The following is a 270,824-nucleotide window of genomic DNA, read 5'->3' on the forward strand; positions in this document are numbered from 1 at the left end:
GTCATTTATACCCTTTAACTGAGAAGGAGGTGAGGAGGTGAATGTCATTTATACCCTTTAACTGAGGAGGAGGTGAGGAGGTGAGTGTCATTTATACCCTTTAACTGAGGAGGAGGTGAGTGTCATTTATACCCTTTAACTGAGGAGGAGGTGAGTGTCATTTATACCCTTTAACTGAGAAGGAGGTGAGTGTCATTTATACCCTTTAACTGAGAAGGAGGTGAGTGTCATTTATACCCTTTAACTGAGAAGGAGGTGAGTGTCATTTATACCCTTTAACTGAGAAGGAGGTGAGTGTCATTTATACCCTTTAACTGAGAAGGAGGTGAGTGTCATTTATACCCTTTAACTGAGAAGGAGGTGAGTGTCATTTATACCCTTTAACTGAGAAGGAGGTGAGTGTCATTTATACCCTTTAACTGAGGAGGAGGTGAGTGTCATTTATACCCTTTAACTGAGAAGGAGGTGAGTGTCATTTATACCCTTTAACTGAGAAGGAGGTGAGTGTCATTTATACCCTTTAACTGAGAAGGAGGTGAGGAGAGGTGAGTGTCATTTATACAGTTTAACTGAGCAGGAGGGGATCCTACATTAATTAATTAAATGTAATTAAATGTAAAATGTTAAATGTAATTAAATCCTACATTAAAAACTCTTTAGATTCACCTGTTTCAGAATATTCCAATTAATATCCCAGCGTCCTATTTCAAACAAGTCGTTTCTATTATCTTACCATTTATCTGGGGTTATAGGGCACACAGGATCTCTAAACAACACCTGCAGAAACCAAAGAAGCACGGCGGTCTGAACCTGCCTTGTTTTTTACATTATGGCTGGGCAGCCAATGTTAGAATAATAGTGTACTGGCAACTAGCTCAGGGCCACAACCCTTCTACAAATATGCCTTCCTGGCAGAGTCAGATACAAAAAACATCCCTCCAGGCAATTCTCTTTTCATCCCCTAGGCCAGGGGTACTCAAATAGAAATTATGACGGGCCACATTTTATTTTTTCAATCACTGACGGGGCCGGTTACGGCGGGGGGGGGGGGGGGGGTTATAGCGAACGTGAACCGACGGGGAGGGGGGGGTCGTTTGTTGTTGCCATAAAGGCAATCCCCGGCATCGTCTTGAGATCGCGGTGCGCGATTTCAAAATAAGAGCGGATAGCGCGATTGAAAAGCTCGTGGGCCATAAATAGATAGCCCGCGGGCCTGGTGTGGCCCGCGGGCCGCTACTTGAGTATGGGGGCCCTAGGCCGTGGTCCTCTCACATAGAACAACATTTCACCTTACTCAATTCAGAAAGAATTTGGCTACAAATTCGCAAATTTTGTGAACTTTCAGACACTGCAGTGAATGCCCCAAACTGGTATAATCATGCTTTCTCCCCATGACTTACAGACAGCTTCTTTAGGGAATGGAGTCACAAGGGTATAGCTTCTATAAAAGACCTGAATATAGATTAAAAAAACTTTGTTCATTTGAACAATTACAATCAAAATATCCATTACCTAAAACACACTTTTTTAGATACTTGCAATTAAGAAACTACATAAAACAAAGTTCTCCCTCATTTGGCCTCTTGCCAGAGGACAATGCCCTGTACTCCCTAGAGGCTAAAAATTTGATTTAGTCACTAGTCAACATTTTTTCATATTAAGATATGACGATCCACGATGATTTATGGAAACAAGCCCTGAATAATATCCATCGCTGCTCGATCAACAGCCTTCAACTAAAACAATTAAAAGTTACACATAGACTACACTATTCCAAGGCCAAATTAAATAGAATTTTCCCACAAGCCTCTCCTGCCTGCGATAGATGCGGGGATACTCCTATAGCACACTTGCCCATCATTTTTGGTCGTGCCCTAAACTCAGTAGTTTTTGGTGTTCAATCTTTAGGTGGTACTCCGCTGCACTACAGGTAAATTTAAATCCTGAACCTATTTTGGCTTTACTGGGTTCCTCCAGCATGTTAGAAGATATGGATCTGTAATGCCTGTACAGTAGTAGCTTATGGGATGGTTATTGCTAAGCGGTGCATTTTGAAATTGTGGAAATCTGACTCACCACCTCACTCTGAAGATTGGCTGAAGGAACTAATTGGAGTTCTCCATATTAAAAAACTAAGATATGAGGTATCAGGGAGCCCACAGAAATTTTATATTATATGGAGTCCAATTTTAGAGTTTTTGAATCCATAGCTGACCCACCCCCCCCCTCAATAATTGTATAAATAACCACATTTGGATAGCCTTTATCTTAGATTTTGAGTGATGAGTTTTGACATTTCTTCATGCCCCATTATGTTTTATTTATCTATATTATTGTAATTTATTTACTTTTTACACTGTTTTAACTTGTTTACATCTTCTTTATTGCCTCACTGGTTACTGTGTTTTAAATACTTGGTTTTGAATCACAGCATTTATGTAAGTAGATTTTCTTAAATGTGTTATTGGTTGTATCTATGTTAAAAATTCAAAATAAAACAAAAAAATTTAAAAACTAGATTCTGAGAAGATCCCTATGTTAATATGTGTTAATATATATTAATGCCTCCAGATGTTTTTAATACCTCCAGTTTTGTTTTTCAGGCATGTTTGGTTCTGGATCAGACATCAGGCTTCAGTAAAGAGTAAATAAATCTTGGTGAATGCTTTCACCTCTCAATGATTATTACTTGTTCATTAAAACCATTATACCAAATACTGTTAGACCAAAACAAAAGTTGTTTTCTGGTGGACTTTTGTGATTGATGAAAGAGAACAAATCTACAGAAAAATTATATGTCTCTGCAAAGATATTTAACATCTCCATAAAGGGCAAGAAAGGACAGAGGACACACAGGAGAAAAATGTCTCAGTACCAGCTGTGTATAAAACACGTTTACAGCTTTAATATGAAATGTTTAATGTTTAATTTTAATGTGAAACTTTAATGCGAAACTGTCAAGATTTAGAGCCAGCCTTGGTTAAGGAAATAATTTAGAAAAAAAATCTAATTTACACAATTTACCACAAAGAGATTCAGCCAAGAAGTCCAGAGTTGTAGATGCTTCTTTCTCTATAGTATATAGTAACTCTGACCTTGTCCCAGTATCTGTTGTTCCCAACACGGTTTATTTGAACGCTCTGTTATATAAATGTTTTTTCCTATAGAATATTGCTAAAATGCAAAAATGCTTCTCTCAGCCGCTGCTGAATCTCTCATGACTCACAACTCGTCTGCTCTTCTCCCTCGTTCCAAGATGCAGTAGTGCATTACACCCACTCTCATACATCTTCAGAATCTCCATCCACCTCAAATCTCCTTGTCAATAAGCTCACACCACTTGTCTGATCTTCACCTGCTCTTGGATCTTCTGTCAGATTGTTCCAGCCAACCTTCCCAGATTTGGGGACCTGGAACACTCTGTCCCACATCCATGACCCAACTCTGTTTCCACATAGAGTTAAACCTAACCTAACCCTAATCCTGAGCTTCAAGACTTCCTGGTGATAGCAAATGATAGATCAAAAGAAGCAACTGTTGAAAAACACTGTTAAATAGTTCTTTAAAAAGAAATCAAGGTATTAAAGTAGGGACAGGACGAATAATGCGGTGTACAAGTCTAAGAACACAGCAGAGAGCTCCAGTCATCCTGTGAGGTAAAGCAGACAGGCTGCAAATGAACTCAAACAACAAGGAAATATCTGCCTGTGTAGCAGCCACAACTTCCTCAGTAAACACCAGACACATGGACAGAGTCTTTATTCTATACAGTCATAGATACATAGATTTATATGTACAGATTTACACAGTTTACTTCATACAAAAACAGACAGTAATAATGCTGAGTTAGATGTGAAAATAAATACTGTAAACCTGTGCTGGCAAGAATGACAGGTACACAAACGCTCTGTGCTTGAGAACATAGACAAAAATCTTGAACAATTTAACACTAGAGCATTTGTGCGCATGTCTTGCTAAAACATGACACAAAGATTTCAAAAAGTGTCTTTCAAAAAAAAGGAACTACACAGTAAAACTGTAGCTCCTGAAGAGACCATCGATACATCTCGTACCAAGAGGAGTGCTTGTCTAAAAGGCGACCCGAGGAAGGTATTTGGCCTCAGTGATGAGCAGATAGCTGGAGGAACTGAGCTTATTTTGATGGTGCGGCAACGTAATCTACCATGATAGAAGAGGACGGAGCTCAAGTTAGGACCCTGGATCCAGGTGAAACTCATGACATTGCAGAAGAAGAAAGGGGAAAAAACTCCATCACAAACCTCGTTTTTGTTTTGCTACAACAGATGTGCTGCAGACCTTGACTCACTTGACCATTTTATCCATTCAGTCATATATGCAACTAGAAAATTCACAATTTTGCCACCAACTTCGCATCTTCTATATTGGGTAAAATTCCTTCAATCTTGTCCATGGTCTGTGGAAGACTGTTTTTAAGTTTAAGTTTTTAAGACATTTTTCTTCAGAACCCATAAAGATTAAACCCATAAGAACTGGATCTTACAATACTCCTACCCAAGAATAGTATAAATAGAGTTGTTACTGGGGTGTACATGTAAATAAATAAAGCAGTACTGCATCTGATCTGCAATATATCTAAGCAGCTCCACTTTAAGACAAAACAAGCCCCCACTGCATTATCCCCAATCATTCAAAATGTAAGAGTTCAGGTGACAGAACAGTGCAACATTATAACTGAGTCTTTCTTAAAAGTACTTGGTCAAGGAGTTTGCTTCAAAACAAAAGGTTTCACCAAGTAACATCAAACTTGGTATTCAAGCTCAGTTCCACCTTAAATCTCAGCACCTCTGTATCCGTGAGAGATAAAGTTTGTTTTGGCGCAAAGCAAAGGCCAACGGAGACCAGCGTCACCGGCTAATATCACGGCTGCCTTCCCAACTCTTTCCTGGTGGCTCATCATTAGCACTGACTGGGCTCTGAAAGAAGGGGTGTCTGAGGGCGGAGGCCAGGGTGATGCGTTTAGACGGCTCATACTCCAGCATGGCCTCGATCAGGTCAAACAGCTGGTGGTGCTCCTCGGCCTCGGAGAGGATATACCGCTGAAAGACATGCATGTGCAACAAAGGTGAGATGGACACCAAACACAGTCCATAATATTTGTAAATGGAAGACTGAGAGGTAATATCTGTCTCTCACCCGCAAGGGTTTGCAGTTCTCTCTAACGTAGCGCCCCGCTGAGGAGTTCTCGTCCCAGTCCAGGCGCCCACGGTAGAAGTACTTCTGCTTCCTGTTATAGCAGGATATTTCAACCATTAATAATGAGGAAAGGTTCATTATTGGATTTCAGAATGCCAGGGAGAACATGGACTATACACAGCTAACCACATGTAGGAATTTATGTGGGTCAGCCTGTAAGGTGTAAAGCCTGTAAGGTGGAAGGCCTGGGTACCCAACCTCACCTGGTTTTGCGGATCATCCTGGATGGCACAGGGCCCAATATTCTCTCCATCATGGCTAAGTGCTCTCGATTGTCATGAGTCTGCAAAAGAGGAGAGTAAAGATTAAATGGAGAGCCACACAAAATAAAACGCAGAAACCTGAGCACAATATCAGCACACACAGTGACGATCCTCAATCTGAGTGAACCACATCTTCTACTCAGTCTTTTCATACTTAATACAATTTGAATGTGCACATGTATGTGTGAGAGTCAGGATGAGAATTAGTGAGGGCTGTTGCCTTAGATCAGGGGTGTCAAACTCATTTTCACTGCGGGCCACATCAGCATAAACGTTACGCTTTTATGCTGTTACATATGTAATTGTTTTTATATGTATACCCATATGTAGCTTATAAATGTATCTACTCCTTAAATGTTAAATACCTCTGAATTTATTACTTATTCAAGTTACAAATATTACAGATATATTTGCGTAAATGTAAAAAAAAATGTTTGCTTGTTGCTCTATTATTATAACATAAATCCTTTAAATTTATTAGGTTATGAAACCCACATTACTCCATCAATCAGCGATCAAACTATCCAAGTGAATAAAGAAACATTGATCAAATATATCACATTTACATTGTTCAAAACTTGAAATATCAAATAATACTCCTTCTGAAAAAGACTGAAGTGCGGCGATATCTTCACCCAAAACTAAGCTACCTTTTACTGCTGCTTCATTTGTGGTTGTGAACACATTCTGTTGTGATCGCACTTTGCTTTTTAATTCTTTGACAATTCGTCGTTTTTCTTGATGGCTAATTTTGGCATACTTAGCTCCATGTTTGGTCGCAAAATGCCGACATATATTGTACTCTTTGACAACTGCCACCGCTTCATACCCGTTTTTCTCCTTGAAGAGCAAACATCGCTTTCCCACCTTACCTTCTATCTGCATCTGTGTTTCTCTACCTGGACATTTTGGGATCATTATTTGTATTTCCCAATTATACTTATTGGGAAAATCGCATCGATATGGAAACACCGCAGTGTCGAGATGCCGTCACTTCACGGATAATTGTGGGAAATGTAGTTTTTGCTCACTTTTACTTATTTTATTTTTTGACAATTTGGCTTTTTAAGCTCTCGCAGGCCACATAAAATGACGCGGCGGGCCACATTTGGCCCGCGGGCCTTGAGTTTGACACCTGTGCCTTAGATCAAACGGCAGATGTTGGCTTCAGCGTGGGCATGTGTGTTAATGACCCTTATCAAACTCATGGTTCATCTCTTTAACTGAAAATAAATTGTACCTTCTACCATGACTTGCAATTATGGAATAATAAGGCATGTGTGTGGGGAGAAAGAATAGAGAACAGCAGCAGGTCAGTGCTGTGTACCTGGAAGAGTGTGAACCCGAGGTAGTACTCAAACAGAATACATCCTGCACTCCACACGTCACATGGCTGACTCCAGCCCAGCTCTGCACGCAAACACAAACACAAACACGTCCTGCACTGGCTCACCACTTACAGTAAAACACCATGCATATTCAAGAGATTTACTTCTAGTCAAGTGAACTCCATAGGCTTGGAGTAAACTGTCGATAAAAAAGGTCTATTAAAAACATCTACTGTAGGACTGACTAGCTTCTAACATTCAAAACAACCGTCTTGGAGAACAGAGAGCCACCCTGTGGCAAAATCATGGCACTACATCACTACACACATTAGCTATGGGTCCATAAAAACACCTTGCTGGCTCACAGTTGTGACCTGAAGTCTTGAATTTTCTTACTATTACTGTACGAGAACTGTGAATAAAACTATTTTATAGATTATCAAAAAAGTCTTAAGGTGATAACACCTAACACAACACGAGTTCAGATTAGGGAAAGGAAGATTTGGGGAAACACTGACACTGAACAAAAACACTGACCTAGAATGACCTCAGGTGCACGATAATGTCTGGTGGAGACAATTGTGCTGTGGTGTTCATGGTCAAATGTGGCACTGCCAAAATCCACCACCCGGACTGCAGTACTGTTAACGGTACGCTCCTCCCTCTTCTGACACACAAACATTACAACATAAAAACATCATCACCTTTTTAGTATACAAAGTACACAACAGAATGATAATCAAGCAAAAGAAAAATATGTCTTGCCTGTCCATACCAGTCACTTACCTTCTCTATATTGTACGTTATGGTGAAGTCAGAGTTGACAAAGAGGATGTTTTCTGGTTTCAGATCTGTGTGCGTCAGCTTGTGATCATGCAGAACTGCAGATATGAAGTTAACGTTGAACATAAAAAGCACCATGAAGCTTCTCACCCACAGACCTACTACTACGGGAGTGTCAAAACTCCAGACATATCAAAGTCTGTATATCTAAAGCATGAGATTCAGACACACACTGCTGCTGGCATCAGTTAATAAGCAGTTACTAATTGATACAGGTACAATTTCATTCATTTTCCAAAAAGCACTATATAACAATTGTTTGACTGATGTACTCACATTTGACAGCAAGGCAGATCTGGTAAGCCATGTGGCGCACCTGGCTGATGGAGTAGGGCAGGTAACTGTTGTCCTTCAAGAAGTCAAAGGTGCTGAGAGCCAACAGCTCAAAGCTGAGACACATGTGGCCATGGTAGTCAAACCAGTCAAACATCCGGACACACAGACTGAAGGAGGGGAGACAGGGGGCAGGACGAAGAAAAACATTAGGTGAACTACAGACCTGGCGGGCTAATTTAGTCTGTTACTGTTTGGTGATTCATCTCCAGACATTCTCCACTATGGCGTGTTGGAGAATGAGAGTCTCCTCACTTCTTGTTGTCAGGATCTCTCTCGTTGATCCTCTCCAGTACGTTGATCTCCAGTCGAGCTGCCTCCTTGTACTTTTCAACATTTTTAATGATTTTCAAAGCAACGTGAGCTCCACCCCTTGATGACCAGAGAAGGGCAATGATGTTAAAACCCACACAAAATTAACTACACATCTATGTACTACCGTCTGAAGAACCACACAGCACTCTCAATAAACATACAGAGAGGTTTCAGAATGATCCGGAATGGGTTTGGCATGAAGAGTCACGAATCCCCACGAATGAGGTATGGTGGTGGATCAACTAGATATCAAGACATTGTTCTTCCATAGACCCTAACCCTGGGAACCTTGTCTGGATACATGACATCATGAACAAGTTCCAGGATGTTTTAAATAAAAATCTAGCTGCCTTTGCTAGGAAGGTACAACTGGCTCATGGTTGAATGTTCCAACAGGACAATTCAATATAAACCTTTAAATTAAAATTAGGGTGGCTAAGGATTTCAAAGGAGCTCCACCCAGTGCCCTGATGAAAACCTGAGACCTTCAGGTCAGCTACAGAGGAGACTTCATACAAAAGTAAAAATAAATGGTAATAATTTCAGAGAGTATTGTATGACTAAAGCCTAATTTTAAAGAGATGACAGAAGCAGGGCCATTTAAAGTGCTGTTTGTCAGTGTGTGTTTTAGAGCTGCTGTGTTACCTGCGATGGTCAATACACTCCATCACCCTCCCAAAAGTGCCCTCCCCCAGAGTGCCAACAATCTCATCTGAGAGCAGGATAGAGGGAAGAGACAAATAGAAAGAGAGAAAAGGGGACAGACGAATAGTCTTTAGAAAGAGAACACGAGGGCACTGCATCCTCAAGCCAGGCGGTAAATGTGCTAGCATCTTTTGCACTGGTCCTCTATTTGCATGGGTCATTACAAATTAGCCTAAATGGACAATCATCAAATCTGCAGATCTTCAACACAATGAAATAACAAACCAACCAAAAATCTGAAAAATGAATGCAAGCAAACTGTTTCCAGCCCTGAAAATACTGATAAGGCCAGTCAGCAGAGCAACAAAGACTGCTCTGAAAGTGCTGGGGCCAATAAAACAAAATTAATCAAATAACGGACAGTGAGAGAGATCTCTCACCCCTCCCCCCAAACTAACCCATTAGCCATCACTATCTTAATATAAATGTAAGCAAAATATGCTAAAAGAAGAAACCCAATGCCATATTAGTTATTAACCTAAAAAAGGCTGATCCACAGATCACTGATCATTGACTAAAGGGTTTTATAGAGAAGTATAACAAAAACGGGTCACCTCTGAGCTTTTAAACATCATTGTGATGTATCTGGAGACCACTACCATGACCCCATCAACATTCAAAAAAGAAAGTAGCTAAAATAAATAAATAAACAAACCAAAAGTAAACACATTCATTGCACCCTTGAACGTTCTGGTCTATTCTGACAACAGCGGAGTGCAGCCTAGACATCACCACAACCATCACCATCATCATGACCTCTTGCCCTCCCGTGTCTGAGTATGTCTGCTCTGTGCTGGAACTGATAGGGAGAAAGGTTACGATATAGGAGTAGAGGAGTAGTAGTAGTGGCAGTGTGTACATCTCTCTTGCAGGACGTCGCCACTCCGACAGATCAGATGACCCTCCTCGTCGTCCCGCACACACAGCGCCCGCGTCCCGCTGACACTCCGCTGCTTTCGGCCCCCGCCAGGGTCACAGGTGAGAGGTCACGGCACGACCGCAGAGGGAGGAGAGGGGGGTGGGCGGAGAGGGGAGAGCGGAGGGGGGCAGCCGTAGCCACGGTGACGGAGAGAAGCAGTGTTGTTGTAGGTAGGTTTGGTGGTCATGGGGCGATTCGTTTGACACCACGTGAGGAGATATATATAACGATAGGGATATAGTGCAAGGGAACAAGTCAAAGATCACATTTGCCCTCTTCTCCTGCTATATGCACACTCCCCTTCAACCCTCTGCCTAGCGACCCTGACGAAAGTCACATCAACCTGCATCATAAACATGAACTCATACAGAGCACAGAGTACACTTGAGCAGAAACACTGGTCACTCAGGGCCATCACATTAAACAGTTTCAAACAAGCTTCCCTATCCAGTGAAGGAAAAGTGAAAGCAAAGGATGAAGAGAAAATCTAATATGTTAATCAACAAATATCAAGTCAAATCTTGGTCATTATTACACACTTTTTCTCTCTTTCAACTCTAAGGTGACTAAAGAAAGATGAGTGTGTTGATAAAATTACTTTGATTAAACAGTATTTCTCGATGAACCCTGTATAATCTATCGTAAATACTGACTAAAAGGTAAAAAATGATTTAGAAATATGAATTTAGATCAGGACTAAAACGTATTGCCTTCAGGTACTTAAAACAGGAACAGGATAACCCTACACTTAATCCAAGAATTAGCCTTTCTAATACTATCACACAAAAACGTTCAAACTAAATAAAAAAAGGAAAGAAAAAAAACAAAAAACAAAAACAAAAAACAAAACCCCAACAAAAACAAAGGAGTTTATACTTACCCACTCCAGGAGCTACGAAGAAAAACATTATTAAACAAAAACAAATGAAAAAAAAAATAAAACAAAACCAACCAAAAAAAAACAAAACCAAAGCCATAGGTAGAGACGGAGACAGGTGACAAGAGAGAGCAGGTCTCCGGTTGGGCAGTACTCACCGAGGAGGATGGGCTAAACGACCTGGTTCTACGCCGCCTTCGTTTGTGCTTACGCCTGCTGCCTTTCTGCCGGCGCGAGTCTCCGCGCTCGCGTGCGTGTGCGCGGCGGTAGTCGTAGCTGGGCGAGGCGTCGTGGGAGTGGTAGTGGTCCAGGGTCCCGCGCTCGCGCTCTCTGCTCTGCTCCAGCCGTCGGTAGCTCTCGCCACATCGCCTGTCGTACGGCCGCCGGTCCGGTGAACGGTTGTCGTAACTGGGCAGGAGAGACACGAGCACCTATATTAACGTTCTCTGAACTGATTTACAGAAGGATTTGTTTTAATTCAATAAAATCAAATTCTCATTCAATATCAGAACAGGCCGTGAATAAGCTCTGTATGAGTAGGTTTTCTCTCTCGTCTACCTCCTGGAGCGTGCGTAGCCACCCTCCTGCCGGTGTCCACGCCCCCTCCTCTCCCGCTCGCTGCTGCTGGAGAAGTACGGCGAGCGCCGGTGCCTCTGCTTCCTCCCCCGCGCTCGGTCCCGCTCACGATGTCGGTCCTGGTAGCTGCCGCGGCTCACGCGCTCTGAGGACAGGTACCGTCTGGAGTACGGCATCTGGAGGGATACAGGACCCACACGCCGTACTTGCGCTGGCCAGGGACCAAGGCACTCCACTCAACTCCAATAGTGCTCCATACAAAATTGGACTACCTCACTCAACAATTAATATGAATATTAAATCTGTAAGACAAAACAGAAGTAGCTTACAAGTCATTTTAAAACTTATTACATTTTCAAAACTTTATGGAAAAGAGTAAAAGACTAACATGACACCATCACTCATCACTATGCACAACAGTGACAGTAAACACTGACATCTCAACCTCGTTTAACGGGCATGATCACACTATCTATGGCATTTTGACTGGAAGGCATGATAGAACAAACCCACATTAGGACGTCTAGGGTTCTGGTGTTCTTATGTTCTTGTGATTCACGTAGGTAACTCGGGTAACTTGGCTGACTTAAATTATTCTTGAACATGAGAATTATGTGTACATTTCAATAAATTTAAAATTACTTTGCATTTTCGCATTTGACATTAAAAGATAAGTCACTGACACAAATATTAGCTTAAATATTAGATCATAGCTAACTAGCAGCTGTTGGTGATCACCGCCTAACCTCTGGCTAGCTAAATAATGTGCAAACGTTAGCGGACTGCTTATTACCAATTAGTTCTAAATTGTTTGCTAGCGTAACGTTAACATAACGTTATTTCATATGATTCTGTTGGCATAATTTTATATTTATAGAAATGCGTATATATATCCAATTAAATAACATCGCATCGAACAAACTTAGTATTCAAAACTGAAAACCGTAAGCATACTGACGTAGTTAAGGTTCGTGTATGAAGTTAGTATATGAAGCTAGTATATAAGGTTCGTGTATAAGGTTAGTATATGAAGTTAGTATATGAAGTTAGTATATAAGGTTCGTGTATAAGGTTAGTATATGAAGTTAGTATATAAGGTTCGTGTATAAGGTTAGTATATGAAGTTAGTATATAAGGTTCGTATATGAAGTTAGTATATAAGGATCGTATATAAGGTGCGTGTATGAAGTTAGTATATAAGGTTCGTGTATAAGGTTAGTATATGAAGTTAGTATATAAGGTTCGTGTAAAAGGTTAGAATATGAAGTTAGTATATAAGGCTAGTAAGCTCTCGCGCAGAGTAATTATGGCTAATAAACTTAGGTAGGTTAGGCAGTTAGCTAGCAAGCTTGCCACTGTACTCGTCACTGGCAACACGCCTAATTATGTAGCTAACACTAAAACAGGAACGTCAGCATGTAATATTACCTGTTTTGGTAGGTCAGCTAGCTGCCATTCTAACGTTAATCTGTTAGCTAAGTGCTCGTTTGGCTACATCCTCCCACGGAAACGGCGTTTCTGCCAGCCGCCATCTTGACTGGCGCGAGAGGGCTGTTTGCGAACCGCTCGCTAGTTCGGATAGACAGATAGCGGGCAAACTGCGGGATTTGACTGGAGGAATGTTGGTGCCTTTTATTAAACCCCATACATTCAACTTCAATCCGGTCATTTTCTTACCGTTTTAGCAGCGAGGCCTGTGCGTTTATCCCAAAGAAAATCCGTGTTGGCGCTTCGGCTCTCAGCTCCTCTCTGGCCGAATGTGAGGGTGCCTCCTCCCTTCAGCATGCGCGCGACCGGCAGCGCGAGGAGCGAGTACGAGCGACGGGCAGAGCGAAGAGCGAGTGCGCGCGACAGGCAGAGCGAAGAGCGAGTGCGCGCGACAGGCAGAGCGAAGAGCGAGTGCGCGCGACAGGCAGAGCGAAGAGCGAGTGCGCGCTCCACCCACGCCGTACAACATTTAGTACCGAGGCTCTATCCAAACCAGTTTAAGTATAACTCAAGTACATTCACAAAATGAAATGTGCAATGTGTTATGAAAACGTACATAGTTTTATTACCAAACAGCATATTAGGATGAACAAAGAACAAATTTGAATGTCCTACCAATTTGTGATCAAAATATGATAAAATTCTAATGAGCTACTTCCTATGTGCTCCTTAGTTCAAAGCACTGAGTAGGCTACACATCAGATAGTACTTGCACAAAACAAGTCTATAAAGTATCTGCAGTACACAAGATGCACACATCAGAAACCTTAATGCACCATTCAAATCCCCAGCAGCATTGGTTTAGCAGTCTGCTGGTGTGATAACAGAATACTCCATTTTGAGATTTATTGATGGTGCTCTGCTCAAACAGGTCTTCAGAGTAGCCTCCCCGTGCACTCATCAGAGCCACAGCAACACAGCAACACCTTCCCATCCACACTGCCGACCTCGTAGCTGTAGTCCCACGTCAGCTCTGTGCCAGCCCTGATACGCCTGCAGGAGGAAGAGGCATCAGTGTGAGTGGATTCATAAGGGAACCTCTTCAGAAATGTCTCATGTGTGAGTGTGAGAAAACTGCGTGAAACAGGGCCCTCACTTGCTGGTGAAGAACGCGACCCAGGGGAAGCGAAGATCATGTGTGTCCACAAACACGTTCTGAACAAGTAGATTGGGACTGCAGCTATGCTGTGGAGAGAGACAGGCAGAGAGGGAGACAAAGAGTGAGCGAAGAAAAAGCAGAGGTCACATTTTATCACTCATAACGTGCTATTTTACAGATTCAACATTCATAATGTTTTCATGAACTGGTTCATTCACCATATTAGGATTTTACTGATGCATCCAAAAACCTTTTAACACAAACTGCAGTAATTTTCAGATTCGAATTTAGTTGGAAAATCTGCTTGCAATATTTTTTATCTGATCCATCATATGTAGGTTTTAAAGAGGTTCCATGTAGGTTCCAATAATGCTCATTGAGTATTCTGCAAGACACTCTTACACAAGATTGTGAATTTTGTTTTGCAAATTTGTTGGGGTTCATTTATGGACCACTGGTGCACCCAAATGCAACAGTATTCTGAAGTCAGTGGTTTTTAGATGTTGTGGGTAGCCAGAGGTTAAAGAAACGGCAGCAAACACTAATTATACTAAAAATGAAATTCAGACATACATGAGTCAATAATTGCTTAGTTAATTAACAGTAATCCTACAATAATTGATTACTTTCATCTGAACCAAACCTACTCCCGGTTCTCCAAGATGTTCTGGTTAGCTGTTCTTCACTGATACAAGGTCTCAGCTAAAGCTCAAAGTTGACAGACACTCACTCGATTGAAAACCCTTTTTTTCTGGTTTGCTTTTTGAACTCTGTAGTTCCAGCTGACGGTGTGTGTTTTTATTTAGACATTGATACATTTCAAATACTGGTAGTGCGATGGATCTGCTGAATCCAGCACTTTGGTTTTAAATGTGATTTACAAATTAATACTCAGATTATACTTTTTTTATATTAATATGAAAGTTGCTAAAAAAAAAAAAATTTCCAATTAACACCATCGACACTTGGGACACATTGCTGCCAGTGACGCACCATACACTTGTTTGTTTATGGCTAAATACTTGGGCACACACAAAAATTACAGTTTTAGCACACATATTTCCCTATAATATATCCCTATAATCACATTTCTGGCTATGCTGGCATGGTGGATTTTGTTATCTATGACCCTCTGCTCGCTCCGCCCTCAATCACCTCCCTCTGCTCCGCCCTCAATCACCTCCCTCAATCCAGCAGTGAGCCCCCAACCCAGCATGAAATTCAGCTTCGTCCTTTTCAACAGACATCTTACTGTCCCCAGTTCCTCCATGTTGCTCACATTAATGTAGCGCGCTATATTGCCCTCCTGCTTGGCGTCGATGAGATAGCAGGTCTTCTCTCCACTGAACAGGCTCCGAGTGCTGCCGACACGCACACTATTTTCCTGCTGGTTGGACACCACTTCTGGCTTCACCTTCCTGTGGATGGACTTGATGGCAAAAGGACGTGTGGACTTCTTGGCAAACCCCAGCGTACCATGACCTGGGCCTTAGGGAAGGCAAGTTGAGGGAGAGCAAATTCAAACAGACGCTCTTATGTGTGCTGTAACATGCTCTGTAACGTGAGTTGTAACCCTACAGTCCCTTGCCAAAATCTGACCTTTCTGTGTTCATTAAAGGATCAATATTTCTGCAGTGAAGCAAATTAATTTTCGTAAATTATATCTCATTTGGGAGGGTTTCAGCTTTCATACGAGTCATTTCTAAAACCAATCGATGAATTTAAAGTCAGGTTATAAACTTTTGTTTCCTTAACATGGATAAGCGACAGAACTTATGTCAGGGACTGTATGAAGACAATAAAACAGCAATGCACCCTTTGCTCTCATCTGTTTGGCCATCGATGAAGTCACCTCTGTTTGGTCTTCTGGGATTTTAGGTATTGGTTTTGGAGAATTGGAAATGGATTGATTGGTCTTTGTTAGTACATCCTCAAAACCTGCTAAAGTATGAAGACACAAAATAATCCCATGTTACAAAATAAGTTATTTAGCCCATGTTTGTTGCCGGTATTAAATTATTTTAGGTCATATATAGAAAATGTGCCATTTGAAATGGCTAGAAAAGCCTGGGCCAATACATCAGTGGTAAACAAGTGGTAAATTCTTACCATCCAAGACCTTTGTGGTTCTGCGTGTGTGGTAACTCTTCCGATAATCCACATTAAAGTTTTTATAATCCACATCGTCATCTGAAACCATCTTATAGTCTTCGTCATCCGTGTCATCATAATCAGAATAAAGGTCTTCATCTCCTGCGTCTGCTTTACTCAGAGGAGCAGCGCAGACATCATCTGCCTTCAGCTCAGTACTTTTTTCCTTTTCTAAGAAAATATGGACGAACCAGATGTGTTTCAGTTATCTCTACCATGGCACACTCAGACTCTCTCTCACAGAGACATACTCTCAATCTTCTCACACACACACACACACACACACACACACACACACACACTCACACACTACCTTCACCGCTGCTAGAATCAGAGTCCCTTCTGAACACAGCATATTTCTTTAGTGCTCCTGTTGTCATGGTCACACGAGTCTTCTTATCTCCATCTCCCTCTCTGTCGGAGCAGTAGGCCTGGTCTTCATAACCATCCTTCAGTTTCTCTACTCCCTCAATGAAGTCCAGGTTAGCCAGGAACTCATTGCCAGTCAAGGCGCTCTCAGTGTTCACCATCTCATCAGTGACTATTTTACCTGTGGAGAACAAACATGTAAGTCTTTAATCCTTAAGGCGTAGGTGTATATATATCTCAGTGGGGAACCGTCAGGGCCCTCTACACCCTCTCAGAGGGCCTAAAAATATTCTTAAAACATAAATATATATAATATGATTTATCCAATTTTATTTTATCTACTTAGTTTGACAATCGACATCCAAACAATTACAAAAATATAAGCAAATAAATTATTCAACCGTGTCTATTCAATCTGTGTTTGAAGGTGAGGGGTTAAGTGGAAGCCTGTGAGCCTGTGTCTCCCTCTATCAGGACTGTGATGCCCGCTGTTCATTTACAGAGGGCCTGGCAGTTATAATTCAGTGCAATACCAGTTTCAAATGACAGCAAAATTGACCAATCATATCTTCCCTCTTAGTGGGAGGGCTTAACTGTATAATTTCCGCCCGCTGTGGCGACGCTAGCTGTCGTTAGCGTACCACCGCTAGCTAGTTTCGATTCATTCCTTTGATGCCCTCGTGCGCGTTGTTTACATATTCTGCTTCCGAGGAACACGGAGCTGTGAACCTTATTTAGTTTGGAACCTTATTTTGCTTAAGAAGTTATCTAGTACAGATATTATTGTTTATTGCGTTTCTATAGCTGTACTGTCGTCTCAATTTTAGGTGCGGGCCCAGGTTTAATGGTCATGCTTCACTACTGATTGATTATATACACACATAACACTCTGTTTTTTGCACTCACCTCTCACAGCGTCTGTGCTACCGACATCAGTTTAATAAGAATACTGCTTTAGTAAAAGGTGTGACTTGTTCTTATAATGCAGTGTAATAAAGCATGAACTATAATCATGATTTATATATCTGTATTAAATTACATAATTAATTCACTAATTTTAGCTTACTAATGAATTAAGGCCCATCGCACCTGTGAATAGGCAGACGAATGTGCCCTTGGAGAGATCGTCCACACAGCGCACGCCCCAGCCCTTGTGCTGAGTCATGAAGACCTCCAGACGCAACTGCAGACCATGTTGAACTAGCCGGTTACTGCACATCCACGGGTCACAGCGGCACAGCGGGTTACACTCGTACACCCTGCGCACACACACACACACACACACACACACACACACACACACACACACACACACACACACACACACACACACACACAGAGGGTTACACCCGTAAACCCTGCACACACACGCACAGCGTTACACTCGTACACCCTGCACACACACACACAGGGTTACACTTGTACACCCAGCACACACACACACAGGGTTACACTTGTACACCCAGCACACACACACAGGGTTACACTTGTACACCCAGCACACACACACACACACACACACACACACACACACACACACAGGAGTGCTTCCAGACGACACTACCCATACACCCTGAACATGAGGAGGAGAACCCAAGCACATGCACAGAGAGGCGAGCAGGTGGCCCTCACCCAGTCGGAAGGTCTCTGGACAGCCGTTTGTGCATGTATCCAGCACTGGCATCCACAGGGCCGCCCACGAATAGCGACGTGGCCTCTATGGTCAGCTGGTGACAGGAGCACTTTGACCTGCGTCACATGCATCTCCATGACCAATGGGAGAACCACACTACATCTGGACACACGCTAATTTACAAGAACATCAACTCAGAAGCACACACGTCAGCACACACTAGCAATCGGAGGATAGACAAACTGGCACGTGGCGTTCAAGCAGACCTGTCTCGGCATCCGTCTACGCAGTCACAACCCATCAAGAAGTCAGGACTGGTGTTGATGAAGACACCGGGGCCAGGTGTCCTGTGTCTGGTGTAGGTCACAACGGGAGGTGGTGTGGAGTCCACCTCATTCACACAGGGCACTGGTATGACCTCCTTTCCCTCGGAGATGTCCGGCAGGATGAGGTGAGGACGGAGCATCATGGAGGAAGGAACCACAGCCCGCCTCACCAGCACGTAAGGGTCCAAGCAGAACATCTCCAGGAACAAGAAGTCACAACGTGTCTCAAACAGGAAGTCCTGCACCTTTTCCATATTGCCCATGCTCCGTCCGCAAGGAGAGCGGTAGAACACGTGGAATTTCACCTGGAGAAAGGTCAGGAGGATTATGATTATATGAGGATTTGTAATATCATTTGTAATATCATATTTGTAATACACTGAATTGTGCAGTGTGGTACATATCATTTCTAAAGTACAACCAATCAGTGATACAAGTGGTGGGTTTGAGCAAAACTGTTTTGAATAAATGGGTTAAACATGTATTACATTACACGAGATCTTTAGTCAAAAAATCTTTAGAAAAATCTTTAGTCAAAACAGTTTTTTTTGAGCCACCAAGAATCCAAAAACTGTAATCCTAACTTACAGTGACATATAGGACAGTGACATATAGGACAGTGACATACAGGACTGTGTAAAAGTGTCAGGAAGGCTGGTACAAGTGCTGCAAAGTAAGAAAGCATTCAGAAATATTTAATAGAGGTGTTTATAGACACGTTACTTAACAAAATGCTAAGTCAATGAACAAAAACAGAATCTAAATCAGTGATGGTGGTGACACACATCGACACTGACACACAAACATTCACTCACTCTCACACAAATCTGAACAAGACTGCAGGTATGTAACTGCAGTGTACCTTATATTAACAGTATAATATCTAGAGCAGGGGTCACCAGCCTTTTTGAAACTGGGAGCTACTTCTCGGATACCAATTATTGTGGAGGGCTACCAGATTAATACACATAATCTAATAATTAATAAACCGTGGACAATCTCTAATAGTAGCAAAAAAAAAAAAATGATGCAGCTCATTGGTGCGTGGCACTATAGTGAGCTATTTTTAGAACTGGCCCGCGGGCGACTCATGACATCTTTGCGGGCGACATGGTGCCCGCGGGCACCACGTTGGTGACCCATGATCTAGAGATATGACAATAATATATATAGAGATATGACAGTGCTGTTTGTACAGTGTTGCTTGAAGATTTGTGAACCACCCAAACATGGCCATTGCTTTCATTAAAATAATCTTGTGAAATAAACATCCAAATCTCTATTTTAAAGCAGATCTTCCACATTAGAGACACACAGGCCCCTAACCCTAATCCCTAACCCCAGACATTCACATCAGGGACACACAGGCCACTAACCATAACCCCTAATCCCTAACCCCAGACATTCCACATATTTATTCAACAGTAATTTCTCTCTCCAAAAACTCAAAATCTGCAACCTGCTAAACTATGTGAACTCGTAGTACATCACTTCAACCAAACAACCTGGAACCACAAGTGTCTCTGCTTTTGTTTATTTTACACACTCCTTGGCCAATCTGGACTGTACATCTTTCTGTTAAGCCATTCTTTGGTAGTTTTGCTGAAATGTTTTGGGTTGTTGTCTTGTTGCATAATCCATTTCTGTACCAGCTTCAACTCCCTGACTGATATTCTGGTCAAGGATTTGTTGACAGATCTGGGAATTGTTGGATGTTTGATAATATGGAGTCGTCCAGGTCTGGAGGCAGAAAAGCAGGACCAGATCTTCACATCTCCACGATCATACTTCTCTGTTGGGAGGAGGTTCTTATCTTTATATGCAGTGTTGACTTTTCTCCAATCATGGCGTCTGTGATTGTGGCCAAATAATAAAGTTTTGGACTCATCTGTCCAGACAAAGGACATCCAAAAAGCCTCTGGTTTGTCTCTCTGGCAAAATTTAAAGAGGCAACTTTGTTCTTTCCTGAGAGTAGAGGCTTCCATCTAGCAACTGTCCCCGAGCGCCCGCCAATTATAAATTGTCTTACAGTGGATGGATGGAGCTGAAATCTTGTGTAGATGATCTTGTTGCAAACCCTCTGGTGTCTCCTTTCCTTTCTGCATTGTTAATCTGTGCGCTTTATGCTTTGGCACGACTTGGTTGATTTCCTCTCCCTGTTAATCAGTGTGGCTCAAACCTTTTCCCAAGGATGTCTCGTTTGATTGGTCTGCTTAACTGATTACTTGCACACTCACGTGTTTCACCTGAGTCTTCTACCTCATTGACTTCACCAATGCAGCTGTACATTTTGTACATTCCGATTCCAAGTTTCATGTAGTCTGCTAGCAGAACATACATTTCCCTTAAAAAACACGACTCCATTGGACTGACCTCTGTAGCATTGCCCTTGCTCATGTGAATGTAGCCATGCCATTCCAAGCAGGACAGCAGGATAGGTAGAGCTTGAAAATGGTCCTGAATGTTTTCTTAGACCAGCCACCTTAGGTAGATGAAACACCAAAATAGCTCCAAGCAGAGATTCCTCACCGTCACAACCTGCTTTGCAGAACAGTAATGACTTGCCAGAAGAGCGGACGGTTGGAGCTACTGAGGGTAGGAGAAACTGAGGTTGGAGGTATCCTCCTCATTCAGCTTTCACAGTTGTTCTCTTGTCCCAGGACACCAGGCCTTAACAACCTGCAGGGTGACCATAGGCCGGCACCATCTGGAAGTCTTCTAGTCGACTATGGATGATGAGAGCAGATGTGTTGGATGTCTCTTCCAGTTTGGTGAGGGTTGTCAGCTCTCCGCACAATGTTTAATAATGAAGATAGCCTGGGCCTCGAGTACATCTTCTCCTCCAGCAGCTCTCTGAATTACTCAAAAGCCTCGGTGGACAGAGGCAAGCCAGGTATGACGTCATGTAAAACATGCTCACACTCCATAATACTCAACAAACTCAATCCATGAACCCCACTTGGTCAGGACTACAAAATACTGGAATGACAGGAGACTAGCCCAACACTTGCTCATAGACTCCAAACAGCACCAAGGAATCTTAGACAACATCGAGGAGTCTTAAAGGCAAGGCAAGTTAATACAGCACCTTTCATACGCACTGGCAATTCAAAGTGCTTCACACAAGAAAAGCTTATTACGTCCCGATGTCTATCACCTTGGAAAGGTCATTGCCCATTAGACAACACCAGGGAGTCTTAGACAACACCATTTTCATTAGGCCACAAACACTCCTGATGTCCTCAAAGGTGACTGGGAAGGTCTCAATCACCAAGTAAAGGAGACAGGTACTTAGAGTTGGAAGTAGACCATGGTGAAGTTTTTTTTTTGTTATTTGCCTGTGACAAAAGCAAACACTTTACTGAAATTGATATTGTAATTGTTACGGCATGCAGGTTAACAGCATGAAGCTGGAGGTAACGTGAGGCTGGAGGTAACGTGAGGCTGGAGGTAACGTGAAGCTGGAGGTAACGTGAGGCTGGAGGTAACGTGAGGCTGGAGGTAACGTGAGGCTGGAGGTAACGTGAGGCTGGAGGTAAGCTGAAAGTCATTTTCTCAGGAAAAGCAATATCTGCTGTGGCTTTCAGACACAACAGAAGGAGAGTGAGCGCACAGCTGTCGTAAGATCACAGTTGCCTGCTGTCTTAGCTAAAACACAGATGGGCTTCCCCTGTACCGCAGTACAATCCAGCACAAACACTTTTCTCTAAGCAACAGAGGGGCTGTAAGACAGACACAGACAGACAGACACAGACAGACACATCTTATTGGAGTTCTCATGGGTATTGCGTGGGCACAGTAATCACTAACCTTGCCCTCCAGGCGCATTCTAGCGGTCATGCGGCGGAAGCCGTAGAGCAGGGGGATCAGCAGCGGATTCTTGCCGCGGTGCTCGGCCTTCCAATCGGGCCTCGTCTGGTCCAGACAGGCTGGGCAGCAGCGGTGAGGCACGTACTTCAGCCGGGCCTCCAGCGCCGGGGTCCACCCGCTCCGGCCGTCCTCTTCAGGGGCCGGACGTTTAGTTCTAACACAGACAGGACCAACATCTTTACTTTTCCTTCTGACTGTCGGCTGTCCCCAGTTTCGGTGGTGTTTCCTTGTTTACACACGTATCTCTTGAAGCTGAGAACCTTCCAGCCAACTCTAACTTGTACACATGACACAGTGAAACCAAAACATGCAAACCTACCCTGTTTTAGGCGAACTGGTGACTGTAGGGTCTGTGTTTACGCTCGCCATGTGTACGCTCGTCTTTGGGGCAACAGACGGCAGGTTAGGTAAATTAATTCGGTGGAGTGTGACTTTGGGCTGTGATATGGGTATGGGTGCCTTGGCTATAAGAGTGGAGGCATCACTCTGAGAAGCAGCAGATGTTTTTAGGTCAACGGTAGTTGTAGTGAGCGTGGTTGATGTCGTAGCCTTAGTGGCTACAGTAGTTGGTAGACTGTTGTTCCTCTGAATAAATCGACCTGAATGATGGACAAGGTGAATGAAAGAGAAGAAATGTAAAGGAGCATGTTAATTAGGCCCTTCACTCACTCACTCACTCACTCACAGATGTGTTAATTAGGCCCTTCACTCACTCACACACAGCCGTGTTAATTAGGCCCTTCACTCACTCACTCACTCACTCACTCACTCACTCACTCACAGACATGTTAATTAGGCCCTTCACTCACTCACACACAGACATGTTAATTAGGCCCTTCACTCATTCACACATGTTAATTAGGCCCTTCACTCACACACAGCCGTGTTAATTAGGCCCTTCACTCACTCACTCACTCACAGACATGTTAATTAGGCCCTTCACTCACTCACACACAGACATGTTAATTAGGCCCTTCACTCACTCACACACAGACATGTTAATTAGGCCCTTCACTCACTCACAGACGTGTTAAATAGGCCCTTCACTCATTCACACATGTTAATTAGGCCCTTCACTCACTCACACATGTTAATTAGGCCCTTCACTCACTCACAGACGTGTTAAATAGGCCCTTCACTCACACGTTAATTAGGCCCTTCACTCATTCACACACACAGACGTGTTAATTAGGCCTTTCACTCACAGACGTGTTACTTAGGTCTCTCTTCACTCACTCACCTTGGTGTGAAGACTGTTCCTTTTTCTTCTCAGCCATTTTCTTCTTAATTCTTTGTATGTGCTCCAGCCTATTAGAACCCTTATAGAACCACTCCTTTTCCTCATCTTTCTGAAACGAGACATCACACACACACACACACACACACACACACACACACACACACACACACACACACACACACACACACACACACACACACAGGTATATTTACCATAACACTGAAGCAGTGAAGATACAAGAGTATCTGATAAATGGTCTAAAAACCAACCAATAAACTCCATCCAAAAGCCAACCAGTATAACTCCATCTAAAAGGCACACAGTACATCTCCATCAGTACCCAGCCCAGGTGATGGAGGTGCTCCCACCTTGTAGCAGACCTGGATCAAGCTGCCATCCACCTGGTTGATGGTGCAGGACTCCATCTTGCCATCACGTTCTGCCTTGCTCTCCTGCCCTACCTGCACCACCACAAAGATGGGGTTGGGATAGGCGCGTAAATATTCCTCCACCTGCGAACGGCACGCCTCATCCTCTATGTCTTCACACATGTTCTGCACTGTGGGAGGACAGAGCACACTCAATACAGTCAGATTACAGTCAGATTAGTGTGTGACTGAGTTCATGGGGAACAGGTGGATTAGAATTAGAAAAAAAGAGGGAGTCCGTATGCAAGTGCACTCATCTGCTTACGGGGTGTGCAGACCAGATGAAGATCAGGCAGTGCTACGTAGGCTGGACGGCCATCATCAAAAAACACCAGGAACCTAAAAACACCAAACACATTGATCAGAGGAACCAGCTCCAATGAAACTGTAATGGTAAATAGCACAGACACATAGAAATCATACAAATGAGACAATGAACCTTCGTACAGCCTTACAAACTTGAAACATCCTCCATGTGGGCAGTCATGGCCTGGCGGTTAGGGAACTGGTCTTGTGACCGGAGGGTCGTGGGTTCGATTCCCAGACAGGCCATGACTGAGGTGCCCTTGAGCAAGGCACCTAACCCCAACTGCTCCCCGGGCGCCAGGCTAGGGCTGCCCACCGCTCTGGGCACGTGTGATCCACAGCCCCCTAGTAATTACTAGTGTGTGTGTTCTGACTGCACAGATGGGTTAAAAGCGGAGGACAAATTTCGATTGGGGTGTAAAAATCACAATTGACAAAATATAGCACATTTCATTTTTCATTTCATTTCATGTAAGGCTGTGAAAAGTCAGAATTCAAAAAGCATAAGTGAACATATAGAACACACACACACACACACACACACACACACACACACAAACACAAACACACACACCTCATACGGTTCCTGCGATCTGGCATCTCTGTTACTACAGCAGCATGAAGCCAAGACTGGTTTTCCTCTTTATAGCAGGCCACAACTCGACAACCCACAAACAGATCCTTCAGCGTGGGTGAGCCAACGCAGGCCAGATGATGACCAGATAACACACTCTTCCCTTTACCATCCTTAAATTGGACCTTGTACCTCTGCCCAGAATCTACCAGGAGGAAAACAGAAAAACAACAATGGTTCTTCACTGACTCATTCAACGCATCACTGACTCATTCAAACATTTAATGCACCACTCAGCAATGAGATAAACTACATGGAACAAGTAGGGGATTTATATTTTGAGTCTTTCAGTGTACCTTGATGCTACTGTAATGTTCTATGGTAATGTTCTATATGCTGACATATGCCTTCAATGAGTGTTAAAGTAAACTCTGATTTTTACTGGTGAAGACGTGTGGGTCAGAACCCATTTGTTTAGTTTTCAGCTCTTCTTGAGTGTTGTTGGCTTTAATTTTTGCTCTTCCAAAGAGGTTTTTACCTGTCGATCTGATCTCTACAATTGTTCCCTGATGCCATGTTTGAGTCCTGCGCTTTCCAAGAATGTTCATGTCAACCTTTAACTCGACATTCTGCTGAACACGGATCGGCACACCAGACGAGACGGATGAGGGCTGAGAGGCTAAAACAAGCAATGGTGGAGAAGAACGACAAGATGTTATCTCAAAACAAAGAGAAGACATAAACGCAGAGCACAAAACCAATAGAGATCACATCAGACCTCCAGTGTGGAGATATAACAGATGTCAACATACCTGCACCTGATTGGGAGGTCTTGGCTGTCCGTGTCCCAGCACACTGAGAGCTGGCTGAAGAACTGGAGGTGGATTCTTTAGTTTTGACTGCTGTGATGGAGCTCACAGCTTTACTCTTACCCATCTCAGTGTGTGATGTTTTCTGTGTGGTGTTTGAAGACTCTGGGGTGCTGCTCGTTGCTGAGGTTGAAGGATGTTTGCCAAGATTTGGATTATTATTTGAGGTGTTTGGCTTATTATTTGAGGTGTTTGGCTTATTATTTGCCTTTTCAGTGTATGAGGTTTTGCCCATCTGTGTATTAGAGCTTTTGACACCAGAAGAAATTGTGGCGTTGCTTAAGACCTCTCCTGAGGATCTTGAGACATGCGTTGATGGTGCAGACAGTGGACATTTGGTAGAGGAATCCTGCTCTGCACCAGCAGATGTTTCATTGGCTGAAGAAGCGAAAGGCTCCACTCCGCCCATGGCTGCTCCAGCTGTGGGGAGTGGAGGAGTCTCCATCGTCTCATCTGTAGAAGGATCAGCAGGAGGATGGGGAGAGGTGTCTTCTTGGAGTGTTGAGGCAGGCAGATCATCGGCTGAGGGCACACTGCTAATGGGTACAGGGGATTCTCTACTCTTGATTTCTGAAGGATCAATAGATGGTTCTGGACTATTAGGGCTAGGTTCCATGTTGCTTGTAGAAGGGCTCGGTTCCATATTCATGTGTGACCCATTGGCGAACTGCCTGAAGAATTCAGCAATGTTTTTATAGGGTGTGGAAGTTGTGTTTGGAGGCATGATGGATGACGGGATGGGCTCAGGTTTGATGACTCTAGAATCTATGACCTCTACAGAAGACTGCTCCTCAACCTGAGGAAATGGAGAACAGAGCAAGTGGCACGGACTAAGAGGTTTTAGCAGAACCATTTGTGATTTTTTGTGACAAAGTTCCAAATTACATCTTCTCACCTTTTGATTATCCTCCAATGATTCTGGTACAGTAGCTAAAATGTTTAATGGGGAGAAAGTCATCAGACAGAAAGAGTGAGGTACATATTTTAAGAAATTACACACATTGTTTCCATCCATTCATATAGCTACATCCTCTTATAGCAGGAGCTATGAGACCGGAGGTCTGTGCCCCCCTGGTGGTACACGACTGCAGTGCTGCTGGTCAGTGACATGCTATCAGTGACTACTGAAAATACGTTTTGAAAATTATTTCATTTTATTTCAAAATCTAAAAATTTTCAGATGATTTGGTGATCTGAATGAATAACGAATATAAAAAAACATAAGTAAGCAAAAACATCAAAATCAGATATATATCTACAATGATAAATATTAATTGATAATTGATAAATATTCTGGACCAGTGAAATAAAGTATTAAGTATATGTATAGTCTTCTTCTTCTTTCGGCAATTACCGTTTAGGGGTCGCCACAGCGGATCAAACTCCTCCTTCTGGCCCTGTCCTGAGTGTCCTCCACTGACACACCAGCCAGTCTCATATCCTCTACCACTGCATCCATAAACCTCCTCTTAGGTCTACCTCTCCTCCTCTTGCCTGGAAGTTCCATCCTCAAGACCCTCCTACCAATATACCTCTCCTGTCTCGGTACTCTATCACAAGCTTTCTCTAAAGCCTGGTTTATACTTTCGCGAGTGACCGTAGCGCGTGACTCCGCCCACCTCGCGCGAACGGTGGAAGCGTTTATACTTTCCGCGTGCAATGTTCTCAGAAACAATATGTGGTAGTATAAAGAAACACCCCTCAAAAACAGGGGAATGAACATTTACCTGATGAATTTTAATGTTGCTTTGTGTTTCAGGTTTGAAAGTGCTGGAATTTAGGCTAAAGTACTTGAAAATGCTTGAAATTATAACTACTTCGTTTCACAACAAATATCTGTCTGAATGAACAGTTCTCTTGTATTACGTTAACAAATACGAGCCTCTTGTAATTCCAGGACGTGAAAGATAACGTGAAGACGTTAAGATTGGGTGTTTTGAAAATAAACCACCATTAAATAATGTGATTAAAAGCGAATTATTTCGAATCATTTTGAATATATGTATAAATATTTAACTTATTTAAGTTTATCGTGCTGGGAAATATTGAACTGGACCTTGAAAGTGACGTACAAGTGCTTTAATTCCACCTTGTAAAGGTGTATGAACCCAGCAAACATGACTTTGTTCATTGCGCTGAGGCGCGGCGCAAGCGAAGTTACAAAATTCGAGAGGTGCACAACCTCGCGAATCGACAGCGCGCAAGGCCCTCGCGCACGGGTGGAGCCACAGCGATTACATCATTTTCGCCGCGCGGACCCTGGCGCCGCGTCAAGTATAAACCAGGCTTAAGTCAACAAACACACAATGTAACTCCTTCTGACCTTCCCTATACTTCTCCATTAACATTCTTAAAACAAACATAGCATCTGTGGTGCACTTAGCTGGCATGAAACCATACTGCTGCTCACAGATCTCTACCTCTCCTCTAAGCCTAGCTTCCACTACTCTTTCCCAGATTTTCAGGGTGTGACTGAAAAATCTTTATTCCCCTGTAATTACTACAGCTCTGAACGTCGCCCTTATTCTTGAAAATCGGCACCATTATGCTTAGTCTCCACTCCTCAGGCATCTTCTGACCTTCCAAGATTCTGTTAAATAACCCAGTCAAAAACTCCACTGCTGTCTCTCCCAAACATTTCCATGCCTCCACTGGAATATCATCTGGTCCAACTGCCTTACCACACTTCATTCACTGAATTGCAGCCCTTACTTCCTCCTTGCTCACCTGAGGCACTTCCTGATTCACAATCTCTACCTCTTCTAACCTTCTTTCCCTTTCATTTTCTTGATTCATCAGTTCCTCAAAATACTCCTTCCACCTTCCCAAGACACTCTCCTCACCAGACAGCACATTTCCATCTTTATCCTTTATCATCCTAACCTGCTGCACATCCTGCCCATCACGGTTTCTCTGTCTGGCCAATCTGTGCAGATCCTTTTCCCCTTCCTTAGTGTTCAACTTCTCATACAGTTTGCTATATGCCTTCTCTTTAGCTTCTGCCACTGCTCTCTTTGCCTTACGACACATCTCCTTGTACCTCTGTCTACTTTCTTCTAGTGCTGGGCGGTATACCGGTTCGCACCGAAAACCGGTGTTTTTGTTATCATAAGAATTTTTCTACTGCAGCACCCATAAAGCTGCTTATACTTGATGGGTCATGAATGGCACGATGGTGATGATGCAAAAATGATGCAATCGCGGTGGCTCCGATGTACTTCGCGTGTGCCGCTCTTCGGCGCTGTATTTTGCACTAAGTTATGTTTGCTGGGTTCATACACCTTTACAAGGTGGAATTCAAGCACTTGTACGGCACTTTCAAAGTCCATTTTCAATATTTTCCAGCACCTTCAGCTTAATTAAGTTACATATTTATACAAATACACATATGGTCGAAATGATTCGAAATAATTTGCTTTTTATCACATTAAAAGAGATGGTACAATCTCCCCAGTATTCGACCACTGTTATTATTTATTTGTTTAAATATTATGTTATTTAATTAAATGTAATATATTTGGAACTTTTCAGTACAACCACTGACAAACAGCCCTGTCTACTTTATGTATTATTTGTTATTAACAACCTGGTGTGCAATTTATATTACATGTAGCTGGTTCACATAAGTTATATAAACCTACAGTTTTGATGCTGTCTGAAAAATGTTTTAAATAAAAGGTTTTGCATTTTTACTGCAACTGTCATGCTATATGATTCATTCACTACTTTAGTGCTACCATTAGAAAACTGATCATGTGGGGCCATGCAAATCTGTATTACATGTAATACTTAGATGGAGACATTTTTCTAACAGTGGAATAGGGTACTCTTAATCACTCTATACTGCATTAATTATTTTTGTAATCAATGCAGTTAACACATCATGCATGGGGGGGAAAAAACCGTCGAATACAGTGAAACCGAAATACAGTGATATAGAATTTTGGTCATACCGCCCAGCACTACTTTCTTCATCTCGCTGAAAATCCCAATTCTTTTTAGCCAACCGCTTTCCTCTCAAACTTTCCTGAACTCCTCATTCCACCACCACGACTCCTTGTCTATCTTCCTCTGTCCTGAGGTCACACCAAGTACCTTATAGCCACATCACTGCATTTGAAGTCTCATCCCAGGTATCCAGAACACCACCACCTTTATCCAGTACCTGAACTCATCCCTGAATTTTACACCACAGTCCTCATCCTTTAACTTCCACCACCTGATCTTAGGTTTCGCTCTCACTCTTCCTCTTCTTCACCTCCAAAACCATCCTACATATCACCATCCTATGATGTTTAGCTACACTCTCCCCTGGTAACACCTTACAATCACTAACCTCTTTCAGGTTTCGTCTCCTACAGAGGATATAGTCGACCTGTGTGCATCTTCCCCCACTCTTATATGTTACCCTGTGCTCTTCCTTTTTCTTAAAGTAAGTGGTAACTACAGCCATCTTTATCCTTTTAGCAAAATCTATTTGTCCTTCCGTATTCTTTTCTTTAACACCATATCTACCCAACACCTCCTCATCACCACTGTTCCCTCCACCAACATGTCCATTTAAATCTGCTCCAATAACCACTCTCTCTTCTTTAGAAACCTGCAAAACAACTTCATCCAACTCTCTCCAGAATTCTTCTTTCTCCTCCATATCACAACCTACCTGAGGAGCATAAGCACTGATGACATTCATCATCACCCCATCAATCTCTAACTTTACACAGATCACCCTGTCACTTACTCTCTGTACCTCTACACTCTTACTAAACTCATCCTTCAGTATTACCCATACTCCATTTCTCTTCCTGTCTACACCATGATAGAAGAGTTTGAAGCTACCACCAATGCTCCTGGCCTTGCTCCCCTTCCACTTGGTCTCCTGTACACCCAGTATATCTATCTTCCCCCTCTCCATCGCATCAGCTAACTCTCTCCCTTTACCTGTCATAGAGCCCACATTCAACATACCAACTGTAACCTCCACCTTCCTGCTCTGCCTCCTCTCCTTCAGCTTCAGAACCCTCTTCCCCCTCTCCACCTCCTGTATGGAATCCGGTATGGAATTGCTATTTTTGATCCGCATGATTTGATTTGGCACAGTTTTTACACCAGATGCCCTTCCTGACGCAACCCTCCCCATTTATCCGGGCTTGGGACTGGCACTAAAATACACTGGTGTGTGCACCCTAGTGGCTGGGTTATTAAGTATATGTATAGTACTAAATGTGAACCAATAAATACATAATTAACGACTTGTAACATGCTGCAAAACTGTTATTGTAACATGAGGCAAAAAAAAAAAAGTATCTCTTACCACCGAGATCGATGACCACATAATCATCATCCCCATCACTCCCAACCTCTACATCATGTTCTTCATCTGCAATCTGAATGATGTTCTTTGCTGACTTGGCCCCTTCGTCTTCCTCCGAGTCGGTGTCTCGATACTCTAATCCGAGCATTCCATACAGTCCCTTCATCACAGACTCGCATTCCAAGACTGACCTGATGCAAAATAGGAGGTGTCACTGCGTAACTCATCATGGCTAAAATAACCCATCATAGCCAACGTAACTCTTTACAGTGCAGTGCCAGTGTTCAGCATTAACAGCCTTACAGTACAAGATCCTTAGATGACACTAGTGCGTCCAGCATTTCAGACATGGGGTGGCAAAAGGTGGAAGAATACGCCAAGAAGTGTCCCCTTCCACTCACTACAAACATGTAATCCACTCACTACAAACAAATAATAAAAATAATTAAATAATAATAACTAATAGATAGTCTTATATTTCTCCCAGTGCTAAGCCTTCCATCTGAGACATGAGGCTGCCATGTTGGGGTGAGCACCCCTTACCCAAACTTCAATGTTCAGACTGAGAACAATGTGGCCTATCAGAACAGAGACAAAGATAAGTTGCCATGTTTGTAAATTGCGATTTTCACCCCAATCAAAATAATTACTCTGCATTTCCCCATCTGGGCAGTAATAACACACACATACTAGTGACCACAAGGGTGCTGTGGTGTACACACACACACACACACTAGTGATCACTAGGGCACTGTGGTGCACACATGCCCAGAGTGGTGGGCAACCCTAGCCCGGCGCCCGGGGAGCAGTTGGGACTAGGTGCCTTGCTCAAGGGCACCTCAGTCATGGTCACAGGCCTGGGAATCGAACCCATGACTCTCTGGTCAAAAGAGTTTTCATAACCACCAGACCATTAAGTTTCGTAACCACATCCAACCAAGTGAAAGCTCCCAGACCAGATCTTATGAGGGTATTGGCTTTGTGACCAAATGTATAAATGTCCTCATAGTAAGCATCCTGACCTAGGATCAGTTGTGCTGCCAAACACAACACATGCAGTGACAGCCTTGACACCTGCCAGCACTCACTCGCAGGCGCTGTTGTACAGCAGGCGGGTGTAGGTGGTCTCCCTCTCTTTCTGCTTCACCCACTCCTCCACCTGCGCCAGCTGCGCCCGCCGCTGAGACACTCGCTCATCCTTCTCCACCTTCCTGTGCACCCAGCGCCGTAGCTGCTCCTCCGATATGTCCAGGTCCTCTTCCTCCTCTTCAATCTTCATCACTGCACTGTCACAGAGGCAATGCATAAACATGTTCCAAAAAGACATCATGTATTTTTTAGTGCTGTCAATATTAACGTGTTAATAGTAGCGATTAATTTTAAATATTTAACGTGTAAAAAAAATTTACGCGATTAACACAGCTGGGCGTTTTGTTCCTGTGGAAAGCTGACCTGTGACCGTCCGAAATGCCGTACATCCCTCCTATTCAGTACGCCAAAGCAGTATGAGATAACAGGTAGTATGTCCGAGGTTATGAAAAATGCCCAGTCGCCTGCTGAAAGAACGCACTGCTTTATCAGATGAGCAGAACGTAGAAATCTAGTGCCTACTGCTTAAGTACGGCATTTCGGATTCAGCCAAGAATGGAGTTTTAGGAAAGTCCTGAAAACAAAAGTAATTAGCATAGTCTGTAAAGCAGAATTTAATTATCACAGAAGTAATTCATCTTTGACATATCACCTCAAAACAAAACACTGTACCAAAATAATCTCTTTTTAAAATCTTTTCTTGTTATTTAAAATTTGCAGTTGGTGTTGACATTGTCTGAAATTCAACTAGCAAATAGTTCACAAGAGAACTGTGTTAAAAGTTGAAAAAAGATTCAATCAAACATACATATGAATAAGTACATGTCTTATAATGATTCTTTTATTTTACATTTAAATATATATTACTAAAATCATCAGTCTTAAGAAGGAAACATGCAAACAGCAAATTATGTGATTAATTCATTTTTTTTTAATGTATCAATCGACAGCTCTAGTATTTTTATATGACCACTGAAATGAAAATCATGAAATCAGAGAAACAGTGATTTCAAAACAGGCTGATTTTGCAACTTAATTTCCATACATCAATTGTATGAACTAGGGAAGTGAATGGTGTCTTGTACCTTTTAAAATATTTACAAATTGCTTCAAAATTCCTTTTTCAATAAATATCCATCCATCCATTTACATCCACTTATGCAGGTCTGGGTCAATCAATAAAGTCTGTACTAATCAATAAAGGTAAAGATGAGTGTCCCGTGACAGGGGCCTGAAACCTGAAGATGGTACTGAAGTACCTCTGCTTCAGCAAATCAGCCGTGTGGACAATGACAATAAAGTATAATCTAATCTAATATGATCTAATCTAAACATGAAGCAGTCCTGCATAACGAACAGCTAACCGGCGAGATTTCCTGCATGAGACAAGGGACTTCTGCAGTGGTGCATGACAAAATTAATTAACAGTATCTACGCTGGAATGACATATCCAAAAATCACTGATAGTGGTTGGAAGAAACAATACTTATAAATACTCACAATAAACGTTGCCTCAAGATCACTACACCTCTCGTGTTTACTGACCCTCCTTTTACCTGGACTGCATGGGTCATTGGTACCTTTCAGTAATGAGGTCCTTGCACACCATTACCGTTAATGTTCATAGAGTAAGAAAATGAGCGTGTTGCAAACGCTTCGAGGATATTCTGGCAGGAACAGACAGTATCAACAGCTGCGTGTGAACTACAGTAACAGGGCAGCTAGCAGCCTAGGGAATTAGTTCAGTAGGAAAACATTCCCACTGTTGTTAAGGTGAGTCGAGGTTTGTATATTCACATTTCTACACGAACGGTCGTTCAACTCTCCTCGCCGTGATAACCGAGCGGAGCCACGACGGCCCGTATACCGCCCCTACGGAGCCTCGCTGGTCAGTGTCCGGTCGTACCGTAAATATCACGGAAGTTAATGTTTCGTTAACTAGTCCGCCAGCTACCGCGGTTAAAGCGCCATTGCGCCGTAATCACGTGTAATGCCCCGTAACACTGGTCGGTAAATCCATCGCGGTGTTTGTTATGCTCGCGTTCACAATATCGACGGGAATCAAAACCGTTATTTAGCTGCACGGGTAACGAGTCCCACGTTTTGCTGTTGGCGGAAAACGGACCTCATTGTGCCCGCCTCCCGAGAGACATTAGCACCCAGCGGGCTACCTCCCAGTCCGAGCACCAGAACCCAAACCAAGGAGCAAATCAACCTGAAACAAAGTATAATCACAAACACGGTGAAGCGGTATTAACGGTGCCGGTAAACGAGAAAACGGTACCTTCGACAGGGAGTCGGTAGATTGTTACGTCATCAATGCACATCCCGCGCGCAACACGAAGCAGGCGGAAGTGAGAAGGGACGGCGCAAAAAAAAAAACAAACACGTGACTGCATGACTTCAGTCGGTAATCCATAACCGCCTCTGAGATCTGTTTGAACATGCAAACTACAGACCGACTTTCGACACTTTAGGTTTCATGTACAACAAATATACATTTGAAAGTGGGATTCCGTTTTCAGATCTCCAAGAGTCAATTAAACATGCTCATAGAAATACTGAAAAGTTCGAAATGCCTAAAACAAGAACCCCAAAACAGCCACCCAACTGACCAAAACTGGGCTTTGGTTATCTGTGGTGGTACTGCATCTTTTAAAAAATTAATTAAGTTCAATTTTAATGTTACTATGACTGTGTAATGTAAAAAAGCATCCGTTTTAGGGACAGCTCGTTGACTGGGCAAGAAAAATCTGACTGCAAACCTTGTCTGTGAGGCCTATAACAGCGTGGAGCTCATCTCACCTGTGTGACCCGAACTTCTGTTTCACATTTTGTCGTTTGTCCATTATAATTACAACTAATTGGGCATATTTGCAAAAAGGAGCCTCTGTGTACCAAATCGTCAACAAACCAATGATCTGGTGAGAATAACTGCAGAAATAGAGGTATAGCACACATATTAGTATTTGACCAAACTGATTAATTCATTGATCATTCTGTTCATACTGACTACATATTCACTGGGCAGTATGCTACAACTTTGGACATACTATGCCTGCCATTTTACCTATGTAATATGTCATATGACATCACACGATCCTAGTTAAATGCTCCAGTTGAATCATGGGATAGGACAGTATACTGCAGTTGCATACTTCTACCTGGCTCCCGATTCAGGAAGCCATCCAGGTACTTTCTGATTACTATTTAATGCATACTATATATTCAGACATACTACCCTTTATCATGTACTGCTTTGGCATACTGTGTAGGAGGGAAGGATGGAATTTGGGACAGAGCCACTATGTAGATTTCTGTTGTGTGTACACCCCTCAGGTGGGTGGTTTGTACCAGCTCGTCGCTGGATATGTCTTTTTTTTTTCTTTTATCGTTACGTGTTTTTATTAAATCCTCATTTTCATTGAGACTTGTGTGTCTTCTTCATTTTCCTGCATGTTTCATGCCCATGATGACAGGTTCATAGGTCCAAGAGCAAATCTCCCCTCAGAATGTAGGTTTATGAACATTTTCAACGAAGTTGGTTTTAAAGCCACTCGTTCGAGCTTCCACAATAATATCAGATGGATGGACGGCTTGTAGAATATAAAAAAAAACACACTGACATTTAAGTCACATATAAAAACAAAAAGAATTGAATTAATGGGTTAAAAAAGGCTGAATTTATTTTGTCATGATCCAGATAGCGTTAGGTGTCTCAAGAGCAAACATCTGTGGAAACCAACCAACAGGCCACTAGTTTCATATTCACAAATATCTGTCAATCTCTACACTTAAAAACTTAAGGGAGCATTTCAACCATATTATGATGGTGTTTGTTTAATAGGCAGTACTCTTGTCTAAACAGTAAAAAAGCTGAAATGATTCCATACGCTTCAGCGTTAGTGTTACAAGGCGCTTTGGTAGAGAGCTGTTTTCCATTAGCTGCCAGACTAAAAACGGACTTTGATAAAACATTATTTTGCCTTTCACAAAGGCTTATTAAAACAATGTGAGTCCCATAGTGCTTAGATGTAATTGGCATGGTTCCTTGATACAACAATAAGAAAGATGTTCATTATGATCTAGTCAAGCCCGGTTAAAACTCCACATATTGGCTTCTCCAAGTCCTCTCCCAACTCGTATCTGGGCGGACAGAAAGCCTTGCAGAACGACCCATCAGTCCTGGTCCCAATCATCCTCACAGCTCAGCAGACCAAACCGATTTTCCAAGCTGCTGGCAGGATGCATTTCCTCTCTGCCACTACTGTTCCTGCCCCCACCACCCTGCCTCCTTTTACTCTGGCCCCTCCCCCTCCTTTTGCCCCTCCCCCTACCGCAGTCAGCTGATGGAAATGGTGCTGAGTGAGCAGTATGGGCTTGGCCAACACAGCCCATCACTACTCCAAACAGGACAGTGTAGAGCTGACCAGCGACCACCCCAGCCAGCATAGACTCCGCCTGGTGGCCTCCTCTAAGAGCAGCCTCCACACCATGCAGGAGGGTGCCACTGAAGAGCCTGGGGGAGAGATGGGGGGGTGGGGGAGATGGGGGGGGTGGGGGAGGATACACACAGATGGACCAATCAGTCAATCGGTTTATATCATGGATGTACTGCTACAAAGACTCTGGAAAGATGCCGCTCTCAGCACTTCCACTGCTGGGGTACGTGTGCACATGTCTGGAGTTAATATAAGCTCAAAACACCATCAAATGTGGCTATGCATTACAATGACAATAATATAATGGTGACATAAGTTGATTATGTTCAAATCAATAACATGCAACACAACTGTGCCGGTCAAATCACACACAGAAGAACAGTAACACAGAAGCAGCACCAACTTCCCCAGTCATAGCAGTACATACAGAGAGAAAGGTCATATGCTACCAGACACAGTGAGGCTCAGGGAGAGGGCAGCCCAGCAGCTGGTTCAGGGAGAGTGCTGCCCACATACAGGACTGCCACTGGCTAAGGGCATGAGCCACGGCCAGGTCCAAACCCTTCCTCTGACCCGCGGGAAGTCTCAGCTGGTCCAACCGTTTGCAGACTCCAGCAGTAGCAGCACAGGAATGTAGTGGATCTGTACAGGTTAGAACAAAGAGTATACACACACTAAACCTCCACTCACATTTAAGCAAACAATTAAGAAGTCACATAGGCTAGAGGCTGATAATCTGAAAGCTAGTTAGGAAGAGCGAGTCCTCATGCAGACCCAGTGACACATCACCTCCGGGCTGGGCCACGCGTCGACGGAACTCCCCACACACCAGGCCAAGGAGCAGGCACCGCAGTACTGAGGAGCTGGGCCTCGGGGTGGAGGACTTCACCCAGAAACACGTGACGCACACAGCCAAGCGCAGGTGTAGGGGAACAGGCTGCAGCACATGCTCCATTACACCCAGGGTTCCCAACAACACCTGAAGCCTCACTGATGCTGCCACCTAAGTACAATGGCAAGGAGAGCAGGAGATGAAGCAGAGTGCTATGCTAACAGCTAATCTAGACTGGTTTTAAAGTTCCAATCACAGTCTGGTTGCTGTAATCCTATCTTACCCGATCTAAAGTATTCAGGTTGAGCTCTGGGTGAGTAGTGGTTAGATGAACCTCTATACTGGTTCTCTTGAGATTAAGGTCAAGCCTGTCATACTCCTCCACAACAGAGGGGGCACTGGATCCCGGACACCATCCACCCTGATCCACTCTTGTCTTTCCCCCGCTTGCTCGACTCCTCTGTACTTGAGTGGCAGGATCCTGTCTGGCCCTGTTGAGGAGGATTCTATAGATGGCCTTGCGAATCCCTGATGAGGCTTCATGGCTGCTGGGCAGACGAGTGTTTTCCACCTGAGGCATCAGGAGGACTCTCTGAAGCACAAGCACATCCATCATCACAGGGGGCAGCCTTCCTGACAAGATCCCCCTCAAGAGCCACTCTGGCTTGGAAACTAGCACTGCCGGGAACCCCTGGACATCAGGCAGTCTGTGTTGACTGCTGGAAAAGAGCGGAGCCATCCTGCTGTGAGGGGGGAGTTGGTAGTCCTGGACCCCAGCTGTGAGCTGTGCCCGCAGTGCGCCTTTCTGCCTGCCTCCCAATATATCCAGCACTTCCTCCAGAGCATCTACTGGGTTTGGGAACTGCGACAGCCAGAGCAAGAGGCCCTCAATACGAGGGCTTGAACGTCGTCCCCTCCCTCTCGCCTCCCTGTGGAGCTCCACTCTGCTGAAGAACGTCTCCGACGTTTTTGCAGGTGTGTAGTCGTTACCCATGACGACGGCAAAAAGGGGGAGGAGCTGCTTGTTCATGTGGTTGAACTGCGAGCAAAAGCGGTTAACGGTGAAGCGGCGTGTGGGGATGTAGCGCTCAGACGCCATGCCGCAAACATTCTCCCACTCAAAGAAGGTGAAAGGCAGATAACCACCAGGCAGGTCAAAGATGTAGAAGTCACTGTCATTGGTCAGGACAGGGCATCTCCACTGATGGGCCAGAGAAGCTATCTCAAAGTCAGCCTCTGAGATGCACTGCACCAAGGGAACTCCGAGCTCACACAGCATCTGCCTGAACACCTCCCGTGTGAGCAGGGGCAGCACACTACCGTGAGCCCCCCGGGAGAGGCTGTGCGCCTCACGGATCTTGCTCTGAGCCCGTTCTCTCAGAGTCTTGAACTTCCTGTCTGTCTGGTCCATGCCGCCATCCACAATCACAAATGGGTGCACTCTGCATTCTGAGAGAGCGGCAAAGAAACGGCGCAACTGAACAGCAAAGACGTCGTAGTCTCCACCCCTCGCCTGGTCCAAACCGCAGTTAAAGTACAGGCGGAAGTACAGGCTGCAGCCATCAATAACAAGCTGGCTGTTTCTCAGCTTTAGGTCAGTGAAGAACTGACGGTTCCCTTCCACGTAGCTCGTCAGACCGTGCACCCCCATGGGCCCGTCGGCTACAAGGCAAACTGTGACATGTTGGTTAACGTACACATAACGACACCTACACTATGTTCTAATGCTCTATATTTTGCATTTTCATATTACTATTTTGAACAAAATATTGTTTAAAAAATAAGATTTAAAAACCTTAGACTGACTTTATCGTATTTAACTCCAACATCCAAATAGTGTTATTTATTGCTCAAATAAGCGTAAATTAAAAACAAACAAACAAAATACAAGTGTGGCAAGCAAGCTACTAATTGTTATAACTAATAACTATAACTGTTAGCTTCGGTTAGCTAACTAGAACTATAACAGCCTGTTAACTTCGGTTAGCTAACTATAACAGCCTGTTAACTTCGGTTAGCTAACTATACAATAGCCTGTTATCTTTGGTTAGCTAACTATAACAGCCTATTAGCTTTGGTTAGCTAACTATAACTATAATAGCATATTAGCTTTGGTTAGCTAACTAGAACAGCCTGTTAACGTCGGTTAGCTAACTATAACTATAATAGTCTGTTAGCTTTGGTTAGCTAACTAAACTATAACAGCCTGTTAGCCTCGTGCCCCGTGGCTCGTGCTGGTTTAATGAACAACTCCAGCTGCTTTATTCACATCTGTTGGGTTCTTAGAGGAAAGCAGCTCTTAATCTATCGTCCAATTTTCGATAGGCTGTAAAAGCCTTTCAAAATTATATTTACATTAAGTGACAATATAAATAATATAACTTTGTTGTTCCTTTAGAAATAACTCGTGGAGATATTTGTATTACCCTCTTGTGGTCATTCACACCGCTGTCGTCAAGCTGCAGTCGGTGATCTGCGCGCGCGCGCGAGGAGGCTGCTGTGCTCGTTGCTGGGAAACAAACAAGCAGAAATAATCCTGTTACCATGAAAGGTAATCTAAAGCAACATATATTCGTTAAAAAAAAACTATCACACTTATTTCAGTGCGTAAATTTGTTCACATGATCCATCATGATTAGTGCTAGCAAAGCAGAATCTTCTGTCTTATATCTTATGTAAGATAAACGTTATATTATGATGACATTTATTTGCTAGCTAGCTGTGAAAGCACAGGCACACATACAATTCAGACCGGTAAATTAAAACCAAAAGCTTCACGAAAATATTTTCAACAACATCCAAGTAAAACAGCACTAACCTACAGTTAGCAGGACTTCAACATCATAAATACATTTAGCAGGAAACTCGCTAATTCTCTGCCGCTGACGTCTATCCTCATTTTAGCTCGTCCTTGTCTTGGCTGGGTAGGCTAAGCGATTATGGGTAAAGGAGGCATGGGCATTTTTTCCAATACTGCATATTTATCCAAATAATATTTGGAAAGTTCCTGAAATCTGTCACTTGAGAGTGTGCGTGACCCAGCCACACCTGTGTCCGACGGGTCGTTTTGATTCGGGCGTGGAGTATTGCTGCAAATGAAAATTAGGTGGAGCCCGAAAAGCTAGATTGTTATGATAGACCAGAGTTAGTCTCATGTCAGGTGAAGGAGTTATTTTTATAGGAATCACAAAGTAATATGCACAGTTTGAACAAAAAACTCAAGTAACCAAATGCAAATGATTAGTTTGATGAATGGTTGGCAACCTCCTGCCTGTATTATTAGGCAACTCTGCTCATAAAGTATCCATATTGTTTTGTCTAGATTTGCCACGATAAGGGGGCAACAGCCTGTATTTAAATTCAACAAGAATGTTAGTGTTTTTTATCTTCTCCCAGTTCCACTCAACATGTATTAGTATGAATGAAGACACAGATTTTGTTTCCCTTTTATTTTATCTTTGTGTCGAGAGCATTGTGAATTTATCATACTGTTCCTTTTTTTCCACCTGTGTATTTTTTTTTCTACAAAACGTTTGTACGTTACTGACACCACCCTTTAAGTAGTGGAGTAGACCTGTCCAAAACACTCACTTTCTCACACACACACACACACACACACACACACCCCTTCGTTTTGCTTTACACAACAAACCAAAGGCATACAACATACACCTTATGTTGAGCTGATTCCAACGGGCATGTGCTAGCAAAGACCACAATGGTTCCAGTGAAATTGAAGGATATTTGCACACATTTATATATATCAAAGTTGTGAATAACAATATGTGTACATCTCTATGGAATACATGATGTATTTAAACGTTTGATCAAGGAAAGGTCACATAAATAAGGCCAGATAGGAATACATAGTGTTTCAGACGGACACACTCACTTCATGCTGGACAGCTTTCTGGAGAAGTGTGTCCTTATTTCAGCAAAGCAGAGTAGTGCTTGACATACAAAATGAAAACCAACTAAAAGACAAACGGTTAACGTGACATGTACTCCTCTAGATCAACTCAACAAAGAGAAAGACAAACTTGAATGCTCTAGACAGGTCCCAAGAAAACAATAAATAGCATCCTGAAGAACATGGGATGAAGAGAAAAGAGAGAAAGAAAAGATGGAGGGAGGGGGAGAGAAGCAAGACAGAAGCTGCAGGGTTTCTGGCCTCCAGCTGGAGTTTGGCAGGGAGGTGAACAGACGGAGGGAGAAATGTGTGAGAAACTATGAAAGGAGGATGAGCTCAGGAGAGTGAGGGGTTTCTGGGCAAGATTTGCTGCTAGAGTGACATGTTTTGTATAGTGGACATTTATAGGATTATCATGGTGGATGACATGAAACAAGACATTTCAGACGGTTCAAGTAAGGCAAAGAAAAAAAGAAAACAGTACCAGGCTCCAAGCATCAGGGCAGTGTGTGTGGTTAGATAAGTGAGATGTCCTGTTGTTCTGGTCAAAAGGACAGGGCACTGTTGAGGAGGAGGAGAGTTGAGAAATACAGCTCCTCTCTGTGAGCTGCTTCACAGGGGCCTGGAGTCGGACATGCTGACCCGGTGTCCGGACGTGGTGGCATGGGTGGACCAGGAGGACGAGGGAAGTGGGAGGGAGGCAGAATCCTGAGTTGTTGATGTGGGCGCTGGAGTGTCTGGGGTGCGGGTGAGCAGGCTGCCGGGCTCCTCCGTGCCCGAGGAGAGCGGCTTCAGCTGCTGTGGTTGAGGGGTCCTCGGGGAAAGCTCCAGGCTGCCCAGCGAGATACCCGAGTCCGTGCTCTGGCTGCGGCCACTGTTGGCACATGGCTCTTCCTCAGGCTCCTCCTCCTCCTCCTCCTCTAGCCATCGGAGCTCCACCTCCAAGAGGGGGAACGACCTGCGTTCCCATGGCAGCACTTGCTGTAACCAAAACCAAGGCAATTCAGCATAATTGAAACTAACTAAAGAAAACAAAGTTTGAATTTGGAGCAAAACGGCCGACACCATTAGACACAAAAAAGTGCATTAGGGAGAATTCATGAGATTTTCCAGGTTAAAACATTCCTGTCAATCAGGTTGATTGATAGGTGGGGTGGTTGGGGGTTTATTCATGCCAAATCAACTCTGGAGAACATCAAGTTCTTTCAGCTTCATAATCACCATGGTAACAATTCAAATGAGAAAGTTGAATAGAACATTAAGCACAGAGACATGCGCACACTCATATTCCAACACACACACACACACACACACACACACACACACACACACACACACATATTCCAGCACGTGTACACACATGCACATGAACATACCTGTAGTTCTTCCTCCATTTGGTAAAAGGGATCATCAGTTCCAAAGCAGCGGGGACTCTGTGGAGACGCCTCACCCTCAGCAGTGTGCGTCAGCCTGGGGTCTGGAGAGGTGGGCGCCTGCTCCAGAACCCTGCAGCTCTTCCCATCCCCAGGAAAGCATGAGGACCTGACCAATAAACCAGACTGCTCAAGCTGGGTATGCAATGTCACTGATGTTGCACCCTTAAGCCTTGTTTATACTTTCGCAAGTGACCATAGCACTCGACTCCGCCCACCTCGTGCGAACGGTGTAGGCGTTTATACTTTCCGCGTCACATACTTTGCAGTGTTTTTCGTAACGATATGTGGTAGTATAAGAAACACCTCTCAAAAACAGGGGAATGAACATTTACCTGACGAATTCTAATGTTGCTTTGTATTTCAGGTTTGAAAAGTGCTGGAATTTAGGCTAAAGTACTTGAAAATGCAACTACTTTGTTTAATAACAAATAGCCATCTGACTGAACAGTTCTCTTGTATTACGTTAACAAATACGAGCCTCTTGTAATTCCAGGATGAAACATGAGAGAAAGTGAAGACGTTTGAAGACGTTAAGATTGGGCATTTTGAAAATAAACCACCATTAAATAATGTGATAAAAAGCGAATTATTTCGAATCATTTCGAGTATATGTATAAATAGTTTATCGTGCTGGGAAATATTGAAATGGACCTTGAAAGTGACGTACAAGTGCTTGAATTCCACCTTGTAAATGTTTATGAACCCTGCAAACATGACTTTGTTCATTGCGCTGAGGCACGGCGCACGCGAAGTTACAAAATTCAAGAGGTGCACGACCTCGCGCACGGGCGGAGCCACAGCAATTACATCATTTTTGGCGCGCGGACCCTCGCGACGCGTCAAGTATAAACCAGGCTTTAGATGAAGCTGGCTGCCCCACCTGCCCCGACGCCCTCACCTGCCCCGTCGGCGTCTCCGTACCCAGCTTCCCCAACGGTTCCTCTCCCTGGACTCACACAAGGCGTGTCGTCTGAGGAACACTGCGTCAGACAGGTCCTCCACCTGCACACGGAAAAGAAAACACGCAAGAGCCACAGAAGATCAGACACCTTCAGGCCTGTGAATCGTGTGGGAGATTGTGACCCTGTGCTGATACAGCTACACGCAAAATCTGATCCTTTAAGTAAATTAACATGCTCTCTAGTAGGTTTTAGCCCTAGTAACCATAACACTAGCACATGCTGTTTTTATGGATTATTGCAGTTTCATCCTAGCTAAGATCTGCCTGGTCCGGGCCCCTGTTCTCGGGATCTGGAGGGACAGGCTGTTCTCTGCAGTGTGTGGGTGGGAGCATGTGGTCTTAAGATCTGTTTTGAAAACATTCAGAAAGAAAACCTACCTCATCTCTCACACCTTACTACACACAATTAGTGGTGCTTTGGGTTCCAGGCTAAAATACAACTCCCTCTCTGAAAAGCCGCAAAAGTTTGCACGCTTCCGTTTCAGAGGCTATTTATCAGATACGATGCAGGGCAGGAGAACAGAGCCTCACCTCCCCGCAGTGGTCTGCTGTGTCCCCGGGGAGCGTGTGCGCTGTGTGGGCGTGCCTCACCCCCTGATGCTCCTCCCCATCCCTGCAGACTGACCCCAGCTCTCTCCAGCTGCAGACACAACATGCGGAACCGCCAAGGACTCGTGGTGGCTCAAATCATTTATTTCTCACCAGCACACGCTTGCGCAACATGGTAGTATCTGCAGCCTAACCCTACATATGTAAATGAGCTTCTGAAATCGAAACATCATCGTTGTTTGTCTGAAGTGCCTTAACGCACAGAAACCAGTGGCTGGATCACAGATGTAAAATGTTTGCACAGATCCTGATTCATTTGAAGAAAGGTTATTTATATATCTGCTTCACCCTTCTTCGATAAGTTGGTAACAGTGATTCTACTTTGACTCTGACTGCGGGATGAGTGGATTCTAAACATTCTGTAACCATGAAGTGGCTTTTTACTATTTAAGATGCAGATCCAACCACAAACTGTCTATAATTTTGAATATATCCCCTCACCTGAAAATCACCTGTCTGACATCATCCGTATTAAATACTGCCAAGTGCACACTGGTGAGCACTTACTCACTTATACTTTATGAGAACATTCTAGTTTTACCTGGGGGTGATGATCTCCTTATACTGCAGTCTCTGCACCCTGGATCCCAGACCAGAGAGACCCAGAGGCATCACCAGGTTATCGATGTCGAACGAGCTCTCCCCTCTCCTCCTCCGCAAGGACTGCGGGATAAACCAAAGAAACCGATGAAGCTTACAGTATTAAACTATTAGAAGTATAAAGCATGATTAGTATACACTGTATATTTACCTGTATTGGCGTGTCTGTTGGTGGGGGCGTGCCAGGCAGAGGGGAAAAGTCTATGACTCGCTGTGAGAGGAAACCTGGGCTAACCACTCCCTTCTGACTCCTGCAACTGGAACCACCTGGAAAGTACCAGGATGTTATTAAGCTGTACAAATATTCACAAAGAAATGTGATCTGTCCTTCACAATGTTCACTCACCAATCATACTGCACAGAGTAGGGAGAGAGGATGGTGGGCGGGGACATACAAGCCTACGTCTCACTCGCCCCGCCCTCTGAGGACCTTGGCCCCGCCTTCCTAACCATGAAGAGGAAGTTGGCAGCCCCATCCACTGTACAGAATTGTGGGACTGAGACCCGACCAGCGGGGGTGTCCCACAGCGTAACATGGGAGGACAGTCTGCAACAGAGACAGCAATGCTCACAGCAACCAGCACAAGAACATGAAGCAACAGCGCTGACAACAGGACCACCATGCGTGTCCCGCCTATAGGGCGCCTCCACCCCGCCTGTAGGGCGCCTCCACCCCACACGTCCTGCTTGGAGTCTCCTTCTGCTGTGTGACAGGCTGCTGATGCACTGTACCAATCACCCAACATTCCTGTTGACATGTGGCTTTCTTTACTCTTTCAGATTAAATACAGCGGTTTATGTAGGAGCAGGTTTGCACTGTATTCTTATCCCAACAGATCTGTACTCCTAGTATTGAACTGAATATGTCACATGGAATACAGCTGTGACTGGAGCCCACCTGAGACTGAGGAGAGGACGGGGTGAAGGCAGGGGTCCAGCACAGCTGGACGGGTCCACACACGCGTCTCCTCATCAGCAGGGGGGTGCCGGGGGGCACTGGCACATAGCACGCACAGCGTCTGGGGCCTGCAGGAGCACGCCAAGGTCACCACCTAATGGGAAAGCCCATGGAGACGGGGCAGCCATGAAAATGAGTTAGCAGTCATGTGACGTTCTGGAGCTCTGGAACACATCTGTGATTCCTGCTTTGATACATTTGAATTTCATGAAGCTTGCAGGGCATTGGTGCTGAAGTAAGACACTGGATAAGAAGGGCCAGGAGAGGTCAAAAGGACATCACAGAAGACTGGGGCACTGCCAACATCTGCTCCCGAGTCACTCTGCGGCAATCAGCCCAGATAACAGTAATAACAAGAATCCCATCAAGAAATCTCACTTTTTTGTGTCCTGGAGGCATAAGCTAAGTTTGAAATCAGCCTGCAAGGCTGTAATCACCTTTGACCCCAGGGCAGCACATCCTTCTATACGGATCAGCTTGTGACGGCACTGCCGTAGTAACGGACGAACCCGTGCAGCAGACAAAGGGGGACTGGGCGGGATTTGTGGTGAGGGGGTGGGGTCTTCTGTCACCCTCTTCCTGAGAGGATCACCAACAGAGGAAGACCTGATGGACCACATCTACTGTCAAACCACATGACTGACCAGGTGAGTATGTGTGTTCACATGTCCAGGTGTGGGTGTTTGTGTGTGTGTGTGTGTGTGTGTGTGTGTGTGTATGTTCTCTGACCTGCAATCATAATATGCCAAAGAAGGTCTTGATCCTCTGAGGAGTGTTTCAGGGACTGAGTGAGTGGCTCTCACCTGTGAAACCACACAAAATCTAATGAGTTTACAATCTTGTGAGGCTGGCTATAAAATAAAGGTAGGAAACCATGGTACCTTGCCCTGTCGCAGGTGCGTGTAGAGTTCCGTTAGGGCACGGATCCGATATTCCAGCTCCGACACTTGAGCCTGTAGCCACACCCACCGACTGCCAAGCCACGCCCTTTCCTTAGTCCACTGCCATTCTCTGGTCATACGACTGACAAGAACAGGAACGAACAGTCAGAAACACATCGTCCAAAGTATTAAATAAACATTTATTCGCAGTCCAGTTCCACACTGTATATGAATGATACATTCAATTAAGTGTCAGATACTTGCAAAGACATACTTACACTTACAAATACTTACACTGATTTTACAGGAGATGGGAGCACATGCCGCTCCCCTCTCCTCCTCCTCTCTCCCTCGTCCTCCTCACTGTCACTACTCCCTCCAGAGCTGCTGGCAGTGTGGTCCGAATCAATGGCGCCCTCCGCCGAGCGGAGGACCTCACTGCAGCTCCGCGCTAATCTGCTCAGCTCCAGTGAGCTCTGAGCCATGGCCCTGGGCCCCCTGGTGCAGCTCCACCCTGGGGTCCTGTACAGGTCACGCAGCTGCTGTGTGACGTGCCTCTCCACTTGCTTCACCTGCACGGCCTGCAGCCTCCGCCACAGCCGGTCCGTGCGCTCCTGCAGTTCCGCCTGTCGCCGCCCGGCCTCCCCCTTGACCGCCTCCACCTGCTTCACGCTGCTGGCTGCCAACTCCGAGCCACCGGCCTCGCCGCTAATCTCTAGGCTCAGGCCGCCGTGCTCTGTGGAGCATTTCCCATTCGTCCTGGGTTCTGTCCCTTTGGAGGCTCGAGGGCTGTCGTGGTGGGACGAGTGAACGCAACGAGCTTTTTTAAGGCATCTACGCTGCTGGCCGCGCTCGTGGTGCTCGATGCCCCTCTCGGGCACTGCGTGCTGGGGAGCGAGGGCACCGTTTTCGCTGACCCCGTTGTGATCGTCCGTGGTGGAACTGGCAAGAAACGAGCGCACTCGATACAGCCGCACGCGCCCTTTGGCAGCTCCGCACGCACTTTGTTCGCCGTTGTTTACGCCGCCGTTACCGCAGCCGCCGTCCGTCGCGTCGGGAGGGCACGCAGTGAAAATCCCGCTCTCGCATCGGACACGCCGTGAAGACGTGCGCTGGCTTCTGGGAGGATCTACCTCGTATCCATCTTTGAACGTGTGGGCGCGGGTCTGGCTCCGTGCGCCGTTCCCTGCAGCAGCGCGCTTGCCGGGCGCCTCACCCGCGGAGCAGACGCCGTTCTGGGCGCCGGACCTGTCGCAGTACGCCGCCGCGCTTCTCCCAAAGACACACACCCGCTTCGAGGCGCGTGTGAAACTGCATCCCCGACGCTTGGCGACCACGGATTCCGACTTTCGGTAACCACACCTTGCGGCGACCGTCACCATCGCCCCCTCGGTCTCGGCTCGGGCGGTCAGTCCTCTACGGTTTGTAGCGGTTCCCATCGACGACAGTCTCGCCCTCACTCCGCGTTCGCCCCTCCGCGTCGCAGCTCTCATAAAACACAAGCGCTCGCCCCCGTGCTGCAAGCCGCTGGCTACGCAATCAATATTAATGCCGTTGCCCTCTCGCGGTAAAACGCTTTGTCTGCCAGCGCTACAAAAGCGCCCCAGTCCGTATTTCCTCGAATTTGCGCATTCCTCTCCTTCCCGTGTGATATCCGCAGTGCCGTTCAGGTAGTATCCGTCCTTGTTATTTTTCCGAGCCGCGTCCGCATCGGTGCAGGTGGCGTCGCCCCAGTCGCTGAACGCCTGGGCCTCGGCGACGCTGCTCTCCCTGTCCGAGCACTGCGCTGGAGTGGCGCTGGTGGCGGTGGCCGCGCAGGCCGAGCTACCGTCACCGTTCACGAGCGCACCGCAGCCTCCTCCCCCGCAGCAGCGGCTGGTGCTATGCGGACGCCCGGCCCCGCAACCCTGCACCCCAGGCCCGGCTGCACTGGTGCTCATTTTAGTCCGATTACAGTAATAATACATCGTTGTGTCGTCGGCATGGCCGGCTATGGAGCACGAACGCAAGGCGAGGCGCCGTTTGTAATATGTTTTTTTTAATTATTATTTTCAAGAGGAAGACGGGCTTCCCGATCCACCCGCCTCGCCTCCCCCTCTGCACTGTTGGCCGTCTCCAACACTCCCTGTTTTCAGTGCGCATGCGCCATTCTTTGGCCCAACCTTCAAAAAAGTACTGGGGAAATCGCAATAAATAAATAAAATATGGCACGAGACAACTGCTTCATCCTTAATTATAATTCATGTTAATTAATTGTGTATTTTAAACAAATATTTTCTTTAGTGGTGGATAGTTTATTCCTCGGAGGTTTCTGTCCTTCTGGACAATAATGTATTTATTGTAGTTATTTGAAGATGCGTTACACGTCTGCTTTTGACACAATACAAATCAAACATTTATTTAAACAACACAACAATAAATTCCAATAAACCTGACAAACCGTTGCACCGGTGATCTTTCACGTCCCGCAGACCGGGCGCTTTGGTGCACAGTGCGCGAGACCACGGCCCGAGCGCGCGCGCCCTTCATCGCGAGAGCGCCTCCGACACGCGGAAGAACACCGGCGGTTACCGTCGCCTGGTGTCGCTGTTACGTGAGCCGTAGCTCGTCCCGTTTACATCGCACAGGCTGCTAACAATGGCGACACAAGCCCCGGGATCCGCGAGCCAGGCGGGAAGCAGCTCCGCGTTCAACCGGAACAAAGACGGGGGCCCGTGCTCCTCGTTCTGGGAGAGTCCCGGCACGGTCGCGCGGCTGGAGCCGGTGCGCGGCTGGGTGGGGAAGCACTACCGAAAGGTCAGCGGGCTCGCTGGGCAGCCACTGTCAGCGCACCGGCTACATAACGTTAGCTACGCGCACATAACGCGTCACCGAGCCGCCTGAGACGCGTCTGTGTCGCGCGGCTTAGCTTAGCATCGTGCGGCTAAGCTAACGTGACGAACGCGGCCACACACGGCGGTACCGACCCGGTTACACGGACAGGCAGCTACACCAGCGAACCTGTCCGTGAAACCGGCCAGACCAAACCGGACACGAGAGATGTGGTAGTCGGGCAAACCGCCCAGCGACGCCGGTAGCCGTTAGCCCGTGTAAATCATGACTCCTAAGTGGTGTCGGTCAGCTCGGCGGCTCCTGCACAGCAGCAGCGAGGAGCGTGAGGGCTGCGCGGCCTCGCCGTGAACGGTTAAGCGTTTTAACGAAGCTTGGACCGTGAAAACTAACTGTGTTAAGCAGTTTAACTGGGTTAACTGGCCGTGTGTGAACGCCGGTGTTACTTCTGCCCCGACACACCCCCTAGGGTTAGGAGTCCGGTCTTAGCGCCTTACATGCATCTAAACCCCGTGGAAAACAAACTGCAATTATCGACCAACCACTATTTGCTGTTATTAATCAGTGTGAACGCCGTGCTGTAGGTCATCTCCATACAAATGAGTTTTCAAACAGAAATAAATATATTCTGGAAATCCCTCCCTGTCCTGATTAACCAAGATTCATCATGGGGGTTACTCCAGATGTCAGTCTGAATCTGATTTTGCCTTGACTTCTGTTTGTTTGACTACTATAGTACTATAGGTTTCTGTATAGTTTGACTAGTGTTCAGTTGGCTGTAATCTCTGTTTGTTTGATTAGTATGTTCAGGTTGATGCTCCTTCCAGCAAGTCCCTTGCTGGTCTTGTCGTCCAGCTTCTGCAGTTTCAGGAGGACACGTTTGGCCGCAGAGCAACCAGTCCAGAACTCACAAAGCTGCCAGTGAGTCTCCACTTTCACCCCCCTCCTCCTGATCTTCATCATGTCCGTGGTCTCACCGTCTCCAACACTGCTCATACAGATCCACAGGATACTGGCTGTGTGCTTCTTTCTTGCACTGAACTCTGACAGCTTGTTAGCTTTCTCATGGGTCTCCAAGTGCTTTGCACGTGAGATTGTCCTTTATCCAGCGGAGTTCGCATTATTGAGTGTGTCTCAAATGGGTTTGTGTTTTGTTTTTCAAGATGCGTGAACACAAACATTTGTTTCAAATTGGCTGTTAGGCATGTTCAGGCACGTTGCGTGGGGCCCTAGACGAGATACATTGGAGCTCTTGGCCTGCTGTTCCTTGCTCACACATGTCTTGCTGTACAGACGTGTGAATGTTTGAACCAACAGTTTTGCACGTGTTATTTGCCTGTTTAACAGTAATTGCAGATTAGCAAACTTTATATTGAGCGCCTCTTTTACTGGTCAGAAACGTTTCAAGTACAAATGTGAACTGGGAGGATCAGCGCAAAATAAAATATACAACTATAGTTCAGTAGTAATGTTGCCATAGAAACACTGTGTTTCCTTTCCACAGGCCAAGTGTTTCCTGGATATGCAACCAGGTGGCGCTCTGTGCCACATTATCGGTTCTGTGTACAAATTTAAGACTGAGCAAGGCTGGTGAGTGTGCTCTACAGCGCAGTCTTCAACAGCCAACTCTTCAACTCTGCTAATCAGCAGTTAAACACATATAATCATAAATCACTAATTCAGACACTTTCTCATCAATGTGCATTAGTGATCCCAGCTGTAGAAGCAAAACACTGTTGGTTTTAACAGACCTACTGAGAGGAAAGTGATGCTCTTTAAGAGAATACTGAGAAGTAGCCGTAGCCATTCTGCTCATGTAACATCACTGATTCATTAGAATGTCATCATTGCTGCTGTAACCCTAGAAAGATGGTAAGAACATGACCTAAGCTACACAATCAATGGATCCATTTGCTAGATATTCTGAAATTGCAGTGCCCCTGACATCTCTAGTATTCCACTTCCAGACACTAATGACAGTATGTCTGCTCTGAAGGGCTGATGGCCATCCATTCCAGTCACAGTCTGGGCTTGTGCTACTGCAGAGCAGAGAATGACCCCACTCCATGCATCACCGAGCACCAGAGATGATCTCTCTCAAAACGGTGTTGATGTCTTTATGATGGTGGGTTCTCCCAGCCAGCACTGTGCAGCTGACTTCTGTGTGTTCTCTGTGACAGGCGGCGCTTTGATCTGCAAAACCCTTCCCGAGTGGAGCGCCATGTGGAGATGTTCGTCAGCATGGAGAAAACCCTTGTGCAGGTACTGATCACAGGGAGGGACTCGCACATGCTGGATAAGACCCACTGACCAAAGATGGAGATAAAGACAGTGGGTGGAAATGTTAATGATGGAGGTGGAGTGTTTACTCTTGGATGAGTCTGGACTGTGTGTGTGTGTGTGTGTGTGTGTGTGTGTGTGTGTGTGTGTGCAGAATAATCTGCTGAACAGACCAGTGGTGTACCTGTCACCTGACCTGGACCCAAAACAGACCAGCAAACTGCAGGACATCATCACACGACATCAGGTGAGGAAAAGTGAGGAGATGTGCTGGGAATTAGACATTTATAATCTAGTGAATGATCTCACCCTTCCTCTTGCTCTCTCCCCTGCTCTTTCTCTCCCTCCCTCTCCCTCTTTCCCCTGCTCTCTCTTTCCCTTGCTCTCTCTCCTTCCATCCCTCTCTCTCTCTCTCCCTCCCTCTCTCCCATCCTTTCTTTCTCCCTCTCCCCTGCTCTCTCTCTCCCACCCTCTTTCCTTTACCTTCACCCAGGCAACCGTCACAGAAGACAGGTCACAAGCAACCCATCAGGTTTATCCATCTCCCACCACAGCAGAGGATGGTATGTAATGTGTCTAGAAAGAGTGTAGGTGTGGTGAAAATAATGCCTAGTGTGTGTGTGTGTGTGTGTGTGTAATGACTGTAGAGTGTGAGTTTGGTGTATGTAGCATCTGTAATGTACATAATGTCTGGTGAGTGTGTGTGGTGCGTGTGTGTGTGTAATGTCTGGTGAGTGTATGTGGTGCATGTGTGTGTAATGTCTGGTGAGTGTATGTGGTGCGTGTGTGTGGTGCATGTGTGAGTAATGTCTGGTGAGTGTATGTGGTGCATGTGTGTGAGATGTCTGGTGTGTGTGAGAAATGTCTGGTGAGTGTGTATGTGGTGCGTGTGTGTAATGTCTGGTGAGTGTGTGTGTGTGTGTAATGTCTGGAGTGTGTGTTGTAAGTGTTTTTGGTTATAATCACTGTGTCTCTCTGGGTGGTCTTGTTCTTCAGATGAGTGGTTCAGCCCCATCATGTGTGTAGATCAGCATGTGCTGGTGCACTGGGGACTGTATCCTGACAGGTAACATGGCACACGTGAGAACATGAAACACTACACCTGCCCCGCACCTACACTACACCTGCCCCACATTACATCCGTAATGGTTACATTATGCATCTATTTTTGCATCCTTTGTAGTTATGACACATGGTTGCCGAGAGGAGAAGTTGATGCAGTTGTAGAGGAGCCGTCGTGTCCGGATCGTCCCTGGAAGGTGAGCATGGTGCTCAGAGTGTGTTATAAAAACACCTTTACAGAGCCACAAGCGTCGTGGTGCTTAGTTCTGCTGCTGCTAACACTAGAGTAGAGGTGAAACGATTCTTCGAGTAACTCGAGTAATTCGATTACAAAAAATACTCGAGGCAAATTCTTTGCCTCGAGGCTTCGTTTAATTTATGTCACCATCTATTTTAAATGTTTAAAATCCCGCTTTGTACTACTACGCAGCTCCGGTATCATTGTTTTACACTGACTGTTATAACTGACGCACAGGTTTAAGGCAGCGTGATTTGTTTTGATGGAAATGGCGGAAAACGAAGATAGCGGTGTCCGTAAAAGGGCAAAAATGTCAAAAGTGTGGGACCATTTTTCGCTGCGCAAGGTGGACAACGTAGTGCAGTGTATTTACTGTAAAACGGATCTGGCCTACCCAGGGCATATTTTGAGCCGGATCCTGGCGGAACAAATAGTTATTGAACAAATAATTCTATAAAAGACATTTTTTAAACACAAGATCCACATTCAGGCTTCCTAAATCACATATAAGAGCGCTCCCTTTTAGCGATGCCTTTCTGCGTCTCCATAAAGCTAAAAGCTAGTTATACTTTCGCGAGTGACCGTAGCGTGCAACTCTGCGAACGGCGGAAGCGTTCATACTTGACGTGTCACAATTCTGTGCAGTGTTGTCCGTAACGATATGTGGTAGTATAAAGAAACACCCCTCAAAAAAAGGAATGAACATTTACCTGATGAATTTTAATGTTGCATTGTGTTTCAGGTTTGAAAAGTGCTGGAATTTAGGCTTAAAATGCACTTCTGCACTTAAAACACTTATAAAACACACGTAAATCATTTAAAAGTAATTTATATAAACCTAAGCGTTGCGTTTTGTGTGCGATCCGGTGACATTGTTGGCCTCAGTGACTCCTTGTCTCATGCCGCTGTTTGCGTTCCAGCATCGTTTGATTTACAAATTAAGCACTGGGCCTACCATAACAGTACTTCCTCAATGCTTCAGCACCTAAACTGAAAGCATCCGCACGTGAACTGCGCTTCTCCAAGCGGAATAACAGCCAATTGCTTGCTCATTTTAAGAGAACTTTCATGTTGCATTACACACTATCAATATTATTGTGTTAAAAACACAAAAGTGTGATTTTATCCGATTACTCGATTAATCAATGAAAAAATCGACAGAATACTCGATTTAAAAAATATTCGATAGTTGCAGCCCTACACTAGAGGCTGTGGTGACCAGTCACCTGTCTCTCCATCAGTTGTTTGGACTCCATGAATTCGGTAAATGCCTGATCATTTCTGAAAGCTGACTGAGCTGCTGATTGGCTTAGGTGCACACCCGGTGGGTTCTGGATACGGACGTGTTTAATGAGTGGATGAACGAGGAAGACTACGACGTGGACGAGAGCAGGCGGGGGAGGCGTGTCTACCTGCGGGATGAAGAGGTGGACCCACTGTGCTACTGCCCTGTTCCCCATCATTACCCCCATGCCCCTTCTACTAATGCTCCTCCCCTATCTGCTCTCTGATGCTCCCCCCTCTCTCTGTGGGCTCTACCCTGTCAGGAATGCAAAGCGTCTGTGAGGAAGCGGAGACGTTCACTCTCTCCCCCCTCAGCAGAGTCCAAGAGGAAAGCACAAAAGAAAGGGTGAGAGTCCCCCCCCCCCCCGGGCCTAAGACATTCCATTTAATTAAATATGGCACATTTCACACTGCTAAGACAAACAGGCTTAATTACATATTACTTTGATGATTCCCTTATTTGGTTGATTTATAATTAGCAGATCAGGAGCGTATAAGAGGCGTGGTCAGCAAGAGGAGGTGGAGCTGGAGGAGGATCTGACTAAAGACATGGAGGACCCAACACCTGTACCTAACAAGGAGGAGGTTCTACTGCCCAAAAACTGTGTGTGTCTTCCTTATGATTGTTTCCCTGTTCTGTCTTTTTTAAGCCTCGTTTCCATTTACACAGGTTGAGGTTATTGATCAGTAATGATGGTTTTTGTTGTTCTCTCTGGCAACAGTAAACCTGAAGAAAGACAGTGAGAACACACCAGTGAAAGGAGGAACCATGACAGACTTGGGTTAGCATGATCACATGAAACTAACACATTTACTTGATTACTTTGTATTACACTAGGACAGTGGTTCCCAAACTTTTTCTGCCGTGCCCCCCTTTGGTAGAATATTTTTGCGCCCCCCCCCCCCCCCCCCCCCCCCCCAAATATTGACTAGGGATGCACCGATTCACGTTTTTCACTTCCGATAACGATTCAGATATCTGAGGCTTAGTATCGGCCGATACCGATCCGATACCGATCTGATAGAGTAAAACAGTGCTGAATCGACTTAAAGAATTTTTTTTTAACACAGACATACTGAATTACAATTTTATTGAAAACTCTGCACCAGTATAGCACACTTAAACACACATAAAAACATGTAAAAACAACACAACTTGCATTTGTTCAGTCAGTGCAATTATGAATATAACACTGAATGTAATATAAATATTACCAAAGAACCTGAAACTGACAAAAACAATAGGTTCACAACTTTGGTCAAACATGAAAAAATTAACTGCAAGAAACCTTTGAAATGGTTCAAGAATTCTAAATATAATTTAAAATAAATAAGGAGATGAAATAAGAGAAACAGCTATACCTATGCGGCTAGTTTGCTAGCGCAGACATCACGCAGAGCACAAAGCATGTAATGGCCAGAAATATGTGTACTGTCTCTTTAAGGGAGCGAGTTGAGCGCGCGTATGGAATATTGTTGTTTTGGAATGGAAAACATCTGGAACATCTGCTCTTTATTTTATCTTTATTTTATTTCTTTAAGTAACGCATTCAATGAGCTTTGGACAACTCACCAGTTCATGTATGAACAGTCAAGTAATGCTGGAGCCCAGGTTTATTTTGGTCAACCAGCAAATAAACGGACTAAGTGGAATAGCACCAGCGCGAGTCAGCGATTCACCTCTCCTCTGTGTGCTTCATGTTTCACTCGCCTGTTATCTGTCCAAGTTCACTTGTATCCGGGACAGAGTGGATATTTAAGGTTGAACTAACTCCGAAAAGCATTACAAGCGTAGAATTAGACTGAATAGATCTGTTTTTATGGATCGGTCACATAGTCACCGATACCCATTCTAGAATTTTTTCAGATATTAATATCGGAATCGGTGCATCCCTAATATTGACACATGTGCACGTTTTACTTCCAAGCTCCGCGCCCCCCCTAGGGGGCGCGCCCCCCACTTTGGAAACCACTGCACTAGGATATGACAGTGTTTGACTGTACGTGGTGTTTGACTGTACGTGGTGTTTGTGCTGTTCCATTTCTGTAGATGAGCAGGAAGATGAGTTCCTCTCTGGAGTGAGGGTGAGTGTGTCTCACCGTTCTTCACGCTGGTGTAACCATCACACTCTTCCCATGTGTTACTCTGGCTGCACTGTCAGCGCTCACTGTGGCTTTGGTACATCACAGCGTTGGTACTGATCCACTCCTGTGGACGTGTGTGCAGGATGAGGAGGATCCGGTGCGGGACTTCACTCGTGGTCTGGACAGTGAGGAGAGCGCCATGGAGCAGACACACCACATCATCATCCCCAGCTACGCGTCCTGGTTCGACTACAACTCGTGAGTCTTGCTGGGTAATGGGTAATGGTCCCCTTGATTTTAAAGTACACATGTTGCAAATAAAAGTACATTTGAGTACTATAGGAGATTCTTCCAGGCGTCTTTGGGAAGCCCACTAATCTCCGCACCTGCGTATTACCCCTGGCTACATAACACAGACCCTGTCTCACACCCCCCTCCAGCAGGATTAGGGTTTGTGTTCTCGATGTCCTCGATGAACACCCCCTGTCCTTGTCCTAGGAAATGAGCCCTGTCTGCTGTGTTGTGTGAATGGAAGCTGGTGGTAACACAGCTGTGTGTGTGTGTGTGTCAGTGTTCACAGGGTAGAGAGGAGAGCCATGCCGGAGTTCTTCAACGGGAAGAACAAGTCCAGATCCCCAGAGATGTAAGGACCGCTGCCCCGAGCACACAGCACAGTTAGCACTCCACACACTCGTACGGCAGTAACACTGCTCATGTCTGTCACGTTTGCAGCTATCTGGCGTATCGTAACTTCATGATCGACACATACCGGCTGAATCCCCTCGAGTATCTGACGTCCACGTCCTGCAGACGCAGTCTTACAGGAGACGTCTGTGTCCTTATGAGGTCAGTGCGTCCGAGTGCACGGGAACGTGTGTGCTATTGCACGTGTGTGTGTGTGTGTGTGTGTGTGTGTGTGCTATTGCACGTGTGTGTGTGTGTGTGTGTGTGTGTGTGTGTGTGTGTGTGTGTGCGCTATTGCACGTGTGTGTGCGTCTGCTATTGCACGTGTGTGTGTGTGTGTGTGCTATTGCACTTTTGTGTGTGTGTGTGCTATTGCACTTTTGTGTGTGCGTGTGCTATTGCACTTTTGTGTGTGCGTGTGTGTGTGTGCGTGTGTGCGTGTGCTATTGCACTTTTGTGTGTGTGTGTGTGTGTGTGTGTGTGTGTGTGTGTGTGTGTGTGTGTGTGTGCTGTTGCACGTGTGTGTGTGCTTGTGTGTAATATGTTTGCCCTAGGTTGTGTGTAGTATGCAAATGTGTGTGTGTGTGTGGTGTGTGTGTGTGTGTGTGTAGGGTCCATGCATTCCTGGAGCAGTGGGGTCTGATTAATTACCAGGTGGAAGCTGAGAGTAGACCCCTCCCCATGGGGCCCCCCCCAACACCACACTTTAATGTGCTCACACACACACCCTCAGCACTGGTGCCTCTACAGCACAGACCCTTACAGGTACGCGCATACACTCTCACACGTACTCACAGAATCACAGATGCGCGCGCGCACACTCACACTCGTGTATATACACACACACACTCATATTCACTCACACTCACTCACACACACTCAGTCTCACACATACACACACACACACACTCGTACTCACTCACACACACACACACACACTCGTACTCACTCACACACACACACTCGGGTCTGGAGGTTAATGGGCTTGTTCATCACTGCAGGTCTCAGCCTCTCAGCACATGCTGCATTTTCCAGAGAGGTGCAGAGAAAAACCCTCAGACATACAGAACCTACAGAACCTGCAAAACCTGCAGAACTTTGGCCTGCGCACCGATATTTACGCCAAAAAACATCCCAAGGTCTCACGCACGCACGCTCTCTCTCTCTCTCTCTCTCTCTCTCTCTCTCTCTCTCTCTCTCTCTCTCAGAGAATTGTATTTTGTACCACACCATGCTAGTGTCAGTGTTGTAGAGAGCTGTCCATGGTACTGAACCACAGACCTGAGCAGCGGTTGTTTCTCCTACACAGAGTAAGGGAGCCAGTGCAGGCCGTGAGTGGACAGAACAGGAGACCCTGTTGCTGTTGGAGGTCAGCCTTCACCATGCCGCTCTGCTCACACCACACACTTCACATTATTAAATGTATACATATCATTTAATCAGACTTTATCTGTGAAACCCTCTTTACTTACATTCTCTCCCTTTCTCTCTCTCTCCCTCTCCCCCATCCACCCCTCTCTCCCTCATCCCTTCATCTTTCTCAGGCCTTAGAAATGTATAAAGATGACTGGAACAAGGTCTCTGAGCACGTGGGCAGCCGCACGCAGGACGAGTGTATCCTGCACTTCCTCCGCCTGCCCATCGAGGACCCGTACCTGGAGAACTCCGAGGCCTCTCTGGGCCCTCTGGCCTACCAGCCGGTCCCCTTCAGCCAATCAGGGAACCCCGTCATGAGCACTGTGGCTTTCCTCGCCTCAGTGGTCGACCCCAGAGTCGCCTCTGCTGCAGCTAAGGCTGCCCTGGGTAGGTGGGGGTGGGGTGGGGGGTGAGTGTATGGTGTGTGGGGTGTGAGGGTGTGGGGGGTGAGTGGGTGAGCGTCGGGTGTACGGGTAAATTCTATTCCATCTTCCAGTACACCAACCAGTGCTTTTAAGTTATCGTATTTGTTACATAGAAATCATTTGGGGCTTTTAAAGGGCTTTACATGATCAAGGTCTTTTTTAATGGTAACCCCGATCCCCCTCCCTCTCTCTCTCTCTCTCTTCTAGAGGAGTTCTCTCGAGTGAGGGATGAAGCCCCTCCTGAGCTGCTCTACTCCCTGCACAGAGAACATGGGCGGAGTTTAGCACAACTCGACTCTGCCTTCAGCCTCCAATCAAGTACCATGTCAGAAAGCGACTCTGACCAACTAGAAAAAAGTGGTACATTTATACACACATGCAGGCAAATAGTCACGTTGTACTGTAGGTTGTAGGAATTGTGGGAACTGTAGGAATGATTCGTGTCTGAAGTGCTGAGCAAAGACTACAAGCTCATGTTGACTAAAACAAACAGACAGGTTAATGAGACTGAACTCCTTCTTTGTGCTTTCTAGATGGAGCTGGAATAGACAAAATGGAGTTTGACCCTGATCAGCATGTAAATGTGAGAACACTGACAGCGTCTGAAACTGCACGAGACCTGCTGTATTGCACACATGTGACTTCATGAGACTTTTGTGTTTGACCCTCTGTGTCGTCTCTCTGCTGTCAGGCGGGGGAGGAGCACATGGCAGAAGAGGGCGACCCAAACCCAGGAGAGGGCGACCCAAACCCAGGAGAGGGCGACCCAAACCCAGGAGAGGGTGATCCAAGCCCAGGAGACCGCGTGAAGAACGAGGAACGAGAGGAGAGTGACGCTGAGAAGAGAGTCCAGACCCCTGCAGGTGTGTGTGCTGCAGATACTGCCCTGCATACTCGTATACCACACACACACACATTCATATACCACACACACACACACACATTCATATACCACACACACACACACCGTACACCACACACGCGCACACCACACTCGTGCACCCCACACACACACACTCGTGCACTTGTACACACACTGCACACACACTCACATCCCCATGTGTGTGTGTGTGCTTGCGTGTGTGTGTGTAGAGGATGGGTTGGAGGTGGGCCAGACTCCAGGAGAAGAGGAGGAGAGAAACAGGAGGGTGGACCTGGAGTTGGTTGAAGCCAGTGTTGCCACGGCAGCAGCTGCTGCATTGGCCTCTGCAGCCACCAAAGCTAAAGTGAGTGACAGCCTGTTTAACCAATCATGGACCTGCGGTTGGACAGTGATGAAGCGCTGGGTAGAGTCTGGTTAAACCCCTCCCCCATGTCCAGCACCTGGCGGCGGTGGAGGAGAGGAAGATCAAGTCTCTGGTGGCTCTGCTGGTGGAGACGCAGATGAAGAAGTTGGAGATCAAGCTGAGACACTTTGAGGAGCTGGAGACCATCATGGACCGAGAGAAGGAGGCGGTGTGTTCACCAGCACTACTGACCCAACCCCCCCCCCCCCCCCGTGACACCACCACTACTGACCCCCCCCCCGTGACACCACCACTACTGACCCCCCCCCCCGTGACACCAGCACTACTGACCCCCCCCCCCCCCCCCGACACCAGCACTACTGACCCCCCCCCCCGACACCAGCACTACTGACCCCCCCCCCCCCCCCCCCCCCCCGACACCAGCACTACTGACCCCCCGACACCAGCACTGCTGCCCCCCCCCCCCGACACCAGCACTACTGACCCCCCCCCCCCCCCCCCCCCCCCCGACACCAGCACTACTGCCCCCCTGACTCCAGCTGTTCAGAGTACTACCTTCTAAATGTGTGGTGCGTATGTGTGTGTGTATGTGTGTGGCGCATGCGCGTGTGTGTATGTGTGTGTGTAGTTGGAGCAACAGAGGCAGCAGTTGCTAGCGGAGCGTCAGAGCTTCCACATGGAGCAGGTGAAGTACGCCGAGCTGAAGGCACGCCAGCAGCAGGATCAGCAGGGAGGCGGAGCCTCGCAGGGAGGCGGAGCTGCGTTTAACCCTGCCCACCATGGTACGGCTCAACCTGCATTCACTGTGCAGTGAAGGAACAGAGTATATATGTGCATGATGAGGCATTTTTGTCTGTGTTCTCATGTATAATGTAATAGTGTTAGTGTGTGTGTACAGTGCACTGGTGCAGGATGTCACTGTAATGATGTAAGGGTGTGTTTACGTGTACATGATGATGTGGGGGATTGTGGGGGGTGCATAATGATGTCACCGTGCGTGTCCCTGATTGGCTGGTTTATCTGTAGGTCGTACAGTGGGCAGTGGAGGAGCAGGCCAGATGCCGAGCTCCCGCACCACTGGGGCCCCTAACGGCACATGTGAGTGACCTCCTCCTCCTCCCTGTTCATATAAACTTACCATCACCATACATGAACACTATACACACCTGTGTGAGTGACCACCTCCTCTCAACACTATACACACCTGTGTGAGTGACCTCCTCTCTCCTCAACACTATACACACCTGTGAGTGACCTCCTCCTCTCAACACTATACACTCAACACTATACACACCTGTGTGAGTGACCTCCTCTCAACACTATACACACCTGTGAGTGACCTCCTCTCAACACTATACACACCTGTGAGTGACCTCCTCTCAACACTATACACACCTGTGTGAGTGACCTCCTCCTCTCAACACTATACACACCTGTGTGAGTGACCTCCTCTCAACACTATACACACCTGTGTGAGTGACCTCCTCCTCTCAACACTATACACACCTGTGTGAGTGACCTCCTCCTCTCAACACTATACACACCTGTGTGAGTGACCTCCTCCTCTCAACACTATACACACCTGTGTGAGTGACCTCCTCCTCTCAACACTATACACACCTGTGTGAGTGACCTCCTCCTCTCAACACTATACACACCTGTGTGAGTGACCTCCTCTCAACACTATACACACCTGTGAGTGACCTCCTCTCAACACTATACACACCTGTGTGAGTGACATCCTCTCAACACTATACACACCTGTGAGTGACCTCCTCTCAACACTATACACACCTGTGAGAGTGACCTCCTCTCAACACTATACACACCTGTGTGTGACCTCCTCTCTCCTCTCAACACTATACACACCTGTGTGAGTGACCTTCTCCTCTCAACACTATACACACCTGTGTGTGTGACCTCCTCTCAACACTATACACACCTGTGTGAGTGACCTCCTCTCTCCTCTCAACACTATACACACATGTGAGTGACGTCCTCCTCTCAACACTATACACACCTGTGTGACCTCCTCCTCTCAACACTATACACACCTGTGTGACCTCCTCCTCTCAACACTATACACACCTGTGTGACCTCCTCCTCTCAACACTATACACACCTGTGTGACCTCCTCCTCTCAACACTATACACACCTGATGACCACTGAAGCAGCACTCACATCCAGAGCTGTTGGTGCTGAAGCATGTGAAGTTCTAAATGTGTTTCTCCTCTCTACATGTAGACCCAACCCCTTCCCCCTCACAGTCTGATGGAATCACACCCGTTTCAAGAGCACCAATGGAGAGCTGAAGCCACATCCTTTAAAAGCCAATCACCATCATAGTTATCTCAACCAAATCTGATTGCAGACAATGTTACAACCATTTCCAGTAATGACTTACACATGTGCACCTCATGGTCCTTCCACCACACTTCATTTTAGCACTGCCATTTTGACAAACCATCTTCAGTTTTTCTTGTCATGTAATGGCTCTGTTCATTCTGCTCATTTGTAAATGTGAGTTTTTTATGCTACAGTGACTTTAAATAAGTGAAATGTGAGGCTTCTGTCTGCTGTTTCATCTGCACTAAATGTTTGTGGGTTCATTTTAGTTTTTGTATTGAATCAGATAAAGCACTTGTGGAAACAGAAGACTCGAGGCTAAAATAAATTTTGTACAAAATATAGTGTTATTATTCTGTTGGTTATTTGATATATTAATATAACTTATGAAGTTATCTAAAGTACTGTGTTGAATGAATGAATGAATGAACGTTCAACTTGTATAGCGCCTTTCAAAGTACTCAAGGACGCTTTACAATTTTAACACACAGGCATGAAAATGTGTCACCTTTCGGCGAAATTCGCCGTTTTGAAGTTGAAAAGGGTGACCTACGTGAATCGTGTAGATCCGATGAGTTTTTTGTTTGGGGGGGGGGGGGGGGGGGATTATATTTTAATTATCATATTGACTTAATTAGCAAACAGAGCACTTCCGAAATTGGCTATTTCAATGACAGTGGCCAGCAGTTTCCGCCCAGAACCTTCATAGAGGCCAAATAGCGTTTCAATCTTACCAACGTTCTTCATTCATGTTATTTATTTACTGCTAAGCGGGACGAGAAGCAGGACCTAGTGCTACACCGCGGACAAGTCAGAAGAGCGTACATTTACCACTACATTTACCAGATCGTACATTTACCACTACATTTACCAGATCGTACATTTTTAATTGGGTTATTAATGGTTTCAATCGTTTTCATATTTTGCGGTAAAACAAAGTTACTGCCGTTCGCTACAGCGTTGAACACTGTCAGATCTAACCACAAGCTCTTGTGATAATAGGCCCATCTATCTACCTATTTAAGTTCGCGTCAACCCCGTGTAGTTAACGGTGACATAAAATAAGAAACAAGATTTTTTTCTAGTGTGTCTGTAGTTGTAACTGGTGAATCCAGGGACGTGTGAGGATCACATTCGCACCAGGGCTGAAAAGGTTGAAGATGAAGTTGTAAACTCTTGTCGTTTGAGTCTACCCTGTGTTTTAGCTCATGTTAGAAAATAAAAACACGTAGACCTGGTATTTTTACAATAATTTTCGCCGCTGACTGAGCCATCCGGAATTGCGAAAGCGGCTTCTTGCGTTTACGGATTGCGTTTACATTGAATCCATTGACATGACAGTCAAAAAAACATTTTTTTATGGATTTTACTATATTTTACGGAGCCCGTAAGGTGACATCATGTAAAAAATAAATAAATAACGCGTGGGAACGAGATACTAACGTCGCCTTACGAGCTCCGTAATATTTGGCATCACCTGTCGCTGTATCCCCGTACACCAGCAGCCACCCACAACCCCCCCCCCCCCCCCCCCCCGTCGCAGTATACCCATGACGTCACATGTCAACGCCCCGTCGCCGTATCCCCATGACGTCACATGCCCCGCCCCCCGGTCTTCTCACCTTTTTAACCCCTGACCCATTTTCATGCCTGAACACAGGTACAACTCTTACACTAGCATTCACGCACCGGCGAGAAGCGGCAGCCAATTAAATATTAGCAAATTAGTAAATCAATATAGGACTACAATTAAGACAGTAAAAAGACCAAAAGGTACGAGAAGGCGTTATAGACTACTGAGTGTTGTCATTACATGAATGCAGATGGGCATTTTTCACAGGTAATGGAGAACTTCCTGTTTCTTCTTTCACAAATGAATGTGTTAATTTATGTTGCCTATCAAAACCTATACAACAGAAAACGTTCAGCTTAACACATAGATTTGCAAACTCTACCTTAATTATTTGTATGTGGTCGTCCTCACATTATCTATCTTTGATTTGGGCTAGAGCGACTAGTTTATCAGGTGACCAGTCAGCTGAAAATGCTTAGTAGTTTGGTGCTGTATGAGACATTTTACTGGATAACAAAATGATTTCACGTTGGGTTTAGAGGGCAAACGGTACGATTTGACTTGATGTGTGTGTGACCTGGCTGGTGGGGACGGGAGAAGAAGTCTATCTGTGACCGTGTGTGCTGTGCTGAAGACGCTTCCTTCCACTCGCTGAACTGAACTGCTGCTGCAGCGCATCTGGTGTTAAAGGAAGAGAGAGGTCGGGTGTGTGCGAGGTGGTGGTTCATTTCAGGGCAGAGCCGGAGTGGCTAATCGGGAGATTCGGGAGGATTCCCGATGGGCCGGCTCATGTCAATCTCTAGTTTGGGCCGATTGGGAGGGAAAAATAATTTTGGGCCGGATTTGGGCATGAAACTCCCGGGCTGAAAAAGTGTCCCACTCCGGCCCTGTTTCAGGGCATTGTTTTTAATCGCTCAGGTTTTCAAAAGATCATTTCAAACCGACCTCAGTAAAATGTTAATAATAATAAACATTTAAAACGCGTTTCAAAAGGGCACTTTCGTTGATAAAGAGTAGAGTTCGTGGTGCTTTGGCACCACCTGATGACTATTTCTGCACGCCTCTGTCTCCTTACATGATGAAGCGGTTTGGGAACAGCCTGTCTCAGAGCCGTTCAGCACCCCAAGTTTGTATAAGATGTTTCTCCCCCTCAGTGCTGAGCTGAAAAAGACCAGAAAAAGCCAAAGAGAAAAGAGAAAGCCACAAATCACTAGACTGCCATTTAATTAAGTATGCTGATGACCTGTTACAGTTCATATGGCTTCAACAGTTTATGAGCCCGACATTAGTGGTCATCCAAAATACATTTACTGTGTGCCAATCCTTGTACGGTGAAGTGCAGTGTGTACATTAGTATTCATTGTTCAGTGTAAGAGTCACGGTAAGTTTAACTCGAAAGAACTTATTTTGATTTGACAGGTTATTATTCCTCAAGCTGCACCTAGTTTTACCACACCAAATGCAGTTTGCAGATTTACGAAACAAACTTTCACCGCTGCACCAAAATATCATAAAATGTGGAATGTAAATACGAAAGGACTCAATACGACCTTGGCATCTCCATTTAAGTCTGCCTTTCCTACCTATTAAAAAAAATCTATTTGTGCCAAATCCTCTATTCCGCAACGGGCATATTATTTATTTATTTATTTATTGGTTTAGCTTATTGCAGCAACTCCATTTGGCGGCGCGCGCTGGTGTCTCACAATAAAGCCGCACCGAACCCACGCGCAGCAGCGCGCGCACGCGGCCTGGTTGGGTCTCCCACTGCGCTGAGAGCCCCACACCGATCCGACTGCAGCTCAGTGGACGCGGCGTGTCTCCTCCAGAAGGTCTGATCTCTCACGCCAGTTACGGGACAGTACGGGACTCGCAAGCTGGACAAGCACCCCCTACTCAAGGTTCAAAATTGTAATGGGGAAGAGTGAAGGAGCCGAAGCTAAAGTTATTTGAAGACATTTTCGGTGCGGCGCTTCTGTGCGCTTTGACTTTTGCGCGTTTGTAAATCCGTTTTTGTTCGTAAGAATGAGCGGCAGGCGGACGCCGCTGGGCTCGTGCGACTGGGACACGGCGCTGCTTTGCAGCCTTCTACTTTTGCACGTGATTCCTTTATTCACTCATGGTAAGGAATGGCTGTAGCCTAGTCGTTATTCACTTCACATCCTTATGAACACCTCTTCAGAGAAATAGTATAGAATATAAACTGAAAAGAGCGACGTCTCGGCGTTTATATCGTCGTTGATAAGTTTAAAACCAAGTAAGTGCGCTTTCACCGCCGTGCGGATGAAGTTCACTAGTTTCTAAACGCGGGCGACTCAGGCGCGCTTTTCTCTCTACGCCTCGGTCTTTCTCCCTCGTACACACGCCGACAGACTGCGAAATTTCTCATTCAAAACAGATTTTCGTGGGCTTTGAAACTGCTCAATCCCGTAATCTACATGACACAGAGTATTCTCTTCTTTTGAAATCCTCCAGACACATCATCATTCCTTAGCGCTGTTGCTGCGCGACGGACAGCGAAGGAGGTCAGTGGGTTTTCTGACCAATTGTCACGCTGCGCCGCATCTTGCGTTTGGGACGTGCAGCTTGTTCAGCAGTTAGCGTATTCATTTCTGCCTTTATTATGCTTTGATCGTTGTGTTGAGCCTAGATATTGTTTTAGTACGCCCAGTCTCAGACTGTCGGCTTTGGCCGCGAGCCAAGGACTGTGCACCTGCTCAGTCATTTGAACATTCGGTCTCATCTTTTCTTAAAAAAATGAAAAAAAAAAAAAAAACCCAAAAGTCTCTTCACTTAGAAAACCCATAGTCTAAGTTTGTATTTCCTGATTAACTATCCCAAGACCTGTGGTTTCAGTTCTGAAGATGACACTCACACTTATTACAATCTCATGTCCTCCTGCTGGAATTTGCTTTCTATTTGTATACTTCACTGAGAGTAAATAGTATTCTACATTATTATACTATACTATACTATAAAATTTATACTTTTCAAACTTCCTAACAAAAAATGTCTAACTCAGATCAGCTGTTAATTATAAAGATATTTATTTAGAGTTATTTATTAGAGGCATAAAAACCAAATGAAACAAATCTCATTTGCTCATGTATGTTAAGCCATCATGTAATATCCTGTCTCTGTGTGTAGCCATGCTGGGACATGGTGGGTGTGACTGTTCTCACCAGGACAGGGCTACGTCCGGGACAGGGCTACGTCCAGGACAGCAGGACAGGGCTACTTCCGATGGCCATGTAGTCGTATCCTGCAGAGGGACATGGCAGAGAGAGAGAGAGAGAGAGAGAGAGAGAGAGAGAGAGAGAGAGAGAGAGAGAGATTCATTCTGTTAGTAGCAGCCAAACCAAAGTTGCTGTAAACAGGGACAACACACTGTTCTTAGACCAGTTGTGCTTGCCATCTTTTCTTAAATGTGTAAATCTTGAGTCAAGAGAAACTGATCACAGGTCAGCTCTCTCCAGAGCTGCCATTTGGTGCTGGCCATGGAACAGAAGGCCATCTGCCATGAGGTCTCCTGACAGCAGAGGCCGTCACACAGCATTAGTGTCAGATTCTTTCTGGCCGTCTGGAGCTCACAGTGAGACAAACGGCAACTACATACTACACACATGGCAACAACTACATACAGCACACACGGTTAGGGTTAGTGAGGATGTGTATTAGCGTTGGTGAGGAGGTTAGCATTGGTGAGGAGGTTAGCATTGGTGAGGAGGTAAGAGTAGGGTTGGTGAGGAGGTAAGGTTTGGTGAGGAGGTAAGAGTTGGTGAGGAGGTAAGGTTTGGTGAGGAGGTAAGGTTTGGTGAGGAGGTAAGGTTTGGTGAGGAGGTAAGGTTTGGTGAGGAGGTAAGGTTTGGTGAGGAGGTAAGGTTTGGTGAGGAGGTAAGAGTTGGTGAGGAGGTAAGAGTTGGTGAGGAGGTAAGAGTTGGTGAGGAGGTAAGAGTTGGTGAGGAGGTAAGAGTTGGTGAGGAGGTAAGAGTTGGTGAGGAGGTAAGAGTTGGTGAGGAGGTAAGAGTTGGTGAGGAGGTAAGAGTTGGTGAGGAGGTAAGAGTTGGTGAGGAGGTAAGAGTTGGTGAGGAGGTAAGAGTTGGTGAGGAGGTAAGAGTTGGTGAGGAGGTAAGAGTTGGTGAGGAGGTAAGGTTTGGTGAGGAGGTAAGGTTTGGTGAGCAGGTAAGGTTTGGTGAGCAGGTAAGGGTTGGTGAGGAGGTAAGGGTTGGTGAGGAGGTAAGGGTTGGTGAGGAGGTAAGGGTTGGTGAGGAGGTAAGGGTTGGTGAGGAGGTAAGGGTTGGTGAGGAGGTAAGGGTTGGTGAGGAGGTAAGGGTTGGTGAGGAGGTAAGGGTTGGTGAGGAGGTAAGGGTTGGTGAGGAGGTAAGGGTTGGTGAGGAGGTAAGGGTTGGTGAGGAGGTAAGGGTTGGTGAGGAGGTAAGGGTAGAGTTGGTGAGGAGGTAAGGGTTGAGTTGGTGAGGAGGTAAGGGTTGAGTTGGTGAGGAGGTAAGGGTTGGTGAGGATGTGTAACTACAGCAGTGAGGTGTTATTTATCCTTTTATATTGGTGTCATCATTCTAATGTTGTGGACGTTTGATCATTAAATTCTGTAGCCATTGTTTTTGAGCAGATGTATATTAGATGGATAATATTTGAATTTTGACATTACTGCATCACATGAAACATATTAATTATATTAATCATATTAGACATTTTAACTATATTAATTATTATTATATTCATTCTAATCCTAAACCTAGCCCTAAACCCCAACACTAGGCCTAGGCAACAGGTATGTGGCATAAAGTTAGTGTTAGGGCTTGGCTTAGGGCTCCAAGTTGGGGGTTAGGGTTTAGGGTTAGAGTTTAATTAAGGGATTAGCATTAGGGGTTAGGTAAGTGTTGTGTGTGTAAGTTTAAGCACACCTACCCTAATCCTGAATCTTTCTGAAGGAGCACAGCTAGGTTGGTGAAAGTGCAGTGATGTTAGACCTGCTTCATTATGGTCGTGATTCCTGTTTCATTGTGGTTGTGAGACCTGCTTCATTATGGTCGTGATTTCTGTTTCACTATGGTCTCAGTTGTCTGTATTAGGAGGGACTATGTTCTAAAGGAACATGTTTTGAAGACTGGGATAATTTTATGAAATATAATTATTTTACTTTTCTCTGTTTGCGACCCTTACCCCTTTGGGTTTATATAATGAGAAATTGGGCCAAAGACCAGGATGAAGGCAATGGGTGACCTCTTATAGTGAAAAGGGTCAAGCATCCCTGTACACCTTCACACAGACACAGATATTCATTATTGGTGAGGTCATGAGAAAATAGCTTAGACTGCATGTTTGGCTCTCTCTCTTTCTCCCTGATTCCCTCTCTCTCTCGCTCTCTCTCTCTCTCTGAATCCCCCCTCTCTCCCTCTCTCTGAATCCCTCCCCCTCCCTCTCTCCTCTTCAAATCCTTCTCTAACTTCCTCTCTCCCTCTCTTTTCCCTCTTTCTCTCCCTCTCCCCTTCTCTCTTTGCCCTTCTCACCCACTTCCTCTCTTTCTCTTCCTTTTGTCTCATTCAGCTCTCTGACATGCCTACTAAACAGGGAATAGAGCGCTCTCTCAGGCTCTTGATCTGAGGCTGGAGGGGGTGGACACAGTGGTGTCCACTCTCCCTCACTCCCTTAGGGGCTGGAGTGCTTAAGTGGACAGTGTTCTTTCTCACTCTCTCTTTCTCACTCTCTCTTTCTTACCCCTAACCCTAACCCTAGGTGGTGGGAATGATGAGCCTGCCCAAGTGAATGAGAGGAAATGAAATGAGAGGTTTAGGGGTTAGTGGTTATGTGTTAGAGAGAAGAGACATTATGTCTCACAGTTTCAAGATATACAGGGGGGCACAGATGGACACAGAGGGTATAGACATAGTGGATCAGGGACATAGGTCATAGAGCATAGCAGAGAAATAATTTAGGACATGATTTTGCAGAGTGAGTTAATGAGTCCCTAGTGTGTGTGTTTGTGCGTTTGTGTGTGTGTGTGTGTGTGTGCGTGTGTGCACGTATGGTTTTTTTCTTCAAGGGTTTTTTCTTTAACCCTAACCCTTTTGACACAAAAACTGTGTGCCAGGCCTCTGGCTCCCCCCTCACGCGTCTAGATGAATCACGCCTCTGTCTGCTTGATTGTGTGTGTCATCTCAGTGCTTATATGTGCTATGGGGATTTTTTGCGTGCTCACAGACTGTTGTCCTGTTGTGAGAATAATCTGTGATCATATTTTTTTGTCTCCTCCTAATGTTTATCTCTCCATGTTACTCCCTCCATCTGTGGACAGCGGCACGTTTCTGACGCTACGGCCGCTCTGGGTTCACGGTGCTTTACACCGAGGCCCCTGGGGAATGTTTAATTCCTTCGGGATCAATAAAGTTTATTCAATTCAATTCAATTCCTCTTCCAGATTCATTCTATATCTCTTAATCCTAATCCGAAAAGAGCAGAGGATCAGGAAGACATTAGTAAATCACACCTCCAGGTCTCCCAGTCTTCTCTTGACCTGCTGAATTAACATTATAATGTGCTCAGTGAAGGTTAGTGCACTAATTCTAATGCAGTACCCTTAACACTAGCCCTAACTCAAATGCAGTACCCTTACCACTATCCTTAACTCTAATGCAGTACCCTTAACACTATCCTTAACTCTAATGCACTACCCTTAACCCCAGTACCCTTAACCCTAATGCACTACCCTTAACCTTAGTGCACTTCCCCTAACCCAAATGCACTAACACTAACCATAGTGCACTACCACTAACCCTAATGCACCAAGACTACCCACACTACTACTACAGAGTAGTGCACACATCCTGTCTGGAGTTTTCTCAAACCTCACTGTTTATCCTACTGAATTCACACACACACACACACACACACACACACACACACACACACACACACACACACACATACATACATATATGGGTATACATACAAATGGAGGTGAAACAACATTTTAAAAAACATACATTATCCTGCAGTGTAACATCACAATTTGGTAAAATTATGCTCTGGAAATGTTCCGTTTTCTTTTTATAGTTAAATTATGTGTTTAAAAAAATTACATGGACATTTGATTAACTAAACCTGCACAAAAGCCATTTATGTCACCACATGTCACACTACAGGACATTTACATCATTGTGTCCATGTTTAATTATTTCTATACATAACTAATTTTGAGCATTTTGCTAACTGAATGAATGCACTGTTTTAACCTTAAGTGAGTTTTTAAAAATAATATTTACATTTTCTCTAAGTAGAACTGTCACATCACATGACTAACAAAAATGGGCACATTGTTTGACAGAAATGATCAAAATTGATAAATTAATAAAAGTACTAAACTCATCATCCAGCATTCACAGCAAAGCAAAATATCTGAGGGACTTTCTGGTTCTTGATTGACAAAAGGACCCCAATAGTTGTCCATCAAACTGCCTGTTTAAAAAAACTTCCAAGCCATGTCACTCTGCAGGACATTTTCATTACAAAACGTAATTTACTATGATTATTGTTGTAGCAATTGCAATTTAAAACCTTATTTTGGTAAAGATTTCTACAATAATGCCACAAGTATTTATAAACACTTCTAGGTGTTACTGATTGATTTTTGAGATGTTTTATATAGGGATGTCCCGATCCAGCTTTTTGAACTTCCGATCCGATACCGATATTTATTTGCACTTCCGATCCGATACCGATATCGGCCGATACCGATACCGGCCTATCCGAGCATGTATTAAAGTTTAAAGTTATTTAGCCAACTTACTTTGTTGTCAAACTCATGTTGAAAAGCGTTTTACTCTTGATAACAAGTAGCCAGCTGAATTAGGTGTGTTTGAATAATACACAATGGTTGGTAAGGAGAAACTGACCTGTTTATTTAGCAATTAATAAACTCAAAATAGACAAAATATTAAATAACAAACAGAAATAGCATCAGTAAACCAAGGATTAAAAAGCCACAAGTGCAAATAATATTGTAAATTATATTTAAAAAAAAACACACAACCTGAGTGGAAAATAGTCTATTATTAACATTAACATTAACATCCATCAGTGCTCTTGAACAAGTGTAAACCAAAGCTTAAAAAAAAATCCGTGCACATATAGTAAACTAATTAAAAGCAAAATGCCTTCTACTCCACACTTTGCTGCTCCATCCCCATCTATACACTCCCTTCAATTCAAACGTTTCTGCCAGTGTTAGTTGTGTAGGACCTTTCTTTTTGTCTTCGGTTTTCATTAGAAACTCGTCATGTTGTTTATGGTGGTATTTCGCTAAATGCTTGATTAGATTGGTGGTATTAAAAGTTCTTACAGCTTTACCACAACGCTTGACTTTACTGTGGCATATGTTGCACTCTACCTCTTCGTCTTTGTCATCCTTTAAGGTAAAATAATCCCACACAACTGACCGATAACTTCAAATTTACACGGCGGTCCGAGATGCCACGGAGCTAAATTGGGGCAGAAACTACGCTCGTGTGCTGAAGGTGTGCTGGAAAATGCGGACCGGATTTTACTCTCACTAGCAAAAACTGGAATGGATTATCTAAATGGGTGCGCAGGAAAACCGGGATCGGACTTAAAAAAAAATGGATCGGGAGTCTGGATCGGCATTTTCTCGTGTCTGCCGATCCGATACCGATACGCATTTTTTGCTAATATCGGCGGCCGATCCGATCCAAATATCGGATCGGGACAACCCTAGTTTTATATTTCATGCTTCATTTATATTACTGTCACACCACAGGATATTTTGCATGTGTACCTTACAATAAAAACCAAAATAAAATAAAAGATCTTCAATTTAAAAGACTTGGATTTGACAACACCACCATAAAGTAGCATCAATATTTATGAAAACGATTACATTTTTTGTGGAGGTTGCATGAGATGAACAATCACATCTCTTTGTAGTCCTTGAATGAATCAGTTCATGCTTCTAGTGCTAATGTATCTAACTGTAACGCAGTAATACTGTATCTTCATGTGTGTGGCTGTGGGTTCAGAACAGAGCATGTGTGATGTGTAGAAGACGTGCAGGACAGCACAGGTTATTTAACTGGAACTTTGTTTTTTCCCTTTGTTTAACTTGGTTTTATTCTCTGTGTTATGCAGGTAGTTCAGAGCTGTTCAATGCCACTCAGTTCAATTCTTCCACCTCTGCCGCTAGAGAAATGGCTGTTAAATCTGCACTTCCTGGTGAAGCCACGCCAATTTTCCAGGCTCAAGTCCTTGTGCGTAAACCGCGTGAGGGGGAGGAGCCAGGTAGCGGTGGGCCAGGTGAACACACCCCCTCATCCATCACCCCACATGTCAGCACTCCCCTCACCGAAGTGGAAGAGCTGGCAGCTGTGGGGGGCATGGCGGCTGACCTGCCCACTCGCACTGGCTCCCGTGCTCACGGCAGAGCCCAGCTAGACTTCAAAGAGGAAGACTCTGAGGACAGTGCCCCCCACTGGCAGAGTGAGGTATTGCAGGCTGATGGAAGAGTGCTGGCTCATCAGCCCCATGGTCCTGGTCCATCCCAACCCCCGCCGAAGGACTCCAGACGTCCAGGTGATGGACATGTCATTAACGTGGAGTTCTATGAGTCTGACCGAGGTCACCAAATAGACACACCTCCTCCTCCTCGCCCACAGGAGCTTCAGGGTGGAGACCCCACTTCCTGGACGTCCGATTTTTATGATTATCTCTCTCCTGACTACTCCACCACTGAAGCCTACCCTGATGAGGACCCACCCACTCCGGTCTACATGGAGGATGAAAACCTTTCCTCCAACCATCAGCCCTTTGCTCCTGGATTCGGTGCTGCTGGGTACGATCCAGCTGGACCTGCCGAGGGTGGCTCAGCCTGTCTCCCTGGGTTTGTGTACGGGAACGGTACCTGTCAATCAGTTTGTGACTCCTCCTCCAGTTATTGCTTCAATGGTGGGCAGTGCTACACAACCGGTGCTGGGGCTTTCTGCAGGTAAGAGGCATCTGTCTCTGTCTCTCTCTCTGCAGTGGATGTGTGTCTGCAAGTGGAACAGTGTTAGAGAGGATTGACATGATTTTGTCCCACAGTTACAAGAGTTAGGGTTAGCACCACAGAGCACAGGGGGACACAGACGGGTATAGAGGGACATAGAGGATCGCTCTCTCTCTCTCCATCCATCCCTCCCTCTCTCTCTCTCTCTCTCCCAGCTGGACATCACTAATGGTTCTGCCTTTTTGATGTACAGAATGTTGTGTAGCGCTGGACTTCAAGGGGTCTGGTTACCCTGGTAGGTCCTCAGTTAGGTGATGTGGACAGAGTAACCACCCACCTGAATATAACATCTGTAGTGTGACACATTGTCACTAGGGTGTGTTAAGGTGTCTGGTAAGATGCTCTATAGAGCCTGTGTTTAGGCAGTAAATAAACGAAAATTACATGTGAGGGTCAATACCCTCTGGCGCAAAAACTTGTTGTGGTATTGGGTAAGTAGTTTCTTTCTTTGTTTCTGATTCTTCTTTCATTCTTTCTTCCTCTCTTTCTCTGTCCCTCCCTCTCCCCTCTGTATATATAGGTGTAACCTGCAGGAATACACTTGGAGCAAAGGCAGCAGGTGTGAGTCTGTCATTACTGACTTCCAAGTCATGTGCTTTGTAGTGGGAGGGGCATCAGGCACAGTGCTCCTCCTCTTTATGGTAATCGTGTTCTTCTCCAAGAGACTGCACGTACTAAAGACGGAAAACAGACGACTGCGTAAACGCAGGTATATACACACAAACACACATGCACATGCAGATATGACCTCAGATATGACCGTCCAGTTCCCAAAACTTTGCTGCTACAGGACGTGAGATTAAAGGGAAAAAAAGGCAGAATGGCAGAGGAGAGGAGGAGAGGTTAGGGGAGGAGGAGATAAGAGGAGGAGAGGTTAGGGGAGCAGGAGGAGAGGAGAGGAGGAGAGGTTAGGGGAGGAAAGGAGGAGAGGAGAGGATGAGGTTAGGGGAAGATGAGAGGTTAGGGGAGGAGAGGAGGAGAGGTTAGGGGAGGAGAGGAGGAGAGGTTAGGGGAGCAGGAGGAGAGGAGAGGAGGAGAGGTTAGGGGAGCAGGAGGAGAGGAGAGGAGGAGAGGTTAGGGGAGGAGAGGAGAGGATGAGGTTAGGGGAGGATGAGAGGTTAGGGGAGGAGAGGAGGAGAGGTTAGGTGAGGAGGAGAGGAGGAGAGGTTAGGGGAGGAGAGGTTAGGGGAGGAGGAGAGGAGAGGTTAGGGGAGGAGGAGAGGAGAGGTTAGGGGAGGAGGAGAGGAGAGGAGGAGAGGTTAGGGGAGGAGGAGAGGAGAGGAGGAGAGGTTAGGGGAGGAGGAGAGGAGAGGTTAGGGGAGGAGAGGAGGAGAGGAGGAGAGGTTAGGGGAGGAGGAGAGGAGAGGTTAGGGGAGGAGAGGAGGAGAGGTTAGGTGAGGAGGAGAGGAGGAGAGGTTAGGGGAGGAGAGGTTAGGGGAGGAGGAGAGGAGAGGTTAGGGGAGGAGAGGAGGAGAGGTTAGGGGAGGAGGAGAGGAGAGGAGGAGAGGTTAGGGGAGGAGGGGAGGAGAGGTTAGGGGAGGAGGAGAGGAGAGGTTAGGGGAGGAGGAGAGGAGAGGAGAAGAGGTTAGGGGAGGAAAGGAGGAGAGGAGAGGATGAGGTTAGGGGAGGATGAGAGGTTAGGGGAGGAGAGGAGGAGAGGTTAGGGGGGGAGGAGGAGAGGAGAGGAGGAGAGGTTAGGGGGGGAGGAGGAGAGGAGAGGAGGAGAGGTTAGGGGAGGGAGACTGATCCCTACATTTGAGATGTACCGTAATTTTAAGACATTTTTTGAGAACTATTAATGTGATCTAAATAAAGACCAGCTATAATCATCCATGTGGTGTGCATCATCTGAATAACTGACAAGTGAGACCGATAACCAGAAACACTCCCAGGTCATGATTTGCAAATACGTTGTTTGTGGATCGCGTGACGTTTAGCATATTTGTAGCAGTAACCTTCTGTTGTGTTATCATACCAGCAAAGACAGAAACAGAAACTCACCTGGTTGCCCATTGGCTGTTGATTATCAACAGTAATCCACTGTGCTCAGTCAGCCGGGACGCTTTCCCACGCAGTCACATCTTGCAAAGTCTACCAACAGTGCCACCTAGTGTTCAAGAGTGATGTATTTGTACTGCAGCAGTGTGCAGCAGTTTCATCAAAAATGAAATGACATGGGAATGTTTTTGTATATTATGTTTATGTTAAGTGTGATATATTATAAAGCAGCTCTGCATTTGTCACATATGAATTGACAACAATCACATTTTGTATATGTAAGTTGTGTTTTTACATTTTGGCAATAAACCCTTAACAATAATGATATAAATATCGAGACCCTTGGTAACAGCCCTGAGTGTGTAAGTTCTCAAACGTAGCAAAATACCAAAAGCAGAAAAGCATCATCTGAGAAGAGCTGCAGGCCTGTTAAACACTGTGAGAGCAGTGGTGAGAGTGGAGAACACAGAGCAACGTGGCCGTGAAGAACCAAACACAAAACACACCACACCCCTGTGTTGCTGTACATGTACAAGTGTGTGTGTGTGTGTGTGTTTCTCCAGCAGGAGCAGGCCCCAGTCTGAGCAGCATGTTGACACCTTCTCTCTGTCCACCGCCGCTGAAGGTTCACAGACAAATGTAAGGAAACCATGTCACTCCCCATCTCACTCCTAACTCCCTACCTCACTCCCCACACGCCCTCACTCACCACCTCACTCTCCTCCTCACTTACAACCTCACCTCACTCCCCTCCTTCTCACATCTTAGCTTACAATGATAATATGATCTGTCAGGTAACTCTCTCTTTCTTTTTTGACTCTTGTCCACAAAAATCTGCTTTAAGTTGGTCTCTGTCTGATGTCTTGAGATGTTCTGATCAGTGGTTTAGTTAGAGATGTCCCGTTCTGAACAGTGTCTGAAAAGTGGTTTAGTTAGAGATGTCCTGTTCTGATCAGTGGTTAAGTTAGAGATCTGCTGTTCAGGAAAAAGGTTTAGTTAAAGATGTCCTGTTCTGATCAGTGGTTTAATTAGAAATGTCCTGTTCTGAACAGTGGTCTGAAGAGTGGTTTAGTTAGATATGTCCTGTTCTGAACAGTGGTTTAATTAGAGATGTCCTGTTCAGGACAGTAGTTTAATTACATATGTTCTGTTCAGGACAGTGGTTTAATTACAGATGTCGTGTTCAGGACAGTGGTTTAGTTATAGCTGTCCTGTTCAGGGCAATGGTTTAGTTATAGCTGTCCTGTTCAGGACAGTGGTTTAATTAGAGATGTCCTCTTCAGGACAGTGGTTTAATTACAGATGTCCTGTTCAGGACAGTAGTTTAATTACATATGTTCTGTTCAGGACAGTGGTTTAATTACAGATGTCGTGTTCAGGACAGTGGTTTAGTTATAGCTGTCCTGTTCAGGGCAATGGTTTAGTTATAGCTGTCCTGTTCAGGACAGTGGTTTAATTAGAGATGTCCTCTTCAGGACAGTGGTTTAATTACAGATGTCCTCTTCAGGACAGTGGTTTAATTACAGATGTCCTCTTCAGGACAGTGGTTTAATTACAGATGTCCTGTTCAGGACAGTGGTTTAATTACAGATGTCCTGTTCAGGACAGTGGTTTAGTTACAATGTCCTGTTCAGGACAGTGGTTTAGTTAGATATGTCCTGTTCATGACAGTGGTTTAATTAGATATGTCCTGTTCATGACAGTGGTTTAATTAGAGATGTCCTGTTCAGGACAATGGTTTAGTTAAGGATGTCCTGTTCACGACAGTGGTTTAATTAGCGATGTCATGTTCAGGACAGTAGTTTAGTTAGAGATGTCCCGTTCAGGACAGTAGTTTAATTAGAGATGTCCTGCTGTTCAGGACAGTGGTTTAGTTAGAGATGTTATTCTTCCTCTTTCTTCTATGGAGAGAAAACAGTGCCAAATTGAAAAATAATCCCTACTAGGCAAAAATGGAAATGCAATCCACAAAATGCATTGCTTTTCCATACAAACATGCAGAATACGTGCCAAAATGAAATGCAAAAGCACTATTACATTACATTTCAATGCACTTTATCTCTTTATTGAAAAACAATACACAAGAATTTGCATTCCAAACCAAAATTGAATTTGTGCCAGAATTGAATATAATACAGCTCGAAATGTAATCACGGCACAGAGGTAATGCTTTTCACCGTACAGTATTTCAGACATAAATGTCTCCTTTAAATGTAATGATCACGAGATTGATTTAACCACTGATGTGATGAAAACATGCCACAATGAAAAGTAAAAGCTCCAGTGTGTGTGGATTTGTATTTAAAGAAAGAAATGCTGAATTCGTGCCAGAAGCCACCTTGAAATGCAATCGACTGAACGTCATTGTATTCCACTGTGTGTCTCTGCGAATGTGCAAAAGCAAATCACAATGTGTAGGATTACATTCCGTCTAGAGCAGGGCTATTCAACTGATCCGGCCCGTCTCCCTGCGGAGAAAAATTAAGCCTGGTTTATACTTTCGCGAGTGACCGTAGCGCGTCCCCCCCCACCTCGCGTGACCCTGTGCGAACGGTGTAGGCGTTTATACTTTCCGCGTGCAGTGTTCTCCGAAACGATATGTGATAGTATAAAGAAACACCCCTCAACAACAGGGGAATGAACATTTATGACGAATTTTAATGTTGCTTTGTGTTTCAGGTTTGAAAAGTACTTTAAAATGCTTGAAATTGTAACTACTTCGTTTCACAACAAATATCTATCTGACTGAACAGTTATCTTGTGCTTTTGCATTTCATTTTGGCACGTATTCTCCATGTTTGTATGGAAAAGCAATGCATTTTGTGGATTGCGTTTCCATTTTTGCCTAGTAGGGATTACTTTTCAATTTGGCACTGTTTCCTCTCCATATTCTTCTGCTGTCCATTGATTTTTAGTGTGTTTGTGACCTTGTTTGTACAATAACACATAACAATGGGTATGAAGGGATGTGGATAAGTCCCACATGAAGTGAATTATGTTCATAGCAATTAAATTCAGCATTAAACATCCAGAGTGGTTCTGAGTTTGTTATTCTCATAATATCTGATTGTAAGGTAATATTCTGCAGAAGCCATTCGGAAGGCCTGTAAGATTGTGATGTCTTGTACAGTATTGAAGATCTTGTGCATGCTTTTGATGCTGGACTCTTGCCGCCCTCCAACATAGAAAACCGTGAGCCAGTACACGTGGGAGTATAAACCCAGAGAGGAGCAGAGCAGTGAGGTAAGACGCCCCTGAAACATGGCTGGCCCTCTCTGCATCTCCTCAGCAACAGCCAGCTATGGCTCGTCCTGACAGTCTTGCTCTCCTGCTGCAGGGTCTCCTGGTTGGCTAAGACCTCCTAGCTAGACCTTCCTCTCCTAGCTGATGTTCACTTCTCTTCTTCTCCTAGCTGATGTTCAGTTCTCTGGACCATGGATCAGTCTCATTTTAAAAAGTATCTAATAGGACCAAACTCTGGAGCTGAACTACCTTCAGTCTCTTGTACAATTATGATGTAAGATCAACTTTCAAGGGTGAGACACAATATATCCATATATATACAATCATTCATATATACGTCCAACGTCCAGCCCCCTTGAATACTCTGATGAGAGAGTGCCTCAGCAGGAGGATGTGGTCACCATGGAAGCAGGATGGCACAGCAGGATAAGACCCTCCCTGGAATGGACCACTGACAGATAGCAGGGGTGGCTGACATAAGACAAACCTACCAATGGCTGTAAAAGGTGGAACTGAAGGACAGCACAGAGACACTAATGATGGCAGCAGAGACACTAATGACAGCAGACACTAATTATGGCAGCAAAGACACTAATCACGGCAACAAATGATCAAGCACTAAGAACTGTGTTGAGTGAAGTAGGGCTGTATCAAACCAGACGAGATCCAAGATGCAGACTGTGCACAGGAGACTCTGAGACATCCATCACCTAGATGCAGGATGTGAAATACTGGCAGAAAAGCACACACTGGGAGATACAACAGCAGTGATTAGGCATTAGAGATTAGATCCCATGCTGTACAGGTAGAGATCATGTACAGGACATACAGTATATCCAGGATCGTATATAGGATAATGCAGGATCATGAACAGGAACACTTGCAGGACATATGAGCTGGAGTCCAACTGGGAGGAGCCCCAGAAATGGTGGAGAACAACAAGGCAAAAGATCCAGTGGGACCTCCAGATCCAGATAGATAACCCCAGTGATAGTGGACACCATGTAGAAAACAGCATGAGAAGATGGAACAATACCAGGGATGGAAAATAAATAGATTTTGTCCCAGTGGTGTCGGAGTATTAGGGGTGTGTTCTAAAATTGTATAGTGTATCCACAAGATCACAGGAATGACACCATGACATCATGAATCTCAGAAGAACACAATCACGGGAACATTCAACATCCTTCACGGCACCCTCAACTTGCAAGGTCACTGATAGGTCTGGAAAAACATCAGCCTCCACTAATATGGCAGAGTGAGACAGGAATGATATGAACACAGTTTGTCAGTTCTTTCTGTTCATCCACAGTCAATTCATTGATTTCGTCTCACCCACATTCACAATCTAGCTCCCTCTAGATTTGAGACCCACAGGTGGCACATTATTAGTAATCACATTATTCATCACATTAGTCATCACAGTATTCGTCACATTAATCATCACTAGGGGTGGACATAGATTAATTTTTTTAATCTAGATTTAATCTTGAAATTAATCTAGATTAAAATGGCTCATTCAGAATGTGTGCTACCCAAGTAATGACTAAAAGTCAGTTTTTGAGATAGGGTTTCTTAATACAGAGGTTGCATTAGAGTTACTGCATTAGAGGCTTCCAAAATGCATCACTGACTGCTTGAGAAAGCTGTTCTACTTTGATACAAAAGAAAAAAAAACATGCTCAATAAAATGTACTCGTGTTCAACGGTTTATTCAGTTAAACATGAAAATAGTACTGTATGCCTATATATTTTAAGAGGGCATATTCAGTCAAACATGAATTTGTAAGCCTACATACTGTACATTAAAAGGGGTTGATAACGTTTTTTCAGCTAAACATGAGATTTGAAATGTAAGCCAACATTTAGTACATTTAACCTGTTTTCGGCGGCGGCGACTCTTCCCCTGGGCTGCATCAGTGCTTGACCCAGCGTCAGCAGCATTAGCAAACGGGTGCTTTGCGTTTAAATGGTACTTCAGACTGGTAAAACTCCTACAATAAACTAATTCCGCATTGCATAAGGTGCAAACAACTTTAGTCTTGTCAATGTCTCCATTAGGAAGCTTCTTAAAAATGAATTTTCCATGAAGCAAACCTGGCAGCTTCGTGGCTGCATCCACGATTTGTTGTGGGTGGTAATTCACAGGTTTGAAAACTCAGTGATGCTACCTCATAATATTTAAGCAGTGGTGCTACCTCACAGCAAACAACATCCCATACGAAAAAAGTATATAGGAGACATAAATATAAGGGTATTGCAGATTACACATTAAATTAGTGAAAAGCAGCACAGATAACAGTAATATTAGCCACGTTAGCTAGCTAGCTAGGTTAGTTAGCTACGTTAGCTATAGCTACATAGTCTAGATACTTACTTCTCAACACCAAGATTCAGAGAGATAGTCTGAAAAGAATGAGCGGGAAAAGAGTAATAAGTTATGCAGAACCAACGAAAACATCCTGTACTGTGAAAGAAACTAATACAAAGTCAACGAAGTCAATACACATCCGTGTACTAATATTTATTTATGTATATTGTAATGATCCTTAAGGGATTATTGGGTTACTGATTCTTTAAGTTAAGTTGTGTGAGTGGAGAGCGGAGCGGGGGGGGGGAGAGGATTAAGCTATTCTTTGAGTGAGTTCACTTGTATTAACGTAAAAATAAAATAAGAGTTGTCAACAGCAAACTGTCCTGAAGTAGTATTTAACAAACGTTATAATATTATACATTTGTACACGAAGTCCCACCACCTTTTCGGTCCGATATAAGCTAGCTTACGCTAGCTAGCGGGATAAGCTAGCCTAGGTCTAGCTAGCTTATAGGTTATTTTAACCTGTGCTAGCTAAGGCTAGCTAGCTAGGCTTAGCATTACATATCTATTTAGTTATTATGTTTGGTTCTGTTTTGGTCCATCTATTGAAACGGAGTGTGTGCTACAACCTGAGTAAAATGCTTTTTATACGGAAAGTCCATAAATCTAGCAGTGTACTCACCAGGCTAATGTCGGTTTGTCAGTCCTCCGTTTGAATTTGAACTCCTGCTGGTCCTGTGCTGCTCCGTGGCTCCGGGCCAGAGCCGTCTACAGCACTATCAAGGTGAATGTCATCAGTTTGCTTACCGATTTTGACCCAGTTCCCAACCCAACTTTAAGAATAGACTAACGGCGATATTTTTTTATATCGCCCGATAAGAGTATCACATTATCGAACGCCGTTAACGCAGATAATCTTCACATTAGTTTTCACATTATTCATCACAGCACTCAAGCTTCAGTGAGATGCATTTCCCACTGTGAGCAGAAAACTTCTGGGAAATTCTGGGATCAGTACTGCACTGGATTCTCCAGTGGAGTCAGTGTTGATCAGATCTACAGACGTTGTTCTGTCCTCTCAGTACATGTGGCAATGTGTTGTCTGCTGATTAATTAAGGAAACGTTGCTCCCATGTCCTGAAGAGCCTGATGATATCTAACAAGTGTGAAACTTCGAATGGATTAATTAGGATTCATTATTAATGTTTCAACTGTGTTATTAGGGCTTTTGTGGGTGAGGTAACATCGTATGGTAACTGTCCTGAATGATACAGGAAGATTGTGTCTGAGCAATTATTTTATGAATTATAATGCATTGTAATGCATTATAACTGTAGGGGGAGGTGTGGGTGTGTGTTGGGGCATATGTTCAGTTTGTGTTCATATGTTCAGTTTGTGTATGTCTGTGTGTGTCCTTGCCACAGGATGACACTGGCAAGCAGGAGGAACCAGTTCCCACTAAAGAGGATGAAGCTCTGAACATCCAGAACTCACTGACCCCACCACAGGAGAACAACAAGGCCAGCTATGAGGCTGCTGAGGAGGTAAACTCACTGCAGAACAACACCATGTAGTACCACCCTCCTGCCACAGGCTGGCGCTGTAATGGCAACACACCAGCCCCCCACTGTACATCCCTGATACTGCAGTACAAACCAAGCTGAGGTTGTGCAGCTGAGCCCATCTGCTTCTGTAGCCTCCATGTCATCTGCTAGTGTGATGATGTTGCCGTGGAGACTCCTGCTGGTGCTGTGATCACCTGTGAACTTGTCAACACGCTCCACCACACTATACCACACTCCACCACACACTACCACACTCCACTACATTATACCACACACTATCCACCACATTATATCGCGCTCCACCACACATTAGCACGCTCTACCACACATTAACATGCTCCACCACACACTACCACGCTCCACCACAATATACCACGTTCCACCACACTATACCACGCTCCACCACACACTATACCATGCTCCACCACACTATACCACATTATACCACGCTCCACCACACACTATACCACACACTACCATGCTCCACCACACTATACCACACTCCACCACACTACCACGCTCCACCACACATTACCACGCTCCACCACACTATACCACACACTATACCACGTTCCACCACACTATACCACGCTCCACCACACACTATACCACACTCCACCACACACTATACCACACTCCACACACTACCACGCTCCACCACACTATACCACGCTCCACCACACACTATACCACATTCCACCACACACTACCACGCTCCACCACACACTACCACGCTCCACCACACACTATACCATGGTTCCACCACACTACCACGTTCCACCACACACTATACCACACTCCACCACACACTACCATGCTCCACCACACTATACCACACTACCATGCTCCACCACACTATACCACACTCCACCACACTACCACGCTCCACCACACATTACCACGCTCCACCACACACTATACCACACACTACCAGACTCCTCCACACACTACCACGCTCCACCACACACTATACCACGTTCCACCACACACTACCATGCTCCACCACACACTACCATGCTCCACCACACTATACCACACTCCACCACACACTACCATGCTCCACCACACTATACCACACTCCACCACACTACACCACACACTACCAGACTCCTCCACACACTACCACGCTCCACCACACACTATACCACGTTCCACCACACACTACCATGCTCCACCACACTATACCACGCTCCACCACACTATACCACGCTCCACCACACACTATACCACAGTGTTGTACTTTCTTGCTACATCACACTTCAGCCATAAGTTAGTCTCTCCATCTAACAGCAGCCTCCAGTCACTGAGATACTCAACCCTCCAAACACTGCCCTGTCTTACTCAACCCCCAAACACTGCCGTGCCCTGCACCTTAGTCCTGATCAGCATGCATTTGTGTTTTGTAAAGGTATGATACAAACAAACAATTTATTGGTAAAATATCAAAGAAACATCAATGTCTTTCAACAAAATGTTCTTTTGAGTAATACAGTGAGTAGATCTGTGTGTAAATATATATTCATGTACTCCATGGGGTGATATTGCTGTATGGGATTATAGACTAATAAGAACACTGTCTTGTTTTTCCAATGATGTGATTCCTAATTTGTTTGATGTATTTGAGATTTATTGTTCCTTTTTTGAAACACACAATGAAAGATGATAAAAGCAAAGCTTGCTGAAATAAATTGTTTTAACAGTTTTGAGCTGGTCCCAGTGTGGTGTTCCTGCACTGATGCCAACTGATGTCTCTCTCCTTCCCTCTCCTGAACCGTCTCTCTCTCTCTCCTGAACCTTCTCTCCTTCCCTCTCCTGACCTGTTGAGAACCGTGTCTATCTCCTTCCCGCTCCTGACCTGTCTCTCTCTCCTTCCCGCTCCTGACCTGTCTCTCTCTCCTTCCCTCTCCTGACCTCTCTCTCCTGATGTCTTTCTTCTTCTCTCTCCTGAAGTCCTATCTTTCCTGGTTATCTCCTTCTCTTTCTTTCCTTCTTTCTCCTGAACTATATTGCTCTCTCCGTCTCACTCCGTGTATCTTAGTGTTCTGCTTGGCTCCTGAACATTCTCACGCATTCTTACTTATTCTCAAGCGGCTGCTAACCCACCCTTAATCCACTGCCCACTGTTGGAAAAATGTTGGATCATTTCTACTGCATACATTTCACACTTCAGCAACAAACTGAACACTGAGACCAACAATTTAACAGTGGAGCTCATGCTGATTAGTTTGGATACAATGTGACAGATTATTCAGAATTTGATAACTGCACACAAAAAGTTATTATTGAATAATTGATGCATGTAGGGATCTAATCTCTGTTGATTCTGTACCATCATTTTCATTCACTTAATATCAGTTGGGTATCAACTATGGTCATATTTGCGGTCAGCTGCTACAAATGAAAGACAGTGCTCTTGACAGCCATCTTGGCCAGAAACAGATTAGATTCACTGACTGAACCTTTAAGCAATTTATGTTAATCGATGGAGGTGATAATTTATGCAATTTTAACAATTTTGAAGTGGGAATCAGATCAGGTTCAGATTCAAAATCAAATTATTTGCTATAGTTTAGCAATTCACATTTTTCACATGGTCACAGCAACTGGAGTAAACACTATGATCACTCACCCCACTGATCACTCACCCCAGATTGGCACCTCTCACCCCACAGCTGCATCATCTCAAGATTTTATATAATTTGTTGTCAAGATACACAAACACCAATCAAACAGCACTCAGCTTGGTGCATAGAAACAAAACATTCAATTCAGTATTAAGGCACACTGCGTTTGTAAGGGCATTTGTAAATGCACACTGCGTTTGTAAAGACAGACCGCATGGCTAGATGCTTGACACCTGTGGCAGTGGGACTGAATGAAACATCTGAATTTAATAGACGTGTCCCAATACGTCCATATTGTGTACTACAGAAACAACTGAATTATTCTTCCAGCAGTAACTGTGACCATTGAATGAAATTTATTAAATGTATTAAATGGTCCCTAAACTGCACCTAATATTACTGTTAGCTGCAAAAGTTTAAGTAAAAAAATTTTAAGCATGGACTGTTTTATTAGCATCTAAGCTAATAAAGCATGGACTGTTTTGTCGTGGTTCGTGTGTTCCATATGTCTGGTGTTTTGTGCGTGTGTGTGTGTGTGTGTGTGTCCAGGCTGCTGCCACCACTGATGAGCTCTTCCCCTGTAGTGAGGCGGAGGTGCAGCCCAGCCCCAGCACTCTCTTTCACTCTACTGTCCTCTGTCAGCTCCCCAAATCCCCCCCAAAGTCTCCTGTGCTCCGCCAACCAACAGGGAGACTGGGACACGGGAGGCCCCTCTCACAGGTCTACCCCAGACGAGGCTCCGATCCCGGCTACAGCCCCGTCGGCAGCCGCTCCCTCCCACACCTGCCCCCCCGGACAGCCAGCCCTCGCCCAGGGGAGCCCAGCAAGCCACAGGGCTCACATCCTCAGACCCTGAGCATACAGCAGGATCCTGTGGAGGTGACAGAATGACATGTCCCAGTGGCCGAGCTTTACCCCCACCACTCATCTAACTCTAACCCTAACCCTTTCCATACCCTAACCCTGACCCCTCTCACCTTGACCCTTACCCTAACCCTGACCCCTACCCTAACCTTCACCCTTACCTTACCCTTACCCTACTTTAACCTTGGCCCATACCCTAACCCTTATCCTACCCTGACCCTCAGCCTTATCCTGACCCTTACTCTAACCCAGGGATGTCAAAGTCAAATGCACCTAGGCCCAAAAAACCAAATTTGCTACAAGCCGAGGGCCGGACTGGTTCAATGTTTATTAAAACATTGAAATGATTGCACATAGCCTATTGAACCAAGACCTAACACAGTGTTTATTATTTAATGCTTAAATGAATAAAGCAATACTTTCTTATGGATCTGTCAGTAATTTCAAGTGAAAACATTTTTCAACAAGCAAACAGATAAAAACAAACTTCCTTCAAAGAAAACATGTCCTGTACATTAAATGAATAAAGTAATAAAGGTTTGAAAAGTGCTGGAATTTAGGCTAAAGTACTTGAAAATGCTTGAAATTGTAACTACTTCGTTTCACAACAAATATCTGTCTGACTGAACAGTTAACAAATACGAGCCTCTTGTAATTCCAGGACGAAACATGAGAGAACGTGAAGACGTGAAGATTGGGCGTTTTGAAAATAAACAACCATTAAATAATGTGAATAAAAGCGAATTATGTCGAATCATTTCGAATATATGTATAAAAATTTAACTTAATTAAGTTTAACGTGCTGGTGCGCACAACGTTACAAAATTCGAGAGGTGCACGACCTCGCGAATCGACAGCGCGCGACGCCCTCGCCCACGGGCGGAGCCACTGCGATTACGTCATTTTCGCAGAGCGGACCTTTGCCGCTTGTGTGCGCTGCAGTGACTTCGCGGGCTACCGTTGCATTGTGGGGAATGTAGTGTTTGTGCGTGCAAAACTCCAGCGGGCGGCTGTGGCCTGCGGGCCGGTTCTAATAGTAATTAAATATCATCCAGGGGGCCATAGATAATCAATTCGCGGGCCGGATCTGGCCCGCGGGCCTTGACTTTGACATATGTGCTCTAACCCTACCATGACCCTTATCCTACCCTGACCCTTACACTAACCCTGACCCTAACTCCAACTCTGAACAAACACACATGCAATAGCTGCAAATGAACAGTTAACATGAATCAGTTTATCAACAGACCTCATGTAAGAGCATAAAGTGCTGAAGCATTTGTGTGTACATCACCTCTGTGTGTACGTTACCTGTGTGTACACAATATACCTGTGTGTGTACGTTACCTGTGTGTACAATACACCTGTGTGTGTCTATATTATTTCTGTTTGTATGTTACCTGTGTGTATGTACAGGGCAACTGTGTGTGTCCATGAACGGATTGACCAAGAATGAACCAGTGACATCATCTGTAACACGTTAAACACACACAGACGATCAGTGACATCACCTGTAACACGATAAACGCATACAGACGATCAAGAACAGTGACATCACCTGTAACATGTTAACAACACATGGACGATCAGTGACATCACCTGTAACACGTTAAACACACAGAGACGATCAGTGGTCAACTGTAACACGTTAAACACACAGACGATCAGTGGTCAACTGCAACACGTTAAACACACAGACAATCAGTGACATCACCTGTAACATGTTAACAACACATGGACGATCAGTGACATCACCTGTAACACGTTAAACACACAGAGACAATCAGGATCAGAGACATCACCTGTAATATGTTAAACACACATAGGTAATAACTACTATGGCCTACAAACCTGTGCCATCTCAGTTTTGGCATTTCCTGACACGCATACATGTTTACACACGCAAATCAGTCTGTAAATATTCAGGGCAGTATGTATTCACTTATTAATTAATTCATGTGCTTTTTCATGTTTTAATATCAAATTAATATTTTTCATATAGAATAAAATATATTAAAATGTTATTCCTTAATGGGACTTGTATGACTTCCTGATACAAACAGTATATATATATATATATATATATATATATATATATATATATATATATATATATATATATATATATATAAAACAAAGCCAGAAAATACTTGTTTTGTTTAGATTTTAGATCAACACAGATGACCTAAACTAGCACTTTGTATTCAAGTTCGAGTGTTGTACATTAGTGTTGTGACGTGTTGCTATGGACTACAGGTTCTTGACCCACTAGTCCTCAGAGGGGTGAACGGTGTGAAAGGGAAGATGAACTGATTGAGTGGAAAGAACAGGCGTTATTATATCTAAAGAATGAACACAGACGGGAAACCATGTACTGGGTAAATTAAGCCGAGACAGATCCATGGAGCAGGACATAGGCTCCCTGGGAATCGGGCCCGTTATTGGCTGCACTTACACCACAGCTGCAGGGGTCCAGGAAACTCGCAGCTGCCATAAACTCTCGAGGAGTGGGTGTGTGTAAATGAGCATCATCATCTGCCTCCTATTCACAAAACTAACAGCACCATCCTATGGTAATAAACAGGAAATGAAACATGCTTAGATCTAATCTGGAATTCTAGTATGCCATCTCACTCTCTCTTACTCGCTCACTCTCTCACTCTCACTCACAAACTTCACAAACTGCAACAAAGACAGGAAATTGGTTTTATTTGAATGTACTGGAATGACCATGTAAATCAAGTCCGAAAGAAGAATTTGGAATAAAGGATTGCAGTCTTATAACGTTACATTTTTGAGGCTAAATATGACATTACAAATTATAACATTACCATTACACTGATGCACATCACTGCACCTGCTCAGTAATCTAAAGAACAGTTTAATAAAATGCATAATAAAGACTGCAGGGTTAGACCCCAGGTTCCCAAAACAGGATTTTAAGCTAGCAAGTATCCCAAAGATACATATTATCTCCTCTTAGATTGTGTGTTCTTTTTCTGGTCAATATGAAATATATTCTGCAGCATTCAATTTTATAATATTAATCTTCACTCACACACCACCACCATTAGAGTTAAAGTGCATAGTCACAGTGTAGAAGGCTTAACCCCCGAAACACACATACACCATAGGCACATAAGCCATAAAGACCAAGCTGAGCTAGTGTTAGCAAATGTAGCGCTAGTGTTTCTACTGCTAAGATTGGATTATACAGAAGATTATATGGTCGTTAAATTTAAATATATGTTGTCAACTACAATTAAACATTTTTATGGTTTAATTAATGACCAATCATGGTCCAGATCATAAACCCACTTTTCCTGTCGGTCATGGAAAAGATCTCTCCTAGGGGACGACCCCTGTGTGTCAGGGAACAGATCTCTCATAGGGGACGACCCCTGTGTGTCAGGGAACAGATTTCACAAAGGGGATGACCCCTGTGGGTCATGGAACAGATCTCTTCTAGGGGACTTAGGCTTGTGCCCAGTTGCTTCTCCATTCTCTGATGTTTCCAGACACAAGGCTGACACTTCCACTTGCACTGTAATGGCTTTAGAGTGATCACTTTGGCTTTCTCCTCACAGCCCACTGTACCGCAGTGGATAAGGTTCCACTGAAAGGTGAGACAGTTCTGAATTTTTAAGGTTCCGCTGAGAGGTGAGACAGTTTTGAACCTTTGGAATAAGGTTCGTCTAAGAAGTGAGACAGGTCTGTTCTCTCACATTACACTAGCTTCATGTTTTTCCTGACCTTCTCCCTGGGAGGTGATGCTGAGCTTCTCCAATGTGTCATGGGGAATGTCAGATCCTGCAGACGCCCTTCCCACAGGGTCCAGTGAGGACGCCTGTATCTGGACTCCTTGAGATGGAACAACACTGGTCTCCATGGTTGAAGAGGTCAAGATATTCCCAGGGGCTGTCTGATTCCCAGGGGCTGTCTGACTCTGGGGTAGATTAGCGGGTGAAGGTGTGAGTATACCATCAAGTGGCAGAGGATTTGGATTGTCCAACACTTGGGCAACACTTAGTCCAGAAGTTGAGGAAGTAAATGATGGAAGATTTTGGTTCTGAGATGGTTTCCCTGGCTGAAACATGGGACTCGACGGGGTCATGAACTGCTGGGTACCCAGCTTGGATGGGTGGAGCTGTGGGTGGATGTGGGCTACACCAGCTGGGAAGAACATGTGAGGTGGAGGAGCAGGCTGGGCAGCGAAGGGTATCTGTGGTGGACCCTGAGATACAGCAGGCTGAGCAGTGAAGGGTATCTGTGGTGGACCCTGAGATACAGCAGGCTGGGCAGCGAAGGGTATCTGTGGTGGACCCTGAGATACAGCAGGCTGTTTGTTAGGATTCTGGACTCCAGACATTTGTTGAGGATAAGATGGAAAGGAGGGGACAAAGTGACCCATTTGAACCTGGGGTGGGTTTAACGCAGGCTGCCCTGGATGGAACGGACTTGGAGAAACAGACGGAGGCTGTGCCTTGGCTTGCCCTGGTAGGGGAGTTGGCTGAGGCTGTGTGACCGGGAGAGGTCCCGGCTGGGACAGGGTCTGTGGAGCCAGAGAAGGCCAGCAAACAGCAGCTGTGCCTGGCTGGGACTGACTCTGCGCTGGGATGGCAGGCTGGAACAGTCCCTGACTTTGTCCAGAAAAGGCACTTGTGAGTATCTGAGAGGGTAGGCCTGGTGCAGGCTGTGGGGGGAAACATGGGTACTGGTTTCCAGTTTGGATCTGATGCCCAATAGGGTGGGTGAGCTGCCCACCTGGAAGAGGAACCTGCTGCCCAGGCACAGTTGGTCTTGCAGCGGACTGTGGGCCCATATGTCCGGGCACAGGGTAACACCCAGGAAATGGAGCAGCAGGTGCATGTGGCCAAGAAACTGGGACATAAGGTGGTGGAGGCAGGTGTGAAGGATCAGGTGACATACCTCTGGATGGCCCAGCCTGGAGCTGCTGTGGTAACACATAACCTGCACTTGGGGGTGGGAGAGGTGTAGTCACTGGAGTGGCACCTGAAGGGTGGCCATAAGGAGGCTGACCTGGCTGAGCAAACTGTGGCATCCTCTGACTAGGAAAAGGAGCAGAGATGACAGCTCCCCCTGGAGGGCAGGAGGGTGTGTGTTTGTTACCAAGCCCTGGCTTTCGGGGAGCAGGTCTGGGAGGAGGTCCGTTTCCTGCCTCCCTATAAAAATAAGAGAGAACAACAGAGAATATGAGAAATTATTCAGTCAGAAAGCCTTATGGGGAAAAAATATTTCGAAGAGAATCAAACTGCTAACACCTTCATCTAGGGGTGTCCAGCACATTTTACCTCTCTAGAAACGCAATTCTTTCTTCCTCTCTCTTCTGGAAGAAGACCTTAACTCTGTCCAGCAGGTCCGACGTCTTTTTGTCCAAATCTTGATAGAACTTGTGACCTTCCTCTGCCTTTGTCACTAGGTCCTCATACGCATCATACGACGCCAGCAGAGCCTGCACAAAGCTGTTCCGCCTACAGGACATGAGGGTTTGAGGATTAGGGTTAGGACACCAGGTTAACCCAACACTAAACCTACAGGACATGAGGGTTTGAGGATTAGGGTTAGGACACCAGGTTAACCCAACACTAAACCTACAGGACATGAGGGTTTGAGGATTAGGGTTAGGACACCAGGCTTACCCAACACTAAACCTACAGGACATGAGGGTTTGAGGATTAGGGTTAGGACACCAGGCTAACCCAACACTAAACCTACAGGGTTTGAGGATTACAAGCATTACACCACAGACACCACATAATGGGCTTTACACCATAGAGGAGCTCCAACACCTCCATGGGCCTTTAGCTAAAATGCCAGACACACGTACTGTTGCTCTGTGGTAGTTATCATCTTGCGCACAGGAGCATACAGCACATTAGCCTCAGTCAAAGCTTTCAGGATGTTGTCCTGGGCTGCCAGGTTCTGGCTGATGAATCCTCTCAGCTGTCCATACTTCTTCAATTGCTCCTCAAACAAGGCCTGGAGCAGATAGCAGAGTGAGCAAGCATTGATCACATGTTTAAATTAATTAAACTGAGGATTTCGAGGCCATTTACCTTCATCTGATAACGCTCGGTGGTCACCAGAACAGACGTGATATCATCTTTCTGAATGAGGTCACGGAGTTGCTTCTCCAATGAGATCCTCTGCTCACGCATCTCATTAACTTTAGCAAGCACCCGCTTCATGGTCTCCAAGGATGTCATGTGCTCTGAGAGATAGTCAAGCAGTGTGTGATGCACAGGAGCATACATGTACAATTCTCAGCTACACTTTACAAACTTTACTATCAAAGTGCCCTTTTGAAACCTACAGATAAGAGACTACATACAGCCCTACACCACCAGCCCATAAACGCAGGTGTCTGGTACGAACCCAGCCTCACCTTGGCTGAGCTGGGGCTGGGGCAGGCTCATCTTCAGCTCCTCCAGGGGCCCCTGGAGAAGGCGCAGGTTTGGGAGATGCTGGGTCATGGCTCGGTGTAGGTCCGTGTTGGTGTGACTGGCTGCCTGGTGGGCCTCCTCGTACTTCTGCAACTCTGTCTGCAGCTCCTGCAGGGTGGCACTTCTGTCAGGCGGAGCCACACCCTCCAGGGTCTTCTCCCCAGACTTGTCCTCCTCCAGGGTGTGACGCGCCTCCTCCAGAGATGAAGCCACATCAGTGTATACCCCAGACAGACCTGGCAAACAGACAAGAGAATTCAGGCCATGTGAGCTGCTGCCTAAAGGCCCGACCACCTGGCACAAAGCAACCATGTTTTATTGGCATGTAAGGTTAGTTTATCCCCGAGTCTATATACCTGGAGACCTAATCAGGTGCTTGGATTTTGGCATGTTTAAGCGTGAGGGGCAGCGCACTGCACAGAGAGTGCAGGCCAGATGGGTCAAAGACGGGACATGTCCAGATTTCTTAAACTACAGGTCTCACACTGCACTGCATTAACCATGCTCAAGTTAGACACGGTGTACTCTGAAAGTAAACTGCTAGTCTGAACTATTAATTTGAGGATGCAGTAGATGAAACCTTTAAAAGGAAAAAGCTGACGTATGCACTCACAATGCTGCTGCAATAATGTGAGTGAGCATGTGTGCTCCCTAACCCTGTGTGAAGAGCTCACAATGTCTAATGATTTGGCACAGAATATCTGACATCATGTGTATAATTGTGCACCTAAGTTTGAATGTGTTTGTGTGAATGTGTGTGTGGCCATGCTACACACTTTGCATGGCCTGGGCTAGTCTCTTGACTGTGTCTGGGCACACACTGAGGCCTGCACACTTCTCCAGCAGTACAGGAGGCACCAAACTGAATGTGTCCATGTTTTCCACAGAGTCAAAGTTCAGAGAGTCCATGAATCTCCTGGAGAGGAAAATATGATTTAGAGTAGAGTTTTATATAAATTTGCTTAAGCATAGTTTTACATGAATATGCTTTAGAATAGTTGTACATCTGACATAGACAATAGTTTTATTTGAATATGCATTAGAGTTTAATGTGAATATAGGTCAAACATGCCAAAGAAGACGTCAGATAAAACATGTTGGCAGTGCGGAAATCAAACAGTGCCGTTTCTTTACTGGACCGGCAGGCTCACTGACCTGGTGATGGAAAGTGTGGAGGTTTGAACATGATTGTGTGGTATGTGAGATTAACCCTAACCCTTAACATGAGTGTGTGGTATGTGAGATTAAACCTAACCCTTAACATGAGTGTGTGGTATGTGAGAGATTAACCCTTAACATGGGTGTTTGGTATGTGAGAGAGATTAACCCTTAACATGAGTGTGTGGTTTGTGAGATTAACCCTAACCCTTAACATGAGTGTGTGGTTTGTGAGAGAGATTAACCCTTAACATGAGTGTTTGGTATGTGAGAGAGATTAACCCTTAACATGAGTGTGTGGTTTGTGAGAGAGATTAACCTTAACCCTTGACATGAGTGTGTGGTATGTGAGATTAACCCTAACCCTTAACATGAGTGTGTGGTTTGTGAGAGAGATTAACCTTAACCCTTGACATGAGTGTGTGGTATGTGAGATTAACCCTAACCCTTAACATGAGTGTGTGGTTTGTGAGAGAGATTAACCTTAACCCTTGACATGAGTGTGTGGTATGTGAGATTAACCCTTAACTCTAAAATCTGGGTCTTGCCATCAATCTGGCTCATCACCTCCCGAAGCAACTTTGCCTTCTCTTCACTGAAGAAAAAGAACAGAATTCATATAGCAGTCACACATGATGCTGCAGGAACAGCTGTTCTGGGCAGCTGCCTTTCCATACCTTCTCAACAGTGTTTGTAAGCACATCTAACCTAGCTTACATTGCACACCACAGTCACTATGACACAGAGGCAGCCATTTTGGCTTCTTCCGTGCAAGGTACCTATAGAGTGAGGAGGCCTCGTGAGTCGCCATAGGAACCAGTTTAGAGAAAAGGTCAGGACCGGTGACACTGGGGTCAGCCGGGGTCACAGGGAGAGGTTTCACAAGAGAAGCACCTACAATGAACAGGGACAAGACGTGGGTGAGGTGAGGTCAAGATGATGATTCTGCATCAATAAGGTTGTGAAGAAAGAATGTGTGATGTACCTTTCACCAGAGTCAGAGTGTCTAGAGAGGGAACAGTCTCATGGTAGATAAAGTCATTGTCCTTCTTAGCAGAATTAAACCTAGAAGAGCAGGCACATAAACTACATTATAGATCACGCATATATAATGCGTGTATATGTGTGTGTGTGTGTATGTGTGTGTATGCGCATGTGTTTGCAGGTACGTGCGTGCGAGTGTGTACATGTGTGTGGGTGTGTGAGTGTGTGTGTGTGCGTGCGTGTATATGCACACGTGTGTAAATGTGTGTGCACGTTTGCATGTGTGTGTGTACATGTGTGCGTGTGTTTGCATGTGTGTGTGTGCATGTGTAAATGTGTGTGCAGCACAGACTAAATTCTCTAACGTCTCTTACTTTCCTCCAATGACGTCCATAGAGAATCTCAGAGCCTCCTTGATGGAGTCTGGTTGACCCTGCAAAAAAGGTCAAAAGTCAATGAACAGACAATAAGTGTATTGTGTGTTGGAGTCCATGGATGACTGCAAGTATTTAAGAGTATTGAAGATTGAGAGTGTCTACGAGTGAGCGTGTGGGTTTGTTAGAGAGTGAGATAGTTAGGATTAGTGAGTGTGCGTGATACTAGATGAGTGTGTGACAGAGTGAATTTGAGTGATTGAGCATAAGTGCTTGTGAATGAGTGAGATAGTGTGTGAAATAGTGAATGAGAGAGATGTCTTCATGTACCTTACTTAGCTTAATGGCTTCATTGAGTTTGTTCAAAGAACTCTGGAAATAAGCAACCTGGGAAGAAAAAACAGGTCTGTGATACAGCTGTTCACCCACACACCCGTGATGCACAGCTGTTCACCCACACACCCGTGATGCACAGCTGTTCACCCACACACCCGTGATGCACAGCTGTTCACCCACACACCCGTCCACACACCCGTGACACAGCTGTTCACCCACACACCCGTGACACAGCTGTTCACCCACACACCCGTGATGCACAGCTGTTCACCCACACACCCGTGATGCACAGCTGTTCACCCACACACCCGTGATGCACAGCTGTTCACCCACACACCCGTGATGCACAGCTGTTCACCCACACACCCGTGATGCACAGCTGTTCACCCACACACCCGTGATGCACAGCTGTTCACCCACACACCCGTGACACAGCTGTTCACCCACACACCCGTGACACAGCTGTTCACCCACACACCCGTGACACAGTTGTTCACCCATACACCCGTGACACAGCTGTTCACCCACAAATCTGTGATGCAGTTGTTCACCCACACACCCGTGATTCTCCTCATGCCTCACTCCTACACACATATACACACACACAAACACAAATACTCCTACACACATATACAAACACAAATACTCCTACACACATATACACACACACAAACACTCCTACACACATACACACACACACAAATACTCCTACACACATATACAAACAAACACAAACACTCCTACACACACATACACACAAATACTCCTACACACATATACACACAAACACTCCTACACACATATACAAACAAACACAAATACTCCTACACACATATACACACAAACACTCATACACATACACACACAAACACAAACACTCCTACACACACATACACACAAATACTCCTACACACATATACACACAAACACTCCTACACACATATACAAACACAAATACTCCTACACACATATACACACACTCATACACACACAAACACAAATACTCATACACACATATACACACACAAACACAAATACACACACGTACAGCTTCTCCATGCTTCTGCTGTTCCTCACACTGCTTGCCCATGTGCAACTACAACAGAAGAAGGAGAGATGATGAGAGGTAAGTGTCAGTCATTCTGAGCCACATCTTCCCTCTGGAGCTGGTGTTGTGTTTCCTACACGCACGTCTGTGATGGCGGAGAAGTAGCTAATCTTCATACTCAGAAGTTTCCTCCAGTCAGTCCTCCCAGAGTCGCCGCCTCCCAGCAGACGCATACACTCCTTATAATAGTCACAGACCTGCACCACAGAACCGTGCCTTAGTCACGTAGCTGAAACAAACAACTGATACGCGAGTGTGAACGGGCAGAGAAACAGACCTGGGCACAAACACGCGCGATCAGGAAGCTCTTCCTGTTATCCAGCAGGGTTTTCTCTAGGAGGCATTCCTGCGCCTGTCCCTGCAGGGGGCAGTAACCAGAGAAAAGAGGGCAAGAGATGATAACCCGGGAAGAGAGAGCAAGAAACTGGGAAAACGGTTCATGAAAATGCAGAAGACAGATCATGACGAGCTGTGTGTCTGCACTCCTGTGTGTGCTGGAGTGATTCTAAACTGTTTACAGTGGTGCTTTAGTTTACCAGCATTAGACTGATGTTAATGGACAGTGACTGGTGGCTCATGTCTGAGCTGAAGTTTGAGTTGTAATTATCTCTGATATATGTGAACGCCCCCGCAGAGCACTGGAAATGGGTACAAGACGTCTTCATCCCCTACAATACACACACACACATACGTAGACACACACGCGCACACACACGCACACAGTGTGTTACACTTATGTTGAATGGTAAAGTGCTGTTTGACAGACATGTTAGAGACATGGACTGCTACTGGAGAGTCCCACATCTCTAAAGTAACTCACTGACACAACAGTAACAGATCAGTAACACATTTAATTAGGTTTTGATATGTAGTCCATGTCTATGACTGATATATAGTCTATGTAGTTTAAATCTATGACTGTGATACATAGTCTGTGATTTTGATGTGGTGGCTCTACCTCTTCAGACACCCTGTTGTCCATGGCACCCAGAAAAGAATGCAAAGCACCTGCAAAAGAAAAGAGCAAAAGCATGAGTGTGTGTGTGTGTGAGAGAGAGAGAGAGAGAGAGAGAGAGAGTGTGTGCATGTATGTGACTGTGTGTGTGTGCGTCTGTGCATGTGTGAGTGTGTGTCTGTGTGTGTGTGCCTGTGCCTCACCCAGGTTATAAAGAACACAGGCCTGTTCATAGCTGATGTCATTGTGGGTAACTTGTTTTCCTGTAAAGATGTCAATCCTGTAGAGGACAAGAACACGATAGCTATATGAAGACCAGGAACACAGTGGATCTTCTCTGACTTTACTGCATCTGCCCCAAAAGCCACGCTGACATGAACCTCATTAGGGTTAGGCTACTCACCATGAACCTTCGTTAGGGTTAGGCTACTCACCATGTTGCTGGGACCGCTGCTTCCTGTCCCATCGCCATGGGAACACGACTCTGCAGATAGTACAGCTGGCCAAAGTATTTCCTGAGTGTGTTGCAGCCTTCAAAGTCTCTCGAGACATTCAGCACACACTATATGGATGAGAGTGAAAGAGGGAGGGAGAAAGATGGAGAGAGAGAGAGAGATGGAAAGAGAAAGATGGAGAGAGAGAGAGAGAAGAGAGAGATGGAGGGAGAGATGAGAGATGGAGGGAGAGAGATGGAGAGAGAAAGATGGAGAGATGGAGGGAGAGAAAGATGGAGAGAGCAGAGGGGGAGGGAGAGAGAGATGGGGAGAGATGGAGGGAGTGAAGAGATAGAGGAGGTAGAGAGAGAGAGAAGAGATGGAGGGAGGGAGAGAGAGATGGAGGGAGTGAAGAGATAGATGGAGAGATGGAGAGAGAAAGAGATGCAGAGAAAGAGATTGAGAGATGAGAAAGAGGAAGACAGAGAGAAAGGGAGGGATGATGATGTTGCTGCTGATGGAGGCAAATGGAGATGTTAACATTGCTTTTCCCTGTAAATTCATCAGGTGTGGAGTATTTATGAATGAATGAATGAATGTTCAATTTATATAGTGCCTTTCAAGATACCCTGTATTACACCATCACTCAGATTAAGGTGATACACATATTCACACATGTATATGATTACAGGATCGTTGATGATGCTGTATGATGTCCTGCACATCACACACATCACTGCTCCCTAACCACTAACCCCAACCCACCTGCCGTACACATCACTGCTCCCTAACCCCTAACCCCAACCCACCTGCCGTACACATCACTGCTCCCTAACCCCTAACCCCAACCCACCTGCCGTACACATCACTGCTCCCTAACCCCTAACCCCAACCCACCTGCCGTACACATCACTGCTCCCTAACCCCTAACCCCAACCCACCTGCCGTACACATCACTGCTCCCTAACCCCTAACCCCTAACCCACCTGCCGCACACATCACTGCTCCCTAACCCCTAACCCCAACCCACCTGCCGTACACATCACTGCTCCCTAACCCCTAACCCCAACCCACCTGCCGTACACATCACTGCTCCCTAACCCCTAACCCCAACCCACCTGCCGTACACATCACTGCTCCCTAACCCCTAACCCCAACCCACCTGCCATACACATCACTGCTCCCTAACCCCTAACCCCAACCCACCTGCCGTAGCTGCTCCAGCTTCCTCAGCGTCTCACTGTTGTCCTCGGGGCTTTCACCATAGTTCAGCTGGATGTACTGCAATACAGGGGGAAATCAGAGCAGGTCTCAGACACCAAACATGTCACTGACAGCACAGGCTACACTTCCACTACTGAGACTGCAGAGTTTCATCTGGATCACAGTAGAATCACGACACCCATCACAAACTTTACATCGGGACATTTGGCCTGAGGTCCGTGGTGCAACAGCAGACTTGTTTTCCAAAATGCACCGAGTTTGTTTGCAATGTTCTGATGCTGAAGGTTGTGGAGTGGATGCAGCACAGGTTTTGTTTCTGGTGACCCCTTTAAGTTCACTTTTGTTCAGGGGTCTGAATCAGAAAAACCTTAGTCCAGCGTTCTAAGAGCAACAAGACAGGATGTCAACCAAAACCCTTTAAGATGACAGGGCAACAGCAGATCTTACTGTGCCACAGGCAATTAATGCAAACATTAGTCTGCTGCATAGGAAGTGTGAATCTTAAGTGAACTTTTGTGATTTGTCCATCAAAGCAGCTTGACTAAAAACACATGCACAAGTCTATATGGGCACATCATAAATATAGACCCCAACCTTAACACCATCGATAACACAGACTCCAACCCTAACACCATCGATAACACAGACTCCAACCCTAACACCATCGATAACACAGACTCCAACCCCAACACCATCGATAACACAGACTCCAACCCCAACACCATCGATAACACAGACTCCAACCCCAACACCATCGATAACACAGACTCCAACCCCAACACCATAAAAAACTACCACCTACAGAGTATTCATTCATATTAAATAATAAAAAAAATAATGTAGCAAATGATACACTATCCTATGATCTGGTCTATGTATGTGACTCCTGGTAGAACAGGTAGGGCAGGGTTTCCACCACACCCACCGTCGGTCTAAATGTAGGTCATGTAAGCGCCATGTACCGTAAATCTGTAAAACGTTAACGGCCCCGTTAGTGGTCTAATACGCACTAAACTAAGAGTTACTACCAAAATGAAGACGGGAGCGGCCGTCTGTCCTACTCAGACCGGGCGGCGCTGCGTCCTCGCCGGTTACACCGTGTCGTCTAAAACCGACCTCACCTGTCGGACCCGTGAACCGAACCGAAACTCTCCGGCTTCTTTTAGCTCCAGCCAGATCATTGGCATACGCGGAACGGCCTCCATTTCCTCGCGAGGAAGTCTTTAACGTTACCGTTACGACTTCTAAGATCCGTTTGAAGAATAAACGTCCCCGTTTGTTATGAATCTCCGCAACTTCCGCTCGACACACCTCTCGCGCACAACCGCTTTCGTCGCGTAGCCAGCGCGTGTTTAGAATCCTGGGAAATGTAGTTTTGTTCATGTAGATTATGTAGTTTTGGTATTTCTGAATATTCACTGAGTGAAACAAACAGCGAATTTCAGTTTTTAAGAAAAGATTAATCTCCGGATATGTATATGCATATTTCGTATTTTTATTCGTGTGTTTAAATTGTTTTCAGTTTCAAGTATTTTTGGTCCTTCTAGTAGTGATTTTGGGCTACCTGTAGGTGGCAGCAGCTACTAACCTCTTCACAGTGCTGTAACCTTCGCCGTTATGATCTATTCTTTACACGGTCTGTAGTATTTAGCCTGGTATTTGCTTTTTGAACAGTATTGTCCTTCAAAACAATATTTTACAAAATCACTGTTGCAGATGTTGGATGTTAATATTCTAGATCTGCAAGCCCTTTACAATTACCATATCAACAGAAAATCTCAGTAGAAATCGTACTGTGCACACTCATACTTGTGCACAGACATCTTTAATAGGTCTGTCACACTATATTGTTGTTGTAATGGTCAAATACAAAAAATGCTGTGTATGTATGTGTGTGGAATAGGCTCTTCCCAGAGTGACAGTTCACTGTACACTAGGAAATACAACTTCCAATATATAAATACTCTTATCCCATTTACCATTTACCACCAATGCTGTACGGATATTATCTACACACAGTGACCTGCCCGTGGAGTAAATGATCACATTTTAAGAGTGCTGCTGAAGTCCGCATCATCATGACCTCGTAGTGAGTGTGTTCCTGACACATCTGCAGTCCCAGTGGGACAGAGACACTCAGACACTGGGGAGCCCATCTGCCTCCCTCTCCCCCTGCAGCTGGGCTCCTGTGGTGGCTGGAACCCACGCCTGTGTCCCTCACTCCCACTGGAGCTCCAGGGCCAACCCCCTCCTGTGTGTGGAGGGTGGGCGGTAATCCGCCCACATGGGGTGGCCATGACATTTACCCAGGAAATCATGAGAAAGTAATAAAGTCTTAATCAAAGAGCTGAGAGATACAGGACAGAGGTTGGATAGAGAGAGAGGAGAACAGGGCGGTAGTGAGTGAGGGAGACAGACACGAAGAAAAGAGAAAAAGAAAAGAAAGAGAAAAGAGGAGCAGGAAGGGCAGGAGAGAGCGCCCTCTGTTGTGTGGGTTTACAGTAGCAAGAATCCAGCCTTACAACAGCTCTTCTGTAGCATCTTTAAGTTGTTGATTAGGTTTTACATTTCTTCACTCTTCAGCCTGTAGAGAGTAAGTCACCAAATTCAACTACATGGATTTATATAGTGCCATGATGCCTGACCTCAGCTGTTTCTCTCTCATCTTTACCAACCATCCCTAAGTACATCATGATTTGCGTTACTTTGATGAATCACAATCACTGGCAAATAATTAATAAGACGTTAATATTTCATAATTAATAAGACGTTAATATTTCATGCCACATCTCCCATAGGCCTAGCAGGGTCCTAACTGAATGACTGACAGACAGCAGTCTCTGAGCTGTAACCATGGTGACACCTGGTCTCTCTAGGACTCAGGACCAAGAGTCTTTAATTGGAATCACTCAGTTGAATCAGAATTAAAATAAGAATGGATTATAAATAGTTGTGGGCAATATGAACTATTAAATGGGTTAGCAAGGGAGTAAAGTTTATGTGTGTGTGTGTGTGTGTGTGTGTGTGTGTGTGTGTGTGTGTGTGTGTGTTTGTGTATATGTGTGTGTGTGTGTGTGCGTGTTGATGCTAAAGGAGTTGATGTCTGTCGTGTTGTTAGTTTTTCCTTCCTCTCTGCACGATGATGATGATGCGTCCCAGCAGTGATGAAGATTTGTCTGACGTTTTCCCATGTGGCAGTGTGAACGAATGAGTGTGGGCGTATACACTTTTGCAAGGCCACAATCGAATGCATTAATATTAATGGATGCTAATGTGCCCTGCCAGAGAGCAATGCATGCTGGGTAACACAGGAGCACAGACCACAGGATTTCTCCGGCTTTACATGCCGGCATTCCGGATTAAAACCCCAACTCTTCCTCCTCACCCTTCTTCCTTCTCACCCCTTTGCCCCCACACACACACACACACACACACACACACACACACACACACACACACACACGCACACACACACACACACTCCATTATTCATCTAAGAGCAAATGTCTTACTGGGCCACTTTTTAAAGCCTTCGATGGGTTTTATTAGTGTGTTGAAGAGACCCCTCATCGCATGGCTGTTGAATACTAAGTAGATGAGTGAATATGTGTTTGTCTTTAAGAAATTATATTTGTAGACTTGGTAAAGTGACTAAGAATGAGGTGTTGACATTTCTGAAGTAATGGTGTGTGTGTGTGTGTGCGTGAGACGGTGCATGTGTATGTACAAAGTAGCAGTGTGTGAAGGTGTGTGCAGCAGTATAATATGTAGGTGTGTGTGTATCTGCGTCTGCAGCAATGGAGTGTGTGTATGTGTGTGTGCATGCACGTGCTTGTGTGTGTGTGTGTGTGTGTGTGTGTGTGTGTGTGTGAGGGACTGTAGGAGGAGGCATTTCTAAAGGACCTGGTCAAGTGGCCCCCCAGCAGGGATCAGCGGTGACGATGCACCTCCCAAAGGTCACCTTTACTGCAGCACCTTTACTGCAGCGTAAACACAGCAGCAATTTGGAGTGGAGAGGCGAGGAAAGGATCTAAAAATAAAGAGCAGGAGGGGAAGGAGAGTCAGGAACAACAGAACAGAAGCCCATGTGCTGCAGACACAGACGTGCAGGTAAGACACGACTGAAGTGAAGGATGTGCATATGGGCAGGTTGCTCTGGTAAATCTTCAGTCCTGCAGCACTGGGCACCTGGTTCAGATTAACCTGCCTCAACACAGTGAGTTTAACCTGCCTTCAAACATTGAGATTAACCTGCCTGGACTCAGTGAGGGGACCCGTGCTGCCTTGTTTATACCCTTGCTGGCATTTCTAGGGGACGAAAACCCTACCTGGGGGGCATATTTACCCCATAGATCGTATCCCCTCTCTGAGGACTGAACAGGATATTCTGCATACTAAGGCAGCAGATCTGTGTGTGTGTGTGTGTTACTGGGGATGGTGGACATGTGTGTGTGTGTGTCAGTCACTTCATTTGGGCGTAAGTGTGTGTGTGTGTGTTTGTGTGTCTCACTGGGAACAGGTATAAATACTAACCCATAAGACTAACCCCTAACCCCAGTCCTAACCCCAGCCATATCTTTCCCCACCTTTAACCTCTATGCTTCCGTTACCACATATCATTAACAAACATGGTATTAGTTATCATCAATATGCAGATAACACTCAACTTCACATTTCTCTAGAACCTAAAGCCCTAAAATCTATTTGCTCACTGTTTGACTGCATAGATGATTCTTGGCAGTGATTCACAAAGGAATGATGTCCAGACTTATTTAAATCAAATGAATCTGAATGCCAGACAATGTGTTAAGAACCTGGGCGCCACCTTTGATAATGAGCTCAGCTTCAAATCACACATCATGACTACATGCAAGACAGCTTATTTTCACCTCCGAAACATTGCTAAGGTCCGAGATATGCTCTCTCCTGCTGACAGTGAAAAACTTGTCCATGCATTTATCACATCAAAGCTAGATTATTATAACGCTGTTCTATCTGCTCTTCCAAAGAGCTATATTTCTCACCTACAGCGAGTTCAGAACACTGCTGCAAGGGTTCTGACCCGCAGGAGAAAGAGAGATCATATTACACCTGCACTCCACTCACTGCACTGGTTACCTGTCAGCTTTAGAATAGATTTCAGGGTTCTAGTCATGGTTTTTAAATGTCTTCATGGTCTTGCTCCTCTTTACCTCAGTGAAATGATGGTTAGATATGTTCCTGTTAGGTCTCTCAGGTCTTCAAACAGTAATCGTCTGGTGATTCCTAAAAGCCAATTAAACCAGGTGACACACACACACCCCACATTACCACCAACCAGGTGACACACACACACACCCCACACTACCACCAACCAGGTGACACACACACACACACACACCCCACATTACCACCATTTCTACACTCTGTATGTGTTCGGAGAACTGCTCTGAAGACCTGAAGACCCACACTACCACCAACCAGGTGACACACTGACACACACACACACACACACACACACACACACACACCCCACACTACCACCAACCAGGTGACACACACACACCCCACATTACCACCAACCAGGTGACACACACACACTGGACACTACCACCAACCAGGTGACACACACACACCCCACACTACCACCAACCAGGTGACACACACACACCCCACATTACCACCAACCAGGTGACACACACACATCCCACACTACCACCAATCAGGTGACACACCCCACACTACCACCAACCAGGTGACACACACACACCCTACACTACCACTGACCAGGTGACACATACACACCCTACACTACCACCAATCAGGTGACACACACACACCCCACACTACCACCAACCAGGTGACACACACACACCCTACACTACTACTGACCAGGTGACACACACACCCCCCACACTACCACCAACCAGGTGACACACACACCCCACACTACCACCAACCAGGTGAAACACACACACCCTACACTACCATCAACCAGGTGACACACTTCCACACATCAGGTCACACACACACACCCCACATTACCACCATTTCTACACTCTGTATGTGTTCAGAGAACTGCTCTGAAGACCTTATTACGCATCAGACAAACGAGGGACAAAATGATGGAAATACCCATTATTATTATAAGAGTTAACTGATATGGAAAACAAACACAGCAAGGTCACATTCCAGTTTCATTGATCAAACATTTCTGTGCATATGTGTGTTTGGCAACAGCTTCATTAATCACCAAACATCTAAACGCAATTGTTTATTTGAAGTGCAACGTTCAAAGTTATTCTTCTAAGAAGAAATGCCTTCTGTTCTTTCAGGAGTAACTTTGCTCTACAGAACTTTTCCATAATGTTCAAACATGCTCCACTGATCAGTGAAGATCTACTGATCTACTGATGGTTCTGTGGGTGAGAAGTGGTTTTCAGACATTGGAGATTGTTAAGACTGCTTTGTAAACTGCATGAAACAAGTGTTGTTGACCCTGGGACACGAATCAAGTTTTGTAATGGTTAGTAACTGCTGTTTAGTGGCTGTACTACAGTAGTCAGTAACACCAATTGAGGTGAGGGGGACTTCACTTCTTTAAAGCACACATCTCACTCCTACACACGCACACACACACATCCCCCATCCCCCAGTCACTCCTACACACACTGCTCCCTCCATCCTCCCATCACACACACACAAACATCCTGCGTCCTCCCTTGCTTAGCCTCTCTTGAAGCTATAATGCAGTGGTGCTCCTCCCCCTCTGCTTGGTCCTCTCTCCTCAGCTGAAGTACGTGAGGGTCAGAACGGTGTCTCTGGAGTCTCCTCACAGACACACGCTGGCAAGCTCATGTGTTCCCAGGATTCCCTGCGTCACCGTGAACCAGCACTCACCCACACAGCTACACGAACCGCTAACGATGCACATGTCCGCGGGATCTCCCTGGTGTCTCTCACACACACACACACACACACCTCACAAACCAATCAGCTATATTGTTACTGTACCCACCAAAGTCACCATCACCCAGTGTGGTTTTACGTCCCAGTTGTTATGGCTGGTTGCACAATCCTTGAAGCAGCACTTCCTGTACTTTGCCCACAAATATTCAGGGAAAAAAAAAAAACGTTGTATTCTTGGTGCAGAACCGTCTTCATCATCTTCATGGGTGAGAACACCGCACACTACATTAGTAACTTAACTAGAATTCATTGTGACCAGGTTCTGGTCCAGGAAAATTCTCAGTCTGAATGTCTTTAATGAGCTCTCCTCTGCAACTTGCGACATGTTTGTTTTGTTATCCATTTCTGAACACCAAAAAACAATAAAAGCAATAAAAGGGTTTTCAAATATACTTTAATGTTTATGTACAACCAGATACCAGCCACTCTGAGGATTCTATCTGCATTACGTGGGTCTGAATGAAGGTCTCAGCAGTCACATCAAAACAATGAAGAGTCTCCAGTGTCAGCATGTTCATGTCAGTCTGGTAAGAAAGCATCCAGAAGAAGGACCCTAGTCATAACCATAACCCTAACGCTTGCTCTCAGGTAAAAACTGTTCAGGTTCGAGAGTGTCCAGCGCGGCCAGGGCGTGGTCTCATTCGGGCATGCCTTGTCCGGGCTGAAACACATCTTCAGCGTACAGGTCTTCAGGAAGCTCCTCACCTCCGTCAGCAAAGAATGTGGGGAATGGCGGCTGGTGGAAGTTGTTGAGGTGCTGGGGTAGAACGCTGTCCCTCACCTAGGAGAAGATGGACACAACGTCCCCATCAGAGGTCAGGCATGTGTACACTGTCTCATCGTTGTTTGCGTGTCCTGGGTGAGTCTCTGAAGAGAGACCCGTGTACACTAGCTGTGTTAGTGTAGAACTGCACTCAGGGCTGAAGAATTTGTGTAAGTGTAGACGGTGAGCAGTAGACAGCCCCAGAGTTCCAGCTCAGCTGTGTGAGCCACGAACACCATGGAGACCAAAGTGAGGGAGTGAGGAAGCACACTGAGCAAATCTCACATCTATTTAGAGGAAAGTGGGAATACTGGAGAGATCCATGCACATATCAGCAAACAAACTGGACGGCAAAGTGCTGACAGCAAGATCGATGCTCTAACGATTATTAAGGCCCATTACAGGCGTGTTGAGAGATTTTACAGTGCAGAGGTGGGGAGACTGTGCACGTGCACACACACACACACACACACACACACACACACACACACACACACACACCGTACGGGACTCTAATTTTAGTTACACAGCTGAAAGCGATGAGTGTAGGAGAAACAAAGCAAGAGTTTCAGAAGCGCTTGTGTGTGTGTGTGTGTGTCACCAGTATTCTGAGGCACTGAAGACTGTAATCAGGGTTGCAACTACATATTTTCTGAGGTGTATGCAAACATACTATCGGTGCCCCCCCCACTCCACCCCCACCCACTCGGCAAATTATTTTCTGGCATCGATACGGCGCCCCCTCTAGTGCAGCGCCCCTATGTGTCGCATACGCTGCATACCCCCTTTTTGAGCCATTGACTGTAATGGGTGTATGCATGTTAGACCTACAGTAATAATCAACTGCCATGGTCCCATCAGGAAATGTGCATGTTTGATTTTACCTGGCCCTGAGTGTGTGTGTGTCCGCACATGTGTTCTTGGCTGGGTGGGTGGAGGCGTTGTCTTACCTTGACTAAGCAGTTCCGATGGCCTGGAACAGAGCCGTTGACATACAAGACATTATATTTGGTGTTCACCCTCCAAACCTGTCCACACACACACACACACACACACACACACACACACACACACACACACAGAATCTCAATCTCTCTCCTTCATAGGCATCCTGTGGTAACTGTGCAGGTCCTGCAACATTAACGCAGCACAAGCAGAGAGTCCCCTAATAAAGAGACTTGAGCAATGTAATTAAAGGGTTGTGTGTATGTTTAAGAAAAAGGCAGTGTGGTACATATGTGTATATTTGTGTGTGTGTGCACCTTTAAGCCAAAGTTTGTGCGGTAAATATTTCCCATCCTGCCTGGCATTTTCTTCCCTTTGAAAACTTTGGCAGGATCCTGTGAGGATAGGAGAGTTCATCACACACATGTACACACAATCCCATCACACACATATGTACATGTACACACAATCCCATCACACACATATGTACATGTACACACAATCCCATCACACACATATGTACATGTACACACAATCCCATCACACACATATGTACATGTACACACAATCCCATCACACACATATGTACATGTACACACATGGAGCTAAATCTGTTGCAAAACTTGAGAGCATGAAGGACCTAATTTGAGAACTTGTTAAACTAAATTTGTACTTGTATTTTTAATTTGAGAACTTGGTAGCACTTGTACAAGTAGCACTTGTAGTTTTGATGTGAGAAATTGTAGAATAAAAATCTGAGCGCGAGTGTTAAAGAATCACTGGCAGGAAATGTGCACGAATTCAGCACAACTTCAAATCTGCCCGCCTCGACTTTTGCAACATATATCTCTGTGTACCTGTTGCAAAACAAATTTGTGCACTTCTATGAGGCAGTGGGCGGGGCAGTGGGGGAGGGACAAAAATCGTGACTCAGCTTAGTTTTCACAACAAAAAGAAAAGAATTGGAGGCAGAACAATTGCAGATAATTCCTTCTATGATGGCACAAACACCTGTATATTTTTTAACTGCATTATTTTTCTAATGATACAAGCATGGCAAATGGTATTAGACAGCAATACTAGAATATGATCGATAAAGGCACTTGATGAAAACTTGAATCTAGAGTAGCTAGATTGCCCAGACACATAAGAGTTGGCCTATATAAGAAAATGAAGGCTAAGCAGCTAGCAACGATGACTAACTTAGCTAGAAGCTCAGTGATCAGCAACTGGAAGCACGCATCCCCACTTCCATGAAAGCTCGTACAATACTAATAATACCTAACGTGAAAGCTTCAAGCAAGCTCATGTATATAAATGCTGTAAATAACCGATTCAAAGCCAAACACAACCCATGTATATTTATTTTCAGTGGCGAGTCATACTTACTGGTCATGGGTCTTCACTAGAGATAGGCAAATGAAAAAAATGACCGTAGTATTAAAAACACGTCCACACCTATGGTGTCATTTCCGTGCAAAAACTAGGGGGTGCAAAAACACATTTAAAAAATACACGTACAGATTTAATTTTACAAATTCTCAAATCAGGTCCTTCACGCTTTTTTTGCAACAGATTTAGCTCCATACATCATGCACATATATACATGTACACACACATGTACATGTACACACATCCACACACGTACATGTACACACCCACGTACATGTACACGTACATCCACACACACCCATCACACACACACGTACATGAACACAAGTACATATAAACACACAAACTCACGTACATGTACACACACACACACCCCCATACGTACATGAACACACACCCGTACATGTACACACACACCCATGTGTACACACACATACATACACACACCCATACGTACATGAACACACAACCGTACATGAACACACACACGCACACACCCACACACATGTACACACACACCCACGTACATGTACACACACACCCCCCCCCCACACACACACGTACATGTACACACACACAAACACGTACATGTACACACACCCCCATGTACACACACACACACACACACACGTACATGAACACACACCCATCACACACACACGTACATGCGCACACACACACACACACCCATCACACACACATCACTCACCCCTCCAGGTCCCAGGGCTCCTGGTCTGCGGTGTGTCTTGGTTTGGCCATGAGAGGCTGGCTGACCACTGAAGCCCCAACGCTTCATCACACCCTGAAAGCCCTTCCCAATCCTACAACACAGCACCAAACACAGCCACATTAACGCAGCACCAAACCAAACACAGCCACATTATGTCACCTACCAATCCAAGGTGGCCAACTCTCACCTGTACTGATCCCTCTCTGACCTGTACTGATCCCTCCCTCACAAACTCTCACCTGTACTGATCCCTCCCTCACAAACCCTCACCTGTACTGATCCCACTCTCACCTGTACTGATCCCTCTCTCACCTGTACTGATACCACTTTCACACATACTCACCTGTACTGATCCCTCCCTCACACTCTCACCTGTACTGATCCCACTCTCACACACACTCACCTGTACTGATCCCTCACTTACACTCCCACCTGTGTGTGCGTGTGTGTGTGTGTATGTATGTGTGTTTGTGTGTGTATGTGTTTGTGCGAGTGTATGAATGAATGTTCAATTTATATAGCGCCTTTCAAAATACCCAAGACGCTTTACAATTTTAACACAGGTACAAGTCACAGACAACCAATCACACGCCGGTGAGAAGCGGCAGCCAATCGTGCACAGCGTACTCTACCGGGATCCACAGCCCCCTGGGGGACTGAATGGCGGGCAGGAAGGGGAGAGAGGACAGACCTTAGTGGCAGAGCACCATCCACCACTGGGCATACAAGCACACACACACAAACACACACAACTTTTTATTGAACAGAGAGACACAGACACACGCTCAGGGAGAATTTGTCAGGGACTGCCAATTTACCAAACCTCCATGTTTTTGGACTGTGGGAGGAAACCAGAGACCCCGGAGGAAACCCATACAGACACGGAAAGAACAGGAAACTCCACTTAGATAGGGACTTGAACCCAAGACCCCAGTGCTGAGAGGCAAACGTGCTAACCACCAAGCCATCGTGTTGCCATGTGTATGCATGTGTGTGTGTGTGTGTGTGTGTGTGTGTGTGTGTGTGTGTGGGGGGGGGGGGGGGGGGGGGGGGGGGGGGTTATCGTGTGCGTAGGTTAGTGCTGGGCGGTATACCGGTTCGCACCGAAAACCGGTGTTTATTTTGGTTATCATAAGAATTTTTCACATGCTGGCACATATGGTTTAAATAGCCGTCACGTTAGGGTTAGGGACGCTTTTCATTGCTGCGCCGCTAAGCAAACGTTCAACCGAGCGCAAATCTAGCTTGCTGAAAACGAGGGACGTTCTGAGCCACAAATTCTACCAAACATTTAAGTAAAAAAGGAACTTTGGCAAAGAAAGGAACCGTGTCTGTTGTCAGGAAGAACATCGGGTTTTAAAAGTCGAATGTGGACCAAACAGTCACTTACTTAAGCACCTTCAGCTTAATTAAGTTACATATTTATACAAATGTGGTCGAAACGATTCGAAATAATTCGCTTTTTATCACATTAAAAAGAGTTGGTACCATCTCCCCAGTATTCGACCGCTGATGATATTTTTTTGTTTAAATATTATGTTATTTAAAGGTAAGATATTTGGGACTTTTCAGTACAATACAACCATTGATAAACAGCCCTGTCTAATTTATGTCTAAATACCTCTTATTTGTAATTAAGAAACTGGTGTGTAATTTATAATATTATGTGTAGCTGGTTCACATAAGTTGTATAAACCTACAGTTTTGCTGATGTCATGCAGGGGGGGAACAAACCGTCAAATACCGTGAAACCGATATAATAAAAAAAAAAACCGTGATATAGAATTTTGGTCATACCGCCCAGCACTAGCGTAGGTGGCTGTGTATATGGGTTGATTTTGTGCGTGTGAACATGGACACTTACGTTTTGGCTGTGACGTCCACATACTGTCCTGGGCGAAAGTGAGCAGCGTATAGTGGTGTGCCTACAAACACACAGGTGCTTAAGTAAAAACACCACAGCACCCTGAACACATTCACCTCACACACAAAAGACTGTTTGCTTCTTAACATTTTTTCCTCGAGGATGGACAGACTCTGCAGCAGTACCGCCCACATCCCCACTGTAACTACCTGGTTTGATGACAGCATTGTCCGTCACTCGGAACCACGTCAGTTTTTGTTTGGGTGGCACTCCAGCATTGCGGTACATCTCCATAAACTCATCTGACCTCTGTGGAACAGACAGATAGTTACACACAACTGTCTACCTCTACTCCATCACTGGGCCACACACAGGCTCAGATGGAGATGTTGGGACAGCCCCAGGGTTCCACCCACTGAAGAGGGAGGAAGGGGGGAGAGAGAGAGAGAGAGAGAGAGAGAGAGAGAGAGAGAGAGAGAGAGAGAGAGAGAGAGAGAGAGAGAGAGAGAGAGAGAGAGAGAGCATTGAATAAAAGTGAAGATATACAGAGAAAGGCAAAAGGTGAAGATGACAGATTTCACTGCTTCTATGAATTTTCTGGGATGTGAGCACATAAAAGGAAGTACACACATACATACTCACATAAAAGGGGGAAACGTTTTTAGCCCCAACAACCAGCGCAGCTGATCTGCCATCATACTCCTCTTTAGACAGGGACTTGATCACATGGCAGTCCTGCACCTGAGATAGAGACACACACACACACACACACACACACACACACACACACACTCAAAACTGGACAGAGGCAGGTGGATCATCCATCTCCTTTGGTTCATTTGCATTTGCTATCATGTGGCTGCCTGAGTGCTGGACACAGGGGTCATGACCCCTACTTTGAAAGTCAGGGAAGTCTGTCCAACCGATTCCAGAAATGACCCCAGTATCAGTCCAGAAGAGTGTAATCCTAGAAACAGCGAAAATCCTGTGCTGTACCCTTAAACTCTCTGTTAGAAAAGTGTTGGGGTTAAGCCCTCTTTTCCCAAAGAATGCAAATGCAGTCCAGATTAGGGATGCAAATTATCGATTAATTCATTAATCGTTAGTTGACTGATCTTATCGATCGACTTTCGATTAATCGATAAGCGGGGTTTTTCACCTGAATTTCAGTGTTTCAATAGGGCTTTTAAAAATATCAGCTAAATATACTGCTCAAAAAAATTAAGGGAACACTAAAATAACACATCCTAGATCTCAATTAATAAAAATCTTTGAAATCAGTTGAAAATCTCTCATTTCTACCTGTTGTCTGTTCCATTTGCACAAGAGCAGTTGAAATTGATTCACAATCAGTGTTGCTTCCTATCTGAACACGAAGTGTGGATGACTTGGAGTTACATTGTGTTGTTTAAGTGTTCCCTTTATTTTTTTGAGCAGTGTAGTTAAAACACTTTGTTCAAAAAGTATATATTATATTATGATAATTATATTGTATTATATTATATATTGCTCAAGTAATTATGCATGAGGAAATTTTTATGGTATAACAAAATACATTCTTTCATTTTAAAAAAGGAATAAATTAAGGACTGGCTCAGTTCAATTTGAAACATTAGACATAAAAAAAAATGTTTAAAAAAAAGAAAAAATTAAATAGAGAGCCAAACAGAATATTATTGAGCCCATGTTTGGACAATGTTTCTAGCTTTGTAGTGAACACATGCTGTACCGCGACCGGAGAGTGCCCAAGTTTCCACAACATCATTGAGCTTGTCAGTTAAACTGTCAGCGGTGTGTCTATCCGACATGTTCGTCGTAATCAGCACTGCAGATTTTAGCTGCCAGTTCTCGTCACTGTAGTGGCACGTCACAGTAATGTAACTTTCTGTTGTTAGAGCCGTCCAACAATCTGTTGTAAGGGCTACAGTAGTAGCAGTAGATAGCTTTGTTTTTAGCTCACTCGTATTTTTTTGTAGCGAGCTTCGAAAACGCTCGCCTTCCCAGTGTAGCTGTGATTTTAGGTTGACCAGGTGCACTGGTGATATGCAGGACAGCTGCATGCATGGTGTTCAAATGATAATTGAGTGAGCTAGTGGAACTGTTGTACTTCAATACCGCATTACACACAGAACATTTGACTTCTTTGCCTAAATTAACAATGTTGAAACTGTAGCGACTACTACTCCTCGCAGCGAATTCCCTAACAGACAGGCACTTGGCCCTTTAAGTGACACTGGGAGAGCGGCGCCTGCGCGCGCCAGGGGAGGGGAAGAGAACAGTGCTATTGTTTGAGTTGCGTGGAAAATAAAGTTTCCCTCCTTGGGATTTTCTGGATTACGCAGTTTCTGCCTCGTTTCCCGAACACGCTTCAAAATGGTCCCACACCGCACGTCTTTTCGCCCGCTTCATTTTGTTTTCCACTCTGGTCTTTCGCGACACGTGTTCACCTCTCGTTCTTACGCTCTGTTCAAGTTAATACAGGAGCGCTCTCTAATGATTAATCGTGATTAATACATTTTGATCGAGTAACGGCTTAATCGACAATTAATCGAAAGTCGATTAATCATTTGCATCCCTAGTCCAGATGGAATATAAATGCCTGATTTATAAATAACTGATGACTTAAATAACTTATCACAGTATGGCAATAACTTGTCACATGACTGACTTCACGCCAAACAGGTCAAACTGCTGTTCTCCATGTCCCACTAAGAGTGAACAACACTGCCCGGCATCACCGGGAGCACAGTGGCATTACCTGGTGCACAGTGGCATTACCTGGAGCACAGTGACCACATGTTTTTCTCCCATCTTGGTCCACAGTGGCATCATGCCCAACTTAATGGCAACAAGACCTACCCGTCGACTGTCTGTGAGAGAAAAGGATTTGGCTTTCACAACCTCAAATACAAACTGAACACAAAAGGTGAATAATGGCGCAACAGGAGTTGGTCTGTCACAAATCATATTGTGGCTGTAAGCTGGGCTATAATACGCACCTGCAGCCCACTCATGTCGTGGCCAGGGTTCATCTTTCAGAGGGTTCAGCCGATCTGTGGTCAGGTGGTTGTACTCTTCCACAACAGCCTTCCCCATGAAGGACACATTTTCGTTCGTTAGATGCTCATCCCACCACGTAGACGTTTTAAGACTCCTGACGCACTGCACACCTACAACTCTGGTGCAAAAACATGGACAAATGTGATGAGATGTCATGTGAGGTGATGGTAGGTGATGTGAGGGGATGTACTGGACATGGCCGTTTGACGAAAACGGCCAAATGTACTTACAGGTTACAAAACAACACAGACACGAAATGTAACCCTTTTACGCATAAACGTCATTATCAAAAGAGAATCCATAATAAATATCTTAAATAAACATCTTAAATAGACACTTACATAAATATCTTGCTATCAAATACACGGGAGCCGTCAGCAGTTTTAGCAGCTACACTGTGCGGCTCCTTCATTACCTTGGAAACGAAGATACGGCGCCCGATCGGGAAACAATTCCGCCCGCTGCTTTTAGCAATGCGTCTCCGAGATTAAGGATCCTACAAGCTGCCATATTTTGGAAGATTACACAGATTGTAGTTGCTATTCAAACCATGTCTTCATCACAGTTCCTCAGAAACACATGCATGCAATTCTAGTGTTTGTCCTGAAATGTCATTCCCCCAACTTCCGGTGTGTTTTTAAATGCATCCGTGAGCGCTCACTATATAATTATTTTAGTTCCGCTCTAACGTTCGTTCCAGTATTTTACGTTCAAAACGGTACACGGATCATTTTTACTTAACATATTTACTTAAATTAGAAACTGTTCAGATATACATATGTATTTTTTCACAACATGCATTAATATGATGTTAATATTATCCTACCTCTACCTATGTCATCCTACCTATACAGCCTAACCATAATCCTAACCAACAAGCAAACTAGATGTTGTGATGGTAGATAACATGTAGAAAACAATAGTGACATAGCTCATAGTGACAGTGATGAACAACCCAGCAGGGACTGTTCCACCCTCATGCACCACCCTCAGGCCTCCAGACCTCTGGGAGAAGACTGGTGTGTAAGGGAGAGACAGGACGGTGGTACAGTGACTTTAATGGAGTTTGGGCAGGAGTTTAGGGTCAGGGTTAGGGTTTAGGGCTTAGGGTTAGGGATTAGGGTTAGGGTAAGAGGTTATGGTCACTGTATGAGTCGGTCATGAAGACGTCCTGTTGCACTGTCTGGATATACAGACAAAATTAATTTGTGTACATTTTGCAGTGTAAATATCTCTCATGAAATGTTTGGACTAAAACAAAGAACTCCAAAAATGAATGGGATAGCAATAAAGCAAAGTTACTATTCCTGGGTCTCAGTTTATTTACATTTGTCACCTTAGCCTGCAGATTCTCTGAAAGAATATCAATTATGAGGCTGGTATATGCTCAGATGAGCTGGGATCTGTGTATGGAATTTAGATGCTCTTTGTGGATCATTACACAGACTTTGACTTGTCCTTGTGGCTCTGGAAAAATATTAATTTATGATAATCTATGATAATCTATGCACCTGTGAGTATCATGCTGTGCTGAAATTACACTTGAAGTTTTGAATTTATATAGTAAACAATCTCTATTGTTTAACAGTTGGTGGTTGATAGATTTTAAATATGGAGGACTGTACGTTTGTAGGTTACAATCCTGAGGCCTGCAAAAACTGACACTATAGACTATTGTAGTTTGTGTGTGTGTACACTTTTACTGAAACGTAAAACCACCCCAACCCTAATACAAACATACCAGCAAACAAACCAGACTATATGCCACAAACACACAAATAAACACAACAAGCAAAGATCCAAGCCTGCCTCAGGTCATCATCATCATCATCATCATCACATCTATCTATCTATCTATCTATCTATCTATCTATCTATCTATCTATCTATCTATCTATCTATCTATCTATCTATCTATCTTCTGGACTTCCTTGAGATAATCTTATCTGATCACTTTGTGATTTTTCACTCCCTGCAAAGAAACTTCAAATAATCTTTGCTGAAAGTAAAATCCTACATCAAAAGCAGCAATCATTAATAGAGAAACCATAGCCTTCTCTCTCTCTCACTCTCCCTATCCCATGTCTCTCTCTTTATTTGTCTCTCTCTCTCTATCCCATCTCTCTCTCTATTTTTCTCTCTCTCTATCCCATGTCTCTCTCTCTGTCTGTCTCTTTCTCTCGGAGGATTCCTTTTACCCTGGTGATCTGAGTGCTTAATTATACATGACTGTGGAGTTAATTAAAAGGCTGTGCATGTTGATGTGAGAGTGTGTGTTTGTGTGTGTGTGTTAGTGGTGGTAGATGTGTGTGTGTGTGTGTGTGTGTGTGTGTGTGGGCGGGTGTTGGTAGATGTGTATGTGTGTGTGGGTGGGTGGTGGTATATGTGTGTGTGTAGATGTGTATGGGGTGGGGTTGTGGTGGATATGTGTGTGTGTAGATGTGTGTGTGGGGGGGTTGTGGTGGATGTGTTCATGTGTTACCTGGGCTGACAGGTACAGGGTGTCAGGTGTTAGGGGTATTTGGGTGTCATTACAACTATTTCACAAATGGTTAGAATCTGCATACATGCTGGAACAAACAAATGAGATTATTGTGTATGAAAATGTTTAATAGCATTTTGCTGTGTGTATACTCCACATAAAGAACTTTTCCCAACACTTTCAAGTTTAGCCTGAAACCTGATCCTTCTAATCTCAGGACCAAGTACTCACAGCCTTCAATAAAAGGTTTAAAGTCCTCTTACATCTGGCTAGCCAGTCTGTGTAATTGGGGTAATTAGAGTGATTGGGCTAATTTGGGTGAGGTATTGAGTAGTCATGGACCCAGTGGTCACTATGAAGGAGATCCAGAGTTCCGTTGTAAACCTCTAGGGCCCCCATACTCAAATAGCGGCCCTATCTATTTCTGGCCCGCGAGCAGTTTTGAAAAGTGTTTTTTTTTTTAGGAATCTTTTTTTTCAATCGCGCTATCCGCTCTTATTTTGAAATCGCGCACCGCGATCTCAAGACGCTGCCGGGGATTGCCTTTATGGCAACAACAAACACGTAGCAGACACCCAAATGCGTTCGTCTACAGTTTACGTTCACAGCCACAACCCCCCCCCCCCCCCCACCCGTAACCGGCCCCTTCAGTGATTGAAAAAATAAAATGTGGCCCGCCATCATTTCTATTTGAGTACCCCTGCTCTAGGGATACGATTAGGCTTAGAGTTAGAGTGGGCTGTACCATCACAACTCCACATATATAGATCAGTAACTGGGCTGTATCACCACTCTCCACATATATAGATCAGTAACTGGGCTGTATCACCACTCTCCACATATATAGATCAGTAACTGGGCTGTATCACCACATCTCCACATATATAGATCAGTAACTGGGCTGATTCACCACTCTCCACATATACGGTTGTTTTATACATCTTCTGATGCAGAATCTTGGACACATCATCGGTGATAGTACCTGGGGTCACAGGGGGTTTCGGGTCTTTCAACTTCAGACCCCCTCACCCAGGCGACCCGACCGGGAGTGATCAGTTCCCGGCCTGTGTCCAAGAAGCGCTCATCCACGCCTTGTCCCTCTGGATCCATAGCCATCGAGACGCTTTCTCAGCGACCTCTGTCGTTGAACAGATGGCTCTCCTCCTACGTGCCCCTGTGATGCCTAGGAGACTGTATGCCCTGCAGATTTATTTCCCTGCAAAGCCCCTTTCCCCGACCTCAATGGGTAGAATTCTTGCACTCCACCCTCTTTTGCGGCAGTCCTCCACCAGCTCAGCGTATTTCTCCCTCTTCCTCCTATTGGCTTCCTCCATCCTCTCCTCCCAGGGCACCATCAGCTCCATCATGATTACCTGCTTGGAGGACTCTGATTGCAGCACTATGTGTGGTCTCAGGCTGGTTTCCATGAATGAATGAATGAATGAATGTTTCAATTTATATAGCGCCTTATCTAGATACCCAAGGCGCTTTACAATTGTTAACACAGCTACGTTACAGACAACCAATCACACACCGGCGAGAAGCGGCAGCCAATTGCGCACAGCGTACTCTCTACCGGGATCCACAGCCCCCTGGGGGACTGAATGGGGTGCAGGAAGGGGAGAGAGGACAGACCCTAGTGGCAGAGCACCATCCACCACTGGGCACACAAGCATTCATGCACACACACTCAGACAACAACTTGTTTTTATTGAACAGAGAGAGACAAAGACACACACTCAGGGAGAGACACAGACTCAGGGAGAATTTGTCTGGGACTGCCAATTTACCTAACCTCCATGTTTTTGGACTGTGGGAGGAAACCGGAGATCCCGGAGGAAACCCACGCAGACACGGGGAGAACATGGAAACTCCACTCAGATAGGGACTTGAACCCAAGACCCCAGTGCTGAGAGGCAAACGTGCTAACCACCAAGCCACCATGCTGCCCATGATGTTTCCATGATGTTCTCAGGGAACTTCAGCTGTTTTCCCAAGTCCACCCTCAGTTGCCAGTCTTTTGCTGTTCCTAGGAGTCTTGTTTGGACCTTAGGTTGGGGAGGAGGTTTTTCCCCAGCCTTCACAAATGGTATTCTGTGCCTTCATGGTTGCAATTGCTTGCTGCAGTCAATGGCACAGTGGATGGATTCAGCTACTGCCATCAGCACCTGGTCATGGCGCCAGCGATAGTGACCCTCTCCAAGTGCCTTCGGACAGCTGCTGAGTATGTGCTCCAATGTTCCCCTACCCTGGCACATTGTACATAATGGAGCTTCCACCTTGTTCCACAGGAAGAGGTTTGACGGGCTTGGTAGGACATCGTAAATGGACTCTATGAGGAATTTTATGCGGAGCGGTTCAGCCTTCCACAACTCCGGCCATGAGATTTTCCTGTCCATGGCTTCCTCCCATCTAGTCCATGCACCCTGCTGACTTAGCCTCACCCACTGGCTTGCACGCTGATCTTTGACTCCAGCCTGCATCTCAAGTTGGACCCGGTCCCGCCTTCCCTTGCCTCTAAGCCTGCCAAGGTAGGTTGTTAATACGGTTCCCAGTCCCGCCTGGCCGGTAGCCACAGATCCCGCAAGCTCTTTGTGGAACAGCCGAGCTTCTGCCTGGTCCACCGCCTCTTGCGCCTTCCACTTTCTGCCTGTCCTCACCTCAATGCCAGTTTGAGCGACCTTTGGGTCCTTCGATTCCCTGTACTAGAGAACCTCCTTTGCTCTGGCAACTATGAACTCCTCTGTAAGGCCTTTGATTGGCAGGGTCATCTTGTTGTTGTTGCCATAGAGGGTGATGCTGCTGAGACTCCGAGGGAGCACCAGCCAGCGTCGGAGGTGGCTGCTGACCCTCCGCTCAAACCCTTTCCACGGTAGTCATGGGAAATTCATAGATCAGCAGTGGCCATAGTATCCTGGGCAGGATGCCATGCTGGTACACCCATGCCTTGAACTTCCCCGGGAGACCAGATTTGTCCACTGCAGTTAGCCAGCCATCCAGTTGTTTATTGGTAGACCTGATGGAAGCTGTATATTTCAGGGAACAGTCAGAGATCTTCCCCAGGCTGTTCTTCTCTGTGACTGATGGGATCTTAGAGCCTCCTAGAAAGAAGCTGAACCGGTCGGTTAACTTCCCTCCCTTTAGGACCAGAGACCTGGATTTCTCTGGCTTGAATTGCATACGAGCCCAGGTGGTAAGCCGCTCCAAGCCCTGAAGGATCCATCTGCATACTGGTACTGACATTGTTGTTACTGTCAGATCGTCCACGTATGCTCTGATGGGAGGCTGACGGATCCAGGACTTGGTTGTGGGCCCTCTGCACTCCGGCTCAGCTGACTTGACCAGCATGTTCATGGCCAAGGCAAAGATAATCACTGAGGTGGTACATCTGGTGATGATCCCTTTCTCTAGCCGGTGGTGCTCTGATGTAACTGCACCAGAAGAGAATCTCAGGTAAAAGCTGTTATAATAGTCCATGATTAAGACATTGATCTTGCCTGGGACATGGTGCCTCTCCAGTGCCACCTCCACCAGCTTATGGGGTATAGAGCCATATGCTTTAGCTAGCCAAATCACTGATAGGTTCCCTTTCCCTTCTTGAGCCTCTCTTATCAGCTGTGTCATCACTCCACTGTGCTCCAGACACCCTGGTACCCCTGGAATCCCACCCTTTTGTACTGAAGGGTCAATGTACTGATTCCGAAGTAGGTAGTCTGATAGCCGGTGGGAAAGGATACTGAAAAATATCTTCTCCTCAACATTGTGCAGACTAAACTGCTCGATGGTGGTAGAGCTCTCTTCTTTTGGAACCCACACCTCTTCTGCGGCTCTCCATTGTTGGGTGACAATCCCTCTCCTCCAGATCGCCCTTAGGATTTTCCACAGACGGCTCAGGAGTTTGGGGCACCTTTTGTACACCAGGTAAGGTCCTCCATTGGGTCCAGGTGTTGAGTTGTTCCTTGAAGCCTTGACCACAGACTGAATTTCTTTCCAGGTGGCGGCGTTGATGTTGAACTCACAAGTTGGCTCAGGTGGCTTGATTAGGTCTCTGCATTCTCCTAGGTCCTCCTCCATCACTGCATCACTGTATGTTTCGTGGAGGTATGAGTCTACCTCCTCTTTTGCGCAGATTAGATGGCCGCTCCGCTTCTGACCTAGCAGTTGTTTGGTGATCCCAAAGGGGTTAGCTAGGAATGCAGCACGTCTTTTAGCACTTTCCTTTGCCCATCTCCTATGCCACTCTGCTCTTCTGAGGGTTAGCAACTTCTTCCTCAGAACATCATGAATTTCTTCTTGGCCCGACTTCAGGTCCTCACTTGCCCTTTTGAACTGGTTCTTCAGGTCCCTGAGATCCCGTCGCAGCTGTGAGATCTTCTCTGCCCTGCGGATCTTGGAATACACTGAAAAAAATAAAGCATTGGCTCAATGTAATAAAATTGAATTAATCACACAAATTTTTTTTCATTGACTCAATCCAAAAAACTAAATTCATGACTAAATGAATGAACTGACCAGACAGACACAAAATTAAAAACAAAAACGAAACAGCTGCCCCCAAAATAAAAGCACTGAACTTTTATTTCATGCACTTATCACACTGTAAAAGGCATCATAGTCACACATTTACCTTTGACTTCTAACTTATCAACGATCTCGCACGGGCCAGTCAGAGATAGTTAGAGGGCTGGATGTGGCTCGCGGGCCAAACGATGCCCAGGTCTGAATGCTGAATAAGAATCACAGATCAAATGGCACTGTGCCTTCACTGTGCTGCAGTGCAACCTCCCTTTATGAAAGAGTGTAACACTGCACCAGAGTCACTGCACCAGAGTCACTACACCAGAGTCATTGCACCAGAGTCACTACACCAGAGTCAGGGAGGAAACATGCGTGTTCTTCTTTATTATCAACATGCAACATACAGATTGGAATCAGAGTGGGCAGAATCTCACACGTGCAAAGAAACACAAACACACACACACTCATACACACATGCACACACACACTCATACTCATACACACATGCACACACACACTCATACTCTTACACACCAACACACACACACACACACACACACACACACACACACACACACACACACACACACACACACACACACACACACACTCACAAACATTCACCCACTAATACATACACACACATACACACAACCCCCAAACACACACACTTACATTGTTGTTCATATACATACATAACAGAGAATGGTTATACTGCAAATACTGCAAATATCTAAATGAACTTGCAGATTAAGAAGTTGTAAGAAATTTAGCAAAAAGGTTAAACAAACCTTTAGAAAAGAAAAAAGGTCTCTACCCACAGAGCATTTTCTGTTAAACATGCTTTCATGTAGATATTAATGGACACCTTTTATTGAGCTCTACACCCTGTACACGTAATTTATTTAGTGTAAGATTTTCAGGTCTTACAGATCACACATGCAAATAAAAACTAAACTGAACGAATTGAAAAAACAAAATAAATGCTCAAATAGTTTCAACATACAACAAATCATCATTAAAAAATAGTAATATCATTAATATCTTTGCTTATTCAAACTACCTTCAACAGCCGACTCTCTAGAAACAAATTCTTCAGCTAGAGATATTCCCTAGAGACAGGTCAGTGAAACTGCAGTGCATTTTAAGTAAGTAAGTATTTAATGTTGTTTAAATGGTTAGTACAGCAAGACAGATCCTTTTTGTTGAGATGAAGTAAAGAAAAAGTTGTATAAATGTATCAAATGAAACTATATATTACAGATAATAATATTAACAATGATAATAATAATATCAAACATCTGGAAATACTAAAATACTAAAATACTCAGTAACATTCTTTGCAACTATTTGAAAACCATCTAAATGTTCCTGTTCTTCGGGGCGTTGGTGGAGTTCAAGGACTGAAGGCTCTCGGAGACTCAAAGTCTGACAAACCCTTGGGCTTGAGACCTTTGCTGTTGTAATAATCCACCACCTGGTTGGGCACCTCAGCCAGCACACTCTTAGCTAGGGCAGCAGGAGAGGCCTGGAGGAGAGAGGGGAGGAGAGAAGGGAGGAGAGAGGGAAGGGGAGAGGGGAGGGGAGGAGAGAGTGGGAGAGAGGAGAGGAGAGAGGGGAGGAGAGAGGTGAGGGGAGAGGGTAGGGGAGGAGAGGAGAGAAGGGGAGATAGGGGAGGAGAGAGGGGAGGAGAGGAGAGGGGAAGGGAGGGGAGAGGGGAGGAGATGAGAGGGGAGAGGAAACGAGAGAGGGGAGGGGAGGGGAGGAGAGGAGAGAGGGAGGAAAGAGGGTCAGCACCAAAAAGACAGGAGAAACACCATCACTCTGTGTACTGTGTGGGACAGGTGTCACTCTCATTTAACTCCATCCACAGGGCAGGTAATGCAAAGTGTAAGATCAGCCACACACACACACACACACACACACACACACACACACACACACACACACACACACACACACACACACACACACACACACACACACACACACACACATACACACACACACACACACACACACACACACACACACACACACACTGCTCCTTCATTCTATCAGCCCAGACTCCTGATGTAACACTGCTGATCCTGTATTCTAACACCCTTGCACCAAGGGGGATTAGTATATTTATCAGGTAGTGGCTGCTGATTGGTCCAAACTCACTGGAGGTGGAGCGGCTGACTCTCTGTCTCAACGCGTTTGTGTTAAGTACCCGCCATGGTTTGGTTGTTCTGATTTTAACAACATGTCAAATTTAATTACACACACCACAGCTTTCCCTGACATAAACAGTGGAGAAACTCTAGAGGTGGTACACAGCTGCTGAGTGTGTTGCTTGTATGATTAACTGGTGCAGAGGGAACACAGACACACACCAGCAACACTCAGAAACCACTAGATAGTGATGGCAAAAAGGCACTCGTTCCATTGTAGTTCTTACCTAGTTAAAACCTGCCATTTAGCACACACACGCACTGCGGTTCAGCACACACACACAGCCATTCAGTACATGCACACTGTTTAGAAAACAGCTGAGTAAAATACAAGTACTATTGGGTTTTGTAAAAAAAATGTAATAGACATTTTAAAAGCTTATTTCTGTGGACGTGACCCAGACCAAGGGATATTCCTCAATGTCAAGGAAGAGAGGACGCTGGTGACTGTCTTCCTGCACTCCGTGTCTCACACATCAGTGAGGTGCATGTGAATTTCTTACAGGAGCACCAGCAAACTCTAGGCTGGGCAGGTCTGACACTCTCTAACACACACACTGACGTCATTAAAGGAGAAACTGGTGTCTCATAGCTCTGATGTCCTCGATCCTTGATGTGAGATCCTCGTATCCTCTGACAGAGACTGGACAGGAGGATGTTTACGGAGACAGACAGGAGGGAAGGATGCCCTCATCTCTCTCTCAAGCTGCACTCTCTTCATTCGGCTTTCAAAGGAACTTAAGCATTCTTCCGGACGTGTCCTGTCTCCTGCTGGTCTCTGAGGGGACGTTTCCTCACACACACATCTCATTGCTCTTTCCTTTTGCCCCATTTTCTTCCTATTAGCAGGTGTGTGAGACTGTAACACCTGCACATTTGCCACATTATGCTATACACTGTACCCCCAGTCCTTCCTCTTCTCTGTCCTGCAGATGAGATACAGTGTCTCTCTGTGGCTGTACTCACATGCTTGAAGTTGTGGAAGGGCACAAACTGGACGATGTCTCGGAGGACAGGTTCGCCTTTGGGTGAGCGCAAAATGCCGTCGTCACCATCCAGCATTTGCATGTCGCTGAAGTCAGCATTGCCTACGCCAACGATGATGACAGACATAGGGAGGTGGGAGGCGTGGACGATGGCTTCCCGTGTGTCAGCCATGTCTGTGATCACGCCGTCTGTCAGGATCAGCAGAATGAAGTATTCCTGAGGGGGGGGGGGGGGGACGGACAGAGACAGCACATAAGAAGGAGGGAGAGGGAGAGAGAGAAGGAGAGAGAGGGAGAGAGAGAGGAGAGAGAGGGGGAGAGGTTAACACACATGCAGGGAATCTGTTAGCGTGTGGTATTGTGTGGTGTCTCTCCTGCTAACCCACTTACAGAATCCCAGTTTCACCTCCTCTTCCTCTTCCTCATCTTTTATTCTCTACTCTATCAGCCTCCCCTCCACTCCCCTCTCCTCCCCTCCCCTCTCCTCTTCTCTGAATATATAGCACAACTAAACAGAAACAGATAAAACATTACCATGGCTTCCTTGGTGTGCATCTCCTCAGAGGCAGCGTTGGCTACCTTCTGGATGATTGGAGCGATGTTAGTGGGGCCATAGAGCTGGATCTTAGGCAGACAGTTCTGATAGGCCTCCACCACACCCTGAATCCCTGGAAAAACAACAACATTATTCAATAGAAATGAAACCTCAATTTCAAACCTCTTCCATCTCCATCAGATCTTTGGTCACTTTTCTAATATCAGTTAAATCTAAATTGAACATGCACACACTCACGTACACTCACACATACACACATGCGCAAACACACATGCACGCGCACACACACACACACACACACACACACACACACACACACTCACCAGCACGCACACATGCGCACACACACACACTCACCAGCACGCGCACACACACACACACACACACATACACACACACACACACACACACACACACACACACACACACACACACACACGCACATGCACACACACTCACCAGCACACTCTGGGTTGTCCTCATCAAAGTTCACAGCAAAATCATGAGAGACCTGAAGGACAAACACTTTATTTTATTAACTCTTTCACTGCAAACTAAACTATAAATTTAGTTTAAATTTATATTTATCTAAACTATAAATGCACTTGAGACACAAAGCCATTGTGATTAAAGTGAAGAGTTTCTACATGATGTACTGGACAAACTCAGTTTTTGAGGTTTTATTTACAGTTTTTGACGACTGCTAACATGCGTTGTCCAATCTGTAGTCACATTTTCAAAACTCTAAACACATTGAACACAACATCAGTCATCAGTGACTATACTATTAGTTCAATTCATGTTGTTATGGCACAAAATGCAGTCATTTTACATGTTTTTTTATAATGCTTAAATTTTCTATACACCCACAAGGTTATTCAATAACAAAATTCTGGATCATTTTTGCCTTATTTACAATTGCTTGCACACAGCATGTCAAAAATGAAAACCTAAGGTTCATAACCTTAAATACTGTATAAAATGCAAAGTTCTGCAAAAACAAAGGCAGCTGAAAAGCTATTACTGTAATTCAAATTTTTCGCACATACACGATCATTGAAATAAAGTGCAGTATAGTAATGTACCGGGTCAGAGAGGAGCAAATTTCACAATTTGTCCTGCAATCTCAAGTGCTGGTTTGGTCCTCAACAAAAGCCAGATTGGTCCCTATAACAGTGACCTTGTTCTTTCGTTTTTGAATGAATTCTACCAACAACTGGTTCCAGAAGCAGAAAGGGAACAGGTGGGAGGAAACATGAGGACATTTGTGATGAGACAGTGTAGCATTCTGTCATTCTCATGTCATCACAAACTGGTTTATAGACCATCCAAGAGTGATGTCCCTTTTCCTCCTGCCCATCTCGCCTTTCCTCAACCCCATTAAGGAACTTTTTTCAGTCTGGAGGTTGAAGGTGTATGATCATCGGCCCCATGACCAAATGTCCCTCCTGGATGCAATGGATCCCAGCTGCAGAGACATTTCAGCTGAAGACTGCCAGGGGTGAATAAGGCATAACAAGCTTTTCTATCCCAGGTGCATGGCAAGGGCTAACATCAGATGTAATGAGGATGAAAACATGTGGCCAACTGCTGAAGACCATTTAGATTACATGTAATAAGAATTTTCAGTTTTGTATCCGTTTTTTTCCCCTTGTGTGGCTTTTTTTGTATATGTGTATTTTTTACACATATGGGACCATGGCTAATTATGTTTACAATTACGGTAATCATTTTTAGGTTAGGCCACAATTTACAGTAATGTCCCTAATACAGTAAAATATAACCTTTACTGCAAAACTGTTACTGACTCCTTTTTTGTCTAATCTACATTCCATATAGTACCTAACAGTAAATATCACTCATTGTGTAGACAGTATGTTGCCAAAAATGTACATTTGAAAAAAAGTCCAAATGAAGTGGATTACAGTAAAAATTAACTGACTAACGAAACAACAGATGTTACTGTAAAATATCTGCTGTTTGTTGGGAGAGAGTAAAATATTACATGTAATACTGTTTCTGTATTGCCATCAATGTTTTTTACAGTGCTTGTACAGCGATCGACTATGTTCATCTTGAATAGAGAATATGTGCTAGTGTTTGAAAGAATGATTGGATAATGAACCAGGTTTGCTGTGTTTTAACAAAGTTGGTGTATAAAGAGAAAACTTTGTTTGCGTTGTGAAATGCAGAGTTGTTATTTAGTTAAGAAAATGCACTTTTGAACACGATATTAACTATTTGGCTATTTGTGTGAGGTCAATGTGTTGCTGTGTTTAGAGTTTTGACAATGTATCACAAGTATTGGGAAACGCATGTTAGCAGTCGTCAAAAACAGTAAATAATGTAATGATTAACATGGGATTATGCATAAATCACAGCACCTGCTCCTACTGTGAGTTTTTTTCTCAAGTTAAACCCTGAGCCACATCCAATCACATTCAGTCATGTAAATAAGACTACAGAAAGGCATCTTTCAGCCAATCAGATAACATGACACTGCAGGACCCCAATTAGTGAAATGAGATGGTGATTACATTGACACGGCCTTCAAATCTCATGAATGATTCATAAGTCTTCCATCAGGTAGCTGAGGATTCCATAGCAGTTTACTGTGTTACTTTAATGAATGATTCACAAGTCAGTAGCAGTTTGCTGTGTTACTTTATTGAATGGTTCATAAGTCAATAGCAGTTTGCTGTGTTACTTTAATGAATGATTCATAAGTCAATAGCAGTTTACTGTGTTACTTTAATGAATGATTCACAAGTCAACAGCAGTTTACTGTGTTACTTTAATGAATGATTCATAAGTCAATAGCAGTTTACTGTGTTACCAGCCTATGACTAACCCTAAACCCTAACCCTTGACCAAAAATAGTAACATACAGCAGTAATTAGGTCATGATCAGTGGTAACTGAATGACTCCCTTACAAAACTTAATAAATAAAATATATATTCCATTTAAACACAGGCAATGATTCCAATATAACACAAAAATATATATCTACATACAGCAATGTAATTATAGGCCATATATACATAACAAAGTGATATATCTTATGTTCATAATCTGTTTTGATCTTTACCTATATAAGTGTTTTTGGCTTGTGTCTACACTTGATATTGAAAATCACCACACGTGTAATTGATAAATTAAAAAGAAAAGAGAAAAAAAGAGATCATTGTTTTGTAGTATTGTTTTGGTATTCTTTTGTGGACAACACTGTCAGAACACAACAGGCAACATGCAGTTACTTGAAACATCAAGAAAATCCAAAATATTAGTTAATGATTAAACTTCAGTGCTAGCAAGTAGTATTACATCAACAAAACAACCCAGACTGGGCAGCTATTAGTTCAGTGCTGGCAATAATCCTAGCCCTAATCCTAATCCTAACCCCAACCCTATTAGTTCAGTGCTGGGAATGCAGGAATAGTAATAATAATAATAATAATATTTAATTCCATTTATATAGTGCCTTTCAAAATACCCAAGGATGCTTTACATATGAACAGTAGAACAGAAACAAGAACGAAACAAACAACAAAAAAGCAAAGAAACCGGACTTACTTTGAAGTCAGGGGGGATCTGAGCGCCAAACCCAAAGGCTGGAAACATCTTATCACTGAAACCAGAGTCAGAGGGTCCAGATGATTAATGAGCAATTAGTAAGATGCTGAGAAAAGGATGCTGGGGATGAAAAGGGTGAAATGTAACTAAATGACCCTAAACCAGAGGTGGGACCAAGTCAGTGTTTTGCAAGTCTCAAGTAAGTCCAAGTCTTTATCCTCAAGTCCCGAGTCAAGTCTCAAGCAAAGACAGTCAACTCAAGTCAAGTCTCGAGTCAAGCCAAGCAAACATCAAGTCCCAAGTCTGAAACTTGGAATTTCAAGTCCTTTTGAGTCTTTTTTTTTTTTTTACAGGCACCAGCGCTTTACGAATGCTACGCTGATGCGTTTCTTTACTCGTTTTGTTGGTGTCCGCCAGCCAAAAGATGACAGATCATTTACATTTTATCTTCTCTTAATTACATAAATGTACTTAAACAAGAATGTTTTGTTACATCATTTTACACGAAAATAGCAAGCTTCATCGTAAGCAAGATGCTGTCATTATGAATGGTTATTCTAAACATTTGGATAAAATGTTTAAATATAGACTAATAAAAGGTTAGGGTTATTTTTTCATTGTTTTCTGTTATTGTGGGGTCACGGTGTAGGCTACTATTGTTACCTGGAGATTCAGTGGGGTCACATACTCTGATGGCTGCCGTCAGAATTGGTGACCCCTGTTAAAAAGGCTCACCTGTACATCCCATTCATGATTTCTTTGTTGGCTGCAATGGTGAGGGGATGGTAAATCTTGTTTAAGTACATTTATGTAATTAAGAGACGATAAATGTAAATATAAACATCTGTCATATTTTGGCTCGTGGACACCAACAAAACGAGTAAAGAAAGTGCATCAGCGTAGTTTACGTAGCATTTATGAACATATTCAATGCCAATACAAGACTAGAATGTAAGATTCGTTTGTGTACAAACAATGCAACGCGTTCCTGATATCGCGCATGCTCGTTTGTGTGCAAAACAATGGCCGACGCCAGTGTTTAGTGCAAGTTGAAATACCTCGTTTTTGTACACAAACGAATCTTACATTCTAGTCTTGTATTGGCATTGAATATGTTCATAAAGTTACTTTGTGGAAAGGAAAACTTTTAAGAATAGCCTGTTAATTTATCTGCATTGTAAACTTCGCATGGGAACAATGTACATCCTAAATTCTGCAATGTGTGATACTGTGAAAGTAAATAGATAATAACAGTGGAAGGAGATGTATATTAATTTAATTAATTTAGTAATGCTGCTTGATCATTTATATATGTATATATAACTACCATCAGTCTGCTTGTCTCATCTAATTTTAATTTTAATAAAATAAAATAAATAAAATAAAATAAAAATTTCGTCTATAATGGGTTAACCTATTATAGTTGTGTAATATTTTATTGTTTGGACAGAAGCCTGGCATTATGAGGACGAGCAAAGTGATGTAATGGACCCTTTCGTGTTTGGCTTTGAATCTGTGCAAGACATGCACCATTTTATGGCAGAGGTGCTTGACAACTTGTGAATACCAATCAACTGTAAATTGAACAGTGTTTAAAGAGGGTAAGCCACGGGGCTTTTGCAAAAATAAAGTTCTAAATGGAAATCTTTTGTTTGTGTTTTCATGTATTTCTACCTGAATTTTATCTGCAAAACATTAAGTTTAATGTGCATTGAAGTTTTCAAATCCTTTGCAAACATCCTTATAATGCCATATGGGATGTTTCGTAAATACAAAGAGTGAAGGTATAACTAGTATATGTAGTTATTTATGTAGAAACGGTAAATGTGCTAAATATATATATATATATATATATATATATATATATATATATATATATATATATATATATATATATATATATATATATATATATATATAATACAATTTTAAGCTTCTCATTTATTACTTTTATTTTGAAATTCCTATCAAATTACGCGATACTATAACGGAACTTCACCAGCGCGGTGCAGCCAGGATGAGAGAGCCATGGTGAGAGAGTCTCCCAGTCTCGCGCCGTATACTATTGGTCTGCGTCAGAAGGACGGAAATGAAATTAATGGGGCGCACTTTATAAATATTAATATGCGTTTTAAAATTTAGATTTGGGGTAAAAAAAATCAAGTCTTTGCAAGTAAACAGGTTCAAGTCCAATTCAAGTCCCAAGTTATTGGTGTAAAAGTCCAAGTCAAGTCTAAGTCTCTGAATATTTTTTGACTCGAGTCTGACTCGAGTCCAAGTCATGTGACTCGAGTCCCCACCTCTGCCCTAAACCCTAACACAGACACTCACCAGATGACTGAAGAACAGCAGAACTCACACCATGTCTAGCACAACCACCACCACCTCGTTAACTCACAAATTATATGGTTCAATTAACAGCTTTAAGAAGACAGACAAATTTAACATAAATAACTACATACATCTAAATACATTTTACGTAAATATTAGTGGTGGGCCGTTAACGGCGTTAACGGTGTTCGTTAATTTGATATTCTTATCGGGCGATATAAAAATGATCGCCGTTAATCTATTCTTAAAGTTCGGTTGGGAACTGGGTCAAAATGGGTAAGCAAACTGACTTTCAACTTGATAGTTTAGCTCGGCTGTATTCTTAACCAAATTGCACAGTAGGGGCGAGAACGAGTTTTCAAACCTGTGATTTACAAATCGTACGTGTGTTTACATGGATGCAGCCACGAAGTCGCCAGGTTTGCTTCATGGAAAGTTAATTTTTAGTAACGTAAAGTGTTACCGGAGCGGAGCTCGGAGCGGTCATTTTCTGCATGGTCCTAGCGCTAGATTCGCTATTTAAATATTTCTTTTTAACCGTTAAAACTGCAGAGGACCAAAAACGGCTTTTGAAAAAGATCCCCCAAAATTACGTCCGTGAGGTTAAATGTACTAAATGTTGGCTTACATTTCAAATATCATGTTTAGCTGAATAAACATGTTATCAACCCCTTTTAATGTACAGTATGTAAGCTTACAAATTCATGTTTAACCGAATAAACCGTTGAACACGAGTAGCCTACATTTTATTGAGCATGTTTTTTTTCTTCAAGTATCAAAGTAGAACAGCTTCCTCAAGCAGTCATTGATGCATTTTTGAAACAGGAGATGAGCCCCTGATCTAATGCACCCTCTGTATTAAGAAACCCTATCTAAAAAACTGACTTTTAGTCATTACTTGGGTAGCACGCATATGAGCCATTTTAATATAGATTAATCTAGATTAATTTCAAGATTTCAGTGAGATTAATCTATATTAAAAAAATTAATCTATGCCCACCCCTAGTAAATATATAAATTTGGGTTGGTTTATTTACTTTATAAATTGAATGCTTCACATCTCTAAGTGCCATGGTGTTTTACATTTACTAAACATTAAGGAATTATTATTATACTATATTATATTATAATTGTGTACACACAATTAAACTATGTGCTTTCCTCACACCCTAACCCCTAACCCTAATTCCTAACCTAATCCTAAACCCTAACCCCTAACCATCTAGTTCTGGGGTGGTGGTCTTTTCCCCTAACCGTAACCTGGACCCTACCCTCATCACATCACCAGTTAATTTGTTTATCTTCACTTTTTCTCTTAATTGTAGGACCGTTTAGGGGTGCTAATGGACATCTGGACTGCAGTACCTGTCATAGTCTTGGCAGATCTCACCCACGGCGACCAGGGCCTTCAGGTACTCGTTGGGCTGGTACGGGTGGATGTAGTGCAGGGAACAGCTGTTTCGTGGATCCCCATTCGAGGCAGTGAAATCAATCGCCACCTGCAGACAGATGCTACCATGGTTACAGCCAGTAAACCCCACACATTCTGAGTGTGTGTGTGTGTGTTTGAGTGGGAGGAGATTGACAGAGTTACTAGTGTGATGGTGAAACTGCGGGATTTCCTCCAAACTGATGTGACTCAGTCATGTCACTCAGTCATGTGACTCTGTCTTTTAGCTTTGCCTCAAACTCTAGTTTATTCATCAATAGGACTGGAAGTGCAGGCATGAGGCCTGTTTAACTCTAACGGCAGTGAATGAGGCCTGTTTAACACTAATGGCAGTGAATGGATGCAAGAGGCTGAACTCAGATCAGATAATATGGGCATCCTCCCTTGGGCCTGTGCATCTACAGGGTCTACTCATTAGTCACAGAGCACTCTGCTGTTCTCAGGCAGTCACAGAAGGGGGTCCCATTCACAGCCACTTACTGTAAACTGGATCTGACAGCCCCCCATTATATAATCCAGAAACGAGTGCATCTTTATGACCTGAAAGACAGTGGAAAAGGCTGGACATTACAATCAAGCATAGAACCAAATCAAGTCAGATTCATAAAAATCTATTTTGAGATCCTTTGGTTTTATTTACCACATTCACTGTGTTGGTGTGGTAGAGAATGAGAAACATCACAGACAGTGTCCATACCTTACACAGACAGTGTCCATACCTTACACTGGGTTAGCATCACCACTCCAGAGTTGCGGTAGTTTTTCTTCTTCACTTGATACTTGGGATTGATGCATTCCCATTGCATCTGTTTGTGGGGACAATCGACCAAAGAACAACAGACAAATGAAAGAAATCATATAACCTAGTGCTCAGTTCCAGAACAGTGTATCCCATCAACTAGTGTTCTAGAACAGTGGTGTGTCCCATCAGCTAGTGTTCTAGAACAGTGCTGTGTCCCATCAGCAAGTGTTCTAGAACAGTGGTGTGTCCCATCAGCTTGTGTTGTTCTAGAACAGTTGTGTGTCCCATCAGCTAGTGCTCAGTTGTAAAAGTTGAATTATTTTATGCATTGTATGATTTTCTGTTCAGTATTTGATTAGAATGGCTTATGTGAAACAAAACCTGTTGTTTAAAAAAAAAGGTGTGTTGGAATACCTATTTGGCAAATGTACCAAGCATGTCAATGAGACATTCTCTTTCATACTTAAACAATTTTGCTTAGCAAATTTCGCATCTTTCTCATACATAATCTTATTGTTTCCATCTGTAACAGTGATTAAGGAGTTGCAATAATTCTGAACCCAGCTCTAAAATTATGTCTCTATTAGTTTGATGGTGCTTTCATCATGAATGTTAGGGTTAAGGGTTAGGAGTTAGGGGATGGGGGTTAAGGGTTAGTGGTAGTATGAATGTTTGCCCCTGTTCAGAAGCCAGTTTCACTTGCAGTTCCAGACACTGTTTTCATTCAGTATACTGAATACTAAACATTAAGGGTTTGGATCTGATGTAAAAAATAAAAGCACATTAAATACACTATTGGAAAGACTAGCAAGCAGATTTAACAGGCTAACTCTCATCAAAATTACAATTATACACAGGATCAGACGTCAAACTTTGGTTGTGCCAAACCATTAGAGCTCCGCACAAGGGCAGTTAATTTCACACTTACAAAGCCTCTAAGAAACTCTATACAAGGGTTGTCAGTGATACTCCTGACAGTTAAACAGCCCACATGTCCATTGTGGCATTGTCATTTTAATCAGTTCTGAAATCTGGCTGTCTTCATACAGTTCAAGAATATCAGAGATATGGACAAAGGATGTCCATATCTCCAGTAGCAGCTGAAGACAAGCACACTCAGTTGTACAAAGTATAATAGCAAAAACTTTTCATAGTTGAACAGACAACATCGCTCATGTGGGCTGAACCGTGGTGTCCCTACAATTGTGGTGTCCCTAGAACCGTGGCGTCCCTAGAGCTGTGTGAGGAAGCTCATGCATGGATGGGTGTAGACTGCTCATGCACTCATGCACATGCACTGTGTGTGTCTGTCTGTGTGTGTGTGTTTGTTTGTGCGTGTGTGTGTGAGTATATCACAGTGTATGTGAAAGATTTATTGGCTACTGTCACACATCAGTCCATCAAAATATGCACCTATAATCATCCATCAAGTCTTACAGAATTGTTGGGTTTCCCTCCTACTCCCTGTGACTATCTTCTCACTCATCCTCTGGGTAAAATTGTGTGTATCAGAAAAGGGACAAACTAGGAACCCCAACAAGCAAAGATCAAAACAAGGAAGCACATGGAATCAGAACAATGAGGTGTTGCCAAGGAGGTTGTGCTACCAGGAGAGGGCGATAGTGAGGGGCAGCTGACGAGTTGCCCACGCTCTCCTCTCTTATTTCTGTTATCACACTCTTATCCATTGTGCTTACCATGTCCCCAGCCATTAGAGGACGTCCAGGGTACATGGACCCACATCCGTCATGAGGGTCTGGACCACAGAAGGTCACTTTGTGCTGATGACCTGTTGCTTTATGTCACTGCTCCGGTTACAAACCAGAAATGTGTAGAATTACTGTTGAAATTTGGCAGATTATTGGCATACAAATGAATGAGAAGTGAGTTCTTGCCTTTCAGTGCTAGCCCTCCTAATTAAGCTCAATAAAATCCCTTTTAAAATCCAAATCCGACAGAGAAGATCTTACCTTCACAGTGGCCTCTCTCCATGGCGAGACCTTTCTCCCTGTGCTGGCAAAAATAACCTCAAATCTCACTCGGTCCTTGGCTGCTAGAGTTCAGTGTATCAAAATGAACTTTGCCTACTGTACTGCCACCAGCTTTTTATATCCAATATTCATCCATCCTTGGTTTTCTACCAAAACTCTTCAACTTTTATTTGCCTTGCTAATGTAATGATCAATTGCAGCACATTTCCAAAAGATTCTGTTCTGATTGCATGTCTAGATGAGCTCTGGGGAAAAAATAAATCCCTCATCAACATCTTTTCAAGCCTTCATCTACTTTACTGTTCAGCCATGCCGCAGCCTTTAGAACTGTAAAATCTTTGACAGTTTTGAGATGTCAGCAACTAAACTTAACAACAGAAGAACTTATTAGTTATTTAGATATCCCAGCTACAAGAAGAGGATAAATATCATATGTGTGTGTGTGTGTGTGTGTGTGTGTTTGTGTGTGTCTCTGTGTGTATGAGCAAGTGTGTAAGTACCTGTTTTCCTTCCATTGCTGACTTCATCTCTTTGAAAGTGGTCTGAAATTCTCCAATGAAGTCATGCTTCCCATTTGAGTCCCAATCCCAGACTACACTCTAAAACCACAGGAATAAATCCAGAGACAAAATAAAACTGGAGGGACAGAATAAAACCAGAGACAGAATGAAACCAGAGAGACAAAATAAAACTGGAGAGACAGAAAAAAACAGAGACAGAATAAAACCAGAGAGACAGAATAAAACCTGAGAGAGATAGAATGAAACCAGAGAGACAGAATAAAACCAGAGAGAGACCGAATAAATCCAGAGAGACAGAATAAAACCAGAGAGACTACTCAAGATACTGGTGGCACTGAAGAACACTGCACACCATATCTAGTATGTCACATCCATTTTGTATCAAACCTATTTTGTGGCAAACCTATTTTATTCTGTTGTGTGATTCTGTATTTCACTACTCTTTTATTATTTCCTGTTAAGTGATTATAAACAGCCTTCTTGCACTGATACATAATTCAAATCACTTTTAAAAAATATAATGCCATTATATGCATCTTATTAATTCTGAATCCCATTAGAGCCTAAACATCTAAATGATTCAAGAGCTGAGTAGTGAAAAAACTGAATACTTAACAGAAACTAAATACAAAAGTTTAAGTTAATACAAAAGCTAATTTCTGTCACAGTAAAAACAACAACAGTAACAAAACAAAATTTTTTATTGTTTAGGGTTATTGAATGGGTTTGGGTCAGATAATTGTTTCAAACATTTTGGAAAACCTTGTTTCTTAGTCTACAGTTTTAGTCTACTGTTTTAGACTACTGTTTTAGTCTACTGTTTTAGTCTACTGTTTTAGACTATTGTTTTAGTCTACTTTACTGTTTTAGTCTACTGTTTTAGACTACTGTTTTAGTCTACTTTACTGTTTAAGTCTACTGTTTTAGTCTACTTTACTGTTTTAGCATACTTTACTATTTTAGTCTACTTTACTGTTTTAGTCTACTTTACTGTTTTTACTTCATATTGCTTTTACTGTTTTCTTTCCCCTGTGCAGATATGCTTAATAAATATAGAATTTTTAGACACAAATCGATGATATATTGATGTTGTCATTGACATTTAATAATTATTGATCAAATCTGATCACTGACAAAGAAGAAAACACAGGCAGTACAGAACAAAAGCTAGCTGTGATCCCAGTGCCATCATGGGGCTTGGTTTGCCCACACTCCACCCCAAACCCTTCCCTTTGAGCTGGGCTCCACCCCTAACCCTTCCCCATGAGCCAGGCTCCACCCCAAACCCTTCCCTTTGAGCTGGGCTCCACCCCTAACCCTTCCCCATGAGCTGGGCTTCGCCCCTAACCCTTTCCTTTGAGCTAGGTTCTGTGCATCTTTTCAGAGGTGGACATTCCAGGTTCAGAAAGTAAAAGTCCTCACCAAGATTTTGCTCAGGCTTCAAGATGTTGCAGCATCTTACAGTTTTTTGCAGATGCTAAGACCCAATTTCTGAAAGTATGTCTCCTTTTCTCAAAACAACATACAGCAGCCAAAGCCATACGCACAACTCACAAAACATCACACACTTTTGGTAAAAGCAAACTCTTACCAAAATTGCATTACTGCATTCACTACCGGTGTGACGATACACTCAGCTTACGAGACGAGACGAGACACGATATTGGGTTCACGAGTACGAGATGAGACGAGATTTTAAGAACACTAAAATGACAAATTATATGACTGGACAACAGACTTTTACACATGCATTTTGAAATGTTTTATTATAACTCTTAACATGCATTATATACGCATGAACTTTTAATAAACTTCTTCCTCTACAAATTAAAATTAAAATTCATAAAAGTTAAAATAAAATAAATAAAATTGAATATTTCTCCTTTTTTCAAGCGCAAACAATATTACAGTGAGTGCCAGCTTAACGAGACTGAAAAGTCCGTCGTAAAGCAGTTTTCGTCATTATGCGTGACCCTAGATTTAGATACGCTTTGATCGTAAATACAGTATAGAAAAAAACTAACAATGTTCTCGTGCGTGCGTACAGCGTGAGAAAGAGCGATCACGTTGCCGAGATGGGCTGCGATGGAGGCTGCACTGCCTCAGCTTATCGTACACAACACTCCACTGTGCTGCCACTGGTCCTCCGCGCAAATAAAAGAAAAGTAACTCTGGTCCGTCGTTAACCAGACCCGTCGTTAAGCGGGGACTCACTGTATTATGTGCAAAATAATTTTAGAAATCTAATTAAAATTAAATTAAATAATCAACATGAAGTGAGCAGCAATATTAAGCTAAGGCTAGGACTTTTAAACATTAGATCGCTTGCATCAAAAGCTGTGATAGTAAACGAAATAATCTCAGATAACAGACTAAATGCACTCTGTTTAACAGAAACATGGGCTAGAGTAGACGAATATGTAAGTTTTAATGAAGCAGCTCCTCCTGGATACAGTTATGTTCATCAGCCCCATATCACAGGGCGTGGAGGTGGAGTAGCCACAATATATGACACAGATATAGGTTTTACTGTAAAACCAACCACCTCTATTAACTCATTCGAGGCTTTGATAGGTGAAATAGGCAATAATCATATAGGCAATAAAACAAAGCTTAAATTAGTGACCATCTATCGACCGCCGGGTCCCTACTCAGAATTTCTTCAGGAATTTGCTGAGTTTCTTTCGGAACTAGTCTTAACCATTGAGAGATTTGTAATTGTGGGTGATTTCAACATTCATTATGAAAATGAATCAGACCCACTGAAAATTGCATTCGACTCCATACTAGATTCAGTAGGTATAGCCCAAAATGTGACAGGGCCTACCCACCGCTGTAAACACACCTTAGACTTAATACTTACTTACGGATTAAACATAGAACATTTGGCAGTCATCCCCCAAAATGACGCCATTTCAGATCATTCCTTACTAATATATGAAATGACTTTATACAATGTACATCAGATGCGCCATACAAAAACCACGCGCACTATCACATCCGACACTGCAGCAACATTTATAAACTTACTGCCGGAGCTACCGAACACTATGCCACTGCAGCCCAATGAATTGGAACAGGCAACACAACAGTTTTATTCCACACTCAGCAATACCTTAGACAGTGTAGCTCCAATTAAAACAAAATTAATTAGGGAGAAAAAGCTTGCACCATGGTATGATGAACACACTCGTCTTCTAAAACAGGCAGCTCGAGCAGCGGAGCGAAAATGGAAATCCACCTCACTAGAAGTGTTTAGAATTACATGGAAAGACGCCATAGTCAAATATAAACATGCCCTAATAAAAGCTAGAGCCGCATACTATTCGACACTAATAGAAAACAACAAGAATAACCCTAGATTTCTCTTCGCGACGGTATATAAACTAACAAGAAATATCAACGACACTAGTTCTAACACAGCACTTACACACACTAGCGATTAATTTTTAAACTTTTTCAATAATAAAATAGATAATATCCGACTACAGAGTCATAATACATCGCAGCCTAACCTCCAATCCAACCCCAGTAGTTTAGTTATTAGTAACTATGCATCCAAAAATATTACTGAGCTAAATATCTTCGATCCTATATCGCAAAAAGAGCTCACAACACTGATTAATTCGTCTAAGCCTACATCATGTATATTTGACCCAGTTCCAACCCGTCTATTTAAAGACCTACTCCCAGCCATTGCAGGGCCCTTACTTAATATGATTAACTCCTCCCTTAACCTAGGTTACATGCCCAAACAATTAAAATGCGCCGTAATTAGACCCTTGATTAAAAAACAGAATCTCGATCCGCAGATTCTAGCTAACTATAGACCAATTTCTAATCTCCCATTTATCTCTAAAATTTTAGAAAAAGCAGTTTCCAATCAGTTAAACCACTATCTCCAATCAAATAGTATCCATGAAAAGTTCCAATCAGGATTTAGACCAAACCACAGCACTGAAACAGCTTTACTCAGGGTAGTGAATGATCTACTAATATCAGCCGATAATGGGCTTGTCTCGTTCCTTATACTGTTAGATCTTAGTGCAGCTTTTGATACTGTAGACCACAACATTTTGCTGGATAGACTAGAAAACACGGTAGGTATTAAAGGAGTCGCACTCTCCTGGTTTAGATCATATTTAACTGACCGCTTCCAATGTGTAAGTGTTAATAATAAAACCTCTAAATCTGTGCAGGTTAAATATGGTGTCCCACAAGGGACAGTCCTAGGACCACTTCTATTCACACTGTACATGTTATCCTTAGGCGAGATTATGCATAAGCATGACATCAGTTTCCATTCCTACGCAGACGACACTCAGCTATATTTATCGGCAAAACCCGATGATTTAGGCGCAAACAGTAAGATTGAGAAATGTGTAGAAGAGATAAAACATTGGATGGCGTGTAACTTTCTAGCACTAAATCCCGATAAAACAGAATGAATAATAGTTGGGTCTAGGGCTGCGAGAGACAAGATACATAATGTAGCATTGAATCTACATTCTTTTACTATAACCCCCAGCGCAGAGGTAAAGAACTTGGGCGTCACAATAGACCCAGATCTCTCGTTCGATACACATATTAATAATATAACTAGGGTAGCGTTCTTTCACTTGCGCAACATTGCCAAAATTAGAAACATATTAAATATTAGTGATGCAGAAAAACTAATCCATGCATTCATATCCTCTCGTTTAGATTATTGCAACAGTCTCCTAGCTGGATGCTCTGGTAAATCGATAAACAAACTTCAGCTGGTTCAGAACGCAGCAGCACGAGTTTTAACAAAAACTAAAAAGTTTGATCACATTAGTCCCGTATTATCGTCATTACACTGGCTGCCAATTAGATTCCGTATTGACTATAAAATACTTTTATTAACATATAAAACGCTGCATGGCTTAGCTCCAGACTATCTTAGTGAACTTATTGAACAATATAACCCAGCGCGTTCACTTCGCTCGCAGGACGCAGGGTTATTAACTGTTCCTAGGATCAAAAAGATCATAGCAGGTGGAAGAGCCTTTTCTTTTAAAGCTCCACAACTGTGGAATAATCTTCCTGCCTCTATTCGGGACTCAGACACAGTCTCAATGTTTAAAACTCGATTAAAGACTTATCTGTTTAGTTTGGCCTTTGATTAATCTGTTACATAGTTACTACATCTCGTATCTTTTCTCCGAGGTAACATTGCAGTCGGAGCCTACAATACCAGCATCGCTGCTCCGACATGGAATGAAAGCCTGGCGTTCATCAACAGACATTTACAGTGACAATATCAAAACCCAGAACTTTCATTTTTACCTTTACTTAGTCTGATTGTGTGATTTGTGTGTGACTTGTGTATTTGTCTGTATTTTGTGTAATTTGTGTGTTAACGGGCCGCCCAATGGAGGATGGGTTCCCTTTTGAGTCTTGGTTCTCCCGAGGTTTCTTCCTAATCCCCACCATCATAGGGAGTTTTTCCTCGCCACTGTTGCCTTTGGCTTGCTCATTAGGGTTCTGGACCCATAGTATTGTTAACCTTTTAAATCCTGTAAAGCGCTTTGTGAGAACATGTGTTGTGAAAAGCGCTATACAAATAAACTTTGATTTGATTTGATTTGAAAACAAAGAGAAATCTCGCTGAGTTACGTCTCGCGAGATCTCGTGACACGAGATCTCGTCACACCCCTAGCATTCACACTACACACAATTATCAGATAAACAGCTTTTCCTATATGACAACTACACACCGATGTGACAAATGGAGAACACAACTACCATGTGTTTGAGTGTTCAGTGTGTAGTCTGTGAAGGTCTGTCATAGTGTTCACATACACATGTATATTCACAAATATACAGGTTATTTCTGCATTCAGTACATTTACATCATAAAGTAAAACAATTACAAGAAGGTTTTTTTGGTTTTGCAACACATGCTGTACATGCTATCAATACATGGACAACAAAAACTACAAAAACAATAACAAAATAAGCCTGTAACTCCAGCATACAACATTAGCGTGCGTCTCGCTTTTGGGTCTTGCTACTAGATCTCATCAGCATCACAGGCTATGTCCTCTCTGTCCAGACAGCGGGGAAAGGACCTTGTTGAGTGACGTCTCCACCCCTCTCATGCTCCCTCATCAATGTCACAATGTCACAAGCTTTCTCCATCGCCTGCTGAATGGATTTGCGTCGGCGGGGTTGGCAACCACCTCCATGGCAAAGAGAACTCAACAGCAATAGAGAGTATGGTGGAGGTGAAGCCCAACAACTTGAGCAGCCAGGTGCAAACTACCATTGTCACCACAACCCCAGACTGTTCTGATTCATCCTTCTAGTGATGGAGAATGAGTATGTTGTGCTCTGTGTTGAGGAAGGTGTTGTAGGGACCAAGAGTGGTGTGATGATGAACACCACCGTTCTGGCAAATGGCTGCACTGTGATCATGCTGCCATGCTGCTAGTAACTCTGACATTGGCACAGTGTCCTATGATGTTCTTTACAGTATTGTAGGACAGTTTGAAATAGGTGTCGATGCTGTGTGGATAGGCTCACTTAATGGATGTTGAATGGTGATGTCAATATGATGTGCTGTAGTAGTTGGTAACGTACAGTTGTGATCAAATTTATTCAACCCCCACTGAAATAAAGTGTTTTGGCCAGTTTGACATTGATTTTGATCATTTCAGTCATCTTATTTACAATTATATCAAAGAGGCACTTATAAATTAGACAAACATAACATAATATTTATGATGGAATAACCACAAATGTCTTTACTGTGCTCACATCATTATCAGTTTTATTCAACCCCCTAGTGACATTATTTTTTAGTACTTAGTACAACATCCTTTTCCAGTTATGACAGCTTTCAAGCGTGAAGCATAGCTTGACACAAGTGTCTTGCAGCGACCTATGGGTATCTTAGCCCATTCTTCATGGGCAAAAGCCTCCAGTTCAGTCACATTCTTAGGCTTGCGCACTGCAACTGCCTTCTTTAGGTCCCACCAGAGGTTCTCAATTGGATTTAAGTCTGGTGATTGCGATGGCCACTCTAGAATGTTCCAGCCTTTCATGTTCAACCATGCTCTAGTGGACTTGGATGTGTGCTTCGGATCATTGTCCTGTTGGAAGGTCCAACGTCTCCCAAGCCGCAGGTTTGTGACTGACTCCATCACATTTTCCTCCAAGATCTCCTGGTACTGAAGGGAATTCATGGTACCCTGCACACGTTGAAGCTTTCCTGTACCATTAGAAGCAAAACAGCCCCAAAGCATAATTGACCCCCCGCCATGCTTCACAGTAGGCAAGGTGTTCTTTTGTTCATAAGCCTGGTTCTTCCTTCTCCAAACATAGCGCTGGCCCAAACAGTTCTAATTTAGTTTCATCTGACCACAGTACACTGTTCCAAAACCTTTGTGGCTTGTCCACATGACTTTTGGCATACTGCAGTCGACTTTTCTTGTTCTTTGGAGTCAGCAAGGGGGTGCGTCTGGGCGTTCTGGCATGGAGGTCTTCATTATGCAGTGCGCGCCTTATTGTCTGAGCTGAAACTTCAGTGCCCACATCTGACAGGTCTTTTTTCAGTTCCTTAGCAGTCACGCAGGGATTTTTCTCCACATTACGCTTCAGGTAGCGCACAGCAGTCGCGGTCAGGATCTTCTTTCTGCCACGACCAGGTAACGTTTCCACTGTGCCCTTTAACTTGAACTTGCGAATGATAATTCCGATAGTGTCTCTTGGAATATTTAACAACTTCGCAATCTTTTTATATCCATTGCCATTCTTGTGAAGAGCAATAACCTCTTCTCTTGTCTTCTGGGACCATTCTCTTGCCTTCACCATGCTTGGAAACACACCAGTAGATGTCTAGAAGGAGCTGAGTATCACAGTCCTTTTAAATCTGCCTAATTGGTGCTTATCATGCTTGATTGCTGCTCGTTGACATCCACAGATGTTTTCAATACCTGATGGAAAACACTGGAATGAACCTCTGTTCTTAGGAGTGGTAGTCGTAAAGGGGTTGAATAATTGTGTCAATGAAGAAATCACAAAAAGGCCATTTAATACTTTATGACAAAAAAAATTGATGCTATCTTAGTTGCATTTAGTTCTTTAACAAGTCCTTGTAAGATTTCATTATGAACACAATTACAAATGTGCACTGAATTCCATAAAACCCTTCGCAGCATTGGGGGTTGAATAAATTTGATCACAACTGTATGCTATTGTTTGCATAGCACGTAGTGAATATGGCATCCTGTTGTGATGTCATCCTGTTGTGTTCTGTAAATGATGTCCTACCTACCCCCTCAAACCTCCATACTTGGGGAATGGTCAAGAGCCCCAGCTGCACGCTCTGCGGAAGGACCGCTAATCTTGAGCATGTCCTCTCCTCACGCCAATCTAGCCTAGCCTATGGCAAGTTCCGGTGGCGAAACGACCAGATCCTTGCGCAGTTAGCAGACGGGATCGAGCAAGCTAGGAAAAGGTCCAGACAGCTAACGAAAGGGCCTTGTTTTATAAATTTCGTCAGGGCAGGAGAAAGTGGAGCAGCAAGAGGGAGGAGCAAGGGGGCCCTGGCCACGACAAATGACTGGGAGATGTGGGCAGATCTGAAGAAGCAGCTCAAATTCCCAGAGAAGATAGCCCACACTAGCCTGAGACCAGACATTGTCCTGTGGTCTAAAGGTACCAAACAGGTGGTGCTTATCGAGCTGACTGTTCCCTGGGAGGAGAGGATGGAGGAGGCACACGAGCGTAAGCTGAGGAAATATCAAGCCCTCATCCTCGAGAGCCAGGAAAATGGATGGAAGACCTGGAACCTGCTGGTGGAGGTGGCATGCAGAGGCTTAGCAGGGCAGTCACTTTGGAGATCCCTTGGACTGTTGGGGATCGAAGGGCTGGCCAGGAAGCGGCTGGTAGCCAATACCATCAGACGAGCAGAGGAGGCATCACGCTGGATTTGGATGCAGCGGGAGGTGCGGTGGCAGAGCCGAAGGTCTGAGGGAACAAAGGGCTGAAGAGTTGGGTGGCATTCAGTGGGGGTGGATCCAGGACGCTGGATCTGCCGTTGAGCCCCTCTGAGGTGTCATGGGCTTAAATTAACAAAACACCAGTGAAGGGGTGCCCATTTGACAACCCGCTGAAGCCATGAAACTCCTATTCTAGTCGCAGAGACCTGATGGTGCCTTGAGGGAAGGAGACAGGAAGAGTGATGCCACCGGCCCACAGATGGTGCAGGACCGAGTACCTGTAAAGGTGGGCCAGTTGCGATACCCTTATAGTATTTTGCATATATGACAGCTTTTATTGTCATATATTCACAATGTGCCATGTATAGATTCATATACAGTACATATATACACACACATATATACTGTATATGAATCTATACATGGCACGTAGTGAATATGACAGCTTTTATTGTCATATGGACAATATTACTTCAAGCAATAATATGATTACAAAGCCACATAGTGGCATAACAAAATAACTAACAAACTTAACAACTTGACCCTAAATAAAATACAGGGCAAAAACAACTGGAAAGCTACTGAAACCTACATTGTTCACTCAGTGAGTAATCTCTGCAGCCTTTCTTTTTTTTCTCTCTCAGCTTTTCAGTGCCACCTTTACATTTCATAGTTTGTTTAGACCCTGGCTTAGACTGCTGCATCATTACGGAAATGCAGACTTTTTTTTCACGTTTCAGTAGTGTCAACCGTGTTGCGGAGGGATCACATGATGAGTTGGACCCTCAGCAGTGTCAGTGTGCAACTGGCATCTCTCTCTTGACTTGTCACTCGTGGGATACAAACAGGGAGATATAATTAATGTGGCATTAGTATGGACAAGGCTTTTCCAGTTCGTGACTACTTGTATTAATAAGTGACACAGCTGCTGTATGTTTTCGTAGTCCGGCCCGGATTTTCTGGGACAAGTTGGTTTTTTTTCTGATCTTCACTGCATACCGTCAGCCCGCATCAGCTGGCCCAGTCTGCGGCCGCGGTCCAACTCGTTCATGTGTTTACAGGCTCAGTCCGTGGCCGCACGCTGAGCAGGTTTGCCTGACTGGAACGGGGGAGAGGTAATAGGCATCGTTAAACAGCAGCGTGACAATGAGCCAGTGGCTGCAGTGCACGGCAATGGCTCCTCCACGGGCTGAGTTAAACCACCGGTGGCCAGCGGCCCACTAATCCATTGGCTCACCAGGGAAATTCCCGGTAGTAATGTATGCCAGTCCACCCCTGGTAGCAGTCTTCGGCCCCCAGCAAGGGGTAGTCTAGTATGATGTACATGATGTAGTATGTATAGAGGGTAAGTCTACTTATCAACATGATGTAGTATGCATAGAGGGTAAGTCTACTTATCAACATGACGTAGTATGTATAGAGGGTAAGTCTACTTATCAACATGATGTAGTATGCATAGAGTGTAAGTCTACTCTTATTTTCTCAGGATAGGTTATTCTCATTTTGAAATGTCTGGGTGATGCTACAGTGTAGCAGCACAAATTAGGTTGACCCTTTTCCTCCATAAACCTCAATGCATGGTCAACCACATGGTCACCAGAGTGGTTCCGATCTCATCCATTATGGCTGCTGGTCATCTTCCTCATTCTCGTCCTCTTCATCATCAGCATCTCTGTGCAGTATTGATGTGCAAACCAACATTGACAACTTGCGGCCTCTTTATAGGGACCAGGCTCTGATTTCTACAGATTTGTTAAAAGCAGCTGCTGTGAGGACTCTGGGTTTGGATAGTTGTAGGTGGGTGTAGCAGTTGTGTGGCAGTGTTTTCCAAAAGAAACACATGGTTTTCAGTTTTGAATATCTTGTCTTATGTAAAGAACTATGTTTAATGTTTTGCAAAAATTGTGTTTTAGAATGGCTAAATGAGTGTAAGGCAGAGAATGTGCTTACGGTTTAGTGTACCAGGTCAATAGATAGGCTACATGGGTTAGCGTTTTCCAAAATTGTGCTATAAGTACCATTTTTGGGGTACTTATAAAAAATGTAATAACAGCAGACCCTAACTGGTACATTTAAGCAGTTCAAAGTGTCAGCAGTGTGCATGTAGAGTCCCTGACTTCCTGGAGTAAATAATGAATCATGTGCTCCATTAATGAGGAAATGGGTGTTTCCCCATGCCACCTATTGGTAGACCTGGGTAAGAGCTGCGTAGGCTGTGTAACCCAAAAAATTAATGGACACACAACTGTGACATTCCCGTCTTAAAACACACACACGCACACACACACACACACACACACACACACGATTGTACAAAACACTCACAATCCTAACATCAACACTCGCACAAAAGCATAGACACACACGAATGCACACACACATACTCACACCAATACATGTGTATGTGTGTTTGTGTATGTGTGTGTGTCTGTATGTGTGTATGTTTTGGTGTGTATGTCAGTGCACACTGTTGTGTAGCTGATGATGAATCATTGATGCCCGGACATTAGTAGGGGGGAATCAAAACTTGAAGGCCATTTAAAATATTCATACAAACATGCTGTGGTTGACTTTTCATCAGGCAGTGTAACAGCCACCTTTTCCACCCAGCTCAGAGGTCCATTATAACTGCTGTCTGTCCAGCACAAACACAAAGATGGTTGAAGATTCATTACCGCAGCACTGGAACTGGAACACTCATGCAAGAAAATAGAATATGCTATTAAATATGATAAACATCATCTTCAATGACGACTAGAAATGTAAATGAGAATCTATATATTTGTATATTTATTAACATTTATTAATATATGTATTAAAAACAAACAATGAGGCCCTACTGCTGTCAGAAATTAGAACCTATAACTCCTGGACTTTAACCAACTGATGAATACTAAATAACCAATACTGCAATAACAAATACTATAATAACCAATAGTGAACTAACAAACACTAAAATAACAAATACTGCAATAACAAATACTATAATAATCAATAGCGAAATAACAAATACTAAAATAACCAATACTGCAATAACAAATATTATAATAACCAATACTGCAATGACAAATACTATAATAGTCAATACAGCAATAACAAATACAATAACAACCAAACCTGCAACAACAAATGCCACAATAACCAATACTGCAAAGTTATTTCTGAATAATTTGATCTGTTCTATATATTTCTACCAGGTCAAATATACATTCTCTCCTGTATCAAAGAACCAATGCTTTAACCATCCGGCATTATACCACAATAGCCTAGTAGCTGATAACAGTTTTGTTTGGTCAATCAAATTTTTTTCCAAAAATGTTAAAATTACAGTATATATGACGCATGAATCAGAGGGGTAAGGTTACATCTCATACTGAAATTTGCCCTCACAGCTTTCCACACACCCGGTGTACACAAATCATGAATTTTAAAATTAACATGCTCATCTTTATTCATAACCACACCTTTAAAAATACCCGTTTTGCATTTCCGCCTCACAGTTGCATATGATCATAAATGTGAGTTAGGGTCACTCACACAAGCTGCTGTTAACTCACACAGCTCTGCCCAGTCTCACTCTGCCCAGACTCACTTTCCTCTGTCTACTCTCATTTTCTCAGGATAGGTTATTCTCATTTTGAAATGTCTGGGTGATGCTACAGTGTAGCAGCACAAATTAGGTTGACCCTTTCCCTCCATAAACCTCAATGCATGGTCAACCACATGGTCACCAGAGTGGTTCCGATCTGCTGTTAACTCACACAGCTTTGCCCAGTCTCACTTTCCTCTGTCTTGTTTGTGCTCTGTCTCATTAAATGGATGCTGTTACTGAAGCGATGACACTGAAATGAGGGAAGTCAGGATGTACCAGGAGGGCTGCGGAGTTGAGCTAACACACGTAACACATGTAACACAGATAGCACACCTAATACAGCTAACACACGTAACACATGTAACAGATAGCACACCTAATACAGCTAACACACGTAACACGGATAACACACATAACACGGCTAACACATGTAACACAGATAGCACACCTAATACAGCTAACACACATAACACATGTAACAGATAGCACACCTAATACAGCTAACACCCGTAACACGGATAACACACATAACACGGCTAACACATGTAACACAGATAGCACACCTAATACAGCTAACACACGCAACACAGCTAACACACTTAACACACTAGAGGTGTCTTCAACTAAGGATTTTCATAGTCGAATCTGATTCGTCAGATATTCCCTTTAGTCAAATTGGGTTTTTTTTTATTTATCTAGAGCACCTTAAAGGGGTTCCCGTTCTCATTCAGGACTTTTTTCCACTTCAAAGTAAAAACCTAAAACACTCAGATAAATGAATAAACATAGTAGGTTGGCTTTATTAAGCTTTTATTTATTTACTTACTTATTTATTTATTTTTGAAACGTTAGAGAACATTAACAAACGGCTGAACTGTTTTTTTTTTCGCCTTACTAGGGATGGGGAGATTCACTGAATCGGCACACATGTCTGCGATTCGACTGCACCGGTAGATTCAACGTGCATCGGGTTTAATTTGCGGGCGAATTTACGGTGCATCGACTCTATGCACCATCGTGTCCTCAGGTACTGACGCAAACACGCAGACGTACACAACAAAGATGGAGGGAAACGAGAGCATTAGCAACGACAAATACATTTAATGCACCAAAAAAGACACACAAATCAAACGTGTGGCAATATTTCGGGTTTTTTAAGCGAGGTGGTGAACTTGACAAGACGCACGCAATCTGCAAACAATGCCGTGGGGCTATCAAATACGTTAGTAGCACAACGAACCTGGCGACACACACGAAAAGACGGCGTGGTGTGGACATCTCTGCGGCCGCTACCCCCTCGTAAGTCTAGCAGACAGTAGTGTTGCAGATCATAATTTTCACTATGTTAATGCAGTACTTTTAAAAACTGTTCATCTTATGTTTTAAACGTTTTGTATAAATATAGATGGAGAAAATAACTGAACAATTCACTTGAATAAATTAATGCTCTGTCTGAATATACTGAATTATGCATTTTTTTTTATATAATTATGTAGGCCTTGGTTTTGCTCCATTGAAAACAACCAGGGGTGAGTTTCCCGAAACGTTCTTAGCGCTAAGTACTTCTTAACCTCAAACGTTTCATACGAGGTTACGAAGCGCTACGAACGTTTCTGGAAACCCACCCCAGATGCATACATCCCTTAAATTGTTAGAGAGTAAAGTAGAACTATTGAGTTAAGAAAACTGATGGGTTAGACCAATACATCCTCAAACCTCAACTAACTGTATCGAATGATCATTTATCAAACCGAATCCTCATGTAATAAGTCATATCATTATCAAATCATTTTGAATCGCATCATATCGTGAACAGGAGTGACTTGTATCGCATCTTATCGACAAGGGGTTTCAGAGTATCGCAGTTATATCGTTTCGGTGACAGTGTATCGAGATGTGTATCAAATCTACCTTATTGGTGAAGATATACATCCTTACGCCTTACGCATTTTAAATGGTATGTCATGTTGGTTGTTGTCATGTGAAATGAAAGACGTTGATGACAACTTGCACTTTACTTTGTTTGATTCATCTTTATCTTTTTCAGAATACTCCCACACTTTTGAAGTTTTTTAGTAGCCATTATAATCTCGGCAGATGCTGACTATCCTGTAGCTTGTTCAGCTCCGCTCATTTGGACTGTGCAACTGCAGGGTGTGATGTATTAATGTGTAGTAAGGAAGATGCCTATTGTTAATGCGCACACATCATTTAAAAATATTTATTAACAGAAATTAGGATGATTTTATTTGACAAAAGGCTATATATAATGAAAACAAAGACATTTCATGTAACAACTAATGCTTAGCAGCATCCTTGGGCACCCCAATGCAGTTAGAATGGTATGTTCGACTATGACATTCATAGTCGTCTAGGGGTATAGTCGACTATAGTCAAATCAGCGACTATTGCAGGTCACCCCTACATGTAACACAGAGACCACACCTAAATACAGCAAACTCACGTAACACGGCTAACACACGTAACACAAATAGCACACCTAATACAGCAAACACACGTAACACAGCTAATACACGTAACACATGTAATGCAGATAGCACACCTAACACAGCTAACACACATAACATGGCAAACACATGTAACACAGATAGCACACCTAACACAGCTAACACACATAACATGGCTAACACACGTAACATATGTAACACAGTTAGCACACCTAACACAGCTAACACACGCAAGACGGCTAACACACGTAACAGATAGCACAGCTAACACACATTTCATGTAACATACCTATCACATGTAGCATGTAACACACCTAACACACTAAACACAGCTAGCTCACCTAACACTGGTAACACACATAGCACAGACAACACTATTGCCAGGGCTCTCAAGTCTCACGCATTGAGCGTGTGACACACGCATTTGACCGTCTTCACATGCTCACACGCCACACTTCCGATTTCACACGGCGAGAAAAAAAAATCTAGTTCATTTACCTCCGATCCATATCTATGTCGCCAGCAGTGACTTAATGAACCTATGGCAAATCTCATTGCACTAATTGGTACCCAGTTCAGTCACTATCAAGGGAAACAAACAGCCCATAATGAGCAGGAGTGCAAAACTGCTAAAGAGCTAAAGTTTCTCAGAAGAAACCTTGAAAGGATCCAAGACTCACAAAGGGAATGCAAGCCTGAGACCAGAGGGAGAGATGAGCAGAAACACTGATCCACACCGTTTAGGTCTTAAATATAAATGACAGAGTGGGTTGGACTTCAGGCTTCATGAATGTAATCTGAATGTGATTTTCACATTCACTCCGAGCTGCTCAGATCGAAACACTGAGGTAACTGAACGGTAATCCATAACCTCATTATTCACAGTCTGAAATGAAAGTTTTATAAGGATGTTAAAAAACATCTCAAGTGAGACCAATATTGCAAACCAGGAAAACCATGACAGTACACGGTACCTCAGTGGCGATTTGGACCTGCAGAAGTGTAAACCCAATAACGTTCTGCCCCCTTCAGGAGCATCTGGGACATTTTTATAAGAACAGACATCTCACAGGTGACCATCAACACATGCTGACAGCAGTATAAATAAGAATCTGAAGTTCAGTTGTGTTTCAAGGAGCTGTAAATAACTTTGTATGAATCAAAACAATGAGAGTGAGACAACTGACAAAGCTTTGTGGTGAAGGACAGTGACTCAGCGTTTCAGCATCTCCCCATTACGGCATCTACATGGCGATCCCAGCGATCCCATAACAGCTGCACATCAGCCATGTGTATGTGCAAAAACAAAGAAAGACAGAGACAGACAGCGGAAGGATATGTGATATTTTATACCTCCTGGTATTGACCACAAACACTCATAAGCAGACACACACGTGCTGTCACCCCATAAGCTCAGTACCATATGATTATGGTATAATAACACATGTATTATCCCACAATGTGAACATATTACAACATTCTAGTGCCTTCTGTCTTTCCATCTGCAACTAGAAAATCTTTGTAGTATAGATCTAAGGATAATGTCAGCTGTTCAGTCTAAATCTCACTATGTGTAATAATGGTGTTGTAATAACAGTCTCCTCTGTTGCAGCATGGTGTTGTTAATATCAACTTCTCCAGTGTTATGGTATGTCACTTCCTTTCAGTTGATGGTCAGCTAGCCACCACAACAGCGACTGTGGGTAATTACTGTGTGGCGAGAGATGTCAGCTCGTGTTCTGTGCCGGAACCAGAGCAGACGAGCTTCACAGGAACCTGCCACAACGATTTTGACATGACCCTGTGGTCCGGGAGGCTGAACGAAGGGTGACACGATGACTCTGCTTGTTTCTGGTATAACTGTTTGCATCAATATTTGAGTGGTATAATATATAATATAACGAGTAACAAAAGGTAGCAGAATAATGAGACCATCTCTCCAGTGAAGAACTAGAAATCAGAAGTTAGTTTTGTCCTACTACTAAGTCCTATTCCTCTCTCTTAGTATAGCACTGCCTCTCAGGATAGCACTGCCTATCATTGTACCAGACCATCTCCAGCTTTATCACTTCCAAACACAGGACACTGTTCACTTTTTTGACCCTGGTACTAATATATTAAAGCATGCCGTAACTCAAAGGCCAAACAGTACACATTCAAACCTTTGACCAGAGAAAATATATGTCCCCACAACTGTGCTGATGTGAACACCACAGTGGCTACAGCTAGCACAGAGAAGCACTAGCTGCAGGGGCGCAGATGGCACTGGGGACGGGGGGGACATGTCCCCTCCAGATTTATATTTACCCCATCCGAAATTTAGCATCTACAAGCATAAATGTTGGGGTTTTATATATATATTGTACAGCTTGGTCCCCCTCACTTCAGAATTTCCATCTGCGCCCCTGACTAGCTGCACAAAGAAGCGTGAGGCTCACCCTTAAGTCTCGTTCCACATCACCACTACACAGCGTGTTTAGTGAGACCTTGAATGACTTCCACACAGGGTTTAGATTATTCATGATGGTCTGCAAAGTATAAAAAGAGGAAGATTTATTGTTTATTGCAAGACTGAAACACAATCAAAGGGAGATATTGTCTGTGCACGTGTGGCTTATGTTTGTAAAACACACCTCAGTTCTGTGGACCAGTGATAAAGTGCCATCATCATTAACCCGGAAGATTTCCAGAAATGGGTCTGATTTGCTAAAAAAATCCTGGAAAAGATAGAGAATGTTGAAATTGGAAATATAAACTAGGTGGTGGTGGTGGTTGCAGATCACCCACAATATAATCCAATACAAGCCAGCCACTTATTCTGAATGAAGGCAGCAGGTCCTGTACACAATGCTGTGAGATTCGTTTGGGTGAATGAACTCTGCGTTGGTGCATCGTAGTTCTTAATGATGCATGTATTCCACAAGATGACTGTGATGCTTCAACACTACGTGTCCTTTTGTGAAGCTGATGTGGCTGATGTGATGAGGCTCACGCTCGTGTTCACGTTCACATTCACGTTCATGTTCATGATCACGTTGAGGTTCACGTGAACCCTAAACATGTACCTTGTCATCCAGCTTCTTCGCGCTGAATGCGAGCTCCACGTAGTCGTCATTTCCTGACAGTTCCTCTGCTGTGACCTGTGATGTAGAGTAGAACCAGACTGGTAATGCAGTCTTCATGCAGTGTGTGTGTGTGTGTGTAAGTATATATGTGTGTATATAGTGTGTATATATATATATATATGTGTGTGATTTTGTGTGTGTAAGTATACATGTATGTGTGTATGTGTGTGTGTGTGTGTGTGTGTGTGTGTGTGAGATCATTTACTTGGTTCTTACCGTTATAGAAGATTTCCCTGCTGTGTTGCCTTGTTTCAGTAAAGCTTTAGAGAGTTTTCTCTGAGACACAATCTGTGCAAATGAAGGAACAGAACCTAAATACCAAACCCATCAAACCATCAAACCATAAAAACCAGACTGACTAGGAGACTAGAACGGTCTAAGGTACAAATGCTGTCGCCCATGACAACCGTGATGGCTGAAGTTCTCAGTCTTGTATCAATGCTGGCATGCACATGCTTGTCCCAACAACAAGGTTACCTAGGTAACACACACCCCTCCTCTCCTCCACACACCCATCCACTCGTAACTTCATCCTTCTCTCTGAGTTACACATCTGTCACTCTCACTATCTCACTTGAACATTCTTACATTATCTCTCCCTCTCTATATCTCCCTCTATCTCTACATTTCACCTTCTCTCTATCTCTCACCCTCTCCCTCTTCCTCTCTCTCTCTCTCTCTCTCTCCCTCTCTGTAGCTAGTGTGCACACTTGCCTGTCCTAGTGTACACTCCATGGCCCCCAGGAAGTCGGCCTCTTTGAGACCGTTGTGGTTGTTGCTGATGTCATGAAGCTCGAAGCGCAGGCGCTGGACCTCCTCAAAGTAGTAGTCCACCGTGAAGACCTTGGAGAAGACCGGGCCGGTGCTGCTGCGAATCACCTCTGTACGATCCACCTGAGGAGCACAGGGAATAGCCAATCAGAGTGCTGCTGACAACTGAAGTGAAACGACACAGAAGAAACTATAAGAAGGTCAAACGTGTGAGTTACACATTAGTAAAAATGCAAACAACTGTGTGGCACAAACATAACGGGTACACACACGTGAGGGGCACACACACACGTGAGGGGCACGCACACACACGCGCACGTGAGGGGCACGCACACACACGCGCGCGTGAGGGGCACGCACACACACACGCGCGCGTGAGGGGCACGCACACACACGTGCGTGAGGGGCACGCACACACACGTATGTGAGGGGCACACACATTTGTGAGGGCCGCACACAATCGTGAGGGAAACAGACAAGACAGGCACACACACGTGAGGGGCATTTGAGGTGCAAAACATTCCAGGTTTTCTTGCTGTTCTATCCCCTTAATCTGAACTAACACTAACTCTTAGGGGTAACCCTTAATCTGAACTAACACAAACTCTTAGGGGTAACCCTTAATCTGAACTAACACTAACTCTTAGGGGTAACCCTTAATCTGAACTAACACAAACTCTTAGGGGTAACCCTTAATCTGAACTAACACAAACTCTTAGGGGTAACCCTTAATCTGAATTAACACTAACTCTTAGGGTTAACCCTTTTTAAGCTTACAGGTATCTCACAGATTTTTGGAAATGAAATAAACAACAGCCTCAGTGAAATAAAAGCTAAGATCAGGTGATCATGAGGACCAACATGTGTTGTAAAAAGCGCTATATAAATAAATTTGACTTTGATTTTGACCACACCAGTGCTCATGAGGACCACACCAGTAGATCATGAGGACCACACCAGTAGATCATGAGGTTGTTACTTTTTTGACTGAAAAAGTTTAAACAAGTGCACAATACCCTTCATTTCACTTTGTGGAGCTTCTATTTGAAAAGTGGGACTTCAGTCACAAACTGGGCTCTCCAACCACTTCAGAACTCATTTATCAGAGGCTCAAAACTCTTAAGAATAGATGAATGATCTTAACTCTGTCTCTGTTTACAAATATACCTGAGATGCATGAGGGTTGGGGTTATGTTTAGATATTAGTATTAGGCTTAGAGTTACAGTTAGGGTTAGGTTTGGCCCCTATGGTTAGGATTAGGTTTAGAGTTACAGTTTGGTTTACAGTTTAGGGTTAGGATTAACCCCTAGGGTTAATCTTAAAGTTAGCCTCTAGGGTTTGGGTTTGCCCATAGGGTTAGTCTTAAGGTTACCCCCTAGGGTTACGGTTAGTGCCTAGGGTTAGGGTTAAATTTACCCCCTAGGGTTAGTCTTAAGGTTAGCCTCTAGCTCCTAGGGTTAGGGTTTAGGTTACCCCCTAGGGTTAGGGTTAGCTCCTAGGGTTAGGGTTAAGGTTAGCCTCTAGGGTTACGTTAGTGCCTAGGGTTAGGGTTGGGGTTAGGGTTAAATTTACCCATAGGGTTAGTCTTAAGATTAGCCTTTAGGGTTAGGGTTATTCGGTAGAGTTAGGGTTAGCCTTTAGGTTTAAGGTTACCCCCTAGGGTTAGGGTTAGTTCCTGTGGTTAGGGTTAGCCCTTAGGGTTAGACCTGTGTGTCCCCACCAGTCATGGATGTTCCCACTGACTGTTCTATGAATGTTCTGACAAATCACAAGCAGACATACAGGCTGAATAGCTGCATTCAGATCAAGCTTAGCTAAAACTAAATTCTCCATCACTGAATCCCTTACATTTTAGAAATATCCACATCAGGATTATGGTAATCTGGTGTCACTGGCACATTCAGGCTGCCATAAAGATGGATTTCCATTTGCAAGGTTTTAATTTACCTAGACTGAGAGTTCGACTTCTAGGTTTAAATCACAGCTCTTCTTGTTAGTGGTAGTCAGTCTATAGAAGTCTAAACCTAACTCCATTCCTAACACCAACACCAAACCCTAACCCAAAACTAACCCTAACCCTAGAGAGCAGTCACAGTCTGAGAACCCCACACTTTAGGGCTGTTTGTGTGTGTGTTTGTGTGACCATGGCCTGACCAATGTGTTCTTTTTATGTGTATGCACGTGTGCATGTGGACGTGTGTGTATGTGTACATGTTTGTGTACGCGTACACGTGTGTGTGTGTGTGTGTGTGTGTGTGTGTGTGTGTGTGTGTGTGTGTGTGTGTGACATGACACATACCTCAAACCACTGTCCATGTGACTGCATCTTAAGGACTACGCAGGGGTCTGGCTTGGACAAGGCGTCTCTGTCCGAGATGCCTTTGCAGGCCACACGGAGCTCCACTTTGGTTAAGCAGGGGCTGTTGAACAGGCCCAGCGTATTGGCCGCCGACTCGTATATGTTAGTCATGTCAGCTGAATTCAGACTGAGGAGGGACACACGTAAAACACAGCAGCTTACCAAACAGTCACATGACAGGATATAAATAACGTGACGACAAATATCGGAATCCAGAGGAAGACGTACTATTCGTACTGAAACGCACATGCCTAAAAATACTCAACTAAATCAAAGAAGGCTCAAACTGACAATTACTAGGTTACAGGATGTAGTGATGTGATCTCCTCTGTGACTGAAACACGCGTGTGCTGGACGCTGCTCCTCTAGACGGTAATACTGCACATGCAGCACGAGCGCACAGGTCCCCGTGGAAGCCCTTCTCGCAAAGACCAGACCTGAATACAACAGCCAATATGTAGCTTCCTCGCATCAATTATGCATGCAGGCCTCACGTACAACAGAGGAAAGGTTAGAATTGTTATTATTTTTAAATTAAGGTTCATAACAGTTTGCTATCGAAGCAGGGGTTTGCCCTTTTAAAGTAGTTTTAGACGTCTCGCCCGGCCCGTAATTACACGCACCTGGTGCTCGCTCGCTCGCTCGCTTTGCTCACTCAGACTAATCGGTGTGATTGGCGAGATCAGAGGAGACTTGGCCTAGGTGTTCAAATATTCAGGACGATACTCAGATGAACGCCTCATAACCGAATTTGAAAGATTACGGGACACACCGTTGCAGTGCGATGCGGTGCGATGAACGGATAGTCTGGCACAAAGCCAACTTCACTCTACAGCAGTACACTTCATCTGAGAGGGATGAAGCCGAGCTGCTGTTACCTTAGTTGCTATAAAACTCAAAAGGTTATCTCAAAGGTGAACCGTGACTGAAATTCGCAGTACCTTACTTTACGCGTTTAGCTTACAAAGCTATCCGATTACAAGTGAAAAAAAATATTAATGTCAGCCCTATAATCTATACGGATAAGGACACAATGCGAATCTCATAAGAAAGCAAAGAGCAACACGGACACGAGAAAGCTGATCAGAAGTTGCCTAGGTAGCAATAGTTTGGTTATGCTTTTTTCTTCAACGCCTGTTTGTATGTGCTAACTGTCTCTGATGTTTTTGGTTACACTTTTTGACACAGAGACATTTAGAATGGCACAAACTGCTGTTTCACACAACTGCAAACCCTATCACATATGATTTAGTGACGTGTCTACAACACGTTAATCCACATTAAGATGCTTCATCAATGCCACACTCCCAGAACGGAAAATATCTTATTTTTGACAAAACTCAATTTAACCTCATAGTAATTCTGTTTTTGTTGTCGTACTGCAAAGGGACTCAAACGTACCTACTGAAATGTATAGAAATAATCCCAAACGATCCCAGGAAAGTTCTTCAGTGCCGAGTTCGCGTTGAGAAAGATTTGCGCATTAGATTCATGTTCCAGCAAAAACCATCCCTTCCTCACTCCCCGTCCCCGATACAAGCTACGATGCAGACGGTAGGAACTGATCCATGAGAATCCCCGATATGTGGTAGTCCGGGTAGCAGTTTCTCCTCTCAAGAAAAGATGGAAATGCGTCCGCACAGCAGTTATCTTGACTTTTTAATCCTCTATAAATATGAGCGGTTCGTCAAGTTTGCTGCGACTGAACAATATTGCCCTCTGGTGGATTTGAAGATGTATCACAGGTAGCGAGAGGATTGACAGGTAGCGAGAGGATTGTTAAAATTGGCACATCAGCATTAGTAGTGAAGATACAAATGTACCTTCTGCTGTTTTCAGTCTGTTGGTATTTATTGGTGTGTAATGTGCGTTGTTATCAATCTGTTGGTATTTATTGGTGTGTAATGTGCGTTGTTATTAGTCTGTTGGTATTTATTGGTGTGTAATATACCGGGGTGTTACATGCGGTGTTTCAGCCTGTTCGTATTGTTGTTACGTGTTCATTGTGTGTTTGATTCCTTATCAGCAAAGCTTAACATATTTTATGAGTATATATTTTATCTGAAGTTATTTTCTACAACTCTCACAGTAAATATAAACTAATGTTTTGAAAGCGATGCTATTATGTGTCTTCCATGCTTTAAAATGTTTATGTTAATTTCTGACGATAAACCTAGTGACTTAACTTCTTATTCTGTGGACAATAGTTCGGCTTTTTCACATGTATCAGACCGCTAAATTATTTTCACCGGAGGTGATGCATGTCCAGAGCGGTCTGGTGCAGGGATGCCTCATTTGACTGAACTGGGACTGCGAGACTGGGACTGGACTGGGATTGCGGGACTGGGACTGGACTGGGACTGCGGACTGGTCCACGCCCCTCGTGCTCTGCGCGCCCCCGTGCAACATCCGGGCTGTTTGTGGGTGTCACAAGCCTGCGAAGATGGCGACTGCAGGGCGAGCGACGCTGTTATCTGCTGGCCTGCATGTAAATAACACTACAACAGAAAGCCCGAACCCCGAAGAGGATGACGGACAGAATCTATGGTAAGAACAGCAGGTCCTTTATCACAAAACATGTACCGCTGCTATGTGAGCCGTTGTGTCTGCCCATAAGAGCCATGTAAAGGCCAGTGGTCCGTTCAGCCGTCCAGACAGGTGGGCTGCGCGGTACAGTAACGCTCCTCATCTTATCCACCGCTCCTCTTCATCTTATTGATCTCTTCTGCTTTCTGCGCTAAGGTCATCGATATTGAGTGAAGTATCAACGCGTTCACGGTCAAAACTGCCCACAGGGAAAAACGTCGTGGTTATGGGTGGGTATCTGCCCCTCTGCATTATGTTTGTGTGGCGGCGCCTGCCTGGCATTGTTCCGCTGGGCAACGTTGTGGATAACGTCTCTAGAAAATGCTATAGCTAATGTTTCTAGCTAGTGCTTTAGCTAATGTTTCTTGTTAATGTTACAAGAGAATGTCCCTATACAATGTCTCTAGCCATTGCTTCTAGACAATGTTGAAAAATGTTTCCAAAAACGTTTCTAGATTTTTTTCTGGACACTATTTCCTTAGCTAATGTATGCACCATATTTCTTCTAGCTACCTTTCTAGAAGATGATACTTTTTCAAGATGCATTTCTAGCTATTGCTTTTAGAGCCCCTAGCTAATGTGTCTACCTAATGTTTCTAGAGAACGTGTGGAATATGGTAATTGATGATTATAATAATAATGGTGATTTAAATTGTTTTTATTTTATAATACATTATAATTCATACTTGTGTCCACACATTTGTTTGTTTCTGCGTAATAATAAAAAAAAGTGTTAGGGCTGAATTATATTGAATCATAGCTGGAGCTTCCCGTGTCTTTATTCAAAGGGAGATGTGCATTTGTAAAAGACATTTGGATGTAATTCACTAGTGAGGATGTGTGCGTGTAATGCCCTGACCAGTGTGTGCTTGCAGGCGAGGTGGGCTGTGGTAAGACCACCCTGGTGGCCCGACTGCAGGGTGTGGAAGAGTACACAAAGGGGCGGGGCTTGGAGTATCTCTACTTCCACGTTCACGATGAGGATGTAGATGGTAAGAACAATGGGTGGGAGGCTATTTGCAAATGGTGGCTCCACCCCTACGTGCTCCACCCCAACGTGTGCTCCACCCCCGTATGCTCCACCCCCCAAGCTCCACCCCTGTATGCTCCACCCCCCATGCTCCACTCCTGTATGCTCCATGTGCTTAGCAGTGAGTGGTATGTTGTCCTCTGAGAACCTACAGCACAGACTGATGGAACATGTAGTTTAAATGTCATTTATTTATTGGGTGCATCATTTCTTTTAAAGTGTATTAAAATGTTTACATGGCATCATGCATTGGAACAGCTGCTGTCCCCTGTACATGAACTGTTGTTGAATGTTGCGTGCTTGTCCAGGTCTGTGCTCTGAGCTTTTCCATCGAGCCATTATGAACGGTGTTGTGTAGAGTGCATGACGTATGAGTCTGGGTTACGGACACGACTGTGACAGGCACAATTATGGTACTGCAGTTACCACGGCAACACTTTACACTGAAACTTTACACTGAAAGCAAATGCAAAGAGATTACAAGAATGGCATCACAAAGATAATATTGGTTTCAGAAATGGTTCAGCTTATAGTTCTGAATCTGCTCATAAAAACATGCAACTAACATGTAATTACCCTTAAGTGCAGTACTTTAAACATGCATGCTCCATGGTTGATGTAATCCATCACAGTTTTACCATGTTTTCAGTTTTATGTGATTATTTTAAACAGCCAATGGAAAGTCTCAGTTATGAATACGTCTCGTCATGTGACAAGGACTCCGCACACAGCATTTGAGTCCTGCCTCTATTTGCAGACCACGCACGGTGTAACGCATGGGTGCTAGACGGGGACCTCTATCACAAAGGCCTGCAGAAGTTTGCCATGTTGCCGGAGAACTTGGCTGACTCCCTGGCTGTGTTCGTAGTGGACCTGTCGCGCCCCTGGCTGGCCATGGACTCCCTGCAGAAGTGGGCCAGCGTGGTGCGGGACTACCTGGACAGGCTCAGAGTGCCTCCAGAGACCATGAGAGAGCTGGAGCTCAGACGTAAGTACCAACCTGGGCTACGGATACTGGCACAGGGTAGGACAGTGTAGGGTTGCATGATCGTGTCATTGGGCAATGTATGGGCGGGTCACAGAACCATGTAGACTGTGTATGGGCGGGTCACAGGGCAATGTAGGGGCGGGTCACAGAACAGTGAAGGGGCGGGTCACTGGACCATGTAGACTGTGTATGGGCGGGTCACAGGACAGTAGGGGCGGGTCACTGGACCATGTAGACTGTGTATGGGCGGGTCACAGGACAGTAGGGGCGGGGGGGGGGGGGTGGCGAACGTACAACGTGTTTTTTCAATAGCCCTGAAATAAATGCTACGGTTTTGTTTTGGTCCGTATCCAGTTAATCAGGAATGAGATTGGGTCCGGACAGGACTGCGTTCGGGTCCGGATCCGGACCGCGGTCCGCCAGTTGAGTACCCCTGATGTAGACTGTGTATGGGCGGGTCACAGGACAGTAGGGGCAGGTCACTGGACCATGTAGACTGTATGGGCGGGTCACAGGACAGTAGGGGCGGGTCACTGGACCATGTAGACTGTGTATGGGTGGGTCACAAGACAGTGTAGGGGCGGGTCACTGGACCATGTAGACTGTGTATGGGCAGGTCACAGGACAGTGTAGGGGCAGGTCACTGGACCATGTAGACTGTGTATGGGCGGGTCACAGGACAGTAGGGGTGGGTCACTGGACCATGTAGGCTGTGTATGGGTGGGTCACAAGACAGTGTAGGGGCGGGTCACTGGATCATGTAGACTGTGTATGGGCAGGTCACTGGACCATGTAGACTGTGTATGGGCGGGTCGCAGGACAGTGTGAGGCGGGTCACAGGACAGATGTAGGAGCGGATCACTGGACAGAGTTGGAGTGGGTCACAGGACCGTGTGAGGCAGGTCATAGGACAGTGTATGGGCGGGTCATAGGACAATGTATGGGCGGGTCACAGGACCATGTGAGGTGGGTCACAGGACAGTTTAAGGCGGGTCACAGGAACGTGTGATCCTGTTACTGGGATGCTGTACTGGGTGTGTGTCCTTGTTTGGCAATGAGCCATTCCATAAAAGAAAAGGGTAAAATAAATGACTAAAAGAACTCATCTGCCACCTCACCCTGCACAACCTCTGTCCTCTGCCATCATTGCCCTCACCAATATAAACACTGGAAAAAACACAAAAAATCTATTATTTTGATTTTCCCCATTTTCTCTGTTAGAGACGCAATGAACAAAAGATAAAATGTACAAACAATACTGTGAACAAAAGATGTTGTTTTTAAGCATTTATCCATGATGGGTAAAATTCGTATAAGACTATAGAAACATTTCCCTCAGATCAGCACTAATTAAACCAGCTAGCTGTTGGTCATGTGACAGTACTATACTATGTCAGTAAGTATAAGGTTATTTTTGCTTATAATTTACATAATATCAGTTCATAATATGTTGGTTTTGCTGGTAATACACTGCACGGATGTGTGTGTGTGTACCTGTGTGTGCGCTTGTAGTGGTGAAACAGTTTCAGGAATATGTGGAACCAGGGAGTGATGTGGAAGCCTTGCCCCAGAGGAGAAACCCTGACTCTGAGGAGGAGTGTGTCGTACTCCCTCTGGGAGACAACACACTCACACACAACCTGGGTATTCCGCTGGTGGTGGTCTGCACTAAGGTAAGACATTACCCTACCAGGCCTCCATCTGGGGCCTTCACATGACCTGTGGACTCAGATCTAGGGTTAGAGTAACAGTTAGTGGACTCAGATCTAGGGTTAGGGTAACGGTTAGTGGACTCAGATCTAGGGTTAGGGTAAGGGTTAGTACATTGATCATTTAAAAACTGTAGCCATAGTATCAGTATTTTAATAATGCTGTTTTTAATAAAATACTCTTATTTTATAAAAAATACTATTTTTAAATAAAACATTTGTCATTCCCTGCTTCTCCCTCTCTCCCTCCATCTCTCTCTCCCTCCATCTCTCCCTCTCTCTCTGTGTCAGTGTGATGCCATCAGCACATTGGAGAAGGAACACGAATACAGAGATGAGCACTTAGACTTCATCCAGTCACACATCCGTCGCTTCTGCCTGCAGTGTATCCTTCAGAATCACACCCTCCTACACACTAATCCTAACCCCTAACACACACTCATACACACTTACCCTATCCCCACCACGCTCTTGTACACAATATCCCTAACCCCAAACACATAACCACTAACCTGTAGGACTAGGGACCCAACTAACCCATTCACCCCCCACACACGAACCCATTTACCCTGTCCAACACATACACTCACCCATTATCTCTCCCCCCCCTCAAAACACACACACACACACACACACACACACACACACACACTCACTCACTCCTTCACACCGGAGTGACGTTGTGGCTCTTGACCTGCAGCCCACAGATGGTGCCGCGTTGCTCTACACGTCCATGAAGGAGAATAAGAACTTGGACGTGTTATATAAGTACCTCATCCACAGGTTATATGGCTTCCCCTTCCACCTCCCCGCCCAGGTGGTGGAGAAGGACTCTGTGTTTATGTAAGAGTCTCATCATCTAAAAGGCAAAATAAGCACATGGCATCAGATTTTCAGACATCAGATTAGTTTGAAGCATCTTCTTGTACTATGCTTCACAGTCACCATCCTGTTCAGGAATTATAAATGTTTGTATACAAGATTCTGCTGTGTTGTGGTGGTAGTTGCTGACTAAGTGTTGTCTGTGGGGTTTGATTTTCAGTCCATCAGGATGGGACAATGAAAAAAAGATCGCAATCCTACACGAAAATTTCCAGACAGTAAAAGCAGATGATAACTTTGAAGATGTGATAGTGAAGCCAGCAGTTCGGAAGGTGAGAACTTCCTCTCCTCCCATGACTGGCTTAAGTACACTTACACCAGTGTGTTTAGCGGTGTGTTTACCGGTGTGTGAACCAGTGTGATAACTAATGTGTTAAACTGTCTTCCAGTTTGTACATGAGAAGGAGATCCAAGCAGAAGATGACCAAGCGTTTCTGGTGAAGTTACAGGTACTGGTAAAGTTACAGGCAATGGTGTATAGGTAATATAGGTGTATAGGTAATGTAGGTGTATAGGTAATACAGGTGTATAGATAATACAGGTGTGTAGGTAATACAGGTAGGTAATGTAGGAGTATAGGTAATGTAGGAGTATAGGTAATGTAGGAGTATAGGTAATACAGGTGTGTAGGTAATCTAGATGTATATGTAATACAGGTGTATATGTAATACAGGTGTATAGGTAATGTAGGTGTGTAGGTAATGTAGGTGTATAGGTAATACAGGTGTGTAGGTAATGTAGGAGTATAGGTAATGTAGGAGTATAGGTAATGTAGGAGTATAGGTAATACAGGTGTGTAGGTAATACAGGTGTGTAGGTAATCTAGATGTATATGTAATACAGGTGTATATGTAATACAGGTGTATATGTAATATAGGTGTATAGGTAATGTAGGTGTGTAGGTAATACAGGTGTATAGGTAATATAGATGTGTAGGTAATACAGGTGTATAGGTAATATAGGTGTATAGGTAGTGGTTTTGCCAAGCGTGATACAGACACCAGCTGCTGTTTCCTTGATTGTTGTCTGTTTTGGTGTCTTTCTGAAAACAAGCTGGCCTGTAGTGTTTTTGCCAAACAATAATTTCTGCAGACAGAACTGTAATGACCTGAAAGTATGTCATAAAGTAGCATCCACAATTAGAACATAAAGCCTCTTTGAAAACATGTTCCTCCGTTCATAAATCATGAATCTCCAGGACTACAGCACCTGTCACAGTTGCGTCTCCTCCCGTCCCGGGCCTGAGGGAGTAGTCATGTCCCGCCAGTCTCTCACATGCCAGGATCTGTCAGCTCTGTACGATACAATGAGAGACATTAGAAAAACGTTACATTTGAGTGTTTCATTTTCTGATTTGAATTTAATTTGTGTTTTAGACTCTGTTGGCTAAACAGCCTCCAGTTACCACAGGAAGGCCAGTGGTAAGTATTTAATACAGAGTACTGTTTACAGTTATGAAACGGTCCATCCTTTTATGACCATGGCCTGACCAATGTGTTCCTTCTATGTGTATGCATGTGTGTTTGTGTACCTGTGTGTGTATGTGTGTGTGTGTGTGTGTGTGTGTGTATGTGTGCGTGTGCGTGTATGTGTTAGGATGCCTCAAACAGAGCTCCCACCGGCTCTCCTAGGACAACCAACCGCTCAGCAACGGCCAATGTGGCCAACGTCATGCAATCAGGTACCAAGAAGATTGATCACAACATGAAAGGTGTGTATGAGAGCTGTGTGTTGAGGATGTGTACTCCATCGATACTCTCTCTCTCACTCTCTCTCTCTCTATTTCACTCTATCTCACTGTCTCTTATTTCTCTTTGTCTCTGTCCCTCTTCCACTGGATTTTTCACTCACTCTTTCTCTCTAGTGCTGTGTGTTGTGCCCTGACTGTAGGGGGCGATGACACATACCCCCGCCTTTCCCCAGGCTCTTTAGATGGATCTTCAGACTGCTGTGCCCTGTCAATAGTCACCAGAGTCCCTCCACAGTTCAACTCTCTACATACTTCAGCCAGTCAGTTCCACCCAGGCAGGCGTGTCCGGGCTGGACTGGGGATGCCTGACTGCGAGATGTGCGCTCTGTGTCTTACACAAGCTTCATTCAGTGTAGCGATAAGGAACACGTAGTTTGAGTGGGAGGGGAACAGGGTTAGGACTCTGCTACGAACGTCATCCACTTCCAATTGTTCATGTTTTTTTCTATATAGTTTCGCTAAACCTTGTTGAGTTTAGCTGGAAGGTGTTTTCGAGTCTGTGTAAGGGAGACTTGTTTGTCTGATTGTGTTTTCTGATTGAGTTTGTCTCCTTCCAATGGCAGGTGGTCAGACCAGCGAGGGCGTGCTGGCTAACTTCTTCAACAGCCTCCTGACTAAGAAAGCAGCGTCGCCGGCCACAGGGGGACAGTCCACCGGGGGTGGGAGCACCACTCCTGGCACAGTACGCAAGTCCGGTAGGAGCCCATCACCACCAGGATCAACACAGACTGCAGCTTTCCTTCAAATAGAAATGCACATATAGGGCTATAACAGACCTACCATATGATAGAGGTTCAGAATTACAGTACTGTATTACAGTACTGTATTCATAATACATACAGTATTAGAAATAAACATAAATAAATTATTAGAAACAGGCATACAGTATTATAAATAAAAGCACAGTATTATAAATAGGTGTACATTCTAAATAAAGGTACAATGTTATAAACAGAGGTACAGCATAACAAATGGACACTGATTAACATCATGTTCCAACTAAACTTTTATCTGTTTTCAAAACTGGAGAATTTCTAAAATTACTCCAAAATGGCTGTATTATAAACAGATATACAGTATTTTAAATATAGGTACAGTATTATAAACGGATGTACAGTATTATCAATACACATTATTGAATTATTATAAACAGTATCATAGAGGTGCAGTATTATAAATGGACATACAGTATTATAAATAAAAGTACAGTATTATAAATAGAGGTATAGTATTATAAATAGAGGTATTGTATTATAAATGGACTACAGTATTATAAATAAAGGTACAGTATTATCAATCAATCAATCAATCAAATTTTATTTATATAGCACTTTTCACAACAGTTGTTGTCACAAAGCAGCTTTACAAGTGCCGAGTCCAAGCCCCCAAGCCAAGGGCGACAGTGGCAAGGAAAAACTCCTTAGTTTTTTTTTTTGCATGAGGAAGAAACCTTGAGAGGAACCAAGACTCAGGGGGGGAACCCATCCTCCTCTGGCCGACATCGGTCACCATGACATTTAAACAAAACGAAATAAAGAAAAGGAAAAGATGTATTAATGTCCATCATGGTGTAGGCTCATCCAGTCAGGCAGTAGGTGGCTGGCACTGGATGAATCGCTTGGGTCTCCTCATCTCATTTTTCCTCGAGCAGGCGGGCAGCCATGTGGAGAAAATAAAACAGGGAATATTAGTTCCGTATGATGACATATACAGGACAGATGAAATTAAACACATTTCTGGAGTGTGGCAGCAACTCCGGCATTAAGTTAAACTATTACAGCCTAGCTAAAAAAGGCAGAACCAGAAGGTAACATAGGTTTGGGGGCATTCTGAGACAATGGCACAAACTTGAGTGACCACGAGCAGTGACAGGACGACAGCACCAGCGCCCCAGTCTACCATAAAACCCTTCGTCTATGAACCCCTGGATCTTTACCTTTATCTAAGGGGGGATGTTAATTATCAAACGCTAAACCGAATAGGTGGGTTTTCAACCTAGACTTAAAGATTGTGACTAAATCAATAAATAAATAGAGGTATTGTATTATAAATGGACTACAGTATTATAAATAAAGGTACACTATTATAAATAGAGGTATAGTATTATAGAGGTATAGTATTTTTAATGGACTACAGTATTATAAATAAAGGTACAGTATTATAAATCGAGGTATAGTATTATTAATGGACTACAGTATTATAAATAAAGGTACAGTATTATAAATAAAGGTACATTATTATGAATGGACTACAGTATTATAAAGGTACATTATTATGAATGGACTACAGTATTATAAATAGAGGTACAGTTCCTTTAATTAGTATAATATTACTTGACTTGTTCTTGCTCAAATATCAATATTTGTATATCTAGAATAAAAAAAATATGTATATACCATTGATCATTATGAATTGATCAGATTTGGTCTTGTTTATTAAAGGAGAATTCTACTCAAAGTCCTTCTTTGGAAATGCAGTTTCTAAGCAGATAATCAGTTTGGAATAGTTTGTCCAGCAATCTCACCCTAACTCTCCAGTCCCTGTGTTGGAAGTAGGAGGAGTCCTGGGAGATGGGATACGTGGGTGAGGTTAGACGACGGGTTTGGAATACAGAGACCCTCCACCATATTCTGTCAGGTTCAGCATATTTACATGTATGGCGTATGGTAGAGCACATATCCAGATGGCTTTACATATTAATTAGTGTGACTGATCGTGTGCTCCCTGGGATGGGAGTCCATCATCACCTCTACCTACTTCATCACCTCTACCTGCTTCATCACCCCTACCTGCTTCATCACCCCTACCTGCTTCATCACCCCTACCTGCTTCATCACCCCTACCTCCTTCATCACCTCTGCCTGATTCATCACCTCTACCTCTTTCATCACCACTACTTCCTGCAGGCAACACATCTTTACTGTGTTTAGATCAAGCAGCAGAACCTTCTCTTCAGACGCTTGGAAACAATAGCTCAGTTCACAAGCATTTGTTGTGAAATTTAACAAGGTAGAGAATGGTGGAGGGTCTCTTTCCCTTTCTGTTGTGTAGTATGGTTTTGCTTTCTTATGATCAGGTCTTCTGCTGTTCCTTGAGTTGTGTTCAGGCGGTCTTGTATCGCAAAGGTGTTGCACAGTGTTCAGTTACAGTGTGTTTGCACTAAACCAGTCAAGCTCATGTTGTGAATAATGTTTGATCCAATGGGCATGATCTAATGAGCATGGGATGATGGGTATGGTCTAGTTAGCATGGTCTGATGGGTATAGTCTTGTTAGCGTGGTCTAATGGGTGTGGTCTAGTTACAGTGGTCTGATGGCTAAGGTCTTGTTAGCGTGGTCTATTGGGTATGGTCTTGTTAGTGTGCTCTAATAGTGTGGTCTAGTTAGCGTGGTCTGATGGCTAAGGTCTTGTTAGCGTGGACTAGTGGGTATGGTCTAGTTAGCATGGTTTGATGGCTAAGGTCTTGTTAGCATGGTGTAATGGGTGGTCTAGTTAGCTTGGTCTAAGGGGTGTGGTCTAGTTAGTGTGGTCTAAGGGGTGTGGTCTAGTTAGTGTGGTCTAAGGGGTGTGGTCTGGTTAGCGTGGTCTAATGGGGGTGGTCTGGTTAGCGTGGTCTAATGGGGGTGGTCTGGTTTGCGTGGTCTAATGGGGGTGGTCTAGTTTGCGTGGTCTAATGGGGGTGGTCTAGTTTGCGTGGTCTAAGGAGTGTGATCTAGTTAACATGGTTTAAGGAGTGTGATCTAGTTAACATGGTTTAAGGGGTGTGGTCTAGTTTGCGTGGTCTAATGGGTGTGATCTACTTATCGTGGTCTAATGGGTGTGGTCTAGTTTGCATGGTCTAATGGGTGTGGTCTAGTGTGGTCTACCCACTGCTGCTTTTCATGTGGTGATATTTGTGGCTGTGTATCTGTATTGGCTCATGTATATGTGATTTTGTAAAATGTTTCTGTGTGGCACTCACTGACTTTCTTCTCATTAACTCATATTGTAATGTGTTTAACAATGTCTTTCACTGTGTGTGTTAGCGAGGGGATGCTGGCCACGTTAAGGTGTGTTCACACTCATGTGCATGCAGAACTTCACCTGAACAGCATCCTCACACGTGCACTAACCCAAAACATTAATAGCATGAATCTGCTCACACACGCACCTGTATGACTATACTTGAGAGCCAGTTTTGTCTCTACGTGTTACTAACTCTAGTCCTCCTCCTAACCCTAACTGCCTTCACCCGATCCTGTATTGAACCTGATCCAAAGTCTTGTTTTAACCTTTCTCAATCAAATCCTTAACAACTGAAGACAAAATTTGTTAAGCTTTACTGTTTACTGTATTTGTCTTTGGTTCAGTTTTATTGTAAAGGGAAAATGAAGTGAAGGCCTGCAAAAGGAACCTCATTTTGTCTCTGTGGACATTTGACCTTCACAAGAATAAACATACAGGTGTGAAAACATGCTGAGACCCATGACCCTAACCCTGCACAAACTCTGTGGCCCATAACCCTAACCCTGCACAAACTCCCTGACCCATGACCCTAACCCTAAGAAGCCCTCTCCTCTGCTCCTTCACTGTGATGTATAGACTCCCATGTTTGGCACTAAGACGACGCCATGACTCATTCCTACTGCATATTCCCTTGAGGGAGTTTTTTTGCGTCCTTTAATTACAGTATTTTGTTAGTCTTTGACAATGTGCCATCATCCTACAGTTGACCACAAATGATTTTTTAATGCATGTGTATATTTGACCATGGACTCATTGGTCACCTGATTAGGTTGTTAGCAGTGAAATAAAACCAGCAGGTATGTAGAGCTGACACTGTATAAGACATCAGTGTTCTATAAGACATCAGTGTTAAATAAATCAGCAGTCTTAAATCAGCAGTGTTCTATAAGACATCAGTTATCTATAAGACAGCAGTGTTCAATACACTATCTAACCCTAACTAGTAGGGGTGTGATGAGATCTCGTGACACGAGATCTCGCGAGATGTAACTCAGTGATAATTCTCGTCACGTTAAAAATCTGTCTCGCGGGATTTGTGATCCAGCAAGCAGCCAGAATGACGTCGGAAAATACAGGTATTACTATTGAAGATGCACCCGCCACTTTCAAATAGTTTGTTTGGCAGCATTTTGGGTAGCCGGCAGAAATGATAAATGGCAAGAGAGTGATTGATAAGACACGGACCATATGCAAACAATGTATGAAAATAATGCTGTACACAGCGGCTAATACGAACACGATGCAGAGACATTTACAGCACCACCACAGCTCAGTACTCAAATCAACATATCTCACTTGAACAGAGGTAGCAGGGACAGAAAGGCACTCTTTGGCAAGTTGAGACAGCAAAGGATATCGGGAGCAGTGTGGGGATGCTAATATTCTTAAGAAAAGAACATGGCTGTGTAATTGCAGCAAATTGTCAGTGCACTTGGTCAGGCTCTGTTTGCACTTTTTGCACTCTGTATTGACAGAGAAGAACTTTTTGTTTTGCACATATTATTTGCACTTGAAAAAAGGAGAAATGTTTAAATTTACTTGATATTTAATTTTTACTTTATTTTAACTTTTATAAAATTTTATTTTAATTTCAATTTGTAGAGGAAGAAGTTTATTAAAAGTTCATGCTTACATCATGCATGTTAAAATGACTATAATTTGTCATTTTAGTTTTCTTAAAATCTCATCTCGTTCTTGTGAACCCAATATCGTGTCTCGTCTCGTCTCGTGAGCTGATTGTATCATCACACCCCTACTAACTAGCCTTCTCAAAGTAGTTTGCATTTGCATGAACATGAGGACGTCTTAAGGATGCTGCTATGAGCAGATGCAGGTGCAGGCTGGTAGTTCGGCTGGGCCGCTCACAATGGCCTGTCTATGTGTTCTCAGGCTCCAAGCCGGGCTTGTCGGACGTCCAGGCAGAGCTGGATCGTATATCCAGCAAATCAGACCTGGATTCTTCCGCCCCTAATGCAACCACACCCCCTGCTGAAAATGACGAATCCTGAACATGAAGGGGGATTACCTCATCACGTTCCACCCCAGTATTCTCCACCCACTCTGAATCTCCTCCTTCCTCCACTGATCCTCTCTTCGTGACGTCTCCTCTGCCTGTCTCATCTACTGCTGACACGCCCCCAATAAAACCAGTGGATCCCAGTAAGCCTAGTGACTCCCAGTCACTTCAGGTTGCTGCATGTTGGGTGGATTGTTTCTATACACACATTCATGCTTGCATACACCCACTCTCACTCTCTCTCTCAGACACACATTCACTCTCACACAAACACACACACTCGCACATGGACACACACTGCTGATGTGTGTGTGTGTGTATGAAGAGTGAAGAAGTCCATCTGTTGGTGGGACATAGTGGGTCAAATGTATACAAAAATGTTAACAGGATGGGTCAACCCCAACCCTAACCCTGACCCTGGGTGTGTAAGGTTGTGTGAGAGACGTGGTGGTCTTTGTAACCTCTTATAAACACACATTTTTAAATTATATAAATGTCAACATTTCAACTGGACACAGAAGGGGTGTCCAGTGCTCTGTGACGTTAAAGTTGGGGGGCTGGTCTCCATTTACAGTGTTTTCATTGGATAGTCTTGAACACTACTCACATGTACAGATACAGATGCACACAAGCACCTCTCCTGGGCATCTGTTTGCTTTCTGTCTGCCTCCAGACCTTGCAGAGTCATTTCAGAGATTCATATAATTTCAGAGTCATTTCAGAGGTTCGTTTTAATTGGCACATATAGGAGATTCATTGTCTGCAGTGTCAGTGGCAGCACGGTGATAACACCATCTACATGCAGTTCATGGGACAAATGCATATTGGGTCTTTGACTCTAAATCTCTTGACTGGGGATTACAGCTTTCTCAAGGTCATGAGGGTTAGGGTCTGCACCATCACTAAAGGTCATGAGGGTTAGGGTCTGCTCCATCACTAAAGGTCATGAGGGTTAGGGTCTGCTCCATCTCTGAAGGTCATGTTTTGTGACCAAATGGGCTCCATCATTGAATCATGTCTGTTCCATTCCAGCATGGTAGTAAAACGTATTTATTTTGCGTTACTGGTGAGGGTTAGAACTTCATCTGGGACACCACTGAAGATCCACTGAAAACACTATGGTTAACTTTGATTCCTATGGTGCATTTCCATTGTGGCCCAGCAGAGGGTCTTGTTGGGCCTGGGGAGTTGTGTGTGATGTGTATTGATGACTACTGGGTTTTGTTTCTTCATTACACTTCAGCCCATTATTTGCAGATGCAGCAACCATGGAGATGAGATCAATATCAGCCTGAACTGATGCAGTGGTCTGTGTGTGTGTGTGTGTGTGTGTGTGTGTGTATTCACAAAGATGCTGGTATGTGGTGTAATTGTAGTTTGGGAAGAAAGAGGCTTGATATGTTTGCACGTGTTTAGAGCAGAATGTTAGGTGGTGTGTGTGTAGGTGGGTGGTGTGTGTGTGTGGGTGGGTGTGTGTGATCTATAGTCTGACAACTAGAGAAGGTCACTAAGGACAGACAGGGACGTGGAGGCAGAGTTCATAGGTCATGTGAGTTCAGGGGTCACCTCTCCTGTGATGTACATTCATGTCAAACTTGGGGGGGGGGGGGGGGGGGGGAGTTAGGGTCACTAACAAGGTCCTGTTATTTCACACGCTATAGTCGTGTTTTTTTGGATCAGGTCTGTAAACATTCTATTAAAGTTGTATTTATGGGGAATGACTGATGTCTCTGTTTTATGTGTGATGAAAACAGACTAAAGTGTAGAGGTGTACCGTTACACCCTTACTACAGGGATTCAGGCATTTCAGACATACAGGTGAACCACACATCCTTAGGGGGAAATTACAGGGAAATACTTCACAATTTGATCAAATAGTTCACACATTCTTGTAGTTTAAGCATAATACAATGTGTGTTCTGATTTCAACAAAGTATAACTCAAAGGACAGACCTAACGCCATGTGACTGGATTGAAATCACCAGATTGTTTAAACATATGCATACTTCACAGATGTTACAATAAACTTTTCTGAAGTCTGTAGAGAATGCAAATGTTTGTCAGTGAGTCAATGATTTGACAGAACCTGCCACTTACTAGACAAACAAGCAAATGAATATGCTCCTAAATATGAAGCTGAGAAACCGCCCATGCATCCAGCAGGTGGAACCGCTGTTCAGAAGGTAAAGATGGAGAGTGATGGAGAGGAGGGTGGAGAAACGTAAAATAAACACACTGGGCTGTATATGTGCTACCATGTCAACTCACGTACAGACTACAGACTGTATGTTACGTAGTCAGTTGCTGATATTGTTACAGCATTGTTCTTGCAGTCGGTACTAATTTAACACTAGTCAGAATTACAATATGAACTGCACATTCCCTCTTCCTTCCAGTTGAACATGAAGATAGGCCTCACCATCCTCCTCCTAACTGCATCTTAACCACCATGGTGCAGTAATCTCCATTTGCATTTTTACCTTTACACTGCCTGTGTGTAGTCTAGGTGAATTATTACATTTGTTACCAGCACCTACCATGACATACTTAACATGACGTATTGCATGTGACATACTGAATGTGTTGTAGTTCTGTTAAATGTTAACTAGAGGTGACCAGAATTAGTGAAGCCAATCTTCCAAATTAAAAATCCTGTTTACTAAATGTACTATGTGCAACTGTGGAAAGTTCAGGAAGATGGGTTAGTTTGGGGTTAGTGTTATTCTACTGTGTGACTGATCAGCTGTGCATGGGGTCTGCCAATGGATTTGGTCGATCTGAATATGATTTTGATCTGAATTTGATGTTCAAGCCACATGCTGATAATGGTCTGTAATAAATTTGGAGAGGATCTCAGGACTGATATGTTGTCAAACTAAATGATAAACAGGCCTCTGACAAGAATTTTTGTATTTTATTGATGTCCTTATGGCCTTCAACAAGTTCACCTGTGACAATTTCATACTGTGCTGTTCAAACTGCAAATAAAATAATTTTATTACATTTTATCAATCCACAAGGCTCAGTTTTAGGGATTTTCTTGTAAGACTGTACCAGTCTGTTGGGTGTATACAGCAGTAAAACTCAATAAACCTCAATACAAATGTTACTATGTGCAGAATACCCAGTTCATTTATAAAGCCACTTTTTCACAGAATCCATCTTTAACATCCTTTATACTTTAATTAATCCATTTATATTTCCATCTGTATGACATGTACTAGGCTTGATGTTCTGAATGTGAGGCATTTAGAGAAAATCTGTAAATAGTAGCATTTATGCTGAATGAGATATAAATTGTAAATTGCTTGTGATGATCTGAATGAAATGGATTTAGATCTGGAAATAGTTGCATCTCTGATAGTCTGAGTGTGAAACGTTCAGGGATCATCTGTAAATTGTATCTACAGAAAATCACCTGGGTTACTCTCTGCCTCTGTAAACTGTACTAGTCTGTATGCACATCACACGTGCCACACAGAGGCAGTTCTCAGTTCAGTCTTGGGTAAACTGCTCCCTGATTGTTATAGCTATAATCAGTATTTATTCTGATTATGTTTCTTATGTGTGTTCCCTTTAAATAATGTTGTAGATGATGGGATGTTATGGGTCCAAAATAACTGCATTTAAGACATCTGGTTGTTCCTGGAGTGTGACAACATGGGGGCAGGGCTGAGAGGTCTAGATACAACCATGTGTATGGTCAGAATCAGCCCTTAACCCTAACCTTAACCACTGGTTACTAGAGTTCAGCAAAATCCTATAGTGCTGAACCATTGTGTCTTTCGGGGTAATGTTAACGCTCTTTGGAGCTGCATTCTCTGGCATGTCATGACACAAATGGAAGAAACTAACTTAACAGTGTTAACATAGCTGCTATTTGTCTAGAGAGCCTTGTGTAGCATTTAGTAAACATGCATATAATTTTAACCTGATGCATATTATTGATGTTTTTAACAATTAAATGACAATTAAGTGATTTTTTTTAACTTTTACAACCATATTGTCTGCAGGACAGAATGTAGCATAATGCAAGAAATGCAGAGAACTCGAAATCCCAGCAGGGTGGGGGATACTCTAACCTTACCCATAAACCTTAACTTACCCATAACCTCTACCCTGTACCCCTACCCTTACCTCTACCCCTAAACTCTTACCTCTACCCAGTACTCCTACCCTTACCTCTACCCCTAACCCCTTACTTCTAGCCATAAACCCTTACCTCTACCCCAAACCCCTTACTTCTACCCATAAACCCTTATCACCCCCCCTGTACCCCTACCTTTACCTCTACCCCTAACCCCTTAATTTTACCCATAAACCCTTACCTCTACCCTGTATCCCTACCCTTACCTCTACCCCTAACCCCTAACTGTGGATTTCCAGCATCATCATTCATATACAGGTCATAACATAATGAAGGTGACTTATAAGGTGCTCAATAAAAAATAATAAATTTAGCATATTACCCTAGAATATTCATTACATTCTTAATTTTATATAAAACAAATATAAACAAAAAATACAGTCAAATAATTACAAAGAAGGAACCTGTATTTACATAGGCCAATGTACAGTTCTTTGAGCGTCTTTGATATAAGTGGCTCACTGCGAGTTCAGAATGTGGCCATGTGTAATAGCTGCATTTTGAAATGCTGTGCTTGGTGTGAGAGGTGTGTGACGCGGTGCACCATGTCTTGCACAGCGGCTGTGTTTGGGTACCGAAGAGCAGCCATTTTGGTGGAGGACACCATCGTCTTCAGCAGCTCACATAGCACGTTACTAGAGTCCGTCACCCGACCGCTCACGTCAGGGGACGACACCTGTCGTGACAGTGTGTCTCCAATGAACACGAGCTTGTGTGCACTGAGGATGACAAACTTGGCGTGTGCGACGAAGATTCGTGGAGGCTGTGCAGCCGCCACACAACCAAAGAAGGCGTCCACAGCGTTGAGCAGACTGACAAAGTGCTGTTCACACTGCTCTGCATAAAAGGTCAGCAGCTGCCGGTCCCGCCCACACAGATGAGCTCCGCCTCCCACAGACGAAGTGGAGGAGGAGTCTGAAGGGGAGGAGGAGCCTGTGGAATGTTGATGGGAGATCCACTGTGTGATGTCATTCTCTACAGGTTTAATCACCTCCTGTTCCAGCTTCTTAAACTGGTTCAGCTTTGAGAGTCAGAAGAGAACATAGTGTTAAAGGCATTAACCCTAGAGGTCACACATTAACCCTAGAGGTCACACATTGGCCCTAGAGGTCACACATTAACCCTAGAGGTCACAGGACTAACTAAAACCACTTGAACTTTCACACTTCAATCCAGATCTTAGGAAACATCCAGGTCAGTGTTCTTCAGTGTTCTTCTGGTTCATGTTTATGTTCTTTCTGTTCCCCTGAATCATATTCAGGTTTGTGTTAAAAGTACACGTGGTACTGGAACTGTCTGGTACTGATCCATTGTGTTCTGTACTGATCTGTACTATTCTGTACCGCTCCATTCTGTTCTGTACTGATCCGCACTGTTCCATTCTGATATTGTTCTGACATTCTTATCTGCATCTGTGATATTTACATTTACACAGACGCTGTTATCCTGAACCCGATGTCTTTATGCTCAGTCTGAGCAAAGATCCTGGCTTTAATACTGTAGGGTTCTGTGTGGCTCTTCAGTGACATCTTTAATTCAGTATAGCTAACCCTAATCCCTAACCCTTAACCCTGTCCCACAACCCCTAAGACTAGGGCTAGCCCTTACTCCGTACAGCTTATCCCAATGGTGAAAATCAAACTAAAGCCTACATGGCTTTTCCTGCTGGTCCTCATGGTCACCAGCCATTGCCATGTCCAACCCAACCATACCTGCCTGAGGGTGAAGGAGATGCCAACAGCTTGTGTTAATCTACTGATAATTTCAAACATCAACCAGGAACATGTCAGACAAGGAAGAGAAATGAGGCCACAAACCTGATCCTGGCCCAGGTGAGTCCTGCTCAGCTTTACGATGTTCTCCTTTTCTAAAAGTTCCCGTTGTTGGCGCTCAAATTCTTCTTTACCCTTTCAATTGGAAAGAAGTTGGTTATGCTGGTGCAAAAATGTTTAGATGCAGGAATTACACCAGACATGGTGCAGCATATTTAAAGAGAGAAGCAATTTGGTTGAATAGCTGATGGAGACCCCTGTCTAACAAAACCCCTGTCCAAAATGGCCTGCTTCTCTGAAAACAGTAGGGTGTGTTTGCATGTCAAATCACCTTTATTTCTCATGCAATAATAATAAACATTGACATTCCTGCTTTTGACAAACTAGCTTCAGCCAGACAGCATCACAGGCAAATGGACTCCTGACTGTTGGCAGAAAGACTGGCTCCACGTTTGATGAGAGGCTGTGATGTATGGGGTCAGTAGTGGGAGTCCGTGCTGGAACCGAAGAGTCTTGAGGCGCCAGGACAGTCGTTTAGATTCCAGTTCAAGAACAACAAATGTGTGTTGGGCACGACATCATGTTAAAGACGAATCTGAAACTGCCGCACAAGCTGTCTATTCTTCAGAATAGTTTTATAACTATATTTCTGCTTTTACCTACATGTTTTCACTACTGGCTATTGGATAAAGTTACTAAAACCCTTCTCACCTGTAGATGGACGTAGTCATAGTCCTCCATCCAGCTCTTCACACATTTCTCACTGTCCTGCACCACAGGGAAAGGTTTGGTCTGGCAGCTGGAATTCTCCTCTGGAGGGGCGCAGGTGAATGGGTGAACGATGCCCTCTACAGGGGTCCTCCGGAATAGCAGCTCTGCACTGCCCCCTACTGTTGACGCCAGCTGCCTGGCGTCATCCGGCAGCGTCCGTGACACCATGACAACACGGTCCAGCTGTGCGGGACTCCAGCCGCTGCTCTCCAGGCTGCGGTGAGTCTGCTGCAGGGTCTTCTGTGCGTCCTCCAGTCGTTGCAGCTGTCTGCACAACTTTGCCTGCAGTGGTGGGTCTGACAGGGTGGGGGCGGTGGCCACCACTTCCTTCCCGAAAGTCAGGAGGTCAGCCAGCGTGGTGTGCACACGCCCCAGCGCCCCACGCACCTCGCCAGCCTGCCGCTCCAGGGACCCGGCCTTGCGGCAACAGGGCGAGGCAGCCAAACCCTGCAGGGTGGACACGGACGAGATCAGGCCCAGCTGCAGACGGCCCAGGCGTCGCAGGGCGGAATCCAGGTGCGGCGCCGGCTCGGCTGCGGACCCCAGCATTGAGGACGTGGAGACGCTGCCCCTCGCGCTGGAAAACGAAAGGCGATTCACACCGTCCGTGACGTCAGTGAGTGCGTGCGAGTCCGGCGCTGGAAGGGCGTCGACGCCCCTGACACGCTCCCGCTCACACTGCCGCGCCTGCATGCCGCGGGGAACATCGTACAGGTCTTGGGTCGCGGCAGTGAGTTGGCTGGCGGGAATATCGTAAACACTGCTGATGTTGCCGGAGGCGACACAGGCTTCTGAGCTTGGGGGAAAATCGTAGTTGGACTGAGTGGATTTGGACATGAATGCTGGTGGAACATCATAAACCCCCTCCGGCTTTTGCTTGTGAGGCTGAGGGAAGTCATAGTCGCCCTCATCCTGTGCAGCAGTGCTCCAGCAGGGGGCAGTGGAGCACACCTGCCAGAACAAACTAACATTAATCCCACACACACACACACACACACACACTAAACAACAAGGAAAACCCTCCCATAAAGTGGTGGATGACAACCAACCATCTAAAACCGTAGCACTGGTGTCAGTGAGGCGCATGGCTTAGATGTGCGTGGACCATAAGAATGCAGACCAACATAAGAATGTAGACCACCAGATCCCTGGAGCACAGTGGAGTGGGCCCCAAACCACTTTAGCCAGCCCTCAAACCCTCAAACCCGCCTCTGCATCGAGCTGAAGCTCCATTTCACTTCATTACAAACAAACATCCTACACTGACAAGCAGCAGCTACCAAGGTTATAATAGTTTTGGATTTTTCATTATAGTTTAGTTTTAATTGTGACTTTTTTTCTAATTCAGTTAGTTTTAATTAGTTTTTAGAGCATGTTTGCTAGTTTTTATTAGTTTTAATAATTTTTTTAAAGCTTAGTTTTAGTTTAGTTTTCATTAGTTCTAGTAGTTTTAGTTTTTAAATATTTTGGGTTATTTTTGAGGTGCAGGATTCAGAAAAACTCATCAAAAGATACCATTTTTAAAAATGCATTCAATTACTGTTGAACAACTAACAGTCCACAAGATAGAAGCCTTAAGTGCAAAATGTGTAATATTGCTGCTGAAAATTGCCAGACTAAGGACAGACACGAACATAGGAGCGTAACCCTATTTTGGTTCGTGTGAAAAGCCAAACTTTTTGAAGGCAATCGAGTCACTCAGTCGTGTTGACATCCAGTCTCAACACATTAACTAGTGTATTTGCCCGCTTGCGGTTTTCCTGCATATTAACTAACCACCAGCAACTATTTGATCACTGGTGAAAACGGTCCATTACGGTTCTCCTTCCAGGTGCTACCTAGCCGGGATGGTGCTTCTCTTTCAGCGGAGCTACTCAGAAGTAGCTTGCCAAGGTACTGGCAGTTGTTAGCCCTATTGTGTGAGCTTTGAGATTCGTGGGGTTTTTCCTCTTGAGAACTACTCCATATATTTTATCACCTATTTCCACTACAAGACAGTTTTCGTTATTTCGTTCATTTTCGTTGACGATTATAACCTTGCCAGCTACTGCTGTCGTTAGGGTCCTCCACTGATCAAAGAACAGCTCTCGACCAACACCGGCACGGCTGGCAGTCAAAGCATTCATTTAGCAACCATTTTCTCATACTTGTCATCCTCCAATTTAGGGGAGAAATAGCCATTTGTTGTTAGTTAAGGTTTAGGGTTGGGGTTAAGTTACTCTAACCCTAGGATGATTCATTGGCAACATACCCCTTGAGATTGAGGAGGGGTGTCGTACACCCTCTGATGACGTATATCCTGGGATGCAGGGGTGTCGTACACCCCCTGATGACGTACATCCTGGGATGCAGGGGTGTCGTACACCCCCTGATGACGTACATCTTGGGATGGAGGGGTGTCGTACACCCCCTGATGACGTACATCCTGGGACGGAGGGGTGTCGTACACCCCCTGATGACGTACATCCTGGGACGCAGAGGTGTTGTACACCCCCTGATGACGTACATCCTGGGACGGAGGGGTGTCGTAAAGACTCTGGCCATGAGAACTCCGTCCTCTCTGTGTGCTAGGTGGAATGTCATTCACCTGTACAGCCAACACAAAACAACACACACAAAGTGATGTAACATCCACCAGTATACAGTACAAATCATTACTGTATTCAGCACAGACACCTACACCCTGTGGTGTAGTGTGTGGGTGTGGCTGAGGGCGGGGCCGTAGGTGTACACCTGTTCCGTTTGTGTTGTTTTCAGCACCTGAACAACACAACAAGAAATTTTTTAATGCATTACAACCACCATGCAAGCGCCAAATCAGGTCAAAAAGACAAAACTGCAGTGTCCCCCACAGGACAGCCCAGAGATCATCAGAGGATTCATGCATCGCGAACCCTAGATAATACAGGAACTGCTAACCCTAGAGACTGAGAGAGACTGTGAGGGGACAGTACATCTGTTGGTGAGTCATGGGTGCAGATAGAGGACTTTGTCACACTCTGGCATAATGCTGAATCAACATGCATCTGAAGAATGATTACCATCCTCCCCCTGATGGGACATATGAATAATGTCACATAGCTCCACCCCTCTCCCACAGCTCCACCCCTCTTCCCACAGAACCCAATCAGGACTAAACAAAAGAAGGCAAACCCACTCGTATCCAAACCTGTAGAGGCAAAACTGCGTTGTGTAATATGTAATATGGACGAGTCCTGCCTGTGAAAGGAAGCCCATATAGTGAAGGTGCAATGTGAGGATGAGACCACTGGGGGCAGCGCAGGCTTAAATTCAGCACCTGTGGTCACATGAATATGCTACTCTGAAAATTCTTCAAGCTTGTGTCAACCCTTTGCTAGGTGCTATGAACAGGATCAGAGCATCACTCGCGCTAGCACACACACACACACACACACACACACACACACACACACACACACACACACACACACTCCATTCTCTCACTTGTAGAATTATTTTTCCCCTCTCAGCACTACTGCTTAGTTGTGTAAATATTGCCAAGGCAGGTGGGGGAACCTGTCACCCCTGTGTGATTAGGGAAGCTTGTGGGAAGCATCCTCACTGGATGACCCTGCAAAACCGGCTGACCTAATGTCATCACTTCACAAACAAGCACATTAGATTAATCTCTCCTGATGTTCCTCTGATTCCTCTGCCATTCGAAATTTGTTTGGAAGTAATTTTCCTGCATTTGTGATCCGGTGCTTATTTTTTGGGCCTAGCTGCAAAGACACGGAAGACTACTGGATTTGAATTGTTATTGAATTTGAATTGTTACTTAGATTTGTTAATGCTTAAATTACTGTCTAACCACCGGTAATTGTTGGCTAACAGTTGTGAAACCAAACACCATCTAATAAAAATAATTCCCTGCTGTTCCAGACCACCAGCCTGTGGGTCCTGACCTACGTTACTCACTGGGTATTTGAGCCTCATTATCTTAACAAAGGTCTTCATTGTGCCACAGATGTCCTTAGTGAATGTCACTGCTCCACTAACGGGTGGGAGGAGCAGCTAGTCCTATTAATATGCTTGTCCTATTAATGTAGACAATTAAACGGCCGATCTCCCGAGACCTCATATGTCTCAGCAATAAGACCAAAAAGCAAAAAGCCCTCCTGTTACATTAGGGACATAAAAAGACACATTATCTATCTCCTTGAATGCAATCACAATCCAGACTAATTTAACACATTTCAAGATAACCAGCCAAGATAGCCAGTTGGTTAGGGCTAGGGGTTAGAGTTCTGGGTTAAACCATTTCAGTGCGCTGGTGCACTCTATCTCCAATCCATACTCCTACAAAGTTAAAAACCAGATACAAAATAAATGAGTCTGAGTAAGATGTGGCTCTACACCAATGGCCATGAATTTTTATGACATTTCCATGATACAGAAGCACACAAACAGGTGGTCTACAGAGGGCATGGTGTAAGCAGAGGGTCTATATAGGGCATGGTGTAAGCAGAGGGTCTACAAAGGGCATGTTGGAAGCAGGCGGTCTACAGAGGGCATAGTGTAAGTAGACGGTCTACAAAGGGCATGGTGGAATCAGGTGGTCTACAGAGGGCATGGTGGAAGCAGACGGGCTACAGAGGGCATGGTGTAAGCAGACGGTCTACAGAGGGCATGGTGTAAGCAGACGCATCTAATGCTGATGAGACCTGGTGGCTGACTTTTCAAGTCAAGTTTATTTATATAGCATTTTTTACAGCAGCAGCTTTACAAACGCATTGGTCCAGATAACTAATGGCCCAGACAGTAGGGGAGACAGAGAGAGGAAGAGAGGGAGAGAGAGAGAGAGAGAGAGAGAGAGAGAGAGACCCATCGTGGGTGTGGGAGTGCCTAGTCACCACTGTCACCATCACCCAGCTGCTGCAGGCATGAATGAGGCTGTGTGTGCATGGAGGGAGTGTGGAGGAGGGTCACACCAGGACGTGTGCCAAGGCAGCCAGGAGCAACCAGGACTCACAGTGCACCATTATGTGACATGTGCCTGACCAGACACAGTACCTGCAGCAACCAGCAGTTTCAGGTTGTCTGCAATTTAGGACCAAATTTAGGAAATACAAAAATAAGTTCATTTTGAAAAACTCAAAGCCGTCTTATTAGAAAATTCTGAGGAAAGACTTCTACAATCGAAAAGCAGTTTCCACAAACTATACGCCTGCTAAACACAGCGCCCACAGAACTCTTTGGGTGTGCGTGTGCACGGCCGTTTAGGAATTAGCGGAGTAGTAGTGGCGCTTCACGGCACTGTTCAAACATAGCGAGGTCAAACTAGAGCTAATACCATGATTTCTGTGATTTCATGTCATAATCTCAAAATATGTAGCTAGCTACACAGTTACAATTATATTGGTGAGCGAATCGTGTTGACAGCGTCAGATGAAACCTGTCGAGTTCCCTCACAGGTAGCTAGCTGGTCTAGGACTTGATAGCCTTAGCTCGTTAACTAGCTAGCTAGTTGTCTTGTAATCTCATTTGTGTTTCTGCTAACGAGATTGAACATGTTACATGTTAAATCTAGCAAGATTGTTCCTTATCTACATGGATGTACGTGTTAAACATTTCTAAGAAACCATGCCAGTTTCCCATGGTAGAAATATGAATACCTCATGGTAGTCTTAATATCTAGCTTAGTGACTGCGGATTTTCTCCTCTCGGGTAAAATCTTGACAAACTGTTGCCCAGTTGTCCAAACTGTTGTATGAAAACAACCTTGCACAACAAACCTCTTAACAAGTTATATCAGAAAGTAATCTATCATCTTCACTAGACAGCTTTCATATTCACAATCGATAACTGGGCTACTAACTGTATAGGAATTTAATTTATCAAATTTGAATAGGCCACAGCAAAGATACACAGCTAAAACACAAAATGTAAGACCACAATATTTAAATGTCTTACATTTGTAAATTGTAATTTAAGGCCTATTCGGCCCTATCAGGCACCACACAAAGCACCCTGCTGTGTGTGACTAAGATCATAGATCAGGTGGCCTTGATCATAGCCTTGGTCTGCTTGGTTGACTCTAACTTCAGGACTGGACTTCACTAGGTAAAAAGGACAATGGTGACTTCTACAAATTCAGCTGAGCTCTGTTCCTGGAACCTCGTGTGAGTCTGAGATAGCATGATAACACATACTCTGTGACAGCAACACATTTCTGACCAACACCAGGCACTGAATAAAGAACATTGTAGTTCAATAAACAATAGCATGCAGGATTTGCATAGTGCTGTTACTGTGTGCTGCTGCAGGCAGAGTAGATCGAGTTGGCAGGAAATCCTTATCCGACTGCATCTTCCTGAAAGCCACACCTGTGCAACACTCCTCTGGTTAGCTTTTGAGTGACGTCTTACAAAAACACGCTTGTGGCCGGTGACACACCCTCTTACTTAAGCACCAAAGTGCTGAGAATAGCTGGCAGCTATGGACAAAACCAGCAAAAGAGCAGCAGTAGCTGCATGACAGAGGCCATGATTTATTTAAAGAGGCTGAGTAAAACTAGACATGTATGCGCTGTACACACCCCTAGTTCTGAACATCTAGACGAAAGTCATACAACTCTCACATTCAGTTTCTAAGAAATCTAACAACATGTTAAAACTTGTGAAAAAACAGTTCAAAGGAACTAAGGCCTCCTACTCAGAGTTTTACAACTTTAAAATGGTCCTTGATTAGCCGTAATTATTGTTTGCCACCATTAGCAAGTGGGATTAGATCCCATTCTTGTGTGAAGAAAGGGAAAAGAGGAACCAGTCTGGTCAAAGTTCCACAACCTTTATCTGCCTTCTGGTCTCTGTGGATAGCCTGTCTCCTATTGTCCTGAGCTGGGTTATGCTTAGGGCCAGAGTTTACTTTTAGGGTTAGGGTTAAGGTCAATCCTCAACCTAAGCCTCTATGGGTCTCCTGTCTCAAATTGCACACAACTGCTGCTGAGGGCAAAACCATCATCCATAACTGAAAATGCAAAAGGGTTTCTAGTTTTTACAAACCCTTAATTACCACCTCACCCCCTCCACCCACACACACACACTTTTACAGGCGGAATCGGGGCTCTTCAAGAAAAACACCACAAACATGGAGAATTTGAAGAGCCATTTTCCAGTGGGTCAGGTCTTGGTTGGCCACTGGCTGTCTGCTGACAGAAAGCTGAGACTGTGTTTCATTTTTAGAGTCTTACGTGTTAGAGGTCTGGAACATTCTTATCCTTAAGTGCCAAGTACAGAAAATAAAGAAGTAAAGAAAGTATTTTCTGAACCATGCTGCTACATTAACCGACTCTGGTACACTCATAACACAAACAGTAAGAAGCATAGCACAGAGAGAAAAAAAGAGATTGTTCTCTTACCCTACTGGGCATCACATCTACAGCCAGTGTGCTCCTCTGCGGGACCTGGTACACGTCCAGTGTGGGTGGGATCTGATAGATGGGCGGGGCCTGGCCCTGTGTGGAGGGCACCTGGTAGATGCCCTGTGAAGTGTGCGTGCTCTGCTGGTGAGCTAGGCTGTGGGGCGGGGTTAGGCTGCCTGCCATGTTACCCTCGAACATCGGCCCGAGCAGCAAGTTAAGGCGGTTGCCTGGTGCGATGCCCTGTCGTCCATGCAGCGAGCAAAGCCACCAGCCCTCCAAGCCACCCGTGTTCTGCTCGATCACCGTCAGTATGTCGCCTTTGCGGAACGCTAGCTCCTCTGGGGTCTCCGGCACATTGTCGAACAATGCCTTTGCCAGCAGGTTCTGTGGAGCAGGAAAAAACAACATTTGTTGAAACAAACGCAACATCTACACAGCCTCTCTGGCTTCTTCATAAGATGTTATTTCAATACAATATGGCACTGTAATAACTCAAACTGAGCAAGCAGAAGCATATCTGGTAGTATAGCATTTCACGGTTTACAGTGTTAACGATGCAGCATTTCGGTGTTTACGGCAGTTTCGGGATAGTGTCACGACAGTGACAGTGTCAGGTCAGGACCAGAGCACTGTCCGGATGGCGTCAGGGCAGTATCTGGACAGTGTCAGGGCCTGTCAGGTCTGTGCCTGAAGCACTTCCACCTTGCTAATGAGCAGAAGAGCCCAGTGTCCCAGCCCCATTAAACACGTGCTGCACTTGCTACAGTGCCTTGCAGTGGAGTCACAATGGAGTCGAACTACAGCCTCCTCATCATGGTAATCATTGTGGTAATCATTATGGTAGCCTCCTCATTACACATTAGTCTCAGAAAGTACTGTAGACTAGTCCAGCTTTTAAATGGGACACAGTGCTTCACTAGTTCATGCTTTGAAAAGAACTGGGGCAGGAGATGACCTGAACTGCACTAAAAATCATCACCCAGCCTGCATGGGCAAGACTTCAACACTCCTTCCTCTGCAGCCCTGGCCAAGACTTCCAACCTCTGTTATTCCAACCACTGCAAGATGAGATGGATTCAAACACTGCCAAAATTCAATTCTCTAAAACTATTTATTAAGGGTCCATTTGTTTTCCCGTACAGACCATGAGAAAGTCAAAAATGAAATGTTTGTTGAAATGAAGGGTTATGAAAATGTATGTTTGAACCACAAAGAACACAGAAACTAATTAAATAATATAATTATATCATTTATTTCATCTCGCTTACCATCTTTAGGTAATTTAACAATTCATGAAATTTTTGTACTTGGGCTATTGTCTAACTTCAGTACTATGCAACTTCAAGGCTGTTCTTGAGTAACTCCATTCAGCTGAAGTTCATTGTGGAATTTGTAGGTTCAGGGTTTCCCCTGCTTCCATCTTCCTAGGGTTAGGGGTTCATATTATCTCAAACACTATGTTCTGCGAGAGTGTCAGGCCATCAGCAGTCTTCTCGTTTTCTGCCCCATAGCCTCTCTGCTTTGAGGTGTTTCCTACAGGGTGAGGCTTAGGGTGAAGGTGTGACGATGTGAAGTTGTGAGGGTTAGCTCATTATCTCTGAGCTGATGGGTGCCTGTTGTCTCATGCCCCTGGTAACCCAGACAACCACATAGCATATTCTCATGTGAACAAGCTCTACTTTTGCAGACAAGCAGCCATGAGCTTGAGGGTGTCCTTGTGGTCAGTATCAACCAATCAGAGCACTCGTGACCATCTGTCCTATAGCTATGGGCTTTGATAGCCGCTAGTTTGCTTGTGGGATGTTTTTTCTTCTTGCAGAGAGAACATGGACTGCAATAAAATACTTGAATGATGAGGAACCTAAGCACTATATCAGTATAAACACTGATGAGGAAATACAAAACCTGCTGTGGCATCATTTTGACTCATTTTGGCAGTCATTTGAAGACTAATGCTGGAATACTACTGGTAGATTGTAGAGTTGTATCACAATTATTTCGATTATTTTAATTTTACATTAAATTATTACATTATTTTACTGTACTGTACACGTGTGATACTTCCAGAGTCCAGACATTGTGGTGTCTTCTGGAATCTCTCTGAGCACTAATACGTATACAGCTGTAGTCGATGAATCAGCACAGGAACCATAGAACATGCTTCCATGCTTTAAATGCAGTCTAATCACAAGGTCATTGTTGTGTATTTATGTGACATTAAACACATGTGTTGGCCATTAGCAAGACATGGAAAACCCCACGCTAGAGCAGAGGCCGTTGCGAAAGAACTTCCTGGAAGTGATCTTTTAAGATGTTAACTTAACCCTAACCCTAACCCTAACCTTAAAACTAGGTGGGGAACCACAGCATTCTGTACTGGGAACAGGGAACAGCACAGTGCACTGGCTCTCTTAAACAGGGCTGCTTCTCACAATGTATGGTCCCGTTGTTCTGATAAGTTGTGATGCTTTATCGAAAAATAAATGTTTTTAAGCTCTATTACAGTATCTTAAATAAAAATGTCATGGGTAGCATATTCTGATAGACTAAAATTTGATGAATTAATGCTGCCAGTACAAATGCTATTTACACTACTATTTACCCCATTTTATGAAATTAAACAAATACCTATGGACAACACTAGGCAAAACCTGACAGAGCATCTTGTTTAGTACCAGGACGGTCATGGGGTGGGCTTACACGATCTCTACAAAATGGTGGTGTTACTTTGGAGGTCGAAACTTAAAGTTTAGAAATCAACACTGATGATCGTGAAAACCACACGCATACAAAAAAAGCAGGAGCTGAGTCATCTAACGCTCGTGCCGCTCTCTCCGCAGCGGGACTTGTGCTTCTAAATAAAGTCGTTAAAAGGGACACCACTTGCGTTTGCTTCTAAATTCCCGCATATGTTGACCTGTTGACCGGCCCAGCGCGCGCAGAAGATCCCTAACCCTAACTCCTAACCCTAAACCCCAACCCTTAACCCTAATCCTAACCCTTAACCCTAGGATCCCGCCTTCTTTTGACTTTTTGACTGTGGCATGAGCTGTGGTAAAGACACCTTGTCTAATTAAACAGGTGTTTGATGTCCTAAAGCTAGAGCCTCAGAATACACATGTAATTTTGTTTCAGAAACAAACATCAGGTAAGCAGCAGGTGGTGAACTCGTTAAGTGATTAGTAATAGCAGATTTTCCATTTTACTGTGTGTGTGCGTGTGTGCACGATTTGTTCTGTGTGTGTATGCGCACGACCTGTTCTGTGTGTGCATGTGTGTGTGTGTGTGTGTGTGTGGGTGGGTGGGTGGGTGCGTGCGTGTGTGTGCATGCATGACCTGCTCTGTGTGCACATGACTTGTTCTTTGTATGTGTGTGTGTGTGCGTGCAAGACCTACTCTGTGTGTGTATGACGTGTGTGTGTGTGTGTGTATGTGCATCCATGACCTGTTTTGTGCATGTGGATGTGTGTATGTGCATGACCTGTTTTGTGTGTGTATGTGCATTACCTTTTCTGTGTGTGTGTGACCGGTTCTGTGTGTGTGTGCGTGTGTGTGTATGTGTATGTTTGCGTGCATGCATGACCTGTTCCGTTTGTGTATGTGTGTATGTGCATGATTGGTTTTGTGTGTGCGTGCATGTGTTCTCTTTGTGCATGACCTGTTTTGTGCATGTGTGTGTGTATGTGTTCTGTGTGGATAGTGAATATATTGGACCAGCTTATGTTCTGTGCATCTATTGCCTAGCTCATTAGCAGTCATGATGCAAGACTCGGGTGATCAGAGCCCCAGCACACAAAACAGCCTAAGGACCGTCATGCTTAACCCACAAAACCTATTATGACCAGAAGCTCAAGAAAATGTGAAATAGTTAAATCTGGAAATCCAGATGGTGGTTTCTTGTTTTATCTGTCTGGTGTAAGTCCTGCTACAGAGCCGAACTGTGCTCACTCTGTCCACCAGAGATATGCTCTGCTAACTCTGCCCATTTCCTCTGCTAACTCCACCCATTTCCTCTGCTGTGAATCTGCCTGCCTAATGTTGCCACACACAAAATCCCCTGTTTACCCTAAAGCTACAGCAGCCGCTGTCGTGGCGACGCTGCGGCCGTGGCGACACCGCAGCCATTTCAGTGCAGTGGGGCGGAGCTGTCACTCTGCTTCTCTACATCAGCAGCAGCACTGAGGCAGGTGGAGCACATCTAACCCCAACTAACCCTAACCCCTAAACCTAAACCCTAAACCTAAACCCTAACAAACTGTAACTGTCCCTAACCCTATACCCTAAATCCTATATGGAGCACATCTAGCCCTAACCCCTAACTCTAAAGATATGTTAAAGATATGTTTGGTTGTTACTTGTCTCTCCTTTTGGTGTTTCAAAAATCTCCTCCCATAGAAGATGCTCAACCCTAACCCTAATAAACCTAACCCTGAGCAGTGCTGAGAAGAACAATCCCGTCTGAGACAGACACACACAGCTGGTCTTTGCTTTCAGATCATTACTTATATCCTGTTTACCCACAAACCAAAGGCAGATGCTCAGTCTGTTCTAATGTGTCATGAAAGCCGGATGATGCTGTAACAGTGTTTGGTGAAGGCATCCGCTGTCATCCCTAACCCTAACCCTTCATGTAAGAGTATAACCCCAACCATTCAGGTAAGAGTATAACCCCAACCCTTCAGGTAAGAGTATAACCCCAACCCTTCTCATAAGAGTATAACCCCAACCCTTCAGGTAAGAATATAACCCCAACCCTTCAGACACCCAAACTCTAACCCTAGATTTCTCCTCTGCATCATATGGAGAATATGACCCTTTCTCTCACAGGACGCTACCCAGGTGCTTGTACAGTCTCTCCTCATCTCTAAGCTGGACTACTGCAATTTCCTACTTGCGGGTCTTCCTCTGTGGGTTATCAGACCTCTACAACTGATCCAGAACGCTGCAGCATGACAAGTCTTCTCACACGTGTCTTCACTGGCTTCCTGTAGCTGCACGAATCAGAAATAAAATCTTGATGCTTGCCTACAAAGCCAAAAATGGACAAGTCCCTCCCTACATGATCCATGGTCAAAGTCTGGTCTGTACCACGAGTAAGGCTTGACTCAAAACACCATGCTTATAATCTCACAGAAGACAAAATGCTATTCTCTGATTGGCTCCGAGATGGTGGAACAATCTTCCCTAATGTGAACCTAATAACCCTAACCGTAAACCCAACCCTAACTCTAAACACTAACCCTAAAAACTCTAACACTAACCCTAACCCCAAATAACCCTAACCCCAATAACCCTAACACTAACAATAACAACCACAACCCTAACCCCTAACCCTTTAAACATACACATGATACACACACAATACACTCATGGAATAATATACATGACTGAATATTTAATCTATAAAATTTACAGACACCTTTTTACAAAGACAGATGTGTGTGTGTGTATGTGTGTGTGTGCAGGCATGTTTGTCTGCAGGGAGGACTTAACCGTGGTGGTGGTGGTGGGGGACGACTAGTTATGACCTGGAGGACTTTAAGGTGGTGGCTTGCAGAGAAGTGCTCTTTATACTCAACACCACCACCCAGAGAACACACACGCATGCACACACACAGAAGTGCTCTTTATACTCAACACCACCATCCAGAACACACACACACACACACACACGAGAAGGACCGATAGGGAGAGACCTAAATCCAAACAAAAGCTTCCTTTTAGACAAAAGAAAACAAAAGCAGGAATGTGGGAATTCTTTCAAATCTAAAGCAAATACATCCAGTCACTTTTCTCCACATGAATAACTCCCTCTGCTTCTCCTTATAATCCTCATCATATATCAATATATCAATATATATATATATATATATATATATATATATATATATATATATATATATATATATATATATATATATACTCATCAATATATATATATATACATACACACATATATACACACACACACACACACACACATTTATAGGCACACACAAGCATATGTAGACACACACACACACACATACACATATATACAGACACACACACCCCTTATGTTCTAGTCTTCTTTGTTTATTTTTCCCCCTTTCCACCAACATAATCCTTCCTCTACCATGAAGCTTCCTGAACAATGTCTGTCCCTGCCAGGACAGAGGTATGAAAGCTGAGACCATACAGAGAGACAGAGAGAGAGAGAGAGAGAGAGAGAGAGGGAGAGAGAGAGAGGAGAGAGAGGGGGGGAGAAGAGGAGAGAAGGAGAGAGGGGGAGGGAGAGAGAGAGGGGTGAAGAGGAGAGAAAGAGAGAGGGGGAGAGAGAGGGGGAGAAGAGGAGAGAAGGAGAGAGGGAGAGAGAGAAGGGGGAGAAAAGGAGAGAACTGAGAGAGAGGGGGAGAGAGAGACTTTGGTTTACCTAATCACTCTTCATTGTGGTTGGGAAGTTATTTCTGCCACTGTTACATAAGCATGAAAAGAGGCTGCATGACTGTCTGAGAGTTCGGGATGTGTGTGTGTGTGTGTGTGTGTGTGTGTGTGTGTGTGTGTGTGTGTGGATATGTGTGTGAGTTTGTGCATCTGTGTGTGTGTGTGTGTGGATATGTGTGTGAGTTTGTGGATGTGTGTGTGTGTGCGCGTGTGTGAATATGTATGTGTGTTTGTGTGGATGTGTGTGAGTGTGTGGATCTGTGTGTGTATGTGTGGATTTGTGTGTGTGTGTGTGTGTGTGTGTATGTACACATATGTGTGAATGTGTGTGTGTGTGTGTGTGTGTGGGCATGTCTGATTGTGGATCTGTGTGTGGATATATGTGTAGGCATGTGTGTGAGTATACACCATATTGCCAAAAGTATTCGCTCACCCATCCAAATTATTGGAATCAGGTGCACCAATCACTTCCATGGCCACAGGTGTATAAAATTAAGCACCTAGGCATGCAGACTGTTTTTACAAACATTTGTGAAAGAATGGATCACTCTCAGGAGCTCAGTGAATTCCAGCGTGGAACTGTGATATGATGCCACCTGTGCAACAAATCCAGTCGTGAAATTTCCTCACTCCTAAATATTCCACAGTCAACTGTCAACTTTCAGCTGTATTATAAGAAAATGGAAGTGTTTGGGAAGGACAGCAACTCAGCCACAAAGTGGTAGGACACGAAACCTGACGGAGTGGGGGAAGCGGATGCTGAAGCACATAATGCGAAGAGGTCACCAACTTTCTGCAGAGTCAATCACTACAGACATCCAAACTTCATGTGGCCTTCAAATTAGCTCAACAGTGCACAGAGAGCTTCATGGAATGAGTTTCCATGGTGTAGCAGCTGCATCGAAGTCATACATCACCAAGTGCAATGCAAAATGTCGGATGCTGTGGTGTAAAGCACACTGCCACTGGACTCTAGAGCACTGGAGGCACGTTCTCTGAAGTGACGAATCGTGCTTCTCCATCTGGCAATCTGATGGATGAGTCTGGGTTTGGCCGTTGCCAGGAGAACAGTACTTGTCTGACTGCATTGTGCCAAGTGTAAAGTTTGGTGGAGGGAGGATTATGGTGTGGGGTTGTTTTTCAGGAGCTGGGCTTGGCCCCTTAATTCCAGTGAAAGGAACTCTGAATGCTTCAGCATACCAAGACATTTTAGACAATTCCATGCTCCCAACAGTTTGGAGCTGGCCCCTTCCTCTTCCAACATGCAAGGTCCATAAAGACATAGAGTCTGGTGTGGATTAACTTTACCGGCCTGCACAGAGTCCTGACCTCAACCCGATAGAAGACCTTTGGGATGAATTAGAGCGGAGACTGAGAGCCAGGCCTTCTCATCCAACATCAGTATGTGACCTCAAAAATGCGCTTCTGGAAGAATTATTAAAAATCCCCAAACACACTCCTAAACCTTATGGACAGCCTTCCCAGAAGAGTTGATTGAACCTGTTCTAGCTGCAAAGAGTAGACCAACATCATATTGAACCCTATGGATTAGGAATGGGATGCCACTTAAGCTCATATGTGAGTCAAGGAAGGTGAGTGAATACTTAATATAGTGTATGTGTGTGGGAGTACATGAGCATGTTAAGTTGCCACACTTTTGTCAATTGTGATTGAAATTTGTCCTCTGCATTTACTTATCTGTGCAGTCAGAAAAGACACACACACTAGTGATTACTGGGCTATGGTGCACACATGCCCAGAGCAGTGGGCAGCCCTAGCCCAGCACCCAGGGAGCAGTTTGGGTTAGGTGCTTTGCTCAAGGGCATCTCAATCATGGCCTCAGGCCTGGGAATCAAACCCACAACCCTCCGGTCACAAGACCAGTTCCCTAACCACCAGACCATGACTGCCATATGACTGAGTAATGTGTGTGTCGATATGTGTGTAGGCAGGAGGGTATTTGTGTGTGTGTGTGTGTGTGTGTATGTGTGTGTACCACAGCCCCCTAATGATCCCCCTAGTGTGTGTGTGTGTGTGTTCTCACTGCACAGATGGGTAAATGCGGATGACAAATTCTGATTAGGGTGAAAATCACAACTGGCAATATGGCAACTTATAATAACAAAAAATACAAACTCCATGTAGGACGCAGGTGTCTGTAGATGATTTTATGTTCTGGTGAGGTGGGTTACTCATCATTAGATGTTCACATAACACTCCACATCACTGAGTTAACTCTCAGCCACTGACCTCACTAGGGTGGACACACTGAGCCCCTAGTGCTATTGTCTGTGAGTCACTATTCATGTGACATAGTGCAAAGGTGTTTGTGACTCATTCACATGATGTGAATCATTTGGAACTGATATTGTCTCTCATAAGTGAAAGGCTCACGACCCATCTTTAATAGACATACAAAACGAGGTTTGTGACAGGATGGACTTTTTGACCAGTGTGAAGTGTTGTCTCTGCACTGCCTTGTCAGATGGTGCACACCATTGTAGCTGAAGTCTGATGGCTTCCATAATTGCAGTTAAAGGAGTGGTACTTCAACGATCAGACAGACACAGACAGCACCCCCCCCATCAACGATTGACACAGTGTGACTGATACAGTGTGAGCCCCCCCCCCCCCCCCCCCCCCGCTCCAATTGTATTTGTTGATAGTGGCACACTCATTGACTAGAAAAGTTGGCACTCCATGTCTCAAAGGTTGCCGACCCCTGGACTAGACTATTGTCAGGTCAGGTGCTAACATGACAAGAACACACTGTCCTACAGCTAGTAGTATGGAGAGAAAGGGAGTGAAGGAACTGTACAGTTAAAGGAGGGAGGGAATGAGAGAGTGAGTGATTGAAGGGACTGGTAACTAGAGGAAGGGAGAGAGTGAGGGAGGGAGAGAGTAAGGTAGGGAGAGAGCGAGGGAGGGAGGGAGGGATGGAGCTCTACAGTAGAGGCGTTACTCTTAGGCTGTGCTGAGCTAAACTGCCCCACATTCCTCAGATAGTGTGAAGTAGACAAAGGCATTTCCATTCATGAGCACGTCGGCCGGCACCATAGTAGGAAGCGAAGCATCTCCTCAGAACCCTGAAGAGAACGTAAATGATGACCACACAGAACTGGTAGGCCAAGTACACAGAAAGGGCCTTGTTCCCACAATACAAACGTGCATGAGGATCAATGCCACTCTCTCTCTCTCTCTCTCTCTCTCTCTCTCTCTCTCTCTCTCTCTCTCTCTCTCTCTCTCTCTCTCTCTCTCTCTCTCTCTCTCTCTCACACACACACACACACACACAGGAACATCCTTGACCATGTACTTCTGTCCCCCAACAAACCCATGAAATGGAAAGAAGGAAATTCACATGTGTATTGTCAGCCCAGAGTCTAGCGTAGAGAATTGTACGCAAGCGTTTCCAGGGGTAGTTACATGCTGATAGATACTGTTGTTACACTAGGAAATATCACATCTGTACATAATCCATTTGGGATCAGTCTTTCTTAAGAGTAAATTTTATTAAACACACAAAAACAACAAACATACAACCTAACGGTGACATCTCCATATAGGGACAGACCGATAGATAAAGGACCCTTGTTTGGAAATATACGATTCATCCAATAAAATGTAATCAATATTAAATGTGAAATATTAGGGGAATATTTAGTTTCACATTCACAGTGTTTTTATGTGGATAAAATGTGTTTATTCACATAAATTTAAAGGTCAAACTGGTCAAACTGGTATTGGAGAGATTCGCTTGAAAAGGAGAGAATGAAGAGCTCTGTGTGTTCTGAAGAGGCTCCAAGTAACACGTTAGGAGGCGAGATGTAAATCACGTTTCCTCCGTTTCTCCACAATGGTGTTCACTGTCAGGACTCCGGCGTTTGATTACGCACCGTAAATCACTGCCGTCCAGAAACTCAGGGAGTTAAGAGTATTTACTGGTGAAAAAAACTTTAAAAGCACAGTGCCGAATTCAGACCACACATTATTATGCCATTTACGTCACCAAATCGCCCTAACACATTCAACGAAGAAAGTCTTTATGCCAGAAGGAGAAGTGGCTATGTTAGCAATCACAGAATTTTACAGAAGCCAACACAATGACACTCAATTACAACATTATTACACTCAAACACTAGTACAGACAGTACATACCCATTATACTCACAAACACTTCTACACTCACAAACACTACTACATACACACTACTACCCTCACAAACACTACTACACACATACTACTACTACACTCACAAACACTGCTATACTCACATACACCACAAATGCTACTACACTCAAACACTGCTACAGACACATACCCAGTATACTCACAAACACTTCTACACACACACACACACACTACACTCACAAACACTACTACATACACACTACTACACTCACAAACACTACTACACACATACTACTACTACACTCACAAACACTGCTATACTCACATACACCACACACGCTACTACACTCAAACACTGCTACACACACATACACTGCTACACACAAACGCGCGAATGTAAGACGTGACTTTCTTTCCCAAGCAGTAATCAGTAGCTACAACTCCTTGGAAAACACTTATTTGTGAGAAACCTGGTGGAAACTATTATTTATTTAGGTGAATATCATGCATAATAGTATAAAACTCACTTACTTTACACTTCATTGTGTGTTCGCTCCTCTATTCCAAATATGAAAATATCCTTATACAATGTTACAAAAAACAAAAGTTTAAACCACTAACTCACGCTCAGCATTCACTACACCCTCACTGCTAGTTATACGTTTTCTGTTTCTGCGATTATTTAAAGGAAAACCGTAATTTAATCGCACTCCAACGAATGCACCGATGAGCACTGCCTGAGACTGGGCAGTGGGCACGCCACACCGAGACCTGCTCAAGTCATTTGCATAACGCGGATCCTATTGGTCAAGACGAACAAACTCCGCTAACTTTAGCACTATGACGTAAGGCTAGGCGGTCGCGCGCATCCAAATTGATAGAAATGCAACAGTTGCGTTTAAAGCAAGCGTCTCGCGCGTAGCGTAAATAACACTGTTAATAATATTCTGTACTACGTCTAATTGCAACAGCTTATCCGTTAACCTGTTCCAAATCAAACACGGTCGCTCTGTTCCCGGAGTCTTGAGTGGGTGAGATGTTACTTGATAAATGTCAGCAGGGTTTAAAGTCAGCAGTTCAGACTGTAAATATAATCTACACACATCTGCTTTTTAAAGAAGAGCAGTTTTACATAAATTAAATAAAGGATACTGTGGCGACCCGTCCTTGACTCTCAGTACCTGCAGTTCAGCGTGTGTTTGTGTGTGTGTGTGTGTGTGTGTGTGTGTGTGTGTGTGTGTGTGTGAGAGAGAGGAGAGGAGGGGCGTCTTTCTCCCGTCATGCACTGCTGACTATGCGCTGAGCGTAAACTGCTGTATTTACTAACCATTGCTGTTGAACTGTTACAATTAGTAACTTCTAACGTAGTATTAGAGCATTAATGGTGTGTTTAATGTAGTTACCCGATTTCACATGAACTGCTAGCTTGTATAATCTCTTCTCTGTAATATTGGTGAGGGTGTGGCTGGATTTTCTGTTTCGTCATCTATTGATTTTAAGCACCATGAGTGTGTCAGAAGATAATGAAGAGCATTTGAGTCTCAGACATACTGCCTTATGCAAGTCCTTCGTTGTGCACGTTACAATACTTTTACGTTTAATGGTTGTAAACCAAGAAAATTAAATGGGTGTACTGAACATTCATTTAAGAGTGACTGTTACAATATCTTAAACCGTATGGAGGTAGGGAGCGCTGTAGAGACATCAACTTTACTTCATCGCTGATCCTTGAATTTTCTTTTTTGTAACATAAGAGGGCTGAAATTGTCTTTGTATGTCAGGTGGAAGCATAAAATATTTTAAAAATGTAAATGTTTGTTGAGCATACTATCCAGTGTGAACAGAATCACAATATTATACCTGAAGCATCATTTCCTTGATATGGATCACAATTTTATTGTTGAATAAAAGCGAAGCTGATCTAAAAGTGAAAAGAATAAAAAATAGGCCGAACCTCAATATAAGCCAAACACTAGTTCAGTTCCAATTCTATAATAATAATAATAATAATAATAATTATTATTATTATTATTATTATTATTATTATGAGGATGAGGGTTTTTACATTATTTGAGTGGTTGATGTACAAAATATGTTTTACTGCACATGGTGTCCTGAAGCAAAGAAGATAACATCAGATGACAGACAGGACCCTCATATGTAGCCAGACTTGACATGCAATCCCAGGTAGATATAACATATGACAGATGTACCTGACAGATGGGCTCTACAGCTTATACTGCCTTGACTGTGTGTGTGTGTGTGTGTGTGTGTGTGTGTGTGTGTGTGTGTGTGTGTGTGTGTGTGTGTGTGTGTGTGTGTGTCTAAACATGTAGGTATGTTACCTCTGTATTTTTGTAGTCTTGAGGCTATGAATTTAACACCAGGATTACAAAGGTGTTGCCAATGTACGGGAATCCCCGCGGTAGCCATAACCTGGAGATATGACACAGAGGTTTATGGGAAAACCCGTAATGAGAGGAACTTGGAGGGTGAGGCTGTACAAATGACAAAACATTGTTATGAGCATCCTGAGCCACTGGGACTTCCAGGACACAACTGGGCCACGAGAGGGAATTATTATTATTATTATTATTATTATTATTATTATTTCTTCACTTTTGGATATTTTGTTTAATCTTTTTTTAATTCAAAATCATCCAAGTTTTAGCTCTGACTTTCCCGTCTCTGAGTGCAGACAGGCGTGACGGCCTGGAGCACATGGATCTAGCGCTGCCTCTCTGAGAAGAAGTGAAACTCCTCCCTGACAGCAAACACTGACACTTTTAATGTGGTTGTGTTTTCCAACTTCAACATTTTAGAAAGAAGCAGCATCCATAGAATTCACAAGAGCTTTCAGTCACTAGATGAACCACCAGAGCCAGAGTGGCTAATCTGGAGATTCGGGAGGATTCCCGATGGGCCGGCTCATGTCAATCTAGTTTGGGCCGATTGGGAGGGAAAAATAATTTTGGGCCGGATTTGGGCATGGAACTCCCAGGCTGAAAAAGTGACCCACTCTGGCCCTGTGAACCACTGTCTCATTGGTGCATGCTGACTAAACCACCATCTCACTGGTACGTTCTGATTGGTCCCCCGTCTCATGGGCACATGCTGATTGGTCCACCGATAAAAGAGGAGAAAAACATTTAATGTAATGAGATTCAGAATGTACAAAGGTTACATCGGGTTACATGCACAGGTTTCAAAACATTACATGCAAGTATGTAATTGTTATTATAAAGTAGTACCATTATTCAAAAATAAAGCACCATGTTTGGCTGGTTTTGTATTTTGTACACACACACACACACACACACACACACACACACACACACACACATGCTGGCAAACTGCTGATGACTAACCACACATTGCTAGTGTGATGACAGACTCAGTCAGCAGACTCTCATGTTACATTCGAATTTCCCTCATTTCATGTGTAATGCACTTGTGGGCTTTTGGGACTCAGGGTAGACAACACTAGGGAAAAAATATAAGTAAGTGTGTATTTGGTGACACATGGTGGGGACTGGTGGTACTGGTGGGGACTGGTGGGGATTAGTGGTACTGGTGGGGACTGGTGGTACTGGTGGGGACTGGTGATACTGGTGGGGACTAGGGGTACTGATGGGGACTGGTGATACTGGTGGGGACTAGTGGTACTGGTGGGGACTGGTGATACTGGTGGGGACTGGTGATACTGGAACACACACACTAGTGAACACTAGGGGGCTGTGGTACACACACACACACACACACACACACACACACCTCAGCTCCCTAGTGATCACTATAGTGTGTGTGTGTGTGTGTGTGTACTACAGCCCCCTAGTGATCACTAGTGTGTGTGTGTGTGTGTGTGTGTGTGTGTGTGTGTGTACTACAGCCCCCTAGTGATCACTAGGGGGGTTGTGGTAGGGTAGCCCTAGCCTGGCACCTGGGGAGCAGTTGGGGTTAAGTGCTGCTGTCTTGGCCTAGGCCTAACTCTAACCCTAACCCTAACCCTAACCCCAGGGAATTAAGCCCACGGTCACTGTCACAAGACCGGTGTCGTAACCACCAGACCACATTGCTCTCAATCTGAATGTTGACTGAAAGCTTGTTTTCCTCACATGACTGCAATCCCACAGGGGCCCTCTTGTGGCAAAATATAAGAACAACCAATCAGTAGTTCAGATTTCCTGATGGAATTGTCCTCACTGGAGAAAAGGCACTTAAAATCATCACAAAGTTCATATGCAAAACACTACAATGTTTGTTTGTTGTTTAAAATTCAGACAGCTTTATTAAAGTTAAGGGCATGGCATCTAATTGAGTTTAGACTCATTATTCCAGACTGTTGAGCAGTAAAGTCTGTGGGAAGCCCTTTCCTCATAATATCTTCTGATGTGGGAAATGCCCCAGACTGAATGCTCCTTTGACTGAAGTAGTATTATTCCAGTGGCCTGAATACACAGACCACAGCTTCAAAGCCACTATAGACTCTCGAAAATGCTTTAATCTATTGGTTGTGGCTTGCACGTGCCTTGCAGGCATAAATAGTGAGCCAACTCTCACTCCATGGATCTTGGGGCTCCCTCATCAACACACACATCAGTGCTACATCACCCCCTTCTAATACAGCTGTGAGCCATGAACTGTGGAGACCTGTGCCTGTAGTGATGGATTTGATGTCATACTGACATTGAGAAGACAATGTATCTCTTATGTATCTCTTTAATTACTGTTGTCATGGTGTCTGGCATTGTCCAGAGGAGGATGGGTTCCCCCCCTGAGTCTCGGTTCCTCTCAAGGGTTCTTCCTCACGCTCTATTGGAGTTTCTCTTTGCCACTGTTGTCCTTGCTCACTGGGGGCTTGGACTCGGACACTTGTAAAGCTGCTTTGTGACAACAACTGTTGTAAAAAGCACTATATAAATACATTATAATTGAGTGACAATGGAGAAACGTGAGAACTGCACCCTGGGCATCCGCACCCTGAGATGCGGCCTGAGCTGGAGCTCAGGTAGAACTGTGGGTGTAGCATCTCTATCCTAAAAACTTTCACCAATGCTAGATTTAGAGCTCAGATCTTTCCATTGCAAATATTTTTAGTAGAACATGCCACATAGTGCGCCGACCACTTTAATTGATCTGAAAAAAAATCGGCATAATTTTTTAATGCAGTGACTTTGCCATAGTGAAATTATAGATAGCCGATATTTTCAGTTGAAACTTTGTTGACATTTAAGTTATGTGCTGTTTGTCGATCGTAAACAACACAGGAGTACAGTATTTTATCGTGGCTATTTTTTTTTTACCGCTGCCACCCCTTTAAGAGGCACGACGCCTTTAAGCGTTATGTAGAAGGACCGGTCGATGAAGGGCGACTTTGTGTTCGCTGCGCGTTGGCCGTAACCATCATGGCCCCCAAGCAGCTGCATGTACTGTTAGGTATGACAAGACGAAGCAGCGGTCCTTTCCTGACCCGACCGGAGACCGTCAAGTCGAAGCACAGACACCGGTAAAGAGGGCGCGAAAAGCCTCCTCATGCCACCCCGGTCTCCTCGATGTCTTCATCAAAAGCTTCAGCCATTTGACAAAGAGGGGTGCGATCCCGACAGCGGAAGCGGCAAAGACATGAGCGAGGATTATTCTCCTCACCTGTCCGCGCGGCACAGACTGTGGGCGCAAGACACGAGAAGCCCGCAGCAAAACTTCACAGGTATGTGGCAGCGACTGGGACCTATAGTCAAATCCTGTAACCGGGACTTCATTCCACCCATCCTTCCAGCGTAGGTCATTGCCGGTGTGGCCGGCGTTACGCGCACTTGCCGGTTGGTATACGATAGGACTGAACGGGCGCCGCAGGTACACGCGCGCATCCATTTTTGAATGGATACTCGTGGATGGACCGTGATGTTGCAGTAGTGATACCCGCTCAAGGCGCACCGAGACAACGATGATATGTTGGTCACATATTCTCTGTCAGTAAATTAAGGCGTTATTTGTTTAGTACCACGACACTCACTTAACGGCCTTGCTAAGCCTGTGGTGTTGGCGTATGAATATTTATTCTATCCAAATAGCAGGTCACTGTGTCCTTTTCCTGACGGATATGGTGTGTTCGGAAGCTGAGTCGTGTATGGTCGAATAATCATTAATAACTTCTTAGCCTCCTCGTGCGTATTGATGGCACAGCTTCAGAGACACGCCATGCACACATTACTCGTATTCAGTGATTCGTTAAAATATATAGCAAATATGCGGTTACAAATTTGACACACAATGGAAGGGCTGAAGTTCTGAATCTGTTGTGGTATGTGAGTATGTTCTGATCAGGCAGCCCAGTAGGTTCACGTCACTGAGCCGCTGGCACGCGCCTCCCTTTCAACACTGTTGTGCAAAGGCCTGATACACTGAACGTTGGGCACATGAACAATTAAATTGGTTTAGGTGTTAGAGTAACACACTATATGTAGGTGATGATTTATCACAAGTAAAAGCATTATGAAATAATAATTACTCAAATAAAATATGAAAGTAATAATTTAATAAATTTAAATGACTACCCAAGTAACCCAGTAAAAAGACTAATATGAACTGACTTAATAACACGTTTGAACTTGTTCACACAGAGTAAAAAAGCTGAAGCTTGTAGAGTTTTTCAAATTAAAATTAAGTAAATGTATTATTTATTCATAAGGCTTAGTGTATGTACATGTGCACTTCTAAAATGTACAAATGTGATTTTCACTTATATTTGACCTCAGGAACATCCCTGCTCAGTCTCCAGCAGTGATCTGCCAGAATAGATGAGCTAACCCTAACCCTAAGCCTTGGTTAACCTAACCCTCACCCTAGGTTAACCTAACCCTCACCCTAACCCTAGGGCTCCTTCACCTTCATTGGTACTGATTTTCCATACTATACATAAAGATATATACATACTGGAACAAAAATACCAGTGTACTGGAGAAATATATATATATATACACACACACACATACACATACACTACATACATACATATTATATAATAATATGTTTAAACTAGTGGTGGGCTGTTATCGGCGTTAACGGTGTTCGATAATGTGATACTCTTATCAGGTGATATAAAAAATATCGCCATTAATCTATTCTTAAAGTTGGGTTAGGAACTGGGTCAAAATAGGTAAGCAAACTATGATGACTTTCACCTTGATAGTTTCGCTCGGGTGTATTCTTAACCAAATTGCACAGTAGGGGGCGAGAACGAGTTTTCAAACCTGTGAATTACAAAGACTACCACAACAAATCGCATTTGTGCTTACATGGATGCAGCCACGAAGCCACCAGGTTTGCTTCATGGAAAATTCATTTTTAAGAAGCTTCCTAATGGAGACATTCACAAGACCAGAGGCAGACGAAGTACTCAATTTCATTACTTGAGTCAAAGTACAGATACCACTGGTCAAAAATTGCACAGTAGGGGGCGAGAACGAGTTTTCAAACCTGTGAATTACAAAGACTACCACAACAAATCGCATTTGTGCTTACATGGATGCAGCCACGAAGCCACCAGGTTTGCTTCATGGAAAATTCATTTTTAAGAAGCTTCCTAATGGAGACATTCACAAGACCAGAGGCAGACGAAGTACTCAATTTCATTACTTGAGTCAAAGTACAGATACCACTGGTCAAATGCTACTCCGATACAAGTGAAAGTTGCATGTTCAAAATCTTACTTAAGTGAAAGTACTGAAGTACTTGCTTTTAAAAATACTTAAGTATTAAAGTACACCTTCCGTCACATTTGTAAAAAAGTTATAGTTTAAAAGTATTATACATCCTACCAAATCCTCTTTGGGCATAATATTCATACAGTCTTTGATAATAATCCATAAGGCATATTCCAATGATGTACATCATTCAGGTAGTGGTAGCAGAAAAGTTTAACCTACACTTTATTTTAAGGAACAAAAACATTTTCTAAAACCACAATTCACTGATTAACCTAGCCTAACCTGTTTAAGCAAATTATGTTACCATATTAAAAGTCAATAATAAAATGACGGTTTTCTCTCTTTGCTAGTTAGGTATTCAGTCATCCAATACAACATTATGCTACAGTCAATATAAACAAAGACAAAGTAAAATTAGCAGTGTGGTATCTTGGTAGTCTAACCTTGCTACAACCTTTTGCAGTATGGCTAAAGCCCGCCAACTCAATGCCACCCAACATGCTAACAAACTCTTTTCAAACTAGAAATCACAGCCACATTAGAATTATTGACATTAATTCTACACTGACATTAGAATGGAAACATTATTTGACAAGATTCGATTAACCCACACGGTTTCCCTTATTGATGTTTCCGTAGTTTGAATTACTTGCCAATATAATGTTAACATTATTTATAGTGATCCTAGCAGACCTAGCAGTGGAGTGAGCAGGCAAAGTCATTTCACTAGCCTTACTGCAAAGCTCCTCTGACTACATAGTCACTTAACAAAACATTTAGGCTGCATACCGTAATATACTTCCTCAGGTGGGACGGTGAATTTTGGTATGCAGTGATATAGTTTGTTTTTGGCAAACAAAGCATGCATTTAAAACGATAGGAATGATTCATCTGTTCAGAAAACTGGAACATTTTGTCGAGATACGGCCATGGGTGCAAAAGAGCATGCCAGGGTTGCCAGCTCTCACGCATTGAGCGTGAGACACACGCATTTGACCGTTTTCACACGCTCTCACGCCACACTTCCGATATCTCACGCCGAAAAAAAATCTAGTTTATTTACCTCTGATCTATATCTATCAACCACCGGCGATCGCGATATAATACTTAATTTGTGTCCATTTTTCACCGCCCGGTAACGTTCGCCACCCCCCGATCAACAATTTACACTCGCCACCAAGTCCAGGTTCAAATCTCCCTCCAAGCGATCTTGAAAAGTTGGCAACCCTGGCATGCTCCATCACCGCCGTCTCCGCTCATGTTGCTGTTATTTAGGAAAAGAACGACTAGCGACACCGAACTTGATTTTACACCTCACAGACACATCCTTGATTGCTGATAGGCTGTCACCTGTGAAAATACTATCGGGGGAGGGGAGGAGAGTTGTGTGTGGAAGTAACGAGTAACGAGAGCTGGACAGAAATGTAGTGGAGTGATAAGTACTGTATTTGTTATTCAACTGTAGTGAAGTGAAAGTCATAAGTATTTTAAAAAAATCAACTTAAGTAAAGTACAAATACTCAAGAACTGTACTTAAGTACAGTACTTAAGTAAATGTACTTCGTTACTGCCCACCTCTGCACAAGACTAAAGTTGTTTGCAACTTATGCAATGCGGAATTAGTTTATTGTAGGAGTTCTACCAGTCTGAAGTACCATTTAAACGCAAAGCACCCATTTGCTAATGCTGCTGACGCTGGGTCAAGCACTGATGCAGCCCAGGTGAAGAGTCGCCGCCAAACTACTGAGTGCAACCGAGGCAAGGTCAGCACAGCTCTATCTGACAAGTTGACCAATCTCCTCGCTCAGTGGATTGCCACATTGGCATGGTTAGAAACCCTATCTCAAAGACTGACTTTTAGTCATTACTTGGGTAGCACGCATATTCTAAATGAGCCATTTTAATCTAGATAAAAAAAATTTATCTATGCCCACACCTAGTTTAAACACATGTTTTTGCATGCAACAAAATTTGTTATCCACTGTAATCAAACTAGAACTGGCACTAGCACATAGAAACACTAAATCAGATATGTCTAATACATAATTTTTCCTTAAAACCATTGTAATAAAACTTCAAATGATGTGCGATAGGTATGTGTAATGATTATACTGGGCAGAGGTGACGCAATTGCAAAGTAGAATATTTATTTAAAGAAAACACAACACTGAAGAGCGTAACCTCTCTATTGGGAAATAGACAACAGAGGGGAATGCAGCTTAAAGCATGACACAGACAATACTAAGGCGAGGGAATCAGAAAACACTAATGTATGCGGAACAAAACAAACCGAGAGAATGACTAAGATAATTAGTAAGCACACAATACCAGAGAACAAGAACTAACTAACATAACAGGCATGGAGATTATTAAATACATAGAACATGACTTATCACGGGATAACAAACGAGGCAAAGACTAGTTAGGGGCATTTAAACATTACTACGAATAGTACAGGCAAGCACAAATGACATGAAGTCAGACGCTACAACAGGAAAACAGAAGCATGAGAACTACGGACAACATTCAGCAACATAAGGAACCAAGCGACAAACCAGGGAATCAAAACTACATATAGAAAGGCATAAAACGAACAGAACGTGAGCGACAAGGAGCTAAAGGGAGAGCGAAGGCGAGACAAGGAGAGAGAAACGTAACTACTTACAAACAAGAAGAACTAACAAAAACACAAGGAGGTAGGAACAAGGCTAGGTGGAATAACAACAGGAAGAACGGGAAACTTACAAACAAGGACCGACAAGGAAGGACAGGGTAGGGGAAACTAAATACCCTGAAACAGGGAAGTGAAACAAGACACGGGTGGAAACACTAAGGACAGAGGGAACTATGGAAACGCGGAAACAAGGGAGGAGGGCAGAGTTCTGCGTGACAGTTTGTTTAATTAAACACCGTGCAAATTACATTTGAAGGAGCTGGACGTGTTTATGATGTAGTGTTGTGTGATAATGATGGAATGTTGTGTGGTTATGATATAATGTGTATTTATGATGTCATGTTGTGTGGTTACGATGTAATGTTGTGTGTTTATGACATACATTATATACCATACCACTGTCAGTTTGCTAGTATATTCACAAAATCTGGAATTATATTTCCTTAATTATCTTAAGCACCTTGAATTTGAATGCCGAACGTCTCTAAAGAACAGTCAGCTGAATGAAAGGAGCCATGTCTGTTGTCAGGAAGTACATAGGGTTTTAAAGATCAGACGTGGACCAAACAGTCACTGCAAATGTACAATAACAGTAATAACAGTTCTGGAACACTCCCTGTGTGTCATGAGTGATGTAACATGTGTCATGAGTGCTGGGCAATATGACCAAAATTCTATATCACGGTATTTTTCTAAATGATATCGGTTTCACGGTATTTGATGGTTTTTTGCATGATGTGTTAACTGTATTAATTGCAAAAAGAATTACTGCAGTAGAGTGGTTAAGAGTACCCGATTCCACTGTTAGAAATACGTCTCCACCTAAGTATTACATGTAATATACAGATTTGCATGGCCCCCACATGATCAGTTTTCTAATGGTAGCACTAAAGTAGTGAATGAATCATATAGCATGACAGTTGCAGTAAAAATGCAAAACCTTTTATTTAAAACATTTTTCAGACAACATCAAAACTGTAGGTCTATGTAACTATAACTTATGTGAACCAGCTACACATAATATTATAAATTGCACAACAGTTTGTTAATAACAAATAAAAGGTATTTAGACATAAAGTAGACAGGGATGTTTGTCAATGGTTGTATTGTACTGAAAAGTCCCAAATATATTACCTTTAATTAAATAACATAATATTTAAACAAATAAATAATAACAGTGGTCGAATACTGGGGAGACGGTACCATCTCTTTTAATGTGATAAAAAGCAGATTATTTCTAATCATTTCGACCATATAAGATTTGTATAAATATGTAACATGAGCTGAAGGTGCTGGAAAATATTGAAAATGGACCTAGAAATATAGCTCTGAAGTTCCAAAAATCGAGATGTGCATGACCTCGCAACGCGACAGCGGCGCCAGTTGCTATGCATCAAGTATAAGCTAGCTTTATGGGTGGTGCAGCAGATTGCTCGTTACTACCAGCCGTGACAACTTTTGCTTGACAGCATTTGCAGTGACTGTTTGGTCCACGTCTGATCTTTAAAACCCTATGTACTTCCTGACAACAGACATGGCTCCTTTCTTTGGCAAAAGTTCTTTTGGGGCATCATCTTTTACTTCAATGTTTGGTAGAATTTCTGGTTTAAACGTCCCTTGTTTTCAGCAAGCTAGATTTGTGCTCTGTTGCATATGTGCTTAGCGGTGCAACAATGAAAAGCGTCCCTTGAGAAATAATTAACGACTGTGCTGCGTTTCGGACACGTTTAGGCTATTTAAACCGGTGTGGCCGGTATATGTGTCATGAGTGACGTACCATGAGTGACGTGATATGTGTCATCAGTGACGTGACCTTTCATTTTACATTATAAAAATGTAAAATACACTTGATGCTCGTTTATTTGTGCTATCAGAAAAGAAGAGCCACAATTAAAAATGAAAAACTGAACCTACATTCACAAAACACCTGAGATCCTCTGGTCAAATATAAATGTTGTGGACATCAAATGTAAATGTAAATACAATCTGGAATGGTTCTTCTGCCTCTCTGTGATGAGAGAGCCTCAAAGGAACTTCTGTGTGCTGGCACATGATCTAGTCAGAGGTGGGTAGGAACACGTTACATTTACTCCGTTACATTTACTCAAGTAACTTTTTGGGAAAAAATTTACTTGAGAGTAGTTTTAATATGAAAGACTTCTACTTTTACCTGAGTATGTGTGACCAATGAAATGAATCTGGTCAGTCACGTGATCATATATGCAAACTTTCTCCACCGGTAGCAAGAAAGTGACAGAAAAACCTACCGAGCATCCCTGACCTCACATACAGTGGGGAAAATAAGTATTTAGTCAGTCACCAATTGTGCAAGTTCTCCCACTTAAAAAGATGAGAGAGGCCTGTAATTGACACCATAGGTAGACCTCAACTATGAGAGACAAAATGTGAAAAAAATTGAGAAAATCATTTTGTCTGACTTTTAAAGAATTTATTTGCAAATAATGGTGGAAAATAAGTATTTTACTGAGTAAAACTTGAGTAAAATTTGGTTCAAGTAACATTACTTTTACTTGAGTAAAATTGTTGAATACTCTACCCACCTCTGCAGTAGTGGAAAAATAGGAGAGAGAGAGAGAGAGAGAGAGAGAGAGAGAGAGAGAGAGAGAGAGAGAGAGAGAGAGAGAGAGAGAGAGAGAGAGAGAGAGAGAGAGAGAGAGAGAGAGAGAGAGAGAGCGTGACAGTATGTGTAACACTGAGCAATAGTCTGTTGATGAGAGCAACTGCAGGACATTGAGGACTCATAGCACCTTTTAATAAAAGGAGATAAGTGCTTCAAATGACCCGTGTGTGTCCAAGACGACCGCAGATATCATCTGCTGCTATCACACTACCTCACACCCCACACACTATCACTCTACCCCACACACACCACACACTATCACCCTACCCCACACACACCATACACTCCGCACACTCCCCACACACTATCACTCTACCCCACACACACCATACACTCCACACACGCCCCACACTATAACCCTACCCCACACACACCATACACTCCACACACCCCACACACATCATACATACCACACACACCCCACACACTATCATCCTACCCCACACACCCATCCCGACTTCCTCAATTGTTCTCAGAGTTGCTGTACATGTTTTTCTGTGTGTGTGTGTGTTTGTGTGTGTGTGTCCTACAGAAATGTGGTATTGGGTGTTCCTCTGGTGCCTGTTTTTCTCATTGCTTGTGCACGGTGCCACCGGCATGCTAATGTGCGTTATGCTGCAACGGCACCGGCGTGGTCGTCTCATCACCGTGGTGATCATCAGCGTGGGCTGTCTTGCTTCTATGACTGGCAGCCTCATCACCAGTGAGTACTACATCATCAGCTCCACCCCTTCCACTCCACCCCCTCTGCCCTGCCTCCATCCTCTGCCCCTTCCACTCCACCACCCTGTGCTGCACTCATCCATTCATCTGATGTTCTTTGTTTTAGTCTTTGTGTGCTGGGAATTGTCAGCTAATGCTCTGCTAGGGTTAGGGTTAAGGTTAGGGTTAGGGTCAGGATTAGGGTCAGCTAATGCTTTGCCCTTATTTCTGTCTTCCTCTCCATGTAATTTCTACTTCTCACATACTCTTATCTGTCCCCAAGAACAGAAATAATCTTCTTTCTTTTCCTGTGTAACGCATTTTTTTATTGCCAGTGTGTATGAAAGGAGCTATATAAATAAACTTGCTTTGCCTTGCCTTGCCCACCTCCCTAATCACTCCCCACAAATTACAGAAGTAGGTTAGGGTTAACCTTAACCCTAACATTAACCCTAACCTTAGAAGAAGTCAAGGGATCAATTCTCCAGCTACTTGTTTTTCTCATCTGTGATTGTAGATGTATTCCAAACATCCCAATTTTGTGTCCATTCTTCCACCTCTGTTGGCTCCATGATTCCACTGCTCTGTTGTCCTCTCTCCCTGAACATGGTCCTGTCTCTCCCTGTAATTAATTACCTGTCCTTCACAAACACAAACTTTCATGTACAAACTTTCAAGCAGCACTGTATATAGTGTGTATATTGCTGCTTGAAAGCTTGTGTACCACCCAAACATGGTCATAGTTTTCAATAAAATACTCTTGTGAACATCCCAGTCTCTATTTCCAAAGCAGATATTCCACATCAGAGACACAGAATAAAATTATACAAAACTACAACAAAAGTAATTGTTCTATCCAAAAACTGAATATCTGCCAAGTGCAAAAGTATGTGAACTCTTAGTTAGTGTAACGATTCTGTTGCGGACTTGGGTGAAGTAGGACACAAACGCGTAGAGACCAGGGTTGCACTTGCAGTAGACTGTATATTTAATTTAGAATCCAAAGACAAACTCCCGACACGGTGACGAGACCGACGAGGCATTCTGGACAGACCACGTAACACTGGGATTACATCAACTCACTATAATACCTAGATATAACAATATTAAGACAGAACAATGACGTCTCTTAACATGGTGACTTGATGAACGAGGCAGTACATAATACATGTAACATGGCCAGTAACACTCTTTACATGACGACCAGATCACCGACAGTACATAACACATGTAACATGGGCAGTAACACTCTTTACGTGACGACCAGATTGCAGACAGTACATAACACATGCAACATGGGCAGTAACTGTAACGTGGCTTGCGCCACGGAGCGAGGAGACGGACACAATCGCTGAGAAGAGCGAGATTTATTGAAGGGAATACCATAATCGTCGTCGCTTAGCCAGGCAGGGTCAATCACAGGAGGGCAGTCCGTAAAACAGGCAAAGACAGGCATCACAAGACAGGGGGCACGGGAAACAGGAGAAACACGAAAACGGTCAGGCACAGAGAACAGCGGTGGGATAGACACGATCACAAATAAATTCAAAATACCGGACGAAGGACAAGGGAGACTCAGGGGCTTATATGCACAGACATTAAACAAGGGGCAGGTGATGACAATTACACAGGGGTGTGGTAACAAACGAGGAATCAAAACCAACGAGCAGGGCGGGACAAACAGGCAGGGAGCACGGACATGAGGGAACCCAGAGTGACAGCTACGAGAGGGGGCGTTGCCCTATGTGACAGAACCCCCCCTCAAAGCGTGCCACTCCGGGGCACGCAAGGGCAGACAGGACAGGGACAGAGGACAGACCGGAGGGACAGGACCAGACAAAATAGGACGAGGGACCCGGGACACGGCAGGGACTGGAGACAGGGAGACAGGCCAAGAGCTGGGCCGGGACACGGCACAACACGGGACACAGGGAGACCGGATAGGGCCAGGGCGAGGCACAGGAGCAGGGCTGGACAGGACAGGACCGGGGATAGACACTGGAGCGGGGCCAGGGGACAGGGCAGAGGTAAACACTGAGGCGAAGACGTTATGGACAACTGAGACAGGGACAGGAACAAGGTGAGTGATGACTTGGGGAACAGACATGGGGACAGGGACGGAGACGACACCACCGGGAACAGACACAGGAACAGGAACTTGGACACGAACAGACACAACCACGGGGACAGGAACTAAAACAAAGCCAGGGACGGAACACGGGAGCAAGGGGGACACAAGCATAGAGGCAGGAACACGGGGTGGAGCAGACAACACACTGAGTCCAAGCCCACACGTGGGCAGCACAGTCTCTGGGGCGACAGGCATGGCCGGGCGGCGGCCAGCGGGAACAGGAGCCGGCAGACAGGCAGCGGGAACAGGAGCCGGCAGACAGGCAGCGGGAACAGGCAGGGTCCGCTGGCGGGCAGCGGGAACAGGCAGGGTCCGCTGGCGGGCAGCGGGAACAGGCAGGGTCCGCTGGCGGGCAGCGGGAACAGGCAGGGTCCGCTGGCGGGCAGCGGGAACAGGCAGGGTCCGCTGGCGGGCAGCGGGAACAGGCAGGGTCCGCTGGCGGGCAGCGGGAACAGGAGCCGGCGTGGACGACCTCTCCTGGGTCGCAGGGACAGGAACCGGCGTGGACTGCCGACGGGCAGCGGGGACAGGAACCGGCGTGGACGACCCCTCCAGGGTCGCAGGGACAGGAACCTGAGGTGAGGAGATGCGCTCGGGGGACGGAGCCGCCAAGCTGACGTCCTCGGGGGGCGGAGCCACCATACTGACGTCATCGGGGGGCGTGTCCGCCAAGCCGACGTCCTCGGGGGCGGAGCCACCATACTGACGTCCTCGGGGGCGGAGCCACCATACTGACGTCATCGGGGGCGGAGCCACCATACTGACGTCATCGGGGGGCGTGTCCGCCAAGCCGACGTCCTCGGGGGGCGTGTCCGCCAAGCCGACGTCCTCGGGGGGCGGAGCCACCAAGCCGACGTCCTCGGGGGGCGGAGCCACCAAGCCGACGTCCTCGGGGGGCGGAGCCGCCATACTGACGTGGCTTGTACTCCCCCCCAAAAAATACTTGGGGGTGTCATGAGGAGTAGCCGGCGGGATCAGAGGCGGTGGGTCCTCCTCCTCAGGGTCCTGGGTGAGCCTGGCAGAACACACAGACACACAAGCTCCTCGGTTGCTCTCTCTGCTGCGGCTCCGCCTCCCTTGAGGCGCCGGGAGCTCGCGGTGGTCAGAGAGAGTCAACCGAGGGTTAAGCGAAAACTTGTCTGTGCGCTCAGACCGTCTGCCCGCTGCTTGCACTACAGGGGTTTTTTCCCCGTCGTGTTCGCAAAACCGGGCAGACACACAGCGCTCAGATGGAGTCTCGTCGCGAAAGCCAGTAGAAAGAGACTGCACTTTCTTTGGTCGGCGACGAGACTTCCTTGTACCCGCAGCGCCAGGGGTATTCCTGTCTCTGGTTTGTTCGCACTGAAATACCGGAGAGTCGAACCGGATTAAACCAGCCGACATCCATTCACAGTGTTTGAACTCACCAGAGTCTCGCTCTCTCGCTGTGTCCCTGATAGGTCCGGTATTATGTAACGTGGCTTGCGCCACGGAGCGAGGAGACGGACACAATCGCTGAGAAGAGCGAGATTTATTGAAGGGAATACCATAATCGTCGTCGCTTAGCCAGGCAGGGTCAATCACAGGAGGGCAGTCCGTAAAACAGGCAAAGACAGGCATCACAAGACAGGGGGCACGGGAAACAGGAGAAACACGAAAACGGTCAGGCACAGAGAACAGCGGTGGGATAGACACGATCACAAATAAATTCAAAATACCGGACGAAGGACAAGGGAGACTCAGGGGCTTATATGCACAGACATTAAACAAGGGGCAGGTGATGACAATTACACAGGGGTGTGGTAACAAACGAGGAATCAAAACCAACGAGCAGGGCGGGACAAACAGGCAGGGAGCACGGACATGAGGGAACCCAGAGTGACAGCTACGAGAGGGGGCGTTGCCCTACGTGACAGTAACACTCTTTACGTGACGACTAGATCACCGAGGCATTTAAATAAACCACATAACATTATGGGCGGTAACAACTCTTTAAACGATGACCAGATCAACAAGACATTAGAAACAACCACGTCAGTAGTCTTTAATAATTCGCGAGTGAAAGGGAGAAAACACCTAGATTTAGAAAAGACAAACGAAACTTTAAGTATTCAACTACACAGGACTTTAAGCACGTAACTCAAAATTAGAACACACGCGGACATGAACCTTAATATAGAAACATTGACAGACAGGGAAATCAAAGGAACAAACACAGGGAACGACCAAACATAACAGGGTTGCGAACTAGAAGGACAACGTTTCTCCAAAGGCAACGACCAACCCCGCAGGAAACAGACACGCGATAACCATAACAACAAAACGTGTAATAACCAGAGACAGAACAGACTGATAAAGACTGAAACGAAGACTAAAGTGTATCGACTAAAATCTAGAGCACTGACAGACGGCACTGAACTGGACTGGACAACCTGGAAACGCGGAGGGCATGAAACAACGATCGCCAAAGACCGTGTCCTAACTAAGGATTTAAATACCCACTTATTTAAACAACAATGAGGTACAGGTGAGACCCATAATACCAAGGGCTGGAACTAGGCGGTGCAAAACACTAAAACCGACGAATAAACGTAAGTAAATGAGGGGGGCGGAGTAACGCGTTACAGTTAGGAGCTTGTGGCACACCAGTTTGCAGCCATTGCTTCAACCAAATGTCTTCTGTAACCACAAATGAGTGTCTCTGCTTTTGGGGATTTTTGCACACTCCTTCTTGTGGTATCGCCTGCTTCAGAATAATCCCGACTGCAAATCTTCCCAACTTCTTTTCTTTAAGCCATTTAAGCTGTTGTCTTGTTGCATAATCAATTTCTGCCCGAGCATCAACTCCCTGACTGATGGCAGGAGATTCTGGTCAAGAATTTGTTGATAGGCCTGGGAATTGATGGTTCCCTGAATAATATGGAGTTGTCCAGGCCCAGGCCCAGGCCCAGGCCATCACATTTCCACCACCATGCTTCAAATCAAATCACAATCAAATCAAAATGTATTTATATAGCACTTTTTACAACAGTTGTCACAAAGCACAAAGTGTCCAAGTCCAAGCCCCCAGGAAAAACTCCATAAGAGCATGAGGAAGAAACCTTGAGAGGAACCAAGACTTGGGGTGCGGAGCCCACCCTCTTCTGGCTGATGTCGGTCACCATGACAACAATAAGACAGATGCATAAACAAATAAGTGATAGGAATGATAAGTAATTCTCATCTTTGTGTGTATTTATATACATGTGTCTTATTCATAAGAGTCCTAGACTACTTGATGGTCGGTAATAGTAGTCCAGGGCCATGGAGATAAAGCCGTAGCAGGGGAGAATTCGCAGTGGTGAGAGGGGCTGGGGCTTGATGCTTTATCCACAGCTGGTTAGACAGGGCAGTGAGTTAATCCTTCATCATATCTGGTTAGGCAGGAGGTGGCAGGCCCAGGGTGGATAGCAGGAAAGGCTTGTCTCTTCTCATCTCAGTATTTCTTGGGTAGGAGGGCAGCCATTTGGAAAAAGAAAAGAGGGACAATTAGCTCTGTATGGGATTATATGTTGGACAGAGGATATTGAAACATTTCTGAAGTGTGGTACCACTAAATTTAATTATTACAGCCTTACTAAAAGGGCAGAACCAGAAAATAATACAGACTTGGGAGCATCCTGAGACATTGGCATCCATTCACCACACTGTCAACAAACTTGAGTGACCACGTGCAGCGACAGGATGACAGCACCAGTGCCCCAGTTTACCATAAAACCCTTTGTCCATGGACTGTTGGATCTGTAACCTTTATCTAAGGGGGGACATTAATTACCAAATGCTAAACTAAATAGTTTTTCTAAGTTTTCAACCTAGACTAAAAGGTTGAGACTGTGTCAGAGTCCCGTACACATTCTGGAAGGTTATTCCATAGTTGGGGGGGCCTTATAAGAAAAAGGCTCTTCCCCCCTACCGTTACCTTATTAATTGTTGTAACTAATAAGAGGCCAGCACCATGTAATCTTTGTGGACATGGGGATTCATAACAGAAGATAAATTCTTGGAGGTAATCAGGAGCAAGCCCTTGCAGTGCTTTATAGCTCAACATAATCATTTTTACATTGATAAGGAATTTAACTAGGAGCCAATGCAGGGCTGATAAGACTGGGCTAATATGATCGAATTTTCTAGGTCTAGTTAGAACTCTGGCTGCAGCATTTTGAACTACTTGAAGTTAGTTAGATTCCTATTTGAGCATCCTGACAGTAATGAGTTACAATCTAATCTGGAGCTAATTTTTCTGCATCATGCTGGGATAATGCATTTCTTAGGTTGGCAATGTTACGGAGATGTAGAAAAGCTATCCTAGTAGTATTATCTATGTATTTATCAAATGATAGGTCAGAGTTGAGTATGACACAGAGATTTTTGGCTACTGAGCCAGGCGTAATGGGGTAGTCTGTGAGATTTAGCATAAGATCTGGGGCCTCATGTAAGAACGGTGCGTACATACAAAAACATTGCGTACACTGTGTTTCACGCAAACGGTCAGATATACTAAATGTGACTTGAACGTGAGAAAGTGCTTTCACTTCAGGCGTACGTATGTTTCTAATGTGATTTAGTCATTTGGCGACACTTAGAAGTGCTGCATTGAAATTACAACTATTAAGATATCCTTTACGCACACGTTGTAGTAAGCTCTTTGTAACAACTAGGAGAGAGGGCTGAACGCAAGTGCGGACTGAACAATGAATTTAATGTCAAAACTGATACAAATACACAAAGCACACAAAACATACACCAAGAATAATCAAACACCTAACATATGAACCAAACAACACTAACAGAAATAACTGGGTGGACAAGGCTAAATAAAAGCAAATACATCAACAAGCAAAACCACTAGAGAAACCAAAGTCACACCAAGTACATCTAATAGGGAATACAAAATACAAGGAGTACATACAGACTAGTATTACAGACACAAAAGACCAAGATACCAAATCGCATACAAACAAGAGGTACTTGCAATAACCGACAACACAAGAGACTAAACACAAGTTAAATACACTAACCAACCAAGGGACTCAACAAGACACGGCAGAAAGCAATAACGAGGAGGTAGGGGAGTGAAGACAGACACTGTATATATATGCATATATAGCTTACTTTAGCTATCACAGAGACACAACCAGTACACCGCTTCAAGCACATTTTCATTTATTAACCAGTATTCCTCCCAGCCCCTACACACAGCATTCTGGGTAATGTAGTTCCCACCAGTACACCTCCTCCTTTTAGATGAGCAATACTCCATACAAATAGCATTCTGTAGCATGTACTTTTTTAAATGTTTCTCCAACATCTTCACATATTTTCTTTAACCATGAACACCTTTTACTTGAACCCATTTCAGAACTACATTGCTTTGTTTCCACAATTTTCTTTAACCTTTTTAAACAGTCCATTATCTTGCCATGACACTCTCGCCACCTTCATCTCTTTTTTTTTTCCAAAAAAAATAAAAATAAAAAATAAAACAGTTCATTTGTCCAGTCTAACAGGAGGTCTAGACAATCTTCCAGACCTTGTGACAAATCCAGTTGGACGTAGATGGCGTCTGTTTCACCTCAACATCCCTCGAGAAGTGTCAACCAAGTAAGATCTCGGAGTATGAGCTGGTCCAATGACAGAACCTTGGACCTGCTCTGTAGCAAGGCAAACCTTTTGCCCCATGTGAAGCTTGGGAAGCGGACGAGAGCCATGGCGTCGGTTGTAGTTACTCACCTGTCGCTCTCGCACTGCTTCATCCTTCTTGCGGAACTCTTGTAGATTAGGCCACGCTGGGGACAAATTTCTAGGAGGTTGGGGTAATGTTGTGCACAAGCGTCTCCCCATAAGTAGTTGGGAGGGAGAGAAGCCATGCTCTAAAGGCGTTGCTCTGTACGCTAGCAGTGCTTTGCTGTAGTCTCTCTCCTTTTTCCACAGTCCTTTGATGGTGCGCACTGCCCGTTCTGCTTCCCCGTTAGCTTGAGGATAACGTGGGCTACTGGTGGTGTGTATGAATTTGAACTCACGTGCAAAATGTCTAAAGTTGTCTGACACAAACTGCGGTCCGTTGTCAGAAAAAACCTCGTCAGGGATGCCATGGCGTGCAAACACGTCCATGATCGCTCGCACTGTGACCTCTGAGGATGTGGTCTTGAGCTCTGCCACTTCGATGTATCTGGAGAAATAATCCACAATGAGCACATAGTGCTTCTTTTCATGCTCGAAGAGGTCCATACCTACTTTACACCAAGGGCGAGCTGGGACTGAGCTAGATAACAGTGGCTCACACCACTGCACTCTGTGTTCCACCATCAGCCTGATTTCAGATGACAGACCTGGCCACCAAACAGAATGATGAGCTCTGGCTCGGCATTTAGAAATGCCCTGGTGTCCCTCATGAATCCTTTCAAGGATGTCTTTCTGTAGTTGAACTGGAATCACTAATCTGTCACTCTTTAGGAGAAGGTTATCCACCACGGTCAGTACGGCTCTGACTTGCCAAAAGTGTCTTAAGTCTTTGCCTACTGCGTGTTTCTCTGGCCAGCCAGCTAAGCAGTAGTGTTTGACTTTCTGACATGTGTTGTCAGCTGCTTGGGCCTCTCGTATCTGTTTCAGACGAGTCTCAGACACAGGCAGTGATGCCACTATGGTGTCCACAAAAACCCTAACATCTTTTTCCAACTGCTGATCAGCTTGTGTCCACACGTCATTGAGCGGTGCACGCGACAGTGTGTCTGCAGTTATAAGGTTTTTTTCCTGGGACATGCTGTATGTCATAAGAGAATCTCAAGAGGCGAAGGCGGAATCTGAGAATTCTAGGTGGTAACTCATCTAGGCCTCTGGTACCCAGAAGGGGTACGTGTGGTTTATGGTCAGTGAGTAATGTGAAGTGGAGGCCTTGGAGATATGAGACTAACCTTTCACATGCCCATGTTACCGCCAGTGCTTCTTTTTCAATTTGCGCATAGCGCTTCTCTGTGTCACTCAGCCCTCTTGAAATGTATGTGACAGGTTTCCACGTGTCATCACTTTGTCTTTGTGTAAGTACAGCACCGACACCATATGAAGATGCATCTGCTGCAACCCTGGTCTGTCTCTCTGGTGAGTACTGGGCCAATACTTTTGGTGAACTCAGCTCTTCTTTGAGTTTGCCGAAAGCTGTTCTTTGTGGATCTCCCCAGCACCACTCATTTCTTTCTCTTAGTAGCTCCTTCAGTGGAGTTGTAAATGAAGCAAGCTGTGGGAGGAATTTTGCGAGGTAATTTGCCATTCCCATAACTCTGCGCACGTCAGCCACACAAGGATTGCTCTCACCTTGTTTGGGTCTGCCTCTAAACCCTTCGCTGTGATTTTGTGTCCCACAAAAAGCATTTCACTCTTGCCAAACTCACACTTTTCATTCAGAGTGAGGCCTTCAGATTGAAGTTTCTGCAACACCTTGTGCAAACGCTGTTCATGCTCGATCGTGTCTTGGCCAAAAACAAGAATGTCATCGGCATGGCAGATCACTCCATCAAAGTTCTCTAGTAGCTGTGACATTCTGCGTTGAAAGTGTTCTGGGGCAGATACTATCCCAAAAGGGAGTCGATTGAAAAAATATCTCCCAAACGGTGTAATGAATGTAGTGAGAGGCTTTGATTCATTCGTGAGGGGAATCTGCCAAAATCCTGACCTAGCATCCAATTTCGTGAACATTCTACCAGCTGTAGACCAGCTGGTAGAATGTTCACGAAATTGGATGCTAGGTCTACAGCTGGTAGAATGTGGCGTTCTCTCTTGACCCACTTATTCAAGTTAGTAAGATCTACACATATGCGGATTTTCCCATTTGGCTTGGGGACCACTACCATACCTGCACACCATGCTGTAGGGTGGCTCACCTTGGAAATGACCCCCATACGCTCCATCTGGTCTAGCTCCTCCTTCATCTTCTCTCTCAGTGGCAGTGGAACTCTGCGGGGTGTTGAAAGCGTATATGGTGACGCATTTTGTTCCAGGTCAATGTGATATGGCTCTTGCAGTAGCCCAAGCCCTCTAAACACAGAGGGGTATGCAGCAACAAAGTTTGGAGTGTTTTGTTGTGTAACCGCATCTATGCGGTGGACAAGGCTCAATGCTTCAAGTGCTGGGAGCCCCAATAGTGCTTTTGTCAGTCCAGCAACAACATAAATGTCCTGTGTGCAGCTCCGCCCCTTCGTCTTAAGGACTCCTTGAAAACACCCTTTTACATCTAGGATGTTATGGCCTGGCCCCTAAAGCACCTTCTTTGCTTTTTTGAGGTGTCCAAGTTTGTTTTTGATGAAAACACTCTCTGGGACCGCTGACACTGCTGCTCCTGTGTCTAATTTGAACTGGAGGATTGTTCCATTTATGGAAATTGTTTCTGTCCACTCTAGAACAGTAGATGAGGACAATTCTCCGAGAAAACCGAAGTCCTCTGAGCAGGATTCACATTCACCATGAGACATGGAGTCTATTTTCGATGTACGACATGCTGCGGCAAAGTGTCCTTTTTTGTGACATTTATGGCATTCAGCCTCTCTAGCAGGACAATCTTTCCATGCGTGCTTTTTTCCAGCACCACATCTGCCACAGTCTCTTTGGTACTGATGCTGTTTACCTTTATGGATGCCTTTTCTGTCTTGTTTTTCATACTTTGCGTTTTGAAAAATCCTTTTGTTTCCCACTTTTCCTCTTATAGCATCTACATTAATGCCTTTGGCTGCTTCTGAATTTTTATAGCCATGCAGTACCACTTGCTGTTTTTTCACGGTTTCATTTTGGCGGACTTTTTGTATCGCTTTGCTCAAAGTTAAGTCAGGATCTAGCTGCAGAAGTTCGGACAATCTGTGGTCTCGAATTCCCACTACAAGCCTATCCCTGATTAGCTCTTCTTTCAGCGCGCCAAAATTACACTGCTCTGCGAGCTTATGTACTGCTGTGATAAATGCCTCTGCACTTTCACCCTCTTCTTGGCATCTGCGATTGAACTGGGCTCTTTCAAATATAACATTATGTTTCCCTACACAGTGTTGCTGAAATGCTTGTACAACTGTGTCGTATTTCTTCTTGTCTGACTCACTGAGGGGCAGTACTGCTAGGATATCGTCTGCTTCATCTTCCATAGCGTAAAGAGTTTACCTGATATTCCTCTGGTTTTGTGCTTAGTCCTGATGCTAGACGAAAGCGTTCAAACCGCCTAATCCACCTGGGCCACTCGGCTGAGTTGGAAAAGTCGAAGGGCTCCGGGTGTGTTATCTGTACTGCTGCAACTACCATTTCTTCAATTTTTTATTTATTTATTTTTTTTATTTTTTGTGCTATGAGTCAAATTCGTTGGGAATAAAAAAAACACGCCGGCCGTTTTTGCTAAGCTGCACTGCGCTCGCTCGAGTTTCGCGTGCCTTTTCTTTTGTCTCCGTAACTCTCGGTTTTTCTTTTCCGTTCACAGCGACAGCCTCGAGTCCACTCACTTTACACATGTAGTGGCAAATGTACGTGGCATTCGCTAAACTGCTCACTTCTGACACCATGTATAGCTATGCATATATAGCTTACTTTAGCTATCACGGAGACACAACCAGTACACCGTTTCAAGCACATTTTCATTTATTAACCAGTATTCCTCCCAGCCCCTACACACAGCATTCTGGGTAATGTAGTTCCCACCAGTACAGACACAACTAGGAAATTTCAAAATAAAAGACAAACAGAAGACATGACCGACAGGAGGGAGGCAGGCCTGACACTCTTACTGTGTAAAATAAAGTAAATTAATCAGACAATTTCATCGCCTTACTGAAATAATCATTCAACATGTTTCCACTTAGCTGAGATTATATAAACATGCATGAAATGTTGCGCTGGAGTTCTTGGAAGACTGCAGCGTTGGCATTACTGGAATATATTGCTAATGGCCGAATTCGCCGAGAGTGCATTTTCCGTGACCATTATGATTTTTTTGGCCCATGATGATGACTAGCTTATAAGCCGTTTCAGATTTCCAAGAGCTGTACTCTTGGACCTCTGTGCTGAGTTGGGTCCAGATTTGGAGAGAGAAATGGCGAGGAGTGGCGCATTGCCAGTTCCTTTACAGGTGCTGACAACACCTTTTCTGGCTCATTTCAAAGATAACTGGCAGAACGGTCGGGGATATCCCAGTCATCTTTGAGCTGTACCATGCTAGATGTTTTGGATGTGATCATCTGCTGTCAACTCACACACACACACACACACACACACACACACACACACACACACACACACACACACATATATATAGATGCAGTCCTTGACATAAGTTATGTCGCTTATCCATGTTGTGGAAACAAAAGCTTATAAACTGACTTAAAATTCATCGATTGGTTTTAGAAATGACTCATATGAAAGCTGAAACCCTCCCAAATGAGACTTAATTTACAAAAAAAAGCTTTTAATTTAATGAATTAAAGAAAGGTCAGATTTTGGCAAGACAAAAGTTTTGTCGCCTTGTCATTTAATGCACCCAATTCTAGTTTACAGCCTCACCTGTGCTCACTAATTGATTTGTTAATTAGTGGGTGTGTATAAAAAGAACTCCAGCACCCCAGACCTTCACTTGCACTGCAACTTGACCTCTGAAAACATGCTAAAAATCCATCCTGCGACCAAAGCCTTGATTATCAAGACGCTGAAGACCAAATCCACTGCAGAGGTGGCTGGCACCTTTAATGTTTCTCAGTGTCAAGTACAAAGAATAAAAAAAAAGTTTTGAAGAGACTAGAGATGTTTTTGACAAGCCCAGGTCCGGCAGACCCCACAAGACAACTGCTCGGAAGGAACATTTGTTGGTTAGAAAATCCAAAGCCAGTCCCTCTTCCACTGCAGCAGAGCTCCACCAGGCCTGGTCACCTCAAGCCCCTGTGTCAACTAGAACTGGCCTCCATAGTCGAATCAGTGCCCAGAAGCCAGCACTAAAATAAAAAGGCAGGTAAAAAACCATGTGGCATTTGCCAAGGCCCACAGCCTGCTGAACGGATGGACGCTGGAAAAGTGGCACAAGGTGGATTTCTCAGATGAATCTTCAGTTGAATTACACCACAGCCGCCGCAAATACTGCAGGAGACCTACTGGAGCCCGTATGGATTCAAGATTCACCCAGAAAACAGTCAAGTTTGGTGGTGGAAAGATCATGGTCTGGGGTTACATTCAGTATGGGGGTGTGCAAAACATTTGCAATGTGGAAGGCAATATAAATAACCTAAAATATCAAGAAGTATTAGCTACATCTTACATTCCCAGTCATAAAAGGGGTCAAATTTTGCAGCAGGATGGTGCTCCATCTCATACATCCATCTCTACATCAAAGTTCCTCAAGGCGAAGATCAAGGTGCTCCAGGACTGGCCAGCCCAGTCACCAGACATGAACATCATTGAGCATGTTTGGGGTAGGATGAAAGAGTAAGCTTGGAAGACAAAACCAAAGAATTTTGATGAACTCTGGGAGGCATGTAAGACTGCATTCTTTGTTATTCCTGATGACTTCATCAATAAATTGTATGAATCATTGTCAAACCGCATGGATGCGGTCCTTCAAGCTCGTGGAAGTCACACAAAATATTAAATATGGCTCTAATAGCACCACAACGTCATTCACCAGTGTTATGAAGCATATATTTGTATATGAAGTAGGGATGCAAATTATCGATTAATTCATTAATCGTTAGTTGACTGATCTTATCGATCGACTTTCGATTAATCGATAAGCGGCGTTTTTCACCTGAATTTCAGTGTTTCAATAGGGCTTTAAAAAATATCAGCTAAATATACTGCTCAAAAAAATTAAGGGAACACTAAAATAACACATCCTAGATCTCAATTAATAAAAATCTTTGAAATCAGTTGAAAATCTCTCATTTCTACCTGTTGTCTGTTCCATTTGCACAAGAGCAGTTGAAATTGATTCACAATCAGTGTTGCTTCCTATCTGAACACGAAGTGTGGATGACTTGGAGTTACATTGTGTTGTTTAAGTGTTCCCTTTATTTTTTTGAGCAGTGTAGTTAAAACACTTTGTTCAAAAAGTATATATTATATTATGATAATTATATTGTATTATATATTGCTCAAGTAATTATGCATGAGGAAATTTTTATGGTATAACAAAATACATTCTTTCATTTTAAAAAAGGAATAAATTAAGGACTGGCTCAGTTCAATTTGAAACATTAGACATTAAAAAAATGTTTAAAAAAAAGAAGAAATTAAATAGAGAGCCAAACAGAATATTATTGAGCCCATGTTTGGACAATGTTTCTAGCTTTGTAGTGAACACATCCTGTAACGCGACCGGAGAGTGCCCAAGTTTCCACAACATCATTGAGCTTGTCAGTTAAACTGTCAGCGGTGTGTCTATCCGACATGTTCGTCGTAATCAGCACTGCAGATTTTAGCTGCCAGTTCTCGTCAGTGTAGTGGCACGTCACAGTAATGTAACTTTCTGTTGTTAGAGCCGTCCAACAATCTGTTGTAAGGGCTACAGTAGTAGCAGTAGATAGCTTTGTTTTTAGCTCACTCGTATTTTTTTGTAGCGAGCTTCGAAAACGCTCGCCTTCCCAGTGTAGCTGTGATTTTAGGTTGACCAGGTGCACTGGTGATATGCAGGACAGCTGCATGCGTGGTGTTCAAATGATAATTGAGTGAGCTAGTGGAACTGTTGTACTTCAATACCGCATTACACACAGAACATTTGACTTCTTTGCCTAAATTAACAATGTTGAAATTGTAGCGACTACTACTCCTCGCAGCGAATTCCCTAACAGACAGGCACTTGGCCCTTTAAGTGACACTGGGAGAGCGGCGCCTGCGCGCGCCAGGGGAGGGGAAGAGAACAGTGCTATTGTTTGAGTTGTGTGGAAAATAAAGTTTCCCTCCTTGGGATTTTCTGGATTACGCAGTTTCTGCCTCGTTTCCCGAACACACTTCAAAATGGTCCCACACCGCACGTCTTTTCGCCCGCTTCATTTTGTTTTCCACTCTGGTCTTTCGCGACACGTGTTCACCTCTCGTTCTTACACTCTGTTCAAGTTAATACAGGAGCGCTCTCTAATGATTAATCGTGATTAATACATTTTGATCGAGTAACGTCTTAATCGACAATTAATCGAAAGTCGATTAATCATTTGCATCCCTAATATGAAGTGAATTATTTGTTTGATTTTCACCTTACTTTCTGTGGGCGACAAAACTTTTGTCTTGCCAAAATCTGACCTTTCTGTGTTCATTAAATGATCAATATTTCTGCAGTATGTGACGTTCGGGCGCAGCCAAGGACGAGACACGGAATCCTCGAGTTTAGAGCACACGTCACTTTTAATTAAGGACATATATTGCGCAATAACGCATGAGCAAACAGATAACGCACACTCACAACGTGCAGACTGTAGACAATGACGAGCACAGGACACTGCGCGAGCGCACATTAAATAGACAAACCACATTAGCCCCACGTGATTACAAGACGAGTCACAGGTGAGACAGATTATCACACGACATAGCCATAACCATGAAAATCCACAGACGCAGACAATGCACATGGACAACGTAAACACACGCCCAAAAGGGAGGGTCCTCAACGTGACAGACGCCCCCTCCAAGGGCACTACCCGTCCCGGGGTGCCAACAGGACCAAGTGCCCCGAACCCACGATGATGGGTGGGTCCGACGCGCTCAGTCCTGCGTCTGGGAGGTGACTGCCCTTGGCAAAGCGCGTAGCACACCCTCCCTGGGAATACAGGGGAGAAAACGTTAGACACATTAAACGGAACATTCACAAACACACACACAGGAACACACAGGGGAACAAACGGGAAAAAGGGATTTGGTACACATACGGGAAGACAGACGAAAACTGGGACGGACACACATGACAGTGGCACCAGGCTGCGCGCCAGGAGGAGGGCGATTAGGGGAGAGAGACCGGGAGCTACTGGTGCTGCAGGCGCTGCGGTGGGCGGTGCTCCTCCTGCCCTTGCTGCAAACCCTCCACCGGGCACAGCGCGGCTGGCCGACGTGCCAGGTGCAGCGCGGTTGGCCGACGCGCCAGGTGCAGCGTGGTTGGTCCCACCCCTCGGTGGGCCGTACGGGAATCCCTCTTTGCCCGGAGATCTCCCTCCGGACCTGGCAGTGGGAGTGGCTTCCTCTGCTTCCATCTCCTCATCACTGCCACGGCTCCAGCTCATGGGCAGCCCTGAGCTGCCACCCCGGGAACAGTCCATGTCGCTGGCTGGGGAGCGCTCGGGAGATGAGCCCGCCTCTGGAGTCCTCCTCCTCTTCACCGTCCCGGCGGACAGTTCTGAGGGGGGAGGGCTCTCCTCTTCCTCCTCGGTATAGGAGCCCTCGGACGGAGGGTAATCCCCGTTCTCCTCCTCTTCCCCACCGACGTCATCGGGGTATGCGGAGCACTCCGATGGGGGGTACTCCTCCTCGTCGTACTCTTGCTCCTCCCCCTCTTCCTCGCCCTCCTCGACAGTGGGAGAGGGACCTACGGGTGGAGGGAGGTAGTCCTCTTCCTCTGACTCCTCCTCCTCCTCTTCACCGTAGTCGACGGTGGACGCCTCGGCCACCGACGGGGGGTAGTCCTCTCCTTCCCCATCGTAGTCCACGGTGGAGGCGTTGTCTAGCGACGGAGGGTATGCTTCCTCCTCGTCATCTTGCTCCTCCTCCTCGCCTGGGGAGTCCCCCTCCCCAAACTCTCTCTCGGGGGTGCTCTCCATCCCGTAGAGCGCAAAGGAGCTCACCCGCAGGGGTGAGGGATCCCTGGATGACGAGGGGTAGTATTCCCCCCAAAGTCGCACCGCCTCTTGGCGGAGCTTCTCCGCCGCCTCGGGGTCGCGGTGCTCCCAATGTACGAGATACATTGTGTCAAGTTCGGTGTTCCCTGGCATTCGGTAAAAACCAAAATGAACCCATATTTTTGCCTTAAATGAAGACGGGACAGGTTGAATATTTCTTTCCTCCATTTGTTTTAAAACTTTTCAGCGCATGTGTGTGTCCCAGAACCTGCTGCGTAAAATCTTGCGTAATATTGTAATTACGTATCGCGAGACTTCGCCACGTCTTTTGTGGACAGACTTCGCCAATCTATTTTAGGACATTTAAAATCGATTCTGAATTGTAGTAAATGAGAATCGATTTTTGATATGTGAATTGATTTTTTGGCACACCTCTTATATATATATATATATATATATATATATATATATATATGTATATATGCAGCCTAACTGGATCACAGTGTACACATTTATAGTCATTATCTATCATGCATGTGTGCAGGAGAGTGTATATACCACACACCAGCTTAAAAATCCACACTGGAACACTTCAGGTCCTGGTTAGGGTGAGTACTGAGTAAAGAGGACTGCTGTGAAGGAGGGGACAGCTGTGACGGGGACAGGGGTTCATGCTTCTACTTTCTCTGGGTGTGAGCGAGAGCTATTTTAATGGAAGGTGTTACAGAAAGGTGCTGTGTTACAGCATGCAAGTCTCCTCACACCATGGCACATGAATAGAGATCATGTGCAGTCTGGAAAATTTGACCAAGTGTATTTTTACTGTCTGTGTGACTGGTCTGACCTGTCCTACACATCGACACATAACTTGGACCGAATTTAAATACTTTAAAGCAGTGGTTCCCAAACTTTTTCTGCCGTGCCCCCCTTTAGTAGATAAGAATATTTTTGCGCCCCCCCTACACACACACACACACCCCCATATTGACACATGTGCACATGTTTTAAGCCTGGTTTATACTTGACGCGTCGCGAGGGTCCGCGCGGCGAAAATGACATAATCGCGGTGGCTCCGCATGTGCGCGAGGTCTCGTGCGCTGTCGATTCGCGAGGTCGTTCACCTCTCGAATTTTGTACCTTCACACGCGCCGCGCTTCAGCGCAATGAACAAAGTCATGTTTGCAGGGTTCATACACCTTTTATAAGGTGGAATTAAAGCACTTGTACGTCACTTTCAAGGTCCATTTCAATATTTCCCAGCACGTTAAACTTAATTAAGTTAAATATTTATACATATACTCGAAATTTTTTATCACATTATTTAATGGTGGTTTATTTTCAAAACGCCCAATCTTAACGTTCTTTCATGTTTCGTCCTGGAATTACAAGAGGCTCGTATTTGTTAACGTAATACAAGAGAACTGTTCAGTCAGACAGATATTTGTTGTGAAACGAAGTAGTTACAATTTCAAGCATTTTCAAGTACTTTAGCATAAATTCCAGCACTTTTCAAACCTGAAACACAAAGCAACATTAAAATTCTTCAGGTAAATGTTCCTTTCCCTGTTTTTGAGGGGTGTTTCTTTATACTACCACATATCGTTTCGGACAAAACTACAAAGAATGTGACGCGGCTAGTATTAACGCCTCCACCAATCGCGCAGATTCATAGATGTATATTTCTATCTATATAGAGCTATGTATATATATTGTGTGTGTGTGTGTGTATATTTATTTATTTTAATGCCTGGTGTAGCGTCAGGTAAAAATGTTCTTTCACCAGTTTTGCAGGGGTTTTTTATTCTCCAATGCCACCTATCGTTTCGGAGAGCACTGCAGTGAAGCTCGCGCAAGTATAAACGTTTCCACCGTTCGTGCAGGGTCGCGCAAGGTGGGCGAAGTCACGCGCTAAGGTCACTCGCGAAAGTATAACCAGGCTTTACTTCCAAGCTCTGCGCCCCCCCTGCAATAGCTCCGCGCCCCACCTAGGGGGCGCGCCCCCCACTTTGGGAACCACTGCTTTAAAGTCTCATGCCTACTTAAAACATATGTTGTGATATATGATGCACTACAGTAAATCTTGATACTTGGCCTGATACTGAGCCTAACCCTAATCCTGATACTGACTCTAACCCTAAGCCTGTCTTTGGCTTGATACTGAACAACTACCAGCCTATGAGGTTGAAGCTTGATTCTCATCAGATGAACTGATTAAATAATAAGAATAACCCTATCAATAACAGTAAATGGGATGAATGTCCTCATGTAGAAGCTCTGGCAGATTTTTTTTGGTGTTTTTCTCGTAATTGCAGTCTATTTATTGCTATTCACAGGTGCAGCGGTAGCCGGAGTGTACCGCGTCGCGGGAAAGAACATGACTCCTCTGGAGGCGCTGGTGTTAGGGCTGGGCCAGACCACCCTAACTGTCATCATCTCCTTCTCCCGCGTCCTTGCGACTCTCTGAATCCTCCGACACTGATTAACTTGCTGGTAGATAATGCAGGAGTGAGACACATGGTGCGGAGCCAATGAGAATGGTGCAGGCAGCTTAGATCCATTGCCATGGCAGCTAACCTCATCGCCATGGCAGCGAACCCCTTTGCCATGGCAGCAAACCCCATCTAGGATAGCATGGACTTCCAGGTGAACCCCATCGCTGTAGCAGAGTGGACCTCCATGTGTAAGGGGACTGTGTGCTACGTCCTTCTGCTCAAGAGCAGCACTGTGTGGTTGCAGATCTATTGCAGGGAGTCAATCAAAGTGCCAACTGCCTTGATGACTAACAGGGAACCATAACAGGAAGCCAGAATGGCTTTGTGGGAATGTTGTCCATATTTGTTTTGTTTCTCCATTGCACTTCTGGTAAGTGTTTTCTGTCAGAACTGTGGCTCAGAACCTTAGCTACAGGTTACAAACACCAACTAAATGTATCGTATCTAATGAACTGGATATCTTTAACCATTCATGTTTGTGTGATTACAGTCTAGTATAGATATACTCTCCCTCCCACCCCACCCCCCCCCCCCCTCTCTCTCTCTCTCTCTCTATATATATATATATATATATACATAGTCAGATCTGATTTATCTCATCCTTCCCCAGACACCTAATTGGAGTGTGATGACTTTTCTAACTTGCTCACATTTAAGCAGGACTGAAACCCTGAAACACAAATATGTACATAAATAGGTAAAAGCTCATTAAAATATTAAAGAAATCTTAATTATAAAAACATACACTGGATTTTTTAACATTTAAATTAAATACTGCAACAATGGGAAATATGGCTTTGTGGTTAGTAGACTGGGAGTTACATCTCCAGTGTTCAAGAGTTACATACATACATTGATCCACATGATCGTGTTAATGGTGGATGAATGACAGGGCCTTATTGGTATCCATTTTTTTAGCACTTTTTAATTTTTACCCTATTGAAGCTTTAAAAAAGATTTTTAAAAATTATGCTGTCTTTTAGAAGTTTGGACAGGAACTTTAGACAAATACATTTCTGCACATAATGGAACTCTGCAGTGGAAACTGAGCAGCATTGTTTAACACTGTAGGGTCTGGATATGCATATAGTGTTGGGGTTGGAGTTAACCCTTCTAGTCCAGTATTACAGAGGCAGTATCCCATCAAACCCTGGTATCTTTAACCCTAACCTTATCACTAACATTTTTAACCCTAACCCTGGCATATTTTGATTTTCATGACTCTCCTCTGCTGGATCTGCTGTTTGGCCTAATAGCCAAAACCCTAACCCTAATAACCCTAATAACCACATAGCTCTAATAACTCTAGTCCTAATAACTTGCCCTAATAATTAACCCTAATAACTTGGCCATCTCCTCGTGGCTCCTAACATTTGCAACACTTCTTCTCTTCCTTATATTCAGCATTACTGTGGAACAGTGGGACAGTCCTACAGTGTCAGGGTCCTACAGTGTCAGGGTCCTACAGTGTCAGGGTCCTACAGGATCAGGGTCCTACAGGATCAGGGACCCACAGGATCAGGGTCCCACAGGATCAGGGTCCTACAGGATCAGAGTCCTACAGGATCAGAGTCCTACAGGATCAGAATATCAGGGTTGTGATACTGTTATTCTTGTGTGTGTTTTCCTGTCCAAGTAAATTTACAGGAAAGTCAGTTTTGTGCACTTTTACTGGTTGGTTTATTTTGATTTGTATGTGATCGTGTGCGATCGCATCATCATCGTTGAAATAACTAGGGCTGCCTGTCCCAGTACGAACCAGAGGTCAGTGCTACAAATCATTAAATATCTGCCAGCAAGAACAATGTTCACAGCACCACGTGGTGGATGGAGGATCTCACTAACATGCAGGGGTTCATACAGTGTGCACAGATGGTTCAGTTGCTTTGGGTTTACCTGCTGTTTTTATCAGCATTTTCTTTTATGGAATGAATGATGCACATGCTATGTTCAGATGTCGTTAGGATCCATCAGTCTTTGTGTTCATCTTTGTATGACTTCTGTAACATTATTTCTATGAGCTGCTCAGTTGACATTTAACTCTCCAGGTGTTTTCCCCTCATTTTGGTCCAGGTACTGTGACGGCCTTTCATCCTGATCCTAAAGTGTTATAATGGAACTATTTATTTATTTTCCAACTTATGTAACTGTTATTATTCATCTTCAGAACTCCAGGAACCCACCAGAGGGCGCTGGTGTGATTGCAATAGCGGACCACTTAATTGTAGTATGGGAGAGCATAAACGATTGTAGTCCCTGATTCATATTTTCACCTGCTAGTTATGTGTTAAAGCGTTGCTTAAAGACTAGCAGCATCTTTAGTGATAAAACGTAACATGCAGACGCTTTGGCTTAGTGATACGTTACTCTGCTGTACTGGCCACACCTCCCTCTGTTCTACTGCCCCTAGCAACTCATGTCTTGACTCACCGTAGATTCACAGTTCCAATACCAAGAAAATGGTTTTAATGGATTATAATACCAGACTATGAGTGATTAATATTACTTATATTAACTGGTTATTTCAAAACAGTTGAATTACTAAAGTAATTCTATAACATGTATGCAGGTCAAGAATCAAGAAACGTAACGAACGCATGGGTGTGGGTGTGGGTGTGTTTGTGTGTGTGTGTGTGTGTGTGTGTGTGTGTGTGTGTGTGTGTGTGTGTGTTTGTGTGTAACAAACCCTAACTCTAATTGTAACCCTAACTGTAACCCTGACCCCTGGAAAAACCAGCTTGAATACACTTTATAGGCACATTTTAAACATGAGGATCTCCATATTTACTGTCCAAGTGTCATTTAGTATTTTAATTGGAGAAGAGAATTTATTAACCCTAACCCTAATGTAACCCTAACCTTAACAAACCCTAACCCTTATCCTTGAGCATTTAAGCAGTTCTGTTCATTTTGGAATGTGATCAAATGGTCTGACAGCACTTGCCTTTATACTAAAATGAACATAGCTAGCAAATAGCACCATCTTTGTGGTGGTTATTTATTTATTTTGTTTTAATCATTATTCTTTTATATTTAAAATGTAAATCCCTGATCAGGACTTGATCATAGTTATACAAACAGGTTTAGTAGAATGTTGCAATTCATGGGCAACATATACAGAGCTATACTGTATAGAGCTGATTTTCTCATTTAGCTTACTAGAGGGCACCTGCTCTGTTAATTCTAAATCTGCAAGCAATAGCCTACAACACTTTTCTTTTACTGAACTGTTTAAAGCAGTCAGTGAGCTCCCTTGGATCCTAATCAGGGCTCCAGAGGTGCTAAAAGTTTTCCTAGTGTTGGTGAATAGGACTGTGACTATAGAAAAACCGCTCAGTGTGGTATCAAGGTCTGTATTCAAATACACATGTTCTGTTAAGTACTACAGTACCCATGAAGACCTGAGAGTAGCAGTCACATGTTGAATGTGGACAGACTGTTGTGACACAGTGCACAATCACAACAGTGCCGTCATCATCCATACTGGGCTGAATACGCACGATTCTCACTGCAACACTGGGGAAGCAGTTCTGAACCCGTAATCCGTGTTGCAGCCAGTGAGAAGAGTCACTTTGTGTTTGACAAACTCCTGGTCCCACTGTTGTGTTGTTTTGTGTTGAGTTGTACATGTCCATAACAGCATGTAGGATGAAACTCCTCCTCTGGGGGATAAAGGATTTGACAATCCTCGAACGTCACTGTCCTAACCCAGTGGCACATGTAGATTTGTGTATAATATGGTTCTTTTTTTACATTTTGTATTAGCAGACAGCTGCGATTTATAACCTGTACAATAACTCTTCTGTAAATAATCTGCTGCCAATTGAAATAAAGAAGAGATTTGCAATAAAACTGCCATTTTGTGGTTGTTCATTATCCAAGATGCATTGACCAAATCCATTATGTTGAGCTAACAGTTTGTTACTAAACCTAACCTCTAACCCTTAACTCTAACCCATAACCCCTAACCCTAATATGCTAAACAGGAGCATTTAACCATAATAACTGGCACTGTGTAGAAGACAGGAGAGGAAGAAACATGAAGAGATAAAGAAGGGAAGTGATGGAGAGAAAGAGAGGTAAGGAGAGGGACAGAAGGAGATGCAGAATGAGAAGGAAGGAGGGAGAGAACGGGTGAGATGAGAGGGAGAGGAAAACAGGGATATGTCTATAGATCATGGTTTGATTCCTGCATGCAGTAGGTTTATTATGATAAAGGTCCATGTCAAAGGGTCAGAGGTTGAATGTTTGAACTAGAAATATATTCTGTGATGGGAAACAACAGTTTTGAGTGGCGCTCTGCTTAGCCTGTCCCATGGCAGCCCCACCATGCTCAGGGTCTTCTGACTATTCATCAGATGCAGGACTTGTAAGTGTAAACAGAGATCAATAGCAGAATGTCTCTGTATGTGTGTGTGTAAGCACTTTGTAAGTCGCTCTGGATAAGAGCGTCTGCTAAATGCCATAAATGTAAAAAATCTAAATGTGTGTATGTAAGCATGTGTGTGTGTTTGAGTGTATATATGTGTGTGTGTGTGTGTGTGTTTGGCTCTGTGTCGTGACCAAATGTAATTCATAAAATTGATTTTCGAATGAACTGTACATGATTGCGTGCACATGCAGAGTGTTCTGATTGTCTCTGTATGTGGCTTCCCAAAACCTGTGTTTACCATTACAGAAAAACACAACGTAATACAGAATTACTAGTTTAATCAGCATATGTAAATATAGGACTCTTTGTCTATTATAGATGTACTGGTCAAGGTATATAGATAAAAACATATATAGATTAAAAACATTGTGACAACCAATTGATCTCAGCGGTTCGAAAGTCAGGAATACATAGAGATGGTCCAGTTTATAGTTGTGCCCAAACAGGTAAAGATTGCATGGATTATAGGTGTGCCCATACAGACAGTTTATTTCATACACAACAGCAATTCAAATCGCTTCACAAAATTATAGAAAAAGCTTATTACAATCCATAATCTATCACCTCAGTTATTGTACAGTTAAGGTACATGTATGGGCTACAAGGTTTATACTTGTGAATAGCAGCATGTTTGTGGTGGTCATTGATTTATTTTTGTTATTATTCATTCATATTTAAAATTGAAATCCCTGATCAGGATTTGACGATAGTTAAATCAATAACTATAGTTATGGATATCAATATTGATAGTTCGCAGGTTCAGGCTTTCTTAAGATCCTTATGTAAATGAGTCCTGTCCAAGGATGTCCAAGAATACACCTTCAGCAGAGTTCAGTGGAGCTGATCACACATATTTTCCAACAGAAATAATTCAGCAATAACCACAAAAGTAGCTACATGTAATGCAGTGTATGCTGCTGAGTGAGGAGGCAGACACAAATGCTGAGGAGAGTGAGATTTAATAAAGGGAATTCCACACTCAGTGTCGAATAGGAAGGCAGAGGTCAAATCAGATAAGGAGTCCGAACACGAAACATGGAGAGACATGACAGAACGAAAACCAGAACCAAAACACGGGTAGAATGAAGAAACAAACAAAACAACCAGAAAATTGAAACACAGAGTAACAAGAAGCGAAGACAAGAAGTACTCACGAAACAGCAACACAGAATCAGGATCAGGATCAGGATCACACTGGCATGAATACAGAAACACAATCACCGACAAGGGGCTAGGGAAACACTGGGACTATAAGAACACGGAACTAACAAGACACAGCTGATCACACTGACAACACGGGCGTGGCACACAGACGGAAACCAGGGCAACAGACAAGCAGGGCGGGGCAAGGAACAACACAGGCACGAGGAACAGGGATAGGCGGGCATAGCCCTACGTGACACTACAACTCTTAATTAATGTCTGGATTAGGATTAGGATTACAGTTAGGATTAGGGTTATGAGTAGCGAAAACAACTTAATATCCAAATTATAATTTAGGAAAGGTGTTGTCTTATCAAATTTTAGTTCCTCAAGGTCTCAGGCCTGTTTATACGACCTGTTAATAAATCTCGCTCTTCCCAGCGTTTGTGTCCGCCCTTTCGCTCCTTGACGCCGACATTTACAGAATTTACAGAAATAAAGTAATTAGAAGAAAAACAACCATTAAATGTAATTAAGTAAAATAATGTGATAAAATATAAAAATGGCATAACTATTAGAATAATTAGCAAAACAAAAGTAAAATGTAATTAAGTAAAATAATGTGATAAAATGGTAAACCATTGAAATCAAAACATCACCCTATTACTCCTAAGTCCTATCAGTCCTATTAGTCCTATCAGTCCTTAGTTCTATTAGTCCTATTATTCCTATCAGTTCTATTAGTCTTCTCTTAATGTTCTAACTCTCCTCTTAAGTCATTAAGTTTTTTTTGCTAATTAAAAAAGGAATTATTTAGGAATTAAAAAAGGAATATTCAAATGTTCAAACCCTTTTCCATCTCTGATTGTAAGCCCCAGTTGTATGTCCCATTTCATTAATATCAAATAACAATAATAGTAATTTTAACATTAGAGAAAATGTTAACAAGCATAACATGTCTATTGGGTTAGCGTTAGGGGTCCTTAACTCTAACCCCAACCTTAACCATAACTCTAACCTAGTCCCCTAACACTAAACCAGACTACTAACATTGCTCTGCTTTCAGATGTTGCATCACAAAGCGTTGATAATCTGACCCTTGCTGAAAGATCCAAATAAGGATAAAATACCTATTAAACCAGTTGGAATAATTAATTAAATTTAAAATTTTATTAAAAGAAGATTATAGGCCCCTCCCCTAAGGGATCATAAAACTGCTTAAAAAAACTCATCTGTGCTTTTACAAAACTCTGGTCTGTGTTGTAAAGGGACTATCAGACTAAAGTAGAAACAGGTAAGGGCAATGCAGATAAACACATTGGATTATGTGTTGCAGAAATATGCCACTGTTTTCACCAAGGAGATTGAAGTTATGAAAGGCACCGAGTCAAGTGTGTCACTGAAACCTGAGCCCAAGCCCAAATGTTACAGCGGAGTCCCATATACTCCCATGTATCTAAATGTTGAAGTTGAATTAAAAGACCTCACAGACGTAGGAGAGCAGTTACCACTACAGTAGTCCCAGTGGTGCTGCAGTTTCAACCTGAAGCTGAACCACTTCCTACAACATCCTTTTGTATCCTTAAAATGTTGTTCCATGCTCGTCTCCACTCATGGATTTGGCCAAGCAAACCATGACGTGGACTTTGTGAGCCCAAGCGGTTCATGGTCATTATAGATGTCCATTGGCGTGAAGTGGAGCTCATGAACTCCAGTATGGAAAACCTGATGTTCTTGTCAGTGATAATGGACTATAGTCAAGTACATTCTCTCAACCCCACACCATCCAGCAACCAATGGGCAGGCTGAAAGGTTTCTGCAAACTTTCAAATATGCAGCAGAATTCCTCAAGTTCTCACCAACTATTGTCCAGCAGATAACTCCACATCCAACGACAAGAGACTCCCATTCCCATGCTTTTTCTGGGCAGGCAGCTGTGTACTTGTCTTGATGGCCTGAAACCCAGTGTACAGACTGGAACAAGTGTACAGTCTACTGTGAGACAGATACAACACTCCATAGAGCTGCATCTTCTAAACATTGGCAGTTTGCATTTGGTGATGTGGTGCTGGCTCGCAGTAATAGTTTCTTACACCATGGATTTGTTTCTTACACAAAGCGGACCTGTTACTTACACAAAGTGGATCTGTTTCTTACACCATGGATCTGTTTCTTACACAAAGTGGATTTGTTACTTACATAACATAAAAATTCTGTGTCAGTTGGCCAATGTTAAGCCTGTGAAATGTTTTTTGGAACGATGACATCTTAATCAAATGTCCATATAAAACTTGACCCTATGATGATCCATATAAAATTCTAACTTGAAGTGTCCAATGGTTGATGAGATTTTTTTTCTTTTTATAGGGCAACATATTGAACAATGTTGCCAAACATTTGTTATGTGTCATACCTGAGGTCGCTACCTCAGAAATCAGCTGTTTTCGGTTAACACTAATTGACTCTGTATTTATACCTGCCTACTCCAGCCCAACCCTGCGAAGTATTGCCATCTCGTTATGATGTGTAATCCTAGTGATATTCTGATTTCTTTGGATTGTGTTCCTCTGTTCCACCTCTGGATTACAGCCTCTCCTCGTGTGGTCCTCCCCTTACTGTCATCTGTTTTCCTGTTATTGCCCTCTTATTGTTATTAAAGGCTACTTATCTATACTCTGCATATGGATCCACATTCACACCCTGACTATCACCCTGACTATCTTGTTTTGTCGCTAAAAAGAGTGCATTACAGGGCAGTTTTTTCATATGAGGGTTTCGTGCCCATACATACTGTATTAATAAATGTTAAGCAGAATAACTGAAGTCAAAGCTACACTCCAGTCCAATAAATTGTTATTGGATAAAGGTAGTACACTGCTACTAGACCCAAAATAAATCTTTGCTAAGTAAGGACCAACTGAATCCTCCTTTATTTCTGCAAATAGCATTCACTGTTTGGTTAAACTTTTACCATGTTTGATAGATATTACTTGAAAATAGAGAGAGTTATAAAATTAATGGGTTCCTATGGGAGGATGGAGGGATAAAAAAATAAGCAAGGCAACTTTATTTCTATAACACCTTTCATACACACTGGCAATTCAATGTGCTTTACATAAGAAAAGAAGAAGCTTATTACTGTAACGTGAACAATAAAGGTCAAACGCTCACAGACAGTTAAATGACTTTTATTGAACGGATAACACAGGACTTTTCATGCGTGTCTCTTAATGGACTGAAAAGGCGACCATATCCAGGCGGGCAGGCACTGGGATAACCCAGGAGCACAATCCACAGGGTCTGAAATGGTGGAAATCCGCTATCAGTTCCGGATCTAGAATATCCCTGGGCAAAATCCAACTCCTTTCCTTGGGACTGTAACCCTCCCAGTCTAAGTATTGTTCTCTGCCCCTTATTCTCCTAGAATCAAGCAGACCTTTAACCACATAAACCAGAGAGCCAACAACCACTGCTGGTAGTGCCTCATCTAGCGGACCCGGAACCAATGGTTTCAACAGGGAGACATGAAACGAGTTAGACACCCGATATATAGTATATAATACAGTATATTATAATAGGCACATTCAGACGATACGTGACCTTATTGATCCGTCTCACTATCTCGAATGGGCCGATGTATCTAGTATATAATTTTCTGTTGCCCCCTGCAAACCTAAAATCTCATAGACAACCAAACATGGTCACCAGTAATCTGGAGGTTTGATATGATAATGGTCAGCTTTCCTCTTGTGTTACTGTATTGCTCTGTCTATGTGCTAATGTGTCTGTTCCCAGACCTGTTCACTTCTGCGCATCCAGTTGTCAACTGCAGGGATGTCCAACCGCCCTGCTGTCCAGGGCATGAAAGGTGGCTGATAGCCCAAACAACATTCAAAGGGCGTTAAGCTAGTGGCTAAACTGACAACTGAGTTCTGAGCCATTTCAGCACAAGAAAGAAATGTACTCCAGTCAGACTGATTATCTGAACAGAATATTCTCAGAAATCTTCCTGGTTTGTTTCACATTGTTTGTCAGACTGGGGGTGGTAACCTGATGAAGCTCGCTCCCAAACGTTGCATAAAGGTTTTGTGATATGAATTGCAGACCTTGGTCTGAGACCAAAAAGGTGAAATACATGATTAAATAAAGACTCTGGTGTCTGAAAGTGGGATACCCTCAAACGGAATGAACTTAACACCCTTGGGAAAACCTATCCACTATCGATATATATCAATATCGACATCCTTTGATACTGTTGACCACGATACCCTGATCTCACGCCTACAGGATCTTGTAGGTATTCGAGGCACAGCTCTGGAGTGGGTAAAGTCCTATTTATCTGGCAGAACTGTTTCAGTCAGTGTTGCTGGCTCTGAATCCTCCTCTGCTCCCCTTTTATGTGGAATTCTTCAGGGATCAGTCTTAGGGCCCCTGCTCTTGGATCTGCTACCACTGGGATCCATCTTTCAAAAGCATGGGAATTTCCTTCCACTGCTATGCTGATGACACCCAGATGTATACGCCACTAAAGCGCAATGGTGGATGTTCATTGACACCTATTCCTGCATGTCTTGAAGACGTTAAAGATTGGATGGCCCTAAACTTCTTAAATTTTAATGAAAAGAAGACAGAAATTTTAGTGCTAAGACCCAGTAGCTTTTGTGAAGCCTCCAAGGATGATTTCAGCCCTTTGGCCACATATATAAAGCCATGGGTCAGAAATCTGACAGTGAATTTAAATTAGAAAGTCAAATTGGTGCAGTAACGATGTCTAGCTTCCTTCACCTAAGAAAACTAGCAAAGGTAAAACCTTTTCTTTCTAGGAAGCACTTTGAGACAGTGATACATTCTTTTGTTACGTCTCGGCTAGACTACTGTAACTCACTCTACCTTGGAGTCAGTCAGTCCTGTCTTGCCCGTCTCCAGCTAGTTCAAAACGATGCTGCACATCTCTTGACTGGAACACGCAAAAGAGAGCACATTACTCCTGTCCTGGCTTCACTCCACTGGCTACCTGTGTATTTTAGAATTCATTTTAAGGTTCTTTTATTTGTTTTCAAATCCTTAAATGGCCTGGCTCCACATTGTCTCACGGAAATGCTCTGTCCATATTCTCCTGTCCGGGATCTTAGGTCATCTAACCAGATGCTCCTCCAAACAAAGAAAGCTAAGCGGAAGCTCAGAGGGGACAGAACATTTTCCATTGCTGCTCCAACACTATTGAACTGCCATTACATGTTAGACAGTCGCCAACATTGTCTATTTTTAAATCTAATCTTAAAACACATTTTTATTCCCTGGCTTTTAACCAAGCATGAGACATTGATTTGCTTGTTTTACTGTGTTGGTTGCTTTTGTATTGTACTTAGTTTGTACCCAGGATCTTAATTATCTTAATTGTCTTCAGTCTTTTTATTATGTCTTTGCATATTTTACCTATCTAGTGTACAGCACTTTGTATCTATTGCAGTTCTTGTAAAGTGCTTTATAAATAAAGTTGGTATGGGTATGGTAAGGTATCGTTAGAATACCTGGGAGGGGGGAAGATCTGTGATGAAATCCACTGCTAGGTGTGATCAGGAACATGTGGGCATGGGAAGGGGAACAAGCTTACCCCCAGGTAGGAATCTGAGATTTTTGTTTTGTGCGCATACTGTAAACGAGATAACAGTCATGTATGTCAGCCCTTATACTCTCCCACCAATAGCGACGTGAGAGGAGTTGTTGTGTTCTAGTCTCTCCAGGGTGTCTGGATGAAAGGGAAGAATGAGCCCATCTGATGAGACGATCATGCCAAGAATAGGGGAGAAAGGTCTTGTCTGATGTACAGTGAACAGGGGTGGGGAAGCTTGTTAGTTGTCCCTCAATCTCCTCATCAATCTCCCAATGAATGGAAACAGCGATACATTCAGGAGGTAATAACCTCTCCTCAATTGCGCGAACGCACAATAAATAGGTGAATAACACGTTCCCCAGTGATCACGAGACAAGGCACAGGTGAAACCAACAAGCATGCTTACAAACTACCCAAACCCACAGAACTACAAACATGGACATAACTAGACGCAGACAATGTAGCAACACACCCACAAGGAGGGGTTCGGAGCTGATCCGTGATACGATAAAATACTTAGACAGAGAACTGGCTTTGGTATTCCGGGTGCCAGGTTGGTAAATAATAGTGAAATGAAAGCAAAAGAAAAAAAGGGACCATCTAGCTTGCAGAGGATTCAGTTTTTTTTGGCTTAACGGAGGTATTTGATAAATGATCCGTTAATACCTGAAAAGGGTGCCTAGCCCCCTCTAACCAATGACGCCATTCCACAAGTGTCAACTGGATTGCCAGCAGTTTTCTGTGACTGCTCTCATAATTTTTCTAAGTATAAGCCTACAAGGTGGAGCCTCTTGGGATTATCTACCCTTTGGGAGAGAACAGCCCCAAACCCAATTTCCAAGGCATCTACCTAAACAACGAACAGTTTGGAGGGGTCTGGATGTATGAGTATGGGTGTCGGAGTGAGCCCCCCCTTTAAAGAAGCACAAGTGGACTCAGCTCTAGGGGTTCAGTGTAGCCTTTTCGGGGATCCTCTTAGGAGCGCGGTAAGAGGCACGACTATGCTACTGTAATTTCGAATGGCTCGCCTTTAAAAATGAGCGAATCTGAAGAATCGCTGCAGGTGGGAATGGGCCAATTTGTCACTTCCTTCACCTTTATTTCATCCATTATAATATCTGTATCACTGATACAGTAACCTAAGAACATCACTTGTCAAGCATGAAACACATTCTTCTCCCCTTTGACCAATAATTGGTTGTCTAGTAGACAAGACAGCACCTGGAAAACATGAGAGACATGAACTTTGAAATCAGGGGAATAAATTAAGATGTCATCAAGGTAAGCGATAACGAACTTTCACAACGCAATATTAATGAAAGTCTGGAACACAGACGTGGCGTTACAGAGACAGAATGACATTACTAAGTACTCATAGTGTCCACTATTCGTACTGAATGCTGTCTTCCATAGGCCCTTTTCACACTTCTGCGACTCCGCACACCTCACGCGAACCTGCGCGAGCGGCGTGGGCGTTCATACTTGGCGATCGATCGCCTCCCCTCCGCTAACAATTTACACTCGCTTCCACCCCCTGTCAACAATTTAAACCCCCCCCCCCCCCCCCGATAGTGGCACACTCATTTGCTAGAAATGTTAAAGTTGGCACTCCATGTCTCAAAGGTTGCCGACCCCTGATATATATCATAATAATATAGACTGTTTTACCACCTCTACGTACGATGACTAATGGAACTAGCTATATGCTAAATAATATTTAGTTAGTTACCTAGCTAGTGTTAGCTGGTGTCACCTTACCCTGTTATGAGTGAATGAATTCTTCAACAAACAATTTGTAGCCTCTATTCAACTTGGAACCCTTCGTTGTTGAATGTTCTCCAACAATCCAGGAAACGTCTTCAAAATTCAGTCTCGGCAGCGATGACAGGGATACTCCATACATGCTCCATGCTGAGGTGAATTGACAAGAACTATCTTTTGCGAGTACAGGAACTTGTTTTACACGGCAGGGACCAGAGCCGGAGTGGCTAATCAGGAGAATCGGGAAGATTCCCGATGGGCCAGCTCATGTCAATCTCTAGTTTGGGCCAATTGGGAGGGAAAAATTATTATGGGCTGGATTTTGGCATGAAACTCCCGGGCTGAAAAAGGGGCCCACTCCGGCCCTGGCGGTGACGTATTTCCGCTTTGTTGTGAAAAGGGCATATTGATCTCCCTTCCTGATGCGTACCTGATTGTAAGCACTCCTGAGATCTAATTTGGTAAAATAAGACGCCCCGTGTAACTGTTCTAGGACTGCGGGAACCAGGGGACGAAGGTATGGGTATTTCTTTGTAACAGCATTTAAATCTCTGTAGTCAATACACAGCCTTCAACTTTCTGTATGTAGTCCCCATGGCTGCCTGTTCAGTCAGGGAAAGCGTGTAAATACGGGCTTCAGGAGGAACTTTGTAGACTCGAAGTTGGATAAAACAATCATAGAGTCGGTGTGGGGATAAGTGAGTAGCGCCTTTCTTACTGAAGACCTTACTGGGTCAGCGTAATCCTCAGGTAATAATAATAATAATAATCTTTATTTGTATAGCACCTTTCATACATACATGCAACTCAAGGTGCTTTACAGAATAAATAAAAAAAGAAACATTAAAAGGAAGCAAAGATAAGCAGACAAAAGGAAAATTTTAAGAAATTAAAGATAAAAAGGAAACAAACAATAACACAGGTCAACAAAAAAAAAATTTACTGGTGTCCAAAATATTTTAATGAATTTGGGGTATTTTTGGGGTGCTGATTCTGAATATGCTATCAGTTTTGCCAGATTGGCTCAAGTTTTTGAGATTTTTGGTATCTTATTTATAGCACTTGTTGGTAAATGCGACGCATCATCTCATTAATTTCTTGGGATTAGTACTTGAACTGAGCAGTTCTCAATATAGTTTTTTGTTAATTAGTGTTCTAAAAGTTTGTTCATAGCTTGATTTTTGCACTAACTTTATGTAGTTGTCTGTTTTCCAGTGAAAAGCATGAACTCATCAAGAAGAAGTTGTCTTAACGATCCAGACACATTCTGTTACATTTGTGGTGAATATACACTGTAAAAACATAGAAGAAACATAACAGACTTCATTAAAAAAGTGTATTTGGCCTATTTAAAATAAAATAAAATAAAGTTAATGCGCGTGTAGCAAATTACGTCTTTTTTTTTTTTACACATTTCACGAAAAATCTCAAAAACTTGAGCCAATCTGGCAAAGCTGATGACATGTTCAGAATCAGCACCCCAAAGTTACCCTAAATTCGTTGAAATATCTTTGGCCCCAAAAATGCTGTTGACCTGTGTAATCAATCAAATTTTATTTATATAGCGCTTTTTACAACAGTTGTTGTCACAAAGCAACTTTACAAGTGTCCGAGTCCTAGCCCCCAGTGAGCAAGCCAAGGGCGACAATAAAATAATGTAATAAAGTGAATAAAGTAAATAAGATGGAACAGATTTAGGGTTGCTTAACTAAAAGCAGATCTAAACAGGAAGGTTTTGAGACTCTTCTTCAAGCTGTGCAGGGATGAAATGCCTCTGAGCTCTTCAGGAAGAGAGTTCCAGAGCTTTGAGCCATAGTGGCTAAAAGCACCCTTGCCAATCTTTAATCGGCTTTTAGGAATCACCAGTCAGGCCCATTGACAGTCTTGCTGGGGCCCGGGACAAGAAAGTTTCACGTGACCCCCCCTCCCGGCGAATGTCATTAGAATTTCCTCAGTAGCAGTTAGGTCATATAGTATATAATATAGCCACACATCAAAGCGGTTTCTGACAGCTGACTGGTTTATACTTGACGCGTTGCGAGCGGCGCGAGGGTTCGCGTGGCAAAAATGACGTAATCGCAGTGGCACCGCCCATGCGCGAAAGCCTCACGCGCTGTCGATTCGCGAGGTCGTGCACCTCTCGAATTTTGTAACTTCGCACGCCGCGCCTCAGCGCAATGAACAGTCGTGTTTGCAGGGTTCATACACCTTTATAAGGTGGAATTCAAGCACTTGTACGTCACTTTCAAGGTCCATTTCAATATTTTCCAGCACGTTAAACTTAATTAAGTTAAATACATATACTCGAAATGTAGTAGATTACTGTTTGAAGATCTAAGAGACCTGACTAGAACATATCTAACCATCATTTCACTGAGGTAAAGAGGAGCAAGACCATGAAGACATTTAAAAACCATGACTAGAACCTTAAAATCTATTCTAAAACTGATAGGTAACCAGTGCAGTGAATGGAGTGCAGGTGTAATATGATCTCTCTTTCTCCTGTGGGTCAGAACCTTTGCAGCAGCGTTCTGAACTCACTGTAGGTGAGAAATAGAGCTCTTTGGAAGAGCAGATAGAACAGCGTTAAAAATAATCTAGCTTTGATGTGATAAATGCATGGACAAGTTTTTCACTATCAGCAGGAGAGAGCATATCTCGAACCTTAGCGATGTTTCGGAGGTGAAAATAAGCTGTCTTGCATGTAGTCATGATGTGTGATTTGAAGCTGAGCTCATTATCAAAGGTGACGCCCAGGTTCTTAACACATTGTCTGGCATTCAGATTCATTTGATTTAAATAAGTCTGGACATCATTCCTTTGAGAATTACTGCCAAAAACTAGAACCTCTGTCTTCTCTTTATTTAATTGTAGAAAATTGTCAGACATCCATGTCTGTATATCATCTATGCCAGGGGTGCCCACAAGTTTTCAGCTTGTGAGCTAATTATAAGATGACCAAGTCAGAAAGATCTACCCATTTATTTTTTAGCTGCGTGTGTCGATCGTTGGATTGGGGGGGGAATTGGGATCTACCCACACTTCCTTCGCGATTGACCCACACTTCCATCAACGTAATAGGCACCCCTGATCTATGCAGTCAAACAGTGAGCAAATTGTTTTAGGGCTTTAGATTCTACAGAAATGTAAAGTTGAGTGTCATCTGCACATTGATGATAACCAATACCATGTTTGTTAATGATATGTGGTAACGGAAGCATATATAGGTTGAACAGTAACGACCCAAGAATTAATCCTTGTGGGACGTTACAAGTAATTTTTTTACGTGTGGAGGAAGAGGTACCTAATGCAACATAGTAATCACGCCCAGTTAGGTATGATCTAAACCAGTCTAAGACTAAGCCACTAAGGCCTATCCAGCTCTGTAGTATTTCATGATCAACGGTGTCAAAAGCGGTGCTTATATCTAGCAGAAAAAGGACTGAGATTTTGCCTTCATTCTTATTCAATCTCAAGTAATTTACTACCTTAACTAGTGCTGTTTCAGTGCTGTGGAGTGCTCTGAAACCAGACTGAAAAGTGTAATTTATTTAATTTACTTTGACAATCATTCAACTGGATTGACATAACTTTTTCAATGATTTTGCTAAGAAAGGAAAGGTTAGATATAGGTCTATAATTATTGAGAATTGTGGGATCAAGATTTCTGTTCTTTAATAGTGGTTTAACCATTGCACTTTTAAATATGTTATAGGTATAGGACTTGAATTGACTACAGGGCTTTCAATTGATGTCGGTTGGACAGACATCTCTGGGCCTTTTAGGCAGTTGTTGAAGTAATAGGTGGACCAGGATATTATGGCTCATGTGGACCATGAGATGTGGGGATTATGGTCTGGATCCAAGGCATGCCTAAAATCACTAAGCAGTCAGTGGAATCTACATTTCAAAATGACAGGAGCTCTGAGTGAAGCATGCTAGCCTCAACTTGGAAGGGTTTGATAATTGGGGTGACTATACCCTCCCCAACGGGTTTACCGTCCAAAGCAGATATCCTCATCAGAACCCAAAGGTTCTGTAGCGGTATGCCGTGTTGGTTCCTCAGAACCCGAGTCAATTACAGCTGGTACAGTGATGGCCTGGGGACTGTACAGAGTAAAAGAACAAAAGATTTAGAAACTAGCCTGTTAGTGCTGACACTCACCAAGTTAGTCTGCCGAACTGGGTCTGTAATAAGGTGGGGTCTAGCCTTGCGTTGACAGTTGTACAACATGTAGCTGGCATCTCCACATTACAGGCACAGCCATTCACTCAATCTGTGACTTCTTTCCTGCTGGGATAAGCATGTTAAGTGACACATGTTGCGCTTTTAACCTTTTCTTACCTTAGCGCAGGGTATTCGTTGATTGCAAAAAAAAACATTACCAGTCTTGTCTTTTAACCATTTATTAATAATAAACAAAAATAAGAGAGATCTCTGGAGAGCTCACAAAGCCTAATAATGTCACCCCATGTGCAGCTCTGAAGCCGTCTGCTCTTCTCCCCATTATATATGCTTCCCTGCTAAACATAGGAGCTGCACGTTCCATATGTTCAACCTACAGCTGTCTATTCTGGAAGTGAGGTCTTACTACCTGGCCTTACCACATAAGGTCACAGTGAGCCTCCTCTCACACATCCCATTTTTAGCCTACTGCAAACGCATAGAGTATTGGAAAAGGCACACAAGCGCTTACACAGACATTCTTACTAACAAGCAACTTGATCATTAATATAATGTAAGCAAAACATATAGTGATTAATATTAGAGATTTGATCAATACTTTATGACTAGTCAAATTATATATGAATTATGATAAGCTGTTGATTCAATACTCTAATGTAAACATTACCCTTGCGGGTAACACAAGATGGCTGCCAAGGACCAGTCACATAGTTTGGCCAGTCCTAAGTGTTGGATTAAAAAGTCAACCCAAAAGCACAGTGGATCTTGGATTGTGCTATCAAAGTATTATTCTGTTGTTTGGATAACCCTTTATCTTCTGTTAAGTTCAACTTGTCCAAGAAAAAGGGACACTTTAATTTTTTATCCAGCAAGATGGAGCCAGCACATGTTATTTACACAGGTACTGGATTATGGACATGCTAGGCTGCCCCCAGGTGAGCAGGAAAAGGCTGTTGATGGCAAACCTCTCTTGGGTATGTTTAATCTCTTGCTGATTCTTCTTCTGGCTGGTGATATTGAACTAAACCCTGGGCCAGTGCCAGCTGGGTCTTTACCCTTACTAGCTGGGCCAACATCCCTGCTAATGGGGCCTTTACCTCAGGCAGCCGGGCTAACAACACTGCTAGAACAACCAATGACAATGTTATCTGGGACCTCGTCTCTGCTACCTGGGCCATCACCACTGCTAGCTGCGTTCCCACTTCGGCTACCTGGGCCTTTACCATTGCCATCAGGGCCACCAGTGCTAGCTGGGCCTTCATCTCTGATAGCTGGACCAATACCACTGCTACCTGGGTCAACATCACTGCTACCTGGGATTCCACCTCTGCTTGCTGGGACTTCATTGTCGCCACTAACAGCTGGGCCTCTACCTATGCTAGCTGGTATTCTTTCAATGCCTGCACCACTTCTATCTGGATCTCCATCACTGCCAGCTGGGCACTCTCCATTGCAAGCTAGACCTCCACCTCTGCTAGCTGGGCCTCCACCTCTGCTAGCTGGGCCTCCACCTCTGCTAGCTGGGCCTCCACCTCTGCTAGCCGGGCTTGTACCTATGATAGCTGGACATTCACCTATGCCGGCTGGGCCTTTACCTGTGCCGGCTGGGCTTTCACCTGTGCCGGCTGGGCTTTCACCTGTGCCGGTTGGGCCTTCACCGGTGCAGGCTGGGCCTTCACCTGTGCTAACTGGGCCTCCACCTGTACTAGCTGGGCCCTCACCTAAGCTAGCTGGGCCTTCACCTATGCTAGCAGGGCCTCTACCATTGCTATCTGGACCTCTACCATTGCTAGCTGGGCTCTCTCCACTGCTAGCCAGGCATTCGACTCTGCTAGTTGGATCTCCATTTGTGGAAGAAAGCAGTACTAAGCTAACTGCAAACATTGCCAATAAAAGAAACAGGAGACTGCCAAATCCTGCAATATTAAAACATCGAAAGCTCAGGGTGCTTCAAACTGTTAATAACTCTAAATTAATATGGGATTCAACACACAAGCCAAAGGGCATTCTCTGTGCACATTTAAATATACGAAGTATTCTATCGAAAAGTGACCAGGTCCACCATCTTCTCACTGACTCTAATATTGATTTTCTTTGCTTATCTGAGACATGGCTTTGTGAACATTCGCCTTCAGCAATACTATCTGTACCTGGATATAGCATTTTTAGAAAAGATAGACAGGGTTCTAAGGGAGGAGGTGTTATGATTTATGCCAAGAACACTTTTAATTGTAATGAGATAATTGTTTCAGATGAGATTGGATTAGAATATGTTGCCCTAACCGTCTCTTTGTCACAACAGATGTCTTTTACTCTTGTACAGTTGTGATCAAATTTATTCAACCCCCAATGCTGCGAAGGGTTTTATGGAATTCAGTGCACATTTGTAATTGTGTTCATAATGAAATCTTACAAGGACTTGTTAAAGAACTAAATGCAACTAAGATAGCATCAATTTTTTTTGTCATAAAGTATTAAATGGCCTTTTTGTGATTTCTTCATTGACACAATTATTCAACCCCTTTACGACTACCACTCCTAAGAACAGAGGTTCATTCCAGTGTTTTCCATCAGGTATTGAAAACATCTGTGGATGTCAACGAGCAGCAATCAAGCATGATAAGCACCAATTAGGCAGATTTAAAAGGACTGTGATACTCAGCTCCTTCTAGACATCTACTGGTGTGTTTCCAAGCATGGTGAAGGCAAGAGAATGGTCCCAGAAGACAAGAGAAGAGGTTATTGCTCTTCACAAGAATGGCAATGGATATAAAAAGATTGCGAAGTTGTTAAATATTCCAAGAGACACTATCGGAAGTATCATTCGCAAGTTCAAGTTAAAGGGCACAGTGGAAACGTTACCTGGTCGTGGCAGAAAGAAGATCCTGACCGCGACTGCTGTGCGCTACCTGAAGCGTAATGTGGAGAAAAATCCCCGCGTGACTGCTAAGGAACTGAAAAAAGACCTGTCAGATGTGGGCACTGAAGTTTCAGCTCAGACAATAAGGCGCGCACTGCATAACGAAGACCTCCATGCCAGAACGCCCAGACGCACCCCCTTGCTGACTCCAAAGAACAAGAAAAGTCGACTGCAGTATGCCAAAAGTCATGTGGACAAGCCACAAAGGTTTTGGGACAGTGTACTGTGGTCAGATGAAACTAAATTAGAACTGTTTGGGACAATGGACCAGCGCTATGTTTGGAGAAGGAAGAACCAGGCTTATGAACAAAAGAACACCTTGCCTACTGTGAAGCATGGCGGGGGGTCAATTATGCTTTGGGGCTGTTTTGCTTCTAATGGTACAGGAAAGCTTCAACGTGTGCAGGGTACCATGAATTCCCTTCAGTACCAGGAGATCTTGGAGGAAAATGTGATGGAGTCAGTCACAAACCTGCGGCTTGGGAGACGTTGGACCTTCCAACAGGACAATGATCTGAAGCACACATCCAAGTCCACTAGAGCATGGTTGAACATGAAAGGCTGGAACATTCTAGAGTGGCCATCGCAATCACCAGACTTAAATCCAATTGAGAACCTCTGGTGGGACCTAAAGAAGGCAGTTGCAGTGCGCAAGCCTAAGAATGTGACTGAACTGGAGGCTTTTGCCCATGAAGAATGGGCTAAGATACCCATAGGTCGCTGCAAGACACTTGTGTCAAGCTATGCTTCACGCTTGAAAGCTGTCATAACTGGAAAAGGATGTTGTACTAAGTACTAAAAAATAATGTCACTAGGGGGTTGAATAAAACTGATAATGATGTGAGCACAGTAAAGACATTTGTGGTTATTCCATCGTAAATATTATGTTATGTTTGTCTAATTTATAAGTGCCTCTTTGATATAATTGTAAATAAGATGACTGAAATGATCAAAATCAATGTCAAACTGGCCAAAACACTTTATTTCAGTGGGGGTTGAATAAATTTGATCACAACTGTAGTTATTTATAGGCCCCCTTCTGCAAATGTGGAATTTTTTGAAAAGTTGAAAGTCTTACTAAAACAACTTAATCTTGCAAAAGAGGTAATTATAATGGGTGACTTAAATGTAAATTGGGAAGTTAACAAACTTAGAAAAAACTTGAAAAATGTTATGGATGACATGGATATGACCCAGGTAATCAACGGTCCTACAAGAATCACAAACTCCACCAGCACCCAAATTGATTTAGCTTTTACCAATATGCCAGAAAGGATATTGAAGTCATACAATATGCTTACAGGTTTGTCTGATCACAATCTTATAATGGTCACAAGAAAATTAAACAAAAAACGCTTTAAACCCTTGGCTGGTACAGAACTTTATGGGATACCAAGACAGGAACAACAAAACTTCCAAGACTCAATAAATGATGTAAATTGGGATGAACTGCTCACTGGCATAAATCTAGATATGGATTGTTCTAATATGGTCAACAAAATACAAGAAATTATTAAACAATTTTCAAGAACAATTAAACTAAAAGCTAAAAAGAATGGCGTTCCTTGGCTAAATACACATATTCTAAAACTTATGAAAGAACGAGATCACTCTTTGAAGTTGGCAAATAAATTAGGACACAGCAGACATCAATTTATCTCATTAAGGAATAGGGTAGTGAAAGAAATAAGAAAATCTAAAGCTGACTTCTTCATTACTGTCTTGAATAGTGCGAGAGGGAATTCTAAATTAACCTGGAACTACATTAAAAAACTTTTGGGTGAATCCCAAAACAAAAATAAATCAAAACTAATGCAAATTAACTTAAATGGAATCATTTTGACAGAGCCTCAAGTAATGGCTGATGCCTTCAACAACTACTTTATTGAGTCTGTATCAGAAATATCTGATAAGTTTACAGTTAAACAAAGGAGGGATTACCCCACATTGTCTACAACACAGTCATTTATAATTACAAATATTACTGAGACTAAATTTACTGATTTAATCCAATCACTCAAGTCATCTAAAGCAAAGGATGTTTTTGGAATGGACCCGAACATGCTTAAAGATCTCGGCCCAGCACTTGCCGCTCCTATTGCTTCAATCATTAATCTTTCAATCTCATCATACTGCTTTCCAAAGGCCTGGAAATCTGCTATTATCACCCCCATCTTTAAATCTGGTGAATCCACTTCTTTAAATAACTACCGTCCAATAAGTATTCTACCAGTCATTTCTAAAATAGCAGAAAAATGGGTTGCAAAGCAGATTGTCCATCACTTAAACAGCAGTTCCCCCTCTCTTCATCCCATGCAGTTTGGATTTAGATCCAAGCATTCCACTGAAATGGCTACATGCCTCTTTATTGAAAAAATAAAAATTTTTCTCGATAAGGGTGGAGTTGTAGGGGCGGTGTTCCTGGACCTTAGAAAAGCATTTGATACAGTAAATCATTCTGTTCTTCTTAATAAGCTTTCAAAATTTAACTTCTCTCTAAGTGCTGTGACCTGGATTGAATCATACCTGACTGATCGAGCTCAATGTGTATCGGTTAATAACAGCAGATCTGACTCTCTTAGGCTTACCTGCGGAGTTCCTCAGGGGTCAATTTTAGGCCCACTTTTATTTAGTCTTTACATTAATGATTTGCCCTCAGTTTGTCCGGAAGCTGATTGCCTTATGTATGCAGACGATACAGTTTTCTTTGTACATGGACACACCAAAGACATTGTTGCGGCCAAACTTATAAAAACAATGTCATGTGTTACTACTTGGATGCAGAAGTGCTGTCTGGAGCTAAACACCTCTAAAACTGTAGGCATGTATTTCACTAAAACGCACAGAGTATCAGCTGACCCTGACATCCATGTTAATGGAGAACGATTAAAAATTGTCAACCAATATAAGTATTTGGGGTTAATAATAGATTCAGAGCTCTCCTTTAAAGCCCATATCGGAAAATTGTGTAAAACAATAAAGTTTAATCTCGCAAATTTTCGTGCGATTCGCAATAATATGTCAACTGAAGCTGCAAAAATTTATTTGCATTCAATGATTTTTAGCCACTTCAATTATTGCATAACCAGCTGGTCCCAGGCTTGTCAAAGCTCAAAAAAACCTTTGGAAATCTTGTATAAGCAAGCAATTAAAGTAATGGATAAAAAACCCAGGTACTATCATCACTGTGCAATTTTAAAAAAATACAATATCTTAGATTGGGACAGACTTCACACATTTGCAGACCTAAAACTGTCATACAAAGTACTGCATAACTTGGCTGCAGATCCTCTGGCGGAGTTCATCAGTCAAAGAAATAGCCTTGAGCGCGTCACTCGAGGCTCTGTCAGAGGTGACTGCAATATTCCCTTGCGCAGAAGCGCTTTTAGTAAATCGGCCTGGTCAGTAAGGAGTGCAAGTGTGTGGAACTCAGTACCTGAGGAGGTTAAGCTCCTCACAACATACAAGAACTTCACAAAAAAATTGAAAATGTGGCTTATTAATACCTATAGTTGCCAACATTAAAACAGCAGGCTTATCTTTTAGTGATATGATAAATTGTTGTCTTTCTTTTAAATTGCATACTAAGTGTTTTTTCTGTATTATACTGTATTGTAGTCTGTCCTCCCCTTCTTACTCTCTTCTTTTTAAATTGTAATTTCTAATTTGTTTTTTTCCTTTTTGTAAATTTATTACTGCCTTTTTACATCATGGCCCGGGGACTACAGATGAAAACTAGCCTTTTGGCTAATTCTGGCTTTTTTAACCATGTATAATCATGTGTTTTATGAAAATGCATTGTCCCCTTTTAAATAAATAAACAAACAAACAAACCAAACAAACCATGAAGGGATTAAAAAGAAAACCTCAACACACACCATTGGCTCGGGAGGTGGATCTTTTCTCGGGATATATGCGCTACCGACTGGCCTGACAACCCTCAGCGGTAGTCGTCTTGTCTCCTTTTTACGTTGTGTAGAGAGCAGTTGGTCCAGACAAATAATGAGAGCAAAAAACTCTTCCAAGTCCAACTCGTCATACTTACAGGCCAACTCGAACAGGATCTCAGGCTGTAAGTCATTGCGATACACAACCGTCAAGGCTGCTTCATTCCACTGAATTCCAACTGCTAGGGTGCGAAATTTCAGGGCGTAGAAACCAAGGAAGGAGCGATTCCCCTGGACTATACTTGCCAGCCTCTCACCATTTGACCTCCCCTCAAAAGGATGCTGGAATACATCACGAAATTGCTGTTTGAAGTAAGTATAGATATGGTCTCGGGTTTGCCATTGTACCTATCTGGTTTACTCACTGGGAACAGGACTCCCTCCTGCCTGCCTGAAGTACTCTGGCGAGTTCGGCGTTCTGTATGTCCTGGGATAGGTCTAGGATAGTCTCCGTTAGCTGTCGCATTTGTCTTTGCTGCTCCTCCTGTTGTCGTGAAAGGGCCGAGACAGATTGGGCAATCCCCTCAAACATCTGTTGATGTTATCTGAGCATGTTCTCCTGGGTGATGATAGCAAAGGTGATCGAGTCCATGTCTGCCGTCTGCATGGTGTAGTAGGTGAAGTATTCTCTAATGTGAACACTAAAGATCAGATGCTCACAGACATTTAAATGACTTTTATTGAACGAGTCAAACAAGGACTTCTCTTGCATGTCTCTTCATGGACTGAAAAGGCGATCATACCCAGGGAGGCAGGCACAAGGGTAACCGGGAGCACAATCTGCAGGGTCCGAAATGGAGTATCAGTCCTCCTAAACAACCAATTCGTAGAGATAAAGAGCAGAATTGTAAACCAGGGGACAAAACAGATTGGTAACTGGGAGAGCTAGAGTAAGGCGAATACTTGGTTTGCTAGATAACACTATGGCAATACTTCGCAATAGCTAGGTGGGCGTAGCCTGCTAAAATAGAGAGATAGACAGGTGCTGATAATTTGTAATCAGGGGACGATGATTGGGCAAGAACGCAGTGGTTGAACAGGATTTCAGCAGGTGGTGTGACGTGGAGGAAGCAGCAGAAGGTGTGGTTGGAGTTGGAAAGGTTTTAATGTCCAATGCGGCAAGCAAACATAAAACAGCTGCCAACAGGAAAAAATGAGAAAGGTGCACTAGGCGCAACAATAACGTCTGGGGCACCCTAAGGCTGCAAACACAGTCACTCTTGACAAACATGAAGGGATCCACCGTTTCAGGCTGTACTTATTTTCCCAGTAAATGGTGGATTTCAGATTGGTCTGTAGTCAGAGGTGTCAATTCCAGGTTCAGAAAGTAAAAATCCTCACCAGGATTTTGCTCAAGCTTGCTAGATTTTCTAATTAGTGCAATCCAGAGCCGTATAGAGAGAGAGTCGCGACAGCGGATGTTCAAAACGCTTGATGGTCACGTGATTCACGGAGGCTTCAGATAGTTCCAGGAAATTCAATTTGAGCGCATAAACACAGACAGAACTGCGATTTGAGGATTATTGTGAACATATAGCGACCTACTTTAGGCTAATTTTAGAGCACATTGCTGTTTAATGCTTTGATTGTTTTATAATTGTTATATATTACGTTCATTTATATATTTAGAGGGACAGGAAGGGGTGAGAAATTCAGATTAGATTAATTTTCTAACATTAACATATCTTTAAATCATGGCGATTTCTGTAATCCCATGGTATTGGGGACCTAAGTAATCTAAATGACTAATGTACATTTTCTGACAGAAGAAATTTCTTTGACTTCATTGTGCAGAAATATGCTTTAAAAGGGTACATTAAAACACATTACATTTACCTTCAGACAGTATATGACATATTAAAATACATTGATAGATTATATATATCTTGTCTTTTATACTTATTTACAGCAATTAATTCATTAAATAATCTCTAATAATCTCAAATATGAATATCATGTCAAGCAGTTTTTCTGTGTCTTTTCTTCCGTGTTGTTTGTGTAGTGTCCACCATGGTTTGCTGTGTTGCATGGGGATGCTCCCATCGAGCAAAAATGTATAGTTTCCCCACTGATACCGAGAGGAGAAAAAAATGGTTGTCTCAACTAAGCAGGAGCAATCTTACCCTCACTAAAGATTACAACAGCAAATATATATGTGAGGTAATCATCAAACATTGCATTTGCACTTTTCACAATAAACACACTATTGGAAAGCTTAATGCATCATTTATTAAAATACAGAATAGTGAACAAAAAAAAAAAAAAAAAAATCAAAGAATCCAGACAGACTCGGGTGCAGGGTGAGGGTGCTATCTAGTTTCAGGCTCCATTGAATCCCCTATGGTTCTTTGGCTTAAAGAGAGAGAGGAGAAAAAGACAGGAGAAAATGATTATTATGAGTATTGATGTGATATGAATTTGAACTTGTTGCACATCCTTGGTTGTTTTTTATACGTGTAATGAGTGTATACGTATTCAGTAAGTGTTCGTGTATTCACCCACTTTGGGATATGTATATGGGTAGACAAAACTGAGTTGTCATGTGTGAGGAGTAAACTCATCACTCTGCAGGCACATTGAGGCAGACCAGTTCATCAGAACCAAACAGGGCAAGACTAGGCTGAGAGCAGATGCTGTTTCCACCATTTTTGTGCATCGCCCCGCACTCAGAAAGAGGAAGCCCCCTGCACTACGATGCACCACTGGACCTGTAAAGACAGGGCCCATAGCTGCTGATCACAGCTATAGTGTTGACACAGGTATAATAAGTATGAACTCCTAATAATTATATTATTTCTTTAAGTGATAGAATATTTAAAACTTAAATCACACTAAATAGTATACGTCTTTTATATCCAGCAGTTTCAAAAACTGAGGAAATACATTAATAAAATAAAATAAAAATTAATAAAACGAAATAAAAAGGAACATAAAATAAATAAATAAAATAAAAGGAAATAAAATAGCTGGTACTCCAAAATGGATATCCTCATTTCACCTCCTCGACCCAACACACTCTACAATCACACTCAAATGTTATATTTAACCAATACTTAGCTACCCCGCAAAAACATTGCGTTTAGGTGAAATGGCATTAAGAGAGGAATTTACTATTAAGGCTGTCGGTCGTTAATGTGAAATCTCGCTAACCGTATTCACGTCGTCTTAGCATAGATTTAGTTCACTAAATCTGCTTATTAAGAGGTGGATAATTCACTAAAATGCTTTAATTCACATTTTAATGCACATGTTAATTTGATTCTGATGTCCTTATAATACACAATCTGATTTTTTAAGCGTACTAACCTGTAAAAGTGTATCACAGATGGTCCACTGCTCCAGTTTGACTGCGATGCTCGTATTTGCTGCTAACTTCCGGGAACTATTGACAGGCTCCACGATCCGCCATTGCTGTAAAAAATTGGTCCATTGGAGTGAACGGAGTTGACGCGACTCTCTCTATATATGGCTCTGGTGCAATCCAGGTAAAATTAGTGGAATCAACACAATCCAGGAAGCCTGAGCAAAATCCTGGTGAGGACTTTTAATTTCTGAACCTGGAATTGACACCTCTGTCTGTAGTTGGACTGGCAACCAGTTTTTCTTTTTTAACAAAGGCTTCACCACTGCAGTTTTTATAGTATTAGGAAAAATTGTTACTATCTGAAGTATGTAATCTGCTATTGAGTGAAACACATTATTAAAGAAGGTAGTACAGGGTCTAGGCTGAATGTAGATGATTGTCTCAATTAAGAATTCATTGTTAACAGCACAAAATTGTGGCATTTCCATGATAATTTTACATGGTGATGGACAAGTCACAGGTTGATTTGTGAGAGACAGAGACAGACTAATATCTTGTCTCATTTTGGGAATTTTGTTATTAAAGAAAAATGCAAACTCATTACATTGTTTAGTTGACATTAGTTCAGGGGCAGATTAGTTCAGTGATAGATGGATGAGTGCAGTCAATATGGAATGCAATTTGGTGTTTGGGATCAGCTATTTGATTACTTTGACCAAGTTTGATCACAGTAATTTGAAAAGTTTATGAAAATCTATGGGACAAAGTAATTGGTTAGACACATAAATGTAACACCGGGGGTGTCAGGAAAGAAGGAGAAGGAGCAATTGAGGGGGTTTGATAGAGGTGCATCTTTACATTTAGACAGTTCAATGACCAGCAGAGCAACACACTGAGTAACAAGAGTCCTTAAATATTCAGAAATAAAAGCTAGCGCAAGGAGCTCTGAAAATAAAGTAAGGTGCTTGGACAGGCGCGGTCTCTGGATACACAGATACACAGGTGTGGTGTGGGCAGGGGCGGACTGGGACAAAAAATCGGCCCTGGCATTTTTGGACCAGACCGGCCCACTCACACTCGATAATGCTTTTCACACTTTTCAGTTTTTTGAATGTGTATACCAACAGTTTACAAAATTACCATTTTAAAAAGTGTAATTTCCTTTAATTTCTGTACATTGTCCCTAAACACCTCCGTAAAAACTACCAAACATTTCCCCTTCCTATCAAGCATAGCCTTAGCCTAGCCTACTACTCACCCCACAAATATTAATAGTATAATAATGAAAATAGAATGCTGCCTGCTGAGTGACTTAGTACTGTTTTTGTTGGTGAATGGAGGTTTTAAAAGTGTTCTCACATTTAAGACTATTTAGTTCAGAATGGAAGACATAAAAGTACTAAAATAGGCTTATTCCCTCATACAGTCAGTGTACACAAAGTCTTATAATAGAGGTAAGGACGTTATTCACTTATTTTACCTTTTGCATTTACAATACAAACTAACTCGGCCATAGAACATTAGCCAAAATGATTTTATTGATGTTTTATCAATTTATCAGATTTGGCAAAGGGTTTGGTTGCTTAACCCTACTCATTTTATAGCTGCTCTGAAAGGAGTCAGGCTTACCGCACGTTCTAGTACGTTTCTGTCCACTGGCCACCGCCACCACTGTCATCAGCCACGGGAGCTGATGAAGGCCCTGCTGTGGCAAACATTTGAGTAATTTTTATACATTTGGCAGCGTTTACTTGAAGTTCAAGCTTCTTTTTTTTGTCGTAGTTTCTCTGCACCTCCTTTGCGCTTTTTCTCCATCTCAGATACTCACATACGTTATGTTAATCAACGTTAGATTGCACTACGCACCGGCGCATGGAGGAGGGGGGTGTTTGATGATATGATTGGTGCAGCTCTGTGTCAGTAAAGAAAATAACCAATGGGCTGCATACCAGCGTGTTTAAGGACCGGTAAACTCTCGCGCTGACTTTTTTTTTGCAAAATGCATTATGCAGGCAGCAGGAGCATCGCGAAAGGTGTGTTAATGTGATTAGCCAGACCAGTGTCAATCAGCCAGCCTCCATCTGAATCGGCCCACTGATCTACTTGTTTTATGGGCCGGTCAGACCAATATATAAATAGATTAAAAAAGTGTCAGGACTGTCGGCCCAAATAGCACGTCGGCCCACCGGGAAAATGCACGGTATGCCCGATGGCCAGTCCGTCCCTGGGTGTGGGGCGTGTGTTTGAGTGAGGGTGGGGCATGTGTTTGAGTGAGAGTGGGGCGTGTGTTTGAGTGAAGGTGTGGTGTGGGGCATGTGTTTGAGTGAGGGTGGGGCGTGTGTTTGAGTGAAGGTGTGGTGTGGGGCATGTGTTTGAGTGAGGGTGGGGCATGTGTTTGAGTGAGAGTGTGGTATGGGGCATGTTACACGCAGCTACAGCGTGTAAGTCCTGAGTCATGAGACCTTGAATGGGAAGAAAAAGATCCAGACTATCAACATCTACACTACCAGTCATCAGATACCCAGCTGGTATAATATCTGGCCAAAGGAACAGACTGTAACCACTGACACAAAGACAAAGAAATTCCTCAAAATGTATGATTTCATCCCCAATCCAGTATTCTGCGACGATACACTAAGCATAAGGATGGGGACCAAGAATTTTTGAGCATCAGAGCCACTATCTGTCAGAGAAACTACCTACTCCAGTGAGGTCTGAGCTCCCCCTAGTGCACTAATTAACATTAACCTTCTCATTCCCCTGAGTATTCACCTGCTCTTAGGATTATTCGTGGATTTTCATCCCCTGATCTGAACGGACTAACTCCTCTCAAGTTTCATTTGGCCTGTGAACCTCCTCGCACTGAAGTACCTTTTTGTGGACTGTTTTGCTCTGCTTAGCAGCCTGTTGAGGAGCAAATAAACTTATCTCTTCACAAATAGATCCTTTGTTTCTGAGTTTATTGAGTTATTGAATGTAACATTATCCACGATGGAACATCAAAAATCCAGGTGTGTGGTCCCAAGTGATAAAATGCATATTGAGTACCTCAGGTAGTAGCAATCCAAAGCAATGGCAACATCAGCAATAAGGAATACAACAAAAACTGGAGAACTGGAACTATTGTATCTTCTCAGAATGCACAGACTGTGCAAAAGCAGTCAGTACTGAACAACAAGGCAGAATAAAAGTGACACAGCACACAGACCTGCAGTTGGGTTATACAACCAGGTCCTCTGCACACACTGTTAAAAACATGTCTGTCAAGATGGGAGGAAAGGTGCGGAGAGGAAGAGAGGGGAGGGGCGGAGGAGTGGGGAGGGAAGAGGGGAGGAGGAGAGGGTAAGAAGGCACTGCTGCAGACTGTGTAGTCACTGGCTCATATCAAAAGTCCCCTGTATTTCAGTTGCTATCTTGTTCGAGCCTGAGGAGAGATGTCCTGTTCATCTCCTGCTTCCTCCTCTTCTCCCCAGTCTATGGGCGTCTTATGATACTGGAGGCATATTTTCAGATTTTCCATAAATAACTCATATATCATTCATAGGATGGGGGCTTTGAATGAATTCTGAATTCACTGCCCCTTACGAAATGTGAACAGACCAACAGAGGGCCATAAATAGAGGAAACGTTATGGTTTATATTTCAAACATTAGTACTTGAATATTTATTTTATTTACACATCATGGTTTACATGGTTTTCAAAAACTGCATGTGTCATTTGATTCCTGTCTGTTGTGCAGTATCATGATGATGGTGGAGATGCATCTCTGATTTCATTCATTCCTACGATGTATGATTTCTGGTGTATGATTAATTTAATTCATTTCAGTGAAGTATGATTTCTGGTGTATGATTCATTTAAACAATGTGCAATTTCTAATGTATGATTCACTTCTGTAATGTATGATTCACTTCTATGATGTATGATTCACTTCTGTGATGTACGATTCATTTCTGTGATGTATGATTCACTTCTGTGATGTATGATTCATTTCTGTGATGTTTGATTCATTTCTATGATGTTTTTTCCTATCCTGCCAGTAATTTTGAATCATCAGCAGACAAACAGCTGCTGTACTTACATTAAGTGTGTATGAGTCTGTGTGCATGTTTATGTGTGTGTTTATATCACTGTTGGAGTAAAATACAGTTTGTTTATCTTGGACAACCAAACACATTTAATGGTGAAATAACGACTGCTCTGTCCATTGGGAGGAAGAGAGCCAGATGCAGATGAGTGCAACATTTGAGCTGGAAAGCCAACATTCACTCAAACATTCATACAAACACTCACTCATTCACTCAAACATTTACTCAAACACTCATTCATTCATTCAAACATTCACACAAACACTCACTCATTCACTCAAACACTCACTCAAACACTCATTCATTCACTCAAACACTCACTCATTCACTCAAACATTCACGCAAACACTCACTCATACACTCCTAACCTGCATGTGACTTTAGAATGTCCTCTAGTACATCTGGGGTGGGGAACTGGAGTCAGGAAGTTGCCATGGCAACAGCCTCAGTTACATAACTTCATATGGTGCAGTGTAAATAAAGGAGTCGGTGTTGTGCAGGAAGACATAGTCTTTCTCCCAGCATCATTCTTACATAAAAAGTTCAGTAAATACAGCTGGGTTTATTTTATATATTATTGTTAAAATATATTTTAACAATTAAAACAGTTAAATTACAATAGTTTGTATATAATAAATATATTTTCAGATTACTAAATGTTTGTGTGTAATATCACAGGGGTGGTGGGAGAAGCACATGGGTGACCAAGATTTTTAGCTTTAGTATACCTCTTTTAATGTGACTCCTTTAGTGTGACTCCTTTATAAGACTCCTTTAGTGTGACTCCTTTAGTATGACTCCTTTTTTAAGACCTCTTTAGTATCACTCCTTTAGTATCACTGCTTTAGTGTGACTGCTTTAGTGTGACTGCTTTAGTGTGACTGCTTTAGTATGACTCCTTTAGTGTGACTGCTTTAGTATGACTGCTTTAGTATGATTGCTTTAGTATCCTTTTTTATGACTTCATTTGCATGACTCCTTTAGTAAGACTTTTGCTGGCATTGTTTTGATTCAGATTTAAATAGCAAAAGAAAACCTTTAAATTCTGTTCAATCCAAGCATCCTTGTGTATTAGAAAGGCACAATAAAATATACATAATAATAATACATTTACATTATTTGGCAGACACCCTTATCCAGAGCGACTTACATTTTTATACAAGTGAGCAATTGAGGGTTAAGGGCCTTGCTCAGGGGCACCTCAATCATGGCCTCAGGTCTGGGAATCGAACCCACGACCCTCCGGTCACAAGACCAGTTCCCTAACCACCAGGCCATGACTGCCCTAATAATAATAATAAATATTTAGATTTTTGTATTCTGCTATGAAAGACTTTATAGCTAAGAAAAAGTCCTTCATAAATAGCACTGGACCAGCCTGGTCTGTCAAACCCATTTGACTTCTTTCCTCATCAGCTTTCAGTCTTTCCCCTTATGACTAATACGAGCATCGTGGTGGAGGACACAGTCACGGCTGCTGCCAGCCCATGTGTGGGCACCTTTCCTGAATTAGTCAGTCTTCCTGGACCAGCCTAAAGCTGCAGCAATTGTGTGTGGACACCAACGTCTGCATGTGCACAAGCTGATCTCTGTAACATCCAAATATAGCTCAAGCCCCACTGCATACTCCTGCCACGCAGACCCACCCAGACCCACCACGCAGACCCACCATTCAGACCTACCACGCAGACCCACCACGCAGACCTACCATGCAGACCTACCACACAGACCCACCATGCAGACCCACCATGCAGCCCTACCACACAAACCCCCCATGCAGACCTACCATGATGACCTACGGACTCTGAATCGCACTCTGAATACCATTCGCATCCACTGAATTAGTGAACCTACAGTCAAAGTCAAGTCAAAGTCAGTTTTGCAGTACATACAGAGGGCTGATAGTTTGTTACTCTCTCAGACCCATGGTGATGTAGTAAACATTAAACACACTATAAAAAATATATACAATCTATGACCATTAAATGAAAACATAAATTTAAAATACAAAATGATTCTTTATATTTACATTTAAGACTGTAAAGTGACATAGGCAGTGCAAATCAATCAATCAATCAAATTTTATTTATATAGCGCTTTTTACAACAGTTGTTGTCACAAAGCAGCTTTACAAGTGCCGAGTCCTAGCCCCCAGTGAGCAAGCCAAAGGCGACAGTGGCAAGGAAAAACTCCCTAGTTTTTTTGCATGAGGAAGAAACCTTGAGAGGAACCAAGACTCAGGGGGGGAACCCATCCTCCTCTGGCCGACACCGGTCACCATGACAACAACAATAATATAGACAGAATGTAGACAGAATGTAAAAGATGCAATAATGTCCATTTAGACCGAAAAATATGTAATAATGTCCATCATGGTGTAGGCATCCGGTTAGGCAGGAGGTGGCCGGCCAGGATGGATCGCTTGTCTCTCCTCATCTCATTATTCCTCAAGCAGGCGGGCAGCCATGTGGAGAAATGAAACAGGGAAAATTAGCTCTGTATGAGGACATATACAGGACAGGTAAAATTATAAACATTTCTGGAGTGTGGCAGCAACTCCGGCACTAAGTTAAATTATTACAGCCTAGCTAAAAAAAGGCAGAACCAGAAGGTAACATAGGCTTGGGGGCATTCTGAGACAATGGCATCCGTCCACTGCACTGTCAACAAACTTGAGTGACCACGAGCAGTGACAGGATGACAGCACCAGCACCCCAGTCTACCATAAAACCCTTCGTCTATGAACCCCTGGATCTGTACCTTTATCTAAGGGGGATATTAATTATCAAACGCTAGACTAAATAAGTGGGTTTTCAACCTAGATTTAAAGATTGTGACTGTGTCAGAGTCCCGGACACATTTAGGAAGATTATTCCAAAGCTGGGGGGCCTTATAAGAAAAGGCTCTTCCCCCTGCTGTTACCTTGTTAATTTGTGGAACTAATAACAGACCAGCACCCTGTGATCTTAGTTGACGTGGGGGTTCATAATAGGAAATAAGTTCCTGGAGGTATTCAGGAGCAAGCCCGTGTAGTGCTTTATATGCTAATAATAGAATTTTAAAATCAATACGAAATTTAACTGGGAGCCAATGCAGGGCTGATAGGACTGGTCTAATATGCTGAAATTTTCTAGTTCTGGTCAGAACTCTAGCTGCGGCATTTTGAACTACTTGAAGTTTATTTAGATTCCTATTTGAACATCCTGACAGTAGTGAATTGCAGTAGTCTAGTCTAGAGCTAACAAAGGCGTGCACCAATTTTTCTGCATCATCCTGTGATAATGCATTTCTTAATTTGGCAATGTTGCGGAGATGTAGAAAAGCTATCCTAGTAGTATGATCTATATATTTATCAAATGATAGGTCGGAGTCGAGTATGACGCCTAGGTTTTTGGCTACTGTGCCAGGTGTAATGGGATAGTCTGCAAGATTAAGCATTAAGTTTGGAATTTTCTGTCTTGCGGCCTTAGGGCCCACAAGGAGAACTTCTGTTTTGTCCTCATTTAATTGTAGGAAGTTTAGAGACATCCAGCATTTAATATCTCTTACACAGGCCTCAATTTTTCCTAAACTGAGTTTGTCATCGGGTTTGGCTGATATGTAAAGTTGAGTGTCATCCGCATAGCAGTGAAAATTGACACCATGTTTGTTTATAACTGTGCCCAATGGTAGCATATATAATGTAAATAATAGTGGTCCTAAGATGGAGCCTTGCGGGACCCCATATTTAACCATTGTACGTTTGGATGAAATATTATTGAGCAAATATAAACAGATATTCAAATTGAAGGGTTTCTACAGATTCGGAAAGTGTTTAAAGTGATGAGTGCATAACCAGTTCATGAGGATCGAACTGCGTATTGATGGGGGTGGGTATGAATATCTGGAAGAGGGTCAGAGCAGGTACACAATACAGGTAAACAATACCGGTAAACATTACAAGAAATTTTACAGGTAAGCATTACATATGAAGTATTACATGTAGTGTTTAAGAATAAACTGGTTTTAAGAAAGATTTGTTAAATACTTTGAAATTTAAACTATTCAGTATCCTTATTCATCTACAGGATTAACCATCAATGCTTTGATGACTATAATCAAAATAATTAAATGTGCAGATTTAAATCTAATATGAATCTTCAAGGGTAAGTTACAACCTTCTGTATTGTAGGAGATCACTGAGAGCATCAGAACAGGTTAAACGTGCTGACTAAGAGTGTGCTGATGGGAAACCGCACTGCTGAACTATATCCCTTAAATATTTAAACTAGGGTTACGTCTAACCATATGATTCACCTGAACACTGACTAACTCTAACCCAACATTTAAACTAGGGTTACCCCTAGGGGTTACATGTAAAGTAGGGTTAACCCTAACCCAAAATTTAAACTAGGGTTACCCCTAGGGTTACATGTAAAGTAGGGTTCGCCCTAACCCTACATTTACACTAGGGGTAACCCTAACCCTACATTTAAACCTTTTTAATATTTGCTACAGTATGCAGTTGGTTATGTTGCTTTCTTAAAGGCAAAAAAGTGCATCTCAAATGAATCTAAACACCCTCCATCATAAAGCATGTCAAACAGCTTTAACCCAGTTAAACTTGCACTGGCAGGAACACCAAACTTTTCTGGAAAACTTTGTGAGTATCAGCACAGCGATGACATCATGTGCAGGATGGCATTTTGTTAACTGCAGCAGTTGAAAGTGCATGAGCCACATGGCGTCTCAATATGGAGTGAGTGTGTGCAGGAGGGAGACGTCACAGAGGAACATCACCCCCTCTCTGTTAACACGGCCACTACAGCTGCACTAGAAATGCGCGCAAATCCCAAATGCAACAAAAGAAAGCAAATATATATATATATATATATATATATATACACTGTATATATATATATATATATATATATATATATATATATATATATATATATATATATATATATATATATATATGTATTTAGGGGTTGAACAATGAAACTGAAACTGAATGTCACTGAAACATTTTAGTGTGAATGCTAAATTGAACCAGCCTTGTGGCCAATCTTCATTAAATGCACATTGCACAAGTAAGAGCAAAGTGTGAAGGTTCAATTAGCAGGGTAAGAGCACAGTTTTGCTCAAAATATTGCAATGCACGCAACATTATGGGTGACATACCAGAGTTCAAAAGAGGACAAACTGTTGGTGCTCGTCTTGCTGGCGCATCTGTGACCAAGGTAGCAAGTCTTTGTGATGTATCAAGAGCCACTCTATTCAGGGCAGTGGGGAACCGTCAGGGCCCTCTACGCCCTCTCAGAGGGCCTAAAATATTCTTAAAATATAAATATATATACTTTATCCAATTTTTTAATCTACTTTAATCTACAGATTGACAATCGACATCTAAACAATTACAGAAATATAAGCAAATAAATTATTCAACCGTGTCTATTCAATCTGTGTTGGAAGGTGAAGGGTATGGAAGCCTGTGAGCCTGTGTCTCCCCCTATCAGCACTGTGATGCCCGCTGTCAGAAATATAAGCAAAATAAATTATTCAACCGTGTCTATTCAATCTGTGTTGGAAGGTGAAGGGTATGGAAGCCTGTGAGCCTGTGTCTCCCCCTATCAGCACTGTGATGCCCGCTGTCTTCATATCTTCCCTCTTAGTGGGCGGGCTTAATTGTATGATAATTTCCGCCCGCTGTGGCAACGCTAGCTGTCGTTAGCGTACCACCGCTAGCTAGTTTCGATTTATTCCTTTGATGCCCTCATGCTCGTTGTTTACATATTTCACTTCTGAGGAACACGGAGCGGTGAACCTTATTTTGTTGGAACTTTATTTTGCTTAAGAAGTTATCTAGTACAGATATTATTGTTTATAGGGTTTCTAAAGCTGTAGCTACTGTCGTCATTTTTTTTCTTGGGGTGGGGGGGGGGGGATCGGGCCCAGGTTTAATGGCCACGGTTCGCTACTGATCCAGGGTAATGTCATACCACCAAGAAGGACGAACCACATCCAACAGGATTAATTGTGGACGCAAGAGGAAACGGATGTTCGAGTGCTGACCGGGATTGTATCAGAAATACATAAAACCACAGCTGCCCAAATCATGGCAGAATTACTTGTGAAACTCAACTTTCCTGTTTCCACCAAAACTGTCCAACAGGAGCTCCACAGGGTCAATATACACAGTCGGGCTGCTATAGCCAAACCTTTGGTCACTTGTGCCAATGTCAAATGTTGGTTTCAATGGTGCAAGGAGTGCAAATCTTGGGCTGTGGACAATGTGAAACATGTATTGTCCTCTGATGAGTCCACCTTTACAGTTTTCCCCATTTCCGGGAGAGTTACAGTGTGGAGAAGTCCCAAAGAAGCATACCACCCTGTTGCATGCCTAGAGTGAAGCATGGGGGTGGATCAGTGATGGTTTGGGCTGCCATATCATGGCATTCCTTTGGCCCAATACTTGTGCTAGATGGGCGTGTCACTGCCAAAGACTACCGAACCATTCTGGAGGACCATGTTCATCCAATGGTTCAAACATTGTATCCTGAAGGTGGTGCCATGTATCAGAATGACAGTGCACCAATACACACAGCAAGACTGGTGAAAGATTGGTGTGATGAACATGAAAGTGAAGTTGAACATCTCTCATGTGCAGAACTTGTATATGTCATTCCCAAAAAGGAGGCCCTACACCATACTAATAAATTATTGTGGTCTAAAACCAGGTGTTTCAAAAGGGAACACTAATATAACACATCCTAGATTCATGTAAATCAAAATTATCCCATGGAGGTCTGGATTTGGAATCATATTTAAAATCAAAGTGGAAAATCAAATGATGGGCTGATCCAGCTTCAGTGGAAATTCCTCAAGTTAAACTGAGGCTCAGTAGTATGTGTGGCCTCCACGTGCCTGTATGACCTCCTTACAACACATGGGCATGCTCCTGATGAGGCAACTGATGTTCTCCTGAGGAGTCTCCTCCCAGACGTAAATTAAAGTGTCAGTCAACTCCTGAACAGTCTGTAGTATAATGTGGCGTTGGTGGATGGAACCCAGGGCCCACTGCACCAGCATATGGTCTAACAATGGGTCGAACCTGCGACCCTCTGGTCACAAGACCAGTTCCCTAACCGCCAGGCCATGTCTGCCCTCATCACTCATCACGGTATCTAATGGCAGTCAAGATACCTCTGGCAAGCACATGGAGGTCTGTGCGGCCCTCCAAAGAAATGCCTCCCCACACCATTACTGACCCACTGCCAAAACAGTCATGCTGGAAGATGTTGCAGGCAGCAGAACATTCTCCACAACGTCTCCAGACTGTCATGTGCTCAGTGTGAACCTGCTGTTATCCGTGAAGAGCACAGGGCACCAATCGCGAATCTGCCAATCTTGGTCTTCTCTGGCACATGCCACTCGCCCTGCATGGTGTTGGGCTGTAAGCACAAGTCCCACTTGTAGATGTCAGGCCCTCATACCACCCTCATGGAGTTTGTTTCTGACAGTTTGAGCAGAAACATTGATATTAGTGGCCTGCTCTAGGTCATTTTGCAGGACTCTAGTGCTCCTCCTGTTCCTCTTTGCACAAAGGAGGAGTTAGTGGTCCTGCTGCTGGGTTGTTGTCCTCCTACGGCCCCCTCCATGTTTCCTGGTATCTGCTCCATGCTCTGGACACTGCTGACAGACACAGCAAACCTTCTTGCCACAACTTGCATTGATGTGCCATCCTAGATGAGCTGCACTACCTCAGCAACTTCTGTGGGTTGTTAACACCGCGCGGTGTTAACAACCCACAGAAGTTGCTGAGGTAGTGCAGCTCATCTATGGTGAGAGAACTGACAAAATGCGAAAGTGACCAAAATATCAGCCAGAAAGGATGAGGACAGAGAAAAGGTCTGTGGTCACCACCTGCAGAAGCACTCCTTCATAGGGGGTGTCTTGCTAATTGCCTATCGTTTCTACCTGTTGTCTGCTCCATTTACACAACAGCAGGTGAAATTGATTCACAATCAATATTGCTTCCTAACTGAACAGGTTGGTTCCACAGACGTGTGGTTGTCTTGGAGTTACATTGTGTTGTTGAAGTGTTCCCTTTATATATATATATATATATATATATATATATATATATATATATATATATATATATATATATATATATATATATATAATCAGTAGCGAACTGTGACCATATATATATATATATATATATATTCCTCGGGAGCGAAATATGTAAACAACGCGCATGAGGGCATCAAAGGACTGAATCGAAACTAGCTAGCGGTGATACACTAACGATAGCTAGCGTCGCCACAACGGGCGGAAATTATCATACAGTTAAGCCCGCCCACTAAGAGGGAAGATATGATTGGTCAATTTTACTG

At 43.7% G+C, this 270,824-nt stretch overlaps 12 protein-coding genes and 1 pseudogene across 38 annotated transcripts; 4 read left to right on the forward strand and 9 right to left on the reverse strand.

Moving 5' to 3' along the window:
• Positions 1 to 3,742: 3,742 nt before the first annotated feature.
• On the reverse strand, positions 3,743 to 13,232 carry clk2a (CDC-like kinase 2a). 3 transcript variants are annotated; one of them, XM_077009473.1, is made up of 13 exons: positions 13,072 to 13,232; positions 11,377 to 11,570; positions 10,977 to 11,226; positions 9,882 to 9,972; positions 8,963 to 9,029; positions 8,258 to 8,374; positions 7,946 to 8,112; positions 7,613 to 7,707; positions 7,364 to 7,493; positions 6,826 to 6,908; positions 5,439 to 5,518; positions 5,176 to 5,266; positions 3,743 to 5,078 (listed from the first exon to the last, which is right to left on the reverse strand). In XM_077009473.1, the coding sequence occupies exons 1-13, from the start codon at positions 13,177 to 13,179 to the stop codon at positions 4,887 to 4,889; spliced, it is 1,665 nt and encodes a 554-aa protein (XP_076865588.1). In that variant the 5' UTR covers positions 13,180 to 13,232; the 3' UTR covers positions 3,743 to 4,886. The 3 variants fall into 3 exon arrangements, with proteins under 3 accessions (XP_076865588.1, XP_076865589.1, XP_076865590.1); XM_077009474.1 differs by having other exon boundaries at positions 11,377 to 11,696; positions 13,072 to 13,207; XM_077009475.1 differs by lacking the exons at positions 9,882 to 9,972; positions 11,377 to 11,570; positions 13,072 to 13,232 and having other exon boundaries at positions 10,977 to 11,117.
• A 192-nt stretch (positions 13,233 to 13,424) lies between these two features.
• setdb1a (SET domain bifurcated histone lysine methyltransferase 1a) lies at positions 13,425 to 34,532 on the reverse strand. 8 transcript variants are annotated; one of them, XM_077009477.1, is made up of 22 exons: positions 34,435 to 34,509; positions 32,514 to 32,724; positions 32,150 to 32,347; positions 31,062 to 31,252; positions 26,643 to 26,677; positions 25,691 to 26,543; positions 25,417 to 25,557; positions 24,879 to 25,083; positions 24,264 to 24,337; positions 23,939 to 24,129; positions 23,571 to 23,679; positions 22,650 to 22,929; positions 22,271 to 22,484; positions 18,401 to 18,765; positions 18,134 to 18,250; positions 17,591 to 17,760; positions 16,446 to 16,682; positions 16,091 to 16,303; positions 15,797 to 15,922; positions 15,261 to 15,469; positions 13,979 to 14,067; positions 13,425 to 13,875 (listed from the first exon to the last, which is right to left on the reverse strand). In XM_077009477.1, exons 2-22 carry the CDS (start codon positions 32,537 to 32,539, stop codon positions 13,758 to 13,760), a joined length of 4,161 nt encoding a protein of 1,386 aa, XP_076865592.1. In that variant the 5' UTR covers positions 32,540 to 32,724; positions 34,435 to 34,509; the 3' UTR covers positions 13,425 to 13,757. The 8 variants fall into 8 exon arrangements, with proteins under 8 accessions (XP_076865592.1, XP_076865599.1, XP_076865594.1 ...); XM_077009484.1 differs by having other exon boundaries at positions 32,471 to 32,724; XM_077009479.1 differs by having other exon boundaries at positions 32,514 to 32,617; positions 34,435 to 34,449.
• Positions 34,533 to 35,810: 1,278 nt separating this feature from the next.
• Positions 35,811 to 40,482, reverse strand: aste1b (asteroid structure-specific endonuclease 1b). 4 transcript variants are annotated; one of them, XM_077009491.1, is made up of 6 exons: positions 40,243 to 40,482; positions 39,851 to 39,933; positions 37,708 to 39,086; positions 37,382 to 37,595; positions 37,042 to 37,234; positions 35,811 to 36,669 (listed from the first exon to the last, which is right to left on the reverse strand). In XM_077009491.1, the coding sequence occupies exons 3-6, from the start codon at positions 39,073 to 39,075 to the stop codon at positions 36,330 to 36,332; spliced, it is 2,115 nt and encodes a 704-aa protein (XP_076865606.1). In that variant the 5' UTR covers positions 39,076 to 39,086; positions 39,851 to 39,933; positions 40,243 to 40,482; the 3' UTR covers positions 35,811 to 36,329. The 4 variants fall into 4 exon arrangements, with proteins under 4 accessions (XP_076865606.1, XP_076865604.1, XP_076865605.1 ...); XM_077009489.1 differs by having other exon boundaries at positions 37,708 to 39,098; positions 40,243 to 40,481; XM_077009492.1 differs by having other exon boundaries at positions 36,544 to 36,669; positions 37,020 to 37,234; positions 37,708 to 39,098; positions 40,243 to 40,479.
• A 242-nt stretch (positions 40,483 to 40,724) lies between these two features.
• Positions 40,725 to 48,891, reverse strand: LOC143517228 (uncharacterized). Of its 2 annotated transcripts, none has more exons than XM_077009486.1 (12): positions 47,074 to 48,891; positions 46,780 to 46,921; positions 46,628 to 46,701; positions 46,336 to 46,477; positions 45,839 to 45,992; positions 45,287 to 45,487; positions 45,092 to 45,207; positions 44,882 to 45,003; positions 44,263 to 44,371; positions 43,669 to 43,772; positions 42,711 to 42,876; positions 40,725 to 42,315 (listed from the first exon to the last, which is right to left on the reverse strand). In XM_077009486.1, exons 1-12 carry the CDS (start codon positions 48,744 to 48,746, stop codon positions 41,947 to 41,949), a joined length of 3,372 nt encoding a protein of 1,123 aa, XP_076865601.1. In that variant the 5' UTR covers positions 48,747 to 48,891; the 3' UTR covers positions 40,725 to 41,946. The 2 variants fall into 2 exon arrangements, with proteins under 2 accessions (XP_076865601.1, XP_076865600.1); XM_077009485.1 differs by having other exon boundaries at positions 40,726 to 42,315; positions 46,336 to 46,504.
• Positions 48,892 to 49,298: 407 nt separating this feature from the next.
• smarcc1b (SWI/SNF related BAF chromatin remodeling complex subunit C1b) lies at positions 49,299 to 63,018 on the forward strand. 2 transcript variants are annotated; one of them, XM_077009487.1, is made up of 28 exons: positions 49,299 to 49,575; positions 50,410 to 50,529; positions 51,113 to 51,198; positions 51,789 to 51,870; positions 52,043 to 52,135; positions 52,382 to 52,451; positions 52,885 to 52,954; positions 53,072 to 53,147; positions 54,502 to 54,615; positions 54,736 to 54,818; positions 54,952 to 55,076; positions 55,195 to 55,254; positions 56,523 to 56,557; positions 56,700 to 56,815; positions 57,129 to 57,200; positions 57,290 to 57,403; positions 57,853 to 58,006; positions 58,243 to 58,380; positions 58,551 to 58,610; positions 58,786 to 59,044; positions 59,290 to 59,442; positions 59,616 to 59,665; positions 59,774 to 59,945; positions 60,175 to 60,308; positions 60,403 to 60,537; positions 60,958 to 61,111; positions 61,356 to 61,427; positions 62,575 to 63,018. In XM_077009487.1, exons 1-28 carry the CDS (start codon positions 49,417 to 49,419, stop codon positions 62,640 to 62,642), a joined length of 3,024 nt encoding a protein of 1,007 aa, XP_076865602.1. In that variant the 5' UTR covers positions 49,299 to 49,416; the 3' UTR covers positions 62,643 to 63,018. The 2 variants fall into 2 exon arrangements, with proteins under 2 accessions (XP_076865602.1, XP_076865603.1); XM_077009488.1 differs by having other exon boundaries at positions 49,300 to 49,575; positions 54,955 to 55,076.
• Positions 63,019 to 64,370: 1,352 nt separating this feature from the next.
• Positions 64,371 to 88,956, forward strand: cspg5b (chondroitin sulfate proteoglycan 5b). Of its 5 annotated transcripts, none has more exons than XM_077009497.1 (7): positions 64,371 to 64,516; positions 73,409 to 74,261; positions 74,842 to 75,030; positions 76,883 to 76,958; positions 79,506 to 79,562; positions 83,304 to 83,423; positions 86,618 to 88,956. In XM_077009497.1, the coding sequence occupies exons 2-7, from the start codon at positions 73,468 to 73,470 to the stop codon at positions 86,957 to 86,959; spliced, it is 1,578 nt and encodes a 525-aa protein (XP_076865612.1). In that variant the 5' UTR covers positions 64,371 to 64,516; positions 73,409 to 73,467; the 3' UTR covers positions 86,960 to 88,956. The 5 variants fall into 5 exon arrangements, with proteins under 5 accessions (XP_076865612.1, XP_076865609.1, XP_076865608.1 ...); XM_077009494.1 differs by lacking the exon at positions 64,371 to 64,516 and adding an exon at positions 65,946 to 66,371 and having other exon boundaries at positions 76,886 to 76,958; XM_077009493.1 differs by lacking the exon at positions 64,371 to 64,516 and adding an exon at positions 65,947 to 66,371.
• Positions 88,957 to 89,624: 668 nt separating this feature from the next.
• Positions 89,625 to 101,301, reverse strand: ptpn23b (protein tyrosine phosphatase, non-receptor type 23, b). The gene is made up of 20 exons (XM_077009498.1): positions 101,091 to 101,301; positions 99,952 to 100,026; positions 98,746 to 98,873; positions 98,515 to 98,591; positions 98,315 to 98,364; positions 97,893 to 98,024; positions 97,634 to 97,714; positions 97,440 to 97,553; positions 97,297 to 97,344; positions 96,243 to 96,299; positions 95,913 to 95,971; positions 95,540 to 95,619; positions 95,334 to 95,448; positions 95,084 to 95,149; positions 94,173 to 94,312; positions 93,339 to 93,632; positions 93,010 to 93,164; positions 92,781 to 92,932; positions 92,245 to 92,424; positions 89,625 to 92,115 (listed from the first exon to the last, which is right to left on the reverse strand). Exons 1-20 carry the CDS (start codon positions 101,172 to 101,174, stop codon positions 90,654 to 90,656), a joined length of 3,549 nt encoding a protein of 1,182 aa, XP_076865613.1. The 5' UTR covers positions 101,175 to 101,301; the 3' UTR covers positions 89,625 to 90,653.
• Positions 101,302 to 107,295: 5,994 nt separating this feature from the next.
• mrpl3 (mitochondrial ribosomal protein L3) lies at positions 107,296 to 116,294 on the reverse strand. Its single transcript, XM_077009500.1, has 10 exons — positions 116,087 to 116,294; positions 115,611 to 115,789; positions 115,390 to 115,481; positions 113,254 to 113,352; positions 112,821 to 112,920; positions 112,612 to 112,672; positions 110,727 to 110,838; positions 108,943 to 109,020; positions 108,631 to 108,708; positions 107,296 to 107,698 (listed from the first exon to the last, which is right to left on the reverse strand). Exons 1-10 carry the CDS (start codon positions 116,179 to 116,181, stop codon positions 107,555 to 107,557), a joined length of 1,038 nt encoding a protein of 345 aa, XP_076865615.1. The 5' UTR covers positions 116,182 to 116,294; the 3' UTR covers positions 107,296 to 107,554.
• A 2,911-nt stretch (positions 116,295 to 119,205) lies between these two features.
• Positions 119,206 to 122,776, reverse strand: LOC143516355 (uncharacterized; annotated as a pseudogene).
• Positions 122,777 to 123,041: 265 nt separating this feature from the next.
• Positions 123,042 to 160,013, reverse strand: cpne4b (copine IVb). Of its 5 annotated transcripts, XM_077009503.1 has the most exons (17): positions 158,947 to 159,059; positions 158,590 to 158,760; positions 158,264 to 158,450; positions 155,907 to 156,086; positions 155,409 to 155,480; positions 155,133 to 155,207; positions 154,701 to 154,784; positions 154,506 to 154,595; positions 137,018 to 137,116; positions 134,504 to 134,590; positions 134,265 to 134,324; positions 133,700 to 133,833; positions 130,004 to 130,058; positions 126,889 to 126,940; positions 126,408 to 126,541; positions 125,854 to 126,090; positions 123,042 to 124,199 (listed from the first exon to the last, which is right to left on the reverse strand). In XM_077009503.1, the coding sequence occupies exons 3-17, from the start codon at positions 158,432 to 158,434 to the stop codon at positions 124,068 to 124,070; spliced, it is 1,662 nt and encodes a 553-aa protein (XP_076865618.1). In that variant the 5' UTR covers positions 158,435 to 158,450; positions 158,590 to 158,760; positions 158,947 to 159,059; the 3' UTR covers positions 123,042 to 124,067. The 5 variants fall into 5 exon arrangements, with proteins under 5 accessions (XP_076865618.1, XP_076865621.1, XP_076865617.1 ...); XM_077009506.1 differs by lacking the exons at positions 158,590 to 158,760; positions 158,947 to 159,059 and adding an exon at positions 159,729 to 160,013; XM_077009502.1 differs by lacking the exons at positions 158,590 to 158,760; positions 158,947 to 159,059 and adding an exon at positions 159,725 to 160,012.
• Positions 160,014 to 160,624: 611 nt separating this feature from the next.
• On the forward strand, positions 160,625 to 176,296 carry dync1li1 (dynein, cytoplasmic 1, light intermediate chain 1). Of its 5 annotated transcripts, none has more exons than XM_077009508.1 (13): positions 160,625 to 160,870; positions 161,066 to 161,139; positions 161,785 to 161,901; positions 162,697 to 162,927; positions 164,440 to 164,600; positions 164,928 to 165,021; positions 165,344 to 165,479; positions 165,679 to 165,790; positions 165,908 to 165,967; positions 166,895 to 166,939; positions 167,115 to 167,229; positions 167,832 to 167,963; positions 173,164 to 176,296. In XM_077009508.1, exons 1-13 carry the CDS (start codon positions 160,767 to 160,769, stop codon positions 173,280 to 173,282), a joined length of 1,500 nt encoding a protein of 499 aa, XP_076865623.1. In that variant the 5' UTR covers positions 160,625 to 160,766; the 3' UTR covers positions 173,283 to 176,296. The 5 variants fall into 5 exon arrangements, with proteins under 5 accessions (XP_076865623.1, XP_076865624.1, XP_076865625.1 ...); XM_077009509.1 differs by having other exon boundaries at positions 160,629 to 160,870; positions 167,115 to 167,199; XM_077009510.1 differs by lacking the exon at positions 161,066 to 161,139 and having other exon boundaries at positions 160,747 to 160,870.
• Positions 176,297 to 177,577: 1,281 nt separating this feature from the next.
• Positions 177,578 to 199,116, reverse strand: nedd9 (neural precursor cell expressed, developmentally down-regulated 9). The gene is made up of 6 exons (XM_077009501.1): positions 198,450 to 199,116; positions 187,362 to 187,748; positions 182,232 to 182,567; positions 179,921 to 180,931; positions 179,255 to 179,344; positions 177,578 to 178,458 (listed from the first exon to the last, which is right to left on the reverse strand). Exons 1-6 carry the CDS (start codon positions 198,459 to 198,461, stop codon positions 177,907 to 177,909), a joined length of 2,388 nt encoding a protein of 795 aa, XP_076865616.1. The 5' UTR covers positions 198,462 to 199,116; the 3' UTR covers positions 177,578 to 177,906.
• Positions 199,117 to 203,190: 4,074 nt separating this feature from the next.
• tmem170b (transmembrane protein 170B) lies at positions 203,191 to 231,557 on the forward strand. Its single transcript, XM_077007820.1, has 3 exons — positions 203,191 to 203,625; positions 211,472 to 211,642; positions 230,889 to 231,557. Exons 1-3 carry the CDS (start codon positions 203,451 to 203,453, stop codon positions 231,017 to 231,019), a joined length of 477 nt encoding a protein of 158 aa, XP_076863935.1. The 5' UTR covers positions 203,191 to 203,450; the 3' UTR covers positions 231,020 to 231,557.
• The last annotated feature ends 39,267 nt before the right edge of the window (positions 231,558 to 270,824 follow it).

Source organism: Brachyhypopomus gauderio, chromosome 6, assembly GCF_052324685.1.
Source record: "Brachyhypopomus gauderio isolate BG-103 chromosome 6, BGAUD_0.2, whole genome shotgun sequence".
NCBI lineage: Eukaryota > Metazoa > Chordata > Actinopteri > Gymnotiformes > Hypopomidae > Brachyhypopomus > Brachyhypopomus gauderio.

Coding starts and splice junctions, on each gene's coding strand:
- clk2a (XM_077009473.1), bottom strand. CDS start 13,179: ATGCTGAAGGGAGGAGGCACCCTCACATTCGGCCAGAGAGGAGCTGAG. Junction 11,227..11,376: donor GGCTACGCACGCTCCAGGAG/GTAGACGAGAGA, acceptor TCTCCTGCCCAG/TTACGACAACCGTTCACCGG. Junction 7,494..7,612: donor TAACGTACAATATAGAGAAG/GTAAGTGACTGG, acceptor TTTGTGTGTCAG/AAGAGGGAGGAGCGTACCGT.
- setdb1a (XM_077009476.1), bottom strand. CDS start 33,724: ATGACCCATGCAGTCCAGGTAAAAGGAGGGTCAGTAAACACGAGAGGT. Junction 22,930..23,570: donor GGAACAGTCTTCACACCAAG/GTGAGTGAGTGA, acceptor TCCATCATTCAG/GTCGATTTATTCAGAGGAAC. Junction 18,251..18,400: donor GTAGACGGATGCCGAGACAG/GTCTGCTTGAAC, acceptor CATGTGACGCAG/GTCAAAGTGCTCCTGTCACC.
- aste1b (XM_077009491.1), bottom strand. CDS start 39,075: ATGGGGGTGCACGGTCTGACGAGCTACGTGGAAGGGAACCGTCAGTTC. Junction 37,235..37,381: donor ACGCGTGGCCCAGCCCGGAG/GTGATGTGTCAC, acceptor TAACCTGTACAG/ATCCACTACATTCCTGTGCT. Junction 36,670..37,041: donor CCTGAGCCTCACTGTGTCTG/GTAGCATATGAC, acceptor TCTCTCCCCCAG/GCTCTTCAGTGGCACCCTCC.
- LOC143517228 (XM_077009485.1), bottom strand. CDS start 48,746: ATGTATTATTACTGTAATCGGACTAAAATGAGCACCAGTGCAGCCGGG. Junction 45,208..45,286: donor TACTCTGTGCAGTATGATTG/GTGAGTGAACAT, acceptor GGTACTTTCCAG/GTGGTTCCAGTTGCAGGAGT. Junction 44,372..44,881: donor AAGGAGATCATCACCCCCAG/GTAAAACTAGAA, acceptor TTGTGTCTGCAG/CTGGAGAGAGCTGGGGTCAG.
- smarcc1b (XM_077009487.1), top strand. CDS start 49,417: ATGGCGACACAAGCCCCGGGATCCGCGAGCCAGGCGGGAAGCAGCTCC. Junction 59,443..59,615: donor TGACCAACTAGAAAAAAGTG/GTACATTTATAC, acceptor TGTGCTTTCTAG/ATGGAGCTGGAATAGACAAA. Junction 60,309..60,402: donor CTGCAGCCACCAAAGCTAAA/GTGAGTGACAGC, acceptor CCCCATGTCCAG/CACCTGGCGGCGGTGGAGGA.
- cspg5b (XM_077009493.1), top strand. CDS start 66,275: ATGAGCGGCAGGCGGACGCCGCTGGGCTCGTGCGACTGGGACACGGCG. Junction 75,031..76,882: donor AGACGACTGCGTAAACGCAG/GTATATACACAC, acceptor GTGTTTCTCCAG/CAGGAGCAGGCCCCAGTCTG. Junction 79,563..83,303: donor GAGAGGAGCAGAGCAGTGAG/GTAAGACGCCCC, acceptor TCCTTGCCACAG/GATGACACTGGCAAGCAGGA.
- ptpn23b (XM_077009498.1), bottom strand. CDS start 101,174: ATGGAGGCCGTTCCGCGTATGCCAATGATCTGGCTGGAGCTAAAAGAA. Junction 97,345..97,439: donor ACTTCTCCGCCATCACAGAC/GTGCGTGTAGGA, acceptor CTTCTGTTGTAG/TTGCACATGGGCAAGCAGTG. Junction 95,449..95,539: donor CACTCTGACTCTGGTGAAAG/GTACATCACACA, acceptor TGTTCATTGTAG/GTGCTTCTCTTGTGAAACCT.
- mrpl3 (XM_077009500.1), bottom strand. CDS start 116,181: ATGGCAGCTTGTAGGATCCTTAATCTCGGAGACGCATTGCTAAAAGCA. Junction 115,482..115,610: donor ACGACATGAGTGGGCTGCAG/GTGCGTATTATA, acceptor TTTCTCTCACAG/ACAGTCGACGGGTAGGTCTT. Junction 109,021..110,726: donor GAGCCCTGGGACCTGGAGGG/GTGAGTGATGTG, acceptor CTATCCTCACAG/GATCCTGCCAAAGTTTTCAA.
- cpne4b (XM_077009506.1), bottom strand. CDS start 158,434: ATGACTAACATATACGAGTCGGCGGCCAATACGCTGGGCCTGTTCAAC. Junction 154,785..155,132: donor CGAAGAAGCTGGATGACAAG/GTACATGTTTAG, acceptor TATCTTTTCCAG/GATTTTTTTAGCAAATCAGA. Junction 126,091..126,407: donor TGCACACCAAGGAAGCCATG/GTAATGTTTTAT, acceptor CCCCCCCCTCAG/GAATACTTCATTCTGCTGAT.
- dync1li1 (XM_077009508.1), top strand. CDS start 160,767: ATGGCGACTGCAGGGCGAGCGACGCTGTTATCTGCTGGCCTGCATGTA. Junction 161,902..162,696: donor TCACGATGAGGATGTAGATG/GTAAGAACAATG, acceptor CTCTATTTGCAG/ACCACGCACGGTGTAACGCA. Junction 162,928..164,439: donor GAGAGAGCTGGAGCTCAGAC/GTAAGTACCAAC, acceptor GTGCGCTTGTAG/TGGTGAAACAGTTTCAGGAA.
- nedd9 (XM_077009501.1), bottom strand. Junction 182,568..187,361: donor TAGATGTGATGCCCAGTAGG/GTAAGAGAACAA, acceptor TTGGCTGTACAG/GTGAATGACATTCCACCTAG. Junction 179,345..179,920: donor ATGACTACGTCCATCTACAG/GTGAGAAGGGTT, acceptor TCCAATTGAAAG/GGTAAAGAAGAATTTGAGCG.
- tmem170b (XM_077007820.1), top strand. CDS start 203,451: ATGCCACCCCGGTCTCCTCGATGTCTTCATCAAAAGCTTCAGCCATTT. Junction 203,626..211,471: donor CCCGCAGCAAAACTTCACAG/GTATGTGGCAGC, acceptor TGTGTCCTACAG/AAATGTGGTATTGGGTGTTC. Junction 211,643..230,888: donor GACTGGCAGCCTCATCACCA/GTGAGTACTACA, acceptor TGCTATTCACAG/GTGCAGCGGTAGCCGGAGTG.